We start from the raw sequence: 247,653 nt of genomic DNA on the forward strand, positions 1-247,653 counted from the left end.
AGCAGGACAGGAATTCTAATATATCCTGGATCTTGAGATTTATCAGGAGTATCAACTGTGCATTACTAACTGAAGCAATAGGGAAAGGCTGTGTCTCTTTACTGCTATCCCAAAATCTGATGCACAGGTGGTTTTGTTAATCTCGTGTGTTGTGTGGCATTTGGGTAGAAACAAATTGACAGAGAAAGAATATATTTCTACAGTACATTGCATGTTATATATAAAAATTTTTCTGTAAGGAAATGCTGTGACCTTAATTTTCCCTTTAAAATATGCTATATTTTTATTTGCTGTTCTTTCAAGTGACTGAAAGTTTCTTCAGTCAGAAATTTTTAATAGAAATAAAAAGAAGGAAAACGTGAAAAAACAAGAGAGAGAGCTAATGAATATGAAGTTTAGTATGCTGTCAACCATTTAATGCTTATGCTGCCACAACTTCAGTTAGCTGAGCACAGCAGTAGTTATGAGGAATAATGAGCTGGCCAGACATTTTAAAATACTCTCCTGCTGTGTGCTGTCGATTGAAAAAGTGAGAGACAGTGATGGCCAACAATTTGAGCACAATGGACTGACCATAATTGGCATCTAAAGAACAATAAAGTAAAGATCACATGGCAGGATCTAGCCAACGAGCTTCTAAGTTCCCTGAACATGACAAGGATTGTTGCATTTTAAGTTTTGCTTAAAAAGCAAAGTGCAGATATAGATTCAGTAACCAGCAAATATTGAATTACAAAGAACTATATTCTATTGGAAAAGCAAGATTATCTATGACAGAATGATGAATATTAAAGATAGTTATACACCTTTTCATTCTTTTTTGCTGTCTAACTGTAAGCAGAGAAGTATTTCTTGATAAATTTGAGTAACAGTACAAATCAGAAAAATATATCAAATATATTTCTCAGGTTTTAGTGACACTGTTGTGCATACTGGCAATTACTCTCTTTCTGCATTTATCTCTTCAGAAATATTGAAATCTGGATTTTTAAAAATCAAAGTAGACCTTCATAGTTGCTCCCCTACTTGACTTAGAAAGTAAGGAAAGTTTTATTCTACTACCTACAAGAATCAGAACAGAACAAAAACAAAAACAGAGCAGGATGATTGAGAAGAACACAGCTTGCACTTTTAAGATTTCCTTCCCCCATTCCTCCTTTCTTACCAGGCCCAGCTCACTGCTCCCAGTATTTCTACCTCCTTGCCTCTCAACGGCTCAAGGGGCGCAGGGAATGGGGGATATGGTCAGTCTCTTACAGATGGGTTCTGCTGCTTCTCTCTTCTGCTGCTACTCTCCGCATTCTTCCCCTGCTCCAATACGGGGTCCCTCCCATGGGACACAGTCCTTAATGAACATATCTGGTCTGAGTTCTTCCCGATAGTTTTGGCTTCTGCTGATACAGGGTCCCTCAGACAGGACACAGCCTTCTCTGGGCATAGTCACTGCCCCTGGTGTGGAGTCTTTAATGAAGTGCAAAAAAAATATCTGTGCTTCACCAGTCCTCTCCAAAGGAGTCTCTGCAGATCTCCTCCTCTCTTCCCTCGCTGACCTTGTGATCCACATGGTCGCTTCTCTCTCTCTTCCCAACTCCTTGCACCATCACCAGAAAAGAAGGACAGAACAAGAAGGAATAGGAAGAACCCTTCTCTTCCAGCTTCTCCTTCTGAAAATTGACCATGGCAGTGTCTAATTGGCTCAGCCCTAGAAGTGGATCTGGCGAAAGTTTCAAGCAACTTCTTACAAGAGTCAACTTTACAGTTCCTTCCCCATTACCAGAAATGGCTTCATGTCAAATCATTACAGTATACTACATGTTTCATGTTATATCTGTTAAGTCATGCTAAACAAATAAATGTAATATAGATCAGGCTTAACAATGCACTTCTATTTACCTGTGGTATGAGAAACAACAACTTTCTAGTGTCTGGGAAGGCTACAGCAGTGAGTTCTTGCAAGATATATTTGGAGAACCAGAAGTCCGCAGCATTATGAGCTCATCCTCTGGTTGTCTCCTGGGAGCCAATGCTAGGAAAATTTTTAGCTCACAGATCAGTAGCATGAGAGAATATGTATCTTAAATACCTAACTGTGTTCTTTTTTCTTTTAAATATTTTAAACTGATTAGGCAGATTTATTTCAAACTTTGAAAACAAGAATTGGTCTTCATCTGCTTTGTCTTCATCAGTCTTCCTGTCTGTGGAAGAGCCATGCAAAGAAGCCTTTGTAATGCATGGATAATACACAAAGGTGTGCCGGGTGTGCTTAAAGAAGGTAGTGCTGGATCACAAGTTTCAAATGTCTATGTCTAATAGAAGCACAGAGATATAGAGTCAATATGAGGGCTAGAAGCTTCCTTTCCACATCCACTGGATGTAACTGTATTTTCACTTTGGTCATACAATGGAAAAACATGGTTTTATCACATCACTTGCAGACATTCAATTTATTGTCACATCACATAATAGAGTGCACTTGTACTCCACAAGTAGCAGTGCGTGTTCTGCTTATGTCTATAAAAGGAAGAGAACCATAGCTGTGTATTGACCACATGTAAATTCTCAGTGTTAGCATTGAAGCAAATGCTGGCAACCGACTTTCCCAAGTACTACTCCACCTGCTTTACACACTCTCTAAGCAATACAGAAGTACTGCAGCTTTTACTACTAGATAAGGAGGGTAGCTTACAAGAGTAGAAGTAGGGTCAGGTGACATAATCCACAGCAGAAAAAAATTTTTTTAACTGTGTATCATACAACCATAAAATGGTAGGGATTGGAAGGGATCTTTAGAGACCATCTAGTCCAACCCTCCTGCAGAAGCAGGTTCACCTAGATCAGGTTGCACAGGAACATGTCCAGGTGGGTCTTGAAGACTTTCAAAGAAGGAGACTCCACAACCCCTGTTCCAGTGTTCCATCACCCTCACAGTAAAATAGTTTTTTCTTGCTTTTAAATGGAACTATTTGTGTTCCAGCTTCATCCCATTACCCCTTGTCCTGTTGCTAGCTACTGTAGAAAAAAGGGATGTCCCAACCTCCTGACATCCACCATTTAGATATTTGTAAATGTTAATAAGATCCTCCCTCAGTCTCCTCTTTTCTAGACTAAACAGCCCCAGTTCTCGCAGCCTTTCCTCGTATGAAAGATGTTCCAGTCCCCTGATCATTTTGGTGGCCTTGCACTGGACTCTCTCCAACTCTAGTCTCACAGAGTGTTCTTGCTATTCAAAATCATTATATATCATCTTTTCTGCTACATGATTGTTTTTCGTCTAGGATTCTTGATACTGTTTCTGCTCCATGAATGGACAACTGAGGAGTTTAAGCAGGGGACTTAAAATTGAAATGTTCCTCAGATATAAAACAAAATATTCCTCTTGAAATTCATCCCTAGCTTTTAGATTTATCATTATTTTCATGGAGAAAACAGTGACTTTTAAAGTATTAATGTATACCAGACACAAGGAGAAACAGACTTACCACAATCATTAACAAAAATATTCCAAATCATTCAAAGGGGATGCTTTGTTTCACAGATTTGTTTTATCAGTCAGAGAATAGAATTTCTTGTTAAAAGAAGGAATCCAGGGTATTTCCAGCAGTTTTAAGCTGCATATAAATTTTATACTTAAGAAAAGTTTTTTAATAATATTATCTTTTTGGAACAATGTGAAAGAAACACGGAGTTATAGAAGGAAGCGTGACCTTAATGCTACAATTTTTGGAAGCAAACTCTTAAGAGGTTAATAAAATTGCAGCTAGTTAAGAATTCTGTAGCTAAATAAGTTTATTGTCCATGCCCATATCGATGCCAATGCTATGATGAACATATTCTGGGTAATTAGAGCTACCAGGGAAATAACATTATTAACTCTTCAGGGAAAATCAATAAAGAAAAGAAAAAAAAATAAAAGAAAAGCTAATTGATATACCTAAGGATAGTGCCCACAGTCAGAAGAGCTACCAGGAGCTGGTTTATTCTCGATTGTGGGCTCAGTCACTGTTCTGACATTGATTTTGAGGTTAGAGAAGCTTTTGCTAGCTATCATTTTCCACAATGCAGTGGAAAATCTGGTGTGGAGCATATGTTTTACTCTTAAGACTGAGAGAAAGAAACATGATCTATGCGCTTGTCATAGTTTAAGCCCAGCTGTCCACAAAGACACGTACAGCCACTTACTCATTCCTCCCTGACTAGGTACACCAAGGAATGTACAAAGCAAGCGATGCCCAGTGCAATCACTCATTGCCCAGAGCTCAGTGTTCAGTCCCAACAGGAAAGTCAGAGTTCTAGAGTGCTTCCTGCCAGCTTTCCCCACTGTATGCTGATCATGATGGCAAATCTTGGCCATGGTCCCCCACATCTTCTTGTGAAAATGAGTCCTGTCCCAGACAGACTCTAGACATGCTTAAGGTCTTCAGACGGGCCTGGTCTTATCCTTTTTCTGATGCATAACAAGATGTGATTCATTTGTTGTCTGTGTTGCTGTGGTCTGTCCAGATTCTAATATCTTCAGGGAAATTCTTCTAACTACATATAAACACAGAAATTAATGCCAAAATTCTGTGCTTTTGTGGGTGGATAAATCTTAGAGGATATTGACTGCATATTCAGAGGTTTAATTATATACATCTAATCTGAATCCGTATATAGTTTTATCCATGAGAAGTTTTTGCCATGGTGCAGAAATGTCTCCACTCAATAAACAGTATTTATTCAAGGTCTGTCTAAAATTCAATAGCAACGATTTCATTGTCTGGACCAGGTCATCATCTTCCCTTCTAAGGCAGACATAAATGCAGATTTCTGAAAGGTGTGCATCACTGCCAGAAGATAAAAAGCAGAAAATCCAGAAAAGAGTGATCCATGTCTGGAGAATAAAGCAGGAGACTTAAGAGTGAACTCCTGGCTCTGCCACTGACTGTGGACACTATCCTTAGGTATACCAATTAGCTTTTCTTTTTTTTCTTTTCTTTGTTGGTTTTCCCTGAAGGGTTAATAATGGTACTTCCCTATCTCACAATGTTTGACAAATAATATACATGAGACTCTGAAGAACTGGAATACAAGGCTACTAGTACCTGTCTAGTAAAGAGCGTTCAACAGAGACTCAATGTCATACTCCTGATATCAGCTTCTCTCTTTAATGCCTTTACTTGTAGCTATTCATTTACATCAGCCCAATCCCTGCACCATACAGCTGCACAAAGTGCAGCCAACCAATGACCAAGATCTTTAGAATCAGCTTCTACCCTTCAGTTCATACAATCAAATAGAGCCATGTTTAAAGTTTTTGACATTTTTTTGGTTAGAAATTTCTTTTACATGTTTTTGAATCTCTTCTTTCTTGCTCCTTCTCACACCATTCTTTCCCATTTCTGATGCTAAACCATACTGAGTTACTTCTAATAACATAGGCTGCTCAGTCTTCTCCTAATTGGCAAAATCATCCTGGGAGGATGACTTTTTAGCATTTCAACATCTCATATTATTGCTATGATCTTTTCTGCATAAGAACTGCCAGACACAAATGATTCACATTCAGTTTGCCAAATGAGATCACTAATGGGAGTGGACAATGGATCTACAAATGGAACTTTTTGTCTCATTCTACCTCATGTATGTGCAGATATAACACCATTTAGTTAACTGTAATTTTGTGCAGGTAGCAGGAGTTATTTATAATATTTTTTACACATTCAAACTAGAAAATAATCCTCCCATTTTCAAAACTGCTATCTCTCAGAGGTTACATATCCTCAAAGTCATATTCAATTCTACTTTAGGGTATAAAGGCTTTCTTCAATTAATTCAATTTGGTTATGCAGATTTGGTTCTGTCTACATAATTTTTTTCACATAGTGTTTTTAATATTACCTCTTTTACAAAGTGATTAGACTTTCGAACTTAAAATAAAAATCTATGTGAAAAACAGGATAACGTTGGTTGGCTTTAGCCCTAGAATCTACCTCGGTAAGCTAATGGCTGCTGAGCAGACTAAAGCTCTTAAGTTGAAATGTGACTGCATAAATCATGCAAAACAATTCAAAGTTTCTAGACATCAAGAGGCTTGCAGACTTGAGGTATGATTGAAGAGTAAAAATGTAGTTTTGTCAGTGAGCCTGGATCTGAAAAATAGACTAGCTGATTGAAGGACTTGACCTAATGATCTCATTCTTTTATCTTTACTCTCTCCTTGTTTCCAGTCCACTCTAGATCTTTGTTCTCCATTTCTTAGCAGATGAAAATTTCTCCTGAGTCCCACTTATGTAAATGAATTTCACTGAGCCTGTCAGTTTTAGTGAGATCACTTTTGGTGGTACCTTTACTATTTTCCTCTGATGTGACAGACCTAGCTATAGGTAAGACAAATATCTTTGACATAAAGATGACAGGAAATGTTCCTCCAGAAAATTCCAAAAATCTAGCCTCAAATGCCAAGAAGTACAAAAAATACCTATTTAAGCATGAATATTTAATTTATCTTGACTGAATCATAAGATAGAAAATTCATCATTCTTTATAAATCTTAATATTCTTCAACTAGAAATTATTATTATGAGTGTAACAGGACTTTTCCCAGTCTCTGTAAACTATTTTACAAATAATCACTGTTATTATCTAAAATATGTGCTAAGGGAGTACCAGAGATTTCTATTTGTGTTATAGACCATGTTGTACTAGTCTTGTTTCATCACAGGAAAAAAAAATTTTTTTCATTTCACTCAATACTCTATGTATTTCCAATGCAGGTAAAGAACATTTAGCATCCTAATAAACACTCTGAATAAAAAGTAATTTTAAAGAATTAAAAACTCATACATTTCTTGTACCTTTTTTAAGTTACCTTATCCATAGTTGTCATCTTTATCATCAGGGCAGAGAGCTATTTTTCTAATAAAATTTACATAAATGACACTATAATTATTCACAGGTGATTTCAGATTTTTATGTTCTGACAGAAGATGCAGGTTTAATTTTGAATGGTTAACAAGGAAATTAGTGAAGACACATGATTCTAATTTAGATATAACTGAAAAGGGCTGCTAACTATTAGACACCTACCAAAAAAGTGCATTTCTTCTAAGCTACTTTATCACAGAAAATAGATTACTTTACAATGTCTTTCAATTATCTGCATTTTCAGTCATTTACCATGTGCTTTGTCTGTTTAAAAATAAGAATAAAATCATTGAACTGCCGTTGCTAAAGATAATGCTGCTTGAAAATGGAGGAATAGTTTTTCTTTATGTTGTCATTTTCAGAGTGCAAGGAATGATTGCTTTATGTATAAAGTACTTCTGTAATTTTGTAAATGTTATTTTTTTATCTTATACCAATGTTGTATTTGTGCTGCTTCACACACAAGAGGGCATCCATAAGGGGAAAAAACCCAAAAAAACCCACTATCTTCCTTTGGTTATTTTTAACAGCTGATTTATTGTTTCTAGGGATTTAATCAAAACTTCCCCACAGAAGCGTAATTTTTGAAATCAATTTGCATGTTAGTAGCGGTTCTAAAATACAATTAATCACCAGAAGATCCATTTTTATTCTTTTAGCTGAGAAAGGGAATTTTAATGGGAAATACATCCAATAGCAAAAGGCTTGCAAAAGTTCTGTGCTTGTTATTTATGCCTGCTGTTCATTCAGTAAGTGAAACTCTCAGTGCTGCTTGCTCATGAGACTTTAACACAATTAAAAATCCCTTGACAAAATAGACAACGGGTAGGGACCTGACAACATGGTCATTTAACATGACTTCAGATATGTTAGCCCAGCTCTGCAATGACATTAAGTAAAACCAAGTGAACTAACACAGTTAAATAGAAGAGCTTCTCTATCTCTTCGTATGTACCCCAAAGACTAAGAAGGATGACTCAGTTCCCGGGAAGTCTTTTCGTGGCAGACACAGTAAAAGCTCCATCGGGAGTACCATTGCCTCCTTAGGTGTAGCCATATATTCAGGTCAAACCTGATATCATTCCTAAATTATGCACTAATCGTTTGTGACACCTGTTTCTCTTGCATGTCTGTTTGACACTCAAATGCTTTACAGGTACAGTGAAATATAATCCCTGTACCGATCTCTTCTGTGACCTACATACACCTCACACTCAACAGGCTAAAACAAGCATAGAACCCAAACAGCTCTGTTAGTGTTGTCTACCACCTGTTGTAATGACCCCTTCCAGGAAGGGCTTATGGGGGGACAGGGGCAGTGAGACAAAGGGTTTTTTTTATTTAAACCAGTTTAATCCATCTCTGATTTTTAGTCCCCAAAAATAAATATAGAAAATAATTATGTGCCTCAGGCTTCATCCTCTAAACCAAACAAGTCTGTAGTAAGGTACACATCTGATTCATTTGCTCATCCTAATAGCCTTCTCTGTATTTGTTCCAGTACAATTTTACCTTTTATGAGCATAGTTATCTTTAATGGTACTCTTTGATTTAGAAGTCATTAATGACTTCCCTAGCTAGTACTTTTAGTTGATCAAAGTTCAACCTATAGAACTCAAGATTTCTCAAGTTTATCCAGTCTTCCTCTGAACACATGAACATAGTCATCTTCAACATTCATTTCAAAATATTCTTTTTTTTTTCTGCTCGTTTTCAACCCTTTAATTTTTATTTCTGTAGTGGTTTTGTGTGGCCAGGTTTTGGTAGCTGGGAGCTACAGGAGTGGCTTCATTAAACAAAGAGATGTCAGAAACTTCCCTTGTATCTGGCAGTGCTAATGCCAGTCAATTCTAAGATGGACCTGCAGCTGACCCAGGTCTGGCCAATCAGTGATGTAACACCTCTGTGGATAACATATTTGAGAAGTGGAAGAGGTTGCTAAATAGCAGCAGCAACAAGGAGTGAGAATGCGAAAACATCTCCACAGACGCCAAAGTCAGTGGAGAAGGAGGGGAAGGAGGTGTTTAGGCACTGGAAGAGAACTGTGATGAAAACCATGGTGAGGCAGCTGTCCCCCTGCAGTCCATAGAGGCCACTGAGAAGCAGAGATCCACTTTCAGCCTGTGGAAGACCCCCACTGGAGTGGGTGGATGCTTGCAGGAGGCTGTGACTCTGTGAGAAGATCACACTGGAGCAAGTTCCTGGCAAGACATTGTAGCCCATGAGGAGAGAGGAGCCCACCCTGTTAGAAGTAGAACTTGTGATCCTGTGAGGGACTCAGGCTGGAGCAGTCTGTTCCTGAAGGTTCCTGGAGTCTGTTCTCCCAGTGGATGACCCACATTGGGGCAGTCTGTGAAGGACTGCACCCCATGGGAAAGAGTCATGCTAGAGCAGTCGTGGAGGACTATGTCCGATGGGAGGGACCCTACACTGTAGCAGTGAGAAGTGTGATGGGGCCTCCCTCTGAGATGCAGCAGCAGTAAAGTCTATCTGTAATGAATTGTCTGTAACCTCCATCACCCTGTGACACTTGGGGGAAGAAGGGAGAGTCCTGGAAAAAGAATGGGTGGGGGGAGGTGTTTTAAAATTTGGGGTAAATTTATAATTTTCCCAATTCTGTTTTGATTGTTCATTAATAAATTGAATCAATTCTCCCCAAGTTGAATCTGTTTTGCCCACGATGCTAATTGCTGAGTGATCTTTCTGTTCTTATGTTAACTCATAAACCTGTCATTATATTTCTCTCTCCCCTGTCCAGGTTAGGAGGGGGAGTGATATTATGACTTGGTGGGCACCTGGCACCCAGCCAGAGCTACATCACCAAAATTTCTTTCAAATATTTCCAAAATCTTTTACTCAACATACTATTGAGATCATATCAGCAAGGAAGTAGTTATTTTCAAACACTGGTTGATTTTTATGGATTCATGTTACGTTTGCAAGTGATTTTTTTCTCTTGTACAATACACCTTTACTTTTGGAGATGATATTCAGTCATATAGGCCTGAATTCAGTCTTTTCCTTTAGCTTTTTTTTTTCTTATTTAAGCTATTGATACAAGACAGTTTTTACACCTTTGACATGCAGATGCTAAGGCTCTTCTCAGATTTTTTTATCCAGATTGCTTTCAGATTTCACAGTTCTACTTTAAAATTAAACATACTTTTGTTTATCTTTCCATTATTATTGAGTCATATTCTTTGACTGACTCTCTTAAAAGATCTTTATTACTTTTCAAAAGGACATAGCATATTGTTTTTAAGATTATTCTGTTAAGAAACATGTTAATATCACACGCAAAAAATTCAGATCCTATCTTTAACAGTACTTACTCTTTAATCTATAACTAGGAAGTTAAAGTTTCCCAGGGTTCCCATTCAATGTCCTTCATTCAGCCTTAACTTCAGCCATTTATCAGAAACCTTGTCTGCCCTGTCTTTTTCATTGTTTTGTCCTCTAGAGATTTTAACAAGCATGTTTTAATAGGATTTTTGTGTTACTTTTTTTTAGTTAAACTGTGAATATAACACCTACCATTAGGAGTTTGGAATGTCCATTATAGGATTTTTCATCATCAGTAATCAAATGTACCCTTTCAGCTTTCTGATAAAGGCTGAGATTAACATGCAAAACAAAAATGTCATCACTCACTTTGAAAGTTTCTTTGACCACAAGTGATCATTGTGCAAAGAGTTCATTGAAATGCAAAAGCGAAAGTGGAATATTCTTTTTAAAGGCATTCACAGACTAAACATACAAACCAATTTAACACAATTTAAATGGAAAAGCTTCATTCATTGTACATATCTTAAAGAATAAACCCTAGCAAATTTTAGATATGAGAATACAAGAACTGCATTGAGCTGTGGTTTGTACAGTGTGATACTGACAACATTTAAATCTATGTTGACCAGTGTAATAGTGACTAGAACAATGCAGATAGAGAGAAAAAAGCAATTACTTTTATAGCATTAAGTAAATTCTGTCATTTGTACTGACAGTTAAGACTCAGAACCTCTGAAGGGCTTTAGTCAGATGCTTTATCAACCTAGTGCATGGAAAAGCTCTAGCTGCACAGTGCATGTGAGGAAACACCTTTTTCACAGTTGAAATTCAGAACTTCTGTATTGACGTGTAGCACTTTTACCTGCATCATCTTATTTACATACTGACATGAAATGAACCTGCCAGACAGGAACATAAAACAAGGCAAAACTACATTACTTGTAACTACCAAACTCTATATGTTGTTTGTGTGTGGCAAATCATGAAATTATTAAACTTTTTTACCCTATCCTTTTAGTTTTTCCTTCTCCCTGTATTGCTGTTTATCACATTCACTGTTTATCACATTCATCTTCGATTTGATCCTGACTTCTTCAAAGCAGCGATTGCTTTCTCTGTGTGTTTTGTACAGCGTAAAAATTGTTGTGAACATCAAGTAATTTGTTTCAAAAAATATTTGAAAGAACAATGAATTGATTTGGATAATTAGTGTTATGTCGTCTGTTAGTAATTCAGAAAGAAATATCTACATTTGATGAATAATCATTTTAGATTAGAATTCTAAAAGATTTGGAAAGGAATTTGACCAGCTCAAGTACATTCCAATTTGTCTCAAAATTCTTCTGGAGGAGTCTCATATAGGAACTGTGGCAAATGCTGTCTCTTGTGTCTAAGAAGAGAATTTTCCATCATGGAGAGTGTAGAATTTTACAGACTTGTAATGGCCGCCACCCATTAAGGTATGATTTCACCTCTTTCCTATGACAAAATAATCCTATAAAGATCACTTTGCCGTTTCTGGATAGTAATCATAGCTGTTAGTTATGATAGTCTGAAATGCAATGGTTTTCAGTAACATAAGAAGCAATAAAACAGGGAACTCTCTATTCTCATCATTCTAAACTTCCCCTCCACTCTTTTTGTACTAAAAGAAAAAAAAAAAAAAGACAAATAATTATTTTAGCAGTATGTGATCTTTCAGTACATTACATTGCATTCAATGCGTGAACTTCACAGCAACCAGGCAAAAACTGACTTCTTAGACAATTAATAAAAAAAATTATATGTTTTCTACTGGCTTCTGTACAACAATGTGATGACTATTGAAAATTCAGGTTACTGCCCAATAAGTAACTGTCTTGTTCAGCCTAGAGAAGAAAAGCCTTCATGGAGGAATCTGAATGCCAGAACCTAGAAGGAGAGTGTCAAGGACTCTTCATAGAATTTGTCATGGTTTGACATGCAGCTGTTTATAGTAATGGGGAAGGAACTGTAAAGATGGCTCATATAAGAAATTGCTCAAAACTCTCCCCAGCTCTGAGTCAGACCCACTTCTGGGGCTCAGCCAATTAGGTGATCACTTTTTAAGAAGAAGTCAGAAGAGGGATCTTCCTGTTCCTTTTCCTTCTGTCACTTTTCTTTTCTGGATGGTGGTGGTGCAAGGAGTTTGAAGAGAGAGAGAGAATTGACCATGTGGATCCCAATGTCAGTGAGAGAAGAGAGGAGGAGGTGTGCTGGATCAGAGACTGCCATGCATCCTATGGAGAAGAGTGGTGAACCAGAGATTTGTTTGCACTTCATAAAAGACCCTCAAAAAGTGACTCAGTTTGCTAAAGACCTCATGCCAGGGGCAGTGACTATACCCAGAGGAGGTTGTGTCCCATGTGAGGGATTCCATATACACATAAGCTGTAACTGTGGGGAAGAATCCATGCCGAAGAAGTTCACTAAGACTATGCCCAGAGGAGGCCATGTCCCGTGGGCGAGACCTTGTATTGGCAGAAGCTGGAACTGTTGGGAAGAATCCACACCAGAGATGTTCATTAAGGACTGTGTCCAGTATGAAGGACCTTGTATTCGCAGAAGCCGTAGCTGCTGGGAAGAACCCACACCAGAGAAGTTCGGTAAGGATTGTGTCCTGTGGGAGAGATCTTGTATTGGAGCAGGGGAAGAATGTGAGGGGTCATCCTCCTCTGAGAAGAGAGAAGTGGCAGAGCACATCTGTGAGAAACTGACCACATCCCTCATTCCCTGCCTCCCCAAGCCATTGAGGGGAAAGAGGTAGAGGTACCGGGAGCAGTGAACTGGGTATGGGAAGAAAGGAGGGATAGGGGAGGGAGATATAAAAGTACTGGTTGCAATTTTCTTAATCGTCCTCCTCTGGTTTTGCTTTTTGTTCTATTCTATTTCTTGTAGATAGTAGAATAAACTTTCCTCTCTAAGTCAAGTAAGTGCAGTCTGTTTTGCCTGAAACCATAACTGGCATTGAGCCTCCTTGTCTTAATCAACATCCTTCGTTATCTTTTTCCTCCCATTTTGCTGGGGCCTCCACCATCCTAAGGAGGGTGGGAGTGAATGGGAGGCAGTGAGCAAGGGACTGTCATGGTGCCTCATTGCTAGCTGGGCAAAACCACAAGAGAAGTGCATGGTGGAAGGATGACACAGATATAAGTTGAAGTAACAGAAGTTTGGTCTATCTGTAAGGAAAATAATTCACCATTAGGACATCTAAACAATAGAGGAGTTTGCCCAGATATGTTGGGCAAACTTTGGGATTTTCAAAAACCAACTAGACAAAGCCGTCTGTCTTGGGCTGAGCTCACAGTTATCCACGAGAGGAAGGATTTTTCCATCCCAAATGTTACAATGATCCTTTCATCCCATATCTAACAGAAATATGAGATATGATATTGAGATTGAGGTATGATATTGAGATTTTTGCGTGATTGTGTTGTAACTGCATGTAGATACATGGAATAATAATAGTCCTCTTTTTGCCCATGGTGAAATATCACTGGCAGTGTATCGGGGAAATAAAGTTTTTTATCAGTTGATTTAATAGTTTGCACAATACTTAATACAGTAGGGAACCAGGACTAGGAGAGCTTAAGTGCTCAAGTGGCACAGACCATGAGTGATGAAGTATTTAAGCATTTCAACTTATCTGCACTAAGACAGGACATTTAATCATTGTAAATGTACTTCTAATCAAAGAGAAGTTCGCCATGTATTTACATATATTTCCTTATGCTCTTATATATCTGTACATACACCAACACACAGCATATGACAAAGGCATAAAATAATTGAAGCAACCATTTCAGAACATACAAAACAGTGACTTAACAAGATGCAGCTGCAGTAATATCAATATAAACATCCAACTAGAACCACTTATATAAATATGTATTTTAACCCATCAGTGATTTCATTGGAGAGATTTAACATAAACAACATCTGCAGAAAGTATCAGTAATGTTGAAAGTTATTTCATCAGTTTGATTATCACTTCTTTCCAGGCTGTTTCACCATCTTCCTCATATGCACCTATCCAAGCAGTGAAGAAAAAAGTATTACCCCTTCTCTGTGACTGTGCGTGAATAATTTCTATAAATGTCTACGTGTACAGGTGAAGAAGGTCACAGTCCAGTGATGGGATCAACAGTGGAGTGTGTATCTTGAATCACATCCAGAAAGGTGATGACTGCACAGACTACAGGACTGTGCACATACCTCATAAAAGGGACCTGGAGGCACTTTCCAAATAACTAACTGTAAGCCACGGGTCTAACAAATTTCAAGTTTTTTAAAATAACTGAAATCTGAGACTCCAGTTTCCTGTCTTGCGGAAAATGGAGCAGGAGGCTAAAATTAGGATGCTGGAATTATCTCAAAAAAAAAAAAAATGGCAGCAATAAAATTTAAATATCTTGATTTTGATTGAGAATGCCTAAGATAACATTTATGGAAATCTTACTTTTGTTCCAGATTTTCATTATTCAGCCAGAAAGAAGCAAAAAAAAAAATCAGTATTTTGACATTGAAAACATCACTTTGTCTTGTCCTTGATGTATCACGTTAATTACTGTTGCCATAAACAGGAGATGACCTCTCTTGTCAGTTAGGTATAAGCTGTAACTTTTAAGGTCCAGGATAGGCACAAATTGCCATTTTGTTCTACTCTGGTTTTGTATTTTTTTGATCTGTAATTTATTGCAATTCCATTTGCAGTCCATACTATCTTTCTAGGCACATCAATTAAAGATAACTGGACAAACTCTTGATTATATTTAGAGAGTAAATTTTAACATTACTTACAAGAGAGGATGGTAATCTTATCAAAGATGTAATCTCTCCAGTTTAACTTACTGGCAGGTTTGAGCATTGTAATTCAAATCAATGTAATATGGAATATGAGCAAAGTCTAATTTATATGTTGCATTATACAAGCTAAATAAATACTAACAAAATGAAGAAAAATCAAAGCTACAAAAACATTTTCTTTAAGGTGCTCAGAAATCCTATGACACTTCTGATAGCATTTTCTAAGAGGCAGAGAATCTCAAAGCCAATGAAGAGAGTGAGACAAGAATCAAAATGATATTGATTTCAGTATCTTACTGGATTCTATAAAGAAACATTTTATATTATCTTTATATTCAAATGATAGCATAGTAACCTTGATAGAGGACAATGAGGTAGCTTGACTCTAATAACTGCTGCCTTCACTGAATATGGAAATGTTGGGTACTTTCTTTTTCTACAGGATTTCTTGAATAGTTGATATAAATAATCTACAACATTGGCTACAAGGTAGGTATGAGACCCTTGCCTTACTGAAAATCAGTCCTGATATCAGGTATAATTTTAGATATCTAACTTGAGACCTTTTAAAGACCCTCTTGAGATCATAGGCTTCTGTTTCTATCAAGCTTTCATTTTATGTACATGTCTTGGGTCACTGAAAATCTGAAGCATTTGCTATTGAACAGATGTAGGCATTTTAGGTCTACTGAAACGAGTCAAATTCTGCTGCAAACACTAACTTATTGGGGTTTAAATAGGATTCAGCCAATTATTTAGCAGCTTACAAACATTTGGTCATTTTTTGCACATAGATCTAGATAAAGAGCTCTGAGAGCAGATGGAGTAATTTCTTGTAGTCTAGAGGCCTTATCTATACAACATAGAGGTGATGGGAAGAGTGGCAACACGAAGTGGAAGGACAGAGGAGGTGGATTTGGTAGCACCAAGACAGATAACTTGTCCTACTGTGGATTTCACATGAAGTTAAGCCTCTCATCTGTCTTCCCATTTATGGCATTTCTTTCAAACACAGCTGGTGTCACTTTGTGTATGCAGGTGTTCCAGCTGTTAGGGACTTTAATCTGTCCCTTCTGCTACAGAGTTTGCAGAATAGAAAACATTAGGCACTTTATGTGAATTATATATCATTCACAAAATACATGTTCTCAACTTCTGTAATAGTCCATCTCCAAGGCCTCAAGGCTGGAACTAGGACTCTGTGCAACTCTTCCCAATCAGTAGGGAAAGTTGCAGCAATGCTTTGATTGTTTTGAAGCCACCAGTCGCAAGAGACTATACACATGAATTAATTGGACACTTGGGAGGTTAGGCTATAGTTATTGCCATGAAAACAGCAGCAGTGCCAATAGGATGAATCTAAGCACCAATCTGTCATTGGGGAGTCTGAATTATTTTGAAAGCCCTAGAAAATGACTGTCAAGGAAACTTAGGGCTACAACTATAGCTTGTAAAGGGACGTTTCACAGAGGTACTATCTCAGGTCCTGAGTTAGAGTAGTCACAAGTCAACTCTAACAAGTGCATTTACCCTCTCAGAATGTGACAGCTGCTTGCACTAAGAATGCTGCTGAGACTGTTATAGTGGCTGAATGGAAAAAAACTTCAATTAGGAAAGACACATATATTTCTGCCCAAAGTAGTGTAAGGTATATATCCCAAAACTCCTGTGTCTCTCAGTGATATATGAAAACTGGACTTCAGGTTCCTAAGTCATTTTGGAATGGCATTTCACTTCTCTTTCCTAATGTCTGGAACAAAAGTAATTACTATCCTGCTAGTAAAGACTAGATGGCAATGACAGTTAAATACAGTACCTTCAGGGCCTACATTCTCATGAAATCTGTCTCATGGCAAGATGGTAAATCCCTAATTTCCTCAAATGACAGAACCAGAAACATCTTTTTTTTCAGAGCAACAATGTTGAAAAAAACAGTTTTCTCATTATACAGAGTGTCAAACATTACCTTCTGATACTTGTATATGTTCCCCCAGTTTATAGTATAACTCAAATACTGAGCCACAGTATCAAATTTTAAAGTTATATCAGCATTTAATGAAAAAATAGTCCAAAATTCTTCTAACCTACAATACAGCTAGTTTTGCCTACCTGCTTTACGTTTAGAAAATCTGGCATATTTTTAACTAGTCTTGAGGTAGCACTGAATGCCCATATTTATTTAGTAATGTTAAATAAAATTTACCACTCACTAAGGCTAGCTGAAAAACATAATGCTTACTGACATTTTTTTTTCTTCCTAAAATGAGACTTGTAATTCAATTATGTACTCATAGAGGGAGAAAATGGGGCATGTTCCAACCAGTAGCCTGTGTTGTCCACATGTGCATTTTCAGATCAAACAGATCTAATAATTTCTTGTTAAAGTCATCATTTCACATTAGATGAGCAACTGTGGCTGGTAAAAGGTAATCGTTACAGTGTGTTACACAATTAACACAGTGTGAAATGAACAGAAATATGTTTTCTAAAGATGATTTTCAATTGAAATGAAGTATTTAGACTCTGTGTATCAAAAGTAAAGATCTAAATCTGCTGTGCTGAATGTTTTTACAAACCTGACAGCATGCACACTCACAGCAGCTCTTCTACTACACATTAAAATTAGTGTCTTGTCAAAAGCATATCAGACATTCTTTAGGGTTATGAAGAGAAAACTTGCATTAGAAGAAAATCACTTGAAGCTGTCTTGATATACATAAATGATGGAAATGTTTTCAGGTTTTGTAATGGCTTCTGCCATAAAATGTACTAAAAATTCAGATAATCACAAGGACTGTAATGGATAATAGACAGCAACTTTACTGTAAGTAAGTAGAATGAATTCAGAAAGAAAATTACATTGCTCAAAAAAAACCACCAAAACCCTAGCAAAATGATGGGTGAGCAGTTTACTGTGTTTTCTTACAAGCTATCTGCCAAATTACCCCCATACAACTCAAGTAGTGAGTGAAACACAATATCCAGCAGTTCATAGATACAGAAGTTGCTTATCAATTCATTCAGCTTCTATCTAGCAATAAAGACAGCAGGTCTAGTAGCAAATATCTGATCTGGGAAAAAAAAAAGTCCTTAAGTTTTTCCATGTATTAGAGAATTTTTCACTACCTATAGGCTAAAAGCAACTCAATGGAATTTAAGGCTATAAGACCATTTAATATCTCATCTAGGTAATGACACATTTCTGGAAGTTGACGGAAAGTGCTCCAGAATATCACATTGCAAGCTCTGTTCTTCAAGATCATAAATCCTTAGAGCAAAGTTTTTAAGATTTATGGCTAGTCTCCATGTTGCACACTAGCCCCAAGTCAGTCATCAAAGCTAGCTGAAATTGCAGAGACGTTTAGACAGGTCTGTATGTGACTGTGTCCCTGTTAGCATTACCTGCTTCTCAAATGGGTTTATGATATGATCCATTTTTACCAGCTCAGAGCACCGGGAAGGGTAATGTACAAGTGTCAGTCTTTGACACTTTAGATGCTTCAAACAATTAAGGTATTGTGCTCATCAGAGCAAATATCTAATCTTGAGGTGGCCTTTAGGAGTCTTTGGTGGCAAGAAGTCACAAATTAGACAGGTACAAAGATATGATAAGCACTTCAGAAAAGGATTTCAGAAGACTGCCACATACTGTGGTGAACAGAATCAGTCTGAATCTGCAATACACGCAGTAATGTTTATGCAAGGTCCTGTGCTGCAGTAAAACTAATTTCAACTTACAGACAGGATGATATCAGGCCATTTAGTGATTAATTTACACAGAAAAATAATCCTTTGACACACTCAGATGCATCTTCCTTTTGGAAAAGCAAGACTTGTCAGCTAAAACGGTACAGAAAATAGATGTGAAAACATAAAGAGGCTCAAAACCAAGAGTCCATCTACACCACATAATGTAACACAGTACAGAAATCCACCCTGTAGCTGCTGCAATAGGATTGCAGGGGTTTTTGTCTACTTTTCTATTTTGCTCTCATGTTGGAATCTTTTTCACAACTATTTTATTGCTCTTCTCTTGAGTGTGGCTTTACTGTATACACCTATTCTTGTCCTTGAGGACAAGAATACATTTTGCAAGCCTACAGGTTATCAGGTGTTTCATGAGACCAGATCAGAGGATACTGATTTTTCACACACAATTTTTCCAGCAATAGGGTGCAGCAACACTTGAATAATTCTGAGATAGTAAGAAGTATTATATGAACAGTCAGATATACATTTGAGACTGCTCTAAAACTAAGTAATTCAAATCACATTGGTATTTTTATTTAAGCAAAGAATAACAGGAAATACAGACGAAAAATGGATCCGGTGGGCATATCTAGAAGATTTGAATCCCCTAGAGTGTAAATTTGACCTGTAACTACGACCTCTGTGAAAATGATGCAGTGTGACTTGCCTGAATAGTGAAATGCTAGAGATTAATATCTTATTCCATAATTGAAAATATACACAAATAAAATATCAACACTTAAACATACTCTACCCCTTAGCAGATGATGTCCAGTTAGGTTACTTCAAGTGACTGGCAGACAGTTTACAACCAACTCTCCTATAAATAGCAATTTCTTTTCAGTCTACAGACCTTCCAAACTACTTTTTGTGAGTCTTGTCATCTGTACATGATTTTTTTTCAACACACTAAAGGCATTTGATAGTTCAAACTTACAAGGAAAATATTTGCAATATTGATGCTCTTCAATAGCTCTTTTCAGAAACTTCAAAACAATGACTTGTAATTGTGAATGTAAAATTGTTGTTATGTCTCAGTCAAAAAGCATTTCTTCTAGTGAATTACATGTAATAAGGGAGCCTGGCAGGAGCTGGCAGCTCTCATGAGGGGATGGTCTTGCCGGGAGGCGGAGCAGCAGCAAAGGCAAGAGATTTAAATGTTCCCCAAGGAACCTGAGCAACCAGGAGTGCGATGAACAAGGCAAGCAAACAGGGCCTGGTGTGGCACCCAGATGTGGCCTGACATTTTACACAGCAGAGCCAGCAAACAGTCTGGTGCGTTAGTTTGAGTGGTAATTGACATAGGCAGAGTGAGCAGGCAGGACAGGCAGGGAACAATCCCATGGCCCACACAGAGACCCACAAGTTTGAGAAGTGTTCCTGTTTCAAGCCCACAAGATGGTGAGTGCTCACTCAAGGGCTAAAGCCAGGGCTCAGATGGAGAATACTCTGGTGAAGATTGACATATCTACCCAGAGAGGGCTGGTCAGCAAGGATGGTTCAGTGCAGGCAGATTGCAGAGGGGTTTTTAAGAGGCACCGAGTCACAAAAGGTGTTCTGCCTGCCAGGAGCCAAGATAGGAGACATGGTTGAGAGAGTGCCATAGGGCACACGTCAGGAACTCCTCTTCCCTCTCAATATTCAGGTACATCAGTAGCAAAGGAAGATTAGAGAGAATGTGGGTTGCTGAACACAGATGGTGCCCTGGTGAAAGAGGATGCAGAGAAAGCTGAACTACTGAATGCCTTTTTCTGGCACAGAATTGAGTTGGAGGCCTGTGGACAGTGGAGTTCCACAGGGATCAGTTCTGGGACCAGTGTTATTCAGCATCTTCATCAACAACTTGGATGAGGGAACAGAATGTACCCTCAGCAAGTTCCCTGATGACACCAAATTGGAAGGACTGGCTGATTCCCCAGAAGGCTGTGCTGCCATTCAGCGGGATCTCGACCAGCTTGAGAGTTGGGCAGAGAGGAACTTCATGAGGTTCAACAAGGACAAGTGCAGAGTCCTGCATCTGGCAAGGAACAACCCCATGCACCAGTACAGGCTGGGGGTTGACCTGCTGGAGAGCAGCTCTGCAGATAGAGACCTGAGAATCCTGATTGATAATAAACTGAACATGAGCCAGCAATGTGCCCTTGTGGCCAAGAAGGCCAATGGAATCCTGGGATGCATCAGGAAGAGTGTGGTCAGCAGGTCAAGGGAGGTTCTGCTCCCCCTCTACTCTGCCCTGGTGAGGCTTCATCTGGAATCGTGTGTCCAGTTCTGGGCTTCCCAGCTCAAGATGGACAGGGAACTTCTGGAGAGAGTCCAGTGCAGGGCCACCAAGATGATGAGGGGACTGAAACATCTTCCTTATGAGGAAAGGCTGCAGGACCTGGGGCTGTTTAGAGAGGAGGAGACTGCAAGTGGATCTAATTAATATTTACCAATATCTAAATGGTGGATATCAGGAGGTTGAAGCAACACTTTTTTCTGTTGTATCTCGTGACAGGACAAGAGGTAATGGGAAGAAGCTGGAACACAAGAAGTTCCATTTATCTTAAAGAAAAACTCTTTCATTGTGAGGGTGAGGGAGTCCTGGCACAGGCTGCCCAGGGAGGGTTGGAGTCTCTTTCTCTTGAGGTTTTGAAAACCCACCAGGAAGTGTTCCTGTGTGACCTGATCTAGATGGACCTGCTTTAGCAACAACTTACTTTACCTCAGTTTCCAGCCCTCAGAACATAGCACCTACTTATTTTTTTATGATGTACTTAAATCTTTACCGGAAGGTTAATTATAAGTACCAGTATCACTTGTCACTTAGTATTTCTAAATGAGTTAATTCAATCATCTCATCATCTGAATTTTAGTAAAATATATAATTATATATTTCATCCAATCCTATGTGCAAAATGTTATAGTGTAGAGCACTCTGTATGTGATCTGAAACAGGTAAAATAAAATTTAAAAAAAGTAGGAAGAAACAGCAAACAAAAACAAAGGAAAAAAAAGGGTAAGAAGGCACAATAGAAATCAGTCAGAAAATAATAAAGTATTTCTTACAAATGACATTACAGCAATGATCTACATGTAAGTCCAAGGAACACAAGTGATTCTTATAACTGTAAGGTCAGAAGTGTAATAAAACTAGGTTGAAAGAGGTAGAGCTGCAGAAAACTGTAGGGTAGCAAAGCAGCTACTAAGATATCTGAAGACTGGTACTTCAAAACTCAAATGGTAACTGAGAAAGAACGCTGGAAACGGTGTAATTAAGGCTCACCATTTCTATTAGAAGTGGCAGTGGAGACCTCATTAGAAGTAAACTTTTTGCAGTTTGAAACCTGAGAGAGACCATTGTAACTCTGAACATGAAGGAATGCAATGAGACTCTTTTATCATTGGGATTCCATGTAAAATATTGCATTTGTTTGTAGTGTTTAACTCTAACAGAGATTGGGGATATGGGATTTGTTTTGAAAAGACCACTGTGGTTCTTCTGGAGTAGTTAATGAAAGGCAACTTTACAGGCAATACTTGTGCAATCAGAAAAATTATCTAAAACTGTAAGATTTTCATGAATAAATGAAAGATATGCTTTTTCCTCAAGAGGAGGAAAACCTTCTTTCAGAGGTCTAAATTTAGAAACAGTATAGTCTGCAGGGAAAAATAGAAACTTGCTTGACAGTTGCAGAATAGTAGAAAAACCTTGGGAAAATAATACTTATTGGAAAAGGGAGAAATTACTTAACAAAACATTTCTCACTGTAATAGTCTTGATGAAAGAAACAGTGACAAATAAGCAAGTCTCTGATACACAAAGGAGATACTAATATACCATAATATGTAATGGTACGGGAAAACATTGGTGAGCTTTTGAGAAAAATACAGCCCAAAATTTGCATCAAATATCCAATAGAGTTTATTGCTCCTATTTTCTGAAGAGCTGCAGCTGACTTATTGAAGCTCATCAGCTAGAAGTTTTCATTAATTGTACAGTTGTGGAAGATTCATTTGGGAATCTCCTTGTTAAAGTCTCATTGACAAACAAGCTGTGTTGCTACTAAATGTCCACATTATTGACTGGACGTGATCTACAGGTCATTAGCAAAATAAAGACTAGTGTGCTTGATGTCACACTCTTAACATCAGTTAATTTCATATAGTTTATGAGTGAGCTCCCGACTTCGAGGGTTAAAATGAATGATTGCTTCGTAAATGCCTTTCCTATACCTCTATATTTAAACAAATATGAACCCCAATGAAATAAAAAAAAAATAAACCAAACAAAAAAACCTCAACCAAATAAAACTGTCATAAGTGCAAGGTCACCAGAGTCCCTGTCAGTCAAACTTTATTATTTCTGTTTTATTCATCATCATCAGTAACAGTCCTGGATTCAAAATGTAAGCAGAATAGTGGAGTCCAGAGTATTTGCCACTGGAAGGGAGCGCTTTGCCAGTGTAGAAACTTCCTTGCAAAAAATTCTAGCTTTTGTCTCAAGATCCCCTCTCTATGACTAATCAAAATAATTTACTTTCACACAAGAAATTCAAAGTTACTTCATAAATGAGACATAATAAATTTCACCACCACTATAACTATTAGATACTTGTAAGAATTAATATTACTTTTGTTCATGCTTCAAAAGTAGCCTCATTTTTCCTCAAGTTACCCATTTCTGACTAGGCTTTTGCATCTCATTTTAGATTCACTGGGACTTAGATGAGGAACTGAAGGCCTCATGTTATTTATGCCTCTGCCAACTCTGTTTTACTTCTGTAACAAAAAATCTGTAAGTACACTAGGCTTTTCTCAGGAACTCAGTAGTCTTCCCATAAAACATTGGACAAGGTATCTGATTTACTTTTTGAAATGGCTAATTTTCACGTCTTTACTGATGTGTATGAAATGTTTCAACTTTATAAAAATATTTTGGTCCCTCTACCTTCCTGTTCACAACAGGCAGGAGTTCATTTCACAGATCATTAAAGCCTTCCCTCATAGCAATATCTCTGCTTGCTACATGGCTGAGATAGATACACTTTGAACTAGGACTAAATCTAACACATCTTTGATGAAGGGACCATAGCTCTTTTAGAATTAAAGTTCAAGTGATTCACCGGTTTGCTCCTGATCTATAGTATCTATAAAAAATAAATTTGTTTCTTTATCCCAAAGGTAAGTTGAGATAAAATATTTAAAATTATGTATACCATGCACAAGACATCAGTCCAAGCTGAAGCAGAGATCCACCAGTTGTGCTTTTCAAACAGAATAAAAAAAGTTCTATAGACATATTCCAGTGAGAAAATAAACTCCTGTAAAAAACAATCTCCTTGTTAGTTTGGGCAATGACAGTTCTTTAGCTAATTATCAGAGAATATATAAAAATAATGAAAAGGGTTTTTTTAGCCATCAAGGGTTTTGTAGAGATTATGCTACATGTATTAGATTATATTGTCAACTGTGTACTATCCAAAAAACCCACAATATTCCCATAATCCTGCAATCTACTCTATCTTTACAAATGACACCTTAATTTTAATGAGTACCCCTTTCACAAAGAGTAAAAAGTGTTAGCCATATCCGTAAATACTGGTTTTCTCAACTTTTTCTATAAAATTAGTAAATCTACAGTTTTTATCATCATTTCAATAAGATAATGCACAGACATTTTAATTAAAAAGAAAAAAAAAAAGAGAGAGAGAGGGGAAAATACTTCTTATTAGGCAATAGTCTGTGCTTCCCCTGTCAAAATGTTTTTGGATAAGGTATTCATATTCGTACATGAAGGTGGGGATAGGGTAACTATTCAAAGTACAAATTGTAATCAAGGTTTCATTTTTTTCATACATGTGCAAAATTAATTCACTTCTCATGAATTCCAGACTGCTACAGTATTTTTGATTGATGAGAAGTTTTTCAAAGGATTAGCAATGCTTGTATTTCATTGATGTCTATGTGAATATTTTGAAACAGTATGGGTTTGAGAAATGTGCATATTTAAAAAAACCAAACTAGTTTCATAAACAATATGCCTCAAATGTATAAATACATGATTTACAAGAACTCTGCAGTATAATGTTTTGAAAATTAGGAGTTGTTGACATCAAAACTATTTCTGAATAGTTATTACATATGCTTCTGTCAAGGGGTAATGGGATGAAGCTGGAACACAAAAAGTTCCACTTAAATATAAGAAAAAACTATTTCACCGTGAGAGTGACGGAGCAGTGGCACAGGCTGCCCAGAGGGGTTGTGGAGTCTCCTTCCTTGAAGGTCTCCAAGACCAGCCTGGACATGTTCCTATGCAACGTGATCTACGTGGACCTGCTTCTGCAGGGGGCTTGGACTAGATGATCTCTAAAGGTCCCTTCCAACCCCTACCATTCTGTGATTCCATGTAGCTCCTAGCACAACAGATCCTTGATGCAACCATTTGATTTCTCTGGTAATGTTAGACACACAATCAAGTATAGATCACTAAAGACAACATTCTCTTCCATTTCTAGATATAGTCAAATATAATTTGACCATTTCTGTCAGAGAAGGACATGAAGGATCCTTACAATGCTAAGATTGCGATTCAGTGTCTTCTGGTGAAGACACTGATTCTTCAGATCAGAAGCCTTTAGTCTGGTTTCTTTGTATGGGTAGCAGACATTTTGTAATTCCTATTTTCCTCCATGATTCTCTTAACACATTGTTTTAAGAGTAGTTTATGATAGTCCTACAGGATTCCAAGATACAGCATACAATTCAGAATGCATGAGGATCCAAGGATTTTATCACAGTATAAACTCCCTCAGGCTAAACTCCTCGAATAGTACTACTTAAATCTCTAGGCTAAAGTGTACCAAAATATTACAAGTCTTCCATTCTGCTCTTCTATGAATGCAGTTTGAATATTTTTTAGTTTATTGTAAATTAATACAGTAAATTTCAAAAGTTTCTGACATACTTTTTAAGTAAGCAAAACTTTGAAAGACAAGGTCTTTGTAAAGATTAATTAGTTACTTTGCTTTCTACTCATGCAAATTTGGGAAAAGGAAAGAAAGGGATAAAGTTATGAACATAACATAAAACTAGCTGTTTCCTATATCCTGGACTCATTTTCTCAAAACCACAGAAGCTGACATGTAATGAGAGCTTGATATATTGATCTTTGCTCAACTGCCTGGTCTGTGTATTTTTGCAACTGGAATAATTGGTGTCATTGTAATATCCCTATTTGTGACTTTTCTATGTAGTGAAAATAAGACACAAAGCATGTTTAAAAAAAAAATCAACAAAATCAGTCTCTTATTTCTTTAAAATAAATAACTCAACCTTCTTTAATCCTAAAAATATACCTTTAGAGATATACATCTTTATTATGTCTAGAATCAGTGAGTTATAGTGAGGTGATATTTGCCTGGCCTAGTGCACCATTAAGGCATTGTTTAGTGCAAGATTCAGACACCTATACAGGCATTGTTTAACGGAATTAACACATTCATGTTCATTAAATTTCTTTTTCAAATGGCAAAACCAAAACCATATTTAACAAAGTTAGCAAACAGAAAATATTTCCTAAACTGACTGAACAAAATGCAATGAACTAGTACCTAAGTAACACAGTATATATTTGGATATTAGATCACTGTTCCACAGCCAGATAACTAGAACTTTTTCAAGTTCAAACTCAAGAATGGTTACAAAGAATAGCAAGACCATCAACAGTTTAAGACTAAAAAGTAGTATGATTGACTGTGACAGAGGAAGATAAAGTACCAGCTACCACAATTTAAACAATTAAAACAATTGCATGATAAATAATTCCTTCTTCTGTCGGTGTAACTTGAAAAATGGAGAAATATTTTTCTATATATGAACAGAATCTATATACTTCATATATTCATGAAAAGCTTTTTTTAAAAAATAATTATGAAAAATTAACAGTAATTCGCATCCGTTTTTCACAAACATAAATGAGAACACAAAGCGTGTAATGCTCAATCATAATACAGATTGCTAACATTGCTAATCGTATTTAACATTGGAATTCTACACACTATTACATGGAAATTTGCATTGAACTTAATAGCAAAATTCCCATTGACCTTAACAGAGCCGAGATTTTACTTTTGATCCCAGTACACCATATATGATCATATACGGTTTATATTTGGAACAGTTACTTTCCATAGAGCATAAATGAGCAAACACTACAAGTATAATCACAATTCCTATCAAAGAAAACGAGAATAAAAACTATCTTAGCATATTCCTGAATGAGATCAGAATCTGAACTTTATGGCTGGGACAGTTTCTTTTTCCAAATCTAGACAGGGTCGAGGTTCACAAGTTCATCCTGGGAAATACCATATGTATTGAAGAAATTTCCACAAGTATATCTGTTTGGAGAAAACAGAACATTAATAATACAGAAATCTTCTACTCATACTTCAGTGGGAAAATAGCTACTTGTCAATAATGTTATCCATTTATTCTGTTTCATTCTCATTTATGTTCTGCACATTTCAGCAAGAGAGGTCCACAACTGGAAGTCGTTTATTCAGACTTCACAGTTCTTGAAACATTAGTAGAGTGTTTATTGGGACTTTGGAGAAGCTGTTCGTAATGCTGTGCATATTTGGAAGCTGACCCATACCTGCATTCACAGCTTTGACACAAGAGTACAGAAACTGGGGATAAGGGTGGAAAGGGAAAGAAAGGATTGCTGGGAACAATGATTCAGAAAGACAGGAGATGAAATACTGAGGTCATCCTTGGACAGTCTTCTTTTATGCATGGTCTTGTTATAGTTGATGGTTGTCTGGATGCTGAGGGTAAGTATGCCACTATACACATAAGAAAATTTCAAAATATTAAAAACCTATGAGCTTTTTGATTATAGGAAAAAAATTCATTTGTACCACAAAAATGTATCACTTAATTCTAGAAAGAAAGATCAGTGCCTCAGAGGAGGCTAGCATTAAGGCAAAGACAGGTCTGTGAACACAGAGAGCAATTCCATGTGTGTTCATTTCTAAATGGTAACAAATCATTTTAAACAAAGCCCTGCTCCTGTAATTTCTTATCCAAGTAGAGAGTTCTCTGAAGATAGCAAGATCTTCAGTAATATCTACTTGCTAGGAATAGGGCCTGAGAATTATCTTCTAGATATACGTCTATTCGTATTTGCACACACACGCACACATCTGTACATATACACACACAAACATGCACACACACAGATTCATAGATATATGTATACACGTGTACATATGCAAATAGACAAGGCTGCAAACCATGTCAGACTTGGAGTGTTACCCACTTTCCAGAACCATTTAAACTACTGTCTACTCAGCACATATTGAAACGCAACTTTAAGGGTTTTTTTTATTTTTATGTACAGTTCTTTTTTTTTCTTCTGGAAATAAAATATCTAAATACAGACAGACTGTAATGTTGTATATGTAGAGCTTTCAATAATACTTTAGCTGAATAAATCCTATGTACATATTCTGTCTTCTAATGGAGTTTACAGCTACATTGATAAAATGGATTCCTCATTTCCTTGATTGTTTTTAACCAATAACAAGCAGAGAGACAACTACAAGTTAATATTAATAAGCAGCTCAAATAACACCGGTTAAATTATGTACAATACAAACCATTCATACAAATGAAGACTAGGATATTGAATTTGTTACAATATTTTGTAATAAAGATGACAGCCACTTATAACTTACATGTTCTCTGACAGGCATTTTCCTTCTTAGAGGTCAGTTGGAGAGTTTTTAAGTAATTTAGCTGGCCTAAACTTAAAGAATCACCCAAGTTTAAAGAATCGGAGATTAAAGAGTCAGAGAAATATGAAACCAGAATGTCTGCCCACATGTAAATTCCAAATGTTTGCCCATCTTTACTAGTAACAGGTTCACTCCATGGAAAAAGAGCCACCTAACACCACCTCGAATGTGCCTACTGTATGCTGGAAAAAAGTCACAATGCTTTGCTGTGTTCATATAATAAGGAATACTGAACTCTAGACACACATTTTTCCCATTTTAACAAGTATTTACTCCTACATTATTATTTACCAGTACGCTACTCCAAGCAGTAGAATGCATGAGTGGGGATTATTGATTGGCATGTACTCAAAGGACTTTCAAAGAGATTTCCGTAACAGTCTGTGTTAGAAACCATTCTCTCTAGTTAATCCATTTTGCTTGATGATAGGTTATCCTGAAACCTTAGATATCAGACAATGAATGCTCTCAACAGGAATCTCAATAGACGTGAGCTGAAAAGAATGTGTGTCTCTGTGTATGTGTATGGTTTTATTTCAAAGCCATAATGATTTACAACTAGATTGATACATGGAGCTGACTGGGCAAAAATTACGTTAGATTGTTTTCCACTAACGTATTTGCAGCCATTTGACAGCAGCAGCAGCAGGTAGACACATTCCAGGCAATAGATGTGGCTTTCCTCCTTGAGGTTACAGCCCTGACACATGACCTCTTTTATTCCTCAGGCTTCAGTCTCAGACATGAGTTGGTCTTCACCCTGATGGGAAGTAGGGTGTGTCACTGTGGTAGTTGTAATCAGGACACACCTTCTGTACTAGTTTATAATCTGTACTATAAAACGAAATGTAAATGCAGATTACTTTAAAGGGCTTGGAGCAGAGCCATGAAACATGGCTCTGGGTCTGCTCCTGATAACAGGTTTTTGAAGGGTCATAGTTGCAGAGTGTGTTCTTGGTGGCCTTGTCAACCTTTTCATACTCGATTCGACAGTTAAAGGACTTGGAATCTTTGGCATCAATCAATGTCTGTTGTGCCAAGTCAAATTCCACTATTTTTGTAGGGGGCACTAGACTCACAGAGACATTCCCCTGACCAGTGGAGTTATGCCTGAAGTAAACACTAAATGTCCCATTGCCATGGTCAACGATTTTCCCTGTTATTAACAGATTTAGCTTCACAGTCTTGATGTTGGAATGAAAATCACCCCAGCCAAACATTTTCTTAAATTTCCCAGTCTTCACGATGGGCCTTCTCTTTGCTCTGGGCCGAGGCTCTTGCAGGTCTGTGGAGTTCCTCAGCCAGTCCCAGAGATCTTGCTCAGAATATGTTTCTGGGGCATCATATCGCAGGTCCAAATCTGTATCGTTCTCCTTTCCACGAAAAGTCTGTGACAGCAGACGGCTGATAGACAAGTCCTTGCTACTTTCTGTCCATATGTGTTTTAGTGTGGATTTGGAGCTTCCTGATTTTAGAAGTTCTGTTTTTCCTCCATTTGTTAAATTTGCACAGGTGACCTGAAAAAGAAAGATGGGAAGAAGGAAAAGATATATTGAGAAATGTAATACAAAATCCATCCTTCCCACTTGAGACTCAAATGATCACTTTCAAAATCATAGGAATTTCTCAAAACCCCAAAAAAATGACCACCACCAGAAACATGTATTTTCTTCTTCTTTCCAAGTAGTTATTACTTAGTTTTTCTTCACCAGTATTTTGCATTGGTGTTCAGATTTTAGTGCAACCATTCATGTTATTCTTCAGCCTGAAAATCTACCTCTGTTACAATGCCTGTTAAGTGATGAGTATGTAATGAGGTTTTGCAAAAACTAAGGTACACAGCCATGTCATCTTACACTCTGTAAGTTGCTTTCACTGGCCATTTCTAATTTTAGAGTGAAGTACTCTTACTTGAATGTTCTCTCTGCAAGTGATTGTATCTTCCACTACTGGAGTCACATTCATTTCTATTTGCTGCCCCTGGAGTCCACTGTAGGGTGCTATCTTGGTGGTGCCAGCTTGACCATGCTCAGAGTCAGTGTCATTATAAATCTAATAACAGTATCATAATTTCCCTACGGCTTTTATGAGTACACATTAGTCTGTGCTCTTGACAGGGACCTTCAGTCACAACTACAATATAAATAATAAAATAATGGAAATTTTTAATGAGTTTTGTGCCAGCAGCTGTACATGCTCTGTGCTATACCTCAATGCAAGGGCAATTACAGTCCTTTCCTACACTCCCTTACAGATTAGCTGCTGATTTGCCTTCCTCACCTCTATTTTCACACCTTTCTCCCCAAAACAAAAGTGATCTGTGCACAACAGAAAGCCATTTGTGCATTTACAAGTAAAATAGGACCATCAATTTAAAAGTAGTAATAAACCTGCAATATCACATTTTTTTAAAAAAACAAAATTTTGCAGAAAGTTACTACAAAATCATAAACTTCAGACAATTTTTCATAGAATTTAGCGTCAGAGCAATTTGTCTTATTTATATGTTTTTCTCTTCACCTTAATTGCGTGGAAAACAGAGAACAGATGCAGCCTCACAGCTGTCTAACATGCAGCACTGGTAGAGAGCTCTGACAGAGTGTAGCAGGGAGGGTCAGAATCAGCAGCAGAGAGCGGGTGGATGGAAAGGGACCAACAACATTCTTAGTCCCATTCCCTCTAAAAATTCACACCAGACACATTGCCGTATTTTTTAACATTTATTTGCCTTTTCAAAGCCCCATAGGAGATCCTCAATACACCTGTTTCATTCCTCTGTGTTCTGGCAAGGATTTATGTGCTTCTATCGTACTTGCAGTTATATCTTTCTCTTCACTTAAAAATTAATTGTGTGTGTTCCCAACCCAAGAAACTCATTGGAAATCAGTTAAATCGTGTCCCCTCCGTACTGGTACAATTGGAGGTATATGTCATGGAGGATATCTATCACAGCATGGCCTTTTCATTTCCTAACAATCATGGAATTGAAGCATGCTTTCATTAACTTTAGTACTTTTTCAAGGTCAGTTGAAGACATGTACATAAAATCAGTCTCAATTGCCTTAATACACCAATCAGATAGGAGGTATGCCCCCAGCCTTTTACAGTAAACAAATAGCTAAATATGCCTGTCACATCTCACACTATACCTCCCCAGTATATTTCAGGTTAGTGGGCCAATAAGAGTAATAGTTAAAATACAAGGTTTATTTAGGATTTTGCCAAAGACATTACTTTCTCCTCTTTTGAATGGAAGGAAGGATTAAAACACAAACTATCATTTTGATAGCCAGTTTGTAGCTGCATCTAAGCATCAACACAATGAGCCAGGAGAGAAGCTGTAATGAAATGCACTGATGGTGCACTGGTTAATGAAGCAGCAATGAAGATGTCACAGGGAGAGAGAAAGAGATTCAGAATTTAATTTTACTGTGGCATATGTGGAAGGAGTGCAAAATAAGAAAAGAAATGTGGTTAAAAGGGAAAATGTGCCTGTCTAATATAAATCTGTCAACTTCCCATGAATATAAGCAGTTAGCTAGCAGAACTAGTATACCTACAATCTGTAGGTAAGAAACAGATTGCCTACCACTATATTTTTCTTTGCTTATGGCTTGCTTTTTCTTTGTTTTGCTTCCCGCATCCAACAGTTTATATTTCATAGGTTTACACTACTAGTTCCATGCAACAAGATGTAACAGTATAAAAATCTTTTAGAGAGAAAGTCTCAAGGAAGTATTTTCTGAAATAGCTGCTGACTGATCCAATACACGTGTTTTTTGAAAGCCAATGTATGTCAAGGAAATGGATGATTCAGATACCATGCATACTGTACTGCTTCATACCTGATATAAAAATACGATTGGTATTGTCAACAGTTTTGTAATACCTGAAAGACTTCTGGCCATATAGTCAGCCTCAAGACTACTGTGATTTTCAGTGTAGATCTGCCTGCATTCATGATTAAAGGCCTGAATCTGCTCTTTCTAGTCAAGTTTCTGTGTAAGCACTAGAAAAAAGCAGCCAACAAGGGTTAATAAAAAGCTCTAGAATTTATTGTTCTTCACTAACATTTTCCAGCCAACTGCTTCTTCATATACTGTTAGTACACTATATGCCATAGAAAGCAACTATATGTATCCTCAGAGACTCGCACATCCAGAAATACAGAGCATTGCTGTGTAACAGAATTTCTACAAATGCAGCACTTATTTTCACATGACCTAATCCACAATTTGCTTCTCCCTCCCATCTTTCCAATCACAAGAAAAGATCATGCATCACAGGAAAGATCATGCAAATCTATGAGATTTTGCACTCAGTATGAAAAGTAGCTTACTGAAACATAGATCTGTTTTAGCACTGCATGAAAAAAGACACATCTTAAAATAGTTAATGAAGAGCTAAGGAAGAAGTCCTAATTCTATGGTGGCTTTTTTGTCCACTTCTTTGAGTATATTTGCAGATAATTCAGAAACTTGCGCTCTACCTTAGCAACTAGTTCAGTATAACCAGAGTAGCCTTCTTTTCCACAGCCAAGTACCACTCCTGGACAAAACATTGAAAAGTTTGGCCTGCTTGTACTGGATCTGGCTAGGGTAGACTTAAGTTTCTTCATAGCAGTTCATATGGTGCTGTGGTTTAGATTTTTGACCCAAACACTTGTAACAACACTAATATTTCAGCAGTGTTTGTGCAGTATCCAGGCCTTTGCTTTTTTTTTCCCCTCTTCTCTCACTTTTCATTTATCCTTCACTCATTTAGCATTTTTTCATCTTGACCTCCAAATTTCCTTGCTTTTTATCTTCCTTTCCTCCTCTACTCTCTCACTGGAGAAAGGGAAGAAGTGAACATGCAGCTATGTCGTGCTTAGCTGCTCACTGGGTTTAACCCACACCACCACTAATGTGCAATATATCAATGTTGCAAAAGGGTTGAAGGGGGGAATTTCCTCCGTGATTGCATAGCTAGAAGTAATTTTGAAATACTATGATGTCAGATGTGTCCGTATAGAATAGTAAGGAGCAAAAAGATTTAGAAATGCTTATCCAATGCTACAAATGTCAGCGCAAAAGCACTCAGTAAGCACGGCAGACTGACCTTTGGTTCCAGTCTGGCACTTTTAATGGAAAATACAAATTTTCACTACCTAAACAAGTTGTATCAAAAGATACAAGAAACCAACTGCTTGGTAATTCTTTTCCAAAAAAAATATGACAAATTGTTATTCTTCTTATGCTTCTAGAAATGACAAAGGCAGTTTCACTGTGCACAATATACAAAAGCATTATTAAAAAAGACATAGGAATTTATCTGTAATTAAGTTTTTACTTCATTAAAATAGAACACTCCATTCATTCCGTACCCTCCTTTTTGAAGGTGGAGATTTTTTTATGATTATGTTTAATGTCATTAAATCTATTTTAATGAATATGTTTAGTTCATTTAGGGCTTCCTAAAGACCAGGCAGTTTATTTGTCTCCGAAATTTTGGAGTTCTCTTTCAAGTCACTGAGCCCTGAGTGCTTTGTCAGGTCAAAACTAAACATTTGGATCAGTGAAAAGAGAAAGAGATCTCAGGAAGCCATGAAGGCCTGAAGTGGTGATTAAAGCCCTCTCCTGTTGGGGCCTGGGCTATAATGAACATTATGGAGTTAGATAAAGACGGAGAAAGTTAGCAGTTCATCTTTGAATCACCTTTGGCAGCAGAAAAAGAAAAGAAAAGAATGCCTATGTGACAGCAAGCTTGACCAGGGAGGAAATCGAAACGATAGACTGTAACGGAGGTAAGGTCAAAACAAGAAGACAGGATAGAGCATTCAATTAAGCATTATGTGATTGCATGTATGTGACTAACAAATTGCAACATATGTAACTAACAATAGTATAAAGTTAAGTAAAATGTAAGGTAAGCATAACCATAGTCTAGTGTGAGAGAAAATTAACTGAAGGCCAAAGAGATGGGGTGATATTTTAAGCACAATAAGGCTGATGTTTTAAGTACAATAAGGATGGTGTTTTAACACAATGAGGTTGGTGTCTAAGTTGTTACCAAAATGAAACTTTGAGGCCTTATGCATAGTGCGTGATCCTTAGTATTAACTGTCATGAATTGTAGCACGTATACAGCATTTGGAAAAAGTACATAAGTGATGATTATGTGCCAATAAATCTGGAGTCGATGCACATCATACTGGTGTCTGGTCGCTCCCGTCTCACATAATGAAGAAGTACTCCTGCACTCTCCTTTGTGTTAAATGAACTATAGGTATATTAAAATTAATTTAAGATTGATCAATTTGAGATTTTAAAAACTAGACATTCAAAGAGGCACAGAATGCCTCATGATTTCTCACTCTTTTCCTTTTTATTCTAGCTCTCTTACATCTCATTACCTGTAATTACAATATTGGTTTAGAAATTACATATTTATTCCTCTGAATGTATGACTACTTGAGGACAAATGAAAATGTAAACAAACAATCTAATTCTCAAGGTGGAAAATCTCTCTCTTTAGGTAAATAACTAATCAAAGCCAAGATCATTTTTGCTGGCATAGCACTGTAAGAATTTGGCAGTACTGTATTTCCATAGACACTATACAAAAGAATTGCAAATTTTATTTCCTCAATCAGATAACTCAGATATAGCATAGGTAGGAGAGTAATGATGGACATAACTATAAGCTGGATCATTATCAAGGCAGGACAGCACTCAATTTGAACTGGAACCAGGTTCCTCTTATTAATTCTCTTTATGCAGTTGATGAAGGAAAATCTAGACCTAGTTTACTGTTCTTATACCTGTCTACACAAAGTCACTAGTGGCATAGAAATATTTTATTCAGTGAATAACTTCCAAACAAGTCAACCCCAATATTCTACAGAAATTTTATCATAAACAAAGAAACAGAGAGTGAATGTTACGATTATAACAAGGGGAAGTAAAATACAGTGAAGGACTTGTACTTCTTACAAATTGACACTTCTGAAATCGAGGACAAACATAGAAAACCACACTCATTAATATTTCACAGAAACAGACTTCTCTGGTTTTAACTTAAAAGCTTTTTTGCTACATGACATGAAAAGAATGAAGACATGGGTTGGTCAATCAAAAAGTGCAAATTCAGATGAATCTGACAAATGAAACAAACAGTAAATCCTGATCTATTGTGTCAAATGAGAACACAAGAGTGGCTATACAAGATAAAACCAAAGACTCATTTATAAAAACATCCTGTCTCCTATGGCAGCTATAAGAGAGGCCTGGAGAAGTGCAAGAATGTGGCAAGCATATGATAGTCTCCTAATTTCTTCCCAGTTGTCAAATGTTTTCTGTTTCCTCTGCTAGATATAGTTTCTGCATACGTTTTTCATCACAGTACTCTCAGCAGGTTACCCTTCTCTGCATTTGACCACTCTGACCCTTCGTACATTTTTAACCTCCATAACATCCTTCAACAATGAGTCCCACAGCTCTATTTCCCTCTTACTGTTTGTTTTGAACCTGGCTCCTGCCACCTTCTTTGGAGAATCCTTCATTCTCCGGATGGAAAGTTCAATCTCTATCCAAATTTCCTGTGTTCCCCCTTACTTTGCTGCTACACTTCACATATTTTTCCTACAAATATCAGTGTGTGGAAAATTTTTTTATTTCAAGCTATGTTAAGAAGTCTACTTCTTGCCCACTAGTAAGTGCCTCAGCTACATCTATTCATAGTAGCAAACAAATACTGATTACTTTTCCAGTCTCGAGTACCAGCCTCCTAAGTCATACAAATAATCTAATATTCAGAAACCATTCTATACCTATACCTTTGAATTTCCATTTTGTCATTCTCTGAAGCTTCCTTGGGTCTACATCCATTTCTGTCTTTAGGATTAAGAGATCAGAATGGCATACAGTATTCTAGATGGGGCAGAACCATGGCATTCTATGACAAATGGCCTTCTATTATTTGTTCACTCTTTTTTCTCTATTAATTCATAATATTTTACTTGGATCTGATCACTAATGAGCACTGAAATGACGCTTGCATGGAACTGTCATAACTGCAAAATCTTAATCTCATTGTTGGCTCTTTTCTACTCTAAAATATTTTGTCAACAAATTTTCTCACTCATTTTTCCAAGTCCCTTAGAAATATATGGAACAGTAGAGGTCCTTGCACAGAGTGCTGCAGAATTCCTATGGTGACTTTTGTCCATTGATGACCATAGAAAAAGAAGCATTTGAAGTTTTCAAAAATTCTTTGTAATCACTTAGGATTATTCATTTAAGCATAAAATGCATATTTTTATCATACAAAAAACAGAGGCAAAATATTTCTTTTTACTGTTTTTAAGTTAGGAAATTGAACATAATACACTCTGTTACTCCAATTTTTGTGTAGCTCTACCTTAGGATTCATAAAAATCTGCTTAATACCATCAACTGTACTCAGTTTGGGTTTGCATTCTGTATTGTTCTTGTTTTAATCTATGAGCTATCTTGCTTGTTCTAAATGGTCCTTGTTAGAAAGAAAATGTGGCAACCTGAGTTTCTTCCATCATTCCTACAATAGAGGTTATGCAAGAACAGAAGCTAATATAAACGTAGATGATGGCAGTTGACGTAAAGTCAGTGAAATTTAATATCATCGAAATTAGTGCCTATATCAGTTGATATATGTTTGAGATCTGACTAAAAGTCAAAGATTAATTAGAAAATTTGTTCCCAGAGAAAGATGAGAGCACTAATAAAGCAGTAGAGACACTGTTTTGTTTAGAGACATAATTCTTAACAGTTGTTGATCATAAAATATTAAGATGTTGCAGTATATTGTTCTGCAAAAGAAAACTAACTAGCACAAGCTACAATGGTACAATGCTCTTTCTCACAATGTAAGTTGCCTATTACAACTAAGTCTGCAAACTAGAAAGTCTTAAATAATCTTTGAGGAAATGCAAAGCTGACAAAGCACCTTCAGTGGCTGGTTTCCAGCAAGAATACTTAAGAATCTCCATGTTAAATTTTGCTTTTGAGTCTCATTTTCTCTCCTTTGTGGGCTAAGCTGTGACACTGCCACAAGTCCTGCCAAAGACTTGCTTTGGTCACTGTCAAAGAAATTGGCAGCCTGTCACCACACGTTAAGAGTCAGAACATTTTCCAAGCCAGCGTAGTCCATGATCTAAGGTGGGAATCACCTCACCAATCACCTAATTCACCTGGAATTCAGATCTTATGTCTAAACTATTCATCTAGCCTTATTCCATAATCAAGAGAGAGAGAGAAACAGAATTAACTACCTCCTCTATCTCTATGGTATCTCCACAATATTCATTCTCCAGGGAATGAAATGCTCTTTATCTAGAAGCCTAAAGGTAAGCAAGAAAAATCTGACCTATGGTGCAAAGTTTGTCTTGGAGAGAACACCCTGGAGGGAATACAAAGGCTTCAGGCTGGAAGCAGGACAATGTTTACTCTAAATGCTATCTGAAATAGCATTCTAGTCACATTTAAGTCCACTACTCCCTATACATTTCTAAGCACACTCAAGATAGTGCTTTGTTACTCATACAGGAAAGTGTGCAGTGCTTCTCCTTGTTTTAGAGACAGGAAATTTTCTATCTGGAGGTTTCTTTCCAGAAACAGTGTGGATTTGTACTATTCTGTTATCTTTAGAACTTATTTTAAAAATAAAATTAATTTTCAGAGGTCTTTGGAACTTGAAATAATAGTTCTAGAACTGTTTTGTTCTCAAATTACTATAAAAAATGTTTAGTAAACAGGCTTTTAAAAAGTGTTTGATCATCTAAAGATAGATAGACACTACCTATCAGACTTAAAATCAATTGGATTTTATGGAGACATTTCTTCTGGTATCAGTGCCCTATGATATTTTTCTCTTACTCCTTTTTTCCACTTCTTCACTCTACTAGTCCTGTCCTCTCAGCTGTGGCAGTGCAGCTCTTTGTAAGAACCCATGATTATATTTTCCTGTCACAAGGTTTCAGAGTGAAAATCAGTCTCAGAATTAAACATCCAGGCTCCTCTATGTGCCTGGAGAAGACTGGGAACTTTGAATGAGGAACCAAACCCACAGATCCACAGCTAGAAGTGTTGAAAAGCCAGTCCCAATAAATGTTCCATCCTTTTTCTAGAAAGCAACTGCCATCTGTGAGGACAGGCACTGCTGTCACTTTTGCCTTTCAAAGAAGCAGTCTCATTGTTTTTCCTTCAAAGATGTAGCTCTTCAGAAAAGGGAAGTGATTGTGATTTTCTATTTCATTTAAGAACTTGAGAACATTAGTATTCAAAAGTCCATTTAGTCCTGTATCATGTATCCAACAATGGCTAAAAGATATCTTTTTGTTAAAGAATACAAAAACAAGGAAAGAATATACTACTTCTACAAGAAAATATTTGTTATCTTCAAGCCTTTGCAGATCAAGGACTTGTTAAGCGAGATTTTTTGCCTATGAATTTTAATAACTTTTAACACATACAACTTACAAGAACTTGCCTATGTCCTTCTGAAACTTTCTGCATCTGAAACACCTCGTGACCAGTAGTTTCACCTCAGACTGTCTCAGACTTCTCCTATATCAGCAAGACTTTCTGCTGGTGGAGAAACCACCCAAGGTAAAACTGGAGTCACCAAACATCCCCCAAATGGTTAGAAACACACTGTGACCTCGATGAGCTGAGAGCTCGGTGTGATTTGACTTTCAGATTGAGGTAGAAACAACTTAAACCCACCCCCCCACCAAAACCAAAACAAAACAACAAGAAACTCCCCCCCCTCCCAAATCAACCAACCCACCAAAGCACCCTGTGTCAAACCTAAACTGGAGCTGTTGTTCAGCAATTTGCAGCACTTACTGTCAGATTAAGGTAATTTTGTTTGCTGCTTAGCCTGCTCTCTCTCTTCTCATAAAATGGCAAAGCTCAGGGTTTCAGGAGACTGTTGGTTTAGCAACTGAAGCACTCTGGGGATGTTGAGGGGGTAACAGCCTGTGGCACTGGCAATGGAAATACTGTAGACATGTAGTTGGGGAAGGGGGAACCAAAGCAGATGAGACCCCTTGGTGACAAAATCGCGGCACGGCTGAGGGGTGGAATCTTCTCCTACTGTTTGTTTTGAACAAGTCACTTCCTAGCTTCACATAGTGACACCTAAATTCTAGTTGAGCAGACCACAAAAAATCTAGCAAGGCAGGGGCATTTATCTTGGAATTTGGACTGAAGCTTCATGCCTGGATGTCCAGTTCAGACAAAGCTGCAAAAGTATGTCTGGCAGGTCAACAAAAGGATGTGTTATATGTCTGTCGTGGTTTGGCCCAGCTAGCACAGCAGCATCACGACAGTCTCTCACTCGGTGCCCCCATTCACCCCCACCCTCATTAGGATGGCAGAGGCCCCAGCAAAATGGGAGTAAAAAGATAAGCAAGGTTGTTGTGGATTAAGACAAGGGCAGGGAGGGCTCGCTGCCAATTACAGTTCTGGGCAAAACAGACTCCAGTACTCGACTTAGAGAGGAAAGTAGGAAAGTTTATTCTACAAGAAACAGAATGGAATAAAAGCAAAAAGGGAGTAGGATGATGAGAAAATTACACCCAGCACTTTAAGATCTCCCTCCCCCATCCCTCCTTTCTTCCCTGGCCCAGCTCACTGCTCCCGATATCTCTACCTCCTTCCCCCTCAACGGCTCAGGTGGGCAGGGAGTGGGGGATGTGGTCAGTCTCTCACAGATGGGCTCTGCCGCTTCTGTCTTCTCAGATGAGGATGACTGCTGGCATTCTTCCCCTGCTCCAGCACAGGGTTCCTCTCCCAGGACACAGTCCTTAACAAACTTCTCTGGTGTGGGTTGTTCCCAATGGCTGCAGTTTCTGCCAATACAGGGTCCCTCACACAGGACGCAGTCCTTGGTGAATATCTCTGGCGTGGATTCTTCACCACGGTTGCAGTTTCTGCAGTTATAGGGTCCCTCTCTCAGGATAAGGCCTCCTCTGGGCATAAGTTAAATGAGCTGCTTTGTCATGGGTTCCTCCTCACAGTTACAGCTGTGGATATTGGGTCCCTTCCTTGGGACACGGCCTGCTCTGGCCATAGTGATAAAGGGTCTCTCCTTCGGAACACGGCCTCTTCCAGCCATAGTTTTAAAGAAGAAAATCACTGCCCATGGCTCAGGGTCAGTAGTGAAGTGGTTGGGTCTCTCCACGGGACACAGCCTCCTCCAGCCATAGTTATTGTCCCTGGCTTGGGGCCTTCAATGAAGTGAATTGCTGCCTCTGGACCGGGGACAGCTTTAGCAAAAAGAGTCTCTACCGCTGATGAGGGGTCTTTAAAGAAATGAAAATAAATCTCAGCTTCACCAGTTCTCTCCATAGAATGCAGGGGAGTCTCTGCTCCAGCACACCTCCTCCTCTCTTTCATCACTGACCTTGGAGTCCGCACGGTTGTTTCTCTCACTGTTCCTACTCCTTGCACCACCACCAGCCAGAAGGAAAAGGAAGGAGCAGAAGAAGGAAGAAGATGGAGGAAGAAACCTCCTCTTCCAGCTTCTTCTTAAAAAGTGATCGTGGAGGTGCCCAATTGGCTCAGCCCCAGAAGTGGGTCTGTCTCAGAGCTGGGGAGAGTTGTGAGCAACTTCTTACAGGAGCCATCTTTACAGCCCCTTCCCCCTTACCAGAAACGTCTATCATGCCAAACCATGACAAGGTCCTTACAGAACTAGGTAGATCCAGAAGTGGTAGCATAAAACTGTGAGTTTGGAAGACATTGGAAATGCCTCTTAGCTCAATTTATAAGCCAAATACTCACAAATAAAGTTGTTTGTAGAAATCCTACATGAGTAGAAGGATGAACATAGTGTGGTATTATGTAGTCTGATTTCATTTTCTTGCCTAGTTAAGGCAGAATGGAAAGAGCTTGGTTTGGAAAACATCATTTCTCTTCCAATGTAGAAAACATTATACCATTCTATATAATAGGCTGTGAACTGAAGGACCAAATGAGTTACAATATGCTGTGAAAATCTCCACATTACAGTTTTACAGCTTTCTCGTTTTTGCTTTAGAAGCGCAGAAATTCAGCCCAAATATTTCTAATGGTGAAGATGCAAGTGAATTTATAAAGATTTGGAAAGGATTGAAACCTAACTGTATAAAATATCCTATTAACTCTTGCCCTATGTTTTACATTTTAGAAGAATTTAAAATAAACTCTTGAAACCTGCTGCCTACATTGTCATTAAAGATTTCTTACTTCAGTGGATTATGACTTTTGAAAATTCACTCCATCTCCATTCAGCAGGGGATTAAACTTCCATGGAATAAATTAAAGTGGGTTAAAGATGTCTCACAGAGTTTTAAGACGCCTGTATTATACCAATATCAGAGTGCTTCTAACTTTGGAATTAAAGTCTAACTAGGTAAATAAATTTTGTCTAGGATCTATTGTTCTCATTCCACATTCCTGTAAGCCTTCTTTTATTAATATTGGCTTGCCATTTTCTGCATACATGTAGACAGGAATATTAAATAAAATTAGATTTTATATGAAAGGCCACAGAGCAACATTTTAATCAAAGTTTGCACTGTAGTTTGCTTTATATATAACACATTGAAGAAAATGTCCATTTTCATATGGGTAGACCTATCTGCTAAAGAAGGTGAAAAAGACTGCAATGTGGAATATATGAGTACTATACAAAGGACAAAGCCATTGTGCACTGTTAACATGCTCTATTGGTATTACTCATTTTTTGCATACAGACACCAATTTGTTTAATAGGCATTGATCATTTATTCAGTCGGTCAATGGATATCAAAATGTTTTAAAATACATCTCTGAGGAAAGAACTGTGTTTCTTTAATGTTGTTCTGGTAAGGAAGGGGAAGATTGAACAGCTATTCTGTTGCAAGAGTAAACATTTTTTATTGAGTTTTTCTTGGTGGTTTTTACAAGGTCTGCTAACTCTTACAAGGGTCTGCTCAGCAGTGAGCAGCACATGGGCACCACTTCTGCCAAATGCTGCACATTGTTTTCCTGGCTATGATAAACATGAACATGTTGCAGTGCTCCCAAAGTACAGAGATGTCAAAGAAATATAGATTGTTCTATTGGAAACTAGGAGGCATCACATATTACATGTTAAAAAGATCCAGGCAAAATTTACTCTTGATCCAAATCTGAACAGGACTTTACTATCAGTATACATTTGTTCAGTCAGGATGCAGGGAGACCAAGTAGCCTCAGAAAATGTACTACCGCCATTTCCTTACATTGATGGTGTTTCTGTGACTCTGGACACAGCTATGACAAGAGACTTATTATGCCATTATAAGAAATACTGTTACAGAATACTAGAAGAAGATTCCATAAACTAATGTCTCTATCCCTTGTAAACTAGTAATATTCATTCAGTATGGTAGTTCTTTGTCATGATTATCCTTGAACTTGCACAGACCAGTTTTTAGGTCTGTGGTTTCTTTCTGAGTTGATCTAAACAGACAAGGTGAGGGAACATAGCATAGACAAAGAAAACAAAATAGAATACACAACAGAAAAATCAACATTGCCAGTGCTTGATAGTGGTCCTGTATTTTCTTCCTGCAATAGTATCACATCTAACTATAAGTGAAAAATAGTAGTTAGCAGGATGAATAAAATTCCATATGCAAAATCTGGCTCATAAGAGCCATGGTCCAATTACTAGTACTATCACTAAGGTCATTAATTTAAATGAGATAAGTTAAGAGTCCTTTGGGCATTGACATGTAAGTTGATTGGTAAGTTTTTTCACACTGAAACAAAAAAGTTGGGAAGAAAATATGCGAACAGCCAGCACACCAATTTATAGGATAATGAGCAATGCTGTGAGCTTCTCTGTGGATAAATGAGTTCTCTTCTGTAACATACAGTAGTTCTGATACATTGTTTTAAATTCATATTAAGATGCAGTGAAGTTGAGTATAAGATAGTTTGGGGTCCAGTAAAACGACATCTTTGGGATTATTTTATGCCTGCAGATTTCTGCTGAGTGATTTCAAATTATAGCAAGATTTGCCTTTTCCTTTTTTAACCAAAACTTGACTATCACTTTCATAAACCCTTCTCAGACTTCTCTAGTCTTCAGAAAAGGTCCAGACATTTCCAATTACCAAGAAATATTAACTCAATTGATAAACAGAAACACTGGAGCCCTAGAGCACTGGTTATGCTAATGCAAAGAGAATGCATCCTCAGTTTATCATCTCTCCAAGTCACCTCAGAACTAGCTTGTGTATTGATCCATAATTGTATTTTTAGGCTGAAGAAATTAAGTCTTTAAAGGCAAATTACAATGGAGTGCCATGTACCTGTGAACTTTCCCCAAACATTGATGGATGAAACATTTTAAGATGCGTAGTAACAGAATGACTGCAGAGTAATAAAATAGAGATGGCATTATATTACTTTTCCAACATAAAGAATAAAAACATAAAATTTATTATTCTGACCTTGCATCACAAGGACTTCTCAAGTATGTAAAAAATTCAATTGGCCTATCAAAATGGACTTAGACTAAAGGGAAGCCTCCAAAGCATAGTTTCCAGACATTTTTTGAAATTTAAAGAAAACATTGGAGTCTAAAAAATTAAGCATCAATCCTGTAAGTTTGGGCTTTAGTATTTACTCAACAGCATATTTTCATATTCTTAAAGTGTAACAATTTCAGGGTTTAGAGAATCATGAATAATTGGTCCCAAATCTTCATGAGTTAGGAAATGCAGTGGTACTGAAAACAGACAAAGAAACTGGAACTTTTCATACCAAGTTCCAGAAAGCCTTCATGCTTTTTTGACTGATACTTGCAGTCTGTTATGCTTTGACCTCAGACTGTTCCAAGCATCACTACCTTGACTACACTGAATATTTTGGACCAATTGTATCTGCAGTTCTATTCGTACAGTTTCCCGCATGAACGGGATTTCAACTGAGTAATTCAGACAGAAATTAAGTTCATTGCCTCTCCTAGAATAAACATATCTTCAAAGACAGGTCAAGATCACTATATATGAATAAATTCCTACATCTGCCCAAAAAAGCAAGTAACTTTTTTCATTATCTTATCCTCTGTATCAGTGTGGCTGAGCAGCAGCACAAAACAATTTAACCTTAGCAAGCAAATTTCATTTGTTACCTGCCAAATGCTGATACAAAAGATAACTATGAAAAAGCAATAAAATCCTCATTCTAAGGCAATAGGTAACATGCCTTTGCTATAATACACTTGCCAAATAACATTCAATGAACTCATAAAAGCATTTAATTTAAATATAAATACTTATCAGTTTCATTTTGCAGGGAGTAACTGCCACTTTTGCTTGAGTTCTTTTAAAAGCATTTGCAGAATAGACATCCTTTCAAAACTCTCAGTTAGTATTATATATTATTACTATTACTGCAACACTCGCAGACCACTCTGTGCTCAGAGTTAGGGTGTACTAGAAACTAAACATGTATTGTCACTGCCCTAGAGAATTTTCTCACAGAAACAGATTTGGTATAGGCAAAGCTAAAAGAAGAAATATTGGTGATATCCTAACAATTGAAGAGCTAAGACTAAGGACAAGTATCTGAACTTTTCCTTCCAATGACATATTCAGGATGTCTCAAAAAGGTTAATTCCAAAAACTAGTCAAGGTATAAAATGCCACTAGCTCTTTTTAAATGGATGCAGGCTCAAGGAAACAAAGTCAACTCGGAAGGGATCTGTATTACTGATTACTCCATGTCATCAAGGAGCCTGAAAACCAATTATAGAGCATTACAGGGTCCCAGTATTCTCCAGGAGCAGTGACACCTACTCTCAGTAGGGAGAAATGTTTGACTTGTTCCTCTGATAAAAATAATTGTGAAAGTAATCATACAAATAAAATCTGTTTTCCAAAATATAAATCCTTCAATACTCTCTTCATATTTTATCTATCAGCCAACACCAGTTCTGGGTAGTCCATAAGCTACCTAGAGAATAACAAGAATATTTTCCATTTACTTAATAAAATTCTAATGATATGATTTTTATAAACTTACTGGAAATCAGGAATATCTTACCTTATTAAAGCTCTTAGCTATTTAGAGTGATTTCCTTCTTAGTTTACTGTATAGAGAACTAATATACAGGACTGTGGGGCAGCACAGATTTGGTCTAAAAGACACAGAATAATAGAATCACAGAATGGTAGAGGTTGGAAGGGACCTTTAGAGATCATCTAGTCCAATCTCCCTGCTCATGCAGGTTAACCTAGATCAGGTCACATAGGAACATGTCCAGGCAGGTGTTGAAGACCTCCAAGGAAGGAGACTCCACAACCCCTCTGGGCAACCTGTTCCAGTGCTCCATAACCCTCACAGTAAAATAGTTTTTTCTTATATTTAAATGGAACTTTTCATGTTACAGCTTCATCCCATTACCCCTTGTCCTGTTGCTAGATACCATAGAAAAAAAGGGATGCCCCAACCTACTGACACCCACCATTTAGATATTTGGAAATATTAATAAGATCCCCCTTCAGTGTCCTCTTCTCCAGACTAAACAGCCCCAGTTCCTGCAGCCTTTACTCGTATGAAAGATGTTCCAGTCCCCTGATCATCTTGATGGCCCTGCGCTGGACTCTCTCCAGCACTTCCCTGTCCCTCTTGAGCTGAGGAGCCCAGAACTGGACACAGGACTCCAGATGAGGCCTCACCAGGGAAGAGGAGAGGGGGAGAAGAATCTCCATTGACCTACTGGCTAAACTCTTCTTGATTCATCACGGAATGCTATTGGCCTTATTGGCCACAAAGGCACATTGCAAAAAAAATTCCACATTCTATCAATCAGCAGTTATAGGATAGCATGAAAACATACAGCTTTCCAATTTCCAGTTTTGCTATATCATGATAGTTGCCCTAAGCAAATGCCTGAAGTTTAAGTCCCAAAACAAAACCCTAACATTCTAAATCCCTAACATTGAACCTCTCACCTAACCATTATTCCAATCTCTTTGGTGTCCAAGAACGAAAAGAAAGGCAGGGGTTCTAAGTATAAAACAAATAATTTAGCTAGGATGTGTTTTCTCTTCAAGGATGATCATGTACTTGGAGTAACAGAGAATCAGATACTTTGCCAGCTTTTCAGCAGACTCATGTCAGGTTAATCCAGTTGAAGACCACATATATATTTAAAATTATCAAAAAAATGACTTTTTTTAATTGAAGGTTCTTCTGCATTCAGAGCACTTAAAATAATTTTTGTGTATGTTTGCGGTCCAAAATATGAGTTTGTATCCCTCAGGATTAAATATTTCCAAATATATCAACAGAACACAAAAAGCTCAGGTGGAGAAACTGCAATTTTCCAGCTTGTTCTTCAGTCTGAAAATGTCAGTACTTTATGTTACCATAACATTACTGCATGGCAGTCTGTGTGACTGTTCAATTACTACCCATTCTAATCAGATTGCCAGCCAGGGATCAGTAGGAGTTTGGTGTTTATGATGTAAAATACCTACTAGGAATTGGATTTTGATCATCACTTCATTTTACATCTGTTTCCCACTAACTAAAGAGTGTTAATCACTCTTGACCTTTCCTAGGTTTGAACTAATGACTTAATTGCTAATCCCTGCTGAAGGACTCTGAAGTACACTATAGAGCCCATGAGGCATGCAGCTTGACCTCTATGTTCAACATTGTTTTTAACCAACAATGTTATCAAGAATATGCTCAGATTTGACAATTTTAACTACAGCTTTGGACACAGTTTCCAGATGAAGTATAAATGAACCTGTCTCACTAGAAGCACTAAAAATATCTGCCCATCTCTTTCTATATGAATCAAAAAATATCTTTAGCCAAGAAGACAATGCATCCAAGAAGATCTTGCAGACTCATACTACTCCACTGTCAGTTTCCTCCTAAGGAATATCCAACTTCTGGCAGTTAGAATTCTTAAGGGGCTGGGTGAAAATCTGTTAGTTTTGGCTTGTTTCAAAATCTTCCCCCAGATGGTAATATTATTCCAAACCAGCTGAGATTCACTTTGTGTTGAATTTCATTGCAAAAAAGAATCATATGGTAAAAAGATCAACAAAAGGTTTTTGCCTCCTCAAAGTTCAAGCTACAGCATGAAGAATGTTTTGATTTTTAACATGATTAGCATATTCTAAGTTCCTTATCTCATCATCCAATATTTTTCCTTGGTTATTTTCAAGTTTACATTAAATTGTATTTCAGACTAACATTTACCAACTGAGGGAGAAGAAACATAGAGGCAATACGGTCTATGATACTCACGTGTCATTGCAAAGCTTGAAACTGGAAACTTCTACCTGCACATTGTCTGCAAGATTAAAACAGCATTAAACTGATATTATTTTTTCTGTAAATGTGAGTGCCTAGTACTGTTCCAGTTTGTCCATAGGTTCACAACTCTTGCATGTGTACGTCAACATACGTTGCTTTTTCACAAGATGTGAGATCATATTTGTAACTAAGCTTAGAACTACATTTATGCCTTAAACCTGCCTATTGAAGACTTCTCTATAAAGGTTATGTTTACTTCTCTGTAATTTTTAGAGTACATCATTGCAAACTGGAATGCAATGCACTGAGATTGTACTGATTAATATCTCAGACAGAAATACTAGTAAGTGTCCTCAAAGCAGACAAACTTCACAGAAATGATGCTGTGTAGCAGATTATTTGACCCACCTATTAGCAGAGCTTACTAATTTGGGCACTGTGCTGAGCTGAGACAGCTCTGTGCTTTCTGGATCTGAAGATAGCTTGTACAGTTTTAGCTCAGAGGTCTGCAACATATTTTTTGCACAGTACTGCCAGAGTCCTAGTCTTAATTTCTTTCCACTAAAAAAAGTAAAACTTCCAAATTAAATACAAGTCAAAGTAGTTGTACGTGTTCACTAGAGTGAATCACTTCCTGCATGAACTGAGTTCAGGCTTCGTAACCCAGTTGCATGATTTTAGCAGGCACTAGGTAGTTTACACAGGAAAGATACACAGGACATAGGAAAGATATCTCCCAATTTCATAGGCTATCAGCTACTCAGGTTGCACCTCAAGGGACAAAAGCAGAGTACTGTTTTTCTGGTATGCAAATAAAACTAATTTATAGTATAAATAGCACTTTAGTGAAGTTACTCCAGAACTACACTGGTAAAACAGAGTTTTAATCTGCTCCAAACATTTACTGAATAGTCCAGTCAATATCAGCTTACTGAAATGAGTAATTAATGTTTGTCAGGACAGAATATTTTCCCTTTTCTGCTATCTTGCTCATAATGGGGTAAGTCTACATAGGTAACAAAAGATACTTTTAAATTACTGTTTTAGGCAATTTAATCCAAGAAAGACGAAAACTTGCCCTAAGATCTCAGCAAGAGACACACACAAGTCCCTCCAGAAAGCTGAGAAACTGTGGCTTGTGTTATGTTGAAAATGTTTCATTGACTAGGAATTTTCAAACTTTCATATAACAAATCATACACCAATCTCTTTAAGTAGTTCAAAGAATCAGCAAAACATAGCAAAAACCATGAAAAGACTCAGTCCCAGACCTCTTTCTGTTACTGCAACTCCTCCAGTAAGGCAGCTTGCCAGCTTCCACAAACAAATCCCCTACACAGGGGAACTGAGGTATTGGATGGATTCAGTCAACAGGAACTTGTGGCCAGTGTGCCAGGCCACCTGTTCTAGAGGGAGTCAAGCCATGGAGTAGGATTGGATTCAATTTCCTTAGCAATTCTCTTTAAATAGTTTCCCAGCATTTATCAAATCTCTGCCACCTGGAGAAACTCTCTTTCTGTCTAGCAGAGAGAAGGAACAACAGAGCAGAATGTTTCTCCATTCCCATACCAGATTGACTCTGGAAACCCCTAAGTAACTGCTACAAATCTTACAATGGAAATACATAGTTTTCCTTGGAAGAAGATGAAAAAAATCCTGGTAGATTAAAAATAAAATTTTTAAAAATATATCCTTATTCATTTCTGTGAAAATTAATTAAAACTTTAGATCTGAAATAGAGAAACAGCTACAGTTACCCCAGGGGGAAGTTTCTATCTATTATTGTCTCATATTATTTACCTCACTAAGGCTCAGATGTTTGCAGGAACTTAAAACCATTCAGCAGAAAACCCCATTCTTAGTTATTAATATATTCCAAAGACAATGATCTCACCAACATATAAACACATGAAGAGAAAATATTTCACAGCATAAAAGCAATAAATATTTATTTCCATGCCTGATGGAAATATCTAAGGGATACATTGCTAGTATTTATCATTTATAAAATGTAACATGAAAAATATTTATTGACATGACTTTAGTTATACTGTGGGAACACAATATAAAAATAATATCCTGTTCAAATACAGCACTTTTCTTAAAGATGTCAAAGAACTTAACAACCAAATCAAGCTTGTCTACTACATAAGAATTATTATAATCATTACAAATTATAAATGGCAAAACCAAAGTACTGAAAGTTATCAGCTTACTCAAGGGAACCAAAAAGTGCTTGGAATACCACTATGACTGCAAAGTTGTAGCATCACCAAAAATCAATCTAAGAAGAACCAAGGACAGTTTTGTTGCATTTTGGGTGAGAGAATTTATGTAAATGTAGTCCCAGCAGAAAAGAATAGGCAATAAATTCTGGAATTAATTTTAAGCTAATATCTGCTTTGGTTCAAAATTCAGGAAATAATTGAAAGCTTAAAAATAGAAAGTACAAATAACTAATAGCATATTTTGAAAGGAAATGTGTACATTGTAATCCAAATGATGCGCTTTCTCTTCCCATCCCACTCCCCTCCACTCCCATCCTACAGTAAAACACCTGAATTGGGCCTATTGTAAAATGAAAAGAACTGAGAAGAATATAAAGTTTCCTTGTGCTGTTCCATCATTGGCAAAGTCACAGAGAAAAGTGAAGGTTTATAGTTGTTGTGGACCCGCGTGACACTTTCTGGAGAAGCAAGCTTTTTATTTAGAAAAGAAACAGATGTTTTGGCAGATAGCTTAGAAAGAATTCTGTCAGAGACTATAAACTAGGCTTGAAGGGGGGAAAAAAGTGTCTGGAAAAAATGTGAAGTATAAAACAAAAGAATCAAAATGACATGGATAAAATAGAAATGCAAGAAAAAAGACAAGGGCTTTGTTAAAACTGAAAAGAGAAAGTAAATGTGCTAAATTTGTTGTAACTTTGGAAGAAGTTTTAAGGCCAAAAAAATGAAACTTATCTCTCTCCCACTGACACAGCTCATTGCAGCATGAGCCTGGGAGATTAATTTTATAACAGCAGACAGAAATCAAATAAAAGGAAGACTCAATGCCCTTTTTAAGCATCAGTAGAAAAAGATCACAAGTACACAGACAATATTAAAATTCAACCAAGGTTTATGGGCAACATTTAAGTAGATTTGTCCTGAAAGAACAAAAAATAGCCAACAATATAAATGGAGATGGACATGCTACCATCACCTGCCTCTGCACACAACTTTTACTCTTTAATTTGTTTGCAGTCAAGACGCTTCTTCTGAGCCTAATAAATGTGTTGAAGATTTTAAACTCAAACTCACCAAGCCAATTCCTATGAATACCCTCAGTCTTGAAAAAGAAGAGCTTTTTCAAGAAATTCTCAGCCTACTCCATTCTGAAATCTACTGCTGCAGGGCAGCAACTTTTAATAATATCCTCTTTAACCTCTAAGAATAGCCTTTTCTGAAAAACGTGAAGGAAGATGATATTAGGGTAGCAATTCCAGTTAGTCAAGGCTCAGTCCTGCCATGCTCTAAGAGGGTAAAGTATCAGATGAAGATACTGTAGCACGTCTTGGTACAAAAATCTAAGTTGCAAATAAATATGGCCATATGCCAGATGCACTTCCAGCTGTGTATCTACTGTGGTCACACTGAGATTTAAACAAGTAGACATAAAGGGATCAGATACCATATGTCAGCTGCTCCATGGTAAAAGCCCATAGGTCAATCTCTAGTGTGTAGTAATGTCATGGTTTTGGGAGGAGTTGCTTTTGCTTGGTAACAGGAGGAGGGGGTTGCAGTGTAGGCCTGGTAAAGACTTCTTAGACTTTTTCCCGGCTTTGAGGTTGGGACCCACCTCCAGTCTGGCTGGGCAAATCTGGCACCTCTGCCATCACTATTTAAGGACGCGAATTTGAAATGCGTGGAAGGAGGTGGAAGGGAAGGGCAAGATGAAGGCGACCAGCCAGGATAAGACAGAAGGAGTGATGCCAGATCAGAGACATCCTTGCAGCCTGAAACAAGAAGTAGGGACTTCATGATGGAGGGAGAGAGAGATGGAGACTCCGGGTCAGAGGGAGCAAGTAGTTTAGACCCCAACCTGGACAAGATGAACTGGGGTTGCAGCAGCCCATCGGAGCAGCCGATGTAGGGCTGACCAATGTGTGGGAGACCCAGAGCTGGAGCAAAGGAGGGCTGGCATGGAGCACTTCTCAGAAGTGCAATAAGCAGCAAGGGACATAAGGAAAGGACTGACTGCACCCTCCATTCCCTGCCCCCAGCACTGCTTATAGGAAAAGGTAATGATATTGGACTCAGGGGTCTGAGGCCTGGAAGAGAGAAGGGGTGGGGGAAAGGTGATCTTAAAGGGCTGGTTGCACTTCCACCATTTGCCCTACTCTGTATTATTTTTCCATTGGACATTTCTGTTTGTTACGTTTTAGTTTGAGGCAGACTAAATTAAGTTTCATTTTCTTCCCCAAGCTGAGTAGCCTGGTCTATTTTGTTCGGGACCATCCACAGCAATGAAGCCCTCCGTATTCTTTGGGAGTTACGAAGTCTGTGGTACTTAAGTCTAATCGTAGTCTTTTGTCCCTGGATGGGCCTAAACCATAACAAGTAAATTCAAGGTAGAGCAAGACCACTTGTGCATAGAAGATGTGAAAAAGTTATCACAAGGAAAAAGCAAGAGCATAGATTTCTATTACAGAATACTCAAGATCACACCTTAAGATCTACTGCAATAAGCTTACTACATTCCGCAATAACTCTACCTGGACAGTAGGGATGCAGCTAAAGGTACGTTCCTGAAGATATCTTGAAGACAAAATTTAGTGTCTAAGTATCCTGAATAGTTGTTTCTATGAGGAGAGACTCATAGAGTAACACTTATTAGAAAAAAAAATTAGAAACATAACAGCACAATGAAAGTGTTGCACACTTCTGTCTTTTGTATTGTAACCTCTATATGAAGTCATTAAAAATGTGACATTTCTTACACAACAAGGAATGGAACAAAACAAGAAACCATAAGAAAATTTAGAATCAAAAAAAGAACAGCAAGGAAATTAATACAAAGGCACAGTAAAACTAACAGGAAGAAATAAGAAGGTTCCCTTGGATAGAACACTTTTTCGCATTCCATATACATTTCCATGGTAGCTTCCACTTAAAACATTCTCACTCTTCAGTCAAAACCAGATTTTCCTGTCTGATGGACATGAAAGCTCAAATTCACATCTGCAGATTAAATATGTTCTTTCTGCTTCACACATCAACTATTATGTGCAACATCATTTCTGGAATTGTATCTTAGCTCACAATTTGATGGTTATGGTACATCAGGGAGAAGAGAATGCACTGTGCTGTGCCACAGCTACATTTTTATTGACTCCACAGTACTGAATTGAGAACTTTTGTTTTGTCAGTAAACTTTTCATTTTCATCAACAAAGTCTGACTTGGTAGATTTAAAAGATGCAGATCTGGCATCAGTCTGACAATGGGATAGCAAAAAGTGTCTGCTTAGTCTAGGAATCTATTGCCACTACTTAGTAGAAGAAGCAGAAATGTTTACACCAGAAACATTAAGCAATGGCAGCATAGCAGACTTTACCAGCTTTTTCTCTGGGAAGAAAGCGCTTCTTCATGAATGGGGAGTTTCTGCACCCTCAGCCACCACAGCATTTCCAGCCTGTTATTCATCATCAAGAAACAATAAAAATTAATCTCTCCAATGGATCCCACTATCTTTGTAGCTTTCAGGCTTTATAACATGTGATCAGTCCTCCCTAAGAAAATCTACAGCCTCTCAGTTTAGTTCTGCAAATTCCAGAACCATGAAATAGAAAATGAAGCAAGAACTTCTAGCTTGCTCTCTCACAAATTCTCTGAGGCATCTAGCTAGGTCTTTCCTCCTCCTTCCCTATACTCCTTAAAAATCTTATTTGACTCTGAAAACTGAGTTTGTATCTTCTGAGAAACTAATTTGTCACTGATGAAATCTGATTAAAAGTAAATACCCCTCATTCTGAACAACTGAAGTAATTTCTTACTGAATGAAAAAGCCAAAAGTCCAAAATGCCAGAGGACAGATGGGTTGATCAAAAAGACAACAAAGTCTTTCTATTACCTTTGGTCTTAAGTCATTAATCAGTGTTGTTAAGAACTGTGGGACTTGTAGAGAGGTTTTGTAATAGAAAAACAAAAAAATACAAGCTTGACATTTTCACTAGCCAAAAAAAAATCAAGAGATGCACTCACAGCCATAACACAGTTGCTAGATCATAACCATCAGGTTTTTTATGTAAATGGAACAGGTCAATGACAAAATAAATGGGGAACTGATGGCATTTTTTTCAACAACAGCTTTTGACTGATTGTTGTCCTGACATGTTTTTATTTTCATTTTAGAAATAAACTCTGTGGCTACAATAAACACGGATCTATACGTTTTCCCTTGCAGAATTACTAGTCTATGTATTTTTTCATGGACATTCTCCATGCATTGATATATTACTAGGACATTTTAAATGACAAAATGACAGAGACAATGAAGATTTTTGCATCACAGATTTCATTATTTTTTAATAGCATGCTAAAAAAATTATGTTCAATAGCTGTATCTATGCATCCTTGATGTTGCTTGCTTGGTTTGTTTGTTGCTCTTACACATTACCTAGAAAAATTAGTTATATGCCTACCATTCTTTCTTCTAGATCATTCCCCTGACTGACATCGATTTGTACATGACTGCGGTGATTAGTCTTTTTTTTTTCTTCTCTTGATGTTCCTACAATTCTCCTACAGATTTCTGTCTCAGGTAAGTGTGAATTCTTTTGTTTACTTGTATTATAATGCCAAATTCTTCACAGCTGCAAATTATTATTTTTCATTTTACTTTCTTACGCTTCCCTTTCTTTGAATTGCTCTAGTAAATGAAAATTACCAGTATGCTGATCCTCACAAAATGGCTGAAGTCCCTTGCCTTCATTTGTTTGCCATTACCTGATAACTCCAGGACTCTTTCATCCCCTGAAGCAAATTATCTTCCCTTATCCAAGTAAGCTGAATGTTTTAGTGGTTGCTGCTGTTGACACCGATCAATATTTAATCCAAATTGGCACCAACTGTCCAGTGGATCTGATGCGTGCAGAGCCTTCTTCATACCACTGAATCCTCAGAATACATTGCAATGAAACATCAGCTCTCAAAAAGAAGTCCTAGGGGCACATACATGTAAAGAAATATTGGTTGGCTAGAAAAGCTTTTAGAAGTTTGTTCTGTCTTTCAGAATGTGCTACAGATAAAGCTTCTTAAAAATCCTCATCACTTACACCTGTCTCCCTCTTCCTACCTAATTTTTAATCTAACTGAGGTACTACTTAAATGTCTTCCTTTCCTGAGTGAGTTCTGCCTGTAACAAAATAATACCTTTCTGAAAGTAAATATTTAGCTGTCACTATCCCCAAGAGCAGAAATGATACTTAAATATCAGCAATTTCTTGTCTCACAATTTTTAGTCACCACTGTGAATATAGTCCATGAATATCCTCCCTCTATTATAGTATGATTTTGCTTATAACTGTTCAGGTTCTTGTGTTTCTCATCTTTGCAATAGACTCCATCTGCCACTGGAGCTTTGCTGATCTTTAGACATTGTAATATCCTGATCGTCTGTTCAGTTATGGTCTTGATTTCCCTCAGTATCTCTTCTTTCTCTCACAGGAAGTTTACATCCATTTCCAGCATCTGTCACCCACTCTCTTGTGAATATTAAGGCAAATCATTAATTTAATGTCTATAAGTTCTATCCATTAATTATGCTAGTTTCTTACTCCTGTTACCTTTATAGACTTCCCATACAAAGTACTTTAAAATTACTTCATAAAACAGCTCAGGATGTCTTCTCTCATGCTGACTTCTCCTGTAGGCTTAGGCTTCCCACAGAGAACACATATTTGCTTTCGTCTATGAAAGTTAAAAAATAAATATATTGTGTGCACTAGTTTTTCCCCAAATCTCCCATTAATTACCTGGTCTCAACTATGATGTCTGGTAATTGCCTTGATCATCTGTATTAAACCCCTGATTTTCAGGGAACTTAATCTTTTTTTTTTTCAAGCATTCTGATATAGCTGGTCTTGCAACAGAGCTATTAATGGTGAGGATTATTTAAAATTCAAAGTAATCAGCTAAAGCTTTTGAAAAAAATTAATGAGATGGCATAAGTAACTGTCCAACAAAAATGGACAGAAGTGAGTTTCTGTCAGTATGACTACTCACACTGTATTTTTGTATGTATCTGGGTTATTTTTTTATTACCCTCATTCAGACAATAGATTCTTAGTTTTACACGTTAGAAAAAAAGGGACAGAGTGCACCACTGATACAGCTTCCTCTTGATACAAGCCAGTGCTTCCCCTTTACCTGTAAAAACTTGTCTAACCTGCCTCTAGAAATTAAGATCACATAATCTCCACTGTAAATAAGTCAATGGCCTATATTATACACTTCAGTCTAAATTTTTGAGATGTTTCTGCACAGCATCATTAATGAATGCCCATTGATTAAAACAAAGGTCTTGTTCATCACAAATCTCCACCTTCACAACATCTGTTCCTCTGGGGAACTCTGGTCACCTCACACAGAATCCAATGGAACAAAAGTGTCTGCCTCTTTGACCACTGTCTGTTTATGATTTTCTAATCAGACATAAGCTATTTGCCTTCATCTCCAAATTACTTCACATTTTTATCCTACCTATCATCCCCAGTGAGTTCTGTCTCCAGTTAGATCATAATGCTGGCTTCCATCACCCATTTGTCAGAAATTTTTAAACAAGCTCCTCTGTGATTTTTTTTTCCAAGCATCTGCCACACATCCTCATTATCTTCTTTCAAATCCCTCATTAAAACTCTCTTGCTGTGATGCCTAAAAAAACCATGAGAAAATGTTTAAGCTAATAATGCACTGAGACGCTTTCTCTCATGCTGACCAACATTGCCTCATTGTCTCCTCGTGCTCCTATAGCTGTCTGGATCCATGTGTTGTCTCTGATATTTGAATCATAGCCTCCCCATGTGTTCTTGGTTTATGACTCTGAGCTCTTTGGTGCTGATAATATAAACAATGATCAGTAGAAAAGTGTTTTCCTTCTCATTATACTTGGCTAGCTCCTGCAAACATGTTCACACTTCCCTTGTGTGTTAGTTTCTAGCAAGTAATTATAGAGAGCATTATAATACAATCTCAAAGTCCTCTCTCCCTTTTCAGAAGCAAACACATAAGTGAAGGACTAATTCATCCTCTATTCAGAAAAGATGTTTGAAAAGTAAAACTATAGGTAATAGGGAAAAGCTCATGTTTCAGCACTTTTTTTTTTTTTCCACAGAGGACAGAGGAGTTCAACCCCATTTTCACTCCATCCTGTTCCAGACCTTTAAGACAGAACAAATAAGTTTCTCTTTAAGGAAAGGATGAGGTCTTTCCTGTGGATTAGCTGTTTTCTTTCTTCCTTCCCTGACTGCCACTGCTCACTGCATATAGTCTGAATCCTGCTGCTTTTGAAGACACTCACCCCTGCTCTGGCACTTGCAATGGACAGGAAAGAGCTTTCCTTGAGAAAGGGAAAGAAATTTTTCTTTTCTATTGAGATGGACAACAGGATTTCACAGCTTCTCAGCTTCTCAGCTCAGCATTATTTCCATGCCCAGGTCTTAAAGTTTTTCTGTAATCCTCCATAATACACGCACCCAAAGAAATTCTGCATCTGCACTAAAAGGAACCCTTCCTATGACTTAACCTCCTCTTCATTCATCTCACAGTGACAGTGATGGTTTCTATTCCCATTTTGTATTTTAAATCCTCTACATGTATAGTATGTCCTTAGTCACTGTATTTTTCCTTTTATACTTTGCTTTTTTCTGTCCTTTTAACCAGATTAATCCAAAACACATGCATTGGTCAAGGAACAATCCCTGTTCACAAGAAGGGGTAGGTATTTCTCTGGTCTGACACATTATCACTGTGGATATTACTGTAAAGGAGTCCAATTCATTAACATGTTCAGCTGATAATTGTCTACCACCTGGAGAACTTAAGCACCTAAGAAGAGATTGATCTGTAAGAAAAACATTTAAATTTATACACTTAAAAATTATCCACAAAAATGAATAAATTATACAGAAATAACTCAGTATTGCATGTAAGCAGTCAGCTTTGAAATCTATATGTTCCATATAGACAAAAACACATGAAATCACAGACTTTGTATTGCTCAAGTGAGACGGGACTTTGGGAAAACTTGATACTAAGTTTCTCCTCTGTGCTTCCATTTTGTAAACAAAGAACACTAATAATGCAAGCTGATAAATTCTATCAGTTACATTCATGAAAGATTAAACTCTGCATCCTATCCTTTAATCAATCTGAGTTATAAGAAAATTATTTAATTATGAGAATTTAAGCATCATAGAGATTTAGTAGTTCATTAATCCTCTAGCACCTCCATGGGAGGTAAGCATAAAACTGCAGCTCAAGCGCTAGGCAAAGTCAGAGCTTATTCTAGCACAGAAGCAGTTTGGAGACAACATGGAACAGGTGTAACCTTCACCTCTTCAAGAAGCATTTCAGAATTGCAACTGTGGATCATCTTTGTGCTCCTAGGGGAGTGAGGCAGCTTCATGTTGTTAGCATAATCTCACTCTACAAAGACAGAAAATTCAATCCTTTCTTTAATTTCTTGTTGACAACATCATGTCAAGCCTGATCAACCAGTCTCTCTTTAATTGTAAATTATAGTCAAGAGAAATTCAGCTCTTTACAATTTTCACATCAGAGACCTGTTGGAAATATAATAATGAATAGTGTAGCCTATCAGAAAGCTCTGTTTCCCACAGTCAGCACCTGCTAGAGCCTTACTAGCAGCTGTGTAACTCTAATGGATACATGTTATAAAAGAATGGACTTTCACTCCATGCAGTATATGCAAAAAAGCTCATGTATCATAAACATTGCAGAAGCTCTGCTTTGACAACTCACAGTGTAAGGATTTTGTTTTCACATAAATAATGCTAGTAAATTTTTTTAGTTAGTCCATATGGTTTCAGAAAGCTACCTGGAGTGAACAGTTCCATCTTAAAGTGTTGAGCCACCTTAAGAAGAAACTCAAATGGTGTTGAGGGGAAAAAAAAAAAAAAGGGGGTGAGAAAAAGGACACGCCATAATCCTCCAGAATTTCTCTAACTTTCACTGATTTTCTTCAGTGGGTTTTGATCACTATCCTGATATCACTTCCAGTATGTCTTATATCAATTTCAATCTCTCTCCAAATACAGACATCTTCACCTGAAATTGTGTTCTGATTTAGCAAGAAATGACCTTGCACGACAGCATGAAGGATAATTTAAGTGATCTGAAGAAATGTAAAGTAACCCCAAATTACATTATTAGACCTTATTTTAGGTTATTTATCTACTAATACTAATTTGAAAACAAAAATCAAAACAAAAAACAAACCAAAACTTCACCTAGAAAAGCATAGCAATAATAGGATAATGTAACAAATGAAGCTAAGGAGGAGAATCAATTACCTGATCTACAGTCTATGGACCCAATTTAAAGTTATGCACCATTTACAAAGATCTTTTGAATAATTCACTCAGGGGAAAAAAGTTCAAAAAGTGCTGTCCAATAAAGCACAAAGCTTTACAGTTCATTTAAGCCATGTTTCTTTATGCACAAATGGCCATATCCCCATTATGTATCCAAGGGTGTGCTATCACAAAACAAGGTGGACTGTGACAGAAAGGGACATGACCCATTCCAGCATACAAAATACATGCATTACTAGTGCTCGTTTTGTTGAGGAGAAGTAAAAGAGGTATAAAATGTCAAACCGCCTGACACAGCCTTAACTTAAAATAAACGTTCATCACCTTTGAGGGTTTTATTCTGGGCTTTGCTACAATAAAGGATGAAGAGGAGAAGAAAGAAATCTAACCACTTAGAAAAATTGCCCAAGACAAGATATTTATGCTAAAGTTGAGATATACTATTTGCAGATTTTGTGGCCCCACATTGTTTACAAACATCTATCACTAACTTCCAAGGTAAAATCAATTATCACCAGAAAAAGGCTTTTGATTACTCAGATTTTGAAGGAAGTAGACAATACAAATGCAGTGGTACAGTTTAATAAATTGAGGAAAAGTGACTGGAGAGATTTTCTAAAGCCCAGGTTAAAATATATTTTTTATGAACAAAGAATTGTCAGAGTCTCACATCATACCATGTACTACACTGTCTAGAATCACTGGGTAGAGAGGAGAGTGAACTAGTTGAAAGATCCCAACACCATGGCATCTTTATCAATCCTCAAGGAAAAGGAAACTTCAAGGAAAAGTGCCAAAAACAGGAGATAATTTTACTAAAACGGCCAAAGCATTGCCAGGATATACTGTTACAATCTGAAGTCTAAGATTTCAGGAGACATGTTAATGAACTGTATTGAATTCACAGAAGAGCTCTGAGCATGATTAGCAGAAAATCTGTTCATAATAAATACTGCAAGAGTTCAATATTTTCACAGTAAATTAGGAGTAATTTGATCTACCACTTAAAAGAATGTATATAGGAAACAGAATAGCTTCTTTGGTCTATAGCAGACTACAATTTTCAGGGGAGATCCCAAAAGACTTCAGAAAACAATGCTGAAGGAGAAGCTGCAAGTCTACAAAGACAATAAAAAACTTCAGGGAGAGAATGAATCAGAATAAATCTATTGGAGATATGAGTAGTCTTCTTAACTTCAGGACATAGCTAACTGCATTTAGAACATTATACCTCCTCTTGGACCACTTGGTACAGGAGAGGTGTCAGCAAACTGGAGGCATTCCAGTGGAGTGCCTTGCAGATGGTCATAATTGCTGGATGTCTGCTACCTAAAAGGAAGCCATACAGAGGATGGAGACAGGCTTTTCCAGGAAATTTTGTGTAAAGATGAGAAACAACAATCACAGAGAAATTCCCGTTGAACATGAGAAAAAAAATTTCCTCCCCATGAAAGTAACCAAACACAGGGAGAGGTGCTGGAGAGACTGTAATACCTTCATTTACAATGGACATTTACAAACTAATCAACCTGATGAACTTCAAAGTGAGCTCTGCTATGAGGAAGACGGTAGTGTAGATGACCTCCAGAAGTCAAAACCAGAGATGGAACTGCAGTTATACAAGCCCTCCTTCAGATTAGAAATAGGAGTAGCAAATTGCAAAGTTAAATACAGACTGTAAACAGATATATTAAAAAGTAGCTACAAAATCAGAGAAAGAAGAGTTAATTGATACTGAGAAACAGAAGAATTTTAGTAATACGTTAGGTGTTAGGCTGAGGCGCACAGGTAGTTATCAGATTATTAGCTAAGAAATTTGGGGCAGTGGGTGAAAAAAGAGTGACCATTAATGTTCCTTTAAGTTTATAAGGGTTAGCTTTTTAGTATTGAATGGCATTAGATATTTTGCCTCTCAAAATTGTTTTTTGAAGCTATTTCATATCTTTCCTTTGAGCATCAGGCTTGAAAGGTCAGAGAGGAAAGAAATATTTTGAGAGAAGTATTACTGCACTAGAAAAAGGATGTTTGTATCCATGTTGTGGTTTCTAGTCCGCTGACAATAACCAAAACACAGAATTGCTCACTCCTCTCCAGCTGAGCGGGAGGTTGAGGAAAGTGAGGAGGAAAAGGTAGAGCTTTGTGGGTCGAGATAAGGACAATTTAATGGAACACCAGAATGAGAGAACAAACAGCCATAACGACGGCAAAGGAATAGAGAAAGCAAGCGATGGCCGTTGTCACAGCTCACTTCGGCTGGCCAAATGCTCAGCCTGGACAGAAAACCGCAGCTCCCGCGCGCCGCCGGGCCCCGGCAGCTCCCGCCGGTCTGAGCTTGACGTCACACGGCAGCCACCAGCCTGGCCGCGCCCCCTGGCGGCGCCTGGGGAACGTTAACCCCATCCCCGCCAAACCCAGGACAATTCATTACTGATTTTCGGTAGGTGTTCATTCAAGTGTGTATTTGGTGTTCAGTTTTATTCTCCTCTTCCATTTCCATAAGGGTATTTTTTTGTGTTAGGTGAAATATACTATATTCTGAGTAATTCAAATGCAAGATTCAGGGCTTTCTATGATTGATTCAGAGGAGGTACTTATTATGGTGGGATGGTGAGCATTGAGAAATTGTACAGGGAAGAGTGAGCTTATTCAGAGGATTATAGCTTGTAGAGAATTTGCTTCTAATGATGGAGTTTAGGGAGGCTGAAACTGCATGAATTTTGCAAGGATATCAATGCATTATAAAAATAGAAATCATTTTATTGTGAGGAATGCTACTACAGAAATATAGTAGGAGTACTTAAGTAAGCTCCATAAAGAGAATGAAAAGGCTAACAACAAAATGGCCACTTTCCAGACAGCTAAGCCAAATTTTCAAGAGATTCAAGAGGTAATCAGAACTCCTAGGAAGAACAAGCACCAGGTGTCGATGCCGTTGCTGTTGAAACATTAAAAACAAAAAGATGCAGTCTTAGAGACCTCATCCAATTTTATATCTATAGAGAGGTCTTTGAATATGCTAAAAGAGTTGAAGAAAACAGGTATATTTCTAATTTCAGACAGGAAGATAAAATGTAGAGACAGTCTGCTTTCTCTAGTCGCGATTCATAGAGTCCTAGGTTTAAGACTTTTATATAGATTTTGCCCTTATAAGCAACAAAAAATAGGAGAATGCTAGTGTTTCAAGGCATATATAACATTTTGTAAATCTCATCTCTATGTATCACACATTTTCAATCCTTCAGAGACAAAGAAAAATTGTAGTATTATCAGCATATATATTTTAGCTTTTAAGAACTGTGTGTTAGCGTTTTCCAACATGGTCTTCCTCCTGCAGTGAAAAAAACTGCCTAATAAAATTATTAGGGCAGTAAAATTGTGTGTATGTGATTGAAAAGTAGACTATGGCATGGGAAATTCCAATGCCAGTAAAATGAGATTATGCAAGGTAAAACTATGTGTGGAAAAGGTCTGGTAGGAACCTGTAGGAAGTTTATGAACAAAGTAGTGTAGAATGAAAAAAGATCTAAAACAAATTCAGTAGAAAAGCACACAGTCAGAATTCTGGGACGACATTCCAGTCACAAACCTCTTGGATAACAATTATTATTCTGCTTTTGCATAACTATGTAAAATGCTGACCAAGGAGAAAGCAGAAAAATATGGCAAGCACTGCTAAAAATCTTTAATGTCAAGGTGACGAAAAAGGAGAAATAAGAATCTGATCTTGATTCATCACAGTGATATTCCAGTTTTATAACAGTTGGCCTTCACTGAAATTGATAGCTTCTTGAGTATAATTTCAATAGTGAATCAAACTGAGTACAAACTCAGTAGTGAGTTGTGTTTATGCATTGAGCTAGAGCTTCCTTTGTTATGGCTGTTATTTATGACCTGCCTTTGCAGTCATACTGTCTTTGAGGTATGTTTCTGAATTATTGTCAGACATGATACTCTACTTCATTACATAAAAAATTTGCTGATGGCTTATTTTAATATCCCTATGCATGATGCAACCATACTTTGTCTTCATTCAGTTTTGATTTAACTAAAGTTACCTACCTGAATATTTTGCCTTCCCTTTTTCTTTCAATCACCATTTCCTGCTCCTTTTCATTTTCTACATTATTGCTCTAGGCAGTTGTAAGATTGAGTTAGATTGAGTTCTTTTGTTACTAGTTTTGATTTTACAAGTTATAGTGTTATTTCAAAATCATCAGAAGAGGCACCTGATGCTGTTATTAGAGATTAGTTGATTTTGATACAGAAATTTTCTATTTCTTGTACCTTTTTAATAAATAACTCCTAATAGGAAGAAAGCTGACAGTTGGCATCTCTGACCCAAAAGAAGGGTAAAAAGATCATTGACTTTGGAAAAGAATCACATGTGGAAATCAGGGTTATCATGTAGCATTTCATTATCATGAGATTCAAGAGGAAAAGTTTGCTCCTTATTTCCTTTTACAGATCATCAATAGCTTTTTAATCAAGAAAAAAGAGCCAAAGGTAGCATCATTTATCTAGGGCTATATAATGGAAAATAAAATCATCGTATCTGCAAATGAACAGTGCAATTAATGAACAAAGAATAAATGTATTTCTTGAAAGGACCAAGTCAGTGCAAACAGGTAACTGTTTAAATGAGATCATCTTGAATAAGCCAAAAAAAGGAATGTGATTTACAGGGTTCTTGTTCAAACTGACAGATTATAGTGATGATACTAACACAGGACATGTTTGATGTTTTAAACAAAACCCCTATTTCATCCAAAGATTTTTTTTTTATCTTTCTTTGTTTTGCTTTAAAGATTAAAACTTTTCCTCTACCCAAAGCCTATAAATTCAAAGGTGTAATCAAAATCTATAAACAAATATAATATAAATTATGCAAATGTTGTGTTAGATCACCTAAACAATTTAAATCACTGCACTATTACTCTAATCTGAACTTTAGGAAACAGTATCTAGTTTCCACAGCAACACTGAGCACTTGAATTTAAAAATAAGAAAATGTCATGATACTATGATACAAGAGGAATTCTTACACGTACCATTATGACACCATCTTCTATTGTTTCTATGATGTAACTATGTAATTTCACTACATTGTGAAATATTTGTGCTTGGGTAGTAACTCTAGTTGGGCCTAAGAACAATTGTAGGTGAATTGTGAAGAGTAACCACTTGTTTGTCAGATTGTGATTTTTAAGATTCTTCTATATACTTTACATTTAGATTCTAACTGCCTCTGTGTTGTCTTCTGTATTCTTCCTTTATACTTATTATTTACTCACATCTTCACATCATAAGATCAGATCACCTGGAGCTATGACTTCTGCAAAGATATGGAAACAAAAGATATGAATAAACTTGCATAAGCGTACATACACCTACATGTACGCAAACCAAACGCACAAACAATATTGTTTCTGAAGCAATACCACACCTGATGTCAAATACATCCAAGCAAAAATATTAGCATTGGTTTGGTAACTATACATAACAGGCTCTGCATTTAGGGAGACAGAAACTGAGACTGGCTCATCTGTTTTGGAAAGCCTCCAAGCTTTGTTTGATTTAGCTTTTCATCGAGTGTCAACTGAGTTTCAAGTGAAACTTCCTTATCAGTTCCAAACTTTCTTGCAAGACTCCTCTGACTGACAAAAGAATGACACAGCACTAGCTTTGCCTAGCCAGCTTTGCAGACTGCTACAGCATTTAGATGTTCTGGAGTTCTTGGACTGATTTAGCATATCGAGGGAGTAGTGTCTGGACTCCCTTGAGCACAACTTGTGATTTATGGCTATGGCCACCATAGAGGATATTGCAGTAAAAAAAAAAAAAAAAAAAAAGCCAACACCAAAAAAACACACAGATCATTTCCACATTCTCTCTGAAGCACTGTTTACAACCTAGTCCTAGTAGACTTTGACTAAAATAATGGAAAACTCATATGTGATTGGTTCCATAGCCTTTACAAATTTCATCTGGGTTTTCACTCTGAAGTGGTACATGGTTTGGACAGCAAGATTCAGCTTGAGGTTTCAAAGCTATGACAGGAGAAAAATGCTTGCACAAATCCCAAGTAAGAGAAACCACAAAATGCTGAAGGTCAAATTCTTAATCATTTATAATGTCTTTTCAAATCCTGAAATGGAATACTTTAAAGTTAACTGTATAAAATTTAGCACTTTTCTATGCAGTAGTCTATCAGGGCACAGCTCTTTTCAACTTCTAAATATGATATCAAGCCTAAATCTGTTAAATCTCCCTGCTGCATATTTTAAAGAAACCAAAATCTTTAGTGGATTTTATTTCACTACATCTCTGAGACATACAAAGCATTCCTACCTGTTTTTCACAGCTAGGATTGGAGGGTCACGTTTGTCAAGGCATCTAAAGAAGCAGATTCTATGTCCCCAGAATTTTTCAAATTTTCAAAAGTATCTGTGCACTAAGGCGTGAAGAAAATGTATATTCAGAAAGCAAAATAAATGAGCACCTCCGTATCTGATAATCCCACTGTACTTAACCATATCTTTAAGCACATAAAAGCCTATGTCTTTTTATTTCAAAGTCATTTGTTCACAGCTTCATGGAAGGAAATGCTCATTAAAGTAAAAATAGAAGATGGGATATCTTGCATGTCTGATTGTTGTCCTTTTCCTGAGATATCTTTCTCTGAATGAGTTTGGAAATGCACAGTTTGACTATTTAAAGGCATCCTCATTGAGTAACTATGTAACCAGGAATATGGAGCTAACTGAAAGCTGCCAAATGTACATTATATGTTTAACTATAGCCATCTAGTGTCATTTTAGATACTCTAATAAGTTATCCAAGACAGCAGATAGCCTAAGGCAACAAATATAGCTCTATGTAACTAGATTTAGATACATGAATCTATCTCAAGGTGACTACCTGCACAACAAGTTCCATTTATTCCACACTGTCCTGCTGATACCCTTCATGTAATTAAAGCTACCCAGGCGGTGAGTTCCAGCAGAAACACAGACATTTTTAAATTTTCACAAATAAAAGTGAGCTTATAAGACTTTCCATTCTATTTCCTGTGATTCTTGTCTGTTCAGATTCTGTTTATCCTAATTCATGTCTTGATCTTGAAATTAACTACGACTGTATTTCTATTCCTATGGAGAACTGCAGCAGCTCTGCACTGGTCTAGGGATTCAGTCACAGACCTGTTTCTCTCAGAACTAATCATGAGTTATTTGGGTCAAGAACAGGTGACACTTATGGGTCTTTAAATTTAATACATAACAAATCAACAGTTCTAAAGTTGCTGGTGGGGGGATTGCCAAAACAGCAGCTATGATTCTTCTTTAGAGTTTGATCTCTAAAAAGGAGAAGTTTATCTTGGAAATCCATACAGTGCCAGTTTATTTCATTATTTCAGCTGGATAAATTCATTTTATAATCTCCTGGATGGTGCCTCAATTGTAAATCAATTGTAAATAGATTTTTATCAGCTTGTGGCACCAGACAGTGTACAATTCAACTTGCAATGATACAGTTTACCTAGTAGAAACATTATCACATACTTCAGGATAAAAAAAAAGTAGGCTGACCTGTTAGCAAAACCCTGACCATATATCTGCCAATGCATCTATAGTATGAACTCACAGGGCTTTTCTCTATACAATATCAAGCTCAAACTCTATTGTGGAACATATTACAGATAAAGGTGAACCACAGTGGTAAAATGAAACTAAAGAAATCTTGACCAGTGAGTGCTCCCAGAAAAAAAATCCCCACCAGTACAGCCTATCTTGGTTCTTGTCAGTCCTTTGCTGAACAAAGGTGGTACAGGATCAAGAACAACAGGGCAGATGGGTAATGATCACAGTTTGTAGAAGAATAAGGTGCCAGCAAGATACAATGGCAAAATCAGCAAGAGACTGATCATAAGAAGTGAGAAATATCAAGTAACCTAAAGCAAACTTGCTATCTAAAAGATGAGCTGTGAGTGTGGATAGAGGAAACATCTCAAAGGAAATGAAGATTATCCTCACATCATACTCAAAAGAGAAATGTTCTATAACATTCTTGGCTTCGGGTATCTGCAAGATGAGGAGTGGCGTGAGGTATTGATGCTGTGTTTCAGAAGCTGATTGCTGAACTGAGGGATGGGTTGGAAGTCAAAAGCAATCTGCTCCAATAGGTAAAGCTTCAGGCTGTCTTTGAAGAGACCTACCTGATCATAGTCCTAGCTCTGTTCCTAATTTGTGTCCTCAGACAATTAATTTTATTTCTTTATGGTTCTGTTTTATTTCCTGTCTTCCCTGCCATCTATTTCAGACTGTGTACTGTTTAGGACAGCAAGTGTTCTCATACAGTTCCCAGAACAATAGGGCTCAGATCTCACGGGAGTCTTCTAGACACTCCTAGAATACAAATAATAAATAATCTTAATTTAGTAAATATTTATTGAGTTCTCTCAGGTGTTATAACTAATTACTGCCATTTTCTCTTAAAGAAACAATCCATCACTTGGCTGATGATAAAAGAGCTTTGCAAATAATAGATTTTAAATATATCTATTCAGCTAAATAATTTATTTTTATTTCTTTCCTATCACTTTATGCAAATTGTTTGCTTTCTTGTGGGACAACTCCAAACTTTTTTAATAGTGTGAACTAAACAATATTGAGCAGGTTCAGATTCTGTACAATATAAAGATGCATAGAAATATTTTCTATTCCTCAAGATATTGTATACATGCAAGTCTACATTCCACTCATAAGTCATTAATAAAAGAGCTGAACTATGCAGGATATGACTATATAAACACCTAACTTGACAATTATATATTAACAGTAACATTTTTCTATTTCTTAACTTTGTGATAACACTCCAGCAATTCCGTGTAATCTATTTCTACTCAATCTGTCTTTTTAGTAGTATATCATCTAGCTTAACTAGACTTCTGGTAGGCAAACACACATTTTTTTGGAGTAGTTCTTTATTTCAAATTAATCACTTTGAGAGCCTAAATTAAGATATTCAAGAACATGTTTTCCATTTTTAAATGAGACCTCACAGTCCAGTCTCAAGAAAAATCCAGAAATTTCAAAAGTTTGGCACCATGTATGAAAGGTTTGACTACCTAGAAATTGTTCATTTCAGCTAGTTTGGAAGGGCGTGCTCTAGTTATCATTGGAAAGATTCCTACAAATATTAGCAGTTCTCAACACAAACAGATGGCTAAAAGTAGAAATTGTCCTTTCTAGTACAAATAATAGCCTACAAGGAGAAAATTTTTATCTTTTGTCTACATATGTTAAACATAAGATGCATCACAACAAAACCACAGAAATCAATCTTAAGTTTCTACTCCACAAATACAATGTCATACATTGTGACTGAAAAGAAAATGCTATAAACAAATTGTTTCATTATTGATTTATTTTGTGGGAGTTTTAAATCCCTTCTATCTATATGCAACAATTTGAAATAGATACTATTCTGACATTAAGCTGTTGGTACACCTGCTGTAACTGGAATTAAAATTTTGTATTAGTTTCATAATTAAAATTTAATTTAGGGTAAGGTTTAGGGAAAAATGTAAAAAAGGTTGTTAGTAATTCTAGTTGGAATTTAAGATTGTTATCCGTCTTTTATAGACAGCTCTATTACAGTCCTAGATAGCAAACCAGATTAATCTATGGAGGATGCTAAAAAAATATATATATTTATAAGACAACTGAGGTAGTTCTTCACTTACCCTATTCCATAGGTATAGTCTCAGGGATCATAACTGAATACTAATCCAATGACAGAGGACTAAAACACCCATATTACTTGACATATACTGCGGTGAGCATGACCACATGGGTAATAAGATTACAAGATATGCGGTATCACTGAGTTTCAGTCCCTGGACTATCAAGCAGCTGATGATCCCTAAAGCTACATCCATTCATCCCATATAAGAGCATTCCTAGCATGCAAGGCAGTGTGTAACAGTGGATTGAATTTCAGGGATGGAAACTAATTCCAAATTTTGCTGATCTGAGGTGTGTAACCTTCACTATTTCATTGTACAACTGACTTTTCCCTTTTGTCCTTATGCTATCTAGACCTCAAACTCTGTTTGACAGGTACTGTCTCTTCCTCTGTATGTACACAGCCTCTAGTACAATGTGGTGTCAATCTCCTTTGAAGCCCCTGGCTACTTCTAAAACTAAAAACATACAGAATCAGTAGCTCCATCAAAGCAAACCATAATACCACCAGAGGCCAGTTACATATACACAGACCTGGGGACCTCATTCACTTCCCAAATTTATATGAAGATGAAACCCTACAAATGTGTAGAAACCTCATCCAGTCACTGGAAGAAGCATAATGTTCAGTCACAACTTTTTGTTACAACTGATGTCCAAAGAAGATTAAAGGGAGAAAAAAGGAAACACAACAGGAAAGGAAATTAACATGAAGATTGGAAAGACAGGTGAGTCGAAGTCTTTCACTTTCCAAGACTTTGGGCACTGGAAGGGTGTTGCAGGATTTTTCTTGGTAAACAAGTTTAAGTAATACCACCAGATAATAGCAGGGGCATAGTAATACTCATGCAATGCTTTCTTTGGCTTCATAACATGACTAACAGTCCAGGCTTCTATACTTATATCTACTTATATCTACTTATATATACTTCTATCTTGCCTTAGGGAGATGACATTCTTATGCACAGCCTCAGTATTAGTATGTTTTCAGCTGATCAGTTTTTGAAGTAAACTCAGAATCAAATTACATCACATTAACCAGTTCCACAACAGTGCTCCAGTCTCCTCGACTCCTGTTGATTACAGTGAGTCTGCAAGCACGAAAACAGGACTTGGAGCTTCTAATTACCTTTGAGAATCTAAGCTGATTCCTCTAGATCAGTTTAGCATAATTCTCATACACTCTCTCTGCTCATAAATCTGATTTTTATTCTATTTGACAATACAAATTAAAAAGATAGAGAAGGCTTTGCACTTTCAGCCATTGATTTCCAGTATCAGCCTAACAATTGCTTGTGCTTTTAATTTTGTGATTGTTATTATAGTGAGTCTGAAATTATGTCAATCTATTAAAAACTAGAACCAAAGGTCAGCAGGTTTTCCTTGACAATATTATTACTAAAGTTTGTATAGATTCAGAATTCTTATGGATCTTTCCAAGTAGTACAAAAAGATTCAGTTTAACGGAGGTATTAATTGATAGCAGTAGATATATCTTAACGATCTAATGACCGCTTTTAGTTTGTATTGGACCTATAAAACATAGAACTATGCTTCAAAAGTGATGCACAACTATCAGAGTATGAAAGAAACAATCAATAATCCTACCAAAATACCCAAAAAAGAAACCTACCATTTGAGCATGAAGTTTGCTTAAAGTGTCCTTTTTTTCTCATTTGTAGAAAAGACATCACTAGATGGAATATTTTCTTGACTGCAATGCCCAAAGGTACTCATTAAGTCCAGGCGAAAAAAGAGTTCAGATTAAATCTGTACATAGCCTTTGCTCACAACACTTTTGAGGTTGTGATTGTGCTACTCTGTGTCATGTTTGCTGGCTGGCTGGCTCGCTTGCTGTTTATTTAACATAGACCACAATGCTTTAGTAGCCAAGTGGTTTGCAATCATTTGTTTGTCTTCAGAATATTTTAAAATTAAGGAAGCATCACTTATCGTGTTGCACGGCTGGAGGATGGAGACAAGTCATGTCTCTGTATTCAGTACAGACTTACAATTTATTTTCTGTTACTGAGTGCAGAATCACGGAGCATCATCACTGGGACCACTCAGACTAAAGCATCAGAACTGCATCCAGATTTATTAAGCTTGAAACCTGTGATGTAGTGTTCCACGGTGTTTTAAAGGAAGACACAATCTTCCTTCTAACTTCAAATAACTGCTTCAAATAATCAGACAAAGCCTACTCACTAACGCCCTTTCAAATCTGGGCTAGTTGGGACTTTGTATTCCCATCAGTAAAATTTTCCCTGTTTCTAGAGCAGGCAGGACAGGGATTATGAGAAGCTGGTCTCTGCTTCCAACACACAGCATCTCAGAGCAAATGCTGGATTGATGCACATACTTATAATTTAGAGCAAAAATTACTTTCTCCAGTGTACACAGAACATCACAGAAACTAATCTTAAATTCCCGAGTCCTGATACTATACCTTTGGCTGTGATATCATCTTTCCCGATCAGCGTTAAATCAATTTGGAAGGCTGGTCTCAGATATGTCTATCTTAATTCTGCAGAGGGCTTAAAGTTAATAATATGCACTGAAAACACTGGGGAGTGATTTTCTACAGATATCAATGGCCTTGATATTGCAGAGCAAGTATGCACACACAACCTGCCTGCAAAAATAAGAAAATCCTTTCCAGATGCATGTGCTCCATACAACTTTCAAGGATGTAGAGTTTAAAAAAAAAAAAAATAAGAAAACCCACAAACAAACAAACAAAAAAGAACACACACAAAAAATCCTCCAAATAAAACCCAAACAACCCAACAACATTTCTCATTTTATCAGATTTGTAGAAGTCTTGCTATAATTTCAATTTCCTATTCAAGGTGCTTTACAGATTTCCACTCTTGTTTATGGCCTTTTCAATACTTCACTTTATAGAAGCTATGAATACATCAGGATTTGTACCAAGGCCCTCTTATAAGTAGCTCAACATCAGCTGATAAAACAGCCATTTTGTGACAACAGATTTAACAAGATTTTTTTTTTCCAGGTTCTCTCAATCTGCTTTGCACCAATTATAGAAGGTAGGGTTGGAAAGAAGGCTTAATCTAGAATTTTTTACAGAGATTTTAGCAATGCCATGTTCAGGACTATTTTCCTGATCCCTATTATGTTGTTAGCCCAGTAGAGGGAAGAAACAGTTTAAAACATGTCACAGTAGAAACAGTAGAAATTGTTGTAGTATTGTTAGATCACTGATGGCAAATGTGAAATATTCCAGCTTTGTTCTAGGATTTGAAGGCTTGAACAGAATCTTTAAATAAAGATTTCCTTTTTTTTTTTTTTGAAAAATAAAAGAAACATGAAGGGATCACTGCATGTCCCTGTTAACACAAACCGAGTCAAAGACTGTGAATGTATCATGATGGTAGATGCTGTAATTAGTAGCTCAGAAAAAGGCCTGATTTCTTAGACTTCTAATTGGGTCATAGTAGGTCATTACTAAATCTCCAGGCAATCAATAAGAACTATTTTTACACAAATGCAAAGTAGTAACATGAATATTCAAATATGATCTAATTAAATTTCTAAAACCGAATGTCTTTTTTCTGCCAGAACACAGATTATCATGATTTTATCCTTCAAAATTGAGGGGTAAAAAAACCAAACCCCAAAAAACAAACCAAACTCTTAAATTTTTAAAACTTTCAAATTATGAAATGGAAGTCCCCTATAAGGATAACTCTTTACAGGCTTCTTAAGCTTAAAATACCTTGTAAAAGTTGGAGGTGTAATCATCTGATGGGTTTTTTCCATAAACTGTCATGATTTTTATCAGGACCATTCAGAGAAGTTTATGATCTCTATTTTAAATATTTCAGGTTTCCACAACAAACCTTTTCCATTTTTTATTGTTTTGATCTACATATAACAGATGCCAATACTTTATGTTTTGTTCCTGGTTACTACAAAAGGGAAATGCCAACCCTGTATAGGACAGCAAGCAATGTGGCTTCTAGTCCTCAGCAGTAAATATATCTGAAATACAGACAGAAATGGTGCTCACCCTGACTATCCATCACAATTTTCATAGTTTGAAATGCATCTGTTCCTTTGCAGTATATTTGCTGCAATTACCCAGTTCAAGTCTTTTGTAACTATTGTATATATTATCAAATTATAGTAATGAAAGTAACCACAGCCATTATTATAGGGTTTAGGAGTTTGACATTTGTTGACTATTAGCTTTTGCCTTCACCCAACTGGCATGATTTGTGCCCAGATCAACACATGATGAAAGGATGAACACAAGATGAAAAAATCCTAGGGAACACTCATGTTTAATCACTTCCTGAACAATTTTATGCCTGGAATGTATCATCTGCATTGCATTTATTTTTAGAGGTTATTGTTTTGGAAAAGTTGTGATATGGTTTCATTCTCCTATCAGTAAAACAAAGCTGAATGGAAGATAATGTCTCAATCTATTGTCTTCAGCCAAGGAAATCCTCTGAAGGGTGTAACAGTAGTAAATTTGACTGAAGAGCAAATACAGACAAGCATGAAGGAGGTTCTTACCAAATTTTTAATAACAAAAGCTCTCCTGTCTCACTTTTGAAAAGCCATGTGAGCCATGAACATATATAATAAAACAGTGCCATTTACAACCACAAACAAGACTAAAAAAAACAAATACAATTCCACAACCTCCAGGCAGACCGCAGGACACAAAATGCAGTCTGCTGCTTTCTGACAAACTGCTTCCAAGTCTTAAAATTCCTAACTTTATCAAGAATATATTAGTATATGAACTCAAAAAAAAAAAAAAGCAAAATAATACAGTACTCAAGCAAACACTTTAACTATTAAACACTTAGTATTGCACTTTCAGAAACAAGCCAAGGCTTACTATTAGTTTTCAGTTACAGTTTTCATCTGTAGAGTGGAGGTACTATGAACTGCATCTGCCGTCCCTGTTTTCGGAGACTGCTGATCTAGCAGTATATTAACTGCTTGGAGAGAATTCTATTTTTGTAAATCGAATTCAGTTTCCTTAAATCAAGACTCTACATGACTGTCATGTCATCTTTATAACCTTGTGTTTTTAAATAACATAAACTGAGCAGGAGAAAAAAAATGCATTAAAACGAGTGTGGAACCATGGCCAGGAGTTTCTTTTGATTTTCCTCCCAGTTCCTTTTCAGTTTGCCAATATGTCTGCACATTTCATTGGTATTTTTCCTATTATCTTCATTATCCATATTTTTTGTTTTAGATGAAAAGTGTAGAAGATGGGAGAGAGTAGCTTGCTTCTTTCAATCCCAACATTTTTGGAGCACAGTATTTTCCAAAGTATGAGAGGTGATTCCTCTGTTGAGGATGTTATAAAAGAAAACGAGTGAGCACAGAACACCCAGAAGAGCTGATATCTTGACCAGTAAAGTGATCACACACCAACATGATGAAGACTTCTTTCAGTTCCTTTTCATATTCTCCCCACATTAATGCACTATAAGACAATAGCTCTTGTGGGATTCAGCTTTCTCTCCATCTATCTCACTGTTTTTAATCAGAAGTTCGGCCCTAGAGGAAAGAAATCTCAATTAGGCTTACTGAAGTGTTCATATTACTGTGAAAAATTTTGGGTTCAACAAGTTGGTATGTTTTTTAAGATATACTGTTTCATCAAAATATGCCTTAGCAGTGTAATTCAAAATCAGCTGGAACAGAAAAATTGCAGAATAAACTCAGACCCCATAATGAAAGCAAAGCTACATGCAACTCACACTTCACCATAGCTCTGTGGGAACTGCAATCAGGCTAAGTGCTGTAAAATGTTGTGGCAATTATTTGTAGATATAAAAATCCAGCTACGGATATTTCTTGAATCAAAATTGAAGAAGCAGAGTTAGAGGTCACTCTGTTAAACTAAGAGCATTTTAGTGTAATGTTTGTCAAGGTTAACTTGGTCAAGTTTTTTGTAGCTGCTTTTGTAAAACAGAGTGAAAATAAATTCTAACATTCTGCACAGAACTTCTTCATATTCAAATGCAAAGCCATGGACAACTCAAAATGCTGCCAAGCAAAATAATGCTACGGGCCATCTTCACTGATAGAAGCACAGCTGGATTCAGGACTTTTGCTGAGATCTCCACGAGAGCATAGGAATACAAAGACTGGAGAAATGGCCAAATAAATATGCAGTGGGAAATCAGCTGTGATTTCTAAGGATACAAAATTGGAACAAATTAGAGAAAATTATAAATCCATACTATTTAACCAACTGTGGAGTCAAAATGTGAAGTACTGGATTAGACAGAATGTCTAATAGTTTCATTGGTCTTTGAAACTGATTTACGGTTCACTGTTTCTCCCATACATGTGCGAATAACTGGAGACAAAAGTCTTTAGCTCATGTGGAAGTACAATAAGCTATATCATCCACAGCTCTAAGTACAGAGAGCATGTTAGGTGAAGGGGAAATATGATAGAAGCTACAAAGAAGATAAAAGAAGCCAGCAAGAGGGAAGTCTGTCTGGGGGATATATAAGGAATAAATTTTTTTTGGTTTTTTTAAAGAAAAAGCTATTTATACTGCTGCTATGAAGAGATGCATGCTCCATTTTTTGGGGGGTACTGCATAAACATATATGCAAAATTCAGCTTATTGTTTGTTTCCATTCTCTCAGCTGGCTACTAGTCATAAGATTAATCCTTTATTACAGATACAGACCACAAAACACTCCCATTAGCAGAGACTGTTTCACATCAGACCCTCATTCTGATCTGATATTGAAATATATGTTTCTTCATCTCACATCAAAATCAGTTTTGCAAACATGAAAAAGATAAAATACCAACCTCATTATTACTTTTTGAAATAGAACCAAAGCTTCTATCAAAAGAATTACTGTGAACCCCATCTGAGAAAAGGCATCATACAGTAAGACTATGTCTGAAAGTCTGAAAACTATATTAGCACAAATTTAATGGCCATGAGAGGTGACATGAAACCTGACATGCCTAAAGCAACAGTCATACAATTTAACCTGAACTACTTAATAAATGCAGAGTTATTTAAAAAATAGAGAAGTATGTTGCTTTCTCAACACTATGAAAGATCCCGAGACTCTAATAAACACAGTGAATCAATCAATACATCTATACAATCAGGAGGTATAGTAGTTATTCATTGTACTCATTCATTATGATGTAGCATTCTCTAAAGCCAAATCAAGAGAATAGGGATGAGATATTAAGAAAGGGCTGCCTAGTAGATTGACACATGCCATTATGCTATATTAGATCAATTAAACCATCCAGATAGTCCTTTGAGGATAAATGCGTAGATTCTCAAAGAAAATATCCGCACAATCTGCTGAAGACATTGAAATAGCAATTCATCATTGCCTTCAATAGGAATGGCAATAAAGACTGAGCAAATGACAGATGTTCTATACAAAGCTAGCCATTGTAGAGGAATGCAAGAGATAATGCACTTTAACTCTTTCCAGTAAAGACTGAAAAAACACCAAATCAAAATTCCATGATTATAGAAATATTCTTCTATGCATTTACTCTTGCATTGTTCTTTTTCATCACGTCACATCTGCTCCTCTCTCTTCCTCGACTATGCTCTAAAACTGTGAGTTATGTGTCCCTTGAGAGCCAAGAAATTATTCAAAGAAGATTGTAAGGTCCGAAGGGGTCATTTCATGATGTCTTAAGCCAATCCAAGACTGCCCTGCTGTCAGAAAGAATTATCCCCTTTCCCATGGCCTCAGATGTGACTTCCATCTTTTCATCAGCTCTAACAGTCACGTAACAAGTCACATCAGCTTACTGACTCAAAGCAAAACTTCTATTTGTTGGAGGGTTAATCTTCAATGTAAACCATCACACAATCACATGCTCACCAGTGCCAGCACAACAAGCAGGCAAGGCTTGGAAGGGCAGGACAATTCTTTTTTTCATGCTGTCATAGACTAGCTTATGTTGAAGATTGTACTACTGCCTTAGAAGTTATTTAGCAGTAGTTCAGTTCTCCCCAGAGCAGGAAAGTGAATAGCTACTGTTAATTAGTAGCTGGAAGTGTTAATACTAGCCAAGGGACTACTAAATGCTTGTAATTTCTGGCAGAAGCTCAGATCCTCCAGGACCAAGTGTGTATTTACAACGTTAGCCAATGATTAGAATTGACTGTAATTTTCCAACCTTGAGGAACTGGACTACTGCCAAACATCCAGATCGCACAGGTGTAGGTGAGTCTGAAAAAGTCTCCCAACTTCAGAAAGCTTCAAATAAGGCTTCTTTCATCAGACAAAAACAGCTCTTCTTTCCAGGGCTGAGGACCCAGAAAACGGCAGAAGTTGAGTGCTCCTGCAGGATATGGAACAATCAGCTATTTTCCATCTCTGAACAGTTCTGGCAAAAGATGCTAACAGTTTGCATGTAAAGGTTTGTTAACATTTCAGGAGTCAATACGACCTCATGAAAAAGTTGGGTGGCCTGTAGTAATAACACTTAGAGCAACCTAGAATATTCTGTATGCTAGAGACTATTGCTTTTTCTGGCAGTACCTTGGCTCACCGTAAGCCATCCAACCTCTTTGTGCAGCTACAGACTAAGGTTTTCCAGGTAACATTGCAAGGCTTGAAGGAAAATGAGGATCAAGGATGTGGTAAGCAATAAGATTTTTGCATGTTTCATTGAAGATGGCAAAATCACAGGTCTCAGCTATGGAAAAGACTGCTGGAACTAAGACAGAGAAGAAGTCAAACAAAACATTCAAAAACCAATAAATGTCTGTACACACCTACTTGAACAGAACCAAGCCAGTGTCAAGAAAGCTTTCCATACATCAGTGCTGGGATTTTCTCATTTGTGAAAAACACCAGCATCTTCCAAAACAACTCTCCTTCTCCTTGTTAAAGAACATGAAAATGTTTCCCTCCCTTTAATTATCCTAGCAATTAAAAGGCAGGCTATTGAAATTTACTAGAGAACATTTTGTGCTTTCTCTATTCCTAAATATTTCCTTGCTTCTCATTTGTTCAGATACTTTTTCATGGGCATGTAAGATAATTCTTCAAAGGTACTCATCAGTAAAGACTCTTTTAAGTGTCAAGGTTTTCAAAATCTCGTTGCCCAGAAACTTTATAGGCCTCTATTATGACACTTGCCATTATCACTCAGATGAGAATTCTGGTAAAAATAGTCCTTAATTAATATTTCAATGGAGTATTACACAATAAAGGTGTCAATTTTACAATACAAAGCAGTCTGCAACAGCTGGGACTTAACAGATAGGAGGGTTTTTTTCTACTTAAGCCAGCAGCAAATATTTCCTAGCTGTGTTGTGTTGGCAGAACAACAGTCTAACAGTAATGGAATACAAAATGAGAATCAACTTGATACGCTAGACAATCAATGGGAAAACACATAAGAAATTAATTGTTGAGTGTTTCACTCACTGAATTTACTCATGGGTTAAATAGAGAACGATTGTGCTTTTTTTTTTTTCACTAACTGCTTTATTTTCAAAAATTTGTTTAAGGAAGGTCTGTATAGACTGTGCTGTTAGTCTATTGATCTTTCTCATATATATAACAATCATAACAACATGATATCCAGGATTTTCATTATAACAAATTATATTAAATCTCATTGCAGAAAAAATTGGAGTCAGACCTTTTGGTCAACTGGTCATCATTTCCATCATCTATCAAGAAGACTGTCGCTTTGCTTGTCTTATATCATTTGATGTCCCTGTATCATACAACTACCATTCTGTATCCTTTGGCAGAGGCAGAGCTGAATCTCCAATATGTGCTCTGGGGAGGTGTCACTGCATGTTTGGTTTAGAATTTTCTAGGCTTCTGGTCACTGTGTATATGGGCAGATGCAACAGTGTCAGATTTACCTTTAGATTTGACACAGTATGACATAGATTGGATATCTTATGATTCACATTTTGCAGCAACTTGCACTGCATCACAGCACCATAACTCAAAGATCTGAAACAGAGTTATTTCAGTAGTAAAAGAAAATTAGTAAGGGTCTCAAGAGCAGCTGACCAGTGATAGCAACTGTCAGTAGAAATATACAGGTTTAATGTCCTTAGACTGTCCCAAACATTACACTGAGGGTATATCCTTTTTTTTTTTCCCTTCACTGAAATATGACACTACCACAAACTGAGGACCTTCTAGGCAAAGTTGTTTTTTGGCTTATACCACCTTCCTCTCAACACTTTTAAGGTATGTTAGCAACGGAAAATGTTTTACTTTCAGAAGTGGAATACATTTAATTATCGAAACTGCATAATAGTTTGTCTTTCTGTTGAAGAGCTATGAGACAAGTGAAACTTGCAAAAAGCAGGAATCAAAGTGTTCAGGCACAAAGATGTGTGTAGACCTCTAGACAGACTAGCAGAGACAGATGTTAGGTCAGCTATGGCCAGACTGAGCAGTAAAGATCATCCATGCTAAATTACCACAGAGAAATGTTGAAGGAACAGCATTCTCAGAGATAACGACAGCTATGCAGAAGTCATATTAAAATGTAGTGGTCTCTAAGGGCAAAGCTTTCTATGTCCCCACTCGGAAGTACCCTGGAAAATGTCTCCATAAAGCCTACTTTCTTATGCTTTACATTGAGATAACTGAGACTTATTTTTCATCATTAGTTGACTTCAAAGGTATTTTATGAATGAGAAGTTTCTGAGAGTCAAAACATCTATATCATTTATGGTCTGGTTTTATTTGCTGCAAGATTTTCTTATGAAAATTTTATTTGAAGATTTTCTTACAGTTCCAATTTTGTGAATGTGTTTTAAAAAGCATACACAGAATACTAATCAAGTTTTAATTCTGTCTTTAAGGTCAAACAGAATTCTTGAAGTTGATAACACCTGACAAAGGATTATGACTGCATGAGTCATATTCACATCTTAAAAGTCGATTTGAGAAAAGCTAAATTATTGCAATTCTAACCACAAGCCAAGAGAAAACACATTTGCACAGGACATTTCAGTTGTTTCCAAAAAATTGACTCAACTGTTACATAGCAAGTATATATAAAATATATAAAAATATAACAGTTTTGATTACATTGCCGTAAGTATTGTGTTACCATAAATTAGGTCTCTTACCAGTCAGCAACATCTGAGAATGTACAAAAAATTACCAGCAAAGAATAACAATTTTCTGTCCCTCCCTTAGCACAACATATGAGAGAAACAACCTGCCTTGCCTACTTGTGACATTCAACAGTTTTACTAGAAGCATATCACAGTATATCAATACATTAGTCTTCCACTATCTCTTTTTATCTTCATTCTGGAGTGGGGAGGGTGTTGTTTGGTATTTGCTCCAGATGTACTTTTCTTACACTTTTCATGATTGTACAGGGAATACCATGAAGGAAAAGGAAGCTCACTAAAGCAGAAGCTCACTGGATGACTTTGTGGAACCACCATCTTTGTGGTGGTTCAGCCCTAGCTGGGTGCCAGATGCCCACCAAGTTGTTCTATCACTCCATCTCCTAAACTGGACAAGGCAGAGAGAAACATACGAGAGGTTCATGAGTCAAAATAAGGACAAGGAGCTCACTTAGTAATTACTGTCATGTGCAAAAGAGACTCATCTTGAGGAGAAATTGCTTGATTTATTAATAAACAATCCAAACAGAATACAGAAAATGGGAAATAAAACTGAATCTTAAAACACCCCACCCCCATCTTTCCTTCTTCCCAGGACTTTCCTTTGTTCCTCCCCCAATGGCGCAGGGGATGTGGGATGGGGGTTGTAGTCAGTTCATTACAGATGGACTTTGCCACTACTTCTCAGGGAGAGGCCTCCTTACACTTCCCACTGCTACAGTGTGGGGTCCCTCCTACGGGAGACAGTCCCTCACAAACTTCTCCAAAGTGGATCCTTCCCACGGGGGCAGCTCCTCACACCCTGCCCCAATGTGGGTCACCCACCAGGAGAACAGTCCTTCAGGTACCAACTGCTCCATTCTGAGTCCCTCACAGGATCACAATTCCTGACAGCAAATCTGCTCTGGTATGTGATCCTCTCTCCATACAGGCTCCCAGGTCCTGCCAGGAACTTGCTCAAGGGTGGGCTTCCCACAGAGTCACAGCCTCCTTCAGGTATCCATCTGCTCCAGCATGGGGTCCTCCACAGGCTGCAAGTGGATCTCTGCTCCTCCAGTGACCTCCATGGACTGCATAGGAACAGCTGCCTCACCATGATCTTCATCACAGTTCACAGGGGAATGTCTCTTCCAGTGCCTGGGCATCTCCTCCCCCTCCTTCTCCACTGATCTTGGTGTCTGAGGAGATATTGCTTTCACATTCTCACTCCCTGTTGCTGTTGCAATTTAGCAACTGCAAAGCAACTTCTTCTACTTCTCAAATACGTTATTCACAGAAGCGTCACCTCAGTCACTAATTCGCTCAGCCTTGGTCATCTGCAGGGTCCATCTTAGAATTGACTGGTACTGGCCCTGTCAGCTACAGGGAAAGCTTCTGGCAGCTCTTTGTTTAAAGAAGCCACCTCTCTAGCCCCTCTACTACCAACACCTGGCCACACAAAACCACTACAATCTTCCATTGAAAAACAAGTTTCCAATAACAACTGATACTTGGAACTAAGAGTAGGGAACTTTATTTCTTGTCTACTTAGCCAAAGAGATTTAGCTCCCCAAAATTTGGTGGTCAAACTTCACTTTGGAATTTAGATATTTATGCCTTGTCACGTATTAGTGTGAGCTCCACTCTTATCTTTCAGTTTCCTCATTGAGACTACAGTCCTGGAGATGAAAGAATAGACTTGTTTCTTTCCGAGTCCAGTTGATAGCATGGTACCACCATATTGATTAGTGAAGGAAGATATCACATTTGGTCTTGCTGCTGGCTTCTTTTAGTGGAAGGATGCATTAGTACTAATGTGCTAATCTCCTTTGGAAAGGAAACAGGAGTTAAGAACTTCGTCCCAAGGAGAAAAAAGTAAAAAGGTCATATTGTTATAGCAAACAGAAGAACAAATATAAGCATTGAGGCAATTTTGTGTCAAATTCTATTTTGAGCGCTTCCTTTTTGGTTTTTTTTAAAGCAAAAATACTGTCTGAGTTTATTTTTTTCTTCATTCTTGTTCTCAGTCCACAGTTTACCACTTTTCATGATGAATAAAGTACGGTTTGGCTATCTTTCATTTAAAACTCTCTTTTGTACTTAAAATGTCCTTGACATTTTTCACACACTGCTTAGTCTAAAAAGAGTTATTTGGCAAGCTTTACATGCTGTCTATATACAGACAACTAAAGGGAAGATTTCATACTTGACTGAGTTTGGAAATAGCAGATAAGAAACAAGTGCACTAACACACAAAACCAACATTCTAGAATGTAAGTCACAGCCACATCTATAGACCTGTGTGGAACATGATACTTATAATGATTCTGATTTAATGCTCCAAGCAAAAGGACTACAAGTATGCTTAAGGTACTAGAAAGTCATGACTTTGGGTATTGATCCAGCTCTGTGAAGTTAGCAAGGAGTCTCTGGGTATTTTGTTAGCTACTAAACACATAGAAAATGCATCCTGGAATCCTGAGAAGTGCTAAAATGTGTGTAACATAATCAAAACAATTTCCTTGTCTTTTCAGCACTGATCAAACCTAGCCATTACACAAACACAGATACAGTTAAGTTACTGATTACACAGTCACTAGTTATTAAAACAACTCCACCGTCGTGACATTTTCTGTAAAAAGATGCTACACATCACATTTTACTACTTTTGCTTTTTATAAGTTTATACTGTTAAAGGAAGAAAAGCACTCTCTAAAGAAAAAACATTTTTAAAAGTATCCTTTAAAATAATATTGTTATGACAAGAAATTCACATTTACCAATATGTCAAGCAATTCAAAGTTATAATTCTCATGGCATATGCAACATCCACACTGCACATAGACCTGAAAATATCTGCCAAAGGCAATGTTAGAAAATTCTCTGCAAGGTAAAAGGGGACTAAGTTAAAATCCCTGTGAGAATCATCACTTTGAATTTCTTAACTCCTCTGTGCATGTACATTCTTATCATGACACTGCACAGACATACTTTTTTGCATTTCATACTACGCTTCCACTACATTTGTAAGACCAGAATATTTCACTGTGAATGTTAAGCACTGGGATTCTAATACCTTGCTCTTATGGGAAAAGCTTACCAGAGCAAAAGCTGAGCTGTATTAATTTATTGTCATGATGAAGGGGATAGTGAGAATCAGAACTGACACTAACTCTCTCTATTTTCTCCACTGCTTTTTGATTGCAATCATTGTGGTCTCCACGGATTTCATATCCATAACAGGCACACCAGCATTTGAAGCAGTTTACTGAGGCTGGAAAACAATTCTGATAAAAATGTGCTGCTGCCAGATCTTGGCATATTAGAGTGTCTGAAAAAATTGCCAAGCTTGGCATTTTGTCTGTGTTGCCCAGGGCCATAGAAGATTGACACAAACTAAAAATAGTTGAAAAGATCAAATGTGTTTGTTTTTATGAGGCACTTTTATTTTAAAACACAACTTGCCTGTCAGACCACAAGTGCCTAATATGACAAGGTGAAGATGACTTCAGGAATGGTACTTGGGATCATGGGAGTTTTGTATGGTTCGAAAGCTCCCCATTGAACTGGACCTATAGCACATGTTGATACATAAAATTTTATGTATAAGGTGGAATTTTAAAAAGAGCCAAAAGAATCTGGAAAGAAAACCTTAGTCAAAATCATATAAATTATCTAGAAGTTCGGGGAGGAAAAAAAAAAAAGAGAGAGGGGATTAGCTCATGATCAAGTTTTTGATCAACTGCTGGCTTTTCTATATCCACAGAAAATTCAAAGCTCAAGACACACACGATCTGAGTAATGGTACATGGTACACAATTCTCCATGATTTGCAAAGACCTTCAGAGTTTTGAGAAGCTGAAATCACTTTGTCTCATGTCTGACAGAACCATTATAATGGATATAGACAGCCATACAAAAAATTATTAATTTTCTTGACAACCCAGGAAACTACAGGCCGGTCAGTCTCACCTCCATCCCTGGAAAGGTGATGGAACAAGTCATCCTGAATGTCATCACTAAACATATGAAGGCAAAAGTGGTTATCAGGGGGAGTCAACATGGATTCACCAAGGAGAAATTCTGTTTGACCAGCTGTTCGACCTGCTGAAGAGCAGCTCTGCAGAGAGACCTGGGAGTCCTGAACTAATTACGAACTCTACAAACTTTAGAACTTAATGCAGTCTTGAAGAGAACATAAACTGTACACAGGAAGTAGTAAGTTGGGCAAACTTCCAATGTTTACCACCTCTGCCAGTTTCTTGCCCAGATCCTTACCTAAATTCCTTTGAACTAGAAGGACTTTGTAATTTACAAAATTATATTGCATAATTTCAAAAACTCTGGGGAATTTTAGGTTCCTTCTACTGGATTTTCATAAAGTTGCCAGAAGGTCTTTTCAGATTTTGTACATACAGACAGTGAAATTGCTTCGAACTAAAACCTAAAGGAACTAAAAGTTTAGCAAGGCTTTCAGTGACTTCAGAGAGGTAGAAACAAGACCAAATTTCCTATCAATTCCAATTATTTTTTATACAAAATTAATGACAAATGAAGTCTGTAGACTACATAATCTGTCTCTGTGGAAGAGAGATTCCTATGCGACCTGATCTAGTTGAATCTGCTTCTGCAGGGGGGTTGGACTAGATGATCTCTAAAGGTCCCTTCCAACCCCTACCATTCTATGATTCTATGACATTATGGTTTTCAACAACACTGTCATTTTATGGTGATCTGACACAGATGAAGTGCTGAGTTTCTGTCATGCTTTGACATGGCAGCAGTTTCTGATAAGGGGGAAGGGGCTGTAAAGGTGGCTCCTATAAGTACTTGCTCAAAACTCTCCCCAGCTCTGAGCCAGACCCACTTCTGGGGCTGAGCCAATTAGGCACCTCCACAATCCCTTTTTAAGAAGAAGCTGGAAGAGGAGGCTTCTTCCTGTTTTTTCCTTCTTCTGTCTCTTTTTCTTGTTCGGTTGGTGATGGTGCAAGGAGTAGGAAGAGAAACAACCAAGCAGACTCCAAGGTCAGTGATGAAAGAGGGGAGGAGGTGTGCTGGAGCAGAGACTCCCCTGCATTCTATGGAGAGAACTGGTGAAGCTGAGATTTATTTGCATTTCTTTAAAGATCCTGCATCAGCGGTAGAGACTCATTTTGACAATGACCCCGTATCAGGGGCAGAGACTCATTTTGCTAAGAACCCTGAGCCAGGGTCTGTGATCTTCTTCATTAAAACTATGGCCAGAGGAGGCCGTGTCCCGTGGAAGGGACCCTTTATCACTACGGTCAGAGGAGGTCATATCCCCAGGGAGGTACTCGATATTCACAGAAGTTGTAACTGTGGGAGGAACCCACGACAAAGCAGCTCATTAAACTTATGCCCAGAGGAGGCCTTGTCCCGAGGGAGGGAGGGATCCTGTATCTGCAGAAATTGCAACCATGGTGAAGAATCCACACCAGAGATATTCACCAAGGACTGCGTCCTGTGCGAGAGACCCTGTATTGGCAGAAGCCACAGCTGCTGGGAACAACCCACACCAGAGGAGTTTGTTAAGGACTGTGTCCCGGGGGAGGGACCCTGTATCGGAGCAGGGGAAGAATGCCAGGAGTCGTCCTTATCTGAGAAGAGAGAAGCGGCAGAGCCCATCTGTGAGAGACTGACGACATCCCCCATTCCCTGCCCCCCTGAGCCGTTGAGGGGGGAGGAGGTAGAGATATCAGGAGCAGTGAGCTGGGCCTGGGAAGAAAGGAGGGATGGGGGAGGGAGAACTTAAGTGCTGATTGTCATTTTCTCATTATTCCACTCCCTTTTTGCTTTTATTCCATTTCTATTTCAAAATTAGTAAATAAGTATTTTTCCAAGAAGAATTTTTCTGAACAGTCAATAAAACTTAATTCCAGAAACTTCTCTCAAATGCTGACCTATACATTTCTTGTTATTGGTTGCTGGGCAGCTGCCAAGTCATCACAATGACTGACATCTTTTTCCTCTCCTCATATACTTTTGACTTCGAAAAATGCTTATTTGGTGCATCACTAGCAGTTTTCAATACACTGGTTTTGGTGGCCTGCAGACCTTTGAGTGGAATTAGACTCCTGGCCCATAGAGGCAGATTCTCCAAATACTATTTCAATATCAGTTCTCCCTGTCTCCTCTAGAACAATAGTGAGGCAGAAGCTACAAAGATCCCATTGAACTTCCACACTTACAGCTCTCTTCTCTACTACTTGCAGATACTACAGCACAGAGTAAAAATAAACAATGCCTCTTAATGCTATAGTAGAAATAGCTCTCCAGACCTTTTCACTTGGCTTTCTCTTTCCCTTCCCCTCAGGAAGGAATATGTGCTCTTCTGAGGACCACATTTGATATGTCCATCAAGTTTTCTTTGTCGGCTGTAGTGGAGCTTGTCTCTGTTGTTGCCTGTGATTATATCTGCATGTTACTAGCCTGATACTTACAGATTGTTGGCGTATGTGGATGACATGCTACTAGAAGTTGCATATGGAAAGTTGGTCATATGGGAAATATCTCCATGATTACTGGGAAAGAAGTTAAAGGTATTAGTGCATTTCTGGTGTCTGCACTGAGGTATTCGGGGATTGTAAATGATCTTTTTTTGTCTCAACATTCACATAGCTAGAAAAAATATGTTAACATAGCAGCTGTTGCCAGTCTCATGCATTCAGAGACATCCTGATCTGAATAGATTGTCACTGATGGATTCATGTTTTCAATACATTTTGGCCCCTAGTTTGTACTCTGGAAAAAATATAATTCCTACTTTCGCTAGTCCTGCTCCTCATCCCACTAAATCTTCACAAATAAATACATGAAAGCACAATAAATGCATGCTATTAGTGAAACGCAGGATATGGTAGTACTTTTCTTCCAAATTATTCCACAGCTGCCACTAAAATAATGAGAAATCTATTTCAAGGTGCATTTTCACTTTTCTTGTGCTAAAGAGAAGTTATTAAAATGTCTACTGTCATGAAAATTCATAGTATATCTGATTTTATGGCCTCTCTTTAAAAGTAATAAAGAGTTTTCGTACTAAACCAGATGTTTTGATCACAAGGTAAATCAGAACAAAATTTGTCTCTTGCCATGCTCATGAACAGTATTTAACATAAAGGTTTCTAGGACTGAGATCTCTAATTTCTGTCAAAATACCAATATTTTTGCACAGTAGATCTTTTTAGCAATAACACATTTAGATATATATTCCACTTTTCAAGCACATTTTCACAAGCTACAAACTTTACCAACCTATTCTTGCACAGGATTCTGGACAAGTATGATACCTACCATTAAGACAATTACAAATATTTAGTGAAGTGGAAGGCTCAGACCTAAGACCTAAAAGCAACAACAGCTTTATAAAGTTAACAACTATCACCTGAATCATCGTAACACTCAATATGCACACCTTAAGGCTATCTCAAGTCCAACATAATGACACTTAGATTAGACTTTCCTTTGAGTTTTAATGTACACTCCATGAACTTGCAACTGGGTAGCTTAAGAACATACCTGCTGTCTGTGCCTGTCAATCAGATGACTTTCATGACTTTGATCACTAAAGCACATGAGATTAGGGCCAGAACTCAATACAAAGCCTGTAGATAATTGTTGTAGCTTTACTATTAGCTTACATAGGACTTAATTGAATAAACATAATTAAGTACAAAATTAACATGCCATAGTTTTTCAAATAAAAATATTTCTGCTATCTTGTTCTTTTGTTATATCAAAGCACCCTCATTGAGTTTATTAACATTAAAGTAGCATTTATTCTCTCCAAACCCTTCAGCTCCTCGAATTCAGCCTGAGACCTAGAAGACTCGTATAGTATGTCTCACTCACAAATTACACCAGAATCAGATCTTACATGCTGAGATTCCTGCAACATCTTGCCCTGCTGCACATTCTGTATCACACAGCACAAGGCTAGGTGCTCTTTCTTCTCCAATATACCATGCTTTCAAGAATGTTCTCTGAGATATCACTCTCAAACACTGAAAAAAAAGAATTTTCAAAGATATTTGAAAAGGTTTTAGACCTTCATAGAAATGTTGTTGCTGGCAAATTTTATGTGTTCTCCCATAGCTACAGGAACTAAAGGTGAAACTTTGTCTAATTGGTAAAGCAATGAGGTATGTCTAGTAAAACACATTTTTGTTGAATTCAGCATGAATAGTCATCTCCTGAGAGTAGTTGTTTGGTCTCTTGAGAAAGTGCCACTTTACAGAGACACTTTTCAGTTGAAGTGTTGAGCAACAGAACCAATCCTAGAACAATTTGGGTTGGAAAGGGCCTTAAAATCTAGTTCCAGTCTCCCTGCCATGGGAAGGGACATCTTTTGTTAGATCAAGTTGCTCAAAGCCCCATCCAGTCTGACCTTGAACATTTCCCAGGGATAGGCATCCACAATCTCTCTGGGTAACCTGTGCCGGTGCCTCACCATCCTCACAGTAAAGAACTTATTCCCTACATCTAATCTAAATCTACTCTCTTTCAGTTTAAAGCCATTAACCCTTGTCCTATTACTACATGCCCTTGCAAAATGTCCCTCTCTGGTTTTCTTGTAGGTCCCATTTAGGTACTGGAATACTGGAAGGCTGCTACAAGGTCTCCTCAGAGCCTTCTCTCCTCCAGGCTGAACAACTCCAACACTCTTCATAGGAGTGGTGCTCCAGATCTCCAATCATCTTTGTGGCCTATTCTGGACTCACTCCAACAAGTCCACGTTCTTCTTTTGTTGGGGGCTCCAGAGCTGCATGCAACACTCCAGGTAGGATTTTATGAGAGCAAAGGGAAAGAATCACCACCCTCTGCATGCTGGCCTCACATATTTTGATGCAGCCCAGGATTCAGTTGGCTTTCTGAGCTACCAGTGCACATTGCTGGCTCATATTCAATTTTTCATCCACCAACATCCTCAAGTCCTTCTCCAAAGGGCTGACCTCAATCCACTCACCATGCAGTCTGTATTTGTCCTTGAGATTGCTCTGACCCATGTGCAGATGCTTATACTTGGCCTTGTTGAAGTTTGCATGGGTCCATCTCTCAAACTTGTCCAGGTCCCTCTGGATGGTATCCCTTCCCTTCAGCTTGTTATTCACACCACACAGCTTGGTGTCATTGGCAAACTTGCTCAGACTGCACTCAAACCCACTGTCCATGTCACTGGCAAAAATCTTAATGCTGGTCCCAATACCAGTTCCTAAGGAATGCAACCGTTTCTTCTTACAATTTGCTGTTGAGATTGTGACAAGTGCTTAACTATTTGCTTTTGTAAACAATGAATACAGCCATGCACTAGTGCTTTTACTAGGTTCTTTGTGTATTATATATAAAAAAAAGAAAATATGAAAGAACTTTTTTCTGGTTTATTGTGGCCCTTGAACAGCATTGGAAATGTTCAATCAAGACACTGCAGTCACATTATTTGCTGTAGGATGGATTAAGAAAGAAAATTCCTTTTAAGGCATTAACCTTTGCAAAAAATTGCAGATGACTGTAATGGCAATTTCCATGTGTTATGTGTTAGACAATATAGAAAGCACCTGATCAGAAAAAAATATCCAAAACCTTATGGAACATGCAAACTCTGGATGCTGGTTCCACAGCAGGTGAGTTGACATGTTCAGATGAAAGGTCAAAGTGAACTAAAAGCAAATACTTCAAGCATAAGTTGTGAATGGACTCCCTGTGTCCATCTGCCACTATCCCTGGTTTCTAGACAGTCTCTCCACTGAGAGCCATGTGAATCACAAGTTTCCCATTTTCCTGCTCCCCTCCTCTCCTCTCTCATTCCTTTCTTCTGTTCCTCAGGACTGTGAACAATATGCAAATTCTTTACAACTACCTTCAGCTTCCTTGTTCCTTAAATATGCATAGCTAACAATAAACAAATCCACTGGAACAGTGATGACCTGGGTTTCAAAGCCAAATCACCAACTCAGGATAATTCATGCTGATTCTTCTTTGTCTTTGCTGACAAGAGCTGCATATTTTTCCATAACAAGTAAGTTTTAAATGTCTGGACTTTTTATTATAATTATTCAGGTAATCAAAAGAGATCAACTTTGTCTAACTGTTCATTCTCACCCACTTTGTGAGACAATTGACACAAGATTTATCCTCATAGCATATTTCCTGTACAGTACCCAGCATGCCACTCATATTTATCAGGAAAAAGCAAGAAAACTTTGAAAAGGTCTGAGAATAGCTCATATTGGCTCATAGAAGTGTTCATTATTGACATGCTCAATTGGTGTATGTGTGAATGATCCCAACCTACTGTATCTACAAAAATGAACCAAAAAATTAGGTTCAGGGCACATCATCCTTCTAGATGGGCATATTTATTTTTTTAAATTGTGCATTTAGTATAGTATTTCCCTATGTTTGTTGTGAAAAAAATGAAGATATGCAAATGGAGTAAAAAGAGAAGCAATACAAAGTATGGCTCATGAGAAATATTAAATATTTGCCCTAGTTTCAGTTGAGATTTTTGGTGGAAGTTAGCTCATATCTAGCTCTGTTTGTCAAAGCTTTATTCTTGCAGAGAGGATTTCTAAAAATAGAGGCAAGAAAATATTTCTTTTCCTTTCTCTAAATACACATAAACATTTAACTTACACTTTCTAACTAGCGACTGCACATGCACATACCTTGTTATTACAACCAATCGTATCTCTACAGGTAATATTAAAAATCTGGTCATGTACATGGGATGTTTTAAATCAGACAATTAATTACATTTAGGAGTATAGTCCTTTTTCTAAGATGAAAGAAAATACTTAAGTTAGTCAAGATATCTTATTACTTCTCCATAATATACAGAGCTTTAGGGAAAGATTAGGTTTATTAAGTCAGACTCACAAAGCAGGCTTTCAACACTGCCATTTCCCATAAGTACACATTTGTTTAATATTAAAGTTCCCTTTCAAAACAAAGTAGTTAAGCCTACCCTCACATTTATACATCTGCAGTTTGTTTGATAACTTACAACATAATTACAGGCTGTCCTCCCACTAAATGCTGTATTCAGACTTATGAAACAAGGTGGTAAAATATTCACTGGAGTCTGAGTTACTAAGCCCGTAATTTACCACAAGCACTAGGAAAAAAAGAAATGAAGGGGAACCCTGCTATTTAAACTGCTCAGTTATCACATTTCCCTCCCCCACACATAGAGTAGCATATAACCCATTCATATTTCAATTTTACAGTTCCCAAACTGTCATATACTCATGTTTTAAATTTATTTGAAATGCAATCTATTTCTCAGAGTACTAGTGAATGCTTTTGCAGATCAAGAGAGATCTGTCTCTCCCCACTAACAAATAGATCTGGGGCAAATGGGTTGGTGAAATAAAGCAGACCTTGTGGGGTTAAGAAAAGTGGTCAGAGAGTAATGGAGGGGAGAAATGTTTAGCCCCTTTCTTACCTCCTGTGTTCAAGCAAAGAAGGTGTATCCAGGAAGGAGGAACTTTGTTGGAGATACACTGAAAATAACTAAGTAAATTCAAAGGTAGTATGGAAGTATGTTGAAATTCAGAAATTGACCGTAGTTCAGCAAGGTTTCTCACAGAGGGTGGCCCAGCCCAGGGGATGCACTGAAGAGGCCAGTCACCCAGCATCCTGTGATGCTGAGGATGCCTCTGTCATCTCTAAGCTCATGGAGGAAAAGATGGTTATCAGAGGAAGTCAACATGGATTTATTAAGGGGAAATCCTGCTTGATCAACCTGAGAGCCTTCTATTATGGCACATCTGGCTGGCTAGATGAGGAGAGAGCAGTGCATGTTGTCTACCTTGACTTCAATAAGGCTTCTGACACTGTCTCACATAACATCCTCATCAGAAAGCTCAGGCAGTGTGGCTTGAATGAGCAGACAGTGAGATGGATGGAGAACTGGCTGAATGACAGAGCCCAGAGGATGGTGATCAATGGCACAATCGAGTTGGAGGCCTGTGGCCAGTGGAGTTCCACAGGGATTGGTTCTGGGGCCAGTCTTGTTCAACATCTTCATCAATGACCTGGATGAGGGGACAGAGTGTACCCTCAGCAAGTTGGCTGATCACACCAAACTGGGAGGACTGGCTGATTCCCCAGAAGGCTGTGCTGCCATTCAGCGGGATCTCGACCGGCTTGAGAGTTGGGCAGAGAGGAACCTCATGAGGTTCAACAAGGACAAGTGCACAGTCCTGCGTCTGGGAAGGAACAACCCCATGCACCAGTACAGGCTGGCGGTTGACCTGCTGAAGAGCAGCTCTGCAGAGAGAGACCTGGGAGTCCTGGTTGATAATAAACTAAGCATGAGCCAGTAACGTGCCCTAATGGCCAAGAAAGCCAATGGCATCCTGGGATGCATCAAGAAGAGTGTGGCCAGCAGGTTGAGGGAGGTTCTGCTCCCCCTCTACTCTGCCCTGGTGAGGCCTCATCTGGAGTCCTGTGTCCAGTTCTGGACTCCCTAGCTGAAGAGGGACAGAGAACTTCTAGAGAGAGTCCAGCAGAGGGCTGGACTTTACCAGCAATCATAGGTTCTGAATTAAGATTTTCTGTGATGTGTGTGTAAATCTCACCTTGCAGAAGTGTCCTCAGAACAACTATACTCTGTAAACATGATGGTTCACTTGGTGCTGCTCTAGACAGCACTTGTCTCAGTCATTGACTATGAATCCAGAAAATTATCCAAGTTTTAGATTTTAAAAAAATGAAAGTCACATCACATATAGTATTTACTAAACATATTCTGTACCATTAAAATATTTACTTTTAAAGGCACACTTCTTTTCACCATGTTTTTTCTATCTTCTTTGCTGCTCCCCAAATTTGTACCATAAATATCAGTGAAAACACAGTCACTTTCTAGTTTAAAATCTCTAAGATACACTTGTCAGGTTGCAAACATGAAAAAGAGTACATCTGCTTTGAGAAAACAGGTAACACAGGAATAACATCTTAAATGTAGGTATGTGGAAGGTTTATCAGGGAAGGCAGTGAGATAACACACTGAAAGCTGGGTGCTTTAGTGTCCATTCTTTGCTAAAGCACTGCCATAAAATGACCCTAAGAAACCTAGGGCCATGCCCTCTCACTATAGGGTATTCTCAAATACCAAGAAAATAGAAGAGCATATTCCAATTCACTTGCTCACTGAACTTCCTCTTAGTTCTCATATTGTTTTACTCAAAAACACCCACCTCATATTTTGTCTGAGCTTTCAAAGATAAAGAAAGGATGTTTTCTTCATGACAGAATCCAGACTTTTTTGCAACATGCTAGACAAACAGAAAAAAATTATACGGATATTAACTACCAAGAAACTATTGAAATATGCTGAAATTTTGTCTCCATCAATTGCATCCAAAGTTATCACCTTATTGAGAGTCTACCTTCTATGTGAGCTAAACCAAATTGGCATCTGACAATGTCTGAAATAGTATAGTATCCTGAAAGAATAATTTGTAAAGGTAACTTATCTGTATGAATGCAACATGTAAAATGTGACTAGCACATGCAGCTCCCAATAGGTGATCTAATCTCACTACAGTCCTTTTTGTTGAGCTATGGCTTGTGTAGAACATCCAAGTCCCGACACGGCCTCCAGAAAAAAAGATGAAAAGGTGTTAATGGAAGAGCTAGGTGTAAAAGTACAGAGAAATTGGAAAACCAGAGGAGTCCACATTACTCTTAATTCGAGATTTTTTGGAAGCTCTTTTTCAAACTGTGTTGAAGAGATTCAGTGCAAGTGTTGCAACATCAGCAGAAAAATGTGGCACTACTTTAAAAAAATGAATGTGAGGTAGCATGTCAGAGTGCCTGATTTAAAAAACAAAAAAACAGACTTAGTTTTGAATAAAGGTTCTTATATAAAATACACTGCAACTTACATATGTATATCTCACTGTTACGTTTCAAAGCTGGCCACTTGCATGTCTGAATGCTTATATATTCTGAGTCATAGCAAGTACGAGTCCTGCTTGCTTCCCTAAAAGTTTCCCCAGAAAAATGTCTCCTTGGACATATTGGCCAATGCTCCAGGTGTCCTTCCCTTCTTTCCCTATCTGTGAATTAGCAGAAAATATTCTTCAATGCAGTCATGAAACACGAGCTGTGACAAATCAAGTCCACCTAGAAGAGAGATGTTCTCTATGATACAGGTCTGTTTTTGGCCGCCTTATTCTGTCTATAGTTTAAATAGCATCAATTAAAGAAAAAATGTGATGATATCCAGGAAAGAAAACAGATTATAAGTTACCTCTGAAAAAATTTTTCACGTCTGTGAACTGCCCATGTGTCATGAAAACAAAAACAGGAAGGCACACACAAGATTTTTGTGTTATGCCTAATTAGCCAACTGTTCCTTTTGTCTTAATTGAGTCTGCAATGGGAGAGAGAATGGTGCTAACAGTTAGATTTGCAAGGTCTACTGAACAGTGCATCTTGATGATGGGCAGTGTTTTCATTTCTTCTTGATTCCTGTCAGTAATAGAAATCAGCTGCTGACAAACATACTATGATTCAGGATAAAATTACTAGATGACTGCATACTATATTGCTTGTTTAAACTTCAACAGCAATGATCTTTGGCAGCAAAACCCTCCACAGCTAATGCACTGATTTGGGCTTGACTCACACTATTCTGTTTCAGGATGGCATCTGAATTGCTCCATCATGGTGAACTCCATGAAAAATTGTGATATGATAACAAAAATGCAACTAAATTCTCTTTGCAGTTCTTTAATTTGTAAGCCTGATGTGCAAGGACTGGTTTTCCTGTAGCACTCCTCACTGCTCCCAGACTGAAGTGCCAGCTGTAGTACCCAGCCATTAGCTAGGCTTCTGTCACATTGCTTCTCTCCAGACACAGCTCTTTGCTAGAGCTTCTAGAGCACAAGAGCTTCTACAAACTAGAGAATTTATTCAGCGATTTATGTCTAATGATAAAGGCAAGGGTTGATGATGTTTCCACAGAACAGCCATATGTTAGTCAGAGAAGATCAACAAATACTGCTGCAAAGACTGATAGTGGCGAGATATGGTTAACCTGGGTCCACCCCACGACACAGAGTAGGCTGTGAAGCCAAGGTTCTATGTGGCTTTTGATGTAAGGAAAGGTTGCTGCAGTGCTGGGGAGAGAAAGTGATTGAAATCATATGCAGCCAAGATTCAGAAAATTAGTAAGCTGCTAACACTTTGGCAAACCTGGTTCAAGCTTCATGAAACCACGGTGCCAAGTAATTCTATATTAATTGTCCTATTTCAAGGCCTCCCTTTTGCAATGAGGAAAGATTTCTTTCTTTTAGTACCATTATTCTAAATAAAGAGTGAAAGCATATTCATGAAAGTGGTATTTTTGCTTTGTCACTTATCAGAACACAACTGAACTAGAGCAGAAGCCCTATAGTTACATATTCACTGTAATAAGAAGCAAAATTTTCTGAGCCACCTACTGACTTACCTGCTCCTGGTGTGCAGCTCATAAAGAACTAACTTGAGTTTAAGAGGTTCATAATATTCAAGAGTGAGTTTCCAATAATTTCAGACTCTATCAGTTACAGTAGAAGCCCAAATATGCTGTTAGACCTACACAAATACATTCACAGGCTACACCCAGTACTATTGATGTTTTCCATTCATCACTAAATAAGTTCTGAATGTTTCTCATTCATCATTAAATAAGTTATGAATGAGGATGGAGTATGCTAAAAAGCTATTAGGGAAGATGACAATACCACAAAGTACTCATGTTTCAGATTTCAAAATGGATTGCAACAAGTGTGAGAAACTGTAGAACACAGTAGTCAACTAGTCAAAGGTAAAAACAGTAATTTACACCCCAAATGTTCCTGCAAAACAAGGCTAATCAGAATATTGCCAATACTTAACAAGCAAACTACTTCAGTGTCGGCTTCCCAGTCAGTCACTAATGATGACTGACATGCAAAGTGATTGTGGAAATATCAAACAATAGCCAGTTTCCTGAGGTCCTTACTCATACATTTAACTCAATTGTTACTAGGGCAATTTTTTTTCATTGAAGTCAATCCATTCTGACACCTTGCTCTGAACGCTTGTTGGACTTGGCAATAATAATTCCTTCTGCTTCTTTTCATGTGTTATCCCTTCAGCCTTGATCCTTTCATCTCTGTCCCCTGCAGGAATGATGTGAAATCCCTACTCTATTTCCAATTATTGAGACATCTGGAGCTGGTAGTAAAGAGTCATGACAACCAAAATACAACAAAGAACCCTAAATTTAAAATGCAATGGGACCCAATAATTTCAGAGAGAAGAGATTACTACAATTATAAATATATCATCTGATAATCTAATGGTTTTCACTATCTGATGTACATTTAATTCATCTGAATATAACATATTTTCTCTAGCAGGCATTAATGGATTTGAGCAATAAGATTTAAATAGTGATGGAAACTCGTGACTTTTTTTTTTTTTTAAACATCTCAAGCATTTGAGAAACAAGTAAATAAAAAGCCCAGGTCTCTATCAAACCACTTCTGCAGAAATTTTGCATCAATCTGAAATTTCAGTCAAGTAAAGATGGAATTCAAAACACAGATGTACAGACTGTAGAAATCTTGGGGTTTTTTTCTGCAAAGAAAGGGTATCAATGATTATTTTTAATCTTTTACATAAGCAGCCTATAAAACATAATTGAAAGAAACAAAGTAGGGAAATACTAGATGATGTTTAAATTCAGGATGATAAATACTGACAACAAACATGCTGGCACTTTGCATCACAGGTCATGGTGAAGGCTACAGTTCCAGAAACTCAGCAGAACATTTACATTACGTGTGCAAAAGGAGATGATCAAGAATGTTTTGTCATGCCTCCAAGGCAAATTCTTTGTAAATCTGTGTACAAGGCAGATCAATTTCTACTAGCAGAACAGAATATCCTGAGTGCTTATGGGTTTTAAGTAGTCCATTATAATATCCTTTTCTCTAGCCCACCAGGTCTCTAGTCCACCGTGTGCTGTCACATCAGTGCTCTGCTCCAACACTTGTGAGCATGCGAGGCACCCTGCCTAAATTCTCAGCAATCATCTCCTTTCAGAGTGAACTATTTGAAGGATCTAGGAATGAAGCAGGAAAGTATGCTTTATAAGCCTGTATCATGCTGTGCGACCAGCTCACAGCTTTGTGTCATGCAAACCTTAATCTCTTCACAACCTGTCTAGTTGCATCTTAGTCTGTTCTAAATATTGTCTCTCTGCTGAGGGATCTGGATTTCTCATGATCTAATCGTATCTCCTGTCATCTCAATACAAGTTATTTCCTCTACATGTTTACCACAGACACATACTTCAAAATGTCTGCTCAAAAAAATGTGACAATATCAGCAACAGGGTTATCCCTTACCAAGTGCAAACAAACTAGCCTGTTGGGTATCCTAGCAAAATGACACAGTCTGCTTTTTTAATTGTTAATCCTAATGTTTGCCTTTTCAATGTGGCTAGTTGCTTCCTCCCTGCTTATCTTTGGAATCAGATTAGTGACAGAATATTTTTATACTGCACTGCATTTTTGTAATACATGTAAGCTGAAAAGTTGTTTCTGTGTCAAGATTTTTTTTCTTGTCATTGACTACTATAAATGTAAGACTTCAACCAGTGATATTCACAAAGGATTTTTTGTGAATATCCTTGAATATACCTTCAAAAGCAATCATTCTCTCTTGCACAGAAATACAAAGGCCTTTCAAGTATATTACAACCAAAAGAGCACACATCCTTGGGCTCTATGTGTGGTTTCTTCTTTCCTTTTCACTGTGTTTTTATTTGAATGTTTTATTGATTTTTTTCCTCTCAGATCCAAACTCATAAAAACAGAGAAAAAAACATCTATGTGCAAGTGACAGAAAAGAAAAAGGGCAGCAAAAGCCCACAATAAAGTCTGAAAGTTGGAAGAAGGATCCCTGAGAGACAATACAATACAGTTCTGTGTATGCAGGATAATAAAGAGGAGAAAGAGCCTTCCTTGTATTTAACATCACTTGTAGGAGGAAGGACAAAGGTAGCAAATCCAGGTGTCCCCAGTAAACAAAGAGAGAAGAAGGAGGGGAGACCAAAAAAAAAGCAGGCATATTTCTGGGAGCAAGCTGCCCCCCCAAAAAAGAAGGGAAGCGGGTGAGGTATTGCCTTATGCTCTGCTTGAGGAGGGCTGCTACTATACAACGTATATCCAGACATTTCAAAGTATGTAGTGATGCCCTCAGTAACACATTATTGTAAACGTGTTATAGCACAGCCATCAACTTAACACTACTATTCAAAACCAGGCAGGCCAAGCACTTTGTACATCACTCTAGATAGAGCCTTGCCTTTAAATCCTCTTATTTCTCTATCTCAAAGGCACCTCAGTGTGTCCTAGTCAAACTGGCTGCATCATTTATCAATAATAGCAGCAGCTGCTGCCACATCTTGCAGTTACTTGGAACTGTAGCAATCCACCTGTAAGGAAATGGAGAAAAAAATCAGCAAGATCATCTCAGCTCTGTACAGAAAACAAAGGCAGGGCACTGGTTTAGCAAGGCCAATAGCATCTTCCAATATGACAAATTTAAATGAATGTGACATTGATTTCTCCAGTAGCTCTGTTCTGTAATTAAAGCTAAAACCAAAGGCTTTTATTAATTTTTTTACTCAGGCAAATTCTCACTGCAGTAAGAGGAATCTATCCAATGAAAGAATAGGGAAACCTCAGTAGTAGGTTTAACAAAGATTTAACTCTACTTGCTTTATTTCTAATCACTCTCTTTTAGAAGGATAATTAAAGCTTCTTTACATCTAAGGTTCTGTATACATGCCCAGATAGCCTTCTGTTAGAAAATAAAAATTGTGAACCAGAAGCCATGATCTCATCTTGGCTTCTGCAGCACGTCCTGATTTAAAGGAAATCTTTCTTCTGCCTACAAAATGAGATGAATGAAATCTACGACACATCATTCAGAGCCCAAAAGTTACAGCAATGCAGCATGTGAGGCTGCTGTAGCCAGCTGCCATGCCCAGACCTTCCTTCCCATCTTCTCTCTTTGTTACCTGTCCTCCCTCTTTCGTGACTCACCTTCCCCAGCCATGAACCTGTGGTGTCCTTGAATGCTTTTCCCATCTGCCCTCACCACTCCCTTCCCTACCTATCTACACAAGGGTAAACGTTTCCTCCACTGCTAAGAACTGGGTTATTGCCCTTATTTATTTGGTTCCCTTTTTTGTAAGTGTTGGAGATGACTGCATGAAGTTGTCTTTGTCACATCGTTAATGCTGCCTTTTATAATTACAGAACACTGGTCTCCCTGTGTATTTTCAGATGTAGTTTAAGGATTAATACTATTGTGTATCCTTTTCTTCTGACAGAGCTAGACTGTTTTCTCCGTACTGTTACATATTTACAATAATCTCTGAAATTTGAACTGTGAAAAGTACAGCACAATCAGAAGCAATCATCAATTAGTAGCGTTATTATACTGTGATATGAAAGTGTCTTTAAAATAATGATAAAATCTTAATGTTTAAATCTTTTTGGGTTTTTTTGTAAGTGTTCAGAGATAATTTAACATATCTTAAAAATAACAGAATAGGTCACTCCGAGGCAAAACAGTTGGAGAAGTTATCCACCTATACAGCAAAATGCTAATACTCTTTAAAAAAGGCAAAGGAGTTGTTCTCTTTATTTTCTAATGTTTTGTACATTTTCAGATCCAGGTCCAGAAGTATTTATCTTTTACTTGAAAATCTGATTGCTATGTTAATGCTATTTAAAACTAAGTGGAAGAAAATTATATTCTCTACAAGAATTCAATTGATTCCTTTCTTTGGATAGAAAAAGAATAACGGTCATTTTTATTCACACAAAGTCCTGTAAAGAAATCTCTGTGTGTAAATCACATTTGGGCCTCTGTAATTTGTTATTAGCTATTGGTTATAGCTGGGATAAATGCATGGGAACATTATTTAAGTAATTGTAAGCAATGTCACATTTGGATTTGGGACTCAGATCTCCTGTAGCTTTCTACAAATCATTACTCTTTTTCCAGTTTGCTCTTTCTCCTGCAAATCTTTGAGTTTAAGCCAAACAAGAATACTTGTCTCAGTCACAGGAAGTCAAACTCATTCTTAGAGAACTCACTCTGCAGCTGTATCAACCTTGTACACAATGCCTAAAATGGCGTTTGAGGAATTAAATGGTCTGAAATGTTTAAGAACTGTTCAAGCATTCGGTGATCCATATGATTTCTGGGTCAATATGAACACCCTTGACAGAAAAATACAGTGTATTTTCCTGACTTCTGACAAGCAGCAATTCAAAGGAGACAGTGTGATACCACCATGCATCATTCTAATTCTCATTTTTTCCTCATACACTGTCTTGTGCTCTTCCCTACTGTGTTGACAGCATGCACAACATAACATAAGTCAACAGAACTGACTTATTGATTCACAACTAGAGAGGAGATCAACTAAAAATTTTAATAATTGTATGTGATGCTCAGATATCACCTTCCCAGAAGAAATAGGAAAGCAGTTGAGTAGAAAGATATCATCATATTATGTCTTTTCAATCATTATTGTTAGAATCCAGAAAGAAATTAGCAAGATTTCTTTTCAGAGAACTGTTAAAATAAATAATGGATAAATAAATAATTTTTAGCACATTATAGAAATCCAAAGCCATATTTATTTTACATGAAATAGGGATTTTACATCCCTCTAGAGAGTTTTTCTGTGAACTGTCATTACTGAAGAAATATACTTCCAGAGAGAGGAAAGGGAAAATGGATTAAAGTGTGTCACAACACATTTATTCATCAAAACAGGATAAAAAGTTGGTTCCTCAGTCATAGAAATAATAAAAAAATAGTTCATTAATCTGTGTTGATAATCTTCCATTGGATAAAGAGTCATTTCTATTTCCAGAACACCAGTTATCTTGCTTACACTCAAGATGTGCATGTCAATTGATAGTTATACACATCTCTTTTCACCATGTACACAAAAAAACGAAGAACAAGATACGGTCAGCATATGTATCACTAAGCTCTGACAGATGTGACTGCACAAAGAGCAAACAGCAAGAATAACGGTACAAATAAGAAATTTTGCATTTTATGATCCTGCAGAAACTGCATTTCCACCTCACAATGAAAATATGGTCAAAACAAAGTTGAAGGGTACTTGTGAGAAATTTCATCTACTTTCATTGAATTCTCCTTACTGTTATGATTTGCAGAAACTAGCAAACATCCTGGTAATACAGGAGGAGGGAAAGGTTATGGATTATTTTGCACAGAGATAGTCCCTCTGGGGAACAAAAAGCTGTACTACTTTGAGGAAGGTTGAAGCAAACCAGACAAATGAAGGAAGGAGTTTATCCTCTAGTGCACTTGTATCCATGCTTTTCCCAGGAATTAAGCCATACACTTGCAGTACCAAGTATCTGTGCTCATTTTAAAATTATTAAGTAGCACAGGAAAAGAAGAAAGAGGAGTTTAAATATTGCAAAATAGGCAATATGTCTTCCATTAGCAGTAAGGGAACATTTTGAAATCAGGATGGAAAGCTAGAAGCCCTGGACATCTTTTTACTACAACAAAACTTTAGAAGCTGGGGCCTGGAAGATCTCTGGGAGCTCTACGTGTGTGCATGTTATGGACCACAGAAAACCTCATAGAAAAAAATATGATAATGCCTTCAATTTGTGAACAACTGAAAACAAAGTACAATGGGTGTAGTTGAAGCATTCATTTCAAAGGTTAACATGTAGACTGCACTAGTCGTCCCAGGCATAATCATTCAGCAGAAACGATGATTAAAAGTCACAATACATACATTTTTTTCAAATCCCACACTTGACTTTGATCAGAGTATCAGATTACAAGGCATGCATAATCAACAATATTATAATTAAATTGCACAAAAGATTGCTGACCTTTTGGTGCGATCTTTCGGGTAAAATTCACAGTACACAAACATGCTTTAATCTATATGAAAACTTTATCATGCACAAAGAAAGGTAACTTTTTGACATCAACATAATTAGCCCTGGCGTATTGACTCTACATGTCAGCCCTTGGCTATGAGCTGACTTGTGTGAGATCTTGACATAATCATGTTAAGTGCTGCCAGTTTGCATAGATGCCATGGATTAAACAAGAAAAAGGGTATGAACAATGTAGGTGTATGTTCTCTGCCACATTTTAATGAAGTCATTTGCACTAAAATTGTTGATATTTAGAATTTTATTTAATTATGAAAACAATCAATATTATAGAATCTATAAACCTTTTTAAATAGGTCATTAATTAACGTGTTGATTATTGTGGAGAGTGAGGAAAACATTCTTCCTGAAAATACTTTCACTTTTTCTGCTCTGTCCTTTCTACAATGCTGTGATCTACTGACAGAATAATGTTGCCTTTTTACCATATGAATAAATACTCATAATAGCTACAGTATAATTTACAGATTATTCCAGTTCTCCTTGAAACATGGTCTGAAAGCTGCTAAAGCCATCTGATAAAAGAAACTTGCCATCAGAAGAAACTTGGATTTACATCTACAGAAAACATTAGATTTCACTTCTCTCAACTTTATCTGGAAGTTGCATACTGACAGCATGGACCTCTGAAGACTTTTCAACTTGGCTAGCCTCCCACCTTTTAATTTGCATACTTGATATCCTGCAATCACCTCCCGAGATCTTAGAGCAGTGCCATTTCTCCTAGCAATGATAGATAAGAGGATGTACTTTCCACATTCCTTAAGCTTGATAACATTAAAACACTCTATCTTGGCATCAATAGAAACTTCATTGCAAATGTAACACTGTGGTTTTTAATATCTGCAAGGTTTTAGCTATCCAATTTTTTTTTTAATTATTTTAGATAATATTGTATTAATGCTTATTTCATCAGTATATGTCTTCAAACTTTGATGACCTTGGGCAAGGTAGATTTCACACATATGTAAAAAATAATCATGAGACCACAGTTTAAGGCACTGACTTAAACTGTTTCGAACCTCTCACCTGTTTACATCACCTACAGAGCAAAGTTTGACTGCCGAATATAATGATGTCATAATCACGAGCTACAACCTCAGCATCAGCAATATCCATTTTAAAAATTCACCACTATCTTTTATTGTTAGAAAACACACTTAGAAATGCTGATTAGATATAAAATTACATAGAGTTAGGAACTGGCCAGCTCCAAAATTTTAAATGTGGCATTTCCCAGTTCATTGCAGTGTGGCTAGCTTTGAATGCCTAGATGTGAACCCACTCTAGGTTCCTAAGCCAAGTGCCAACTTGGAGGCGAATCCTTCATTTAGGACCTCATTAAAATAAAACCATGGTTTTGCCAAGATTTAAGTACAGGTCACTGGAAAACACCACGAGAATTGTTTCTTTCTCAGTGCTTCCACCATTTAAAAAATTCTAATTCTGAATGCCTTGCAGTGGCTGTGTGCTACTGATCTAAATCTGATTCTAATCCTGAGGCTCACTGAACCTATACTCGTCTGATTAAAGACTCCATCTGAAGCTGAATCCTGTTACAGTGACTCTTCATTGTCCCTTTTGTATGGACTTAAACACTGTGTCTTTAGAAAGTATTCTTACTATAATACTAATTTTCTTCCTTAAAAAACAGATTTCAAAGTCAGTTAAATCTTTCAACATTTATCCTTTGTCGTGGTTTTACCCAGCCAGCAATGAAATACCACAAGTCTCTTGCTCACTGCCCCCCATCCACCCCCATCCTCCTTACAACGGTGGAGGCCCCAGAAAGATGGGAGGAAAAAGATAGCCAAGGGTCGTGTGGATTGAGACAAGGGCAGGGAGGGTTCACTGACAATTACAGTTCCAGGCAAAACAGACTCCACTACTTAGAGAGGAAAGTAAGGAAAGTTTATTCTATTACCTACAAGAAACACAACAAAACAAAAAGCAAAAACAGAGTAGGATGATGAGAGAAATATAACCAGCATTTCAAGAACTCCATCCCCCATCCCTCCTTTCTTCCTGGGCTCAGCTCACTGCTCCTGATATCTCTACCTCCTCTCTCCTCAACAGCTCAGGAATGGGGATGTGGTCAGTCTTTCACAGATGGGCTTTGCCACTTATCTCTTCGCAGAGGAGGACGACTCCTGGCATTCTTCCCCTGCTCCAATACGGGGTCCCTCCCACGGGACACAGTCCTTAACGAACATTTCTGTTGTAGATTGTTCCCAGTAGCTGTGGCTTCTGATAATACAAGGTCCCTCACAAAGGACACAGTCTCCCCTGTACATAGTCACTGCCCCTGGCACGGGGTCTTTTACGAAGCGCAAACAAATCTCTGTTTCACCAGTCCTCTCCACAGTATACAGGGGAGTCTCTACTCCAGCACACCTCCTCCTCTTCCCTTGCTGACCTTGGGGTCTGCATGGTTGCATCTCTCTCTCTCTTCCAACTCCTTGTACCACCACCAGCCAGAAAAGAGGGAAAGACAGGACAAGAAAGAACAGGCAGAACCCTCATCTTCCAGCTTCTTCTTCTTAAAAAGTGATTGTGTAGGCACCTAATTGGCTCAGCCCCAGAAGTGGGTCTGGCTCAGAGCTGGGGAGAGTTTTGAGCAACTTCTTTACTGTTGAGCCATCTTTACAGTCCCTTCCCCATCACCAGAAACGGCTCCATGTCAAACCACCATATGCTTTTAAAAAGAAGAATCGGAACATCTTAATAACCTGTCTCTGTTCTGCAGCTAGTAAAAAAAGAGGGAGTTTTATAGTTACCCGACACAGAACATTTTTAAGTTACTTGCTAACCTCTTGTTCTGAACTTAACAGATTAAAAAAATATTCTTTTGCCTAGAAAGAGGTATTTACTGACAATGAGACAGCCTAGGATCACCCACCTTGCATTCAGCTGGCACTGCAGAAGGGCATGAGTATACTGTATGTCATTTCTGCCACATCACACTGATATCACAAGATGCCTACAGTGTACATAGTGGATCTAAACATCTTGGCATGGGCAACTGCACTGAGGCCTTAAGCATCATTCCAGTCACACAGTGTAAGATTCAGTATGGGATTAAAATGCATGGTTTTGGGTGTCTATATGCAAGCCAGATGTCTGGGCTCCTATTGCAATCATCACTGAGCTAGTGAAAATGGGTAGTGGAGACTAGGCATCTTCTTGCCCATCAGCTTAATGCTTCTTTAGAGTCCAATAACCACACTTACTTCATGATCAATTCAGTCACCAAAAACTGATGGGTTTGCCTATCCAGATAAACAAATGTGGTAAATGTGACAAAAGACACATGGGAAACTCAAGTCCTTCTGGACCAACAGCTTGCAGCAGGGAGGTCTGAGTTTCAGATGGCACTAGATAACTACATTCAAGAAACTGAATCAAGCTCTGTTGATTATATTAGGAATTTAAACTCCCAGCTGACATGCAGGTACATACTTCCTGGTACCTGTAAAAAAATCCAGAAATGGTGGCCAATGGCAAATCCTTCTAGGACCTGGTTTTCCTGTAACTCTCAATACTTTAAATGAGGACAAAACGTAAATTAAAACACTTTGATGTACATCTGAGAAATGAATCACCTGTTTGGCTTCTTTTTCTATTACAGGCCAGTAATAGTATAGATTTTACAGTCTCGTAAATCATAGGCTTGGTGTTGCCACTCCAAGCATCAAATCAAACCCAATGCCAGATTAACACTTCAACATCAAAGAGGTACTTCCACTTCTGCTCCTCCTTTGCACACAGCATCTCGCTTTTCCATTAAGGACATTATCTGCACAGTTCACATACATCAAACCAAGTATCTGAAATGAAATGTTTCTGTTCTGCTCTTTCCACTTATTCTGCATCTGCTTATTTCTTAGCAGGAATGAGCTTTTCAGGAGAAGCTGTAGATATGCCTTCCTATTTTGCATTACTTTCATAAAAAACACTTCACAAGCAATCTTCACAGTACCAATATTTAGTGAAAAGGATTTCTTCTACTTCTTGCATTCACTGCACAGGTTATTGGTTCTGGGAACTAAATTTATTTCCAAGTATCTCAAGCATTTCATACACCACTTTAGTATCCCTTTCTCTCATCATGAACACTAGACATATTTACATGTACAGGGTTTGTGATACATCTCAGACATAAAGAACAGGCATTCTTTCTGCTGCACAGAGAGAACCCAATGCTCAAAGAATTCCACTGAAAAATTGTTTCTTAATTTTCTATGCATGGATGTTAATTTTAAGAACATGAACTTAGGTATAAATAAATATTGTCAATTTTCTCTGGGGATGTGTGTTTGTTTCTAACTGTGCTTAATACACCAACAGATTAGATTCTATGATGGGACATGTATGTAATCCCTTGCTCTTCCTTCTTCAGGACTTCAAGAAGCCCTAGGTAATACAAAAAGATGGCACAAAACAGGTGTAGATGTCAAAAATGAGGCTAGGCAATCCACTCATTTTTTCTGTTACTATATTCTGCAGCAGCATAAAAGGTGTCAGTACTGAGCAGAAGCCTGTAATTGCTCTTGATTCATCAACTCAAAAAAAGTCTTTTGAGATGTGATACGAAAATGTGCTTCACAGGATTCCTAAAACTTTCAGAATTTCTCAAGCAGCACTAGCTGAATCCCTTAAAATGTTATGAGAAAATTTTCAAAATGGTGTCTTACTCAATCCCCCTCTTTTCATAGTTTCTTTACTTTACCAGAAAATGCTGAATGTTCAAGAAACCTCAAAGCTTCTCTGTCTTAACCCCATTTTAACCTACCTCTTTGATCTGTACTGAAAAGCAGTATCAACATCAGGAACAACAATCCAGACCAATACATGGTTCATATCTGGTTTTCCAGACTAGGTTTTATCCTCTAGCAGATGATTTTCATATCTGACTTCAAAAGATTCTTCTTGAACTCCTGATTCCTCCCTCCCTACCATTACTTCAGCTTCTTGTATCTTTTTTTTACAAAGCTTACGTCTTGTCCTAATTCTTTTTCTACCCATGTTTTATTACCTTCCAGTCATATTTAATTTGTACTATTTGTATTCAAACACAGACAAAACTACAACCTAAAATTTCACTTCTAAAATTCTCATCTGCACTCTGGGCACCAGTTAGCCATGATCAAGGGCAGTTTTTGACTGTATAGTAGTTGTTTAGAAACTTAGAAAAGTTGGGCCATGGTTTTGTGTGGAGTTGTTTCTGGTGATGAGGAAGGGTCTGTAAAGATGGCTTCTGTAAGAAGTTACTCAAAACTCTCCCCAGCTCTGAGTTCAACCCACTTCTGGGGCTGAGCCAATTTGATGCCTCCACAATCACTTTTTAAGAAGCCGGAAGAGGTGGGTTCTGCCTGTTTCTTCCTTCTTCTGTCCCTTTTTCGTGTCTGGCTGGCGGTGGTGCAAGTAGTAGGAAGAGAAACAACCAAGCGTTTTTCCCCACAAGTGTCGTGGTGCTGCTGTGCTAGCTGGGCCAAACCACGACAGTATTTTATGCTTAATAGCTTAAACATGGATGCATGCACCAAACTGTATTCGCTTCAGATTTTTCCTGATCATCATTATATAAATACTCCATTAATAACTGTTACTCTGCACATACTAATTCTATCAATTTGATTATACAGATATTTACACATTTTTAAAAATCAGATTTTTCTCAATGTGTGGTTATATAATGTAGGCTTTAGGCTTTTTTTAATAATGTAGACTCTACCATAATCTGAATCAGATTTACCAAAATTTCCTTCCTCTTATATACTTTCTAACCCTGATTTCTCTGATGTAAGATGTTTCATTTTGACTCAAGCATGTAAGCTATACATTGTGATACTGCAGGTCAGTCTGTTTATAATACACTATTAAATGTTTATCAGAAATGCAGTTTAACAGCATGTACAGCCACATCTTTATCTATTGATTCAGTAATATATCAGATGTTCTTTTCATAATAGCCTCTAATCACCTCTGTTAGACAATGAATTCTTTCAAAAATTTAAACCTGCTTTCAACATTCCTGCTACACTCTTCTGGAGGCTTATGACTAAACCCTGCATAGTCACTCACTGTCAGGAGGTTAACTGGTAGATCTGCATTCACCACATTTTCTTCCAGTCCGTAAAGCCCCCATTCCCTCTGCAACAATAAACACAGACCTTAAGAGTACTGCTCTAGGTACACATGACCCTCACTTCCATCTCTGCGTGAGCCTTCTGTTGACTGTTCCCTAACCACTACAAGCAGCAAAGCCACATACATTTTGCTGTTATTCAGGCACTGTATCCCTGCTGAGGGAATAGAGATGGCTGGGTCTTCTTTATCATAGTTATTGTCAGAGCAAAGCCCACTGGACAAAGAACAATAATTTCCCTTTAATAAAGGATAAACACTACTATTCATGTAGAGGAATAAAATACGGCTAAACTCAGAACATCATTGGTATTCAAAATTCATTACAGTCCTTGTACCCAAAAATTGTATCAAGTCTGAAATTTCTTATAACTGATCCTGGTTTTACAAGGATATCAGTCATCTGTCATGGCCTTCAAAAAAATCAGTTTACCTATACTTATTTCTAGATATGATTATTTCTGCTCTGGACTCTCTCTAGAAATTCCCTGTCCCTCTTGAGCTGAGGAGCCCAGAACTGGACACAGGACTCCAGATGAGGCCTCACCAGGGCAGAGTAGAGGGGCAGCAGAACCTCCCTTGACCTGCTGGCCACACTCCTCTTGATGCATCCCAGGATGCCATTGGCCTTCTTGGCCACGAGGGCACATTGCTGGCTCATGTTCAGTTTATTATCAATCGGGACTCCCAGGTCTCTCTCTGCAGAGCTGCTCTCCAGTACGATGACCCCCAGTCTGTACTGGTGCATGGGATTGTTCCTTCCCAGATGCAGGAGTCTCCACTTGTCCTTGTTGAACCTCATGAGGTTCCTCTCTGCCCAGCTCTCAAGATGGATGAGATCCTGCTGAATGGCAGCACAGCCTTCTGGGGAATCAGCCAGTCCTCCCAGTTTTGTGTCATCAGCCAACTTGCTGAGGGTACACTCTGTCCCCTCATCCAGATCACTGATGAAGATGTTGGATAGGACTGTTAGTCTAGAGATTTATATGGTCTCTAGACCCACTTACAGCTTTTATAACCTCTGAGATGAGTCTGAAAGGCACTCCAGGATAGGTACAGTTTGAACAGCATTTTAAGATGTGGTGAGTCCATTTTAAATTGTGAATTATTATTTTCCTTTGTACATGTCTTATTTTGTAATGTCAGTGAAGGACTTCCAAACTGGAGACCATCTACAACATATCAGTATATTATGCCACAGTTTATTGAAACATATTACAAAGACTGAAAGTCTTTGGAAGTATATACAGAATCTGATATTATCTAGCAGTCTGAAGAGTTGATTTTTCAACTTTAATAATCCTTGAGAAACATCATTTCTTCAGAATGCATGAAAATAAATCCCTTTTATACCAATAGCTAGTAGCTTCCACAGAAAGATTTACATGCATTCTTCTAAAGCAGTATCTTGTTTCACGCTCATAAACTAATATTTGTCTCTTAAATAATATACGATTAGTAGATATTATGACAAGAATAAATGCACTGCGTGATACTATAACAAATCTGTAAACTTCAATCGCCCCACGGTACTCTACCAGAATACCTTGTAGCAATCAATAATATGTTTCACACTATCAACGAATAGCATAACACAGTGAAAGATGGATGGAAGGCTTTGCTACACCAAATAAATTATGCTTCATAGCCAAATATTGTTTGTAGAATAGGTTACATCACAAACAACTCCTGGGAACTATAAGTTCAGGATGATTTCTATAATATCTACAGATATATTTATGTCAAATCTGGAACATAGGCTTCCAAAATTATTTGATATGTAAACAAATTGGAACAAATGCTACATAAAGGGCATTTTCTTCATCATCAATAAACCTGACATATGGCACATCACAGAGCTATGCTAACATTTATATATTTTCAAGGATGATCCTAAATGCAGGTAATAGAACAGATCTTAAACATAAATATTTTTATGCAGTGTTTGCAGCAAACTTAAAATAAAACTTATGACATTTATACCTTCTATCCAAAGTAAATATAACTTTTGCCAAATTTTCCATGACTACTAGTGGCAAGGCTTCTTTATAGCACAAGTTAACAAAACACTTGTAGCTGTGCAGGTACTTCAGAATAGAAAGGTCAGCTGACTATCTCAGCTATACATAGCATATCTAAATCACCATGCCTCCCTCTCTTAAGAAGTAGTAAAACACTCCGTGATATAAACTCCAGTTAAATTTTTTCAGTCATTTCCCACTGCTTCCAGAGGGCAATTATATTTACAACAGAGCAAAAAGGTAGTGATCACAAAAAGCTGTTTCAGAGGAACGGAAGCCTCCATGCCCAGAGCCTGTAGACCAAACTACAAGAACAACTGTTTCACGTACTTCAGCTAATATTCCACTAATTTTGGGTGTACTAAAGGAAATAGACACCATAAGTCTAAGCATCTGCCTACTTTTTTGGCTGTCCTATTACAGTCCAAAGGAACACAGACTCCCTACACCATGCAAAGTCGCTACCTTTGACTACAGTGTCTAAAAACAGCATCCCAGTCTACAACAGAGAAGACACTGGAGGCAAATCCTCAGCAAAAGACCCTTTATGAGGAGGCAAAAGATGTATGTTTGAGGAATGACAGTAAGCAAACATCTGAACTTCAGATTCCCATGGTATGGCTAAGATCCTTAGCGAGTAAATTAATCTGTAAGTAGGCCTTGCTTTTAAGGAAAGATGTCAAAACTACGAAGTTCATTCTTCACAGCTTATCTAACACATAGAGACTTTCAGGAAAAACAGATAAATTAATGCCTTTTCCCTTGGCCTCAGCTGTAGGTATGAGCTTTGAATTTAGTGTTCATTTTGGATCATTGCTCAAACATGCAGGTATGAAAGCAGTTTTAATTGCTTTAGAAACTGAGGCATCATCTCTCAGATTTAATGAGAAGCTGAGGGAAAGGAAAAAAAAAGAAAAGAGTTTAAAAGGCATAAGACACGAAAAGTGACCTTATGAACCCTAGCTCTCAATACACAGGGTTATCAATTTTCAAAATTACTGTAGGAAACCAAATAAAGACTGTATGGAAATTTCAGTGAATTTCATCTAGAAATGTACAATCTCTGTGAAATAAAATGAAATTTTAAAAGCACAAGATTACTAAGATAATGAGCTCCAATCATCTCTCTTGTTCAACTACTAGTAAATTTTCATCAATTATTGTTAATATTATAAAATCATAGAATCGTTTAGGTTGGAAAATACCTTTAAGATCAACAAGTCCAAGCAATAAACTATCACTGCCATGTCCACCACTAAACCATGTCCCTTAGTACCGCATCTACACATCTTTAGAATATCTCCAAGTATCTCTAGGGATGGTGACTCAACCACTTCACTGGGCAGCCTGTTTCCATAATTGATAAACCTTTCCATGAAGCAATTTTTCCTAATATCCAATCTAAACATCCTCTGGTGCAACTTGAAGCCATTTCCCCTTGTCCTATTGCTTGTTTCTTGGAAGAAGAGACGGACAACCATCTCATCACAGCCACCTTTCAGGTAGTTGTAGAGAGTGGTAACGTCTCCTCAAGCCTCCTTTTCTCCAGGCCAAACACCCTCAGTTCCGTCAGTCACTCCTCAGAAGACTTATCCTCTAGACCCTTTACCAGCTTTGTTACCCATCTCTGGACACACTCCAGCATCTCAATGTCTTTCTTGTAGTGAGAGGCCCAGAACTGAACACAGTATTTGAGATGAAGCCTCACTAGTGACAAATACAAGGGGCCGATCACTTGTTGTTGACCAACGCCTCCAGGTCCTTTTCCACCTGACAGCTTTCCAGCTCCTCTTCCCCAAGCCTGTAGCATTGCATGGAATTGTTGTGACCCAAGTGCAGGAGCCATCATTTGGGCTTTTTGAACCTCATGCCCATTGATGCAGCCTGTCCAGATCCCTCTGTAGAGCCTTCCTGCCCTAAAGCAGATCAACACTCCAAATAAACATAGTGTCATCTACAAAGTTACTGAGGATGTGCTCAATCTCCTTGTCCAGATCACTGATAAAGATTTAAACAGAACAGGCCCCAGCACTGAGCCCTGAGGATCACCAGTGACTGGCCGCCAACTGCATTTAACTCCATTCACCACCACCTCCAGTCCCAAACATCCAGATAGTTTTTTTACCCAACAAAGAGGTGCTGTCCAAATTACCGGCAGTTTCTGCAGGAGGATGCTGTGAGAGATGGTGTGAGAGAAGGTGTCTGGGTACACAACATCCACAGTCTTCCCTAAGCAGGTCACCTTGTGAGATCAGGTTAGTCAAGCAGGAACTGCCTTTCATAACGCATGCTGACTGGGCCTGATTACCTGGTTGTCCAATATATGTTTTGTGATGGAACTAAAGATGATCTGCTCTATAACCTTGCTCGGCACCAAGGTCAGGCTGACAAGCCTGTAGTTCACTGAAATCTCCTTCTTTTCCTTCTTGTAGATGTGTGTCATATTTACTGCCTTCTTTCAACTGGGATCTCCCTGCTTAGCCAAGATTGCTTATAAATGATAGAAATGTGGCTGGTGTGCACTTCTACCAGCTCCCTCAGCACCCTTAGGTGCATTCAATCCAGGCCCATAGAATTGCGTGTGTCTAATAGGTGCACCAGGTCTCATACCATTTCCCTTTGCATCATGGCAATTCCATTCTGTTCCCTGTCCCTGTTTCCAGCTCAGGGACTGCATACTCAGAGAACAATTGATCCTTGTGTTGCTAATATAATTATAGAAATATGTTTTCTTGTCTTTTATGTCAGTAGACAGATTGTTTTGTTTGAGCTCTGGCCTTTCTAACATTCTGCTTGCGTTACCTCATGACATCCTTGTAGTCCTCTTGAATTGCCTGCTCCTTCTTCCAATAGTCATAGACTCCTCTGTGTTTCCTGAGTTCAAGCCAAAGCTCTTTGTTCAGCCAGGTCAGTCTTCTTGCTCACTGGCTCATCTTTCAGCAGATGGGAACCACCGCCTCCTACGACTTTAAGTTTTCCTTCTTGAAGAATGTTCAGCCTTCTAGACTCCTTTGCCTTTCAGGATTGCCTCTCAAGGGACCCTGTCCTAATTTTGGTATTGTAAACCACATAAAGGTATTCTCCTACAGTGGTAATGTAAACACTGAAGAGAAAAAAAATATGTAAACAGTATCAGCTAGTTATTATAACCAAATCAAAGGAGGTAAAATGGAAAAAAAGGACACATGCACTGTTACTAAAAATTTACTAATCTGGCTATCACTGTTGCTGATAAATGTTGTTGAATTATAACAAAAATGTTCGAATGACACCCAAAATTCAGGAGATACAAGAGACATAGAAAAGGGATAGTCCCCAAGTTACTTGATACTCACTTGCTATGAAGACCACAGAAACCAAACAGGAAATAGACGAAAAGCCTATCTTGCTTAGCCAAAAGAATGTTCACTAAAATATAGTCCCTTTAAAGGACAGGAAAGAACTTACTAAAAATCATTGCTGAAGCACAAGGAATCCAAAAGATGTTTCCTGCTCTTTGTAATGCTAGACAATAGAATCAGTTCCAAAATATCAACTTCACTTTCAATGCTCAATGTGATTTATTCTCCCAGGCACAAATTGGGTTGTTAAGATCAGGCCTAAAGGCTGATTTCTTGCTGTTTTTGCTTGGTTCATTCTTTGACCATATTTAGATCTCCAATGTTGATCAAGAAAGAAAGTTAAAAATATTTGCTTTGTATCTCCTCCAGTACAGTAGCCTGTACACTACTAAATTGTGGTTTCATTCCAAATGGCTTACATTATCAGACCAAAAATTAATGGATTTTGTTTAACTTTGCACTATAAAGTCAGGCAAAGACTAAGCTATATTTGCCAGCATGGAAAAACTGCCCGTTGTCCTGAATTGATGCAAGGAAGCAAGGAGAGGTTTTTTCCCAGTTATCTTAAATACAGATTTCAATGGGACTTTAAATATATTTGATATGTAAAGATAAATTTCTACAAAAACGCTATTGTTTCAAAGCAAAAAGTTGAAAGCTTGTGTTTTAGAAGTGTCAAAACAGGATTTGTGAAGATTTTCAAAGAAATGGATTCTATCAATTTTTTTCTGTTTAAGAGAAGTACTGCACACACATAGTAAAAGAGAAGCTTTGTTCAAATGCTGCTATCATAAAATGCTTCAGCATTGTTTTGAAACTCGTACTAATTCCAAGGCATTAAAAGAGTGAACATTCACCTCCAAAACATTCATATTTTGGATACATTTTCACTTTTAGCTCAGTAAATGTGTTACTATGTCAAAGGTAGGCTTGCTTTAGGTAAAATTCAAGTAAGGATTTGTTTAAGTCAACAGACTGGCAGGAACAACAAAGCCAGACATTATCTTTCTATCTGCTATGTCTATGGTAGGGCCCTGGAAAGACAAGCTACGTGCTGCTGCTGCAGAAGTACAAGTGGAAATACATCGAGTAGTACTCTTTGTTGATGGAAAAGGCATCGACACCTCAGCAGTTGCTTGTGATGGCAAGACTAGTAAATCTCATTCTCTGTAGCTCTCATCATCTCTGCAGCTCAGCCTCCCTTACACTCTGGCCCTCTCTCACATTCACTGTTCCTCTTCTTCCTGCAGAACAGTGGGACAGAGCCAGAGCTCCAGTATTGATGCAAAAAAGATCTCAGTTTTGCCTAGGCCTCTGAGAACTCTCTATTCCCACTTACTTGTCATGTCTCTTCCCTGAGGCACTATATGATAGCTAGAACATGGGCAGACTTCCTTCAAAACCAAAATATAGTGTAGATAAAATTCAAGTTACTAAAGTCATGAAAGCAATTGAGGAAACCCTACCTAACCCACTTAGGTTTCAGGCAAGAGCTTCTCTAGTAATATTATAGATGTATTGCTGAGGAAACTCAGAGGCATCCTCTCCTTTACTGAGCTCACAGCATAGATAAGTCACTTCTCATTAACAACTCAGAAAGATGCGCTGTCTGAGACCCCAGAGAAGCCTAGATTTTTAGCCATATTCTGACCAAATTTAACTCATTCAGATTGCTTTGAGTTGTATGAAAAGTCATAGAGGTGGATAGTACTCAGGATGGTACTCACTTCTTACAAAGCAGCTAAGTGTTTGAAGTACTTTCCTCAAAAGCAGGAGCCCAGCTTCAACAGAAAGAGGACAGAGCACTTTGAGCCAAAAGGTTGAAAGCACTGCCTCCTATGCAAAATCCACAGAGATTACACAAGTGAGAACTCTCACGATTCCATAAAAGTATAGGAATATTATGCTGTTTATTAGGCACCATCCTGCAAATGAGAGGTGAACCTCTTCCATTATAGAGATACCTAAATGTACACAGCAGTTCCAGGCTCTATTTCCTGCCTTGACAGAGCAGTATAGCTTGTGACACCTCTCTTTTCTGGCATAATCTACTGAGTAAGTCAGTTCACTGATTCGCACATGAACTTTTGTGACTCCCAAACTAAGTACCAAATCTCACTCTGTATGGGGGAATCTTTGGTATTATGAATTCAACTTGGTCAGCAGAAATCAAGCACCAAGGAGTGTAAAACCTAGGGCTTGGATAACAAACTTAGATGGCTAGAAAGGTTTTATAGTCCCAGAATCACTTGGGGCATGTAACCTATACATTGATCTATTGCTAGACTGTTTAATGGAGGAAGTGGATTCCCTGAGAAAAAGGAATAGCTGATAAAGGAGTTCTTCTGTATGTTTGCTTCTCTACTGAAAACTATTATTTGTCTGAGCATATTTATTGTACATTTCATTCCATTTTTGTTTGCACTTCACAGATATTGCCTACCAGCACAGATGTCTTGTGTTGAAAAACATGACAATTTTGAAATGAAACTACTTAACATATCTAATGCCAACAGATGTTTTGGAGATATGTCCCATTTCCACACTCAGCAGGCTTCTGCAACTATCTCCCACAAAACATCCAAGGTAACAGAACTCTCATGAGGCTAATGGTTTTGGAGCAGTCATCAGCTATCTTAAAGGATGATTGTTTGTGAATTACTGTGGTAGTCTCAAATATGTGCAGAGGAAATCCCTTTGACAACCAGCCTGCTCATGTCAATGCCAAAGTAGGCTGTCAATGTCAACATTATGACTGATTTAATCCACTCCTTAAAATTACTCAGCTATGATTGTCACAAGAACACATCAGCTAAAACCTATTTAATCGCTTACTCATATAGGTTTGACTTATTTACATAAGGCCTCTTTATGCTACTTTATCAAGTGTAGAGCAGTCATAAAATGGATGTAAATGTGAAAAAAGTCTTCCTCCGTGCTGTATCCATACTATCTCTGAATAATCTCCCTAGCTTTACAGCTCTGATCTTCTCCATCCCACTGTTTTGTTGTCCCTCTTAGAGTATCTCATGTGACATTAAATTAATAGCTTCTTAGAACAGGAACATGTAATTAGTGGTATTGACACCAGTCAGAGAATGCACTGAAGAAAAAAATCCAAACTCACATTCATGAGAAAAACACTCTGCTAAGGACTAATTGAGAATTTCCTCTCATTCCCAGCGGATGGGAAAACTTTAGCTGCTATATCTCTACTAAGAGTCACTTTCAAATCTCTCCTCTATCTCAGGGATGACAGCTCTCAAAGGATGTAGATTACTTCCTCCCTTCTTCTCCTGAACCACACACATCTCCTCACAGTTACATTTTGTAAAATGATTCTCTCTGAGGAAGAATTAAGGCTTCCCCAGCTTCAAATTGTTGGTACCCAGGTAGCAGCTCCTGGTGTGCACCACTATAACTGAAGTGGGTATGGAATCCTGTACTTACTTCCCTGGTCCTCTGAGTAATCTAACAGAGACAAGCTATGACTAAGCCGATATAATTTCAAAGTACATTATGTGTAATCTCTGAATAAGTGTGAATCAAATCTGAAAACACTGTTGTTAAAATATTTTTTTTTAATCTATGAAAATGGCAATCTGTTTTGAATGTGTAAAATTAACATGATCTTAAAAAAAAACCCTCATTAAAAATGCATTCTTAACCATAAATGTCATTAAGAGTTATGCAAATAAGACATAGCCAGCATGTAATCTGAAAAGACACTACCAGGGTGCAAAAAAGAGAGTAGTTGGAGCATCCTGTTATGTTCGAAATTAGTTGACTTCCCTATGGACTTTTGCTCTAATGTTTCCTGTCTTTCCCTCAACATACACTTCTTCAGCCAGTCTAGGTAAATGCAGACAAGGTCACAGGAGTTAAGAATTCAAGGACAGACAGATAAGCTACTAATCACATCACCTTCCTGCTTTATTGGTATGCTTCAACCACACTAGCCCAGAAAGCCATCCTTAACAGGAGACGCAACCTCAGAACCTGAAACAATGCTTAGATTCAGGACAGACAGTTCAGGACCATCACTTCCTTCTCCTTCATGTTGGCACATTTTCCAAATAAATTACAAAATACACGTAGGATTTTCTCTGTTCATTCCCTCTCTCACCCACATTTACAAATGATGAACATAGATAAAAATCAACCTAGTACCTATAGTTACTGTCCCTTACTTTGGAAAGCAAATTATTTTATATTTTTTAGTTTAAAAAAATGCTAATAAAGAATATGTTCTCTCTCTCTCATATGACCTTGCAAGGTCTTTAAAAATATGTTATCTAAAAGACAGAATATCTGTCTCAGATTTCAGAAAGCATTTGGCAAGTCAAAGTACTTACTGCAATTTTTTGCATGGGGTATTCTGGCATCTAACATTTCACCTCTTCTAAAACCAATGACCCACAGATACTCCAGTAACCTAGACAGCATTCAGTGCATGAGAGAAAGCAAGAAACAAAATTTATAAGTGACAATTTTTCCCCAGATTGGCAAACATGCAGACATCTCAGGCCTTAAGTCTCTGATTATTTCTGTATTTGTTGTTTCCTGTGGATGTTTGCAATGTCTACATAAATGCCATAGGTTAATTAAGTATTATCTTTAAATGTATTTCCTTTTATCAGTTTTAATTGCAGAGGCTTTCAATTTCTAATCAAAGTCCTTTTTTGATGAAATCTTTAGAAAGTAAATGGAAGCTTCAGATTTAGCTTCTTATTACTATTCACTATCTTGTATACCTTCATTTAGTCCATTTTCTTTTCTAAAATTCATTACTTCATCTCTTTCCTCAGATTAAAATTCTTTCATGCCTCTGTTCGTTTTTTGCAGTGTAAGTATTGGCTTCTTCTCTTTTGTATCTATATTGCTTCAGCTAGAATAATAGAGTTAATAAAGTGATGGTATTGTATCTTTCTTTTCCTTCTGTGTTATATTATTTCTCTTTGATGATTAGTGTTGAGATTTATAGTGAGCTATCCAAAGTAGGCTCCAATACCGTGCTCCCAACCCCATGATTACTTTGTAAATCAACCTTAATTATATCAATGTCACATCTGGTGTCTCAGCTGTTCCAATTGGACTAAGTCTCACGTTATAAAAAAAGTAAGTTTTATTTTTTGGAATTTATAGCCAGATACCTAAAGTCACATCTTTTGTGGGCTTTAACCACAATCGATCTCCTTTGTTTGTTTCATGCAAAATAGCTTGGTCAGAATGCTGGTAATGTAATAAATGCAATCACCTGTGAGATAAAGCCAGATTTCTGTAAGTGTTTCTATATATTTAAGATAGTATAACTCCCGGAAGATTGTAGAATAGTTGAGATGTAGCACTACTCAAACATTTGATGACTCAGTTATTATGAACAGTCAAAGCCAGATTTTTAAACCTTTTCTTTTTATTTTATAAAGTGACTTTCAGGAGTCTCTTTACCGCACAGCCAAGCAATCAAGTTTACCCACTTAGCCTTCTCAACTGTGCACAAAGATACATAGTTTTTATTGGGTTTTTTGGCTCTTTTAACTCTGTATTCTGACATACCATTAACTTTCCAGGATACTCCTTTGTGAACAGCACCTGTTCCTCCTCCTATTTCAATTGTAATTTTCCTTATCTCATATGAATGATGTCTTTGGCAGATGTCTTTGTCTGACCTGAATACTCTTTAGCATCTATCAGCCTTCTCCTGCTCGTGCTTTATACAATCTCCCTAAACATTGTCAGTTTCTCTGTGGTACCACTTTAGCCCTGCTAGGCAAAGAGGAAGTATTACTTTCCATAGAGGCATTTTGTTCCTCAAAAGTTGCTACAGTGCTGAGTAGATTTAAGTCACTTGTCTTTATATCAGTTCTGCCACTACAGTTCAGAGATTTTGAATACTTCCCCTGTGCTACACGTATTAGTGAACTTGGATACATTTCATGAAACTGTTGCTTAGAGGTACATCTTTCTTAATAAAAAACTTCCAAATCCATAGGTAAAAGTTCAGACTTTGGTCGGAGAGTCTCCTAGGTCTTGTCAGAGCTTTATTGACATCTCAGATCTTGACCCATCTTAATATCTGTTGCACATACTTTCACAACCATCACCATCACCTACCCAGTAAGTGACTTGTTCAGATTAATAACTGTATTTCCCATTGCCAACTCCATCTCCTGGTGTTACAAAAGTAATAATTTCACAACTTATAGAGCATCTAGTCTAAACTCCTGAGATCATTGACATTTTCCACAGAAAAGAAATTACAATGAATGAGAAAACAAAGTGTATGAATTAATTTTCCAGAGCTTTTCTTTTAGTTCCAATTAATTATGAGTGATATGGATGGCATATTCTATTTTTTTTACATATTTAAATGATGTTATATTATTTGAAAACATCATAGATGAGGAACTGAATTTTAAGTGGCAGAGTTCTCCATTTACATCCATTTTTCATATAATTTTCCCTTGTGGCAGTTTCCCTCAGGCTGCAGCACAGACAACTAATAATTCCAGGAACAAAATTTTGGATTAAAATATTTCCAAGTCCATTACAGAAGTCTTAATGAAAGTGTTTACTTTCAAAGTCATACCTAGAAATCAAACACAGTTCCTACTCAGGCTGTAGTCAGCCTTAGATGTAAGCTAAGGGCTGACTTTAGACTGTAAAGCAAATATTCTGCGGAAGTGTTCCACACATTGAAAGTTCAGAATAGTCTTCAGCTTTTTGAGTTACAAGCCCTCGCTAAAGGCATAGAATCATAGAATGGTAGGGGTTGGAAGGGACTTTTAGAGATCTAGTCCAACCCCCCTGCAGAAGAAGGTTCACCTGGATCAGGTCGCATAGGAACATGTCCAGGTGGGTCTTGAAGACCTCCAAGGAAAGAGACTCCACAACCCCTCTGGGCAGCCTGTGCCACTGCTCCGTCATCCTCACAGTAAAATAGTTTTTTCTTATGTTTAAGTGGAACTTTTTGTGTTCCAGCTTCATCCCATTAACCCTTGTCCTGTTGCTAGCTACTATAGAAAAAACGGATGTCCCAACCTCCTGACACCCACCATTTAGATATTTGTAAATGTTAATAAGATCTCCCCTCAATCTCCTCTTCTCCAGACCAAACAGCCCCAGTTCCCAGCCTTTCCTCATATGAAAGATGTTCCAGTCCCCTGATCATCTTGGTGGCTCTGCACTGGACTCTCTCCAGCACTTCCCTGTCCCTCTTGAGCTGAGGAGTCCAGAACTGGACACAGGACTCCAGATGAGGCCTCACCAGGGCAGAGTAGAGAGGGAGAAAAACCTCCCTTGACCTGCTGGCCACACTCTTCTTGATGCATCCCAGGATGCCATTGGCCTTCTTGGCCACGAGGGCACATTGCTGGCTCATATTTAGGTTATTATCAATCGGGACTCCCAGGTCTCTCTGCAGAGCTGCTTTTCAGCAGTTTGACCCCGAGCCTGTACTGGTGCATGGGATTGTTCCTTCCCAGATGCAGGAGTCTCCACTTGTCCTTGTTGAACCTCATGAGGTTCCTCTCTGCCCAACTCTCAAGCTGGTCGAGATCCCGCTGAATGGCAGCACAGCCTTCTGGGGAATCAGCCAGTCCTCACAGTTTGGTGTGATCAGCCAACTTGCTGAGGAGACACTCTGTCCCCTCATCCAGATCACTGATGAAGATGTTGAACAAGACTGGCCCCAGAATCGATCCCTGTGGAACTCCACTGGCCATAGGCCTCCAACTTGATTCTGTGCCATTGATCACAACCCTCTGGGGTCTGTCATTCAGCCAGCTCTCGATCCACCTCACTGTCTGCTCATCCAAGCCACACTGCCTGAGCTTTCTGATGAGGATGTTGTGGGAGACAGTGTCAAAAGCCTTGCTGAAGTCAAGGTAGATGACATCTGCTGCTCTCCCCTCATCTAGCCAGCTGGTTATGTACTCATAGAAGGATATCGGGTTGGTCAAACAGGATTTCCCCTTGTTACTCAAGATTGCTTCTCACAGACCCAACAGTTCTATTTGGGAATATTTTTTTTAAAAGTAGTAAAATGGGCAAGAAATTTTTTTCTGGACACCATTAAAAATAGACTAAATTGGTTTAGTATTCCTAAAGGTTAGGCTGACATTTTAAATTGTAATTTGGAAAAATGAGGAAAGAGATACTATTGACAAGAAAAGGGATGAGGAGAACTGAAGAAGAAAGAAAAGCATGAAGTGAAGCTGGGTAAAAAGCCCGTGAAAGGTAAAATTAACAGATTTCCCCTTTACTAGTAATATTCTAACATACAAATCACGGGACTGTTCAGGCAAAGGACAAGCTCTTTTCTTTACGGGTCATCTTTTAAAATTTTCGGTTTCTGATCCTTTTTATCTCCTGTCAGATGTAAATCAAAGCAGACCAGATCTTAGCTGTTATAAACATTATAGGCTGCAGAGAGCATCGTCAGTACAAAGTAGTTAATAGAAACTACACTTGGATACCCCACAGATGCCATTCACCTGTTACTGCAGTATTTTTTGATACCACAGCAGAAGTAAACTTGCCCTTGTGCTTGTTCTCAAAAGCTTACTCCATCACTTCACAATTAGATGTTGCTTAGAACTGAGAACCCTTGCAGTCCAAGAGAACACCATGAAGGACTGGTATTTCCCATCAAAGCTAGAGTTCTTAGGAAAAAAAACATCCCTAACTGAGCTATTATTTCCAGCAGTTCTTCTGATGAAGTATAAATAAGCAAACTCTGGAGTATTCTACACAGTTGGAAATTTAGAAGTAGTTTCATTGCAAATTCTTTCCTACAAGTAAAAAGCCATCAATAAATACAGAACTGTGACTTTTGAGTTTCAGAAATGACCTAATGAACTGAGACAGTGAAGATAATGTGTCCCAATTATGTCAGGGGGGAGAAGGGAAAGGAAGAAGAAATGAAAAAACAAAGAAAGAACTTGGATTAGAAATGGTTCTGATTTCACCGTTCTGAACACCTCATTTTCATTCACAGTGAACTAGTCAGCCATTGAAAATAGATTGTAATTTTCTAGCTACTGAGATAGGGTTTTAAAGGTGCATGGAAGTAGTATGCTTTAAAGGCAAACACAGCGTGTGCTCCTGAAGGCAATGTCCCTATAGCAGAAAAAAAATACAGTTGTGTCATCATCCTCTCCCAACCTAGAGGATGTATTTGTTTTTCAAACAGATTGATGTATGCCCGACGTGTCATTCAATGTGGAACATAGCTTCAAAGGTATCATCTATTCTCCTGGCACTTTCCCAAACTGTGCTCATGAGACACACATTCTGATCTCTGTATACCCTTGACAAAACACATCTAACTAGTAAACCTCCATTCATCTGCAAGCTCCTCTCCTGCTCTGTGGTCTTAAAGACAAATTTTAAAGTAGAGATAGAGACATGCTGATTGATAGAGACAAAATGCGGATCTCTTGATGGACAGACAATGTTATATAGATTAGGTTGGACTCTCTTGTCTTGTGTTTTGTCTCTTTTCTACAGTTTCTTCCCTTCATTTTCATTCCCTCTCTGTTTCCCTTAGAATGCTCAGTCCCTTTCATTTTACCTTACTTCAGAGTATCCTTTCCCTACAGTTTTGCATTCCATTTCTTTCATTAACACCTGACTAAGCCTTTCCCTAGAAAGTGCAAGAAAACATAACGTATCATTTGCCACCTGCCCGTTATCCTTTAAGACCTTTTGCTTCCACTCCTGATTTCGTCTGCTTAGATCACAAACTTATCAGAGCAGGAATCTTATCTTCATATCAATGAAGTTACTAAAACAAAGGTCCTCCTGCTAAGGAATACGAGTAAAATTTTCTGCCTCTCCTGTTCCAAGACAAGAATTAATGGAATAGGAAACTTTATGTGAAGCATTAGAAAATACTTTCTAACAGCAGGATAAGCTCATCTTGCCTTCAGGCTCTACTGTAACAAAAGATGATTACTTCTTCTTATCCCAAAGAATGGACTCACACCAGCAGAGATGCAGTCATTGTGCCTTGCCACCCCACAGAAATAAAAGTGGAAGAAAGTCTGTGATTCTTCACTGTACTGAACTGTGTATAGACAGGCTCTGAGGCAGGAGACCTCATTTTTCACTATTAAAAATGAACTTGACAATTTGAAGAGAGGGTCTGAAATCAATATGCAATTCAGTAAGGACAAATGCAAGTGGTACAGCTGTGTGGAAGTAATCAAATAGATTGGTGGAAAATGAGTCAGTAGGAAACAGTTTGTGGTCTACAGGGGATCATAAGCTGAATAGAAATAAACAATCTCAACTCCCTGCAAAATCTATTGCATAGAGTCTATAGGCAGCATCATATGTAAAATTTGTCTGTAGATAAGCCAGAATTAGCAAGCAGCTAACACACTGTATGTACCTTTGGGCACTGTGCTTTATGAGAGATGTGAACTTCTTGTAGCAGTCCAGGGAGAGCAACAAGGTGGATTAGAGTGCTGGAAAAAGTGATCTGCAAGTAAAGATTGAACAAAATCAGAGTTGTTCAGTCTGGAGAATGAAACACTTAAGAGGAAATGTCATAACAGACTTCAGCAGTATCCTGCCGAGGAATCAGTATAAATTGCTCTCCATGTCCACAAGGAATGGAACAAGAAATAATGAAATATGAAAACTTTAGATTAGGCATTAGAAAAACTTTTTAATATGAAGAGACTAAAGCATCAAAACAGATTGCCAGGAAGGATTGAAAAGTCCATAACACTGGATTTTTAAGAAAAGATTTCAAACATGTTTCATCAGATTTGGTGATAACAGTTGGAATAACACCACCTGGTTCTCTAGTGTGTTTTATAACAAAGAACCTCATAATGCAGCTCCCTTCTAAGTAAAACATGCATCCAGGGAAAATTTGCACTCCGAGCAATGAGAACAATGTCTCTAAGTAGTTGAGTCTCCCACTCAACTACTTAGCAGTAATAAAAGGACTAGTAATTTGGGATCTGAACTCCAGGCTCCCACCAAGCCATAAAGATTCCATTGAGTGGGACTCACTGGATCTACCTACAGATGCTTAAAAAGTAAACACCTATAAATGAACTTGTAGTCAGTGGAGAGAAGCAAGTATGTTTATGCAGTGAATCATCCAGCTTGCTACAGTATAAAAACATAAGCTATATTTCATATTATCTCCTAGGCCAGGAGGGAAAAAGACACCAATCAGGAATCTCAGCTTTCTGACTGCTCAGTTTGTAAACCAAGATTAAACCCAAGGTAAGTACTCTGGAGTGACATTTGTGCATATAAGAAAAGTATAATTGTAATTTGTCCACCCTCAATACTTGGTTGAGGTTACCATGGAATATATTCTATATCTAGGTTCAGAAGCAGGAGGTATTTCCCTCCTACACTGATTTTAGCACATTAAGATAATGCCTCAATTGTAAAATTATGAATAGACTGACAAAGGACATATGATAGATGAAGATGGTCATAGGAATATGATCTGTTCAGCTCTCATGTGATTCTATAACTCAACATATGGTCCACCCTGCATGTATAAAGCAGAAAGAATCCCTTCAGATGCATTAAAAGTCAGTTCTAGTAAGAGTTTTCATATTGTCTTTATCCCAATAAGTCAACCTCCTTTCACACTAGATTTGTTTCTCAAATATGAAATCTTTCTCTGCTCCCCAGACTTTTTTTTTCCTGACTTCAAAACAATCAACTCTTTAACTTAAACCCTCTTTCTTTCCACCTCTTTTTTTCCCTCATTTCTAACATGCAGTCTCACCCTGAACTATGTCAAAGACTTTTAGAGACACTTGACTAAATCTGAGAAAGATTGGCTTGTTTTGGTGGTGAAGTCAATCTTCTCCTTGGGATAGCAATACAACTATTCAGGAGCTTTATTAGCTTGGCATGCTACCACAGGTGTTCAGGCTGAGAACACAGGCCTCTGTCCCTAGCCTCCCACAGCACAGGTGAGAGAGGTCAGTCTGAAGCCGTGGAATGAAAAGCTGCCAGGTCAGCTGAGGGCACTGGGCACAGCAGCAGATAAAAGGGAGGTCAGCAAGAATTAGAAGCATTTAATGCAAACTCCAGGAAGGTGCCAAGCTGCTAATATTTGCTTCTAAATATCTTCTACCTTATGCAGTGAAACAGTAAGTGAACTCAGTTAAAGCAAGTGACCCATCCAGCTAGTGTCCAGCTGCCTAAGAGTCAAGGCTTAGTTGCTAATACAAAGACCATCTTGCTTCATGGATTACAAGATTTGAGGAATGAGAAGAGTCTAATTTTTTATTCTTGCCATGGCTCCAAACTGGGATGGAGTTAGGAAAAGTCAGGGGAGGCTTCCATTTTGTTCTTACATTTAATCTCAGGATGTGTGGATGCAGTTAACAAGGAATGTCTGAATTAGAATTCTGCTGACATTATCTCGTCTTCAAAAAACACCAGCACAATAACAATACTCACTTGGCTTTGGTCATGTCCTGTAGTTGGAGAATTGCCATTACTGGTCCCTTTGGCCACCTTCTGTTTTCTCCTCCAAAAAAAAAAAAGCCAACTAATTTGACCACTCTGAGGACTAGTTTGGCAACTGTCAACTTTCAGATTCTACTTCTTGAGCACTGGTATCTGCATCTGTGACCAGCCCTTTCTCTAGCCTCTGTCCTGGCTTTGTTCCCAGCAGTACAACAGCTCTCAGCATTGTTCAGGGCCAGTCTGCTGCTGGACTCCCTCTGCATCGCGGTGGCTACTTTTCTTTAAGTCAACCTTCATAAGACGAAATATGCCTCATAGTAGCTGCTACATTTGCAAACAAACTCAGTGGGATGCATCTTCTATTCCGGGCAAGTACTATCCTAATGCCCTTCTAAACACATCTGGGGACTGCTGTCTGCCACAGTGTGGCTGGAAGATGCACAAGATCTGGACAGGCTGGAGAGCTGGGCAGAGAGAAATCTAATGAAATTCCACCAGAGCAAGTGTAGAGTCTTGCATCTGGGAAAGAATAACCCCATGTACCAGTACAGGTTGGGGAATGAAGTCTAAGAGAGTAGTGTAGGGGAAAGTGACCTGGGGGTCCTGGTGGGCAGCAGGATGACCACAAGCCAGCAATGTACCTTCACAGCCAAGAAGACCAATGGCATCCTGGAGTGTATTAGAAGGGCTGTGGGCAGTAGGGTGAGAGAGGTTCTCCTCCCCCTGTACTCTGCGCTTGTGAGACCACATCTGGAATACTGTGTCCAGTTCTGAGCTCCTCAGTTCAAGAAGGACAGGGAGCTTCTGGAGAGAGATGCAGGGCAACAAAGATGATTAAGAGTGTGGAGCATCTCCCTTATGATGAAAGGCTGAGGGAGATGGGGCTCTTCGCTTGGAGAAGAGGTGACTGAGGGGTGACCTCATTAATGTTTACAAATAGGTAAAGGGCAAGGGTCAGGAGGATGGAGCCAGGCTGTTCTCAGTGATGTCCAATGATAGGACAAGGAGCAATGAGTATAAACTGGAACTCAAGAGATTCCAAAGAAACATAAGGAAGAATTTCTTCACTGTGAGAGTTACGGTGCACTGGAACAGGCTGCCCAGATGGGTTATGGAGTCTCCTTCTCTGAAGGCATTCAAAGCCCACCTGGACGAGTTCCTGTGTGACGCTCTTTGGGTGGGCCTGCTCTGGCAGTGGGGTTGGACTAGATGATCTTCCAACCCTTAAAATTCTGTGCTGATAAGCCTTTTCTTCAGACAAGGCAGAATTTTTGTACCTGCCTTGTTTTCCAATCCAGTTGCCACAGAAGATTTCTGGTATTCAGTCACACAATTGAAAGTAACAAAATTAAGATTCTGGATTCTGGCAAGTTATCAGCCATCAAGAGATACATAACAACTAACAGACTATGTCAATATCCTAAGTCTGGATGGATAAAATTAACATACTAGTCTAAACTGCCATCAAGTGAACGCAGACCAAAATCACAACCCCTTACCATTACCAAATGCTAGAAAACTAAGTCCAGATTTTGCACTTGAAATGAGAAATGTAAACTTTCAGGATATAAACTAACATGAATACAGGCATTGTAGACAAACATCGGGAAAGACCAAGAAATCTTGTGAGGACTAAATTCCATGCCTTATATGCAGCCTATGAATTTTTTTAAAAATAAACAATTATGGTGCAGGGTTCTTCCTAAGTCCCAAAGCTATGTTCTGTCTGAGACCAGGATTTCAAATTAACTTTAATATGCTTTTATAGCCAAAGTCTAACTCCAAAAACATGCATGGAGAAGCATGGTAGAACTTTCAAGTACTGAAATAGGCAGTATGGTCTCTGGATGTATTTCATCTGTATGCAACATTTAGCATGTAAATATAGGGTTGGTGTTCTCTGAGGTACGTTCAAGCTGCAATGTGCATGCAAAGCACCCCAAGTATTGCCCTTTGCCTACAGATTTCCTTTGCATAGATGGCAATTATGACAGACACCAGGCCAGCAAAAGCTGCTCCTTTGTGTCCTGCAGCACTTCCCAGCTCCACCATCCAAATCCTTCACCAGAAAACAACATAGTCAAGAAACAGGGAATTGGAAAGGAGAGGGTAAATGACAGACCAAAACAACCATTTATCTATTCCATTCCTCTGCGAAGTTTTGATATGCTGTAGGTAAAGCTTTACTTCCCATCAGATTTCATTTCCCAGTCAGGAATTGTAACTATCTCCTCAAGACTCATTTCTGGCCAGATACTGGTTAGATAATGTGAAGGGTCATTCTCCCAGTGTAAAGATCCTGTAGATCAAATAATGGGGCAGACAAGACAGCATACCAGTGACCAGGCACAGTCTGATAAGTTGTACACCAAATTGAGGATAAGCACCATAATACCTTCTAGGACATTTTAGCTAGAGTGTCCTAGACACAAAGCTAGACCAAGCTATGCTTTGGTATCATGGTAACATTCGACGTAGCTAACTTACAGAGTAAACTTGTTGGGTAAATAAAGAGTATTCAGCATTTACTATGTAATAATAGAGTCCTTTTTTTTTTTTACATACCAAATTAGAATATAGTTGGGCAACTGTTGTTACTTTGGTATCATTCCAGAAGCTGAAAAGGTGGCATAGCTATCCAGCTGCCTTACAATTCTTTAATTAATAGGAATCTCCAAGCAGGATAGTGTTGCAAAGTCTCCAGTATGCCTTCTCCTGCATTCCCTGGGCAGTGTGTATAGTAAGTAAAAGACTGTTGAAAGGATGTGGCTGCATTTTGTCAGGCTCTGGTCCATTGAATGGTTTCACCAAGCCACTTTCCACCATTTATCAGGAGTCCTAACTAACTGGGGAGGTCCCAGTTGAATGGATGGCAGGAAATGTGATGCCCATCTACAAGAAGGAGGATTCAGCAAACTACAGACCTGTCAGTCTGACCTCAGTGACAGGGAAGGTTATGGAGCAGATCATCTTCAGTTCCATCACAGGACATGTGGTGGACAACCAGGTGATCAGGCCCAGTCAGCATGCATTTATGAAAGGCAGGTCCTGCTTATCTTGCCTGATCTTTTTCCACAACAAGATGAGCTGCTGAGTAGATGAGGAGAAGGCTGTGAATGTTGTCTACCTAGACTTTAGTGAAGCCTTTGACACCATCTCTCACAGCATCCACCTGCAGAAGCTGGCTGCTCATGCCTTGGACAGGTATATTCTTCATTGGGTAAAAAAGTGTATGGATGGCCAAGTCCAAAAAATTATGGTGAATGGAGTTAAATCCTGTTGGCTGCTAGTCACCAATGGCATTAACCAAGGGTCAGTGTTGGGGCCAATTTATTTAAAGTCTTTATCAGTGATCTGAACAAAGTGATGGAGTGCATACTTAGCAACTTTGTAGATGACACCAAGCTGTGACAGAGTGTTGATCTGTTTTAGGGCAGGAAGGTTCTACAGAGGGATCTGGAGAAGCTGGATTGATGGGCTGAAGCAAGAGGTTCAACAAGGCCAAATGATGGCTCCTGCACTTGGGCCACAACCCTATGCAATGCTACAGGCTGAGGCCAGTGGAAAAGGAGCTGGGGGTGTTGATAGACAGTTGGCTGAATATGGGCCAGCAGTATGCCCAGGTGGCCAAGAAGGCAAGTGGCATTCTGGCTTACGTCAGAAATAGCATGGCCAGCAGAATTAGGGAAGTGACTGCCCACCAGTACTTGGCACTGGTGAGGCCACACCTCAAGTACCATGTTCAGTTCTGAGCCCCTCACTACAAGAAAGACATTGAGATGCTGGAGTGTGTCCAGAGATGGGTAACAAAGCTGGTAAAGGGTCTAGAGGATAAGTCTTCTGAGGAGTGGCTGACGGAACTGAGGGTGTTTGGCCTGGAGAAAAGGAGGCTTGAGGAGACGTTACCACTCTCTACAACTACCTGAAAGATGGATGTAATGAGATGGTTGTCCATCTCTTCTCCCAAGAAACAAGCAACAGGACAAGGAGAAACGGCATCAAGTTGCACCAGAGGATGTTTAGATTGGATATTAGGAAAAATTGCTTCATGGAAAGGTTTATCAATTATGGGAACAGGCTGCCCAGTGAAGTGGTTGAGTCACCATCCCTAGAGATACTTGGAGATATTCTAAAGATGTGTAGATGTGGTACTAAGGGACATGGTTTAGTGGTGGACATGGCAGTGATAGTTTATTACTTGGACTGGATCTTAAAGTTCCTTTCCAACCTAAATTATTTTCCTGTTCTCTTAAGAGGTATTAGCTTCAGGCTATTCTTACCGAATTCCTGGCATCAGAAAGACCACAGATAATTCCCTGACCCTCTCTTAAGCTTTCACCAAGCAGAGTGAGTTTAGATTAATCCACTAGCTACGATTGTAAATAAGATTTTTTTATATCTCCAGTTCTTTCTGCAAAGCATCATTTACCTTTTAGACGAAGTGGTGCTACTCTTATGCGACTATACAGTCAAAATGATATCAGCAGAATTACATCAGTTTCAATGACTTGATTGTTAAAAGTCATAGTTAAAAAAAGGACCTGATGAGCTACTACAGGCACAACATCCTATGTCTTTCAGAACTATTTAAAATCCACCTTAATACTAAGGAAGGTCTTAATTCAGCTCCTCTGACTGGCCATATGCTGCAGATTCCACTTTTCTGATGGCTAGATGACTTCTAGCCTGAATTTACTTTTGGGCAATTCATTCTTATGGCATCATTGTTTAGCTGAAGAAACTCTCCAAAAAATTCTGTCATTTCCCAGAGTAATTTTTTTTTCTTGAATATTAATTACTGGAATTGCACATAATTTTCCATATAGAAGTACCAGTAATATAATTTCACATGTCACTAGAAGCACCTCACCTAACTTGCCTCAGGAACATTTGACCTTTTTCATGACTAAATCATATTGGCAGATGTTAGTCCATCTGTGATCATTTGATTCAACAAAGCTTCCTTTCCCTCAGCAATTTCCAAAATACAATTTCTCCAGCTTACTAAATTAATTCTTGTTATCAGTTCCTAAATGTAGTGGCTGAGTTCTAAAAATGTTCACTTCACTCTCTATTCTCTCTGGTTTTCAAATGAAAAGTCAAACTCACCCATGATGTAAGAGCTTTCCAGAAAGCCCTGAATAGCCACTCTGGATTGGGAACTTTAGTATCTTTTTTCACTCACATCATCTCAACATTACAAAGACATTTTTCATACTAAAGCTGACGAAACTTACAAAAAACATTGCAAGGGAAAAAAAAAAAACAGCTAAGAAATTAGAGTAGTTGATTTGCTTCCAAGTGTAGTGACTCATCTCTTATTAAATACACAGTCAAGTTTCCTAGGTCTCAACAGATTTTTTTCTTCAAACAATATTGTCTTTGATCTTCAAGCAAAGATATAAAGCATATCATAGACGGTAAAACTGAGGCTGAAGCCATGATGAGACTTCACCCAAGCAGGTAATACTATCTGCAGAAATCACGGGTGTAATCCTTGCTCTGAAGAACGCAGTGATAGATCAGCCTTAACTTCACTAAGACCAGGTTTTCATAATAATACAATTAGTAAAACAAAAACAAAAGGCATTTTAAAATCAAATTTAGTTTGTTGGGATTTTTTTTTCTGTTATGTATAATGAGGCTATTGTAATGAGGCTTTCAGATTTACTTTAGTTTTAGTTTTTCTTTAGTTTCTATTCAAGCATCAATTTTAGATTTCCAGAATTGATTAAATAAGCTTATGCTTTGTTGAAAATTCCACCAATAGATAGATGGAAAATGTCTCTTATGCATATTCTACCTTGAACTAGTTTATGCCAAATCAGACCTAAATTACATTGCTACTATTTCTCTTTTTTTCTCCTTTTCAAGAAATATTATTTTGTCATGTCCCACTGGGGCATTCATCAACTACAGTGCAATCACAACAGGCAATTAACTTCTAACAAATCCCAAAACAGGGCATTTGTGTCAGACAAGGTTGAACTATTTACTGTAACCATATAATAGAGGCGCTTACCCTGCTACTCAGGTCTTTGTCCAAAGCAAATTAAACTCTCCTGAATTCTCATTCTAGGAATACACAATGTTTTTTTCACATAGTACAGCAAAGTGATAACATTCCTGCAGCGTCTCAAGGAACATGAACTTCAAAATGGAAATTGTCAGGTCAGAGACATCACTCAACATTTCTTTTTTTTGAGGAATTTAACTGAGACACAGTGCTGAGACACTGAGTAACAAGAGGTTTATTCTTGCAGTGAGGGTTTATTCTCATGATTTCCCTATGTAAGTATTGCCTAATGCTGAAAAGTTTTGCATAAAAACTACCCTCTTTGCATTTTATAACATTCTTGAGGGGTTCTCCTGGCATTTTAAATGCTAGATTGCAGCTCTCAAAACCATAAGCTAAATTAAGTAATAGAGTTTTTACAAGGTATCTTGGGGGGTCCTTGCTGGACTATTTATTCAGAATTGGTTTTTCTTCCTATATACGGCAGGAAAGTTAGAACTGGATCCTGTCACAGAATGGATGCAGGCTGTGCCCGACAATCACCACTTCCAGGATTAGGAAAGATTGCCAATTGTTTGAAAAACAATAAACAAATCTGTGAGGTCATTTCAGCTATCTCCTACAGCTCCTCGGGTGTGGATCACAAAGACCACAGTGAGTGTGAGGGACTGCAAAAGGAGGAATGGACCTCCAAAGGAGGCAGAGGGGCAATATTCAAAGATAAAAGGTTCAGCCAGAGAAAATAGTGCAGTAAGGAGCAAAGTTCAAAAAATAGGTCAATATTAATCAAATTATAGATCAGACCAAATAGGCACATATTTCCTTGAGCTTGCATTCAACAGCTCTTTTGAAAGATATTCACAGAATAAGATCAATACCTCTCTGGAGGTAAGTGGCATAAATTATGTCTCAACATATACACCACAAGACTTTTATTGTGTGTTGTATACTGTAATTGCATTTTATAGATGATTGTGGAAGGCTTCAGTTTTCATTGATTTTTATCATAAACTAAAAGATGTCAAGAAGAATGGCACTTTATATGAAGAAGAGAGTCAGCTGAAGCTACAAAAGAAAATGAAAATTTGGCACAGTATGTGTGATCTATCCACATTTCATGCAGAAATTAATGCAGATATTTCAGCCTTTCAATTCAGAGTAGCAAAAATCTTGAAAAGTGACACAGAAATCCCTGTTCACCTAATAGCAGTTATTTGTGTTATCCAGCAGCAAAGTTTAAGACTATAGGAAGTCTTACTAATTAAAGCACTTTTAACACTTCTTATGCCATGATCACCATCTAAATTATTTATGAAACAAGGTAAAGTTGTGTTTTCATTATCACACATAATGTAACCATATTCATATTCAGATTGAGGTGAGGGATTTAAGATCATAATCCTATCTAATAAGCTTTCATAAGTGTATTTTAAAAACATTCCTCTTCCGATTTCCTTTTTTCACGTCCTTCACAGTAAGCAGTTCAGAAGAGATGTTAATGCAGCATAACAACTCTTTACCCTTTTTCAAGGCCAATTTTGCAATATGGGCAAAATGATTGGAAATGTAGTCCTGAAAAAGCCTAAACCATCTGTCAGGGACTCAGATAAGAAGATCCACACTGTTTCACAGCCAAAGAAGTGGATAAATTATGCCTGGCTAAAAATGTCCAAGGCACGTGGGTTACCATTCAAGCTTATTAGGATGAATTACAAATTTTTTATTGTTCATTACCCTAGTAAGACAATGTTTTCAAATTATAATATCCAATAAGCCATGCAAACTGGAAAGCAAACAAATGGTAAACACTGGTCATAATGATGTTAAAAGCTCCATATCCTGATATATTGAAAAGCTGCGCATGCACTTTAATGTCTGTTTGTCTCTGTTGACACACCATTGTCTATATTTTTTGTGCTCTATAGATAGTTGTTTATATTACTGCGAGTGTTTAATCTTATGCCATAACACACTTGTTTACTTCATTCCTGAAATGCATTTTATATTGAAAAAAAAAAGGTTGAGGTAGGTGTAGTTAAGTTATATGGCTTAGGCTATCAGACATAAAAATAAGCTGAATGTTACATTGTTTTAATTCTGTCACTGTTTTTATGGACAGCCATTATCCCAATGTTTTTAATCAAGAATTTTTCCAAATTATTTCACAAACACTTCCAGTCTAAAACTCTTTAAAGCCTAGATATATTGCATGAAGTTTTTATCAGAAATATGAAATGTAACAGCCATTCTGTATTCAAAGGGTAACTAATGTTTAGCTATCAGATTTTCTCTGCTGTTTCCTTCCACAGCTATCCAAAATTTCTTACAAGTCCTAAGATTCATCTCTTACCTGCTTCAGAAATCAGTCCTAATTTCACCTGGGAAAGTAAATGATCTGTTAACCAAGCCTGTCCAACTAAATTTAACAGAGCTCTAAATATCTTGGCTTTCACATTTATGAGTATTTTTTTCTGATTAGTCTCTTATGGGTCAAAATGATATATTTTATTTTCTCACACTATTTTCACTGTCCAAGAATGGAAGGTACTGATATACCTGAGAGCACTCATTGAGAAGGTGAAAGCAAACAAAAAAAGTTATTATCTGAAATGCTGAGGAAATTAAAAACTCAAACCTCCCTCCTTCTTTCACCTTATCACTAAAAATTTTATCATGTTTAAAATCAGGCTTTCTCGTGAAAAGGAACAGAGGGTAATGAGAGGTATAGCATGATTTTTTTCAGGGTGATGGCAGTAATTTGACAGAATGTCTACTGTAATCCAATACAGTGTATAGCATACAAGCACACTTACAAAATCCATAGTAGATCCCTAGTGTCCTCTTAAAGTGGTAAACAGGCCACACATTTTGTACAGGTGTAATCAAGTGAAAACATACAAAGATCACCTATTCCAAAAACAGATGCTACTCATCCAAATTTCTCCACAAAACCACCTTGGCATCCACATATCCTAAATGGTCTTTATTATATTTTCACTGGATAATAAAAGTTATGTAAAATCCATTAATACACCAAGAAACAAACAAAACAAAACAAAAGTAGCAGCTGGCACATTAGGTGCTGTTCAGGTGCCAACACAACAGTCTGCACCAAACAAGATTATTTTGTGTTTGTTTGGCTGATTATATTCAGTGGAAAATAGATTGCAAAGCAGTAATAGCAGCTTTATCAGTGGGACTGACTGGAGACTCCATCAGTCTTCCTGCAAAAAGTCACCTGAGCTACTTTTTAGTCATATCATTATGGGTTTTTGCCTCTATTTTTATACTGGCAAAGTAAAGATGTAATTTTGCATGTCTACTTATGGTCAATGAGTATCTGACGATACTACTAGTCAGACCAGAAATAATATCAGAAATAGTGTGACCAGCAGAACCAAGGAAGTGATATTCTCCTTGTACTGGATGCTGCTGAGGCTGCACCTGAAATACTGTGTTCAGTTCTGGGCTCCTCACTACAAGGACATTGAGGTGCTGGAGCACATCCAGAGTCAGGCAACGAGGCTGGTCAAGAGTCTACAGCCCAAGTATTATGAGGAGTGGCTAAGGGTGCTGGGGTTATTTAGTCTGGAGAAGAGCAGGCTTAAGGGGAGACCTGATCACTGTCTACAATCACATTGGAACGGGCTGCCCAGGGAGGTGGTGGAGATATTTAAAAGTCACATAGATGAGGTGCTGAGGGACATGGTTTAGTTTAGTGATGGCCTTGGCAGTGTTAGGTTAGTGGTTGGACTCAATGATCTTAAAGGTTTTTTACAATCATAATGATTCTATGATTGAAGTGTGTCTAATTTGCAGAAGATTGGGCCAAGTAACATCTTGGACCAAATTTGAACCAATGACCTAGATAATGAAAAATCAAAAGACTTTACAGTAATGTGGTAGCTAGGCCAAGGGTTACTGGCAGCATCCTAACAGAAATGGCAATACATACACTTCATCATCTTAATCCCAGTCTCCAATTTTCCTTTGGTCTGTTCTTGGAGTAGGGCAAGCACAGCTGTCCTGTGTATTTTCCAACATTTCACAGGGAACTGTAAAGCCACAATCTTAAAAAAAAAATAAGGTTCTTTTCCTTCAGTCCACATAGAAGTCCGAATAGTGGATTACGCCTGTAAAATTACTAGATATAAACACTACTGTGAAAGGCACATAAAACATCCTCTAATGGACAGGAAAACTGAATTTGGGGTCAGTTACCTCAGTTCCGTTTTTCTGTGGTGTAACACAAGTCTCATTTGCCCAAAGTAAAGCTCTGAACTGCACCAGCAGAAAAGCTTTTTTAATGCACAGCCTCTTGAACAACTCAACATGTACAGTTCTGTTTCCTGCTGAATATCTCTTCTATTCTTCTTCTCTCCACTAACTGCCATTTACAGTAAACTTTTGGGGTTATTTCTGGTTGGTTTGGGGGTTTTGGGTTTTGTTTGGTTTGTTAGTTTTGGCTTTTTAAAGTAAAAGAATAGATGACAGAATTTCACATTCAGAGACCATCAAATGAAAGACTGAAGACACTCAGTGAGAGAATAATTGTTAACAGAAGAAAAAAGCCCATTTTGATTTAGTCTTTCATATAGCTGTCAGTATTTAGATGTTGACTGGTTTATGATCTCCTGTTTTGAAGTTCAAAACAAATCCTGAACGCAATGCAAATGAGCTCATTATCTCACCTCTGATCTTTATGTATTTAATTTCTTGATGACCTGTTTTACTTTTCCTCTGCCTTAAAAGGAAGAAATAATTCAGAGACAGAGGAATATTTTTACATTTGTTTTATCTCTCTCACCCAGATCTGATTACTAATCATAATGAATAAATGATACTTTAATGAATACTGGGTAAACACAAAACACTGACTAGTCAGTGCACCTCAAAGCAGCAAGGTATTATTATATGGCATAGAAAAATAAAGTAATCCTCTGGTAAGTTTTGAGATGCTAATGAAGATAAACATCTGTAGAATTTAAATGATATTTTCTTAGTTCACCTGACAAAATGACAAATGACACAAACTTAATCAAAATAACCTTTTAGTTTAATCTATATATGAAGTTAGTAAAATGCTTGTTTTAGACACTGAATGATGAACTTCAAATGTCTGCATTAATGTGAATGGATCAGCCTACTGCTTCTCATTAAACTCTGGTCACAGTACCCATGTTCATCTCCTTATTGTGTGAGGATTTACAAATGGAACTTTACTGCTCAAAGCACTTACACGCCATTTTTGTCAGTAATTGAAGTATGCTGAAGATGAAAGTAGCTGACCATGAAACATCAAAAATATTGAAGTAGCAACCATGTTGCCAACATCTAAATGTGAGGATCTTGAATTACACACACCTACAAGCTGCCACAGGAAAAAAGTTTTAATTTCCAGAAAAGACTGGAAAAAAACTTGCAGTCTTCTGTCTACAGTCACTAGCAAATCTTTTCTGATCCTTTTTTCCCCTCATATAATACACAGGCTGAATTGAACGCTCAAATTGACACATTGAGCAGTTAGATTAAATAAAGATCTACAATAGTGTCTGGGGGCTGCAGTTTACATAAGATGTTAGCTGCTATTCATTGAAATCTAAAGAATATATGCCACCTAGGGCTGTGATATAGCCCACTCAGATCCATTGCGCACCTCCCTGACATTCAACTCTTGTGGATATTCTTGGAGCTCAATTAGTAGGCATGGCTAAGTGTTATTCCAAGAGCTTTTAGGAAAAGAGAATTATATTTATTAAAAAATATGTAGAATATGCATATGCACAGGCATTATTCATGGTCAGTGGGAGAAAGGATTCCTACATAAAACTGGTATCCTGGAGCTCACCTGCAATCTGGTGGAACACACGCACCAATGGAGGAAAGGGATTTCGTACACAGCTCACAAAGCCCTGTCAGGACAACCAAGAATCCACCTGCAGGTCAGCAAGCTCAGATGCTACCCTTGGATTCGGAAGAAAGGGACTTGTAAAACCATAAATTTCACTAACCTACACCAGCTAGCAGTGTTCATTATGTACATTATACCCTCCTCTGCATGTTCTTCCTGGGGATACGGGGGTACATTTCAGGTTCATAAGAGGTCTCAGTCCACAGAGCTGATGACTGTATTTGAAAAAGTCCCTTCTCTTGACCATTCTTTTGTTCCAGCAATGACATATGCTTCAAGGGCTGTTGAAGGAGCTAAGCCATTAGAAAACTTTCTTTTTAATTAGTTTTTTTCTTGGGGGATGCAGGATTGTAGATAGGAAATCAAACACAGCTACCTAATTCTTTGCTTTGGCTTTGGGGTAATTCAGACTAGTGCTTTGCACTACTTCAGTAGAACTGTATAATTCTGTCTGTTTTGAAGTACTGGCAAATACATTTTATCACAGAATCACAGAATCATAGGGGTTGGAAGGGACCTCTTGAGATCATTTAGTTCAACTCTCCTGCTAAAGTAGGTCTACCTAGATTGATATATAATCTCTATGTATAATTTATAATATCTATAGATAATGAATAACAAAATACATCATTTGGAGACAAACAATTATTTTGATGGATAAATTAATATTCTGGTTATTAAACAACACACTAAAGCAAGAAATGTATGTCAGTAGAGATCATTTTGCTAAAAGTAGTCTAATACTGGAAATAAATTGAATGTCTTTGGAACTGTATCAGCTGATCTTTTCGATGTTCAGTGTTAAGATACAATTTGGCTCTCTGCATCTTAATTTACCTATAAGTCTAATTTCTGAAAAGCCAGTTAAAGTGATGTTTTACGACATAAGGGATATATTTCAGGGTCCTCTCTGTGGTTCTTCACATCCCAGAAACAACCACACCATCTGGCACAATAACCTCTGCACATGTAGTCAAAGTACTCAACTTTGCAGCAGCTGAGCAGAACAGTATGGGAAAGGTTGCCTGACAATTTCTCTCAGCAAAGCTCCAAATAAGAACATTAGTTTTTCACATTCAGGAGCTCATCATTAAAATGAGTAATTGGGAATGAAATAAAAGGAAAAACCCAAGCCACATGACACTACCACTGCTACAATATATGAAAATACATTTACTTTTTAATTGGACTTTTACCGTCAATTTGAATTGTGGATATGTGATTCAAAATAGTCACAGCATGCCTACGTGAATTGGCTAATGAGATGTCCGCTGACTGCTGAGCCCTTCAATTCATCAAATAGCTGAATACATTGAAGGTAGCTAAATATTCTTCTCTCTGGTAACACATTAAAACCCAACATTATATCAGACATTTTCACTAGAGACTAAGATCTGAGTTCACGTTGGGATAGCCTTCAAACAAAAAATGACACTCATTTAGTGATTTGAACATCTGCTTAATTATTTTTATTACCCTGCTACATCTTAGGAGTAATACACCGAGACTTTGACTTACAAAATAAATTAACTTTAAGACGAAGAACGGCAGATTAGATCTGCAGTTAAGACACCTGGGAGAGAAGTAGGTTTAAATCCCAGACCTACCATTCTTTTCTGTTTGACCTTGACCATGACACTCAGCTTTCTAGACTCATTTTCCTATCTATTCAATAGAAATTGTTGGTGTCACAGGACAAAAAAGAAAGTGGTGCAAATTTCCTTTTTGGGAAATTTAAGGTTCCTAAGGTGATGTCTAGCCCCTCAATTCCTACAGCAAGGTAGCAGCCACGGGATCTCTGCAAGCATGATACTATAAAATTATGAACTAAAAAGACAACCAACACTTCAGAAATGCAAGCTATGGTAAAGAAGCAACCTCCCAACATTTCTATATAAAAATAGACCTTCACCTAGCAAGGAACTGTTCAGGGGACTTTCCAGCCTCTCTGTCCTAAGGAAAAGTAGTGAGTACTTAAATCTTTTTTTTAACTCATTTGAAGTTTTTTTCAGATACTGATGTTTGCCTGTTGAAAACAAGCCAAGGTTCAATCTGTAAGCTGTCAGCAAAAAGAGACTATCTCTTCATATACCTTCTCTTTTCAGTCCCACTGATGTGCCAAACCAGCTTCTAAGAAACAACTGCAAATTAGAGGCTACTACCATTACCATAACAGTGATCCCTGCAAATTCTAGTGATCAAAATCATAAATGGAAAGCCAGAATATGGGTTTTTTCATAAAAGATATCATGACTTATACTCTATATTTACCCACAGTTTGCTGCATACCACTTCAATGTTTCACCAGCATGTTGGTAGGCTTATGCTGCGAATCATTTCCTGGACCATTCTACAACAGGGCTCTGCTGGACATCTCCCTTAGGGAAACAAAAACTCTTGTTTTTCCAGCATTTGAGGCTCACAGAATCACAGAATTGTAGGGGTCAGAAGTGACCTCTGAAGATTATCTAGTCCAACTTCTCTGTCAAAGCAAGTCCACAAAGATCAGGTCACACAGCAACATGTCTAGGCAGGTTTTGAAAGTCTCCAGAGAAGCAAACACCACAACCTCCCTTTCCAGGAATGGAGGTGACAAATCCTCCTATTTTATATATTGGGCACAACACAATGTTATGAAATATCATTTGGCTAGTTCAGGCCAGCTATCTTGGCCATGCTCCCTGGTGCACCCCCAGCCTCCTTGCTAGTAGAGCAGGGCAAGAAGCAGAAAAGGCTTTGATACTGTGCCAGCACTGCTTAGCAATAACCAAAACATTCCTGTGCTATCAACATTCTTTTCAGTGTAAACCCAAAACACAGCTCTCTAGCAGCTACTAGAAAGAAAACTACCTCTATCCCAGCTGAAATCAGGACAGTGACATTCTCCACAGACCTACAAATGTCATATGCTGTTTTCAGTCATATAAGACAATTCCTTCAATTATGCTCCTCAGCATAATTTCAAAGTATGAAACATGAATATTTGCTGAGTATTTGACTAATACAAGAAGACTTTCGAAGTAACGGCATTTCATTAAACACAGTCATGAAAAAAATGCCTGTTTCAAGGGGAAACAAATAAACTTATATTATGTCAGCACCCTTCTAGCAAGGAAATTAAGGATCCCTAACAGAAAATTTATTCCAGGCTAAGGGCCTGGATCCTCCAGGTCCCAATTCTTAAAAATATTGAAATCATAATACTGATGAGACTTTCTGAAAATCTTTCTATTCTCCTGTGCCTGTTTCCCGGCAAGTGTGAAGTGGTATTGCTCAGTCATCCTAATCAAGTCAATATACTTCAGCTGGAAAACTGGCCTTATCAGATTTTGCCTGCCAAAATAACAAGGTGGATAAGAAATATTCCATCACTTGTTCTTACAATGTGGAGTCACACCCAACATAAGCTATGATCAGAGGGCTGAAGCATAAGCATCTTCCTTATGAGGAAAGGCTGTGGGAACTGGGGCTGTTTAGTCTAGAGAAGAGGAGACTGAGGGGGAATCTCATTAATATTTACAAATATCTAAATGGTGGGTGTCAGGAGGTTGGGGCATCTCTCTTTTTCTAGCAACAGGACAAGGGGTAATGGAATGAAGCTGGAACACAAAAAGTTCCACTTAAATATAAGAAAAAACTATTTCAATGTGAGGGTAACTGAGCCCTGACACAGGCTACCCAGGGAGGGTGTGGAGTCCCCTTCCTTGGAGTCCTTCAAGACCCACCTGGACATGTTCCTGTGTGACCTGATCTAGGTGGACCTGCTTGAGCAGGTGGGTTGGACTAGATGATCTCTAAAGGTCCCTTCCAACCCCTACCATTCTGCGATTCTATGAAACTCAGTTGTTTACCACATCTTAAAGCCTAAAGGAAATCATCAACAGGTAACAAAACAATAAAAGTATTTCTCCTATACCAGCAATGGTGACACAGTGACTGTTGTGGTTTAAGCTAGTTGTCAACAAAGCATCACATAGCCACTCATTCACATCCCCCACCCACACACACATCCCTTCCATAAGATGGCAGAGGCCCCAGTGAGATGGGAGGAGGAAAGATAACCAAGGATTGAGACAAGGGCAGGGAGGGCTCACTGCCAATTATTGTTCCTGGCAAAACAGACTAAACTACTCGACTTAGAGACGAAAACAAGAACAGTTTCATTTACTATTAACTAGAAACAGAACAGATAGCAAAAGCAGAGCAGGATGATGAGAAAAATACAACCAGCACTTTAAGATCTCCTTCACCTACCCCTCCTTTCTTCCCAGGCCCAGCTCCCTGCTCCCTCTGTCTCTACCTCCTACCACTCAGCAGTACAGGAGAATGGGAGATGTGGTCAGTCCCTCACAGATGGTCTCTGCCTCAGAGGAGGACTCACATTCTTCCCTTGCTACAACGTGGGGTCCTTCCCACAGCAAACCTCTCTGGCATGAGTCCTTCCCAAGGGCTGAATCTCCTCACAAACTCCTCCAGTGTGGGTGTCTTCCATGACAGCAGAACTCCAGGCACATTCTGCTCCAACACTGCCTCCCCACATAGTCACAGCCCCATCCTCTACTGTGGAGTCCTCCACGAGCTGCCAGCAGATCTCAGCTTCACCATTACCTTCCACGGGTTGCAGGGGGACAGCTGCCATCTCACCCTGGGATGCAGGGGTTGTCTACTCCACTACGCCTCCTCCTCTCTTGCTGACCTTGGGGTCCACAGGGTTGCTTCTCTCATCCAACTCCTTCCACTACCTGCCAGAAAGAACAACCCTCCTCTTCCAGCTGCCTCTTCTTAAAAAGCAATCATGGAGGCACCCAATTGACTCAGACCCAGAAGTGTGTTTGACTCAGAGCTGGGGAAATTTTCAAGCAACTTTTTACAGGAGCCACCATTACAGCCCTTTCTCCATTACCAGCAATGGCTCCACACAAACTCACAGTGACTTAAGAAATGTTCACAAGAATCTTTCTGAATGGTAATGATAGTGAGCTAAATTTAGGTGACTACATGTAGGTTTGTGCATGACAGCCAAGTGTCTAAGGTTTCATTGTGGCTGATAGAGATTTAGCCTACAGGATAAGTGTAGCCTCAGGAAATTCTTCACAAACTGAAACACACACCTACGATTATTTGTGTTCATCCAGTTGCTTTAGCCAAAACCCTGATATTTCTTCACCTGTGCAGATTTCTTTTTCCTTACCTGTGTATATTAGTTTTAGAATATTATAGGTTGTCAAAGTGTGAGAAGACCCTAAGATTTCCTGGTGCCTTCTGTCCCTGCCTCAAGATGACACTGCTGTACTGCATGGGCCACTTTGCCACAGTGTATGGAAGACAAGCGCCACAGATTCTTGAAGGATGTTTGGGATAGTGGCTAGTGAAAGGGCAGATAAGATAAATTTAGGAACACAACCTATGGTTCAGCTTAACAAAGTAGCCTGTAATCCTGGTTTGCCTAGTTCATGTGTTTCATATTGCTTCCTTTGACCTGTTAATAATATTAGCCTTACCCTGCAGTGCTGCTTCTGAACTTGTCAACTTTTCCTTTTTAATTCCTCACTGGCAGGAAGGGCTATTGGCTTAATTCTCTTTGAAAATAGATTTACTCATTGCCACAGCTGATGTAGAGATTTCCATGACATTTGCTTTGCCTCTTGTTTCCTACATTACAGATGAGCAAAACTTTCCCTTTGGAGACACCGACAGGCAGAGCTAATTTTGCAGTTCTCAGTAACTGACCATTTTTTAAAGACTAATGATGTAGTGTACACTTAACCAGCCTTGCAAAAAAAATAAATAAATAAAATCAAAACTAAAGCAAATTAGAAGAATGTATATTTCAAACCTCATTAAAGGGCTCCCATCAGCAATTCTTCCTTAAGCTTGAAAAATATCTCACTCTCCTTTATGTTGAGATAATTTGTAAACCTAAACAATTGGCTCAAGTTAACCCTATTTTTAGATGCTTTAGTACACAATTATTACACTTTCTATGGACTAACAGCTAGAAATTATAAAAAACATTATTTTGTTAAACAGAATAAAACTTCCAAATCATATCTGTCTGTATTCCTTTTCTCATACTGCAGTACAAGAAATACATTACTTACAGTCTTGAAATATATAGATTCTTAAAAAAATGTGTTTGATTGTGTTCAGTCATTGCTATACATCACTTTTCTGCAATTTCCCATACACCTGTAACAAAGCCAGGGACAAAAGCCTTAGCAACGGAAAGGCATAAGACTGAGAAAATGAGAGCAAAAGAAATAGACTGGAAAGGGTTAAATAGTAGCAGAAAACCAAGACAAATACATAGACATGAAACAGGAACACTAGGAAAAAGAAAGCAAAAATAAACCTTGAAAAGAGAAATGGTAGCAAAAAAAAAAAAGAGAGAGAATTAGGAGGGAGAAGTCTTGGGAAATAGTTTTAGAGGAAGAAAATGAAATTGGAGATGAAAGAAATAAGTTAGCCTAACAGAATATAAAGTACTGGTAAAAGTCTTTGGAAAAAAATAGTCACATTCCAAGTAACAACAGATGAAACAAAAGGAAAAAAAAAGCCACAGCAGTAATACATTTGTTTTCTTATTCATTTCTAGTCCGCAAAGGGGCTCATGCTACCTGCCATGGTTGGTTTATTTCACAGAAATTCATGACCATACACCTTCTACATGCTACATTGTTGATTTTAGTAGCACTTCTGCATGTGCACGTACATATAGATATTTGGAAGATAAAATTTTCAATCTCTTCCTGTATTTGATGGGTCATATTCATGTGGACATGCCATTTCTGTTATATGCTTTTTCTAATATTTTCTTAGCCAGCATAAAACCTATTCCCAAAAATTCAGTATCTGTGATACAGCCTACATTTCTGTGACATCCACCATTCTACTCCAAAGTGTCATCATCATCTGGAAGCCTTGGTGGCAGACCCATCTGAATTACATGGAAAACATTTTATCCAGATGTATTTATGCAACAAAGCTAGGTAGGTATTCACAACACACTGCTTCATCTGCATTTAGATATTGAACTTAATTCAACTAACTTGCTGACAGCCATTTCAAAATACAGACACTAAGAGTTTACTTTGCTCAGCAGCCATACAGGTATAGTACGTACTCATGACTACCTTCAGATGATAAAATTTCTCTTTCTTCTCCTTGGAAGAGAAAAGACTTTATGTTAGTATCTGAAAAGTTCTCTTGTATTTCCAGATTTGAAACAAAGAAAGCACACTAACTAGGTATATATTATTCAACTTCAAAATTTTAATCCAAAATTTCTAGTGACATTTGTCTTTGGGTCAATCACAGGACCTGTGTTAGTGTTAAATACAGCACCATGTTAACCTCAATAGAAGTATTTTTTTCTCTATCTGTCAAGAGAGAAATTTCTGAAGTGGAGACTTCTCAGTCATGGGAGACTGAAGAGTATAATACCCAAAATTAGACACCATCTATCTTTGCGTTAACAGCACCTCAGGTAGCTGAAGTACAAGCTCACTCCCTATAGTCTACTGATGAGTTACACGATGACCTACAAGGTAGTTTTCATGGTAGAAAAAAACCTAAAATAAGGTATTTATGGAAATCAATTCTCCAAGCAAGTGTTCAGGCATCTCCTCATCAGAGACAAGCAACCAGCAGAAATGCTACAGCTGCTGAACACTGAACACTAGATATAACACCAGCACAGAGTCATCTAAAATAAGATTTAAAGTATTCTAAAATTAAAAGACAAATACTTTTGATAGCAAGTGCATACTGAATCGATTAATGCTCCATTATTTATTTATGAGGGTTTTCACCATAATAAGGAAAAAGACTTGGTTGAAAAATAAATGAAAACCAGCATGACATTAATATGACCAGAGAGAGCCTCTTGCTCTTGCCTTTGGGATATGATCAAAGGACTCACTTCTGTGACTATAGTTCTGGAAAATAATCATGTCTGACAGTTAGCATATTGTACCTTAGTTATACTTGAACAGTATTTCCTATACCATCAGTGGAAAACACGCCTAAAGACAACACAGTCTTCTCCTGTGTTAACTTCTCAAAATGTGAGACTTTCAGCAACACAAAGGAAAGCATCTAGACTATCTTCATAGCCTAAGGAAATGAATGGCATAAAGACCAGGATAAAAGGTCATTTCTAAGCTAAATGTCTTTTGGTAACCTTGTAGAGATGGACAAGGAAGTCAAGGGAACATGCAACCTCCAAAACTACAGCATATTAGAAGTGCCTTAAAACAACTTCCCTTTTCTCTTGAGTTATGTTGTCCATCCACAACTGAAAAGCAAGAGCTTCCACCCAAAGACTAAACACAGACTGCACTGAATGCACTCCAGGATGCAACTTATAGTCTTTGTTCATGATGAATCAGTTGGAGATCTACCCAAAGCTGATTCAAGCTCCCTCAAAGCTCCTGTGAGTTTTCCCTTAAGAAAATTAAAGCACAGGAACAGAGAGGAAGAGAAAGAATAAAATTGGTGCAAGATAATTCAGGAAAAGGCCAGGTCATGCACACAAATCCACAAGCTGAGTAGTGTTTCTTAGGTTCTTAGGATTTTATACAGTCTATACAAATAGGAAATCATAACATATGTTTCCATTAATAGTTCAGACCATTTGCCCTTGTTCCTCAAATAGTTTTGTCCTTTGCTGTATATATTTTCTGCTCCTCTTTGGCATATCCTACTACCAATTCAATCAGTAATCAGGGTAGCAGAAAGATATGTGAAAAGAAGGTCTCTGATGTAATGCTCACCATAACAGACTTTTCAAAACAGTCTGTCACATTCAACATAAGTGTCTAGGATGTACAGTTCGATGCTACATGTTCAAGTAACTCATTTGCTTTTCCCTTCCAGAGCTCTTCCTCACTATAAGCAATCCCATTCACAAACCCATTGATCATCCCAAACTACATCTCCCTCTGCCTGTCCCTGGCCAATGCTGCAATGAGAACTGGTCTCCTTCTCATCATGAACAATAAGAAAGGGCTAGATTTGGCCTCAAAATTCAGAGCTGTTTATCCATAACCCTGTGAAAACCCTAGAACTGTGATTTTTTTTTTTTTTTTTGTCATTGGTGATACAAATGTAGTTGCACTATTGAACAATCTAGTTAATTCTGGGTTTATTGTTCAAGATTTGTGATTCATTCCAACAGAGTTAAATTAATTGAGTATAAATAGGTTTGTCACATCTTCAGGAATTTACATGAAGTGTTTTTTACTCTAATTTGGGAAAATACAATTGGTACACATGGCAAAAATCAATATTTTGCTTCTCATACCTTTTCATTTACATAAATATATAGAGGAAAAAAGCATTTTCCACTAAAGTTTCTTCACCTGGGATAATGAAAGGGGAACAATATTTATTGATGGATCTAATATTGAGAATATAGGAATTCTTAAACCTGAAGCAAATTTATTGCATTAGTTGCCCGTACACATTAGTATAGTTTTGTATTCACCTCTGGTTTTGGGCACATGAATATTATAATCATTCAAGATGTCGTGATATTAAGTCTTAAGCATTTCACAGATGCACTGTTCATGTTTTTAAAGTTCCTTTTAATAAGTAGAAGTGAATGAAGTAAAAATGGATCAAATAGCTGCAATTAATACTTACATTCATAAATTGTAAATACGGCAAAAATAATCATGTCCAAAGAGTTTATTCTGTTCACTTTTACAGAATCTGTCCCTGTGTTACCTGTCTTTATTTTTAACATAATTTCAAGTACAGATCTTGAAATACAAATATATGATACATGTAGAAGTGCCATAACCACATGCAGCCAAGACAATTTCCCAAACCTAAAGTTTTCATTCTTTGTGTTCTTGGTGTGTTCAAAAATTACAGCATACTGAAACAACAGGAATTCCATACTATGAAAAGCAAGATTTGGGTTTGTGTTTTGGGGTTTTTTTAATCAAAAAAATGGGCTCTAGGGATATCTTTTATTTGCAAGGAGTACTAAAATACCAAAACAGAGTACAAAATAGACATCCCCAGATAGTATTCAATTTAAAAACCTGTTTAGATAAACTGTTTTCATTTCAAAAACTCTAAACAAGTAACTATTGTAAGAAATGGAAGATAGCGGATTCTCACTATCTCTTACAACTTGAACTGTTTAAACATGGACTGAAGAATCTCTTTAGGCTCAATCATAGTGACCAGCTGTTCCTTAGTTTTCTATTTGCAAGATAAGCATTGATCTTGATTTATCATTCTGGGCTTTAGATGGCCATTTATGCTTATACAAAGTGTAATACACTGATATTTTTCTAATCATTCTGGTGAACAAAGGGATGTCAGCACTGTTGTTAAACAGCAGAAAATCTGAACCAGTTATTTTAATGCAATTAAAAACACCTTTCAAAGAAATCTGTAGCACACTGTATAGAAAAAACATAATCTGAACTATACTTTAGACAGATATATTTTGTTACATTTCCTTTCTGATATGTGAACATGGAAACAGGGAAACAGTCATTAGTTCAGTTACACACTGGTACTTCTTTATAGAAAAACTTGACTGAAACTTAAATTCAAGCTTTGAAATATAGATACAATCTTATGATTTTTTTTTTTAATGGAACTTTGATGAGTTTGGAATTCCCATGATGACTTTAGAAACCCATAGATGTTGTAAATATTATAGAGATTTGCTAGACGAAAAGCATACCATATCAGAATTCGAAGCACTGTGAAAACAGAGTACATAATCTTAATTTGTGGGAGAATTTTCAGCAATACACATTTCTAAAATAATTTTAAGGAAAGGAAGCTGACTGAATAGCAAAAGAACAAGGTAAATTAAAACTAAGTCCCAATGACATTCTCATTTTTCGGGTGACCAATCTCAAGCTCAAGTTTGTCATAATGTTGATTTTTTTAGAATTTGTCAATTTTATTTTCTATCAATCATCTGAACTAGAATATTTAATCTCTGGAATAGAGGCAGATGTCTCTTAGATAAGACACCTGCTCCCTTTAAGTTGAAAAATGTAGTCAAATTGCATTAGACTGTCCACCTGCAGGAGTATATTTTAGCTGTAGAAAAGAGAATTGTCTGCAAAGAATTGATACTTATATTGCAGCATCTCAAATAATTGTTATTCCTTCAAGAGATAGATGCAGACATCAGAAGACTCAGTAGCTGTAGTCCATCTCAGAATGTGGAACAGAAAACTATTTTCCTTTCTTCACCACAGGAGAGCAAATTAACCATAGAATCATAGAATCACAGAATGATAGGGGTTGGAAGTGACCTCTAAAGATCATCTTGTCCAACCCCTCTGCTGAAGCAAGTCCTCCTAGATCAGGTTGCACAGGAACATGTCCAGCCAGGTTTTGAAAACCTCCGGAGATGCACCTCAGGATCACTCATAGGCACAGAAGAACAAGCAGATAGGTGAGATCAAAGTTTTACTTGCAACACCAGCAAACAAAACGTCCTCAGGGACAAGTAGAAGAACAAAGAAAGTCTGTAATGAAATTTCCCTAGCATATCTTTTCAGTGCCACTTGTGGCTCAGAGAGGTCTCTGAGCCAGAATATACTTTTTCTGAAAAACACTGCCCACTGCCCACTGCCTCACTTCTGCCAGTTTAAGATACAGAAAACAAATGGCTACCTCTATTTCATAAAAATCATGAATGGGCTCATTGGGGTCCTAAATTCACAAGTCTTGGCAAGCACTGGGGTAAAAATCCTGAACACACGTTATCTCAAGAAGGCATAAGGGGCCTTCCCTCTGCTGTAAGTCATGAGTTATTCCATACATGTTGCACCCTTCTAAAATGATTATTGAAGGCAAATCAGGCCTAGCTACCCACCTGTCTCTGTGACTGCTGCAGAGCTTAGGGAGAGTCCCAGGGCCCACCCTCTCCTTTTTCCATTTTAGAGTAGACAGTGTTTTTGGGTAGGCACTCACAAGGTTCCTAAAAGTCTCTCCTTTGCAAACCTTGTACTTCACTCCTTGATCATTGTCCACAGTACTAGGGAGAGCTAAGCAATCCTTCTATATGCAAACAGAAAATAATGCTGGTTATTTCCGTTCCACACACCATGTAACAGTAGTATTAAAAAGTATAATAGACTTTGTGTTCCCTGCGCACAGGGGACATCCACTCTTTGTGCTGTAACACAACACAGGCATTCCAAAATCTACAAAAGAAATAACTTGACATTTTAATAATAAAGATACCAAACATTCTCCCCCAACCACCTCAACAGATAGAGGAAATAGCAAGTATTGATAAGAAGTAGGTAATTTCCTCTTGATTCCTATTCATAAACTCATTATGAATGCTAACACTGTAGGCCTTGCATACAATTGAAGTTGAGATTTCTGACTGGCAATACTTGCATCCCTGTACAGCTTGGCCTACAAAGACTTCCAAATTTAAAAAAACATTATGTAAGAGAAGCTCACTTTATTGTGAGTCATGGCAGCCTAGTAGGCAGATAAAGCTTTATTCTAGACGGGTGTGTTAGCTCTCTCATTCTGATCTCCTCATTCATTTACTTTTTAAACAGCAGAGAGAAAAATAGATCAGATAGAAAATGAATGTAACTACAAATTATGCCCCTATCATGCTTACTGACTGTCAGTCTTCCCTTGACTTTCAAAAGAGTAAGATGAGGTCCTTTCAGCTTTTCATGATGTAGAAATGTAAAATACAAATTCTGCTTAAAGTGTAGCTATTGTGAAATCATGATTATTAAAAATATAGAGGAGTTTTTTATTAATTATCTAACGAATTGAATGTCCATGAACCAAGTGCCAAATCATGGCAGATGCATCTCCCAGATAAGGTTTAGTGTATTGATGTGATTCCTGTTAAAGGGAGTATAATGAGATGTACTTTCCAATGGCCATTAAGCTCCCCCAGGGGATCATATGCAAATGAATTACCTTTATGTCATATTCCATAGTGACACTCTGTCGTGCAGTACAAAATCCACTAATATCAATAGCCTGCAGCCTTGGAAATGAACATTGTGATGCCATTTACATCACTCGCTTAGGTTTCTCCCACCAAGGGCAACATGTATTTACAGCCCTATAGGCAGCTATCCACACTCTGTCCACCTTGTATGAGCTCACAGGATCACTCTCTACAACTACATGAAAGGCAGTTGTAGTGAGGTGGGGGTCAATCTCTTCTCTCCAATAATGAATGATAGGATATGAGGAAATGGGCTCAAGTTGCACCAAGGGAGGTCCTGGCTGAGAGGCTGGTGCTGGCGGGAAGGCTTTTGGGTTCCTTGGGGACTACAGCTTGATAGGATGGGATGGGATTCATCTCTTCCATAAGTGCACTGGAATATTTGGGAATAGGGTAGCAAACTTAATAAAGAGGGCTTTAAACTAAGGGACTTGGGGAGTGGGGGGAGAAGCAACATAGAACAAGCTGTTCCCTCTAGCTGGGAAACAGGGCAGGACAGGGAATGCAACGATAAGTGCCCTTCATCTGCACACTGGGTTGATACGGCAGGCTGACCACCCCAAGGGAGAGCCAAACCAGGGAGGAACCTCCTGCACCTGTCCAGGGAAACCTGTGTGTTTGAGTAAGCCCCTGCGCTGCCTCTACACCAATGCACCCAGCCTGGGGAATAAGCAGGAGGAACTGGAGATGTAGATGCAGATGCAGGGCTAAAACCCCATTGCGGTCACAGAGACATGGTGGGACAGCTGCCATGACTGGAGCACAGCCATGGAGGGCTATGTATTGTTTAGGAAGGACAGACTGACAAGGTGTGGAGGAGGAGTTGCTCTCTATGTGAGGGAAAAATTAATGTGTACTGAACTGTGCCAGGGTGGGGATGAGGAGCGGGTAGAGTGCTTATGGGTAAAAACTAATGGGCAGGGCAAAGCAGATGATATTGTTGTAGGAGTTTGCTACAGGCCACCTGATCAGGAGGATGAAGTCGATGACGCCTTCTACAAACAGCTGAGAGCTGCCTCACGATCACAGTCCCTGGTCCTCATGGGGGACTTCAACCGCCCTGATATTTGCTGGGATAGCCACACAGCCAAGCACACACAGTCCAGGAGGTTCCTACAGATTGTTGACAACAACTTCTTGTCACAGGTGATCGAGGAACCAACAAGGAAGGGTGTGCTGCTGGACCTGGTACTGACGAATAAGGAGGGCCTGTTTGGGGTTGTGAAGGTTGGAGGCAACCTCAGCTGCAGCAACCACAAGATGGTAGAGTTCAAGATCCTGTGTAGGTAGAAGGGGCAGAACACAAAGCAGGACTGTGACCCTGGATTTCAGGCGAACTGACTTTGGCCTCTTGAAAGATCTACTTGGACGGATCTCATGGGATATGATTCTAGAAGACAGAAGTGCCCAGGAATGCTGGTCAGTCTTCAAGCACCACTTCCTCCAAGCCCAGGATCAGTGTGTCCCAACACACAAGAAAGGAGGAAAAGGAGGTAGGAGGCCTCCATGGATGAGCAAGGATCTGCTGGGACAACTCAGGCAGAAAGCAGCCATCTATGAGAGGTGGAAACAGGGGCTGGCTTCTTGGGAGGAGTATAGGAACATTGCCAGGGCATGCAGGGGTGCAACTAGGAAGGCTAGAGCCCTTCTAGAATTAAATTTAGCCAGGGATGTTAAGCACAGTAATAAGGCATTTCTCAAGTACATCAGCAGCAGAAGGATGGTGAGGGGGAATGTGGGCCCACTGCTAAACACTGAGGGTGCCCTGGTATCTGAGGGTGCAGATTAGGCTGAGCTACTGAATGCCTTCTTTGCTTCAGTCTTTATGGCCAAGGCCGGCCCTCAGGAAGCCCAGTCCAGCAAGGAAAACAGGATGGCCAGCAGAGGACCTGCCCTGGATGGAAGAGGAAGAGGTTAAACACTTGTTGGCCAAGCTTAAAGTTCATAAGTCAATGGGTCCTGATGGGATGCATCCTAGAATCCTGAGGAAGCTGGCTGATGTGATTGCTAAGCTTCTCTCCATCATTTTTGAACAATCATGGAGGACAGGTGAGGTGCCTGACGACTGGAGAACGGCCAATGTCACTCCAGGCTTTAAAAAGAGCAGGAAGGATGACCCAGGAGACTACAGGCTGGTCAGCCTCATCTCCATCCCTGGAAAAGTGATGGAACAACTCATCCTGAATGTTATCACTGAACATATGAAGGAAAAGACGGTTATCAGGGGAGTCAACATGGATTCACCAAGGGGAAATCCTGTTTGACCAACCTGACAGCCTTCAATGAGTGCATAAACAGCTGACTAACTGAGGGGAGAGCAGCAGATGTCATCTACCTTGACTTCAGCAAGGCTTTAGACACTGTCTCCCATAACATCCTCATCAGAAAGTTCAAGCAGTGTGGCTTGGATGAGTGGACAGTGAGGTGGATCAAGAGCTGGCTGAATGACAGAGCCCAGAGGGTGGTGATCAATGGCACAGAATCAAGTTGGAGGCCTGTGGCCAGTGGAGTTCCACATGGACCGGTTCTGGGGCCAGTCTTGTTCAACATCTTCATCAGCGATCTGGATGAGGGGACAGTGTTCCCTCAGCAAGTTGGCTGATGACACCAAACTGTGAGGACTGGCTGATTCCCCAGAAGGCTGTGCTGACATTCAGTGGGATCCCAACCGGCTTGAGAGTTGGGCAGAGAGGAACCTCATGAGGTTCAACAAGGACAAGTGGAGACTCCTGCATCTGGGAAGGAACAATCCCATGCACCAATACAGGCTGGGGGTCAAACTGCTGAAAAGCAGCTCTGCAGATAGAGACCTGAGAGTCCTGATTGATAATAAACTACACATGAGCTAGCAATGTGCCCTCATGGCCAAACAGGCCAATGGCATCCTGGGATGCATCAAGAAGAGTGTGGCCAGCAGGTTGAGAGAGGTTCTTCTCCCCCTCTCCTCTGCCCTGGTGAGGCCTCATCTGGAGTCCTGTGTCCAGTTCTGTTTAATCTGGAGGAGACTGAGTGGTTATCTGATTAACATTTATAAATATCTAAATAGTGGGTGTCAGGAGGTTGGGACATCCCTTTTTTCTGTAGTATCTAGCAACAGGATAAGGGGTAATGGGGTGAAGCTGGAACACAAAAAGTTCCACTTAAACATAAGAAAAAGCTATTTCACTGTGAGGGTGATGGAGCAGTGGAACAGGCTGCCCAGAGGGGTTGTGGAGTCTCTTTCCTTGGAGGTCTTCAAGACCCGCCTGGATGTGTTCCTATGCAACCTGATCTAGGTGATCCTGCTTCTGCAGGGGGGTTGGACTAGATGATCTCTAAAGGTCCTTTCCAACCCCTACCATTCTATGATTCTATGATTAGACATTAGGAAGAACTTTTTTATTGAAAGGGTTACTAAGCATTGGAACAGACTACCCCGGTAGGTGGTGGAGTCACCATCCCTAGAGATATTTAAGAGACTCAGAGATGAGGTGCTGAGTGATGAGCCTGACAGTGTTAGGTCAGTGGTTGGACTTGATGATCTTTAAGGTATTTTCCAACTGTAATGATTCTGTTATTCTGTGATTTGATTAACTTACAGTCAAAGGAAAAGGAGACCAGAAACTGGACTTTGGTGTCAGTCTTTCATCAGGCATATAGGGACATTGTAGCTGGCAGTCCAAGAGGCCTGGGTAGCAAACAAGCACCTGTTTTCCCAAGAATCCAAGCCAGAGCACTTCAACAGGCACTATGGACCTGCTTACATCATTTTCCTCCATTGTATAACTCATGCTGTACTGGAGCAGTCGTCCTGTACTGAGAAGACCTCAAGTCATCAGAGGTCACCAAGAAAAATATACAGCATGGAGGATAGATCACACAACATTGGATGCAACTTTCTTGAGTCTACATGAAGGAGTAAGGAGGCAGTGGTAGAACAGATACTACTAAGGCCCAGGTTCTTTTCTCAAGTCATACAGGCAGGAAATGAGCTACATATCAACAAGTCAAATAAGTATATATTTATATATATATATATAAATTTATATAAATATATTTATATGTGCAAGTATGTGCTCTTTATACTTAATTTTGATCCATACAAACATTGTTCTTTACTCACAAAAGGCTACTCTCTGTCCACCCTGGCAAATCTCTGAATCAAAACTGGCTACCATCTGATGAAGCAATAATGCAAAAAAAAACCCTCTAGGCAGATCACATTCTAATAGCCAAAATCCCCAATACAAAACACCAGAAGAAAACACATTCTTTAAGATTTACGGCCTTCCTTACTGGCCTCTGCACTCAAGCACCATGTCCTTTCAACACTCAACAGGTCCATAAAGCTAGAACTTATTCCATTGGTTGACACAAGGTAAGCAGATGTAGGACCAAGCAGAAGCAGCCACAGTCCTGTGGTAACTGGAAAGTCAAAGTAATTTCAAGTGTACTTATGCGTGTTGTGCTGACCACCAAAAGCCACTGTAACTATCTGATGTCAAGGTTTTGTAATAGAGATGGTAGCCAAATCTGGGATACATTTTTCTCAACACTTGACAAGCACAGCAAAAGCATGTAAGGCAGAAGACATGATTTCCATTTAAATCAAGATCACAGAATCACAGAATCTTAAGGGTTGGAAGGGACTTTGTCTTGTTTTATCCAAGTGGTACAAAGTGAGTCATCTATTTTCTGGCAAAAAAAAATGAATCTGTGCCGCCAGCTGTTATAGGAGAATGATTTGCTTTAGCTAAACAGATGGAGCTGTGACTTTGCTAGCCTGTTGATTCAGTCTAAAATTCGTCTGGCTGGACAGGTCCCTGACTCAATTTTGCTCATGTATAATAGAAACATCGAATGATCAGGGTTGGAAGGGACCTCAAAAGATCATCTAGTCCAACATCCTACTAGAGTAGGACCACCCAGTGTAGGTCACACAGGAACTCCTCCAGGTGGGTTTTGAATGTCTCCAAAGGAGGAGACTCAACAATCTATCTGGGCAGCCTGTTATAGTGCCCCATCATCCTCACAGTGAAGAAATTCTTCCTTATGTTTCTTTGGAACCTTTTGTGTTCCAGCTTATACCTATTGTCCCTTGTCCTATCATTACACATCACTGAGAAGAGCCTGGCTCCATCCTCCTGACCCTTGCCCTTTACGTATTTGTAAACATTAATAAGGTCACCCCTCAGTTTCCTCTTCTCCAAGCTAAAGAGCTCCAGCTCCCTCAGCCTTTCATCAGAAGGGAGATGCTTGGTGGCCCTGCACTGAACTCTCTCCAGCTGCTCCCTGTCCTTCTTGAACTGAGGGGCCCAGAACTGGACACAATATTCCAGATGTGGTCTCACAAGGGCAGAGTACAGGGGGAGGAGAACCTCTGTTAAACATATGCCCACAGCCCTTCTAATACACCCCAGGATGCCATTGGCCTTGTTGGCCATGAGGGCACATTGCTTGCTCATGCTCATCCTGCTGTCCACCAAGACCCTCAGGTCCCTTCCCCTACACTACTCTCTTAGAGTTCATTCCCCAGCCTGTACTGGTATATGGGGTTATTCTTTCCCAGATGCAACACTCTACACTTGCTCTTGTTGAGTTTCTTTAGATTTCTCTCTGCCCAACTCTCCAGCTTGTCCAGGTCTCATTGAATGGCAGTACAGCCTTCTGGTGTGTCAGCCACTCCCTTCAGTTTAGTGTCAGCAAAAAACTTGCTGACAGTGCCCTCTTTTCCCTCATCAAGGTCATTAATGAATATATTGAAGCGTACTGGTCCCAGCACTGGCCCCTGAGGGACTGCACTAGATAATGACCTCCAGCTAGACCCTGTCCCATTGATCACCACTCTCTGATTTCTTCCCTTCAACCAGTTAGCAATCCACCTCACTACCCTATCATCCAGCCCATACTTTCTCAGTTTTGCCGCGAGGATGCTGTGGGAGATGGTGTCAAACACTTTACTGAAATTAAGATAAACCACATCCACTGCACTACCACCATCTATCCACCTGGCTACATATTCATAAAAGGCTATCAGGTTGGTCAAACATGACTTTCCATTGGTAAAACCATGTTGATTGCTCCTAGTGACCCTCTTGTCCTTTAAATGCCTGGAGACAGCACTCAGGATAAATCATTCCATCACCTTTCCAGGGATGGAGATGAAGTAGTTACCTGCTCCTCCTTCTTGCACTTTTTGAAGACTGGAGTGACATTTGCTTTCCTCAGGCACCTCTCCTGTTCCCCACAACTTACTGAAGATGATGGAGAGTGGTTTAGCAATGACTTCTGCCAGCTCCTTCAGCACCCGTGGGTGGGTGCATCTCATAGGGGCCCATGGATTTATGTACATCCAGATTGCTCAACTGATCCTTAACCCAGTCCTCATCAACCAAACAAAACTCCTCCTTTAACCTGACTTCCTCTGGAGTCTGGGGCTCCTGAGGAAAGTCTCAAGCAGGACAGACAGAGGCAAAGATGGCATTCAGTAACTCTGCCTTCTCTGTACCCTCTGTCACCAGGGCACCCACTGCATTCAACAGTGGGCCTACATTGCCTCTAGTGTTAGTTTTATCTGCAATGTATTTGAAGAAGCTCCTCTTGTTGTCCTTGACCTCCCTTGCAAGGTACAACTCCAATGAGGCTTTAGCTTTCCTAGTTGCCTCCCTACATCCTCTGACAAAAGCCTTATATTCGTCCCAAGTGGCCATCCCTTCCTTCCATGATCTATAGACTATCTTCTTCCACTTGAGTTTGCTCAACAGTTCCCTGTTTAACCATGTGGGTCTCCTGGCTCTCTTGCTTGATTTCCTGCCCTCTGGGATGTTCTCATCCTGAGCCTGGAAAAAGTGATCTTTGAATAGAGACCAACTATCTTGGGTCCCTTTACCTTCTAGTACCTTGTCTCATGGGATAACCTCTAGCAGTTGCTTGAAAAGGCCAAAGTTGGCCCTGATAAGTCCAGGATTGTGATCCTGCTTGGTATTCTGTACCTACTACACAAGATCCTGAACTCCCTCAGATATATCTTGTACAACTGTGGGGAAGAGGTAGGCTCTAGCTGCAGCAGACAGTTTCAGATTGGTGTAACCACGGACTCTTCTCATTCTGCCATGTAGTGCACAACCAGCTTCCTCCAGCACCGGGCAGAGTTATTTTGTAACATGCACCAGAGTTTATCTTATAAAACCAATAGTCAAACACTAGGTCATTCCACCATTTTCTCTTCTATATCAATAGCTTAAAGTTTACAATAAGCTTAGCATCAAAACCATATTACAGCTGGTTTCATTGATGTCATATAAATAACTACTTTCAAGCACCTGAGGGATGAATTATTTCTCAGTATCTATCATAAGTGAAGACTAGCTAGAAAGTCGACCCTTTATTATCCTTTTATCCTGCTAAACCTTGCTTTGGATAGTACCTAAATCTTCTATTCACCTTGCTGAAGCGCTAAGGTCCTCAGCTTCTGTACCTTATAAAATAATCACTATCCCTCATTGATCAGATACACATCAGTAAGCTAGGTAAGATGTAAGACACAATATAAAATAATAAAGTTATATTTGTTAGTTGTATTTTCTAGTTTAAATCCTCAAGCTATTGCCTCAAGAGCTGTACACAATTCAGGCAGTGGTTTGTCATGTGAACTTTGGCATTGCTCAGGTGTTTAACTTTTAATTCACAGTAGAGAAAAATGAGGCAGTATTATATTAAGAAATATTAGAATGCAATATTTCAGATATAAAAAATAATCAATTTCAATATTACTTCACTAATAATGCAAGAATTTAGCCTTAAGTCCATTCTTACAGTACTCAAGAGATGCTCTTCCAGGATATATGCTTCAATCCAGCAGAGAATGGAAGCAAATGTTTAAACATGTGAAGAGTCTCACTGCAACTTCTGTTGCATATTCAGAGTTCAGAACCTGTTATTGTGTTTTGCTTGACTGGCATTAACAGGCTTCCCATATCAGGAAAAAAGTGACATCAAGAAATTCCACTTCAGCGTAGTAGCAAAAGTGTAAAAATTAACACTAACATTCAGCCTGGATTTCTTTGCAATGGTACAACAGGCACTTGTGCAAATAGCCTTTGGTTTAGCTGACATTATGTTCAAAACAATACAGAAAGCATATAAGTACTGTGTAAATACTTGCAAAGAGCTCAGCCCAGCAACTCAAACTGGGTCCAACGCAAAAAAAAAAAAACCACAAAACTTTTCTCATCGAAAGATTATGGCATAACGTTACAAATATCAGGAGGGAGGTTGTTTTCCGTTCTTCTGCCTTACCTCTGTCAATGACGATGAGCTATGAATAGCTTTCTAAGTGGCCCTGTTTTGCCTGGACTCAGTCCTGCCAGGCGCCTGCAGTGCCACAGCTGCGCATCCGCTCCCATGTGACGTCATGGGACCCCGCGCAGGGTCTCGGGGCTGCAGGTGGGGAGCGGCGGCACTGGGCAGCTCTGCTTCTCTGGTCATTGTTGTTCTGTTACATTGGCCTTATCTCAGCCCACAAAGCTCTAGAATTCTCTCTTGACCTCCCCATCCTGGTGCGGTGAGGAGGAGTTAGTGACTGTGTGATTTAACTACTGTCAGCTGGGTTTAAACCATGACATTAAGGCAACATGAGGGGTTCAGTTTTGTTTGGTGTTTTAAGCTCTTTTCTGAGTTCTGTTTCTCTGCCCTGGGGCTTTTGTTACAAATAAGTTAGTTTCAAAAGCACATAATATCCCAAAACATCAATCTGAGATGGCATAATCAGAGCAGGATTCATGAGTTTGTTGGTTCGGTTTGGTTGTGGGGTTTTTTTAAGTCAATTACTGACTAATCGATATCTTTTTCTACTATTTCTGCCTCACTTCTGTTTTTTCATAAGGTCTGCAATTTCAATTAAAGCTTAACTGTGTTGAGCTACCATACCATTAATTCTTCTAGTGAAGTATTCCTACTTATGTATTAATGTCCTTGTTTATTGCAGATAAGACAATTGCCTCACACAGAGACTTGGCTGTAGTATTATGTCCCACTCAGTATCCAGCATTACTGTTATGTTGTGTGCTTGTAATTAGAATATGACTTGCAGAGAACTGCTTCCCACCTCCAACTTCACCATCAGTTTCTTTGTGGTTAGTCAGTTCAACAAGTGTTGAAGGTATTTGGAGTTGAACATCTAAAACAAGAAGTATCCAGTCGATGCATCTTTTATTCCTCTGCATTTCTCATTTGTTTGTTTGCTGACATCATTCTGTTGTCAAGTGAGGTAGGATTTTTTTTTTTACTTTTAACAAAGCTTCAAAATTTTTGAGTGGAAGACTCTGTTAAACTTGTCTGGAGGCAGTGGGAAAAATACTCAGTTATTGCATTGATGGGTTTTAGGTCAGACTATATCTAGTTAAAGCAACTATTATACTTTTCTTCCCACATTTACTGCTTTTTATAAAACATTGAGAGTACAGTTTATAACCCTTAGGAGTCTCTTCTGCTTGCACTTTTCCTCAAAGAGCTGACATAAAAAGGCAAATGAAAGAAGAAAAACAAAACAAGATTTACTTCTCCAAACCATGTAGTAGTCTTGGTCATGTCAAGACATACACTTACATCTCACTGAGGTTAACAGGAGACTCCTTTTAAGCACAACTATTTTGAAAAATACTCCCTCTTGGTTAATAAAGACAAGAACCATTTCCTTTAGACTCTTGTGCTTGTTTTCACATATTTTCCTTCAAGCTGAAACTTACTGTGAATACTACAAATAAACACTATCCTCATATCCCTTATTGAGCCTAGAAATACTTTTGTAAGCAGAGATGAAGAAAAGTAGCTGACAAGAGGAAGGACGAGACATTTCAAGAAGATCTTCCACTGCAGTGTATCAGATACAGTATTAATATTGTTTATTTATGCTAAGATTCAGGACAGAACTCACCAAGAATGTTATATGTGTGGTTAAATAAACTGCCTTTCTTTGCTTTTATGTGAGCAATTTCCAAGCTAAAACCATTACATCTGTGCATAGCTGCACCCATACTAATAGTTCATCTAAGAGGCAGGACTTCTTTGCTCAAACACTGTCATTTTTAACTCAACTACATGATTTCAAGATTAGGGATGCTTCCTCCTCTCCTAGTTCAAAAGGTAGGCTAACCAAAGACATATATGCCTGCAGCTGTGTTTTAAGAAATAGCAACAAGTTTGTTCTCTACAGTAACTCTTTACAGACTTCTACTTTATGAGAGGTGCTGAGTTTCCCACTACCTGCCATAGTGACAACTCCTTCTGTTACTAGTATAAGAAACTATATGAAATCACACCACAGAATATTTCTGTAAACATTTAGCCCACAGTGTCTTCACTTAATGCAACAAGTCAGATCTTGTTAGAGACCTGTGGATATCTAGGGGGAGTTTGGTAAGTAGTTTCCATCACAATTCTGTTGCCATAAAGCATTTATAGGGTCTAACAGCGGTCAGATTTCACCAGTTACTCTGAAAGATGCAGAGATAAGGTGTGTTCCACTTGATATAAAATAAAAGTAATGGTCAAATCAGTTCCCATGTCCTAGTCTCCTGATTCTACCTATGACAAACAACATGCGTTTCCAAGGAAGCTGTAAATAACAATGCACAGAAATATTTAAGAATAAGATACTGTTTGCATTCCAATGAAGGGAGTATCTACTATTTGTACTGTGCAAATGAATAATTAGTTGCATGTAAGAAAGTCTTCTGCTAGTTTTTCACATTTCAGGATTTGTTTTTGTCCTGAAGCACAACAGCTTACACACTTTCAGAAAAATTGGTCTGCTAATCAAGAGAGGAAGCAGCAGCAGAAGGTATATATAGTCACATATGACCAGATCAAGGGAACCACCCAGACTTAATACCAGATGAAGCTCCATCCAACAAATGTTCCAAATATCCAGAGAGAAATCTGCAGGCACTTGGGTAGTCTGCATTGTGGCAAACAAACCTCACACACCCAGGTCTTACATGGCCAAAACTAGAAAAATCCCATTTATACAATATCATCTAAATTAATACTGTTTATCCATATTCACCTCTAAACAGCAGACACTGTGGCTTTGGTTTGTTTTCAGTTTTAGAATAATACAATTTATGCCAAAGCTGCCACAAAGATGATCTGTGAGAGAATTGCATGAGATAAGCACATGGAAATAAAACTATTAGAGAACACTTGAATTCTTATGCTGGTCATTCTTCCCATCTTTTGTAGCACTCAATATTGCCATTTTTGCAAAATCACAATACAAGAAGTCCTGGTATTCTAAAACATCTTCTCTATTTGATACACAGTTATTCTGTAAATAAATCTGCAATGAAGTGCTTAAAGATTTATTTCTTACTTCTTAGCCACTAGGCATAAAATATTAAGCTATAAAATACTTACCAATTTTATTACTGGGATGAATAGAAGTATTTGTTATCTACTGAATCAATGATGGGTCAAATGGCAGTTTGAATTATCCTCGTTAATATGGCTATGACCTTCACATATACCATTGACAGAAATACATTTTATTTGCATTTTTAAATCCACATAAAGGTGGAAAGATGGTACCGCTAAAAAGTGAATTTTTTTCATTTCTGTCCCAAAACATAACTGAGTTCTCTCAAGGTCACATGTAGACTGAAATGAAGCAAGACTTTCTTAATCATGATACCAGTACATTTCACCCAGATCTGGTGGCATTGGTGATCTATTTCCATTTACTAGTTGAAAAATCTCCTTCTTTTAAGATGAGGAAATGAGAAATAATGAGATACTTGTTCTATTGTGCAGAAACAGCTAAGAGACAAACTGATTACTAATTATTTTTGAGCTGCCATAACAAGCTACATGTTTCAGCTGTACAGATTTAAAAGGTCTATCCATAAAGAGATGGCAGGATGAAAACGCCTTATTCAAAAAGAAATATATTGCACTCTATATAGACCAACGCTACTATAATATCTAAACTTCTAGAATGGTATATTTAGAAAATAATCAAAGCTATCTATAATTTGATAAAATCTGCACACTTAAGTATTTAAAGAACAGCAATTTTCATTCTATGCACACTAAATATGGTTATCTGCCAGTCTTCATTTAAAAAAAAAAACAAATTTATTACATCTCAGCATTTCTTCCACCCTTTCAAAGTATCTCATGATGAAGAACTTCTTACTAAAAGTCTACTCTGTAGCCACTATACAGTAGGCAGTGATATAAAGAAATTGTAAATAATAACCATAACTGCATCCTTCCAACCTTTCTATTTAACACTTGGAGCTTCTCCAAAGTACATTAGAAACAGTGCAAAAGGTATTTATAGAACATAACCATTTTGGAAAGTACTGTCACACAGAGCATCTGGGAGGGTACATGTGTCTATAAATTATAGATGGTTCTGGTAGCAACAGCTATGATTAAGGTTGCCTGAAACTTCTCATAATAAGACTTTTCTTCAGTTCCTTATAAGTTTGCTGAACTCTAACCACTTGGAGTAAAATTTTCTCTGCAAGGTATCTGCCGCAATATTTGTTTAGTCTTTGTGAAAAGTTTAACACAAAATGGTTTCGAGAACAAGATTACAGGAAAATATACCTTGCTTTGAAAAAAAACTGTTCTTCTTTCAGAAGTCCTAATGTTGCCTTTTCAGAAGAAAAAAAAATCCTTTGAAATGTGGTAGGGTATGGCCTTTTCATCAGGTATATAATTTTTACTATTCCTGAAATGCTCATTCAAAGCCATTCTAGTTTGTTGAGTCTTTTAAATCTCAAGTCTTAACTACTTCTTCCCAGAAGCACCTCAGCTTTTACAGCTAAAAACACTAGTATTCTTTACATGCTTCAACCCTCAGAGCTATTTGCATGGAATAACCTACAGATTTTTCAGCTCTGCAGAACAAAGTTCACTTTCTTCAACCCATAGAGCTAGATACTCTTGCTTCTGGTGTTCTAGACCAATACAATAAGATATTTGAGCCAAGTTCTCTTCTAATGACAGTCGCTGCTGGTACACTGAGGATGGAGAGGTGGCCAGACATAAAGAGAGCATACGGTAGTTAGTTGATAAGATTTTTTTATAGCGAGTGATACAAGTCATTAAACAAAGCCAATTCTAAGCTTAAAAATAATGGATGGGGAATGAGGGTAGTGGTCTGCAAATTGGTAACTTGTTTCAAGCTAATCATGTACACCCATGGCTAACCATGAGTACTGCTTTTAGAGAAAAATAAAAGACTTCAAGATCCTGGGCACATAAACAGCTTTCTAGAAGTAATTAATTTACTGTGCTATGACAGATTAACCGATTTTTTAAAATGTAAGGATAAGAATTGGACTTGGATGTAGCTGTGAATATAAAAGAAGTCCAGCACATAGATTAAAAACAGGAAAGCACAAGACTGATTATACTTAGTATCAGCAGTTTTGGAAGATCCTTAAGGCGAGATCCAGATGGTGCCTATGAACTGCTCACTCCCTCTGTCCCAAGAATGTTAGGGTTCATACCCTAGAATTAGATACCTATTTGTCACTGCTTGAAAATTTTTTTCTGAAAGCATAATTCTCAGAAACTACTAAACTGTCCAAGCTAAATAACTAAAGGAAAGCAAGGAACTAAACACTTATGACATTTATGAGGCATAAATTGCTTCTAGAGTTGGGTACCTTATTTTACTGTTGCTAATATGCCCAATGTCTAGAGTTGGCAAGGCAACATAATTTCAAATTTCTGGTTCCAGAATTCTTTCACATCATCATAAAGGGCTTTTTGTTATCAGCTCTCAAAACCTGAAGTGCTTCCACTGTGAATGAACTCATATACATAAGGCTAAAAAGCAAGAGAGAATAACTTAATACTACACACGTCTCAGAACTTACCTACAAGGAGAACCTGTTTCCCAAATGAAGTATCTGAGTGTATTACATGAAGCAGAATAAAATAAACAAGCAAAACTGGTCTTCAGCCACCAGGCTGATGAGAAAAATATGAATAGGAGTCAAAAGAAATAGAGATTGCAAAAGTCCTGTGACTGTATCATACCTTTTCTAAGTCTGAAGTGTTATAGACCCAACTGGAACTACTTTCCAATGGCCAGTACTGGAGAAGTTACACTATTTTAGGCTGCAGTGGTGGCATTAAAGCTCAAAAATCACCCAGAAGTCTATCACAGCTGATAGTAATACTCTTGTAAGTGACAGCTGAATGTGAGGTGCAGCCATTTATCTGGGAGCAGAGTTGAGCTATGTGTTGTTAGTTTCATATAACTGACTAATAGGATGCTTGAATGTATGACAGCTGAGCCTACGATGGTCAAAACAAGGTTGCTATGATCTGACTTACATCAGCCACAGAAAAGCTACTGTATAGTGAGGACATGCACACTGAGAAATGTCCAAAGATGATATTCAGACTGTCATGAACTGAAATCACCATACTAAAGAAAGCCAGAGCTTAAATGGAGGGCTGATGCAACGTAATTATGAAGTAACTGAAAATGAAGTGATTAACTTATTAAAGTTAGAAATTATGATACAAGACAACAAAAATGAAAAATAATTAATATTACATCTAAGAGAAATTTTCTGCACAGTTATTTCATTGGATATTTGCAATGTTTTCTTTACTATGCTCAATGGTATTAACACCGCATGAGAAAAAATAAGAGTCCAGCTTTCAACCAAACCTATGACTTAGGTTTGTGGACAACACTGTCTCAGACACTAATAATGCCAGATGCTATGTAAATGACTCTTAAGTAGCCAAAAATGAAAAAGAGGTCCAGGCCTAGAGCAGACAGACTCTTGTGTAAATAGACACCAATGGAGAAAAGACTGTGAAAGCTAAGCAATTGCGACAGAATTAACTTTTACACAGATTCTGTTTTCTTTGAGATTTTGTTTTGATTTTTAAGAAGGAATTTGTGCTGGGATCGCCTTTCAGTTACTGTACTTACTTCTATGCAACTTCAGTGACTCATATTTTAGAACCAATAGGATTTCATTAAATATGAAACTCCTATTTCTTCATGCATGAGAGCTAATAACATGCATTCCCTACTATTTCTAATGAGTCCTCTAGCAAAAGTAGAGGTGACCACAACAAACATTTCTTAAGTACTACACAGGAAAAAACATGTGATTTTTTTAAATGTAGCTCCCATATCATATTTACCTTTCATGAAAACAAACCAGTATAACCTCAAGCTTCTTTTTACGGTCTTTGGAGGTCATATTTATGCTGAAATTTCTACTACAAATTCTCTGTCTAAACAGTGATACATTTAATATTTTTAAGTAACCTGAAAATTACTTCCATTGTCAAAGAGAACTATCTCAATTTTTAAAATAGTTGAGTCCATTTTCTGTCAGGCTATCTTTATGACAGCTTTTGTTTCCTAAATACATACTCAGAAGGCATTAGAAAGGAGGATAAATTTATCAATGTAATTTCAGTTGGGTGGATTTTCCAACTCTACTGGGAGTTTATTTATTGGAATATTGGAATTTATTGGAATATTTATTGGAATCTGACTGTAGCTGGTCACATTATTAATAGCAAACAATTTATTTGAGTAATTTCTGTTCATGAAATAGACTTCAATTTTGATTTCTGCATTTTTATTCATAAGCATTCAGTGAATGTTTTAAGTATGTTTTAGTTTGGAATTTGTCTGAGAGATCTTTGCTTTATCTAATCACAAAGATTATTTCTTTACTGTAGATGGTGTGACTTGAAATCTTCAATTACTATTATCTTTGTTCCCTTAATTTACTTTACCACTGGAAGTGTAGTATCAGGTATTTTGCTTGAAGCACTGATTTAGCAAGGGATGCACAAATCCATATGGAAACAATCTTTCTCTAAACATTCAACAGACAAAACAAGTTTCCAAAGGTATATGTTAAAAAAATATAATAAAAGGATGAGAATATATAAGAATTTAAAGCTTCTGAGAAGTAAGAACTTTTATGGGTGGATCCTCATGCCAAAAACCCAATTCATTTCAAGCCAGTCTCTTGTTTTTCTGTGATACATTTTCCCAACCCAGAATGAACCATCATCTGTTTCCCCACTCACCATAGGATCAGCTGCAGCTAAATCATGTTTAAAAGGGCTCCTTGGACCACAATCCAAAGGAGCTGCAAGAGGTCTATGAAATGAGAATTATGAGAGGTACAGGTTATGAATTTCTTTTTATATGAATTATTGACATAAATCCACTGTAACTAGTCTTTCTAAACATGTTGAAGAGATAATTATTCCAAACATTTCTACAGTCTTTGATGTCCTAACAAAAAGGTGGGGCACAGAAAATTACTAGAATCCAGCGATTAACCCTAAATCAATCTTGCAAGCTAGACCATACTCAAAGAGGGCTAAGTGGATATATTATCTTAGACTCAGTTTAATTGCTCCATTAATATGTAAAGCTGGGGTAGAAAGAAACTTCCACAGCAGTCTCCTGGAACTATCCCATTTCCATCAATGAACAAATTCTCCTGATGAACAAGTAAGCATGAGGAAAGGCTGCAGGACTTGGAACTGTTCAGCTTGGAGAAGACAAGACTGAAGGGGGACCTCATTAATACTTAGAAGTAAGTTCCACTTAAGCTTAAGGGAAAACTTCTTTACCATGATGGTGAGGGAGAATTGGAACAAGCTGCCCAGGGAGATTGTGGAGTCTCCTTCTCTGGAGGTTTTCAAAATGCGCTTGGATGTGTTCCTCAGTGACCTGATCTAGGAGGTCCTGTTCTGTCAGGGGGATTGGACAATATGATCTTTAAAGGTCCCTTCCGATCCCTACCATTCTATGATTCCATGATACACAAGCAAGATTGAGTTAGGGACCTGTCCAGCTAGATGAATTTTAGACTGAGTCAACAGGCTAGCAAAGTCACAGCTCCATCTGTTGAGCTAAAGCAAATCATCCACCTAAAACAGCTGGCAGTACAGATTCATTTTTTTTTGCCAGACAATAGATGACTAACACTGTACCACTTGGAAAAAACAAAACACAAAAGTTTAGGGACAAATCATGTAATCATTACACTAGGTGAAGTAGTACTGCAGTTATTGAGCCATTCTGCCAGAGAACAAAAAGATGTTGATATTAAGGAAGGGTCTCATGGTAGACCAAAGACAGGATGAAATTCTTCTAGGTAAATTTACTAAAGCACCTAACAATGACACAAACAATGCTAGAAATGAAAGTGTATAGAGCCCACTCAGCATTTTTAACTTCACAGGAGACTAAGTTGCTCAGACCAAAGGCTATGAATACTACATAGCCACATGCATATATTCTTTCCTTTTCATTAGAAATTCTTACTTCCTTCCTGTGATAGCTATAAATAGCCAATTTACACAAAATAATTCAATCTAAAGTGTAATGAAATGTTCCAAACTATCTTATAAAACCAGAAATATTTGTCAAGCTAAGTACACCATTTCATGACCAGAAAAATTAACGGCAAAGTTCTGATGAGTCCAAATGGTCTTGAATCAACATGCAAGTTTCTGGGGGAAGGGTAAATATTAATTTTTTTGTCTTACATGGTCATCATTCAAATACATTTTTCTTCTGAACGGAAAACAAATCTGCAGTGGTATTTAAAAACTGTACAACAGTAGCAGTTAGACATCCAATTTAGAGAGCAAGTATAATACTTCATGCAGGCCACACATGTCTTTCTCAGATATGCCACTATTTATATCTCTCTGTAATTCTAGAAAATAATAAGTAGTGTTGCCTGATTACTTCAAAAACCCATTTACCAAAAAAAAACCAAACAAAAAAACCAGACAGATGAATTCTGTATTTGAAAAGCCTAACTCTAGTTTCATTTCAAAGACAAAAATATTCGGCAAGCTGTTTCTTCAGAAGCATAAGCAGAGTCAGAATAAGACACAAATCATGATTACAAAGATTCAGATCTAAGAAAAAAAAACACTACCAACAATTAATGGATTATTATTATTATTATTATTCCATAATAGTAAAGAAATTATATCTATGATAAGAGATGGCAGGCAATGTAATTCTTGATTATTAACATAACACTGTAATAGACTGTTAAATAACCCAGAGGTAAATTCAGCAAGTTCAACAAAAAAATACTACTTTGTAACATTTATAAAGTCATAGATGGGTGATTTTTCTCTGGCATGGAAGGAAATTTTATATTCTAAAAACACAAATGCAAAAGCCATACTTCATTTATGTTCTTACTCAGTAAAGCACTGAAGCATATGTGAGCGAGTCTTCTGACTTCAGTTAAGCTTCCGTTTTGCTTCTACAAAACAGTTACAAACCATTGCCATCTACTCTGAAGTGTGTGCTATAACCCCACAATTTCAGAATATTCTGTAAATTGTGGGGAATCGAAGCAGCACTCACACCTCCTCCAATGTACTTAGTCACATATTTCCATTGTCTTTTGGATTGCATTACACTGAAAAACTGAACCATATCGTTGTAATCTCTGAATCCACCCAATAACTTTTCCAAGATTCATACCCAGCTCTAGCCAGCAAATATTCTGTGCATCTAAAATGCAAACATAAACTACATGCTGATATATTTATAGAGGTGTGGGATAATATCTTACTGCAATGACTAGTACTAGCAGAGCCAGCAATGATGCTCACAGAGGAAGGAGATACACAGTAAGAGGTATCACTATTTGATTCAGTAGAAAGTAGCTGAAGACACAGATGATTCACACAGAGTACTTTCTTGTCAGACGATGTCATTCCTTACTCACTCCAAGTTACAACCCACAGAAATGGCTCCACTGAAGTTTAGGATATCCTTTGTGCAAGTAACCACTGAAAATCCCAATGTTTTATAAATCAGATTTAGAAAGTAGTGTTACTAAAGGGTCATACACTTGCACTTCCATTTGCAACCTGTACTGCACTATCATCTACTACAAGCAAGCCAATTAAGCTACTGGGATTGTTCATGGAAGCAGGGAAAAGAAATAAGAAGGAATATAAAATTGTGGGCCTTGTTAAAGTAATATCCACTACAGATGAAGGCAGAAGGATGAAGCCCATCTTTTTTAATGGTGAAGGTTTTCATGTACTATTTATTTTGCCCATCTTCTACGTCACAACTCTGTATTTGTACTCCTCCGTATTTCTGTGCTCTTTAAAGATCTGTTCACTTAGCAATTGTGTTCCATAAAGCTACAGTAATATTGCAGTCTTTTACCTAGCAATATTGCTTATAAAATCTTCTCAAAGTGCAGAGCATTCCCCACACAAACATTAAGAAAAAACTCTGCATGTAATACAGAGTAGCTGCAGAAAGTGATCACAGAAATTACTCTAAATTAGAGTCAAATTATGGACTAACATTCTGATTTTAAACAGAACAACCTTTTGCAATATTGTTATGGACAGTGCAACAACCATGAGGACACTGCTTTAATAGTATTCCTGTTTTAAGTCCATACCTTCTTTTGCAAGACATTAAATGCTATGGATGAGACTGTAAATATAAAAAGCAGTTCATTAATTTTATACAAGCAGTTTTTATGTACCTGAAGGCCCATGACAACATTTCTTGACAAAATAGCCTAGCAGAAGAATTATTTTGCTAAAGTTGAATCAAGAAATGACTGTACAGATAAATGTTATGGTACAAGTGATCTGCACTATCCATAACAGAAATTCCACTAGTTATTTTTTTTTTAAGAGTTGTAAATTACACTTTCAATTTGAAGTTTTGTCCATTACCCCTTGTCCTACAACTGGATCCTACAGAAAAAAAATGCTGCCCTATCCTCCTGACATCCACCTTTTAAATACTTGTAATAATGAAGTCCCCCTTCAGTCCTGTCTTCTTCAAGCTGAACAGTTATAAGTCTCATAGCCTTTCCTTATAAGGAAGATGCTCCAGTCCCCTGATCATCTTGGTAGCCCTGCACTGGACTCTCTCTAGAAGTTCCCTGTCCTCCTTGAGCTGGGGAGCTCAGAACTGAACACGGGACTCCAGAAAAGGCCTTACCAGGGCAGAGTAGAGGGAGAGAGCATCCTCCCTCGACCTACTCTTCTTGATGCCTCCCAGGATGTGTTTGGCCTTCTTGACCATGAGGGCACATTGCTGGCTCATGTTTAGTTTATTATCAACCAGAATTCCCAGGTCTCTCTCTGCAGAGCTGCTCTCTGGCAGGTCAATCCCCAGCCTGTCCTGGGGCATGAGATTGTTCCATCCGAGGTTCAGGACTCTGCATTTGGCCTTGTTGAACCTCATGAGGTTCCTCTCTGCCCAACCCTTGAGCCAGCTGAGATCTCGCTGAATGGCAGCACAGCCTCTGATGAATCAGCCACACACAATAAGAAAGAACCAGCCTCTTTGTTCTTTAGTTTTTGCATCTAAGGAAAATAGGGTAATAGTATCATTATTTTGTAGGCTCCCAGAAATGAGGAAAAGACTAATTTCTCTACCTTCAACAATCTGCAGATGTGGAAAGAATATTTTTCCATGCACTGGTCAACCTGTTACCAAAGTGATGAAACAAATTAACAGGGGAAGTGATACCCCAGAGGGCACCAGCAAAACTAACATGTGAACAGACAGAACAGAAACCAACTAGTGGACAAATAATTTCACAACAGACACAGGAGATAAGGAAGAAAATATTACTAAACCACTCCTTGGAGAGGAAAAGACAGGGCACTTGGAGAGATGGAAGCACTGTGCAAGGCAGATGAATGTCCCTGAGACATTTGTCACTAGCTGGACTGTGAGACAGTGACATTAATGAGGGTGGCATTTGGAAGATAAAAGCAGTATCTGTGAAGCAGACAATGCAGTTTCCAGGCACCACACATGGGGACACAGTGTAATCAAAAGGGACTGGAAAATGTTCATGTCTAGCAGAAGCATCACAATTGCTATTGATATTCATGAGAGAATATGGATCAGGAATAAATGGCTTATGGTTTTGTCTGGAGGAGTGGTGGAAACTGTGGGTTGTTTTTCTTCTCAGCCCAGTCAATTCCTATCACATTCCTTTATTGAAGGACTCTCCATCAGTCATTCACTTATACCTGCCTTGTCAAAAATCACTGGTTTATTGACAAGTACTTTTCAGGCAGCAGGCCCCTAGACAACAGATCTCTTGATAGTGAATGAGGATTTAGAGAGGTGGAAGTACTTGCCTGCAATTAGTTCCTCATGAAAGCAAGGAAGGAGCTGGTAGATACCCTGAGCACTGGCTGACAGGACACAAGCAAGTGGAGAAAGAAAGATCTGTCTGTGTCTCAGAGTCTCACCATTCAAAAAATTACATCAGCTGTATCTAGGAGCCACTCCTGCCATGATCCATGAGATAGGAAATGTCATTGTTAATTAATCATTCCCTGCTCTCACGTCTCATTGTCAACAGTATCATACCTCCTATTTTGACTCCACTGCTCTTGGGTGTCTCTGGTCTCTCTCCACAAAGAGAGGATGCCATGGTCCTGGGATAGAATGAGACAAACCCAAGCATTCAAGAACAGCTTTCCTGATCCTGAGAGTCATCCTGCCAGGGGTCTTAGAAGATTAAATACAAGATCCCATCCCATTTCCACTCCACATTCGAGTATTGCCCCTCTGGTCAGTTTTTTCCCCAGAAAATAAAGCAGCTGCTTCACTATGAAAATAAAGCCATTCAGCAGCACCAGTGAATACATCGATCTCCTGGTCCACCTTTCTGCTTCTTCCTTCAGGAAAACTAACGCGGGCGGCCAAACCCCAAGCTCAAAGCGGGTTGCAGATCTGAGCAGCAGTGGCCCTAACGACAGAGCGGCCTGAGGCAGGAGCCAGCGGCACTCCCGCGGCCCGACGCGGTGCCGGGAAGCAGAGCAGGCGGCCGGGAGCTGTCCGTGGTGCTGGCACCGCCTCCCGCCCGCCCCAGGAGCTCTCCAGGGCACTTGCGCGGACCCGGGGCAGGGGCGGCCGGAGGCGGGGCGGCAACCCGGGCCGGAGCAGCGGCGCGCCTCGGACAATTTTCTCATAGCCCCTCTGTAAGCCCATATCCGCCCTCTCTCCTCGCAGCTCCTTGCAACCAGCCTTCCGCAGCTCGGAACATTCCGCATCTCCGACAGACAGGGAAAAACACACTTTAAAAAGAAAAATAATAGTGTTAAATCACATGGACTAGTCGTGCACTGAAGAAAGTTTTTAGGCGCGGATTCAGTAATGAACAGGAAAATGTGAACCCAAACTAATTCGTCATGTGACAAGAACAAGCTCTTTCTGTTTTCTCCTTAATGCTGCATACACGGAGCACAGTTCCACATGTGGTGCCCATGTCACCGTCCTACCGCAGAGTAACAAGTACCTCCCACTTATATACTGTCTCTTTCTCTCTCTGATTTAAAAATTGAAAGAGAAGGGGGAAGTGGTATAAGAAAGCTGACTGAACTCCTCCTTTAATCACAAACAAGCCCAGAACGACGGATTCTGGGAAAAGAAGCTGTATTCCTAAGCAGTGACTGGTGTCATAGTAGCTACAACAAAAAAGCTTCTCACAAAGTCGATTCTCATGTAGATGAGGCGACATAAGAGTTTTTCTCTCTCTTTGCGGGCTTAGTGAATTTCTAATTTGCCCAGAGAAGCCCTAGAGAAATGAAGAAGAAAGGGCGGGAATACTAGGATTGTTAGTCATAACAAATATTACCGTGGTCTGGATTGTCACTTAAAAATACTCTGAAAATGAGGGGATCCAACGCCATTGTCTCAGCTGAGTTATTCCTCTTGACCTTCGGCTTTATCCATCCAGGCTGCACAAACTTTCTACAAGGAACATCGCCCTTGCTCTCTGCCAGACATGCAACTTTGTTCTCTCTGGGTCACAGAAAGGGAAAAACGATAAGAGGCAGATTGCCCTCTAAAAGAAGAGCACTGGCAGAAGTTTAAAAATCCGACAGAAAAACATAGGGTTAACCAATAAACTAGGAAATATACTGTCCTGTTGAACAGAGAGCAGTTTCCACAGCATTGAGAACCCGCCAATATATATCATATCAATAAAAAGCAGCTCTTCGAAAGCTTGCATAGTAATTGAGACTGGAGATCTTTTTTGATATGGGTTGGCATTTCCTCATATCAATCTGACAGAGCCAACTCAGGAAATTGCTGGTAATATTCATCTGGGGAGCACTTTCATTAAACGTAATTCATTCGACTTTCACAATAAATTGAGTGACATCCTTACAGCAGAACCTTTTTATCCTTGATGAAGTGCTTGCCAGCCTTTGGTTTTTCACTTTATTGTCACATTCCTTAAAGCAGAATCGTCAACATGTCAATCTGCTGCATGAAAAAAAGCTAAAGCTGTATTTACAAAACACCCAGGAGGTGGTTTAATGCTGACTTACAAGAAGAGCTAGCTGGGTGTTAAACTATCTGATAAATCACAGTATAACTTCACCCAAACCCAATCAGGAGAACAGAAGCCAAGCCAAGGGAAGGAAAGATGGCTCACACACTCATTTTATCCAAGTGCTGGCTATTCCGAGCAATTGGTTTCTTAACCTGCTTCACTGCACTTTCCAAGACGACTGGGAAATTGGCTTTTTGTTAATTAAAATGGCGGTTTAGAGATGCAAGGAAATATTAAAGAGCTTAAAATGGATACCTCTAGGTGCTGACTTGGAAGATTTGTCTGGTCAGGGAAAGGTGGGGATATTGGATTACATTCTGGTGCCTCTCTAAAAGGTGAAATCCCTTACAGACTGGAACATTTTTTAAGAAATTTGAGCGTTTTAAGAAATGAAAATAGTATGTACTAAGCACCAAGGGAAAAAAAAAAAAAAAACATTTAAGTACGAGGAAACCCCTTCTCAAGCTCCTAGCACAGGTCCCTGGTGGCTGGCAAGGAAGGGAGCCCGGAAAAGAAAGTACCTTCCTCCGCTTAACGTAAAAAAAAAAAAAAAAAATAGAGAGCAAGTAAGTTTGTTTTGCCTCCACGAGAACAGAGACCAGGTGCTGTTTCCATTCCTTACCTTCCGAAAGGGTAATTAATCCCCCTACATCGCAGCGAAAGCATCTCTCAAACTCCTTTAGAAGGAGAGTGTGTGATTGTCTCAAGGCTATGTATGCTCCCTCACACAAAAAGCCACTTCTCTCCCTACCCGCCAAGCCCTCTCCCTCCCCTCCCCGCCTTCGACGTAAAATTGGACATTGTAAGAAACGCTTATGGGGGAGAGAAGCAATACCCGAATGCTTTCAGTATCAAGTGCCTCTGACAAACTACTGTGAGTGGTGATTATTGCTTGTTTATTTGCTTGTTTGTTTTCTTTTCTTTTATCTTTGCTGCCTAAAGAGGGTTGTGGGGCTTTTTTTTCCCTCCCACCACAAAGTAGGACACGATTAGCAACTACCTTTAAAAAAAAAAAAAGAAAAAAAGAATCAACTTATCTTCGCTGGCGTGTGACACCTCTTCACATTCTTCGTAGCTTTCATTAACTGGGGTGAATTGACCGCAAACAGTGCGACATAGCGCGAAATTAAAAGTACACAAATTCTAGAGCCACCAACTCCCTGTCTAGCCCCTCAGCAAATACCGTACCAAGTGTGCCACCGCAGAGGACAATTTTAAACCTCTATTATTCACAACATTTTTGCAGGAAAGCTCCCCTCGGCTGTCAGAAGGCCTCCAGACTACGGTGACGGTGTGGAACAGACCTTAAGATCCTAGCCCGGCCCGGGGAGGAGGTTAGCGGGCTGTTTCCAGGACCCTCTGCCAAAGCCATCTCCCTGTGAAACGCGGTGCCCCGGAGCCCCGCAGCTCTAGTTCTCTTGACAAGGCACCGCGCAGAGAAGCTCCCGTCGCGAAACAACCTGCTCACAGCCCTCATAGGGGGTGAAAAATCACCACTCCATTCGCTCCTGTGCTGCCTAAATTCTGCATGGAGTAAAACGCTCTGGCAGTCATCTCTGGTGCATATATCCTAATTTACAAACCCCTCGGTGAAGGAAACACTTTGCTGGGAAAAGATGACAAGGGGGGGGGGGGGCGCGGGGGGTGGATGGGGCAAAAGATCCTTATCCTAGTAGCATGCAAGGCAAAACTGCGACTGGTTTTAGTTCCGTACCGGCTACTCCGGGTAAGGAGTACCTAAGCAGTGAGGCGAAGTCTCTTCGAACCAGGGTGGTCCCAGCAAATCCTTGCTTGTACCAGGCGGGAAGTTCCTTCTAGAGCATGTGAAAACAGAGCCTATAACCATGATGTGGGGGTAAAATTCCACAATCCGCAAGGCATTTTGCCGCCTGGTACCCCGGCTTTACGGAAGGGTGCGGAGGGGTGCGCGGGCGGCGGGCGGGGAACTGCCGTGCAGCGGCGGCCGGTCCGCGCCCGCACCGGCACCGGGGGCTCCTCGGTAGCCGGCACAGAAACCATCTGCCCCCTCCTTTTGGGCCGTGCTTGACCTGTCCCAGTGAGAAGTAGCTAGCTGGGATCCTTGCCGTCTTTGCCAGCAGCCCGTGCGTTTTGTTGTCGCTTCTACAGTATGTTGCTTCCATCCAAGAGGAGGGAGATTAAAAAAAAGAGAAATTGAAACAAAAAGCCTGGCGTTTTATTGTCCTGTGGTGTCACACTGGAATTTCACCGGGAATTAGGCAGGAATTAAACGAGGAGGACTCCATTAAGGGAACGGTGTAAAACCGCGGTGTCCTTATAAACAGATCGCAAACCTAAAAGAGGCCACGATCTCCGGGTGGTTTTTTCTTAATATTTGCTTGCTTCCTTAATGACGATTTTGATCTCGGCACAGCTCTGTTAGTTAAAAAAACATTATCCATTAGAATAAGACTAAGATGTTTTTGAAAGAACAGAGATGGAGTATCGTGGTAAATAATACCATGTGTAGCTGTTTCAACACTTCCTGCAGCTCTCTAAATGTAAAGAAAGAAAATACCTGTAAGTCTTTAAAGGCAAACTCCCAATTCTACCAAATAAGTACTAAGTTATCTGTTTAGGCCAAAGGAAATGCACTTCCACTGCAAATCAAATACAACATTTTCAATACACTGCTCAGCTCAAAACCGGGAGAAAATGCATGTCGCACAGAGGCTAACTAATGTTCCTATCAATAAACATAATACGGCAGACCATTTCCAACCCAGCAAAATTCTTACTCGTTCTGGTCGGCCGTGACCTCTATAAATTTCAGGCAATAAGGCTGGATGGCATATAGCTCTATTAAGAAGGGAGAGAAAAGCAGAAACACTTTTTTTTCCCCAAGACTTCATTAGAGAGAGGTTTAACGATGAGACAGAGGGGTAGGGGGGAAGAGCAGTGGTTTGCTGGGTGAAGAGAAATTACAAGCCAGAGAGTGTCAGTAAAAGAGTAACTCGGAGGCAGCCCAGCCTGGCTGCGGCTCTTCATTGTCACTGAATCCTGCCTGGCTCAGGTACAGGGGAAACCTGCTATCTTCATTCTCCCCTGTATTTTTAACCCCTCTTAAAAAGAATTTTTTTTGGAAACTTTGTTAGGAAGCTGGTTGTGCTGCCATTTCATTTACCCTTCCTAACAGGTTAGGCACTGAAAATTCAATTCCTAAGTGCAACTGCTCTAGCTCACAGAGGGCAACGCACACACATAGACACAACGAAGTGCTGCACCTTCCTGGTTTGTGGCACTGCATTAAAGCTTTAATCAAAACTTCACCCTTCAATGTTAATAGACAGTTTATTATCACATGAGGACCTAATGCAAACTTTCAGAGTCACTCCCAAAATAAGAGAATAGGGAGACATTGGTATAAACGACTCATAAAGAAGAACCAGGTTAGACAGGGATATCCTTTGGTTACCCCCCAGGTGTTTTAGCAGAACACACAACCTGGCAGAAGAGTCCATCCCCTCCCACTAGTTCCTCTTTTATTTGCAATATTTGGCTGGAGGGGGGTGTTTTGTATCATATTTTCATTGTTTTGAAGGAAACTGGGAAATTGTCTCCTTTACTCTGCAATGCCAAGCCTTCGGGAAAAAAAAAAAAAAGGCATTCAGGTAATGAAGTCTGTAACTAAACGGTAATTGAATCAGCATAATTTGCACACTGAATGGTTTTCAAATGCTCCCAGTTTACAATTAAAGGAGAATTAATGCGCTTGTTGTTCAGACTGCAGCGCATTAGAATAAATCCAGCACTGTTGTTGTAATGAGTCGAGAGCAGTTTAACTGCCAGCAAACACATTTAAAATTTAACACGACGTATCGATCTCGCTCTGGCTTTTTGATAGATTATTTTCCAAGCACTTTTCTCCCCGCTTCCCCCACCCCCAATACCCGTTGCCCGCCCCCATCTCCCTCCCCACGCGGCTATAAACTTCATGGGGAGCAGAGACGCCCGCGGCAGACGAAGGGCAGGGGTCCCCGGGCGGGCGCGGCGCGGGTCGGGACGGGCGCGAGTGCTGGCGCTGCGCGGCCGCGGAAGGAGCGCGGGGCCCGGCTTGATACCCTCCGCACCGGCCCGGGCCCGGGCCCGCGCGGGACTGGCGGTGCCCCGCGCGCCGCACTGCCCCGCAGCGCCCCCAGGCGGCGCGCCCGCGCCAGTGCAGGGAGCGGCAGCTCAGAGGCAGCGCCCGCTGGCCGCGGAGCCGGAGCCTCCTCCGGTAGCGGCGCACGGGTGCTTCTCTCGCAGCCCTCCCGGAAAAGAAGCTTTTGCCTCCCCCGCCGCGGCGAGGACGAGCTCCTGCCAAGCGTTTGCCTGCTTAACGCACGGCAAGCGAGGCAGGGTACGGGCTGCAAAGGAGCAGCCTGCCTTGTTTTTGTTCCCTGCGATCGTAGAGGGAATAAAGTGTGTGTTAAAGGAGATAACGCTGCTGTTTACTCGCGTTCCCTCGGTAATCTTAAAGAAGAATTGCTACGAAAGTCAATGACACTTCACGTGGCAAAATACTGTGCCGTGTGCCCCCACGCCTGTACCGCGCCGCCCGTACTGGCAGACTGAGGGAGAAGAGGAGTGGGGGGATGTCCCTTCCGGAGGGACTCTCATCCCCCGGAGGGAGCCGCGGGCAAGAAGTTGCTTTCAGCCCGCAACTGGGAGGGCAGTCTCGCGGCAGCGCTCCAGTGCCGCCGTAGGCATCAGGGGACGCGTCCCGAGAGTCCCCGACCCTACTCTCGCCCGGCGGCGCACCCCTTCCCCTCGGAGAAGTTACCGGTCTGCTTCCCCGACACGCCCCGCCGAGACCTGCCGGCTGGGCCCCGCACTTGGCCGCCCCGGCCTCGGCCCGACCCCGGGAGGATGGGGCAAGGCAGGTCGCGGGGCGCCGATAGTTGCCATGAGTTCGTTCGTTCTGCGCCAGGCTGGTGCCCTCCTCCCCGCCGAGCTCCCCCATCCCCGGCCCGTGTGAGGGGTCGGGAGCACTCACCAGGTAGAGGGTGGGCTGCAGCAGAAGGACGACGTACCAGTACACAGCCTGCATCCTCGCCGCTCAAACTTCCCCTGCGCTGCCTTCGCTGCCTCTTTGTTCCTTCCAGAACATAGATCCACCTGACATCCACTTTACAGAGCTCTCACCAGCCTAGACAAAAATGAAATTATAGACCCCATGACCACAGGCAAGGTTAGGCTTGAAACATGGGGGGAAGAGAGGTGTGTAGGGAAGACGAAGTGGGGGGGGGGGGGCGGAAAAGAAGGAGGAGATGGAGTGTGTGGATGGGGGTGGAGGAAACAAAAAACGATTAAAATCGAGTTAATCCAGCGTCAGAGCAAAGTGATCGCACGGTCCGGGCTGGCCGCAGAGCGCCTGTAGACAGCGCTCCGGGCGCTCAGTCCTTTCACTAGGCGGGAAGAGCCCCGTGGTGTGGGTTGGGACGGCCCGGGGGTTCCTCCGCCAGCCCTGCTCTGCCTGCCTGCGCGCCCTCCCGCGGAGCCCCAGCAGAGCTCCGAAGAGGGGAGCGGCACCAGAGCGCGGAGAAGGGGCAGGAGACGCTGGGATCGGGGCTCCGGGTGCGCCTAAAGCCGAGGCCAAGCGCTTCGCCTCCGGGACACCCGAACAGACACCGCGTACCTCCGCAAGTGCCCACCTCCCTCCGGCGCTGCTTGGTGCGCCGTGCCATGCCCCGGGCCGGGACCGCGCCCCAGGGCGCCCCGACGGACTCGGATCCCCATCCCCGGCCCCAGCCCTCCTCCGCCCCCGCGCCCCACGGACAGCCCCGCCAGCGCGGGGGGGCCGCGGCGGGGATACGTACGGCGTGGGGGGTCCGACGGCGGCCGGGGCTCCGCGGGGCGCTCCATGGGCGAGCCTAGAGGGGCCGAGCGCCGCGAGGCAGCCTGCCGCCCCTGCTCGTCTCCTCGCCGCGCTCCGCGCAGAGGTGTCCCGCGGCCGCTGTGCATCCGGCGCAGGCACTGGCAAGGCGGCTGGCAGGCTCTCCCCACCCTCTCCTCCCCTTCTCCGTACACGGCCGCGCTCCGGCTCCACCGAGCAGGACACTTACGGGAGGAGGGAGCTGCCCGGGCTGCCCACTCGCCTTCGGCGGGGGGCGCGGGCAGGAGCGGCGGCACCGGCGCTCCGGGGCGTCCAGGGCGATTTGTCTCTATTAAAAATGACTTATTGGAGAGGGAGCGGCGAGTGCCTGCTATTTAACTTCAGATAAAAATCTATCTGCAAAGACCTTGGCTGATCATCTTAAAATAAAGCGCTGGAGCTGAGAACTGTCCGAGCCTCACTGCTTAGGGAGAGAGAAAGAGCAGTGGAGGGGGGAGGGGGGGGGGGGCTTGCTTGGCGAGGGGGGAAGGGAGGAGGGAGAAAGGGGAGTTTAGCGGCGTCCCATCGTCTCCTCTGAACGGGGATGATGAATCAGAGCTGCCTTTCGCTGCTCGCCCTACCTGCCTTGTTGCTTGCCCTGTCTGTGCAGCCTGCCCTGCCCGGGATGTCTGCGCTGCCTGTTTTGACCATTCTGTCTGCCCTGTCTGTGCTACCTGCCCTGCCCGGGCTGCTTGCCTTGCTGCCTGCCTTTACCCGGGCTGTTTGCCTTGCTACCTGCCTTACCCGGGCTGCTTGCCTTGCTACCTGTCTTACCCGGGCTGCCCGCGCTGCTGCCCACCTCTGCTGGGATGCGGCCACTGTCCACACTGCCTGCTTGGCCGCCCTTTCTGCCGCCCGGGGCAAAGCCCCTTTCGCTCTCCGCCAGCCCGCGGGAGCCAGCTGTCTGCCCAGCGCCTGGAAGGAGCCTGGGAGAGCACTTCTTCCATCTTTCTTTCATTTTAGTTTTTCCACCTCCCTCAGGGGTGTCCCGTGGAACGGCAGTACTGCTTAGCCGGTGAAGGCAGCAGGTGCCCACCAACCAGGCACTGAGGCGACGGGATCTTGAAGCAAAGCTGGGGAACAGCTGCAGGAGCCAAACTCTGGGATTAAACCGTTTGTTCTCCCCTGCAAGCAGGAACCTGTAGCTGCACAGCCCCTCGGAGTGAAGCTGGAAAGCTCATTCCTGCCCGGTGCTGTGGCTAATTCCACCAGTTGTCATGCTAAAGAAAAGGTCTCATCGACCTTGTTTACTTTCTTCCTTACAAGGAGTCATGTGGAATTATTTTTCCCTTTTCCATCCCACAAACCATATCATTACAAGTATGACATTGGGACAGGGTGAAGGGGAGGATACCAACAATATAGGGTAGCTCTACCAGATACCCAGCCTCAACAGCAAAACTCAGATTTGTCACCTCCCAAAGGGGAACCAAGAAGCAAAACAGCGTGCTATACAGAGTAGAAAACAAAAGACACAGAGGACTTAAGTTTTCTTGCCAAATCCTTCCTTTCCTCTGAACACATCCACAATCTGAGGCTTCAGCATGAAAATCTAAAAATACTCCTTTAATTTGGCTGTGTGAGTGTGGAACACTGTAATAAAGGGGAGCAGAAAAAGGAGGGGGAAGGTAATGAGTAGTCTTTGAAAAAGCTGCACCAGAGCCTCCCCCATGGCCATTTCTGCTCCAAACACCTGGAAGATGGACACTTCCATATGTTTTCAGCACCATTATTCTGCTAGACATGTGGGGTGCTCACGTCACAGTTTTGAACAGAAGTGTGCAGCCTGCAAGGAATCATGCTGTCATCCTGCCTCTCCAGACAGCCTCTGCATTACGGTGCTGGCTAAAGCTGCCTAGGGACTTCTTGTTTCAAATGGGTAACAAAAAAATCACACCTGACTTCTCCCTTTCAACTTGCTCCTTCCTATCAATTCCACTCTTTCTTTCCCGTAAGTGAGGGGCTTTGTACACACTTCATAAAGATAAGAGAGAGAGAGAGAAATATTTCTCCCTTCATAGCAAACAAACACCATAAGCTGCATGGAGCATACTGCTGATCTTTGCAATAAGTTGCTGTTACATATTTAGAGCCATCATGGTTACTCTTACCTTAGGTATGAGATTGTCAGGTTAATATGGAACAGGAAAAGCAAATGCACGGTTTTCCAGATTTCAGTGAATCATGTTATCGAGGAAGACATAATTTCTTCAAGAAGGAATGATCTCCTCTTCAAGAAGGAATCATTTAACTGTACTGACTGTAACTTGATTCAGCTTTCTCCAAGGTCTGATTACTAATGTCTTCATATTGGAAGTGATAAGAAAGTAGTCCTTGAAGAATTACACCTTCAGCTGGTCAAACAGAAGGTCATCCCAGTCTTTCTCATCCGGATCCTTACATCTCATTTAGGGGACCACTGTGGAGGAACTCCTGCCTCTGTTGGAACCACAAGCATGGCTCCTGTTTACTTCAGTTCACTAAAATTTTTTCCCCCTGTAAATTCAGCAAGGTCTTCTATAAACAGTCCGATCTGTATGGTATGTATTTGAGTTGTCTGCAGGCTCTTGAGGCAAAGTTCTTAAGGATGGACAAATCTATTTTCCATCAAATTGTTATGGATCCCATTGGCTTCACTACGGGTTTCTTCACTCTTCAGCTGACTTCCTTAGCCAAAGGCCACTGGCACAAACGCTTCAGCTCCAGTGGATTTGAGCCTTCCTTCAGAAATGCTCTTCAGATTGCTCCTTGCCTCCATTATAACTCTAGAAGAAAGGAGTCAAAAGCATATGGGAGCTTGGATTGATCTTTTTTGTCTAAGAAAAGAAAAGAAAAAAGAAAATCAGTCTCCAAAGTATTCCAGCTGTGAACATGTGCTACTTTTTCAAAGGGAATGCAATGCTTATGAAAATCTGACATTTAGGATTTTCAGACACAGTCTTTTGACTTTTATCTGTTTCTGTAATATTGGTATAGCAGCTTAAGTGGAATATTAGATTTTTGAAAGTGAATTTTAATTTCAACCATTTGGAAGCTGTTTGCAATCTTAGCAACAAGGTCTCCAGCAAGGCAGTGTCAGCTATCAAGAATCTGAAGAATCACAAATTCTGAGTTTACTAACAGACTTTTAAAAAAGACAAATTAAACTTCAGAATGCAATTGGACTATTTTTAAAGCTTTGAAAGACATTCTGACCTTTAGACATCTTCCCTATTACTGCAAAGATAGCTTCCTGGCTTACAGATCTGAAAGGGTCACAAGCAGAAAATCCAAAGACAATGGCAAGTGATTAATAATTGCTACAGATTCCAATGGAAGATTGGGCACATGGTTTAATTGCTTGAGGCACTAGAAGAAAATACAATACTGTAACGATAAGTATCCAATGACCCAGCTAAACTTACTGCACAACATAACTAACATTTCTAAACACAGACAGTATAAAAACAGTAAACAGCATTGAATCCCATGCAATACTACTCATATAGATCATCTTTCTTATTTTGGAAATATAGCTTGGAAAAAAAAATGTAAAGCAAAGAAGGTAAAAGTGGCCCAGAGTACAAAGGACTGAAGCAAGTCTAAGAAGATGAAAAACTAATGCAGCTTAAACAACATTTTTCAGTCTGCTCTTAACCAGATTTTTTTCTCAGTGTTTCGTGGTTGCAGACAATGCCTTGGTTGGTAATTTTGTCTCTGATAAAGTCCACTGATGTTTTGCCTCATTTCTGTAAAGGATATATTAAAATGTTAACAAAAGCTGTCTTGAAACAAAAAAATCAGCCTGTACTATAAGGAAAAATCATCTCATCTATATGCATGTTGAAGTACTATTGAATTCAACTGGAGTTGCATATGCACTACAGTGACAGATTATGGCCTCCACAGCTTTTCTATATTTGTACTATATAGTGTACAGGCCAGATGCCTCACATCACTCATGTAAATAATCCTGCTGAAATGTTCTTCACATTGCCAACCATTAATTCATCAGATCTTCTCTTCTTATCCTTTCCCCTCTTCACATTTTATATAGATTTCTTTTGTTTCAAGGCAATGTTCATGTTTGAAGAGAGTATTTTTATGGTTAGTATAAATACTATAAACAGAGTTCCTTGTCACATTTTATTTCCATTCTTTCAAGGTCACTGTATGTACCATTCATATTTCTAAATACAAAATATGTCCATCTGACTTTTATTTTTTACTACATGGATTTCTACCTAGTTACAGTCAAAGACATACCACAAAGTGATGTTACTCTGTATTCCATACAGAAAAAATACATGAATACTCCAATAACTTCAAGAGAAATGTCTTGGATTCATGGTGTTCTGAATTATTTCTCCTGTTGCTACATCATGAAGACACACATAATATTGGAGTGAGATGTGACGTTTAGAATCAAAGAAGACTAAAAGGTAACATACAAACAGCAGTGTCTGTGTCACTCAATGCTTCTGTGATATAAATACAAGCAACCCTACAGACTTCACTAGACTTATTCCAGGTGACAGTGTGTATATATATACTCAGAATTTTTCCCAAAATACTTGAGATGATGTGAGACATAAATTGTCTGTATGACTAAAATTTACAGTCAAGTTTATCTGCAGGGCTTTCTCATTAATGACGCCTTTACATCCAAGGAGGGTGGAGAGGGGAATCTCAAAATTACGAATATAATAAGTAAAAAGCTTACTAACCTTCTTTGCAGAGGAAGTGTCTTTTCTACCATAGTGTCTATAATAGACATTTGTATTTGCATTCCACATTTATTTTATCCATTAGATCTTGACAATTTTCTACAGTGGAAGTACAGAAAATAGTAGGGTTTTAATAATACCCACAAGAAAAGAAAAAAATCAATACCCTAAAGTAACTGAAGGAGTCTGAACTGAGTCTTTACATTGCCCAGAAAATATCAGAACTTGGGTGAGTTTCCTGAAGACATAATTGGATTTCAAAAATAGTGTAGAACTAAGTGAATTTCTTAATTAAAATCCAATTATTGGAATACTTCAAGATGGCACTCTAGGGATTGTTAGCTGACAGCAACACTTGTTGAAATAATAAAATTTGATTAAAAAAAAAAGTTTTATTAAAACCCCTATGTGTATGTTTATGGTTTTTAATTGCAAAATAACACAATGTATATAATGTCATCTGGGAAGGCTTTATACAAAAGAGTTAAAATATGAGAGTTAAATTGTGTTGAAGTAGGAATTGTTGTGGGAGAGAGTCTGCAAAGCCAGATGTCTGTGTGACAGCAAGGAAGAAAGCAGAGAAGTCCCTGAAGGCTTCTTGGACTGCCTGCAGGACCAAAGGAAGGAGAGATGCTCGCAGAGCAGGATATCGTCAAAGCAGCTGCTCTTGGGTTCCTGGAAGTGCCTCGCTCTTCAAGGCTTGGGCCAGACAGCGGCACAAATCCTGAGCATTCAGGGCAGAAGGCCACTCCACAGAGAATGAAGAAGAACGGCAAAGCTTCTCCCCAAAGGCCTGGCTGGGTTCTGTCAGTGACTCTGTTTCACTGTACCAAAATGATGCCAGGTAGCCACATTTCTGAAGCAGCATAGTTAACTGCTCTGCACTGTAAGGAAGAATAAACTCTCTGACACAGTGTTACTGTCTCTGAAAGGAGATCTCCTAGTGTCTTTCCCTCTGCTATTTTTTCTCATTCATACTCTATTGGTTGTATATGCTCAACAGCAGTGCTGGGCCTAGAGTGCCACAGACAGAATTCACTTGACACTCTACAGAGCTGCCACAGCAGAGGTCAGGTAGGGCAGGATAGCAGGCTGCACCACCAGCTGGTCTCTCCTTGGGGCTGGAGCAGTAGCACCAAAGGCTCTGAGGGCACCTCCTTCCACACACTCCTCCATCCTTTGGAGTTTGTGCCAAGCATGTTAGAGCATGGCCAGTAAGTAGTGGTGCTGTGTCTTCTGCTCCATGTGCACCTGTTCACAGGGAGCCAGGCTGGGGCTACAGCTTTTACACACTACAATAAAGAGCCTCGGAGCTCTTATGACATCAGGAAGGGAAGCACAAATAGCAAATGACTGGAATTCCTACTGTCCAAAAGGAAGCTTATTCTCTTTCAATAAAGTAGCTGATAAAGGGATAAATTCTCTGAGAACAGCCTGAGAGGTGAACTCAGGCATTGGACTCTTCATGTCAAATACTGTTGCCACTGGCTGTAGCTAAGAAGAAATTGGCTCCCGGGTGAGTCTTCAGTGTGACATGTGGAGCTCTGCACCTTTTCAGACTGCTTTTACCTCATGGTGGGTTTGTAAGCTACCTATCACACTGATTTTGCTAGGAGTTCAGTGAGTAACAGAATCTGAGAGAAAACAGATATTTTACCTTTCATGGTGACATAACTTTGTATTGTTTTTCTTGCAAGGCAAAATGAGCTATCAGGAAAAAGAAATAACTTTGCCCTTCATATTTTAGACCTATAAATTTAGGCAGCCAATCTGTTACTCTTCAGATAAATGAAAAATTTGAGACTTCTTTCAAACGAGGTGGAGTTGAGTCTCTGTGAGAAGTCTCATTTGGATATCTCTTGCAATGACGAGAATTGTTAAAGACAGGTTTTGTCTAAGTCCCTCATCGAGTAAATGGGTTCATGTGGCTAGGTATTAAGGCCAGCAAGGAATATCTTTAAAATAATTCAGGGCTGTTTGCACTTCAGGTTTGGTATTTTACATTGCAACTACAATAAAAACTACTAAAAAGGCCCAGAGTCTACTTTTTATTATCTGAAGGGAATTTTCTTAGTTATAGGTGTAAAGGACAATCTTGAGTCACACATCAGCCCACTCAAATGGACAGCATCTCATTTCTTTACTCAACTACAAACCAGCTTAAATATTTTCAGTATTTAGAGGATAAAAAAAGAAATATGACAATATGGAAAGATGTATATACTTTGTAAAACCGTGTGAAAATGTGGCAAATTGCACCTGTAACAGCAATACAATAATTAGGTGGTTTTGCTTACCCAAGCCTAGATTTGGTATTAAAGCAAGTGAGACATTTTGGATCAGAATATTGTGAAATATTTGTTAGAAATGGTCCAATCTTGGAAGATTTTTACCTTTAATGAAAACCCGGAATAAGTAATTTTGCAAGGGAAGAGAAAGCTTCAAGCATCATGTCAAAGAAGTTACAGAGGAAATGAAAATTCCTACTTTTGCATGCAGTTGCTGCTGAGGTATGACTACTTGGCTACAAAACGAAAGGCAACTGTCAGTATCACCAGTATTAATGAATACATGTTTAAAAACAAAGGGATGTTGATTCGTCGAGTTACTTTGGTGTACTGTTGCAAGAGCTACACTGCACACGGATACAGTTCCATTTTACTCTTGAGAAAACTTTATTAAAAATTGCTGGGAAATTAAGCCAAAAATCAGAATAAATCGAAATAACCAATTCCCATAGTTTACATCATTTAATGTAAAAATTCTTTCTTTCTCTGGCAAAGATTGGGGGGGGGGGGGGGGGGGGGGGCCTTAATTATACTGAATTATCACAATCTTCCAGTGACACCTTGTGGCTTAGCATAATACTGCAGAATATAGCCAACATTAAACACATTCGCCAAGCATCTGCAGCCAGCTATGCATGCAGCAGTCCCTAAAGTTAAGATAACAAACTAAGAACACGAAGAGAGTATTTCATGCTATATATTGAGCAACCTTCTGCTTCTGCCACAACAAAATGTCGCCTTTTGCTGGTACAGAGTTGCACTCATGACACCTGATGTTAATGTTTCAGTGTTACTCAAGGGATGGTCCTCAACGTAGTATGCAGAAAGACTCCCAGAGAGGCTTTGCAATAGGCCATGTCAAAGAGATTTAGCATTGACCTATGTCTACAGCACATAATTTTGCACCAAGGCTACACTTTTTGGTTTAAACCACTGTTCTTATTTCACAGTGTAACCAAGTGCATCACCACGTGCAGGCATCACAACATGAGGTCACCCATTGCAGTACCCAACCACTCTCACTGTGAATATTGTCTTCCTAAGCCTACCAGGATTTCCTTTGCTGCAATCTGAGGCTATGTTATCACATAGCCTCCTATCACATGTCACACTCACAGCAATGGGATCAGGGTTCCTGAGCAGAGCCCTTCCACATTGCTGCAAGAACATCACCTTGCATACACACATAATATATCTTGGTGGTAAGCACTTTCCACCAACAGATAAGCAGACTTCTTAAAACTAGAAGTTAAAAGATATACATCACCCAGAAACAAAATTGATCCATTTCACATATCCTAGAGGGCATAACCTGTTTAAATAGGAAAGGTATATCCTCAAGAAGGAAAAATGTGCAAGGCAAAGCAATGTCAGCAGCAATGTCAGTGACACCGGCAATAGCTGCAAAACAACTCCCACTTGGACTGGGGCTGTGAACTCTCTCTCATGGATGAGATCATCCAGTTTCCCAGGATGGCTCACATGACATGCTACTGTGAAATTGCCAGGCTTAGCTACGTAAGACTTGCAGTGATGGCAAAAACATTTGGAGCACATAAAAAATTAGAGCAAGGGGAATTGAGTAACTTGTTTTCCATGAATCTGAAAATCCACGAAACCCACTGTCACAGTTTGATGTGACAGCCTTTTCTGGTAAGGGGGAAGGGGCTGTAAAGATGGCTCCTGTAAGAAGTTGCTCAAAACTCTCCCCAACTCTGAGCCAGACCCACTTCTGGGGTTGAGCCAATTAGGTGCCTCCACGATCACTTCTTAAGAAGCCAGAAGAGAAGGCTTCTTCCTGTTTCTTCCTCCTTCTGTCCTTTCTTCTTCTCTGGCTGCTGGTGGTGCAAGGAGTAGGAAAAGTGAGAGAAACAACCATGTGGACTCCAAGGTCAGTGAGGAAAGAGAGGAGGGGGTATGCTGGAGCAGAGACTTTCTTGCATTCTGTAGAGAGGACTGGTGAAGCTGAGATTAGTTTGCATTTTGTTAAAGATGCTGCTTCAAGGGCAGAGACTTATTTTGATACTGACTCTGTATCAGGGGCAGTGACTCATTTCATTAAAGACCCCATGCTAGGAGCAGTGACTATGGCCAGAGGAGGCCCATGGGAGGGACCTAATCACTTTGTTACAGACCCCGAGGCAGGGGCAGTGATCCTCTTCATTAAAGACCCTGAGCCAGGGGCAGAAACTATGGCCAGAAGAGGCCATATCCCCTGTGGAAGGGACCTGATATTCACAGAAGCTGTAACTGTGGGGAGGAACCCACGACAAAGCTCATAAACTTATGCCCAGAAGAGGCTGTGTCCTGCAGGAGTGACCCTCTATCTGCAGAAGATGCAACTGTGGGGAAGAATCCACGCCAGAGATGTTCATTAAGGACTGTGTCTGGTGGGAGGGACACTTTATCGGAGCAGGGGAAGAATGTCAGGAGTTGTCCTCCTCTGAGAAGACAGAAGCAGCAGAGCCCACCTGTGAGAGACTGACCACATCCCCCATTCCCTGCCCCCCACCCCGAGCCGTTGAGGAGGGAGGAGGTAGAGATATCGGGAGCAGTGAGTTGGGCCCGGGAAGAAAGGAGGGATGGGGGAGGGAGATCTTAAACTGCTGGTTGTAATTTTCTCATCATCCTACTCCCTTTTTGCTTTTATACCGTTCTGCTTCTTGTAGGTAGTAGAAACTGCTTTCTTCTCTAAGTCAAGTACTGGAGTCTGTTTTGCCTGAAACCATAACTGTCAGTGAGCCCTCCCTGCCCTTGTCTCAATCCACAACAACCTTGCTTATCTTTTTCCTCCCATTTCGCTGGGCCTCTGCCATCCTAATGAGGATGGCGGTGAATGGGGGGCACCGAGTGAGAGACTGTCATGGTGCTTTGCTAGCTGGGCCAAACCACAACACACACAAATCACATGTGTATGAAAATAATCTCCAGTTTACTATGGCATAATTTACTAATAAGATCAAAATCAATCTTGGATAATTATGATGATCACACAGTGCCAGTCAAGCATTATACAACAGGCCTTAAATTGAGATTCCTGTTTTGGAGAATCAACCATTTACCCTACTGACAGATCCATCTTTTACTTTTCAGTCTATACTCCTTACAGATCTATGCTGACAAATCTGTTGTTTCATGTCATCTGTCGATAGTATATATTATGCTATTTTCAAAGGTGCTGAGCTTATGTAGTGTACCACTCATAAGGTAATAGGATCATAAAACATAATTGTAAGTAGAATATTTTCAGAAGATTCATCTTCCTCTTGAGGACATAAGATATGTCCGTGGTTTTATATCCATACATAGATTTAAGAAGACTACCAAATGTTGACAGAGGCCTGATTTAAACAGCAATGGTGTTTAAATCTACCAAGGTGGCCATGATCACTCCAGCTTCCCAGGTAAATTGAGGCTTGCAGAACTCATTTTATCTTTACAGATCTGGAGTACAATCTCAAGATGAATGATGATACTCTTCTTAGTCAAGCACATGCTAACTAAATAGGCATCCATGTACACATCAGAACTCAGATAAGCTATTTTTTTCAAGTTTTAATATTTCCAGATTCGGATATATAGTGTAGTACATATTCTGCAATGAGAATATACTGTTTAGAATAAAACTTGCTTTTCTGAGCTGACTAGTTTCAACCACTGCAGAAAAAAAATGTATTGAGTAAATTTGGATTCTAGTGACCGACTAGTCTAAATGGGGCATTACATAGCCATTTAAGACAGGGCAGGGCATTGTCAGAATGGTAGCATCTACTTAGGTGAAGCAGACATGGAGTTTTAAACCTTGATCGGTTTAGTCAGCCATTGCTGACTAAAATTTAGTAAATCTTTGAGCATGGTATTAAACTCCTAGCTTGAATTACATCCACAGATTTAACAATTTTTTCTGGATCCAGTAAAAAGCTGGTCTGAAATAATTATAAATAGATAGTTTGGTTTTCACTTGAGTACTGGGCACTGCAACAGTAGGTTAATTACCCTTAATTAACTATCTCCTTTGTAGAAGCTTGGAGCAAACTATCTAATGAGGCCAGAAGGACAGAGGAAGCTACTTGATTCATTTAAAGGTATCATCTGTACAATTATCTCACCTCTGAGCAGATGGGGTGCACCCATAGTAATCAAGCTCCTGCCCCAGGTAAACGTGACAAATTGAAGGAAATTGGTGAGATAGAAGAGCACTACCAATGCTCACAGATGCATCACAACAGCCCAGTCTCAGCTGTGGGCCAGCAGCACCTGTGCTACTAAACAGACCTATGGCAGGGCAGCATCCATCTGAAGAGGGGTGCACATCTCCAGTAAATGCGTTCTCTGAACTATAGGATGCCCATATATTTTTTTTCTGCATCAAAGATATCAGTTAGAGGACAAGGAATCTAGCAGCATACACATGCAGGTGTGCTGGACCTTTGATGGCGTCTAAACAGTTTCTTATACATCAAAGAGAACACGATAGCTGTGAACCATGACAGTATTAATGTCAATGGGAGAAAATGTAATCTTTTAGGCTGGGGGACCAAAGTATACTCTGAAATAGCCCCCATACCATGCTCAGATAAAAGATACATTGGAAAGCATGGTTGAGAGAACAGCAAAGGTAAAAGGGTTAACTTTTGGAACTCTGCAATAGCTGAAATCTATATAAGAAGGAAAGTAAAGCCAAACTAGAACCAAATCATTGATTCATGTAAACACTTATAGAGAACTTTTAAAATAAAGCTCAAGGAAAAAAAACTTAAAAACCACATACTCTTTCCAACCCTCTGTAATGTTATATTTCTCCCTCTTTCAATCCAAACAAATGGCATTCCTCTTCACCAAATCTACAGCTCTGACAAGCCATCTGAGTTTCTCACTGCATGGGGTATCTGACTGCCATGCTATTTTAAGGGATGCTCTCCCTCTTCTGTCCCTCAAAGGACTCAGAAATTTTCATTAAGAAAGGACTATATGCAGGACAACCGCTGGAGGCAGAGTTGCCTCACCTCCATGATGACATGCCAAGGTGATTCAAACACCCAGAGTACCTGTAATTTCCCAGTCCTTTCACAGGCCGCAGATACCCCTGTCCATGACATGAAGCCCAGCTCTAGAACTGATAGTTGAAGGCCAACTGCTAAGTGCCTGATTTCAAAGTATCCTGAGAAGGGCCGGGAATTGGAGCAGCTAAAGCTTTGGGACATTCTTAGTAAACACAAAGCCTGAAAGCACAGTGTTCTTGAAGACTAACTGGAAGGATCTGTTCTTTGTTCACAGCCATAGCTAGAGAAATAAACACCAAATATTCCTTCTTAGTGAAGAGTCATAAGGGAAAAAATGGTGATGTTTGATGAGAACTCTCTCCTCGTTGGACTAAATACCCTGGGGACAGATTTTTGCTTATGAATTTTCATGCACTTCAGACTTTCCCTCCTGCTGCTGCTAGATACCGGTGGATAAATTAATCAGAATCCTTTCAGTACAGTGGCAGGATGGGATCATGTAATGTATATGATAAAGCCAGGTCAGAGCGATGTTAAGAGCTTTAAGAACCTTCCTAGAGGTTCTCCAAAGTCCTGGGGGACCATTGTTGTGCAGAAGGATGTCAGAGGCACCTGCTATTAGAAAACAATGTAGACATTGCCCACTTATGAGTGCATAGCGTAACAGCTTGGAAAGGCCACATGAGAAAAAGCCATTATTGACTCAGTCCCAAACAGTGGCCTGCTTTAAAGTGGGTTGTAATATAGCCCTGCCTTACATGCACAGTGACTATGCACACAGCAGCAAAAGAGTTGAAAGAATTATCATAAAGAGTATTTGACTTCAAAAAGTGAAGTACCTAAAAAAAGAGAAAGCTAGGGGAGAATGTAAACACAGGAAAAAGGGTAAAAATATTAGCATCGTGTGGAAATTGTTTTATGATGTCATGCTAGAGGCTCTTAGTAAGCCAGTAACAACTATCAAAAACTTTAAAAGGAACAAAATCACAAGTCAGTTATAGTAAACAACAGGGCAAAGCAAGATTTTAAAGTAAAAAGAATAAAAAAGAATTTTCATCCAAGTAAGTTTAAAACTAGTAAGTTTAAAGAAAATCACAAGGAAGCCCAAAATATTTCTAGGAGCAATTTGCTGAAGGCATAAAAAACTCTTTTTAAACACCTCAGAAATAGAAAGCCTGCCAGCTAGTTAGTCAGGTAGATATATGATCAAGATGTAAAAGGAATGCTCATGGAAGATAAGACTGAAAATGTTTAATGAATTTTTCCACTACTGTTCATGGTGCAGGATCTGAGAGCAGCTCAGGAACCAGAGTGCTTTATACAGGGGAAGAATATGATGGTCTATCTATCTCAAACAGAAATATTAGAATAAAAGATTTCTGAAGAAATTAAAAAATAAGTTGTGACAAATCAGGATCCAGGTCTAAATAATGTTCTCTCAGAACTCCTAAAGGAATTCTCGTATGAAACTGCTGAAGAGTCAACTCCATTTCATAACTTAAAATGTACATTGGTCTCAGTTCCATAGATGTTAAGTGTGATGCCAGTTTTTTTAAGTAGTTGTCAAACGGATGAAGGAAATTTGTTTCGCATCATGGACAAATTGGTAGAAACTTGTCATGATTTTGTGTGGAGCCGTTTCTGGTAAGGGGGAAGGGGCTGTAATGGTGGCTCTCATAAGAAGTTGCTCAAAACTCTCCTCAGCTCTGAGTCAGACCCACTTCTGGGACTGAGTCAATTAGGTGCCTCCACAATCACTTTTTAGGAAGAAGAAGCCAGAAGAGGAGGCTTCTTCCTGTTCCTTCTTGCTGTTCTTCCTTCTTTTCCAGCTGATGGTGATGCAAGGAGTTGGGAGAGAGAGAGAGAAGCAACCATGCAGACCCCAATGTCAGTGAGGGAAGAGAGGAAGATGTGTGCTGGAGTAGAGACTCCCCTGCATCCTGTGGAGATGACTGGTGAGGCAGAGATTTGTTACCAGTTCGGAGAGGACCCCATGCCAGGGGTAGTGACTGTGTCCAGAGGATGCCATGAATTCATGGGAAGGCGGTGTTGCAGCCAAAGGTGCCCAGAATGCTGCTGGCCACAGAGGAGTCCCACACTGGAGGAATTTTTGAGCAGAAGATGTAGCTGTTGCGAAGAATCCACCCCAGAGAGGTTCGTTAAGGACTGTGTGCCATGGGAGGGACCCTTTATTGGAGCAGGGGAAGAATGCCAGGAGTCATCCTCCTCTCAGAAGAGAGAAGCAGCAGAGACCATCTATGAGAGACTGACCACATCCCCCATTCCCTGCTCCCCTGCCAAGCTGAGGGGGGAGGAGGTAGAGATACCAGGAGCAGTGAGCTGGGCCCGGGAAGAAAGGAGGGATGAGTGAAGGAGATCTTAAAGTGCTGGTTGTAATTTTCTCATCATCCTACTCCCTTTTTGCTTTTATTCTGTTCTATTTCTTGTAGGTAGTAGAATAAACTTTCCTTACTTTCTAAGTTGAGTACTGAAGTCTGTTTGCCTGGAACCATAATTGGCAGTGAGGCCTCCTTGCCCTTGTCTCAATCCACAACAGCCTTGGTTATCTTTTTTCCTCCCATCTCACTGGGGCCTCGGCCATCCTAAGGAAGGTGGGAGTGGATGGGGGGCAGTGAACAAGAGACTTTTGTGATGCTGGGTCCTGCTATGCATTCAAAATTATCACAACGGAGGGATTTAGCCATGGCACTCAGAGAGATCTGTGTAGGCATTTTTAGTGCAGAACAGATTTGCAGATGGTCTGGAAGGATCACTATAGTGATGTGCCCAAGATTTTCACACCATGATGACACAGAATTATTCAGGACAGGAAAAAAAATGAAGATGGCAGTGAAGACTTGCAAAGGGATCTCATTTACAAAGTGGCTTGCATATAAAATAGCAATAAAATGTAAAGTTAAATTCAATGTCAGTAAATTTAAAGGTAGACTCTTGTTTAAATATGCTTTCTAAACTATCTTTCCACTCAGGAAAAAGGTATGTGGAAAGTTCAGCTTAACAGTCAGTGAAAATTATGTAGACAAATAGATCTTAAGATCTTAAGATAGTAAAAAAAAAAAAAAAAAGTCAGAAAATCTGAGTACATCCCTCACAAAGGGTTACTATGTCACCATTGTTGACTGTGCACAGGTCTGCTCCCTCTGTCTGCAAATGGCTTTATCAGAAATAGGAAGCTGCAGAGAAAGATAAGATCACCACTTTGTTACAGCTTCCACATAAGGAAAGCCTCTACAAACTAACTCCTCTGCTAATAAAACCAATGGCACAGGAACAAAATTATGTGAGAAGGTAAGCAGACAATGATTTTGCACTTTTTGCAATACAAGAAGAAATGCTTGCTCGGTGAACTGAGAGGGTAGTATTTTTAAGGCAAGTGAAGGTCAGGATGTAAGTGAATTCTGGAGCTTGTGATGAAAGGGCATGCAGGTTGCACATTGGAATGGAGTGAAAAAGAGACAACTTTACGGACAGTAGAGTCATCAGGTGTTATTAAATAGTCATAATAGCCCAGTTGCGCCTGTCTAGGTCAAACACTGTTTACCTTGCTGATTACAGGTAGCTGGGAAACTTTATCTTATACACTTTCCTTCAGTACTTACTAACAAAGGCAGACTTTCAGGCTAAACAGAACTTTTATCTGTACAGTCATCTTATATTATAGCAGTGCAGGTGCAAAAAACGTGACTAGAAGAAACCATTTGAATCACAAATCCTCAGGACAGGCCTCCAACAGCAGTTGCCCGGCTCAGAAAGGGTCGGTTGAACCAGCAGTCACTAGGAGTCGTAAAAAGTTTCCCCATGCTTCAAATTTAAATAAAAGGCAAGAAGACATAATTGTGGTGAATTACCAGAAGAGAACAGGAGAGCTGAAGGGCACCACTACTCTTCTACATCCTTCTCCTAGTAAAGTGGAATTGCGAAAAGCAGATGACACCTACCCAACAGAGAAGGGCAAGAAATCCAGTAACTTATTGAACTGCTGTGGCTGAAAAAATCCTCTTTGAATACAAATGCATCAACTTGTTTGTTCGTATATCCCTAAAAACACAGATGCCTAAGAGCCACATTTAAAAAGGCTGATGTCACTTTATTATTCTCTCTGTTGTTAGTTTTGTTTAGGTGCATTTGGGTGACTAAGGTTCTCTGAAGGCAAGAGAGACATCAATTCTTGTAAAAGGAAATGGAACTGCTATTATTCAACTCTATTATGTGATCCCTACATCTCAAATCTTAAAATCTTAAAGCTTGTCTCATAGTAGAGAAGCAGTGAAGAAGGAAATTGCTAATGTAAAGTGTTTAAGAGAAGCTCCACTATGGCAGGATTCAGGCCTCATGCCAAAAGCTGCTCATGCAAAGAAAAAAGGAAGAAATACCTCAGCAGAGGAGAAGACTATGAAAAAAAAAAAAAAGAGCTTTCCAAAACAGAAAAAAAAAAAAAACCCAAAACAACCTAATTATTTTAGTACCACACCTTTCAGTAAAGCACAAGCTGACACACAGTTCAGCTCCCCAGAATCAAAACCATAATAGTGCATTTACAGAGAGCTGGACAAGTAATAGAATTTATTTTAAAATTAATGATAATTAACCTGAGGAGACAGATCGATAGTAGTACTTTTGTGTTGAAGATTTCTAATTAAAAGTTGCTCACTGTCCCTGTGGGGTTTGTTGTGACCCTGCAGGCAACGCTGGCAGGCAGCTCTAGAATGTTTCTGCAGATTCACTCAGAACATGTAATTCTTTAGTATATCTCCATGTGAAGATTTAAGTTTTTTAAATCCCTTTTTGATCTATGGCCTTTAAGCACCTGCTTTAATTCTGTTCCGTTAACAGTACCGTGTATCAGTGGTACTATTAGCACTCTTTAAATGAGGCACAAACTTAAACATTTTTAGAGTCACAGCTTGTATTCCTACAGGTATGTGATCAGCTGTGTCTGGCAGGTATAGGCGTGTGCAACTACGTAAGCTGACTGATAACTGAAACTGTGTGTCTGCAGTTTTCACTACAAAACAGTCCATGTGCAGGCAAATCACATTGTCTTTTCCTGAGGTGCTGTAAAACATAAGATGCCCAACCAAAATTGATTTTACACTATTTGCTCTACACAGATGCTGTAGTTTCTGCAGTGAATATTTTTGTCTCCTCACAACACTGCATGGCCCACTTTGTAAACCCAAAAAAGAATCTTTCATATCTCAGATTGTCTCTGGTATCTTCTCACCAAAGGAAGGCTGGGCATCCTTCTAGAACCCTGCCGACAGACCAAATGTGCTATGAACAAAATTGTATCTACACTTTGGATTAACTGTAGTATCATCTGGGTTTTATTTATTTACCTATTTATGGAAAACATAGAATCTTCTGCAGAAGGAATTTGCTGCAAAAAATATAGCCTTCAGGATGTAGCTGCAGCCACAACTGACAGAGTTTTCAGCATATTTATGTCTGTGATATGACAGTACTTTAACAGGCCTTAAATATAGAATTATATGAAGTACAGTGCTTCACTCTCAATTGTGAGGTGTTTGTATGTTTTCATATTCAGCATGTATGGAGATTAACTCATTCTCACAACAATAACTGAAGCAGAGTAGTTTCAATATGGAAGGGAACTGCAAGCCGACACAAATATAAGGGCTTGAATATACTGTAACCTCAATAGAAAAACAGACTCCAGTTTATGCAACACAAAGCTATAACCAGCTCCAGACCTAAGGTTAAACCACGGTTTGTAGTTGTTGAAAACAACTAACTTGGTGCATCACTATGCCAGCAGATGTTGCTATGGATGAAATTTCCAAAGGTTTTGGCAAGCTTGTGATACAAAGCAAGATGCTTCATATTCTTCACATCCCTCTGTGTACTTTGTGCATGAACCAGGTGCATTTACTCTCAGATGGATGCCTCAGTCTCCTCTTGATCTTAAATAGTGTTATCAGCACAGAAAGCCAAAAATACAAAACAGATCTAGTTTGGGGAATGTTTTCGTAGCCATCATTTCTGGTAGAGATTCATCACACTTAAGCAAAATCATCAGATATTTGACCTGTAGATTTAGGTAGCTGTCTAGGCTTCATAGTCAAAGGACCAGGGCAGGAAACTCCAGATGGCAATCCATCTCACCTAACTCAATCATGAAGCTTTGGAGCACTTTGACATTTGATTTAGCTTCTCGGCACCAATTAGGCATCTACTTCAGGTTTGAAGTTTTTTATTGTGTTTTGAAGATGTTATCATTTTCCACTGGCTGAAGAAAGTGAGCCAACACAGAAGAGATACTATTTTTCAGACAGCTACACTTAGAGAGAATGAAATCCATTTTTTATGACCTCTATCTTGCACTAATTGTGGATTTTTAATTATGATATCTAGGCAGCACACTGCCTGATCTTGCTTCCAGATACATCATCCAGACACTAAAATTCTAACCTTAAATTTCAAATTACTTTATGGTCAAAATCAGAAGCTGTTTGTAAGGGGGAAAAAAAATAAAAAGGCCTCAAATGCCAATCTGAAATTACTTTGAAGGTCAAACTTCAAAGCCTTTTCCCTTTTTTCTCCAATACAAATGTTAAGCAGTCACCAGCTAAGGGATAATGTAAAGCTCTTGCTCAGATACAGGCATATACATAATATCACCACATGTATATTTAGAATGAACCAGGAACATTTACTGTCAGGAAGAAGCAGTTATTTTCAAACACAGCTGAGGTGCTTTCAGCAGTGGAATTATTCATATGCTGTTTTATGTAAACAAGGAGATTTTTTATAAGCTCCCTGGGATAGTGATCAATTCTGCTGAGAAAGCCACCTCAGCCACTCAGTTAAAAATAAATGAATAATATAATGCACAAAGACTTCAGGGATACCTTTGCATCCTAATTCCAGGCAAAACAATTTCCCTGTCAGTGTTTAACACAAAGATTTAAGTGGACAAGTAGTGTAGTCATACACATACTTTAGATGTCACCTTTAACTTTGCAGTAAACCAGTACCTGGTAGTTCCCAGCTTCTAGATTTTTGTCTTTGATCTTTCATCGCTCTCTTAGACTGAAATGCACCAAGAGGCATCAAAATCAATGGATGTCATGACAAACTGTCTGAATATGGCAAAAATCAGTGTGGTGGAGCAGCAAGTCAAATTTATGTAGTGTTTGGCCTCTTCTGGAAGAGGAATAATAGATCAATAGATTAATAGATTAATATCCACTGTGTAGGATATGTTACCTGGCAATGTTACCTCCAAGTTTTACTGCTGCCAATAAGCAAACTTATAAATAAAAGATGCGTGTACCATTTGGCTGAGTTATATGCTGCTCACTTCACTCATCCATTGTCCTCATTAGCAAAAGCCTGAAGAAAAATGGCTCCATTTGTATCTATTTCTTATCCAAAATTCCCAGTGGATACCCAGCTGTCAGAACATTCCTGTGTTTGAAGGCATTCAAGCATTTCTGAACCAAGATTTGCGTTTTCTCTGTGTTAATTACAGGAACAACATGCTGAGCTGCTTTTCAATCAGAAATATCCTTTTTGCCACATAAAAATGTGTAACATACAGTTTACGACTGAATGGAAAATTAAGAAGTCACAGTTGTATTTAGCACTTACATTTTGAACATGTATGTTTGAGACACTATTGCAACAGAATTTGAAAGAATCTCATTGGATCAACTACTGTAACAACAGTCTGCAGGGGGTGGCACAATGTAGTCTGAGCTCCACTTATCATAACTTTGTGCTTTCTTCCACTGGGAGAAGTGCCAAAATTCTACATTTTCCAGTGATCCCACTGGATCTGGAAACTACAGATACCAGTGTGTAGGGGTGAAAGGAAAAGAAAAAAGACACAAGAATAGGTCCAAATAAAGAAGTAGCAACACAACAATGAGATGTGATGTGACACTCTCCTTGCAAGAGAAGAGATTGGAAATATAGAAGGCGAGTTAGATGAAAGCAAGAAATGGTTAATGATTGTAAACAGGCTCATTGTAAAGGGAAGTGAAAAGGTCACTGGACTGGAATCAGTGACTGACAAAGATTAAAGAGAATGCTGTGTGATGAAAGGATTCCTATTGCGTACAGCAACAGATTCTTGAAAATGGAAACACTGTAGTCCTGTGTATCAACTGATGCTGGATGAGCTGCTAGTGAAAGAAAGTGATATTACTCAAGGAGAAAGAGAGGGGGGGAAAAAGAGTGAATGAAAAAGCTAGAGCATCTATGGAATTGCTGCCAAACTGTTTGACAAACTAGTGAGTGGTGGGAAAGTGCCTGCCACGTTATGTCCTTATAAAAATGCTACCTGTTTATCAGGGCACACTGCAAAAACAGCCATTGAGAAAGAGCTGCAAGAAATCAAAAGCTGCAGGAGTTTGTTACGGTGTTCCCAAGAAAAAAAGTTATTAAACCCACCACTGGTGGTAGGCCAGCCTGTGGAATTATGTTTGTGGCTTAGCAAAAGAGGTGGCTGAGTGTGTAGTGTGTCTCTAGTTATGCTAGCAATGAGAAGACTTTCTTGGAGTCGGTTGTTCTACAAAACCAAGAAGGTATGCCATGCTACTGAAAAAAAGTCTCAGGGAGCTGGAATGTGACTGCATGTGTTCATTTGCAACACTGTGCAAATGGCCATATTGCCTGCTACATAGCTCGGTGGTAAAAATGTGAGGCATTGGTACATAAGCTCAATCAAGCAGCTGTCTGAGCAGTTGAGTGGGGAAGGGACATGTTGATTGCAAGAGAGGTTACACAGACCGTCTTGGGGAGCCTGCAGATTGCCTTCTTCTCTTGCATCCCTCTAATCATGTTACAGAACTGCAAAGTATGACTGAAACAAACCCCTCTCCTTTTTCATCCCGCAGGAGGGGCTGCCAGAACAGCAGGTGCTTCAATGTGTTTACTTAGTCATGTAGCTCTTCATGAGACTAAGTTTGCCTACATGTTCCTGCCCACATAAAATAGAGACAGATTCTGAAGACAGTATTCTGTCTTAGCTAAGCTAAAAAAAAATGAGATGCTAGCTAAAATGATGCCTGAAGCTACAGTGAGATTAGTTCATGGTGCCGAGCCTCAGCTGGACTCTGGAAGCTGCAGCTGATGGGTAGTGTGGCTCTGAATAATAATAGGGAGAAAACACAGGAATGTCACTGGTATTTGCACTTTATAGAAAATGTATTACTTGTGTCAGCTAGCTACTTCTGTGTTGTACTGAAAGGGTGGTGAAACCTTCTCTGCCCTTCACAGGACTGAAACCTCTATGCTTTTCCTTTCATCCCTTAGTTTCTGAAGGTGCTTCCAATTCAGAAATTATTTGAAGTATTCCTTGGTTATCTTTGCATAGATGTAAGATGTTCTGTCCTGAACACAATGAGTGTGACTCTGCTCAGTCTTTTCCCTTTAGGTCCAGGCTACCACCTCACAGCATCCCTTCATATTACATCTTCTGATGACAGCACCTGTTTGGCTTCCCTGAGTAGATACATGACTTGGGAACAACTAAGTAGTAACAATGGACCTATAAAACTTCTATATAAGCTAATATTTGGTCAATATGCTTCAAAAGACCCTTTTTAGAAGCAAGTTCTAGTTCTCTCAAGTGAGTAACACTTGTATGAAATAACATCTCAGGTTATCCAAAGTCCTATTTACTTTTTAAATTTTTTATTGATCTTACTCAGTTTGGGGTTTTTTTGCCTTTGCTGTACTTTTTTTCTGATTCTTCATGGAGTGTATGATAAAGTGGGCATGATAATAAACTCTTCATTTGTTAAGTATCGTAATGATTTCAGGATGACTGGTTGTGACAAATGCAAGATGCTCTATGACACAACTATCTTGAGAAAGCTGTGAGCATTAGCTGGCATTCCCTAAGTGTATTTCTCATTACATTCCATCATTTTACTATCTTTCAACAATGATGTCTCCCGCTTTCATTCTGATGTTGCCCCAGGGATAAAACAATGAGTCCTCAGACCGTTTTCTCTAAAGACAAAGCAAATAAAGTACCAGACTGAGTAGCAGACAAAGATCAAGCATATAGTAGAAAAGCAGAGAAGGAGATGAGACTATATATCAACAAAACTGTGAATATATTTGATTCATGCTGGGTTCAGGCATCTCTTAAATGATCTGTAAGAGACAACAGCTCGGTGTATTCTGCAAAACTCCACTAAAATCATTTTAGATTTCTCATGCAAAGTGACTCCTTTCTCACTGTTGCAACTGATGGATTTTGAGTATCTCCTCCAAGCTTTAGATCATGGACTCAAAACAAGTATTCTCTCTTAAGGAATGGTATGATAGACCTTGGCATTTATGAAATGAAAGACAGCTCAGTTAACTTTTTTACACTGCCTGCTACTGGAGACCTTTTCAAGGCTATTGTGTCATCACTGATTTCCAGTATGTAACAATGAATGTGAATGTTGGATAACACAAAATTTTCCTCATCTTTATCTTTGACGTCTTGGCAGTCCTGTGAAAACTCTACATCTTGGACTCTCCAACATTTCAAACACAATATCTTTTCTGCTCCAAGGCCATACATCTGTTCCTTCTCATGCAGAGATTAGCAGAACCATTGTCTTTCTTCCCCTTCTGCTAACAATTCTGCTTCTCACTTTTATAGGCAAAGTGAAGGCCTTCACTGCTTATCACTGGAAGGCACATTGGTCATTGATTCTCCCAGCTCTGCTTACTTCACTGGAGTGAGGTCTATCCCTCCCTACTTTCTGTTGCTGCAAGACTGACTCTGGGTTAGGGCAGCTGACAGTGCTGCATAGGTGCTGCTGCCATGGCTGCCAGCTGAATGTTACTTCACAGCACAGAGAATTACTTGGTCAACGGTATGTCAGTTCCCACTTCTTTTGATCAGAAAATAAATAACACTAGTTCTTCTCCGTGTAACTCAGAAATCAATATCTGTTTGAAATCTCCACATTTGCCAGTGCTGTCACCCTCTTTAAACTGCAGAACATTTTACAGCTTTATGCCCTAGCAATACAAAGCAAGGCAGACTATGCTGTTTCAAGTAATTTCTTCTCACTGGGAATATGTAGAAACAAAATGTGTGATCCAGCACACCTAACTTCCTAACCTAAGAAGAATGTCCTGGGAAGGCTTGGAATAGTTGTAACTTGACATGGCAGGCATGAAGACCATGCATAAATACTACTACAGATTGCTCGGTATTACCCAGGAAAGTCATAAATAAATGGAATTTATGGAAGAGGTGTCCAGAAAAAAGAGGTCACTTAAGTTCTGAATATGGGTCTTGCGGCTCCTGATTAATTGTTCAGAGTAAAAGACACTTGGTTTCCTTTCAAACTCATTCATAAAGAAAAGGTACAAAGCAGAGTTTCCATAAATGGGTTTCATCCTTCTTTTTATGTGTCCAAAATATTGCTTTAACCATTTACTGAAGGACTATACCATTAAAAGATCAAGAAGTCTCACACCTATCTAATGGAAGAAAAGGATATCACTATACAAGTAGGAATAAAATATCCTGCCTCCTTATATTCCCTTCATAAAACTACATCTGGAGCACAATCCTGACTTTCTTGAAATCTAACATCTCTGGCTGTCATAGGATCGGGATTTCTTTGTTTGATTCTGCTTTGCTGCCTCATTCCACCCCATTGCTGTAAATTCAGCCCTCCTCATCAGACAGGCTTTGCTAATGGCTGCAGGTATTTCTCTCTTTAGCAGCACCAAGTAATTGCTCTGTGGCCGTATCTCCTCAAAAAAGTTAAGGACAGCCTGAATGCAGCAAGTGTTTGCTCTATCCTCATCTCTCTCCCTCCCTTCCTTTCTGTTTGTTCAATTTCAATCAAACTATATATGTTTGTTGCTAGTGTCGCTTCTTTTACTTTTGCCTTTGAACCTCTTCAGGGCTGTAAAGCGTAATTTTTTGTTTCTCCATCCTCAGTTGGTACCTGTAGTGCAGAAGCCCTATCCTAGATGAGGAGATTATCTAAATGATCCTAAAACATCTAAATATTTCCAGTCACGACAGAACTATGGATAAAAAAAAGCAGATATGGGTTTAAGGCTCTAGGGAAAAAGAATAAATGTTTTTGGTAGCTAACCTTTCCTCTGTCACTTTTCTGCAACAGTGGTTTGAAACATCTGCTGCAACCTGCCACCTTGTATTGTGATACCGTCACATCAGTGATGCCTGGGTGGTATTTGCATAGCAAACCTCTAAGGATATCTAGATTCCTCAGGAAGGGAAAATGAAAATGATAATTTGGTAGCTTTCATTTTTCCTTTCTATTGCAAGACAACATGAGGAGCAATGACCTGCAGAGGGTTCTGTCTTCCAGATAAAGTGTAAAACCAAAAGTCTGCTGCTTTCAGCCACTAAGAGTACTGTGTGACTTTTCTCTCAGGTGTATTATTTCTTCTACTATGGTGAAATCCTGGGTGTGAACCTTACATTCCAGCTATCTATTTTCTCCTTAAAATTAAATTGGATAGGATGGGTTTCATTTCCTGTCCCCTCACTTCTTGTGTTGTGTGGCTACAGGCGGTTAAACAACCACAATGTTTCACCCTGAAGGTGCCTGTATCTCAGTAAAAGGTGAAATAATCCTTTTATGAAAAGGCTTACCTGCCTCATAGGAATGTGGTGAAGTTTAAGCCTTTTTCTTTTTGAAATGGATTGTGATAAAAAGCAGCAAGGGTATACAGATGACCTACATATTTCCAAGGAATTGACAAATTTTGAATGCAATTAATTAAGTTCATCAGTGTTTGAGATTTCGGTTTCTTTCACCATTTTTTATAGGAGAAAGCTGGTTGATTAAGCAAAATAAGAACAGTTGATTGATAATCCAGACAGGAAAGAAAATTCAACCACAGTGCTTTTCTTTAAAGCAAATAGGTCTCACTACTAGACATGATCTCTATAGGATGTATAAAAACTATTATGAAGGATGGCTGTTATTAATACATTTTCAGGTCTTCTCCTGCAGCCACTTTGAAGACACGTGACTCAGCTATATTTCCTTCACTTCAGTAAAACTACTTCTTGCTTTGAATACTAAAAGAAATAAGAAAAACACAGAGGGATCTCTGTCAGCAGTCACACAGCCAGTGCAATTACTGTTAAAAACGATGGCAGATGTCTAGTTTTCATTGGTACTTTGCACTTACATTCCTATTTCATTGAGTTTTGCAGACATGGAGACTTGACATGTGAGAAAAATTAATCCCTTGAGGTGAATGTGCTTAAAATTGGACATTAGCACTGATTTCAACAAATTTAACAAAGACAGGGCATGGTTAGATGTTATTCCGTGCAGTCCTGGCAGAGGGAGACATCAAAAACATCTCTAGTTTTTACACTGGAGGATCACTTGCCTTGGAAGGATAATGGCTATCACTAATGCTTGTTTCTGGCAGCATCCAACATGACTGAAAGACTTTCAAGCAGCAACAAAGACTAGTCTCTAGCCTTATAGTCCTAAATTAAATTCAGTGTCAGAGGTAAGGGAAAGTAGTACAATGTACAGTCTGCTTTTTAGGATGGTATAAACTAGATGCTGTAAATCAGCCAGGCAGTTTCATAAGAAAGGTTAAGGATTACTTTGAGAATCCTCCAGGCTATTTTAGTCATTCAGTCCTTGTAGAAACTGACTGCTTTATTCTTGATGGGTTTTGTCAAGTACTACCTGTGAAAGCAAGTATACACATTGTAGAGAGAAAATTAAATGCAGTCTATTCTCATTTATTTTCAGGAGAATTTTACAACTTGCAGTTTAATGATACTTCATAGAACAAACAGAAATTTTCCTCTGTAAACTCTCCTTTTAAAATCTTCAATTTCTTTTCTTTTTTTTTCTTTAAAAAAAAGTGAATTTACTAAATACAAGCTGGCCTCAAACCCTAATTTACAAAAGTATATATTAAACAAGTGTTTATTTTGTTTGCATTATATCATCCCCTTCTTCCCTAGATATTTAGGATTAGCATATGTTGTGGACAAGATCAAAGAGATCAATTTACAGCTTGTGAGCTTTACAAGGGAATTATTTGATTTTTGCAAACACAATACAGCTGTTGTGCATGCAAAAATCTGCTTACTTAATAATATGTAAAGAAAAGATTGCTACAAACTCTTTTATTCGACAGAATTCATTCTTCCATCTCATAGAAAAATTGATTAAGATGAAAATGCAACTGGACTCTATATGTGGTTTGTTTTGGTTTTTTTTAATCAATAGAGCCCTATGTCTCCAGATTCTATTGAAATGAGTTTTCAAAGCTCTTTTGTTCTCACTTGTCTACAAAAAATCATCCACAGCATCCGGGATCTGAGCTCCCAGTGACTGCCTGAACCCAAAAGGTAAAGTGCTCCATCCCCAGGGAGGGTGCCAGCTGCTTCATTGATTCTGCCTGGCTTTTGGCTGATGCTGAAGTAGCGCTGGCATAATTTCCAAAGAGGTGTATAATGAGGTAGCACCATGTTAACCATTACCGGGGAGAAGCAGAACATCTGATCTGGAAGAAGAGTCCAGAGTTGAAGTACCAGCATCAAAACACACATTTGTGGGTTTGTGTATGCCAGGATTCACTGTCTAGAAGGAATAGATTTAAGGATGAAATGGGATGTAAATAGAACAAAAATAATAGAAAGAAAAGTTCCTATTCCAAAGTGGGGTTTTTTTCCCCAGGAGTTGTGTTCTTGCTAACTTAAAAGCAGCACTGTTAAAATTCTTCTACTCTGATGCAAGAAAGGATACTTGGAATAAGTCTTACTTTTGTACAAATGTAGTTATTCTCTCAACTTGTTTTTTTCTATCTGTCTCTATTTTTTTCACAGACGGAGCTGCCACTTTGATATAATCCCACTAAAATGCCAGAACAGTGCAACATTTTCTACCCTTTGCAGTTCACAATTCAACATCAGGAGTTTTCAGACACCGGGGAGCATTCAGTCTGTGCTGGGACCAGTCTCCTCATGCACCTTTCCCAGACTCTGGGAGAACAAGGAAGTAAACAGTGAAAATTCTTTACAAACAGTTGGTGGAGATGGTGGGGAGCTTTTTGAAAACAGAGTCAGAGGGAGAGAAAAGGAAGAAAGTCATCCTAGGCAGCCCTCGCTAGCAGGTGCATTCACACCAGGTGCCTGCTTTGTGTTCCACTGACTCAATGAAATCCCTGTCTATAGCAGCAGGACATTGGCAGTTCTTGCAGCGGTACACAAATGACTGGGTATATTTCAGCTTCATTTTTGGGGGGTTTACATTTTCAAGAAATCTCAGGTTTATATCAACAAAAGGGAGAAGTGTCTTCCTGTCATTTGCAAATGAAAAAATGGTCTCTGCCACAGACTACAGCTTTCTTGCTGGCTGCACTGTCAGGTACCTGAGTGAGTGTATGGTACCTTCACAACTCTGTCATCATCACTCTGGACACCTTTCTTGTTGGCTAGAGTTGCCTCCTAAGGACTGACACTAAGGAATCATCAAGTACCTGGGGTGTCAAGTCCTTCTGGTAGACATTTCACCATTCTCTCTTACAGTCATAGTGGGGGTGTGTCTCTGTCCAGACTTTTGCTGTTTGTTTCAACAGGGTTAGGATTGCCCTGTCTCATTACTACTTTAGGATTAACTATCTGAGTAACATAGCTTGCTAGTTATGCATCAAGACTTATCTCTTTTGCCTGTTCATCCCTGATCTGCAATCTTTACAAAGCATTTGCAGTTGATTGCAACTTTCTTGCGCAGCTAAATATGGAATAGTTAAATATGCCAGGGACCTTTTAATTAACATCTCTACCAATTTTCCTGCTGTCCCATCAAGCTGTTAATAGCATGTGCTCTAACTGATAAAGCAGAGAAAAGCACTGTTGGAACATAAGACTCCCATGACCCCTCTCAACCCCAATCAGGTCTCTCCAGACTTCTGTATTTCACATTGCAAGGAGTCAGATGCACAACGGTAAGCTATCAGATCCTAAACCAGAATACTAACCCTTCATCCTCACTCGTCTTTTCTTCTATTCACAGACTGCTTCAGGTAGTTTTCTACTCTGAATTGCCCATTGTTCTTTCTTTACTCCCCCATCTACCTCCTGAGAGCAATACATCATCTCCTTTCCTAACCATCTTTTCTTATCCTATGTTTGAACTCAAAAATATTCTGTGCTTCTGGATTTGCTAGTCCATCTTTTTCAATAGAAAAAGATGCCTGCTCACTTCTTCTTTCAGATTCTCCTCTCTTTTCAAATACCAGGAATACTGATGTTTTTAGCATATATGCTCTATTGCCCAATTTAGAGTTATACAGTCTACATCTGTATTTCTGGGGACATGAACTCTGCAAAACATCTATCCTTATATCTTGATCGTTCAGATAGGTGGACCCCTTGAGTAAAGTGTGTCCTCATTTCCAGCCATTGCATGTAAGGCACAAAGGGCAGAAGGTATTTTTCCTTAATTTTAGCTCAACGAATAGGTAGGACACTGCTGGTGAGTGCATTCACTGTGAGGAGCTGCAAAATACTCCTAATTCCTAAGCTACAGATATATCCAGGAATGAAAAAACAAACAAAAACAAACAATCAAAAAGCCACTGCATTAGAATAGACCATATTAAACGATTCTTCACAGATCTGTCTGTACAAATATAATTGGTTGATCCATTCTCTATAAGAATTCTGGTATCAGTCACCTGACAAGTTATTTGGAGAGGAGAAATAACGTGTCATCAAAATGAACTCCTTGAGTATTTCCATTTTGGTGCAGAGAACATTTGATAAAAAAGAAGCACTTATCGTCTCTTCCTTAAACACAGTCTTCTGCCTCTTTTGTTCAAACCACTAAAAGCTGGATAGCATATGCAGAGGGAGTAAATTCTTCACAACCAGGCATCTGGATCAGTACATAGAAATTGAGTCTATTTTTAGGTGACTGGTGCTAGCTTCCCCATGAAACTGCATATTCCTATTTTTCAGGCTTTCTGAAGTGGATTCTTGCCATAAATTGATTGTAAGTCATTTTGAGTGCATGGGAGGAAGGACCTGCTCCAAAGTCTATTGAAAATACATTAGAGTCTTTCTATTGATTTGAAAAGCTGAAGATCAAGCCAGTAAGGATTCATTCTGTCCTTGTAAAATATGGGTAATTTGCATTAGAAATGCAACATAAATGCATTTCTTATGCAAAACTCAGCTGAACAACACTCTTCACTGCCTATCTAGCAAATTCCACAGCTGGAAATATTGTTCTATCTTGTATACCCTTATTCTTCTTATCCAAATAGTTAACCAGATATTTGGGGTTTTCTCAATTGTTAAGGGGATAAATTGATGATTGAGTCTGTGATTGCTCTGGTACAACCCATTTTCTCTACCAGGAACAAGCATAAATCCCTGATACAGCAGGCACAAGCAACAGAATGTCATGGGTTTTGTCTTTCAGCACTCTAAATCTGTCTTTTTAACAATCATTCTGCCCCCAAAGCTGCTTTTTCCTCTTTGGCTTTCCTTCAGTCCAGTCACACATATTTCTCTGCCTCCTATTTTTCTGATCCTTTCTGCTTGTTTTTCTCATGGCTGCTGATTCTCTATTCGTTAAATCCTTAGGCTCTAAGACTGCTTTCCAGTAATTTCAGGCTGCTGCTGGAATCTTCTGTCCATGCTCATAGCAAAAATTTCATTGTATCTGATGATACTTAATAACTACAATCACTTTATTGTTCTCATTTACATTAACAGATGCTGATCATAACACCCAGTAACTTCAGTGAGGTCTGTGATTGCTTTCAAATAAAAAAGCTGAAGTCTTACAACATGTAAGAAGTTACTTTGCACTAGACAATCCACAAGTGTCCAAATATCCTTCCTCTTAGGCCACGTCAAATACATAAAAAATTCATTTACCTATGTCCCCAAAGAGTGTTGTTCAAATCAAACTAAATTTCATATTGACTCACTTGGTGTTCTCAGGCCATTGAGGCTCAAAGAAGGCTATATACAGATCAATAGGTAGACATGGAGTCAAAAGAGAGGAGTATATGACTTTAAATTTCTTCAGGAAAAATTTGAGCTACTGATCAAGCCTTTCATCATTCTGTGGACTGGCATTACTCTGAATGATCACACATTGTAAAGAAATGGATATAAATTAAATTATTACCTTTTAGGAACAGCTTGTCTAAGCCCCACACTGTCAGGACATATGAAATTCCATGTCTAATGTAATTCTGTTTTTTTTTCTTTCAAGCTCAAATATTTTTATTTCTTAAAATTTTGAAGCACATGCAAAGTCAAGATATGTTGATATAACTTATTTTAGCAAATAAGTATGGTATTTGTTCTTGAAGGAAGACACTAATAGAGATTCCTGAGGTTTATTCTGGGGTCAATCACCAATTTACATAGAGTTTTGAAAATTCTTCATATTCTAATTTTTTATCTGTGATGGCCTGGAGAATATTTTTCAGTACAGTTATGAATTCTCATTAGTTTATGAACTCTGTTTATGACTGTTATTTTCAACATAGAATAAATTTATGTAAAAAGAAACAGAAGTTTGTCTTCAGGGCCTTGCATGGCTTCTCCCAAGCAGAATAATATAAGCCATTGCCTGAGCTATTAACTCTTAATAATTTTAAGCATAAAATTAAAGCATGAAGAACAGAAACAACACAGAGCAAGGCCAGGAGAAAGATATCTTTAAAATTGGATTTTATGAGCAACACTCTAATAAAAGTATCAAAAATCCTTCCTAAAGTGGGAAAGAGGGTCTGGCAGAGAAAGAGCTAGAAGTCCTGAGAAACGTTAACCCAATATTAATGCTCATTTAAAAAAAACCCTAAAGGATGGCAATCTTTTTTACCTCTACAAATCTTCTTTGTTCTCCATTTATTTCATTACTGGTACGTTTAAGCTCTTTTGCAAGGCTGAATGTGTTTAGCTGTCACAGAGCTCTACAGAGTTAAATAGCCCGTCAGAGTTGCCTCGGGAGAGCTCTTCTTCTAGTCCTTGATGAAACCAAAACTATTTCAGCAGAGTGTATATGAGCACAGCAACATTCAGATGTTTTGGAAATTGTATTAGTGTAAGTAATGCTTTTTATATGTAAGCTTTGTATAACTCCTTATTGCTGAATAAAAAAGCCTATCTATGCCAAAACTAATAAATTGTGACATTGTGATCATAGGAAAAATTACTGAAATTAATGACAGGGAAATCACAGTGTGTTCAGTGTTCTAGATGTGTTTTACTTTCCCTCTTATTTTGGATCTTTGCTATGCTTTATAAAGACAAAAAGTTACAAACAACTGCAAAAACTGTTTACCCAGGTTGTCTACTCTCTGATGGAAGAATTTCACCTCTCAATGACTGTATAAAAACTGTGCACTATTGCTTTCCCTATTTTTTTTCTGTACCTTCAAAGAAGTAAAGGATTTCACTGTCTTTTCTAACTAGTTGACATGGATGCATAAATAAAAGGAATCCTTGTCTCAGTGGCTTAAATTTCCCCATACATTAGGCACCTAACAATTTTGTTTGCTCCACTCACAGAGCAGGTCATGCAGAAGTCTGGGATGGAGTGAGGGATTGAATTCTTTACCTCAAAGGACTTTTTCCCTTCTAGTGCACCTGGAATAGCCCTGAGGACCAAAGCACTAGCTATTCACATAATGAATAGCCCTTCCACCAAAAATTTGCTCCAGGCACACTCAGCAGCAGGAGCAAGGATAAGTGGGAGGACTAAGACAGCTGATAACACTTGGTAAACTATTAACCAGCCCACACAAGGGCTTGGAAGGTTTGTATGTGTCTATATTAATCTCTTCTGTAAACATACAGAGAACAATTATGGGCACCATGTTAATAGATTGCTGACCCAACACAATTACTATTGCACAACTCCCGCAGGTGCCTGTCCTTTCTGCTGAGAAGGACAACCTCGTTGAGTCCTCACATCCTTCAGAAACTGGATGGGAAAGACAGTAATCAGTTATGCAGGGGGAAAAAAAAACCAAATCAAAACAAAATATAAAGAAACCTAAAATAAGGGAGTGTTTCTGTATATACATATGTATATAATTGATGTTCAATTCACACTGAGAAATATTTAAAAACCCACCAAAAAGCTCTTCATGATACCTAACACAGAAGATTATCTTGAAGAGTGTGGGACTTGTCCTTGCTCGAATCCAGTAGCTCCAGCACAGATAATGCATGGAAGCTGCATTTTGTTGGCAATGGTTGTAACAGAAATGGCCTTGTTCAGCGACCATAGGCTAAAAGGCAGATTTATCCTTGCAGACCATCCATATTCTATCCACCTAAAGACCAAATACTTGGACTATAAAAGAAGAGCCTCAGTGAGAGTGTATAAGTACCAAGTATCAAAATCCCTGAATATACATGAGTATTTATGTAACTGCATTTGAGTGTTGCATGTTCTGGAAGCCCGAAGACCCCAGCAGAACTTTCACATCCCAATACAGTTTCTCTGGGTATTCTGTTTTAATAGCTGTATGATATTGCTAGTGTCTATGTGAAAGGTATCTATTACACTCAAGAAGTACATACATATCAGCTCCTCTTCATATCAAAGCATCTGACTTCTTTATGCAATAAAAGGTGCTATATAAGGCAAGATATGACAATCTGAGCAATAAAATTAGAAATCCATGCTGGGCACAGAGAGAAGTTCATTGAGGTACTGGCTTAATGTAATGTGTTATCAAATTGCAATAATGCAGATAAAAAGGGAATGGAAGTTGCAAAGTTATTAAACTAATTGTATCTGCAAGGATATTACTTTAATTTATCTCACTGGATTATTATTGCCATCAAGCTCCAATGCAAATCCTAAAGTGTGAGTTAAATAAATGACTGAATTTAGTTAGGGGGAGGGGAAATACAGCATTCATAATTATAAATGTCACCTCCTTACATGAATTTGGAAAAGAAAATCTTTATTCTGTGTGACTCTTTGACATCCTTTTTTTTTTTTTTTTTTTTTTTAGTCTTCTTAGGAATTTTTAAAGTTCTCACTTTAAAGGAATCCATAAAGAAGACTAGCATGCACGATTTTGCTTTACTGGACATGAGCATGTTTGCCTGATACTAAAACCTTATTCTCTGGTGTTTCAGGAGATGCTCAGAAGCATATGAAAATCAGAAGACCTAGCAATCTCAAAGAGAAATGCAAATGGTTCTTTCTGCCTACAAATAAACAATATACTGTAATTAGTTTTAGAAGTTGTATTACATTATTGCGATGCTAGCACATTCCCAAAATAATTAAATGTGAAATATATGGTTTCTGTTTTATATTTCCATTTCAGCATATGCAATACTTTCTTTAAACATCACCTTTCTTTAAATAAAAAGTAGGAGTTGTGTTAGGTTTCTTACACTGTACCTATTAAAAAGCCTATATCCAGGGGCTAGCAGAAGAAACCAGTGTATTCTGAGAGATTAAAAATAAAATTTGTTCTTCTTTTAAAGAAATTGAAAAATTTCAGGGAGTCATCTAAGGGATAAATACTGGAATCAGAGATTGTTATCCTTACCCTGACTGAGGATGTAACTTTAATATATACTACAGTTTCAAGTCACTTGCTGAAAAAACATTGTATTAGCATGACTGGGCTGCTTCTGGTACCCAAGTAGGCTTGCTCACAGCACTATGCTCTGGAAATAGAACCAGAGGCTTGAAGCAGCGCCTTCAGTCATCTACTCGATCTCCTTGTACCTTAGTTTTCTTGTTGACAGAGTGAAAGATTGGAAGTCAGAATTTGGCCATAAGATATGAAGTATAATTAAACATTATAAAGTATTATTAAATTCTTAAATGAAAAGAGCTAAGAACAAATCCACATACCAAGAAAGAGAACTCAAATTTAATTCTGTGAATTAACTCTCCTAGTCCAATTTTACATTTGCCTCTTTTTATTCCTTGTTCCATCACTTCTCTTCTCTGGCAGAGTATTTATTTCCAGAAAGTCACCAGAAGGCTGTGCTGCCATTCAGTGGGATCTCGACCGGCTTGAGAGTTGGGCAGAGAGGAACCTCATGAGGTTCAACAAGGACAAGTGCGGAGTCCTGCATCTGGCAAGGAACAACCCCATGCACCAGTACAGGCTGGGGATCAAACTGCTGAAGAGCAGCTCTGCAGATAGAGACCTGGGAGTCCCGATTGATAATAAGCTAAATATGAGCCAGCAATGTGCCCTCGTGGCCAAGAAGACCAATGGCATCCTGGGATGCATCAAGAGGAGTGTGGCCAGCAGGTCAAGGGAGGTTCTTCTCCCCATCTACTCTGCCCTGGTGAGGCCTCATCTGGAGTATTGTGTCCAGTTCTGGGCTTCTCAGCTCAAGAGGGACAGGGACGTGCTGGAGAGAGTCCAGCAAAGGGCCACCAAGATGATCAGGGGACTGGAATATCTTTCATATGAGGAGAGACTGCTGGAACTGGGGCTGTTTAGTCTGGAGAAGAGGAGATTGAGGGGTGATCTTATTAACATTTATAAATATCTAAAGGGTGGGTGTCAGGAGGTTGGGACATCCCTTTTTTCTATAGTAGCTAGCAACAGGACAAGGGGTAATGGGATGAAGCTGGAACACAAAAAATTCCACTTAAATATAAGAAAAAGCTATTTCACTGTGAGGGTGAGGGAGCCCTGGCACAGGTTGCCCAGAGGGGTTGTGGAGTCTCTTTCCTTGGAGCTCTTCAAGACCTGCCTGAACATGTTCCTATGTGACCTGATCTAGGTGAACCTGCTTCTGCAGGGGGGTTGGACTAGATGATCTCTAAAGGTCCCTTCCAACCCCTACCATTCTATGATTCTATGAAATTAGAATATCATAGGCACAGTCTACTTGTATATTTCTTCATACTAGACTGAAACAACTTCAAATATTCTTGTTTTTATTAGAAGTCTCTAAATGGAAAACATCTTCCATCATAATCCCAAACACCTTCCAATAGAAACTGTAGTCATCCTTAGAACACAAGCATTGATATATATGATTTCCTATGGATTTGCATCATACAATTGCATCCTCTAGTATATTTTTGGGTATGCTCATACTGCAGCCCTTCCTTGAGCCAAAAGGAAGAAGTTTCTTTCTCTTACCATCCAACTACATATTTCAAAGTGTTTGGAAATTTATATTTGAGGTTACCATTTTTTTCTCAGTCTGATTGGAATAGAATCATAGGAGTTGGGAGGGACCTTTAAAGATCATCTAGTCCAACAACCCTGCAGAAGCAGGTTCATCTAGGTCAGGTCACACAGGAACGCATCCAGGCGGGTCTTGAAAATCTCCAGAGTATCAGACTCCACATCCTCACTGGGCAGCCTGTGCCAGGGCTCTGTCACCTGAACACTGAAATAGTTTTTTCTTACGTTTAAATTAAACGTTTTGTGTTCCAGCTTCATCCCATTACCCCTTGTCCTGTCACTAGATACAATAGAAAAAAGGGATACCCCAACCTCCTGACATTCACTAATTAGATATTTGTAAATGTTAATGAGATCCCCTGCAGTATCCTCTTATGCAGACCAAACAGCCCCAGTTCCAGCAGCCTTTCCTCATATGAAAGATGTTCAAGTCCCTTGATTATCTTCATGGCCCTGCACTAGACTCTATCCAGAAGTTCCGTAACCCTCTTGAGGTGCAGAGCTCAGAACTGGATACAGGACTCCAGATGAGGCCTCACCAGGGCACAGTAGAGGGGGAGAAGAACCTCCCTTGACCTGCTGGCCATACTCTTCCTGATGCATCCCAGAATGCCATTGGCCTTCTTGGCCACGAGGGCACATTGCTGGCTAATTTGCCGTCAACCAGAACTCCCAGGTCTCTCTCTGCAGAGCTGCTCTCCAGCAGGTCAACCCCCAGCCCCCAGCCTGTACTGGTGCATGGGGTTGTTCCTTGCCAGATGCAGGACTCTGCACTTGCCCTTGTTGAACCTCATGAGGTTCCTCTCTGCCCAACTCTCAAGCCGGTCGAGATCCCGCTGAATGGCAGCACAGCCTTCTGGGGAATCAGCCAGTCCTCCCAGTTTGGTGTCAACAGTGAACTTGCTGAGGGTACACTCTGTCTCCTCATCCAGGTTGCTGATGAAGATGTTGAACAAGACTGGCCTCAGAACCAATCCCTGTGGAACTCCACTGGCGACAGCACAGAAAGAAATTCAGTGGTGATAAGGAGATGAGAGAAGGGAAGAGTAAAATATCCCTCTACCCACACCCAAGTTAATCCAGCAATGGTTTCATTTGCCCTTTTCTTTAGGAAACTGAGCTGAATCTGTTTGAAATAACTTCAAGTACTATAAGAAAAAGAAGAATAAACATTCAGAATTACAGGCAAGTTGATTCACTCTGGTAAAAATGAGACTACACTGTATTAGACCAAGTCTTAGAAATTCAGTCTTACAAAACATTTAACATTCATTGTAAAGGTAGTGTGTTTACGATGGACCACATGCTTAAAAGACTTGTTAAACCATAGTCATACTTTGTGATGAAAGTTAGTATTCAGATCTTATGAATTTAAAATAATGGCTAAGCCAAGGGTAGCCAAGGTTTATTGTTATAGCTGTGTGTAGCATGGTAATCAGATCTGTGGAAATGGCTGCATTTGTTCCCACAACATCCCTTATGACATGCTTCTTTCACTAAGATGAACTCAAGAACTAAGTGGATTGTTGCCTATGTACATACAGGAAAAAAAAAGAAAAAAAAACCAAAAAAGAAAAAACAGAACAGAAAGCAATATATCATCTTGTCTGCCATATCCTGAAGTTAATAATCATTGTAAGGAGTGCTGTTGAGTTTTAGTATTAAAACAAAGGGTTTCATATTACAGATTATAGGGGGACTTGTGAACAAAGTGGCAGATCTAGACAATCAAAGTGTCTATTGAGGCATGGAGCTGCAATACAAAAGTAATCAGTGCAGAGAGCAAGGAAGTGACAATACAATTTGAAATTCATTTGATAGGCAAACTGTATCTGTTGAAACTTCTCAGGGTGAATGAGTACAGAACTCATTATCAGTATTGCAGCACGTCCCATGACACCACTTTATTTATTCAAATGAAGACTGGAGAATGTAAGTAAACACAGCATCCCTGCACTCTAAAAATTGTTCACAGGTAAATCTTTTGCCTTTATTTGTTCTTTGTGCACTTGTCATGAGTCTCTCATGCAATCTCCCTGCCCACTGTAGGAAAATAAGCTTTATAGAAAGCACAGGGCGTATGCCTGTGAAGTGTATTTATCATTTAGACCAGTCAGTGAACACATTCAGGGTCTTAATGATACCGCAAAGTACTGAATCCTTAATTCAGTACTTCATTCAGACTGTGCTTTTATCATTTAACGTTCTTGGTAGAGTATCTCAGACGCCTGTGAAGCATCACAAGACTACTTGGTCATGCTTTTAAATGGTGAGAGTTATTTGGCTGGCAGAGTTCATTCAGTCACACTGTGTGGCAACATCCTTTGCATCTTGACACAAAAGTTTTGGTTTTACAAAGTACTTTTCACATATCAATTTTCCTGAAGGGACTACAGATCCTAAGCAATTTGCAGCCCATTTCAATCCATATCACTGGCCAGCATCTTGAATCCTAATGTAAAGGGATTTGGTCTTTCATTTGAACATAAAGAAGTTTCATAAATTTTAATTCCTGACATATTTAAAATGCACACAACCAACAATCTTTTGATATTTTTCAGGATGGCAAAACTTTTAAAGGCCTCAATTAATCAGTGATTATCAGTAGTTTGGACTGGGATTTTTTACCCCAAATCCAGAACTACCCCTGATTTGATAGTGTCTGAAACCTGAACAATCTCTTATCACTGGTATGTGGGGACCTGTGATTTCCAATGATCTTTGCATCAGGCTATTCCTATCATTTGTTCTGCTTTGTATTAGAAAGCTATTGAAAATTTAGACTGTGCTTTTTCTCCTTTCTTTTTCTTTTTTTTTTCATCTTTGCTAAAATCTCTGTAATTGTGATAACAGCAATCGGATCTACCTTGTCCTTTTCCTTGATGAGTAATTTGATTTGAAAGCAACTCCTACTCTCAACTTCAGTAACCTTAGGGAAGAGGTGAAACAGAGAGGTCATTCAAAATACAGAGACTATAAAAAAGGTTTAAGTAACTGAATCATTAAGATTTTATAACCTCCTCTCCATGAGAAAGATGATAATGAGAAGAGGAAATAGCATACTATGCAATGTATTCATTGGGAAAATTACTGTAATGAAACTTAAGCACAGGAAATAATACAAATGTAGCCTATCCTCACTATATTCTAAAGACTGACATTTCTGTATTCCTTTTTTCCTGTCATTATTACTCTTGTATAAAAATCAAACCATGCTTTCATATTGATAGTCATATTTTGTTCAACACGCAATACAAATGTGTGACAGAAAATGGTAAGACCAGATACGCAGGCAGGTGGTTAGAGTATTTCTTCACCATTTATACAATTGGGAAACAAATCTTATGCTCAAATCTAAAAGCAGTATTTATCAATCATTACAACTGTATTAAGATTTGGATTAAGATTAAGAAGTATCTAAAATAAGCCTCAATGTGCAACCATGAACCAGTTGTATCCTGTTGAGACATGAAGTGAAATCATGATTTCTCCTTAGGAGACTTCATACAAATGATTACTCCAACAGTATTCATGAATTTGTCACTTCCAATGCAAAATGAGCAAGGTGTTACTGGTATTTCCATAGCTCACTCTTCTTGTTTGCCTTGATCTAAACTTTTTAAATCTCCTGTGATTATAAACACAGAAAGGAGGCCATAGTAGAGGGTCACAGTACCCCTTAACTAGTGAAATCTGACATAAATTCAATACAGTGAGCCTCATTGTATATTTTTTTTCATAACCTTCACCTAAAAATCAATTAAATGAGCCAAAGGCACATGACTGGAAGAAGACATCACTTCTTATTCTCTAGACCTGTTTGTAATTATGTGACACTTGACAGGTAGGGATTTCTTTTCTATTCCCCTTCGGCTTGCTTCCTTTGAGCAGAATTCCAGTCCTCAGTGTCTGGTGGCCCCTGCATCAATAAACACCCCTATGTTTCTAGTGTTACATCTTCACTTGACATAAGAACAAATGAAAGTGTTCTTCAGTATATCCAGTTCTGTTTCACATAGCTTTGGCAACTGCTAGCTGGAATAGGGAAAGACCCTAATTTCAACAGTTGACAGAACTGATATGCAGAGAAAGCCAACCAGTGCCAATCTAAAAGGCACAGAACATTACAGAAAACCTGTACATTAACAACAGAGTCTAAGGCCAAACATATCACTAAGTAAGATTCAAATCTGACCCTTTCCTGTCCCCGCTGTCACCAGGCGTGAGACCTAAAAATTTCCCAAGTTCGTGTTTTTCTTCACTGATTAACAGTAAGTGCTCCTATAAATAAATAGCACAGTGGCTGTCAAGTACAAATCACATGGAATACATTTGGGAAAGAAAGGGGTAAAATGCAACTCAGTACCCATCTGCGTACTGGAGATCAAACTACATGTAAAGTTGTGAACCTTTCCACATAGTACCTAATGTACCAATCATAAACTTGAAACTTGGGATTCTTCATACAGCCAGAGTTCCCAGCCACCTCCACACATCAGCTCTCTCAATCATTGCATGCCTCCAGGTAAGTACCTGAAAAAGAAGATAGTAGTGTGAATCAAGGGAAAATATATGGATGCTATTCATGGCTTTATCTGTTCTTTTCTTCTTCTGTCCTGCTGATGAAGTCTACTCCTAGTGAAGAAGGAGGAGAAAAGAGGCATACAAGGAAGACTTCAAAACAGCCAATAGAGCATAATAACAGTATAGTAGAGTACACACAATATAATATTTTCCCAGTGTAAAGCCTTGTCTTGAATTGGAATACTGCTTCTTCCCCATTTTAATTCATGGATACCATTGCATACGTGCATCTGTCTTTAGAAGGGGCAGGAGTCACCTTGCAAGAACAGATAAGGATATGGTGAGTTGAGGCAAGGGCAAAGGACTTGTCATAAACATTTCTTCCTATCAGTGTCACACATTTTGATGAGACTGACACAAAAAGGGTCAGTGACTCTAATAAAACAGGGAAAAATTGCTGCAGTTCTCATTTATAGTAATTACTCATCTTCTTAAACTTCAGTATAGCAAATTCCAGGGCAAGTTTGTCTAGAGAAGAACGTTAATGTGTACAGAAACTTCTTTGCAACACTCTACATGATATTACCAGGCACGTGACAAACTCTGGATGAAGTATTTATGACACCTGACATCTAGAGTATTCATGTGCCTTTTCAATGACAGCTGCTGAGAAGAAATAGCATCCTCCAGCTGCACAACTTTATCCTTCCCTCACTTGTGAATTGAGATGTTTGGCTTTAAAGTGGCACTCTGTATTGTACTCTTAAAACTGCAATTGTCACTTGATGAAAGGAAGCCAAATGCTCCATCAGTGACAGCAAATAAAAATCTCCTTCCTAAGGGCATAATGGGCAGGATGCAGCCATATCATTCTTTCTTCTTATTAAACCACACTATCAGTGGGATTAACTATCAGGCAGTAGGCACATGAACTCCACAAAGATATACAAAACAGAACAGGAAACAAAAAGCGAGTGCACCCACCTCCTCAGAACTAAGCACTGTGACATTCCATGAATAAATTAACATGATTGTTTATCCAAAGAAAGCCCAAGGAAAACAGCTGGCACTCATGCAAGACCAGGTATACACTATCACTTTAAGCCTGGACTTCACAGTGGAGTGAAACCATGGGTGAGGAAAGAAACAGCAGTTCACTATCTGCATTCACTTACAGGATCACTTTTAAAGAACACAAGCATATGCAGAATAAGTTAAACAAAGATGAAAAGCATGACCAGATGAACAAAAAGTCTGAGTTTGTTCATTCTTTCCTCCAACAGCTGCTATCTATCCACAATCTCCTCAAGTCTAAATAGTAGGCCAAATTAAGCCCTCAAGTTTCTCTGTTCAGCGGAGTTTGCATGTGGTGTACATTTCCACTAATGTACTATGGCAGAGATTTTCTTACGTGACTCTCTGCTTGTATTTAGGTGTTGAGGAATCTTATTTCAGAAAGGGCTGAGTGTCCTGACACCTAAATAGTTTCTCTTTATAGGTCTAAGATGTCAAAGACGATCCAGACTGAACTGCAGCTCTAGAGGGGGTAGATCCACTGTAGTCCCTGTATCAGACCTACCAGGGACACATACCCTATAACATCTTCAGTGACACTAGACAACAAAGATTGGGAAACTGAAATGTGCCTCATAAGTTAAACAAAGACATTTTTGGCTTTTATGCATGCTGTATCCAGACACGATGACTGAGTTATTTATCACACTTCTTCAGCCTAATATGCAGAAAAGAATGTTGCTAATAAAATCAGATTAAATATTGGTAATGGTTTTTTGCTACTTTTTAATCTTTCCTATTTTCCTCTTTTTAATCTTACAATACTATTTTAAAATTATAGCTCAGTTCAAAAGGAACCACATGAGACTAGCAAAAAGATGATCTCTTGAATACAAATTGCAAAGCCAAAGACAGAACTCTCTTCTACACCACTGGGTCAAAGAGGAGTAGCTTATTTGGGAGATTTTCACTATAAAAAGAATATAAATCAAAGACTATCCATGTCCTTACTACATTGTCCCCAGAGAAAGGACGAACATATCCCCTCTTCAACATAAGTAAGAAAACATGGAAGTCAGCAGAATCCTTCTACTTTTATCTGTCCTCACTTAAGATGACAGGAGGAAGAGGTTCTAACTGTGAAACGCTCTCTTTCTTTTATGTGGCGATACAGACTAGATTACTAAGACACAATATTTCTGTTTCTCTCTTGCACAAGGAAGGCCAAATTCTGTGTTGTATGGGATAAGCAATGAGTAGATTTGGGCTTTTCCAGGCATATATCTAGAGCAGATCTGAAACTACAAGTACTTCACGTAAGGACTTATATGCAGGATGAGGAAGGAGAGGACACACATCAGTGCACTTATCTTTAACTGCACAGCAATCCCAGAGCCCCGTGCTCCAGTCAAAAGAATCATGCAAATTACCTTAACTGACCCCAGTTTATTCACAGAGCATTTTATTTTAGAATATGTACCCTGTGAATCCCCTTGGCAGCTAGCTAACAGACGGCAAAATATTCTCTGGCAAACGCCCATTAAACTTCACATAACATTCCTACACCAAAGAGGCTTTATATCTAGTTTGTAGTCTTGTTTTTTTTAAGCATCTTGCAGTACCAGATAAGCTTTTTAAAAAACAGTCTTTTCATTATTTGATGTTTCCTTTGTTCAGAAAAAAAGACAACAAATAAATTCTGGGGGAAAAAAAGCAGACACCACTTTGATATTTTCAGTGGTGCTATTCACAAAACAAAGAAAAGAGACATTTTTAACATTCTTGCCCAGAATATTAAAACCCTTGCCAGAATATTTGTCAGAGAGATGGTATGGGTATAGAGAGATTCATTATCAAACGTCTCAGCAGTTATTCTTGTCTGTATCCTCCCCAACAGCATCCTGGATGTCACAATCACTTTCTGGTAAAGCAATTTTGATCTTTCACAGAAAGCTGTTAAAGGTAACCTGGATCTTACAGATACAGCACTTTAACCTGAGAATTTTAAAAAGCCAGTTGCCCTTCTTAATTATTTAATGAAGATTTAGCATTGGGTATTAGCTTCTAGGCAGAGCTGTATGTCAAGTATATGTCATATAATTTGTTACTGAAGAATGAACATTAATGTCTGTTGCCACCTTAGGAGACAGGTTCCACCTGGGCAATACTTTGCTAATAGTTTGCAGGGTAGGAGGATTATGAATTTCCATCATTTTTAATGATTCATTTCTGGTTTAATGGGGATCCAGGTTCACTTCACATCCTTGGGCCATTGCAGACATTTTACCCCCCCCTCCCCCCAAGATAATCCTGTGTTCATTCCCCAAAATGAATATTCATATTATTCAAATGCAATTTTTAATTAACTGTACCAGCAGTATTATCATATTGCACCTGAAAGATCCAAAGCCAGATCAGAGAAATGTTGCCACAATAGAATTCACTAAACTCTGCTCACATTCTCTTCTAAGGCTGATCACCTTTAAAGTAATGAGAATAAACTGTGGGATAATATAAAACAGATCTAATTAAGATAATGAACTGGAGATTATGAACATTGCTACTCTGTGTCTGAAGAATTTTAATATATTCGTCTAACAGAAGGTTAAGGATTTACAAAAGGAAAGATATAAAAATATATAATGTGAGGTTTTTGGACAAAGCTTAAGATTCGCCACCTAGAACATATGAACAAAAGGGATAAAAGGAAAGAAAAGAGCATATTTCAGGAAATACACATAATTATTTCTTTTAATTAATTTACTTAATACTTGCATAGAATATAGGATGAGAAAATTCTCCCTACAAAGAAATAAAAAGAAAGCTGGCAGGGAAACATTATGACAAGCTGAGAGGCACTTATAAAGCTATACTGTGGAGAGTTTTATCCTAGCTTCCATCTGATATGGCTATTATGGCCTTGGATGAATTTTTCTTGAGGGAGAAGCCTAATTAGCTTGCCAGCAGCAGTAAGGAAAGGAAAGGGAGGGAGGCAGACAGAGAGGAAGGGGGTAAATGAGCTGTTAGGTAAAATAGAGTCGATATCAATAAGACCTACTGTTCGGTTTCCGTGAAGCTTCATCTTCCAAAATGAGGCAGCAGAGAGACAAATGATTGAGGGTGAAACTAGAACCCAACAATTTTCTATAATCAATAGCAGATTGTCAGAAATCAACCTTCTCACATTTGCAGAGGTACATTCTTCAAAGCAGGTGCCTGGGAACTGCTGGCTTGGAACAGTACCCCCAGATAATTCATTGTAATTATTCTGCTATGGATAAAGTTTCACTCCAGAAAGAACCATTATAACCCTTCTAGAATGCAAACATCAGTTTAGTGGCATATTCATTAAGGAATAAGGTAAATGGGGCCAGGCTGTGTTGGCTCAGTGCTGCATATTGAGTGCATACCAGCCTCCTCTGGTGAGGGGGTGTTGGGAAAACCAAAGTCTTGAAGGGTACATCAACACAGAAGTATGACTACAGCTAAAGAGGGCATAAGCAGCCCATCACTGGCAATGACAGCAGCATGCCTACAGTGGTACAGCTTCTCTCAGACTGCACTGTTTTGCCTAAAACTGTAGGTAAGTGCTGAGCTATGAAGCCTCAGGTGCCATACAGAGATTATTACCCATAAAAAAGCCAGCTAGTTTAACTCCTTGGCCCCTGTGAGCTAGGAGTCTTCATGGGCAAGGAGTGACACAGCACCTGGAGACCATTTGCTTTGTGTTACCATAGACTAACAGGTCCTTTGATGTATCCCAGTACCTGTGGAAGTATAAACATGTCAAAACATGTCAAAATGTCCATGGTATTATTCTGACTCACCACAGACTCCTTCACAGAGCTAAGCTAGCATTGCTAGAGGCAATAGGAGGCTTTGGACCCTGCACTCATGGTAGTGTAGAGTATGTAATGGAGACTGGTTACTGGACATGATAGGGCAAGCAGTTGGTGACAGCCAGCCAAAATGCCATTTCATGTTGTGTTGCCATAGCAATACAATATAAGGACAATGAAATCAAATTTTGCCTGATTAAAGACAAGTTTTAGCTTAGAAAATATCCTTTGACAGAAAAAAAATCTAAGAATAAAATGTCAGTAATCTCATTCAAGTTCATTTTTACTGCTTCAAACAGAACGCCATGGACAATTCATAATGGATCCAAAGCTCATTTCAAAAAGAACAATTCTCACTGTTGCTTCCTGTGCAATTTGCATCTTGTTCCAGACACAGAGGTTGTACTATAGATAAGCCTAATTGTCATTGGCTTCACTGAAATAGCAGAGTTATTTCTCTGTATTTAGGAGCATCCACTTTCTTTGGGAAAATAGTCATCTATGGATCTGGAGACAGAGAAATTCTTATTTTTTAAATTTTATTTTATTTTAGCTCTCCTTCAGATTATTCTACTTAAAAACCTTCAAAAAATGACAGCTTTTTCTCCCTAGAGCGGCAAAGCAATAATATCCATAACGTCTTCTGTGTAAAGTTTAAAGTCTATCTGTGAAATAGACAGGTATTTCCTGAAGGCTAGTTCAATGCTTAGGGTAAGCAAGAAAATAAGGATATAACCAATCTCACTGCTCATACTCTGAACACCAAGCACATTGCTTTTACCATCGCTTCTCTCATATTAGCACAGTATTAAAATTAATTCCAAAGAAAAACATCCAGCTGCACACACTCGTCCCCCCAAGGAGAGGATGAGAGAACAAACATACACCAGCTGTTCCTTGTGCTGCTCTGCGCTCTACTGCATGTCACTCTGGTGCTTTGGTCATGAGCTCAATATAAAACCCCGAAAGAATAAACTGAAAACCAAGACTGTCCTAATATAACTGAGAAAAGCCTGAAAAAAATCAGAATGAGAGCAGTGAAGCAATTGCTTATAGGTCTGCCAGCTGTGTGCCACACACCAGGTCACTGAGAGAAGACAAGTTACATGAGGAGTCATCTTCACTCCTTGAATTTTAAAATAGACTCTTAGGGTATGTCTTGAAAAACAACAGTAGACTTCAGGAGTGGGTAAGTCTGATTTTTTAGAAAAATATGGCTTATCTGAATGACTTGTATTGACCAAATTGACAGTACACTGCAATAAACTGTTAATAATGCCCTGATTTAACACATTTAATATAGGCATTAAATACAAGACAGTAGATATCTCACTACCAGGAAAAGGCAGTTAGAAATGTGTACGTATGTTTAAGCAGAAAAAGCAAGGAAAGATGCAAAATAATCTTATTTTCCTGTATGATAATTCTGACAGTTTTTCAGACAGGTAATATAATTACAGTTTGATAATTTTTAATGTAGCTCATCATCATCACAGAGAGATGAGGCAGTAATTGTCAACTCTGATTTACAGAGTTGAAGTATTTTTACCAGTATTTATATATTCTTCCTTTCTGTCCAGGATTAGTTAGGCTTTAAAAAAAAGAAAACAAAGGCACTCTAAAATATTTCCTTCATCCTCAGGGAAGACAGAGAATTCCCTCATAGACAGAGAACCAAGTATAGTGGTTTTGCCTGGGCCAGGTTTTTGGTAGCCTAAGAGCTACAGGGGTGGTTTCTTTAAACAAAAAGGGTTGCCAGAAGCTTCCTGTGTAGCTCACAGGGTTGGGGCCAGTCAGTTCTAAGCCAGACCCTGAACCTGACCCAGGCCTGGCCAATTAGTGACTGAGGTAACACCTCTGTGAATGACATGTTTGAGAAGGAGAAGAAGTTGTTTCGCAGTTGCAAAACTGCAGCAGAAACAGGGAGTGAGAATGTGAAAACATCTCCACAGACACCAAGGTCAGTGGAGGAGGGGGAGGAGGGTGCTTTGGCACTGAAAAGGCTCCCCTGTGATATGTGGTCAGGACCATGGTGAAGCAGGTTGTCCCCCTGCAGACCATGGAGGCAACTGGGAAGCAGACATCTACTTGCAGCCCATGGAAGAGCCCACGCCAGAGCAGGTGAATGCCTGAAGGAGGCTGTGACTCTGTTAAGTTCATCCTGGAGCAAGTTCCTGGCAGGACCTGGGAGTTTGTGGGGGAGGTGTCCATGCCAGAGTAGGTTTGCTGTCAGGATTTGTGATCCCATGAAGGACCCAGGCTGGAGCAGTCGGTACCTGAAGGACTGTTCTCCCGGTGGATGACCCACACTGAGGCAGTGTGAGGAGTTGCAGCCCATGGGAAGGACCCATGCTGGAGAAGATCATGAGGGACTGTCTCCTGTGGGAGGGACCCCACAGTGTAGCAGTGGGAAGAGTGAGGAGGCCTTCCCTGATAAGAAGCAGCAGCAAAGTTCATCTGTAATGAACTGACCGCAACCCCCATCCCCCATCCCCTGCACCGCTGCGGGGGGGAAGGAAAGGGAGTCCCGAGAAGAGGAGGGGTGGGGGAGGTGTTTTTAAGATGGTTTTATTTCTCATATCCCTGCTCGTATTGTTTCTTTAATAAATAAAAATGTTTTCACCCTAAGTTGAGCTTTTTTTGCCTGTGATGGTAACTGCTGAGTGATCTCTCTGTCCTTAACTCATAAGCCGTTTGTTTTATTTCTCTGTCCAGTTTAGGAGGAGAAGTGATTTTATGATTGGATGGATACCGGGCTAAACCACCACACCAAGACATATCTAAAGTGTCACTTAAGAAAACTATTTCTTCTGCTTAAACTGGAAATTAGTGAAGTTATTCATTGTGAGACCACAATCTCAACTCCAAAATTATTGTATTACCAATTATTTGTTTTTTGCTGTCAGTTTTTATTGTCTTTTTGACACCATTGGAATTCTATTTTCTTTCCCTGATATTTGAATCAATATTTCCAAATACTCTTTTACTCTTCACTATCTTTCCAACTTCTGTTGCCCTCAAGACCATATTTCTATCCCGTGCATATGCATAGATGAAAAGAGATAAGAGCTCATTCAAATCTCGTCATCTGTCTTATACCCAATGTACCATATATTAGTGGAGCATTAAAGTTTTTTGAGTAAATCAAGGTAAAAAAATCAGTTATGATGACAAAGGCTGCTATAATCCAGTCTTTGCAATTTTAACTGCTGCATGAATACAAGTAGGACATTTGATTTGAATAACAATGAGAATATTGACAAATATTGAGAAACTGTGTGAAAGTTTAACATTTAATATGGTACCGGTATTATTGTTAAAAAGTGAATGGCAACAGACATGTCACCAGGTCAAGGACAAATCCTGATTTTCTCACTACCTGAATATTGATTTTTAATCAGTTCTCATACAAGCAAACTCCAGGTATATCATTTTTCAAAAGTTTTAAAGGCTTTTGGTGTTGTGCTGCTGTGTTTAAAGTAAACCAACTGAATGAATAATCACTTGGTAATAAACACAGGAAGTATCCCAATCAGAAGAAACTAAAAGACTATTGAACTCTCTTATCACTCTTCTCATTCAGCAGATGCTGAGACAACCTGCATCAAAATCACCAGGATGATGAGATGCAACTTCAGCTTGGCTCAAGAAGTATGGAGAGTGAAGTGTTACCACCCTGTCAACAGCAGAGAGTTTTCAAGAGAAAGTTTACATGCATCTGGACTTATGAGTCATTTGCTGGTCCTCTGCCCTTTCCACTCCTGAAAAGTAAAATGACCTAACACAAAGTCAGGTATTATGGTTTGAAATTATTTTTCCATATTATTTACTCTCCAGGACTGGTAGAAGTGCCCATAAAAAATGGGCTCCTCTCTCCTAGGCCAAAAATCCAAAACCAATCCAAAAAGTTTACCATTTAGGGATAAGCCTCAGGCATCTTACACCCAACACTTAGAGGGATTAAACAGAAAGGCGTCATCTTCACTCATTCATGCAAAAGCAATGTGGAGGCAGAAAGGGGCCCTAAAAATCCCTCACACTGAGTAAGGTTTCTTTAGGAGAGGCATTATGAAAGGACACAATAAGCCTTATTCCTAACATCCTTCCTAAAGTTCTTGTGTAAGGAGCATGCTACAGTTTGGAGTGGGGACAAGAGGAACAGAACTATGGATATTTCAGCCATGACATTTCTATTTCATGCAATCCTATTTCACATTCCCATAGGACACTGCAGAGGAACCATATTTTGAGCTGAGCAGGTTATGCTAGAGCTTTCACCAGACCCCATGGCAATCCAAGGTTAAAGAAGCACAATAGTATCTTGAAGCTACTTTAGCCTAGGTCATCATTTCTGTGCTTCTACTATACAGACAGGACACAGAATTTCACTTTGATTTTCTCAAAGTTCCAGAACTGATTTCAGATGTCCCAAGTTCCCAGTCTACCTGTTTTACCCTGCAAGAACTTGGTCTACTCAGCTTGATTAAGAGATGTCTTATTGAGGTCTTATCAATGTGCATGAACACCTAGGTGAGTAAATAAGACAGAGACAGACTCTTCTCAGTAGAGTCCAGGATAAAATGCAAGTGGACACAAACTGAAATACAAGAAATTGCATTTTTAACACATGGAAAACCTTTTTTTTTTTTTTGGTGGGGGTTGTCAAACACTGGAATGGAGAGATTATGAAGTCTCTATCCTCAGAGATACTCAAATCCCAACTGGAAACATCCTGAGCAACCTGCTCCAGCTGACCCCGTTTCAAGCGGTACCTTCGATGAGACAGTGCCCAAAAGTTCCTTCCAATCTCAGCCTCTTTTTGATGCTGTGAGTTCATGATCCCCTCTAGGTAATAACTTGATGGCTACTTTACTGCAAGTAACTGAAAAGTACTAGCATCTGTGATGCTTGCTTCAAAACGTTTGCTTTTCTGAAAGAATATAGGATGTGCTGACATGGAGATGCAAATGGGAAAAAAGGTTAAGTATGAGATGCTCAGAAATACAGAATACAAAACTCTTATTTACAAACTGCTAGTGCAGAACACAGTGCTGGGTGAATTTCTTCAAAATTAGTATTTCTGCCTGCTCTAGCCTGATTCTCAAGGATCCCTAAGCAAAAGAGAGGCTGCAGAAACTTCGAACTTAAGAGAACTCCCAGATGTTCCCATGTCTTTAGTGATCACCTGCCTTTTACACTGTCTTGGTTTAGGCCCATCCAGGGACAAAATACCACGATTAGACTCAAATACCACAGACTTGAGAATTCCTAAAGTGCAGGGAGGGCTTAATTGCTGGTTATGGTCCAGGATAAAACAGACCAGGCTACTCGGCTTGGGGAAGAAAACAGAAAATAATTTAATCCACCACCAACTAACACATAACCATAAAACCCCAAAACATAACCAACACAAAACAACACAGAGTGGTACAATGATGAAGAGCACAATCAGCCCTTTAAGACCACCTTCTCCCCAATCCTCCCCTCTTCCCAGGCTCAGACCCCTGATCTGGGTGTCTTTTTCTCCTCCCCCACTGAACAGCTCAGGGGGGCAGAGAATGGGGTTTTCAGTCAGTCTATTCATGATGGCTTCTGCTGTTTGTCTCTCCTCAAGGCACATGGGCTTTTCACTGGTCCTCCTTGTTCCTCTGCAGGTTACCTTACACACCTAGCAGCCCTGCACAGGCCACTCAGATATGTGTTCATCCCAAAGGCTGCAGCTCCTCTGCCTCTCATGTGGGTCTGCTCTGCAGCCCGCATGCTCTCCAGCACAGCCTGCCACACAGTCTCCTGCCCTTCCAGGCACACCCACCCGGAACTGCTGGTGGCTCTCAGTCCTGCCATGGCCCTCCATGAGTTGCAGGGGCACAGCTGCCTTCTCACCACAGGTTGCAGAGGGGTCTCTGGTCCAGCACTCCTCCTTCCTTTCGCCTTCTCTGACCATGGTGTCCACATGGTGGCCTCCATCTTGTACCACTCCTACACCTTCTCCCAAGCACTTCAAATTCCTGTCCTTAAATAGTGATGGCAGAGGCGCCAGATTGGCCCAGCCAGGTTGGAGGTGGGTCTGAACCCAAGAGCTGGGGGAAAGTCTGAGAACTCTTTACCAGGCTTTTACTGCAACCCCCTCCCCCGGTTACCAAACAAAAGCAGGTCCTTGCTAAACCATGACATACGCTTAGTTATATACAGGCTTTCTCAGAAAATTGTTCTCTGAGACAGAGCAGAGAAGGCTTGTGGGTTGGGTTTTTCAATGGCATCTGAGGGCTTTAGGAATCTATTGACAGTAGAAATGGAGAATTGGGACATCTTTTCCTTTGGCTGGTGATGAAAATGCTTCACACCATATTTATTCCTTGAGGTGTATGATTCCTTGGAATGAGAACTACAATTTCAGTGATAAAAGACCATGGTAGCCTCACACTTATACTCCTGTAGCAATAATAACCTATTGTGGTTCTCAACACTCCAGACATTTCTGTCCAGTAGCTCTCCACTTTAAGAGTCATAGACATCCAGGTTAGCAGCATGTATCAGGTAAGGAACATAAATTGTTTGCCAGAAAATAATAACCAACATGGTGAGGTTGCCAGGTGTCCTAAAATGGTAAAGTTTTGCAACGGCAGAGAATGAACTCACCCAGATCTTTGCAGAGCATTAAGACTGACTTTCTTCTTACCTTCCCTTTTTTATCACAGCCTGTATAGCATCAGCCTGTACCACTACTGTTCCCTCACTTTGGCAAGCTGTCACAGAAAAGTGCACAAATTATGAACTCTATGGAGCAACACATATTTTGTGTCTAGAAATAGTTTCAAATCTTTCCAGTGGCTTGCCTGCATCCTAACAAAAAAATCTCACCCTTCACTTTCATCTCAGAGTTCTTGCCAACAAAATATGAATTTCATGTAGTACCAGCATCCTGAACTCCCGAGTCCTAGAAAAGCAGGACCCGTGAGACCTCTTAGACCTACTTTATCCTGACATTGGGATCTAAGAATCCCAAATGGAATATGAGGTAGGGATAAAAACAGCAAAAACAATGCTGTCTGTTAGGTCTGCCTGTCACAGATAGGAGCTTCTTTGACACTGCTGCAGAACTAACAAACAGAAGGAGCATTCATGGCATGCACACACTTCTCAGTGCTCCTGCCCTGATCCCCCTTCCTCCCCCCCCCCACCTCTCCTAGCTTTGAAAAGCCAAAGCTCTTTGCATTTCTACTGCATGCACAGCTTCAATGAATCTGAGTTTCTTTGCTTCCACATTGATATTTCACAGACTCTTAATAATCCCTTATTAAACCAAAAAGCACAGTTTCATACATGCTAATGAGAAGAGCATAATGTTAGCTTAAGGAGAGGGAAGTACAGCTCTGCAATGAAGCACTTGGCCAAAATACCTCTGTATTCACATGGGCAGGTGAAATACACACTCGAGGACAGAGTAATAACAAAGTCATATTCACATGCAAGGACATTTGAGAATACATGGCATATAATGAACTTGTGTTTAAACATCTGAACAGAGTGCTTCTGCATAAAATGCTATGAGGGATTAAGCCAAAAGAGTCATGTGGCAATGACTCAGTAAGAAAGATAAAGCACATCCATTTAGGCCCTAGTTTCCCCCAAACCTTAGCTTCAGCTGCTCATGCTTCATTTACATTACCACATCTTGTGCTTCAGCTATTAACAGCACACTACATTGTGACTGGCCTTTTGTGGAGACACAAAAAGAACAAGTGGTCACAAGGAAACCTTTGTGCCTCTTCCACGGTTGCATAGGAGAGTCAGTCCTTCCAGTCCACAGCTGTACAGGGAGATTCAGAGTTAATAATGCCAGCAGTAGGACACTTTTCAAAGAAAGTAGAGCAGAAGGGAGGGCAGTTAAAGCTCTGCTCTCTTTCTCTCACATTAGCTACCAAACTAAACAGAGGGAGTTTATGCTATACTCCCACAAAGGGAGTACAAACTACTTGTCATTGGAGAAATCCTTTCCATGACACCGAGATTTCCATCTGCCCTTGAGAGCTGACAGGCACAGTGCTTTCAGGAACTACCAACGCTGCACTGCACCTGCAGCTCCCCCATGATTTTGCTGTGCCCTTGCTAAGTGTTGAGAGAAGAGGCATCATCCAGGATTTATGCATGTCCTATTGCTGGATTTATTTATGGTATTTTTAAGCACTGGCTATATGCATGATGCTTAATAAGACATAAGCTCTGCCTGAAAGAGATTATTTGCTACATATTCATTCATTTTCTGCCTCAAAAAAAATCACAAGGAGTATTTTAAAAGGAATCTAAAAAGGCTAATTCACCCTCAAATCAGAGAGTCCGTCAGCATGCTGAATGCAGTTTGCACCACTGAATTTGTCCTAAATGTCAAACTTTATGAATAAGCAATCTGGGAAGTTAGATTTGGAAGCCCCAAATCTGAGTGTTTTTACTAAGGATATGCTTACGCTTTGTCATATGAACTATAAGCCCGATAGTAGAATTGTTCACAATCTGCAGAAAGAAGGATAAAATAAGAAATAGAGGACAACGCTAGAAAAACAAAGCTCTCCTGATGCAGAGAGAATTTAAAAGACTATTTTAAATAAAGCTGGACGTGTCCCACATGCAGAAAATACATGTGACCCAGAGAAAGAACCAGCAGGTGTCAGCCTTGCTTAACACAACCAGCCTTTCCTTGGCTTGCAAGCAAATTCTTGCAAATTTGTTTGATCTGATTGTTAATATTGATGGTAATTTCCTTCTGACGAGTAAGAGTTACACAAGTTAACTGTGTTATCAAAGAAGTCTATATCCAACAATATTTATATAAGTTAAAATGTTGAAACAGCTGTTACCACAGCAACTGCTACATCAGATGGATTATAACTAGGTGAATGAGGAGACCGGAACAATTTCCTACTGAGAAATTCAATTAATATGTCAGTATTTATAGGCAGAAGCTAAATAACAATTCCTCCGAGTTGGCAGTCATATTTTACATGTGACATTTTTCACCAAAAGGGAAATAGTGTCCATATACTTTTATGCTTCCTTCAAGTTTATATGTATGCCTGTTTTCAAAGCATTCACTTTAGAAACACATTTATTTTTCTCATCTAACTGGTGAAATGATGTGTAGGCTTTTATTGAGCATATACACATTACACACATAGTGTTTTGTAATGTCAGTGATCATTCTCCTCTGTCACAACATGTAAATAAAATATAGTGTTTCCCTTATTAATAATGCATGGAATATAACTTGTAAGATACAGCTTTATAAAGACAAAGTACTGTAACACACTCCGTGTGCTAAGGGTGAAAAAAGCCCAGTCCTTGTGAAATTTAGCTTCTGAAAGGCTCCTTATCTCCTGTTCACTGCAATTTCCACAGCAGTCTGAATTCTGAGGGATGCTGTCAATCACTCTGATGGGTGTAGCACCCAATCCTGTTTATTTCTGATGTTCTTTTCTGATGATCTTTTAAACCCACTCCCCACTCTCCTCATACAGTCTAATAATCAGGAGGCATGTGTAAGGAACAGAGAAAAAATGTGTCTATGGAAGACTCCTAACTCTTCATTTTCTTATCTGCTTTAAGTCATGCCGTAATTCAACATAAGGGCATGCAATAATTTCTTCCAAGCTCACTTAATAATTTTTTTGTCCTATCCTCAAATAGAAATGTCTTTTGGATCCCATACTTTAAAATCCTTTAATCTGCTTCAACCACAAAATCCTTCAGATGTTAGTCAATACCCAAGCCATCTTCTTTCAATTTGAAAGAGAGATGTAATACGTGACTCAGATTATGTCCACGGTCTCCTTTTTTTTAGTAACAAATACATACAAAGAATACATACAGGTTTCCCAGAAGCCAGTATGAACATATATTGGAAGGGTTTTCCCCTTATAAATTCTCAAGTCTGGATTTCCACCTAACCATCTACCCACAATAAGCTTTCCTCTCTCTCATAGGACTTCCACCTAGGACTACATTTCCAGTTCCCTTCTTCTTCCAACCCTACTTATCTCTAGGCAGACAACTGAACCAAACTGATGGATCAGTCCCTGAATTTGTGGTCAATTTTGAGGCAAGTTCCTGGCTGCCCAGCTAAAAATCTACCTGGGCCTTGTCTACTGCCTGGCTTATCATTAAAAAGATGGCTTCCTCATTTAGAAAAAAGCACAAAGAATGTAGATATATACACATGTAATGATGCTTTTGAGGTCAGGCAACAACCACCACTACCAATCAGAGCAATACCCTATGTTACATGGGACATATTCTCAATGCAAAGCTTGATACTGTCATGAGTAAATCAGTGTCAGCATATGAAAAATGCAGGGTTTTTTGAGCCTATGTATTAGCATCTCCTTATTAGCATGGTTTTGCAGATTTGCAAGGTTTTCTGTGCAACCACAAATACTAAATATAGGCTTTAAAATTGACCTGTTAAATTTTGGTTGGTGGATATTGCAGTTAGGTGGGATCAAGAGGTATAAGAGAGACAGATTAGACTAACAAACAACGGAACTTCATCTGGCTGAGGTTCAAGAGACTTGTCTTCTACATTCAGCCTTCTCACTTATGTATGATGGGACCACAGATACGTCACTTCCTCTCACTATAATTCTGTTTATTTTCTGCTATCCTTTTTCTGTCTTGCCCATTAAAATTGTTTAGAGACAGGGATTGCCTTCCATTTTATTCACACTATGTTTACTCAGACGAGACTCTATATTTTCAGGATGTTTGAGTGCTCAAACAGTGTAGTTATTCTGTTAACAATTACAACAACATTATTAATAAATCATAGATACCATGGCAAATGTCAGCTCACTGAAAACAGCTTTGTCATTTTAGTCACATAAGGAAGGCCATCCATACTAATGAATTAGAGGATAAATATAGAGATTCTAACAACTCTTTGGGCATATTTACACCATGCAGTCCAAAGACTGTAAACACAGAGGCAGTAGCATAGCTAAGGAGCAAGGGAACCAGAGCAATATCCAGATGCTATCAAAATGCTGCCTCCATGTTAACTTTTCTTCTTCTATCAGCTTGGAAACAAGGCCACGACTACAGGATCACAGCACAGTCATACGTCACCAAATATTTCTCAACTTGGTGCACTATATGCAGTTTGCAAACAAGCACAGGCCAGTAAGTGACTGGGCATTTCTAGTAAGCTCCACTCTGCTTTCTAAACTCATCCAAAGAAACTGATTTGTCTGGGCTGATGCTTCTGAGTACCAGCTTAACTAATGCAATCAGTTACTAGCATTTCCTACTATTTATCAAAAGAAAAACCAAAATCCTTGTCTTACACTCTTGTTCTTGTCAGCTGAAAATGATCAACATAAGTCCACACAGAAGGTCTGGCAAAATTCAGGCACTTGCTAATAGGCCACTTTAACCAGCTGCTTAAATATTTTTGCTACATGATTTCAAGCCAAAGATCTTTCATAATCTGCTGCCATTTCCTGTGCTGTAATTATGAATCTTGTATCTTGACACAATCTACTGCTACAGCTCACTCTTCACTCTTTTGGTTTTTTAATTAGATGTTTTTCAATATTTAGTTTGCAGAAATATGCTGGTATCCATGGACCAGATTTTTCAGCTAGAGTAAACTTAGGTAGGTATGGGGCTTTTTTAATGGCTCAAAGGCTCTAAGGCAGAGAGCCTTAGATTTGTCCTGGGAACTGGTTACTTTACTGTCCTTTGTGCCTTTCAAAATATCCTGTGGGGCCCCATAATTTCTTTTCTAATTATTTAAAACAGTTTGGACCTGAGCCAACAAGTTTCATTAAGAATCACTCAACCAAGTCCTTCATGTAAATTTCAAACATCTTTATAAGACTAGAAGGAGCAAAAGCAATGTTAGGAAATCAGGTTTCTTTTTTACCAGACTCAGTCTCTTCTGAATTAAAAAATTCCCACCAGAAACAGAAAACAGCTAATTATTTTTAGAATGTTACCATTTTCCATTTTGTCTGTGTGGTACCTTGCATATGAGAATCCAAAGCACTGTATTAAAACTATGACTCTGCTGCCAACCTAAACATTATACTGGTGTTACATCTTGGAAACATAGTTACAATTAATGAATTCTGGAGAAAGTAAGTGATGGGTAAGTTTCAGGAATTCTGACCCAATTGGATGAATAGGTACTCTCACAACACAATGTTAATAAAGGTAATAAAGGCAAATGTGACTCTTCTGGTAAGGAGAAAAAAGGTAAGCTTCTCTTTAATGTGGACCTCTTCTCACAAAAACAGACAAGCTGGCACATAGTGTGAGGAAAGCACTAGAGAAAATCACCAAACATACCAGAAGGCTGTTTAGATAACCCACAGAAATAGACCTTTCTCTGTGTTGGGTGTGCATCTGACCATGCACAGTGTCTCAAGAAGAGCACTGCAGAATTACAGGGGATTCAGAGGAAAATGAAAGAAATAAAAGAGAGAAGGAATTTTACAAAAGGAGAATGAAAATATTTATGCTGCTTTTCTTGGAAAGGAAATGAACAAGAGAGTTACAGTAAAGGCACTTCAATTCTCCCTCCTAGTAATCCTAACCATGTGTACATACTAGTGGTATAAGAGTTATAATGACCAGTATGAGTAACAAACAAGTAGCAGTAAGAAAACTTCACGGTTATGGTCTTAAATTGAGGCATCGAGGATCAAGCTGAGATCTATATGTGACTTGCAACTAGCTCCTGTGCAGCTTTTTGCAACTTCCCCTATTGCTGACTGTGGTTAGACACACGACAGTATACAGGTCTCCTCCTATTCCAGTAGTGGAATTTCTTTGCTCTTTTAGCCCATGGACACAGTCTATGAAATGTGCATGTTCCCAAGGCTATAACCTGAAGTCATTAAAATAAGGAAACGGCAGTTACACCACCTCTCAAGTCTAACTAACTTCATTCCTGAAAAGCAGAACTTAAGTCATTCATAATGCATCCTGCTTCCCTGCTCAGTGCAGTCATTCTTTCAAGTTCTTTAGCTCCAAAATGCCTTGGATAAAATCTGCAGGAACTAAAAATAACAGCATTAGCTCATCACCACACTTTGGTCAATGAGTTCAGTTATGCAGGCCTTATGAAAATGTACATTTAGAGCCCTTTCAGATGAGCTGCATAATATAGGCCATTAAACACAACTCTGTTGATTTAATTTTGTTATTTTCAGCAGACTGGAGTTTAGAAATTATGAGTTCCACTAATGAATATCAATCACAGGAAAAAAAAAAAGGCTATAACTGATTAAATCTTATTTGAGAACACCTGAGATGTTTGTCATTACAGATAAAGGTTTAATAAAATGTAAGTCTACGTTAATGCAAAATATTCATGGCCTACTTTTGTTCAAAGAGTCAATATGCAGAAAATTGAATAATTCTTTCACACTGATATACTATTGCTTTTTAGTGATAGGGCTAGAGAATGATATCTTTCTGGAAAAGTATACAAGAGAAGAAGTTTCAACAATGCCAGAGGAGTAAGCTCATGTTCGTATGCTTAAATAGAAAGGAATACTTCCATATTTTGCAATTAAATAAGCATTTTTTTTTTTTCAGAAGAGGTGAAGAGAACTAGTCACATAAACCAATCATTTCTTCACCACAGGACAGTATCATTTCTTCTTGGGAGCAATGGCCTTATGGAGTTTTCTTCCTTTATCATTAAAGTTAATTTGAAACAAATGTAAATTCATGTTACAGGGATATACTGTCTCCAACATCACAACAAAGCACCTAATCTTGCCTCTCATACTCCTTGTAGAATACCAGGACTTCTTTCAATCAATTCCGATTGAAGTTGAGTATAAGCTTTATAAAAGAAAAATCCACTGACCCCTTAGTGATCGTCCACACGACAGACACACTTACTTGACACAGTAAGGATCACTGAATGTCTTTTGACATTTTTGTTGTTTGATTACTCTAGCTTCATGGGCCAAATTTTGGCTTCAGTTAGAAACACATACCTGAAACAATTAAGTCCATTTATTTCACATTTGTACAACTGTACTAGAAGAATTCAGCTTTGAAGTGATGAAACAGGGAGCAAGTAGCAGTGTTTACACATTTTCACAACATGGAAATAGATTGATTTTTTATGATAAAGTTTGTTCTGTGTTTTCAAACAACAATACATAAGTTAAAATTGTGCTATTTTCTCTAAATGCTGTGCCCAGTTGACATGACCGTACTATTAGAAGTAAAATCCTGGCATGACTAAAGTTGGTGGCAAAACATTTGTACTACTGCTCTTTGGACACTTGTCTATCAACTCTGAATATACCTGGGTGCAGCACAGTCATTTTAGGACACATTATGTGGTATGTGTTCTGCTTCATATCTTAAGTGCCAGGCAGGGCATAGCAGTGTTCAAAGATTTGAACCACGTCACCAATTAAACAGAAATAACGTTCCAACATTTAAAGCTTTCATCATAATTAAGTCTCATTGCAGACAAGATAATAGACACTTCCTGTATAATATCTGTCTGGAGGTAAGTCTATAAGTACGCATCTACTAGTTGAGACACACATGTGTCAAGCAGCATATCAAATCCTTTCTCCAGTCATTCAAGATGCCTCCACAGGGCAGCTTTGTCCTCAAGTTTATCAGCTGTTTTCTCCAATTTGGCAGCAGACATTGGCCAGTTGTTTCATCACAGAAAGCTACCAGAGATGCTCAGAGATTATTTATTCTTGACAAATTGATGATGATTGTTCCTAATTACATTCTGTTCCTTCAAATGTCTGGAAAGGATTTGCTTCACAACCTTTCTGGAGACTTAGGCTAGGCTGAGAGGGCAGCACCTCCTTGATCATTTATGGCCCTTCTTAAACACAGATGCAATGTTTGCCTTTGTCCAGCCATCAGCAATCTCCTCCAATTGTCACAGCCTCTATAGGATGACAGATAGTCCTTTCTCCATGACACTAGCCAGCACTTCATCCTGTCCATTCAACTGTTGTACAGTCATCATGCCTAACTGGTCCTTAACCCAGCCTTTATCTGCTACAGGTAGTACTTCCCTCCCTTGAGTCTGCCACAAGGAACGGGTACTTACAAGGTCTACAAGCAGATTCTGCTAATAGATACCAATGAAGATACTTATGAATGTAAACATTCTTCTGCAGCTCTCAGAAAAAGTTTTATAAAGGTACATATAAAGTTAATATAAAAGGAGGAGGGGTTTTGTAATTTAATTTTATTGGCAATATTTTGCCATTCATGCCTAGTACAGCTAAATGGATGAATGTCTTCAACATTACTCAACTGAAATATTTTTCTTTTGAACACGGAAAACCAACTGAGAAATGCTAACCTGAGAGATGAGTTTATATATGTCTTGGCTTAGTCTGAATTACAGAACTAATTTTTGGTTTAGATCATTTAGATTGTGTTCATTTTGATGTTACGGAACTCATTAGCAAAACACTGCTAGAGGACAGAACTATGTTGACTGGCCCTGAGCTTCTAAATTACATAATGGAAGGACTACAGGAGCTTGAATCAGCAGTCCCCAAAGTCAGTAAGGCTTTGGGTTGGACCTGTAGTGCCTGAAATCAACGTTTAAAGAGTTCAAAATCTAAATTTTCACTTAGTCACAATGAATCCATTCTGTGAAATTGGGCACTGTGTTATTACTTGTTATATCTCTGTAACATATACTACCAAATACAAAAAAACATATAGTTATCTGAAAACTGGTGAACTGCATTTTTAAAAAGGACAGATAACATTGGAGTTGAGTTCCTCTAACAGAGTAGCTAGATGTGTAAAAGGTTTGTATTTAAACCAATAACAGGCTACTTAGACCCTGTATTCTAGTATGGAGAAATAGTAAATACCATGTTTTTCACCACTCAGATTCACTGGGAAGGATAGAGCTCTCTTTTCTTTACATTGCACAGGATCCACTTCTTACAGGGGAAGTTAAAATTAGTTGTTGGTGTAGACCACAAGGAATCAAGACCCTAAAATAACAGAAGATTGTGTCTAAAGGCACAATGTCTTCAAGTTGCACAGACTGCACATCATTCATAGATCAAGATTGTGCTGAAAGGAACTGTCTAGCCCTGAATATTTTATTTTATTTTCCAGAATTCAATCTAATTAATTCTATTGCAGTAGAGTCAAAAGATTAGAAATAGATCTGTGATAATATGACATATTTTGCATTTCCAAATGCAAATGAATTTAAAACTACCAATAACATGTACTATAAGCCAAGTTTTATCCTGATAGGAATTGAAATGAACGAATCATGAACCTCTCCAAAAAGGACACAAAAATGTAAAAGGTGACGGATCTTTTAGATGCAGCAGCTCAGTACAGCAAACCATTGTACAAATCAATTAAATGATCCTGAGGAAACAGCACATTTCAACAGGCTTTATCTCTAAAAGTATTAAGATGATCCATGTTTCTGATGATTCAGAATGACAAATAATCTACTGTGCTTTCACAATAAAAAAATCCAGTATAATTTCTCCAAAATTATATGAATATTTTAAATCTTCTTACTAACAATATCTGTGGAGTTTATTGGCCTCTTTCAAACCATTAAATTAGGAGAGAAGCTGAATCTCATATTCCAAGTAAATGTTGATCTCTCTTCAGTAGAAATTAGTTAAGCTACAGCACATTAATCTAGTATGCAAAATAGTTTGATTTTCCACATTTTCACCTTTGTTAAATGTTTGAGGATATAAAAACACTCCTTATTGAATCAGAAGATAAATTCAAGATGATAAACTGCTGAGCAACAGGCAGGAAGTCTACTTGTTTTCACTTTATATGGAACATGCATGTAAGTGACAGAAAAAAGGAACAACACAAATAGAAAATATTCAATCTCTCTCTGTGAGAGTACAGTTTGTCATCTGGGACAAATGATCTTTGCTGCTTCCAGAAGAAGAGGGGAAAAAAATCATTGCTGAATGAGAGATGCAGTAGCATTCTGATGAAGAAACTCTTTATCTATTTAGAAGAATATTTTAACCTTCTTTTCTTGGTTCAGCTCAATAATATTCCTATGGTGAGGTGAAGTGCTTTTCAAAAGCATAATATGAAAAGGCTTGAATTATAGAATTTTCAATCATAACTGGTATTTCCCATCCCTCTAAAAAAAATTAACTTGATTTACACTTTAGAAAATTAAGTGGCTTGTTTTTAAATGCAAAGATGTACTGAAATTGGACTAAGAAGTATTTTCAGAATAGCAGCTTCCACAACTACTGTTGGAGCAACTAAAAAAAAAAAAAAAAAAAATAAAGGTAAAGTCATTTCCCTCAGATAGGAGATCACAGGACATTAGAAGATGAAACTTCACCAGTGTTCTATTCTTCAATTTCAAGCAATGCCACACTATTTTTTTTAGATGTAAAAATGATATAAAGTCCTTATGTCATAAAAGATGAAAAGTATTTTCTGTCCCATGTGGTTATCTTGAGAAAGCCAGGTCAGATTGCCTTTGAAAGTAAAGAGATTATACAGCACTAGAAGATCTGATTCAACCAGTCAAAGTCTTAAGAGATCTCTTAAATCATGATGCTTGGGTTTGCTCCCATTTTATCACTAAGAATTCGTTGGCACATATTACAAAGGTTTATCAAGCACAATGACGTCATTTCAGTTTCTTTTCAAGCAATTATCAAAATAATTTACAAAACTGAACATGATTTAGAAAAAACCAAATATTTTAAATTATCTGCAGTCTGGATTTTTGAGGGTACTCAATAGGAACCTGAGAACTATGCCAAGCCATAGTACTACTTAGTAAAAAACATTTATTAAAGCACATACCTTCAGAAAATTCAGTAAATACACATTTTAATATAAAACTGTTAAGACAATACATGAGTGGTTGAAAGTAAGTCAGTTTCTTTAGTTGCTTGCTTAGTTAATGGGTTACAAGATTTTTTTTACACAGTAGAATTATTCTCACACTTCTGGGAATAAGCTGTATCTACAGTTCACTGCATGACAGCTGTTAGATTTTTTTTAAAGCCTTTTATCCTTCTAGCATTTGAAACATTTCAAGGAGACCTTTAAAAAATAGATGACTCATTATTTTAATAATATAATTATTTCAATATTTTCTTATAGATCTAGTAACTCTCATGAACACATCAAATAACATGGTAACACCTGGGAGCTTTGGTCTGTATTCACCATATTCTAAAGAATTGTACTTAATAGAAAAAGTGTTGTTCAGCTGATATTAGCACCATGCAAATCTATTCAGTGCAGATCTCTTTTGCTGATAGAACCTCCTCCCAATACGTTTTATTCACTTAGCAAAGTTTCTGCAAGTACCTTGCTCCCTTCTCATCCCCAACCTTGTGGAAAAGGCAAACACATCTTACGAATATCTAGCCTCTGAAAACAATGGAAGGAAAATGAGACGGTTAAAGACAGTGGTAAATCAATGTAAGAATCCTTGGCCAGATCAGACATAGGAGCTTTTTTGGCAAAACATTGTATCTGTTTGTATCTCAATTTCACGTTTATGAAGTGGAAGCAATGTCTTACTGTCTCTCTCTCATTTTGTGTTTTCTTTCATTCTGTAAGCCTCTTTGGAAAATAAATTACTATTAGCAACATGTATGTAGAATGGTCAAAACTAAAGAGTTTGGTTTTGTGCTGGGATTATTTGATAATACTGTTGCAGACTATGATAAAATAAATTAATTATATACTACAGGGGCTGAATTGCTTATACAAGTCCACAATAGATAAAGATAACATCAATTCACAGCATACAGCTGAAGACTGCAGACTGTGTGTGTGTTTAATGTTTTCAAGTAAATACTTAAAAAGAATATTTTCTTTATTCTTGTTCTGGGATGGAAATCAGTGCACATTGCCACCATGCCAGTTTTTGTCTTCCCGTTGTCTATTTGTCTTTATTAAGGACGAACCTGGTCCTTGAAAGCCTCGCTAATTCTCTAGTGAATTTCCATAAATATCAACTATATTTAAACAAGGATTAAGACACACAGCTCTTTTGATTCAAAATGTCAGGTATGAAAAATAGATGGGCATTCTACCTGCTTTTCATCTACAGGTCTATCACACAAACAATACAAACTACATGTCTTATAGAGCTACATTATCTAACTATAGAAACAAATACACAACAGCAGAACACAAGCTAAAGAATTAAACACCATTAAACTAGTCAGATAATTTTGCTAAGAAATATGAAAACAGTTTAAAGATGGAAAAGCTGTTTATATACTGTAGTGGCATTCCAGATATCGGGAGCAGTATGGTCAGAAAAACAAAAGACCAGTGGATAGATCAAATAGGACACAAGAGACTGAAGATTGTTTAAGGGTAGCATCATGTCCCTCCACCAGTTTCCAAATTTTGAGCAGAAACTCAAACAGGCAGTGATCATTGTCCATACAACACAGCATGAAATGTTTGTATTTCCTTATGTGGATGAGAAACAGAAGGCAAACAGCCTGTTATGAGAATCTTAATATGTGAAAGTTCAACCATCAATTAGTAATGTTACAGGCCAGAGAAGATGAGAAATCTTCAGTGTAATTTCTGAGATACTTGTTACTATGCAAATTTCTGAAGTAACTAATCCACAAATACATCTACATGGGGAACTAAAAAAATCTTAAAATCTTAAACCTTACGAAATATACAAAATTATCATTCCTATTGCTTCAACTGACAAACAGTTCACCACTACTGGGCTTCCAAAATGCTTGAATTTCTACTTTACTTTCTTCAGCTCTTGATGGTTTTCCATTTTCTTACTTGGATTTCCATCTCACTAATTAAAGAAATAAAATACTGTACATTTGGGAAAAAAAAACCCACAAACCCACACACACAACCTGATCTAGTAGTTGTTGTTGTTCATGGTAAGAGGTCCCTTCCAACTCCAACCATTCCATGATTCTGTGATTTGTTAAGATTATATACATAGTACAAAATACAGGAAAATGTACCAAATTAAGTTACAAGAGGAGCATATCCCATTGTATACTATGCTAACAATGTGATAAAGATGATTAGAGCAGTAAATCTCACTGAATCAATATGTGATTCCATCTTTATTTAGTGTCTTGCAAATTAAATGCAACTGGGGAAAAGTGCAATATAAGAAAAGATTGTACAAAGATGACTAGTATTTATTGCTAGCCCTAGGTTTGTGCAACTGGGGGCTTGGAAAGTCAGTTCTCTACCACAAAATGTGACATTTCCAGTTGAGGTGCGGTTAATAGTTATACCTCACAGGGCTGTAGTTTATCTTTACTTGAATCCTACAGCAATCTTGATGTTATGTAAACAATCTCAGTTTGCAAGAGGATAAGGAGTTCTATTAAACAGCAAAATGGACTTTTTTTACGGTCAGTGGATTTAATTTAATTGATTTAAGCAGCTAGAGTACTTTGATGCCCAAACGCAGAAAAAATGTTAGAATGTAGCACCATGCTTCAGGCTGGTTTACGCATGCTTCCAGCTCTGCCAGAGAACTAAGCTTGTGAAAAGTAGTAAGTATATCCTCTTTCATGCATCACTTGCAATAATTGTTTTCTGTAGCTGCATTTCTGTACTTCTGCACTAAAAATATTCTCCATAGGAGATCAGAGAGGTGCTAGAACAACCAGATGGTACTTGCTTATATTTATAACATTCATTTCTGGTGATAAACATAAGAGACTAGAAATGCCTGCACTGCAGTGAGGAATAAAGGCTTAAAACTACTTTTTTTAGGGTTATCTAGTATTGTCAGATAACACTTTAAGAGCTTAAGCTGGACAATGCTAGAAGTTGTCTGTAACTTGTAGAATGTTGGCCTTGTGTAAACTAGCTAAGTACCTGGTTCTAGGTATAGTCACACATATACATAACTGTTGGCATAAAAACAGTTCCATGATTACAAACATACAATGTTTTTTAGAATCAAGGTTTATTCAGGACTATTTGTCCTCATACTTACCCTAGTAAAACTAAGAAAAAAGAATACTTTTCAATTTGCTGAATAAAATCTCCCTCTGTGTCTTTGTTCTGCTCCTGCATTGGTTAAAGTACATAGTGAGATTTTCTTTTTTTACCCTCCTTCAGGAGATTTGCACATATAAATCCCATTAAAACATACAATGAGTTCTTCAGATTCACTTAAGAAGGAAAAACTACCAAAACGCAATGCCAGACCTGGCTGTAGGGATTTCAGATCCCGATCCAATGCAGAGACCTTTTCTGACTTACTAGCATTGATTTCCTTTGGAGAAGTCCATGAACTTTTTTTTCTCTTTCAAAAACATTAATACTTGGAACTCATTTGACTTAATTGGGTAATATCTCTAATGAAAGTATTTACACCTCAGCCTGTTGCTCTTTCATAATCAAGAAAACTCCTGTCCAGAGAATGATTAATTTTGTTGGAAACCAAAATAAATTGGGTAAATCATACCCTAAAAAGCAACTTTTCATCTCCATTTTTTAAGAGTTCTAGATGACCAAGACAGATTAATAGTGTCTACGTTATAACATCTAAAGGTAAATATCTAACATCAAGTTTCCCGTATGACAAACGAACAACTGAAGTGTTTGCAAGACTAAGGAGCCCACTAAGAGATCTGTCTCCCATGAAAATAATTGCTCACTGTTACTGTGTTTTAAATGCAAAGACTAGACTATTTGGGTTTCTGCAGTTCCAGAAAATAATTTTGTATTTCTTGCCATAAACCCATTCTAGTTTGTCAGCATGCCATCTGTGCTACATACATCGTGCTCGGGTACAGGCTGTTAAATGGTCACACCAGTGAAGACTCTATAATCTCTCAAATCTTACCTGAAATTCCTCAGGTTATGCAACTGATAATTATTCCTTTTGACTTCTTTAATGCTCTGGAAGTGCGTGCTTAGCTATCAACTCATTATGATCTCAAACCGTTTTCAGAGCTCCTACCTTGTAGTAAAGTCCCTGTCACTGTAAATATCATGCATTTTCACTCCTAGATGTGCAACTCCCAGAGATGTGGTTTGGCTACATCTCCCAGAAACACCAGGACATTGACATGCACCCTTCAGATCTCTGTAAGGTTCAGCAAATCAGGTGTCACCACAGTCCTCATTTCCACTCCTCTCTTCATTTTCTGCAGTTCCTTCTGGTCCAGTGTTCTTCAACCCTTTTCCTGGGCCTTGACAACTTAATCTTGTCTCCTCTACTCCTGCTTTTGTTCCCTGTGTTGTATCTAAACTGTTGTTCTCTTCACATGCAATTACAAGGAAGTTTACACTCTTCCATTGAAGTGGGATAACTTTCCACCCTATCTTCCTGTCCTCCCATTTCTCCTTTTATCTCCTACCTATCTCCGATATCAGCTTCAAGTCCACTTCAACTACTTCACTCAAAATAGCTCTCACAGAATCCCATTTCTAACCCGGTCTCAAAATCAAGGCTCTCCTCATGTCCTTTGGCAGTGACACCTGCTACATCAAAAAGCCTTTGACTACCTTGATGAAAACTGTCCATTTACAGCTGCCAAAAGATTTTAATATTTCCTTGATGCTCCTCCTGGGACACCTGTAGTGCCCAGCAGGCTGTAGCTAGAAGGGGTTTTG

The 247,653-nt window shown here is 38.9% G+C and overlaps 1 protein-coding gene across 1 annotated transcript; it reads right to left on the bottom strand.

The window, feature by feature from the left end:
* Nucleotides 1-29,299: 29,299 nt before the first annotated feature.
* NXPH1 (neurexophilin 1) lies at nt 29,300-179,641 on the bottom strand. Its single transcript, XM_061997124.1, has 2 exons — nt 179,588-179,641; nt 29,300-30,061 (listed from the first exon to the last, which is right to left on the bottom strand). The coding sequence occupies exons 1-2, from the start codon at nt 179,639-179,641 to the stop codon at nt 29,300-29,302; spliced, it is 816 nt and encodes a 271-aa protein (XP_061853108.1).
* Nucleotides 179,642-247,653: the final 68,012 nt, after the last annotated feature.

This window comes from Colius striatus, chromosome 5, assembly GCF_028858725.1.
Source record: "Colius striatus isolate bColStr4 chromosome 5, bColStr4.1.hap1, whole genome shotgun sequence".
Lineage (NCBI taxonomy): Eukaryota > Metazoa > Chordata > Aves > Coliiformes > Coliidae > Colius > Colius striatus.

Coding starts and splice junctions, on each gene's coding strand:
- NXPH1 (XM_061997124.1), bottom strand. CDS start 179,641: ATGCAGGCTGTGTACTGGTACGTCGTCCTTCTGCTGCAGCCCACCCTC. Junction 30,062..179,587: donor TGCAGCCCACCCTCTACCTG/GTGAGTGCTCCC, acceptor TTTCTTTTTCAG/GTCACCTGTGCAAATTTAAC.